This window comes from Ovis aries, chromosome 10, assembly GCF_016772045.2.
Source record: "Ovis aries strain OAR_USU_Benz2616 breed Rambouillet chromosome 10, ARS-UI_Ramb_v3.0, whole genome shotgun sequence".
Lineage (NCBI taxonomy): Eukaryota > Metazoa > Chordata > Mammalia > Artiodactyla > Bovidae > Ovis > Ovis aries.
In genome coordinates, this window is record NC_056063.1 from 35,673,306 (window position 1) to 35,884,172 (window position 210,867).

Sequence of the window (210,867 nt, forward strand, 5' to 3'; positions counted from 1 at the left end):
GGCAGAACTCGGGAGTCATGTACATGGGGGCAGACAAGCTGGGTCTGGACCCCAGCTCTCAGGGGGACCCCAGCCCCCTGGGCTCACTGGCGCTCCAGCCCACTGGCATTGTTGCGGTCAGCGGGGCCGCGGTGGGCGGTGGCGAGAACTGCCCTGGCAGCGGGGCCGGGCCCGCTCATGTGGAAGGGCGGCCGCGCTCATTCCCAGGCCCCCGGCCATTAGGGAGCCAAGCAGCTCATTAGAGTTCCTCCCCTCTCAACGCCAATTACCCCCAGATAATGACAGCCCGGCCACGCTCTGCCTGCCTGTCCTCTCGGCCAGCACATCCTCACCCAGGCCCGGCCTCCCCCCACCAGCCTGGGAACTCGGCCCCCAGCGTGGGTCTCTGTCCAGTGCTGGTCCGAAGGGGGTTGGGTGCCCCCCCCAGAGCCGGCCAGTGGAGGCGCCCCAGTCGTCCTCTTCCAGGGGAGCAGGCTGTGAGTGGCAGAGGTTGCCGTGTCTGTTCGTTGCAGAAAACACTACAGAAGAAAAAGCCAGCCTGAGCCCCTCCCCATGGCATATTAGTTTAGGAGTAAAAGGAATGACTGGAAAAGGAAGTGGTGACCCCTTCCAGTGTTCTTGCCCGGGAAACCCCATGGACAGAGGCCACGCTACAGTCCCCAGGGTAGCAAGAGTGGGACATGACTTAGTGACTAAACCGACACTACCAAAAGGAGCGGCAGGGAAGCCAGGAACGAGAGAGGGAAGCACTTCCCAGGAAAGCAGAAAACAGCCCGAATCTGTTCCGAAGCTGCCTCTTCGCCAGGGACTGCATGTTGAGCCTCTGGACTGAGGCCCTGGGCTCGGGCACTGCTATGCACATACTTTTATCTGCTGTCATCAAGCTTAACTTGCTCCTCACTCTCTGACCTGCATACTTCACTATCTGTGCTGCAAATTCACATTGAGTTCGAAAGCCACAACTTTTTTGTTTGCTATGTTGTTGTTCAATTGCTCAGTCATGTCCAGCTCTTTGCAACCCCATGAACTTCAGCACACCAGGATCCCCTGTCCTCCACTATCTCTTGGAGCTTGCTCAAGACCCAATGATGCCATCCAACCATCTCATCCTCTGTCATTCCCTGCTCCTCCTGCCCTCAATCTTTCCCAGCATCAGGGTCTTTTCCAATGAGTCAGCTTTTCACATCAGGTGACCAAAGTTGTTGTTTGTTTTCTAATTTATTTATTTTTAATTGGAGGACAACTGCTTTACAATATTGTGTTGGTTTCTGCACACACATCAAGATGAATCAGCCATAAGTGTACATATGTCCCCTCCCTCTTGAACCTCTCTCCCACCTCCCACCCCATCCCACCCCTCCAGGTTGTCATAGAGCACCAGGTTTGAGCATCTTGCATCATACAGCAAATTCCCACCGGCGGTCTACTTTGCATATGTAGTGTATATGTTTCCACGCTACTCTCTCAGTTCATCCCAGGCTGTCCTTCCCCTGCTGTGTCCACACATCTCTTCTCTATTGTCTCTGTCTCCATTGCTATCCTGCAGATAGATTCATCAGTACCATCTTTCTAGATTCCATATATATGCATTAATATACAATATTTGTTTTTCTCTTTCTGACTTACTTCAATCTGTATAATAGGCTCTTGGTTCATCCACCTCATTAGGACTGACTCGAATGTGTTCTTTTTTATGCCCAAGTAATATTCCATTGTATATATGTACCATAACTTCCTTATCCATTCATCTGTCAATAGACACCTGGATGAAAGCCACAATCTTTAATTTCCAGCTTTCTGGCCACGTTAAGCAATTTGTGTTTGATCACCTGTGCCCTCACCTGCAGCTCCTGCCTTATATCTGGTGCCACTGAGAAATGTCACATGACTCACATCTAACCCTATTAAGGCAATGTCTCCAGGGCTGTCACTGTCATAAGAAAATGGATCATCCCATTGTTTCACTATCTTAAATGAACCCACTTGTTTCCTCTGTCATGTCAATACTCTTTCAAAGACGCAACAGCACATTTTGGAAACTGTTATTTTATGGGCAGATCTGGTTCATGGGAAATGATGAAGGGGGTGTCTTCAAAGATCATCCAAACAGCACGGAGTCCATCCTTTAGAGGGACACTGACCGACCTAGATAGCATATTCAAAAGCAGAGACATTACTTTGCCGACTAAGGTCCGTCTAGTCAAGGCTATGCTTTTTCCAGTTGTCATGTATAGATGTGAGAGTTGGACTGTGAAGAAGGCTGAGCGCCGAAGAATTGCTGCTTTTGAACTGTGGTGTTGGAGAAGACTCTTGAGAGTTCTTTGAACTGCAAGGAGATCCAACCAGTCCATTCTGAAGGAGATCAGCCCTGGGATTTCTTTGGAAGGAATAATGCTAAAGCTGAAACTCCAGTACTTTGGCCACCTCCTGCAAAGAGTTGACTCATTGGAAAAGACTTTGATGCTGGGAGGGATTGGGGGCAGGAGGAGAAGGGGATGATAGAGGATGAGATGGCTGGATGGCATCACGGACTCGATGGACATGAATCTGAGTGAACTCCGGAAGTTGGTGATGGACAGGGAGGCCTGGCGTGCTGCGATTCATGGGGTCGCAAAGAGTCAGACATGACTGAGTGACTGAACTGAACTGAACTGACGGTCAAGAGAGGCAGAGCCCATGCTTCCTGATGTCCTAAACTAATACCCCAGAGTCCCAGTGGAAAAAAGTCACAACTGTTTGTAAAGTAACAGAACTACCGAAAGCGAGACAAAATCAGCTGTGCAAACAGCCAAAGCTAAGACTCTCTTCGGTTTATTCTGCAACAGGGTGAGGATGTAAATGGTGGTTTCCAGGTGGAAAATGAAACCAAAGAATGTAGGCGCCCCCTTGTGGACAGAGCCATCACTGCCCTTCAGGTGCCTCGTTTACATCACTGAGTGTGTGGGTTCAGTCGCGTCTGAGCGACCCGGTAGTCTGTAGCCTGATAGGCTCCTCTGTCCCTGAGATTCTCCAGGCAAGAACACTGGAGTGCCATGCCCTCCTCCAAGGGATCTTCCAGACCCAGGGGTTGAACCCATGTGTCTTACGTCTCCTGCATTGCAGATGGGTTCTTTACCACTGAGCCTGCGGGGAAGCCCCATTTACATTAGCAGTGTTAGTTGCTCAGTCATGTCCGACTCTTTGTGATTCCCTTCTTCAGGGGATCTTCCCAACCCAGGGATTGAACCCGGGTTTCCTGTATTGCAGGCAGATTCTTTACCGTCTGAGACACCAGGAATGCCTAGGGCCTAAATGGCAGGTAAGTTTTCCAAGATCTTCACCTTCGTAATTACTGCTCAGATGAACATGCACCCTCTAGGCAAGAACATCAGAGCTTCGTGTGCTATGTAGTCAGGGTCCTTGACCCCAAAAGTCTCCCTAGCAGACCCACTGTGGGTCTCCCGAGCCCCAAGTGCTAGTGGCTCTGTGGCTGTCCCCCTCTCAGGGCACCCAGGGCTTCCCTGGTGGCTCAGTGGTTAAGAACCTGCCCAGCAGTGCAGGGGACACTGGTTCCATCCCTGGTCCGAGAAGATCCCACACGCCACAGGGCAACTAAGCGCGTGCACCACAACCTCTAAGCCTGTGCTCTAGAGCCCAGGAGCTGCATCTGCTGAAGCCAGTGGGCCCTAGAGCCCATGCTCAACAACGAGAGAAGCCCCCACAATGAGAAGCCCACGGACCACAGCTAGAGAGTAAGCCCCTCTCTCTGCAACTAGAGAAAGCACAACAATGAAGACCCAGTGCAGACAAATATAAAAAAATTTTAACAAATAAATAAAATGAGAGTTTGTGATAAATGAAAAATACACTTTCTTAAAAAAATCCACCCAAGTCAAATGCACTTGGACGGAGGCATGAGGAGGTGACAGAGGTTAGACACCTGGACTGAAAGGGAAGCAGGGTCCCTCAGTGGCAGCTGGACCTGCAGTGGCCTGGTGGGCAGGCAGGAGTGGGGGCCAGGACACACCTGGCCTCTCCTTCCTGTCCATGGGATCCAACCTGAGGACCTGCCTACTGCACAGCCCGGAAAAATGGATTTTTATCATCCGTCAAGGCAGGAGACACATCTATGGCCACCGTCCATTTAGAGAAGCTGTGTGCATGTTGTACAAGAATCCATCCATTAAGACAGATAAGAAAACAAGAAGAGTTGACGGTAGGGAAGAAGGAAAGAGGACTTCAGTCATTAACACCCTAACACAACAGGCTTTGCGTTTGCTAGAATGTGTGTGGAATGCAAAAGTATTAAAGCCTGGTAACACCATGGTGTGCGGGGTTTTTTTCTTTTCTTTTTTTTTAAGTGAACTTTTTATCTAGAGGGAAGTCCCTAATGAGGAGTCGGTAAGTCTGGACTAGCGCAAGAGCAGTATAGAAACATCCAATCTCTGGGCTCATATTACTTCCTTTGTAAAATTAGAGGGTTAATTTAGAATTTTCCAAGGCTTCTTCCAAATCTAAAATTATATACTGCCTCTAACCACTCAACAAGAATTTTCAATTTCCATCTTTTACTTTTCTTAAATCTAGTTTTGTATATCCAATATTCTGCCTCATTTTTATGGCGTGTACACGAGTGAGCCATTATCCTACCAAAAATGACTCAGTTGGGGGAGAGTCAGCTCTGAAAAGACAGTAAATCAGTAACGTGGTTCCTCAACCTTCTCCCAGGTTGGGGGGAGCACAGCCCCAGGGTCAGGGAGGACAACTGGATCAGACTCCGCTAGGCTCCTAGCCTCGGCCCTGCTGCACCCAGTTTAACGATGTGCACTCCTCCAGCCGCTGGGATGCATGAAAGGTCTCACACCCAGACCAACCCACCAGCTGCGTGAAGCCACTTATATCGGCCATTACTACCCACACTAGTTCTAAGGAAAAGCTTTTTCTTCTTCTTAGTACACAGGGCTTCCCAGGTGGCTCAGTGGTAAGAATGTGTCTTGCCTGCCAATGAAAGAGACGCAGGAAAACGTGGGTTCAGCCCCTGTGTGGGAAAGGTCCCCTGGAGGAGGAAATGGCATCTCACTCCAGTATTCTTGCCTGGAGAACCCCATGGACAGAGGGGCCTGGCGGACTACAGTCCATGAGGTCATAAAAGGTCAGACATGACTTAGCAACTGAGCACCCAAACACAGTCAGCATATAAGAAATTTGCATAACAAAATTTATTGTGAAAAAAGTTTTTAAAATTTTCTGCTCAGAGAGTCATTCAGAAATAAAATTAACTTCCAGAAAATTCAAACATTTCCATCATTACACATAAAGGACAAATGGGTCTTTTCTCATGTCATTAGTATAAATATTAGAAGAATGAAAATACCTTTTCCTCTATTCAGATAGCATCTCTTTTCCCAAGGAGTTCGATGTGTTTCTCAAAAGTGTTTTCTTTAAATATCTTGACTACAGCAAATAATCTCAGTTACATACTCTTTGTCATCTCCAGTATCATTTTTAAAAGCATCACATTTTAAGATAGACTTTACTATTAATTATTACTATTAACAATAATAATGCTAATTATGATCATTAGCCCTTGGCAGCTGCTCACACAGAGAAACTAAAGACTCAATGAGCTTCTTCGAGTTTAGCATTTCCGTGAAACATATAATTTTGAAATACTGAAAATAGATTTAAACACTAGTAATTCTGTATTTATGTCCTTAATAGTGACGTAATAGATTTCTTTCCTACTTAGTTTTTTTCCAGCTGCATACATAGCAATTACCCAAAACTCTGTAATTCACATTAGACTTAGATCCAGAGAGCCCAATAAATCTTTCTGGAGTTTGGAGTAAAATATATCAATTGACATTGTTAAACCTGACATGATTTATTATGCTTCTTCATTAAGCTTATTTTAGAGCCTAGAGACAAATATATGTGTGTGTATATATGTGTGTGTATGTATGTATATGCATTTTTATGTATATATGTATGTGTAAGTATGTATATATCTATATATATGTGTGTATATATATATGTGTGCATTCTCAGTCACTCAGTCATGTACGATTCCTTGCCACCCTATGGACTGTAAAATTCTCCAGGTAAGGCTTCAACAGTACGTGAACCAAGAACTTTCAGATGTTCAAGCTGGATTTAGAAAAGGCAGAAGAACCAGAAACCAAATTGCCAACATCTGTTGGATCATAGAGATAGCAAGAGAGTTCCAGGAAAACATCTACTTCTGCTTTATTGACTATGTCAAAGCCTTTGACTGTGTGGATCACAACCTCCTGCGGAAAATTCTGCAAGAGATGGGAATATCAGACCATTTTACCTTCCTCTTGAGAAATCTGTATGCAGGTCAAGAAGCAACAGTTAGAACAGGACATGGAACAACAGACTGATTCCAAATTGGGAAAGGAGTACGTTAAGGCTGTGTATTGTCACCCTGCTTACTAACTTATATGCAGAGTGGTGGTGGTGGTGGTTTAGTCCCTAAGTTGTGTCTGACTCTTTCAATCCCGTGGACTGTAGCCCATCAGGCTTCTCTGTCCATGGGATTCTCCAGGCAAGAATACTGGAGTGGGTTGCCATTTCCTTCTCCAGAGGATCTTCCTGACCCAGGAATCGAACTCGGGTCTCCTGCATTGCAGGCAGATAATTTACTAACTGAGCTATGAGGGAAGCCCCCATATGAAGAGTAGATCATGTGAAATGCTGGGCTGGATGAAGTGCAAGCTGGAATCAAGACTGCTGGGAGAAATATCAATAACATCAGATATGCAGATGACACCACCCTTATAGCAGAAAGTAAAGAGGAATTGAAGAGCCTCTTGATGAAAGTGAAAGAAGAGAATGAAAAAGTTGGCTTAAAACTCAACATTCAGAAAACTAAGATCATGGCATCTGGTTCCCTCACTTCCTGGCAAATAGATGGGGAAACAATGGAAACAGTGACAGATTTTATTTTCTTAGTCTCTAAAATCACTGCAGATGGTGACTGCAGCCATGAAATTAAAAGACGCTTGCTCCTTGGAAGAAAAGCTATGACCAACCTAGACAGCATATTAAAAAGCAGAGATATTACTTTACCGACAAAGGTCCGTCTAGTCAAAGCTATGGTTTTTCCAGTAGTCATGTATGGATATGAGAGTTGGGCTATAAAGAAAGCTGAGCCCCGAAGAATTGATGCTTTTGAATTGCGATGTTGGAGAAGATTCTTGAGAGTCCCTTGGACAACAAGGAGATCCAACCAGTCTATCCTAAAGGAAATCAGTCCTGAATATTCATTGGAAGGACTGATGCTGAAGCTGAAACTCCAATACTTTGGCCACCTGATGGGAAGAGCTAACTCCTTAGAAAAGACCCTGATGCTGGGAAAGATTGAAGACAGGAGGAGAAGGGGACAACAGTGGATGAGATGGTTGGGATGGCATCACCAACTCAATGGACATGAGTTTGACCAAGCTCTGGGAGTTAGTGAACAGGGAAGCCTGGCGTGTTGCAGTCCATGAGGTCGCAAAGAGTCAGATACTGAGCGACTGAACTGAACTGAACTGGACTGTAGCCCACCAGGTTCCTCTGTCCATGGGATTCTCCAGGCAAGAATACTGGAGTGGGTAGGCATTTTCTACTCCAGGAAATCTTCCCGACCCAGGGTTCGAACCCATGTCTCCTACTTTTCCTTCATTGGCAGGGAGATTCTTTACCACTGAGTCACGTAGAAATCCCAGTATTAATACCAACAAATTACTCCAATTTCAAAATTTATACCACTCAAAATGTAAAAAGCAAATATTGCCAGAATTCCAGGAAGAAAGTAAAACCACCATCGCACGATGTATATGCAAACTAGAGAGATTGCAACATATCCTTCTCAAGACATGTCAAGTAAACAAAAATAAAAGCAATAGTAACTATAACTATGTAAGAATTTGGACACAACAAACATGCATGACTTATTCGACAGATGTAGGATGGATTTAATAATTAAAAAATAAACATTCTCCTCAAGCACAAATGGAGCATTTACAAAAAGTAGTATAAAGCAAGCCTTTACGTTTTACAGAAATAACACATAAGTCACATTTGCTAAAGAAGACAATGAGTTAACAAAAGAAAAAAAAAGTCCCTCTATTTGGAAATTAAAGACTTCTGAAAATGGGTCAAAGAAGATACCATAGTGGAATTTTTTTAATGTTTATAAATAAATAATAGAAATACCATATTTGAGAACCTGCTGGGATATAGCAAAGGCAGTAATTCATGAAAATTTAAAGACTTAAATGTTTATTTTAGAAAAGAATGAAGACTGAAATTTAAGTGTACACTTCAGTTAGTAAAAAGGAAAAAATAGAAATGAAACAAAGTAGAAAGAAGGAAAAATAAAAGAGCAAAATAAATATTAACTTAATAGGAAAACACAGAAGATAACAAAGAAATTGTCCTCTTATCCAATTATCTAAATCAGTGGCTTTCAAACTTCAATATGCAAGAGATCATGTGGAGGGCTTGTTAAAATGTAGGCTGTTCAGAATCATCCCCACAGTTTATGAGTCAGTACGTCCGGGAGGGGCCCAAGACTCCACATTTCTAACAGACTCCCAGGTGGTGGTGGTGCTGCTTGTCCGGGGACCAAGCTTTAAGAATCACAGATCTGAGTTAATGTTTTTAAATCCTAACCAAAATAACTGTAAAAGCACTTTTAATTCCAGTTATTGAAGACAGATTGCACATACATATATATCTTCTCTCCCCTCTGAGACTCTGCTAAAAGGTAAACCCAGGTAAAGGCAAAAGATTTATACGATCTGAAGAGAAACTGGGTGAGATGTATGGAAAGAGTAATACGGAAAGTTACATTCAGTTCAGTTCAGTCGCTCAGTCGTGTCCGACTCTTTGCGACCCCATGAATCGCGGCACGCCAGGCCTCCTTGTCCATCACCAACTCCCGGAGTTTACTCAGACTCACGTCCATCGAGTCAGTGATGCCATCCAGCCATCTCATCCTCGGTCGTCCCATTCTCCTCCTGCCCCCAGTCCCTCCCAGCATCAGAGTCTTTCCCAATGAGTCAACTCTTCTCATGAGATGTCCAAAGTACTGGAGTTTCAGCTTTAGCATTATTCCTTCCAAAGAAATCCCAGGGCTGATCTCCTTCAGAATGGACTGGTTGGATCTCCTTGCAGTCCAAGGGACTCTCAAGAATCTTCTCGAACACCACAGTTCAAAAGCATCAATTCTTCAGTGCTCAGCTTTCTTCACAGTCCAACTTTCACATCCATACCTGACCGCATGAAAAACCATAGCCTTGGCTAGACGGACCTTTGTTGGCAAAGTAATGTCTCTGCTTTTGAATATGCTATCTAGGCTGGTCATAACTTTTCTTCCAAGGAGTAAGCGTCTTTTAATTTCATGGCTGCAATCACCATCTGCAGTGATTCTGGAGCCCAAAAAAATAAAGTCTGACACTGTTTCCACTGTTTCCCCATCTATTGCCCATGAAGTGATAGGACCAGATGCCATGATCTTCGTTTTTTGAATGTTGAGCTTTAGGCTAACTTTTTCACTCTCCGCTTTCACTTTCATCAAGAGGCTTTTTAGCTCCTCTTCACTTTCTGCCATAAGGGTGGTGTCATCTGCATACCTGAGGTTACTGATATTTCTCCCAGCAATCTTGATTCCAGCTTGTGTTTCTTCCAGTCTAGCATTTCTCATAATGTACTCTGCATATAAGTTAAATAAGCAGGGTGACAATATACAGCCTTAACGTACTCCTTTTCCCATTTGGAACCAGTCTGTTGTTCCATGTCCAGTTCTAACTGTTGCTTCCTGACCTGCATACAGATTTCTCAAGAGGCAGGTCAGGTGGTCTGTATTCCCATCTCTTTCAGAATTTTCCACAGTTTATTGTGATCCACACAGTCAAAGGCTTTGGCATAGTCAATAAAGCAGAAATAGATGTTTTTCTGGAACTCTCTTGCTTTTCCATGATCCAGCGGATGTTGGCAATTTGATCTCTGGTTCCTCTGCCTTTTCTAAAACCAGCTTAAACATCAGGGAGTTCACGGTTCACGTATTGCTGAAGCCTGGCTTGGAGAATTTTGAGCATTACTTTACTAGCATGTGAGATGAGTGCAATTGTGCAGTAGTGTGAGCATTCTTTGGCATTGCCTTTCTTTGGGATTGGAATAAAAACTGACCTTTTCCAGTCCTGTGGCCACTGCTCAGTTTTCCAAATTTGCTGGTCTATTGAGTGCAGCACTTTCACAGCATCATCTTTCAGGATTTGAAACAGCTCAATTGGAATTCCATCACCTCCGCTAGCTTTGTTCGTAGTGATGCTTTCTAAGGCCCACTTGACTTCACATTCCAAGATGTCTGGTTCTAGATTAGTGATCACATCATCATGACTATCTGGGTCATGAAGATCTTTTTTGTACAGTTCTTCCATATATTCTTGCCACCTCTTCTTAATATCTTCTGCTTCTGTTAGGTCCATACCATTTCTGTCCTTTATCAAGCCAATCTTTACATGAAATATCCCCTTGGTATCTCTAATTTTCTTGAAGAGATCTCTAGTCTTTTCCAATCTGTTGTTTTCCTCTATTTCTTTGCATTGATCGCTGAAGAAGGCTTTCTTATCTCTTCTTGCTATTCTTTGGAACTCTGCATTTAGATGCCTATATCTTTCCTTTTCTCCTTTGCTTTTCACCTCTCTTCTCTTCACAGCTATTTGTAAGCCTCCCCAGACAGCCATTTTGCTTTCTTGCATTTCTTTTCCATGGAGATGGTCTTGATCCCTGTCTCCTGCACATTGTCACGAACTTCATTCCATAGTTCATCAGGCACTCTATCTATCAGATCTAGGCACTTAAATCTACTTCTCACTTACACTGTATAATCATAAGGGATTTGATTTAGGTCATACCTGACTGGTCTAGTGGTTTTCCCTACTTTCTCCAATTTAAGTCTGAATTTGGTAATAAGGAGTTCATGATCCTTACAGTGAAACCATACTCACAGAAAACTAGTCAATCTAATCACACTAGGACCACAGCCTTATCTAACTCAATAAAACCAAGCCATGCCTGCGGGGCAACCCAAGACGGGTGGGTCATGGTGGAGAAGTCTGACAGAACGTGGTCCACTGGAGAAGGGAATGGCAAGCCACTTCAGTATTCTTGCCTTGAGAACCCCATGAACAGTATGAAAAGGAAATATGATAGAATACCAAAAGAGGAACTCCCCAGGTCATTAGGTGCCCAATATGCTACTGGAGATCAGAGGAGAAACAACTACGGAAAGAACAAAGGGATGGAGCCAAAGCAAAAACAATACCCAGTTGTGGATGTGACTGGTGATAGAAGCAAGATCCAATGCTGTAAAGAGCAATATTGCATAGGAACCTGGAATGTCAGGTCCATGAATCAGGGCAAATTGGAAGTGGTCAAACAGGAGATGGCAAGGGTAAACGTTAACATTCTAGGAATCAGTGAAATAAAATGGACTGGAATGGGTGAATTTAACTCAGATGACCATTATATCTACTACTATGGGCAGGAATCCCTCAGAAGAAATGGAGTAGCCATCATGGTCAACAAAAGAATCCGAAATGCAGTACTTGGATGCAGTGTCAAAAATGACAGAATGATCTCTGTTCATCTCCAAGGCAAACCATTCAATATCACAGTTATCCAAGTCTATGCCCCAACCAGTAATGCTGAAGAAGCTGAAGTTGAACAGTTTTATGAAGACCTACAAGACCTTTTAGAACTAACACCCAAAAAAGATGTCCTTTTCATTATAGGGGTCTGGAATGCAAAAGTAGGAAGTCAAGAAACACCTGGAGTAGCAGGCAAATTTGGCCTTGGAATGCAGAATGAAGCAGGGCAAAGACTAATAGAGTTTTGCCAAGAAAATGCACTGGTCATAGCAAACACCCTCTTCCAACAACATAAGAGAAGACTCTACACGTGGACATCACCAGATGGTCAACACCGAAATCAGATTGATTATATTCTATGCAGCCAAAGATGCAGAAGCTCTATACAGTCAACAAAAACAAGACCAGGAGCTGACTGTGGCTCAGATTATGAACTCTGGAAAGTTACATTACCATATGTAAAATAGATAGCCAACGGGAATTTGCTGTATGGCACAGGAAACTCAAACGGGGTTATCAACCTACAAGGGTGGGGTGGGGAGGGAGATGGGAGGGAGGTTCAAAAGGAAGAGGATATATGTATACCTATGGCTGATTCATGATGAGATTTGACAGAAAACAATGAATTTTTGCAAAGCAATTCAGTTCAGTTCAGTTCAGTCGCTTAGTCGTGTCTGACTCTTTGCGACCCCATGAACTGCAGCACACCAGGCCTACCTATCCATCACCAACTGCCAGAGTCTACCCAAACCCATGTCCATTGAGTTGGTAATGCCATCCAGCTATCTCATCCTCTGTCCTCTCCTCCTGCCCCTAATTCCTCCGAGCATCAGGGTCTTTTCCAATGAGTCAACTCTTCGCATGAGGTGGCCAAATATTGGAGTTTCAGCTTCAGCATCAGTCAGTCCTTCCAATGAACACCCAGGACTGATCTCCTTTAGGATGGACTGGTTGGATCTCCTTGCAGTCCAAGGGACTCTCAAGAGTCTTCTCCAACACTACAGTTCAAAAGCATTAATTCTTCAGTGCTCAGCTTTCTTTATAGTCCAACTCTCACATCCATACATGACTACTGGAAAAACCATAGCCTTGACTAGACGGACCTTTGTTGGCAAAGTAATGTCTCTGCTTTTGAATATGCTATCTAGGTTAGTCATAACTTTCTTTCCAAGGAATAAGCGTCTTTTAATTTCATGGCTGCAGTCACCATCTGCAGTGATTTTGGAGCCCAAGAAAATGAAGTCAGCTACTGTTTCCGTTTCCCCATCTATTTCCCATGAAGGGATGGGACCAGATGCCATGATCTTAGTTTTCTGAATGTTGAGTTTTAAGCCAACTTTTTCACTCTCCTCTTTCACTTTTATCAAGAGCCTTCAATAAAAAATAAATTTAAAAAAAAAGGTAAACCCAGATAACAATGAGAGTCAACAGATAAGAAAGTAAAACAAAGCTCTGGAAGAAGGTGATGGAGGGAGTGGTGTCAAAGCCAGAGTGAAGAAAGCCACGCCCTCCGTAAAGACTAGACTAGACAGTCTGTGTGACTCCCAGCAGGACTCCAAGGGGATCCGGATCAAGCTGGGTTGGGTGAGATCAGACAAATAGGAGCTGCAGGGTGGGGGACGGTTGTAGGGGAGAGGAGAGAGAAAAGACAGAAAAACAGAATTAGTGAGAGACACAAGAAAATACAGTATTCCCTTAACATTCAGATGAGTTCTGTTTCAAGAGAACTTTCTCAAGTCCAATTTGTTTGTTAAGTCCAACAAAGATAGCCCAGGTATCCAAGCATAAAGTTGGACCATAAAGAAGGCTGAGTTCCAAAAAACTGATGCTTTTTAACTATGGTGTTGGAGAACTCCTAAGAATCTCTTGGACAGTGAGGAGATCAAACCAGTCCATCCTAAAGGAGATCAACCCTGAATACTCACTGGATTTTTCCAGTAGTCATGTATGGATGTGAGAGTTGAACTATAAAGAAAACTGAGCACCGAAAAATTGATGCTTTTGAACTGTGGTGTTGGAGAAGACTCTTGAGAGTCTCTTCGACTGCAAGGAGATCAAAGCAGTCAATACTAAAGGAAATCAGTCTTGAATATTCATTTGATGGACTGCTGCTAAAACTGAAGCTCCAATACTTTGGCCACCTGATGGGAAGAACTGACTCATTTGAAAAGACCCTGACTCTGGAAAAGATTGAAGGCAGGAGGAGAAGGGGACAACAGAGGATGAGAAGGTTGCATGGCATCACCAACTCAATGGACATCAGTTTGAGCAAACTCCAGGGAACCTGGTGTGCTGCAGTTCATAGGGTCACAAAGATCCAGACATGACTTAGCAACTGAACAACAAGGTACCAAACTAATACAATCGACTGTACTTAATTGGTTTATAATAGTTTTCACACAAATAATACATTAAAAAAAAACACCATGAAACAAAGAAAACATTTTTCATCTTATGCTACAGTACCCTGAAAAGTACAGTAGTCCCGAACAACAGCTGGTACACGGGCCGGTATTGAGTGGACAGGCAAGAAGAGTGACTGACTGGAGGAGGTGGGAGATGGCAGAGCTGAAGGGCTGTTTACAGTAAGAGACAAAGGGCAAACTGCAGTCTCACTCACATGTGATGCTGATGGCAAGGTCTGGTTCCTTGCTGGAACCAGATGGACATTCCCATCTTTGAAAGTTTACAACTTGGAGGTTCATATGTAAGGGCTTTAATATAATTTGGCTTCAAGGGCCTTACGACGTAGTTGGACAGATACAGGTACAAATGAAGATGTTGATTACGAAGCCATCAAGCTGGGTAACAAGTAACACAACATAAAGAAAGACTCTAGAAAAGAAGTAGAAACTGACCAAGTCCTTAACTGCCTATGTTACATGGGTAGCAAGAGTTTTGTTTTTGTTTTTTTTTTCCGTTTTGAGTACCAGTTTTATTGAGATGTAATTCACAGAGCATACAATTCACTCATTTAAAGTATACAAATCAGTGGTTCTTTAATGCTTCACTTTCTAAAGTAGCTTGCATCATCGATGGGTGTCCCAAGGTAGGTTGCAAAACGTATCAAATGATTAAACAGATGACTTCCCTGGTGGCTCAAGGGTAAGGAATCTGCCTGCAATTCAGGTTTCCATCTCGGGGTCAGGAAGATCCCCTAGAGAAGGAAACAGCAACCCACTCCAGTATTCTTGCCTAGGGAATCATATGGACAGAGGAGCCTGGCAGGCTACAGTCTACAGGGTTGCAAAATACATGACTAAGAAACCAAATAAGAACAACATTTGATAAAAACTATAATCCTGGAGAAATTATTAAGGAGAATTGCTAATCTTAAATATTTGAGGCAAGCAGGAAAAGCACATAATAGAAATATTTTATGAGCACAAGGTCTTCAAATAATGTAAATAATAAATCTATTCAAAGCAATATATTTTTATTCCAAAGACCGTGGAAATTCAGAAACAATTAAAGTACACCATATACCTTAGTTCTTTGACATTAGGATAGATTCAAAATGAGTTTGTGAACTTATAACTAGAGGGGGAAAATGGAAAAGATTACATTTAAAACTTTAATGTTAAATACTTAGTTGTACCTTGGGTCTTCACATTTCTTTAAATCTTGCCCTAAGTCATATCACTCTTATATGTAATATCATAGAACAGAGCAGGAATATTAAAAATTATTGAGCCAGTACACATTACCTTACATTTTATATAAGGAAAAGAAGATCCAAATGTATTCAATAAGTCCATTAATTGTTATTCTCTTAACATTAAAAAAATCAAGATTTTAGTTTAAAGAAAAACCTTATCAGCAGTTAGTTTTTTATGTGGTGGTATAGAATTTAGTTCAGTCGCTCAGTCATGTCTGACTCTTTGCAACCCCAAGGACTGCAGCACGCCAGGCTTCCCAGTCCATCATTCCCGGAGCTTGCTCAAGCTCATGTCCATCGAGTCAATGATACTATCCAACTGTCTCATCCTCTATCATTCCCTTCCTCTCCTGCCTTCAATCTTTCCCAGCATCAGGGTCTTTTCCAATGAGTCAGTTCTTCCCATCAGGTGGCCAAAGTATTGGAGTTTCAGCTTCAGCATCAGTCCATCCAATGAATATTCAAGACTGATTTCCTTTAGTATTGACTGCTTTGGTCTTCTTGTAGTCCAAGGGACTCTCAAGTGTCTTCTCCAACACTACAGTTCAAAAGCATGAATTCTTCAGTGCTCAGCTTTCTTTATAGTCCAACTCTCACAACCATACATGACCACTGGAAAAACCATAGCTTTGACTAGATGGACCTTTGTTGGCAAAGTAATCTCTGCTTTTCAATATGCTGTCTAGGTTGGTCATAGCTTTTCTTCCAAGGAGCAAGTGTCTTTTAATTTCATGGCTGCAGTCACCATCTGCAGTGATTTTGGAGACCAAGAAAATAAAGTCTCTCACTGTTTCCATTGTTTCCCCATCTATTTGCCATGAAGTGATGGGACCGGATGCCATGATCTTAGTTTTTTGAATGTTGAGTTTTAAGCCAGCTTTTTCACTCTCCTCTTTCACTTCCATCAAGAGGTTCTTTAGTTCCTCTTCACTTTCTGCCATAAGGATATAGAATTAAACTTAGCTTATTTACAGAGACACCTTTGTTTGACAGTGGTTGACACCAGTCTGGGACAAACACCCATTGCAGTGCTTTTTAACTGACATTTAATAAATGAAGCTTCATGAGTCTAGCTTAGCAAATGGAAAACAATAAAGGGACTACAAACATCTTATAGCAAATAAGGTTGATTTTTCATCTTCATGGGTTTTTTTCTCCCCACAGGACATTTTCCTGGACATCTATGTGATCATCACACTGTTGAATACTTTTTAGGAAGAGATGGGCAGAAACGGTATGGACCTAACAGAAGCAGATGATATTAAGAAGAGGTGGCAAGAATACACAGAACTATACAAAAGAGATCTTCATGACCCAAATAATCATGGTGGTATGATCACTCACCTAGAGCCAGAATCTTGGAATCTGAAGTCAAGTGGGCCTTAGGAAGCATCACTATGAACAAAGCTAGTGGAGGCGATGGAATTCCAGCTGAGTTATTTCAAATCCTAAAAGATGATGTTGTGAAAGTGCTCCACTCAATATGTCAGCAAATTTGGAAAACTCAGCAGTGCTGTGGCAGGACTGGAAAAGGTCAGATTTCATTCCAGTCCCAAAGAATGTTCAAGCTACGGCATAATTGCTTTCATCTCACACGCTGGCAAAGTAATCCTCAAAATTCTCCAGGCCAGGCTTCAACAGTATGTGAACCAAGAATTTCCAGATGTTCAAGCTGGATTTAGAAAAGACAGAGGAACCAAAGATCAAGTGCCAATATCCATTGATTCATAGAAAAAGCAAGAGAGTTTCAGAAAAACATCTACTTCTACTTCTGCTTTATTGACTATACCAAAGCCTTTGACTGTGTGGATCACAACAAACTGTGGAAAATTCTTCAAGAGATGGGAATACCACACCACCTTACCTGCCTCCTGAGAAATCTATATGCAGGTCAAGAAGCAACAGTAAGAACCAGACAGGGAACAACAGAATGGTTCCAAATTGGGAAAGGAGTATGTCAAGGCTATGTATTGTCACCCTGCTTATTTAACTCATATGCAGAGTACATCATGTGAAATGCCAAGCTGGATGAAGTACAAGCTGGAATCAAGATTTCTGGGAGAAATATCAATAATCTCATATAAGCAGATGACACCACCTTTATAGAAGAAAGTGAAGAGGAACTAAAGAGCCTCTTGATGGAAGTGAAAGAGGAGAGTGAAAAAGCTGGCTTAAAACTCAACATTCAAAAAACTTAAGGTCATGGCATCTGGTCCCATCACTTCATGGGAAATAGATGGGGAAACAGTGGAAACAGTGTCAGACTTTATTTTTTCGGGCTCCAAAATCACTGCAGATGGTGACTGCAGACATGAAATTAAGACGCTTGCTCCTTGGAAGAAAAGCTATGACCAACCTAGACAGCATATTGAAAAGCAGAGACATTACTTTGCCAACAAAGGTCCATGTGGTCAATGGTTTTTCCAGTAGTCATGTATGGATGTGAGAGTTGGACTATAAAGAAAGCTGAGCACTGAAGAATTAATGCTTTTGAACTGTAGTGTTGGAGAAGACGCTTGAGAGTCCCTTGGACTGCAAGGAGATCAAAGTAGTCAATACTAAAGGAAATCAGTCCTGAATATTCACTGGAAGGACTGACGTTGAAACTCCAATACTTTGGCCACCTGATGGGAAGAACTGACTCATTGGAAAAGACCCTGATGCTGGGAAAGATTGAAGGCGGGAGGAGAAGGGGATGACAGAAGATGAGATGGTTGGATGGCATCACCTACTCGATGAACTTGAGTTCGAGTAAGCTCCGGGAGTTAGTGATGGACAGGGAAGCCTGTCATGCTGTGGTCCATGGGGTCGCGAAGAGTCAGATACGACTGAACAATTGAAATGCCTGACTGGGCAGAAGTACACAGCACCTTTTTAAGTCTCAGGTATTTAGGGTTACAATGATCATTCTGTTCCTAAAGTTCTCTTTGTCCCTTCACCAAACTCTCTATATCTTCTATCTCAACCAGTGTTGCTGAGGTATATGCAAATACAGTGCTCCGTCATTTAGAATGGACCAGAAGGAAATGGCAACCCACTCCAGTGTTCTTGCCTGGAGAATCCCAGAGACGGAGGAGCCTGGTGGTCTGCCATCTATGGGGTTGCACAGAGTCGGACACGACTGAAGCAACTTAGCAGCAGCAGCAGATTACCTCATACATTGTGGTATATATGTTCATGCTTCAAAAGCATCTTCCAGCTTAAGAGCTGCTCCTATCCACATGGTTCATCAGAATTGATTCCTGGTCCTCAAGCATCTTGAACATCTTATACTTCCCCCCCACATATTAATATTGCTAGTGGGTTGAATATGGATGAGATGGTTGTGTGCCGGTGGCACCAATTGTTGAAAAACACATTAGAACAACTTGCTGATGAGCTCAGACATTGGATTCATTTTGGCTTTAAGATTACCAAGTGACACTATGCCATATTTAAAACAGATAACCACAACCTACTGTACAGCTCATGGAACTCTGCTCAGTGTCATATGGCAGCCTGGATGGGAGAGTAGTTTGGGGGAAAATAGTGGTTTAGTCACTAAGTGATGTCTGACTCCTCAATCCCATGGACTATAGCCTGCCAGGCTCCTCTGTCCATGGGATTCTCCAGGCAAGAATACTGGAGTGAGTTGCCATGCCCTCCTCCAAGGGATCTTCCTGACCCAGGGATCGAATCCAGGTCTCCTGCATTGCAAGTGGATTCTTTACCATCTGAGCCACCAGGGAAGCCTTGGGGTAAATAGATACATGTATATGCATGGCTGAGTCCCTTCAGTGTGCACATGAAACTATCACAACAGTTAATTGGCTACACTCCAATACAAAATAAAAAGCTAAAAAAAAAAATTACAGACAGACCACAATCTTATCTTTAATCTATTACAAAAACATTACTGCAGTGGGAGAAGATTCTAAATCGCTGTATTTTATTTTTGTTTTTATTTGACATTCACCTTTTTTTAATTTGAGATTTACCATATTCAACTGGACTAATTCCGTAATAATGGTAAGCAAAGCACATATTCCAAGTATAGAAAGGAGATTATGATTCAAGTGAAAAAATAAGTTAAGTGATGAACTGAACCACTTGTGTATAGACAAAATGGTCAGTGTTACAGTCAATTCAGACATGTAAGGTCTTTTGTACTGTTACCAGCTCTTCACATATTATAGCATAAACATAGTTTGATAATTTTTCCATCAAAACTCCAAGAGTTGGCTTGGGATAAAATGCTAAAGATATAATTCAAAAATAAAGCATCTTTGTAGCTGCCTTCAAAATTCAAACAAAACAAAACATCCATTAAAGCATATTTCCAGCCTTATTCTCCACACCCAGTAACTGAAAATATTAAAAGGGTTGGACAATCAGAGTTTCGAGGAAAGATGAATGGCACTAAGGTTATTTCCAGTCTCCTGTGAGCCTTTCAACACACATGTTCCTGGGTGGAGGCCAGGGTCAACCTCTAACAGTGCAGCCACCCAACCAGACCTTCAAACTCCTGAACCACAGGGTGCACCGAGAGCTTGGACAGCCTCAGGGCGACTGGCATGAAGCCAACTTCCCACCCAAATAAAACCCCTCAGAAACAATTTCAACAGCATTTTTCTAGATCCCACATGTATGCGTTAATATACGATACTTGTTTTTCTCCTTCTGATTTACTCCCTTCTGTATAACAGGCTGTAGGTTCATCCCCCTCACTGGAACTGACTCAAATTCCTTCTCCGCCTATTCCTTCTCCTATCTCCAGGGAAGGGATGGCGATGTCAGTATATAGAATGGACTTGTGGATGCAGCGGGGGAAGGAAAGAGTGGGACAAAGAAAGAAAGTAGCATCGACATATGCACACTGCCAAGTGTAAAGCAGAGAGCTGGTGAGAAGTTGGTGTGTAACACAGGGAGCCCAGCTCAGCGCTCTGTGATGACCTAGAGGGCTACAGCAGTGGGATGGTCGAGAGAGAATACAGGTATAATTGTGGCTGATTCACGTTGTTGTATGACGGAAACCAACACAACATCGTAAAGCAAAAGTAATAAGCTTCCAATTAAATTAATTAATTAATTTTAAAAATTAATTAATTAAAAATAAAAATTACAGAATAAAATATTTTTCAAAAAGAAAGTCAGCAGGAGGCCAGTCCTGCTTTCCCAAAACACTTACAGAGTGGGAAATTTAAGGCCGCTCGAAGGTTGAATTACATAAAACTAGAAATTTCTTGATGTTTTTAGAACCAAATGTTTTTGTTCTCATTGGTTAGAAGGACTTAGGAATTGCAGGCAGAATCCTTTCCCAGGTCATGGGCTGCCTGCACAGCTTTCTACCCCAGGGCCCCATCAAACCCTAAGGTTATGATACTTTTATGCACATGTATTTCTACAACCATTCAGGGGTCCACTATAAAACATAAACCCAGCAACCAATTATATAATCAAAGATATAAAATCAATAACAAGGCTTCCATCAGTCAACAAATAACTCTTCAAACTAGGCCCTGGCGAGTAAATCTTCTCTTATCACATCAGTGTTTTTCTATTTTATATGTTTCCCTCTCTAGACACAGTTGTGTTTAGTAAGTAATAATGCTCTAGGTATTCTTCTGACAGGATAAACTGACTCTCAGTTCAGTTCAGTTCAGTCGCTCAGTCATGTCTGACTCTTTGCGACCCCATGAGCTGCAGCACGCCAGGCCTCCCTGTCCATCACCAACTCCCAGAGCCTACCCAAACTCATGTCCATTGAGTCAGTGATGCCATCCAACAATCTCATCCTCTGTTGTCCCCTTCTCCTCCTGGCCTCAATCTTTCCCAGCATCAGGGTCTTCTCAAATGAGTCAGCTCTTCATCAGGTGGCCAAAGTATTGGAGTTTCAGCTTTAGCGTCAGTCCTTCCAATGAACACCCAGGACTGATCTCCTTTAGGATGGACTGGTTGGATCTCCTTGCAGTCCAAGGGACTCTCAAGAGTCTTCTCCAACACCACAGTTCAAAAGCATCAATTCTTCAGCGCTCAGCTTTCTTTATAGTCCAACTCTCACATCCATACATGACTACTGGAAAAACCATAGCCTTGACTAGACGGACCTTTGTTGGCAAAGTAATGTCTCTGCTTTTTAATATGCTGTCTAGGTTGGTCATAACTTTCCTTCCAAGGAGTAAGCGTCTTTTAATTTCATGGCTGCAATCACCATCTGCAGTGATTTTGGAGCCCCCCAAAAATAAAGTCTGACACTGTTTCTGCTGTTTCCCCATCTATTTGCCATGAAGTGATGGGACCAGATGCCATGATCTTAGTGTTCTGAATGTTGAGTTTTAAGCCAACTTTTTCTCTCTCCTCTTTCACTTCCATCAAGAGGCTCTTCAGTTCTTCACTTTCTGCCACAAGGGTGGTGTCATCTGCTTATCTGTGGTTATTGATTCTCCCGGCAATCTTGATTCCAGCTTGTGCTTTTCCAGCCCAGCATTTCTCATGATGTACTCTGCATATAAGTTAAATAAGCAGGGTGACAATATACAGCCTTGACATACTCCTTTTCCTATTTGGAACCAGTCTGTTGTTCCATGTCCAGTTCTAACTGTTGCTTCCTGACTTGCATACAGGTTTCTCAAGAGGCAGGTCAGGTGGTCTGGTATTCCCATCTCTTTCAGAAATCTTCCACAGTTGATTGTGATCCACACAGTCAAAGGCTTTGGCATAGTCAATAAAGCAGAAATAGATGTTTTTCTGGAATGCTCTTGCTGTTTTGATGATCCAGCAGATGTTGGCAGTAAGCATGGATAATACAATATTCCTGCAGTAAAGGGCTCAGTATCCACTTTGTCTGTAGTTCCGTTCTTTAGTTGATAACCTCCATCCTTGAGCTCTGACTGCTCTTCATGACTCCAAACATGCATCTTTCTTTTCCCCTGGACTTCCCTACATCATTGTTTCAAGAATACCAGAAGCCCACGTGGACTCTCCATGCCCGGCACACCGTTCCTGCACGAGGGTCCTGCCGAGCATCAGGTGTCTCCATGGTGCTGCCAGGACTCCCTCCTCCTCATCAACGGCCACGTTCTCCTGGGTCTGTGTCTGCTTTGTCTTTGCTTCCCCTGTTCTCACATCCTCCTCCCCTTCCTAGGCCAGATCTTCATACCTATATGTTGTGCTCAGTTGCTCAGTCATGGCTGACTCTTTTGCGACCCCATGGACTGTAGCCCGCCAGGCTCCTTTGTCTGTGGGATTCTCCAGGCAAGAATACTGGAGTGGGCTGCCATTTTCTCCTTCATACCTGTCTCGGAGCCACTTCAGCAACTTCCCAGCTGATCTTCTGATCCTCCAGTGAGACACTTTGCTATCTCTCCTTGCAACGTGCAATGAAATCCTAACACTCCCATCTGGAATTCAAAGAAAACCCTTCTCTTTTGAATCATTCGGGCTTTTTCCAGCCCTATTTCCATGCCATCTAACCTTTTGGTTGCCACCTTCCCCAGGACCTGCCCCACTCTGTCCAGATCAGAACCTTTACCCCTGTGTTCAGAGGGCTGCATCCTTCAAGGAACCCATGCTGATTGACACCTTCTCCTTCGTGAATTCCTGGAGCAAACCCCTGACCTCTTCCAAGATCCCCCCAGTTATCGTCAGCCCTCCTTCTCCAAACATCTGAACCTGTATTGCAGCATTTGTCCTATCTTACTTTATACCATAGTTATTTATTTTATATCTGAGTCTTTCTCCCATCAAACTGGAAACTTCCTGAAAGCAGAGACTATGTCCTATTTATTTCTGCATCGACCACAAATTCTAGCAAAATTCCTTATTTATAGTGGGTGCTTTTTAAGTATTTGTGATAAGAATGGACAAAAGTCTCATGAAATTCAGAATAGACTAACCTATAAGATGAATCAGCTTTTCAGGAAATGTTAAGAAAAGATGTCTTGCTTTCCTTTTTATGTTTTTAAGTCTATATATTGATTAACGAGATGTTGTACATTGCTACTGTGTGCTGTGGAAATTAATAAGACAGGAGAAAAGAGAAAACTGGTGGAGAAGATCATTTCCACCAAAACTTGGTTGATGACAAACGTAAAAAAAATTTACAAAGCTTCCCTATTAGCTTTCCCAAAATGCTGGATTTGGGTTGTTTCCCTTGTAAAAGAAAAAATTTCGTAAATACTTAGAGCCTAATGGGGAATATGTAAGAGTCCCTCAGAAATTCTTCAGTCACATAATATATTTCTTCTTTGCTTTTGGACTCAAAGTAAAGGGATGACAGAGAGACTGAAAGGAAAAGGAAGGAGGGGAGGAGAGAGGTGGGCTGGGGAAGAGTGGTGGGAGAGAATGAAAGGACCAGAAGTGATTTACAACCCGGCTGGTGTCCAGTGGGCTCAGCGCTCTGCCCTCTGGTCCCCGGCTGGCTTTGATCTTCCTAGCAGCTCATCCCATCTGCTCTCTGGAGAAGCTGGAGGGACCAAGGGTCAGAGCAATGTTAGTTCTTCCCTGGCCGAACCTCAGCTCTCCCCGGAGTCCTGCTTCCTTGCTGCTTTTACTGGGGCTAAAATCAACAACCTGCACGTTGTTGCGGAGTGAATTTTGCTTGTGTGTGCTCACTCGTGTCCAACTCTTTTGCATTGGACTGTAGCCCACCTGGCTCCTCTGTCCATGGGATCTCCCAGGCAAGAATACTGGAGTGGTTTGCCATTTCCTCCTCCAGGGGATCTTCCCGACCCAGGGATGGACTGAACCCGCGTCTACCTGTGTCTGCTGCACTGCAGGTGGATTCTTTACCCACTGAGCCACCAGGAAGAGCCTTTGTGATCTCCAACAAAAGGCTCCAGTCCTGGCAACCATGACCTTGTTTGGAAATAGTCCTTGAGGTGTAATCAGGTCACAGGATGAGGTTACAGTGGACTGAAATGGACCCGAAGCCAGTGGTTACTGCTTTTGTAAGAGAAAAGAGAAGGTTTGGATACAGACACACTGATGCACAGAGGCCAGACAACTCGTGATGATGGAGGCAGAGGTTGGAGGATGCGGCTTTTAGCCCAGGATTCCCAGGTGGGAAGAGGCAGGAAGGACTCCTCCCTGAAGCTTTAGAGAGACCACAGCCCTGCCGACACCTGACTTCAGACCTCTGGCCCCCAAGAGTGTGAGGAACATGCTCTTGATGTTCAAAGCCCCCCAGTTCATGGTACTTTGTATGGCAGCCCCAAGAAACCAGTACAGGCACTGAGGACGCCGAGCAGTTGGAGGGAATCTCAGACCCAAGAAGGCTGTCAAAGTCGTCTCCTCCCGAGATCAAAGTTAACCCATTTACCCAGATGGCTAAAGAATGTGGTTTGCTCTACTTAGAAAATACTCTGTAATACTAAGTTCTAGCTGGGCAATTTCATTGTATTACTGTTTAAAATCTCCAGCCAAAGAAAGAAGCTGTACGGGAAGAAGAGAAGAAAGAATTAACAAATGCCTGGCACCTAGTAGGTATTTATTAAGCACTCATCAAGTGAATGAGTGAAGCGAATGGAAATAGAATTATCAGAAGACATCGTAAGACATAAAGTCAGAGCCTCTGATCTGCCAGCATAAAAAGCTTTCACAAGCTGAGCTGAGCTACACAAGAGCACAGGCTTAAGACTAGAGATCCACCAAGTCAAGAGCTGTTTGTATAACATAAAATATGCGTAAAGTAACACATGACAGTGCTGCAGAAAGCACTATACGATCAAGGAAATTAAATGTCTTCCTAAGTGGATGGTTTCTGGGACAGATCTGTAGTGTGTACTCCCTGCTCAGGGAAAAAAAAATGCAAAAAGTCAAAATTGATGGACCTATAGATTCTTGTACTGAGTGAAGTAAGACATACCAAGAAAGACAAATACGATATGATATTGCTTATATATGGAATTTTTTTAAAAGCCTGTAAATGAACTTATTTACAAAACTGAAGTATATTTACAGATGTAGAAAATAAACATGTGGTTACTGGGGATTTAAATTGGGAGATTGAGATTGACATATATACACTACTACACACAAAATAGATAACTGAGGACCTATTCTCTAACTCAGGGAACTCTATTCAGTACTCTGTAATGACAGGTATGGGAAAAGATTCTGAAAAAGAGTGAATTCATGTACATGTGTAACGGAATCACTTTGTTGTACAGCAGAAACTAACATTGTACATCAACTGTACTCCAATAAAAAATTTTAAAATAAAAAAATTAAAAGTCAAAATACCTTATTATGATATGAGCAACTAATTTTATCCCTCCTCTCCCTTCCCCCCAAATTAAACCTGCCCCATTTCATTACCCTGCTCTCAGCTGAAATGGTGTCATCAGCAATCTGTCTAGTTGAACATTTTTTCAATAACTTCCCGCCACCACATGAATTGAGCTTCCATTCCTTTTTTGCCCCTTGGGTCCAACAGAACCTTCTGGGATGATGAAAATGTCCTGTATCTGCACCCCTAACCGGGTGGAATCCACTGACCACACGAACCTGAAACGTACTCAGTGTAACTGCAGAACTGAATTTACATTTTTCATTTAATGCTAATTAAACAGCCACAACTGGGGACTTCCCTGGTGGTCCATGGTTAAGATTTTGCCTTCCAATGCAGGGGGTACGAAATACGGGTTCGATTCCTACTTGGGGAGCTAAGATTCCCAGATGCCTCAGGGCCGAAAAACCAAAACATAAAACAGAAGCAATATTGTAACAAAATTCAATAAAGACTTTAAAAATGACCCACATCAAAAAAAAAAAAAATCAGCTGCAAGTGGTCAGTGCCTCCTGTACAGGACAGCACAGCTCTGGACTATTTTTGAGAGAATGCCGGGCCTGTTCACAGCTTTCATCTCCCGCTTCCTCACCCTCAAGCTCTGGCCTGACCAGGAGACAGTGAACAGCCATCCGTCTGCGCACACTCTGTTGTCCACCAGCCTCGAAACCTGCAGAACATCCCCTAGCAGTGAAGGGGCGAGTCTGGGGGAGTTGATGAAGTTGCAGAGAAACCCACCATTCAGCCATTCGGATAATCCATTACCGAAAGGAATTTTATCACGAGACTGGATGATCCGGTTCCTCCTGGAATTTCCATCTGGTATTTGCAATGACCTGTGATGACAGGGAGTTGGCATTTCTTAACAGCTACTACCTACAGAGGGATTTTCTAGACATTCTATAAAAAGTGAAAAAGGAGCTGGCCAGGAGGGGCGTCCAGAGGACTGTGGAAGATATATCATTCAGAAAGAAATAACATACATTTTTTAAAAATCAGATGAATTTGTGTGTGCGTGCTCAGTCCAACTCTTTGAAACCCCAAGGACTGTAGCCCGCCAAGCTCCTCTGTCCATGGGATTCTCCAGGCAAGAATACTGGAGTGGGTTTCCATGCTCTCCTCTAGAGGATCATTTGTAAAAAGCTCATAAATTGACTAATTAATCATTATTTTATTATTGACATGTAGTTAATTTACAACGTTGTATTAGTTTCAGGTATACAGAAGAATGATTCAGCTATACATACATGTAAATAGATATTTTCCTTTTTTTACATTCTCTTCCATTATAGATTATTACAAGATATTGAGTAGAGCTCCCTGTGTTGTACAGTAGGACCTTACTGTTTATCTATTTTGTATATAGCAGTATGTATCTGCTAATCCCAAACTCCTAATTTATCCACCCTCTCCCCCGACCTTTCCCCCTTGGATAACCAAAGTTTGTTTCCTATGACTATGAGTCTGTTTCTGTTTTGTAAATAAGTTTATTTGTATCATATTTTTAGATTCCACGTATCCGTTTAATTGATTGCAGTGTAAATTTGAGGAGTGGTATATTGCTGTGGAAAGAGTTTTCCACTGGGACTGAATAGAAAACCTGAATTTTCTATTCTTGATGCCACCATTATCCTGTGCTCTAACTTTGGGCCAGCCATTCATTTCATTAGATTTCAGTTATTTTATCACTTTTCATGTAAGTACATAAAATGAGGGCTTTCTACACATCACTCCTAAAACTGGGACTCACAGGCTCTTTAGAATTTCACAAAAGAGTAATGATCAGACCCCAAATTATCTTTTGTACCTGACAATGGAGACACACATCTAAGCCCAAGAGGGTCACCCAGGACTCACGGCTACAACATCCTCAAGTCCCAGGTTAAATGTCAAGGCTGGTCTGAAGGCAGTGAGTTATCTCAACTGATTGTTCACAGCCAGATTAATGTCAAGAGCAAAGCTGTCTCAGACACAGAAGAAATTCTGTTATTTTATAAGACTTCCGGAATTACCATGGGGCTGACATTTAACAGTCTCCACTGTAAAAGAACCTAAACCCTTCATCCGTAAGCTGTAGTTTGAGCCTGATTCCTCAGAGTCGTGGGGATTAGGGTCAGCAAGACCCCCTCTCTGAACGGAGCCCTTCGCAGATCCCTCCCTCGGATTAGCTGGCCATCAGAGGGACAGGCCCTCAGGGACAGGCGCTCATGGGGGTGGGGGACTCACAGAAGGAGAATGGAGGAGACAAAAACGCTGTGCACTGCTTCACCGGGATGCCCAAGGTCAAAGGCTTCTCAAATCGAAGACAAACACGAGGCTGGACCCAGCCCTGTTGTACCAACTCTGTGGCCTGTCCTTATTTCCTGGGCTTTACCATGAACTGGAAGCCTTTTTTGGGGGGACGGGGGAGGGGGCAGGAGGGTCCAGCTTCAGTGATTTCGTACAGTCACTGCTTTGTAAAATTGAAAGCAGATCTGTCCCCAGTAGGGACACCTGAAAATGTTCCAAACCCTCAATGTTTTGGGGACTTGGAGCCGTACTTAGACACCCCACTGCATTTCAGAGAAAATGTGGTTTTCCTTGAAGGTTTGTCACATATCCCCACTTAAAACAAACATTCTTTCAAGTTAAGGAAAGCTCTACCTGCAGAGGCTGTGAATCTGGCTATAATTAAAAGGGGGAAAACATTCTACCCAAGAAAATGTGTTATTTGGTTAAAACATAAATACAAAAACAGTAAGATATCATTTGTACTGCTGGTTTTTATTTACTGAACAAGATGCTGGAAGAAAATTGTTTTAACTATTAACTTACTATTTTCTCATACATTTTTAACGTTTCACATAGAAACTGCAGTGGAGCCTGTAAAAATAACTTCAAATTCCAATGTCAAGTGCAGCGTGAAGATTCGGTTTCATTTTCAAAACTGCTCTGTTGAGAAATACGCCCTAAAAAGCAATTCTCACTTTACTCCGTTATAGCTCCGACAGCTGCAGGACGAATTATAAAATGTATTTAACCCAATCTGAAATGTAGAATTCTGATCTCTCAGGAAAGTATTTTTGAAGAATCTCACACATGCTAGGAAAAGGATTTAGAACTCTGATAAGGCTTCCCAAAGAAAGAAGCACTGTGAAATTTTAACAAAGGATACCTTCTTTTTTCTCCCCCAAGAATGCCTCAGATCTATACTATCCAGTTTACTGCTTTATATTCTGTGGTATATACGGATAAGTAATCCTTTATTCCTGAATTCGACACCCTCTAGTCACGTTATATTATCACATACAAAAAGATACTTTACACAAACAAATTCAAACATGTTTATTCACACTCGTGCGTGCACATACACAACCGCACACACACATACATACTGCACGGTCATATATACTTGTTTTCTGGCAATTCAAAAAGCCATGCTTTCAAACATGGTGTACCTTTCTGAAGCTGCAGGCAGCTCTTTAAGGACTTAGCAGTTAACAGGGACCCAGAGCGTTGATAACTTTTCAGTGCCCGCCCCAGGGGACATCACGACCATCTGGGGAATGAAAGAAGTGTCTGCAGCGCCTCCTGTCTGTCTGTCCTGGCGGCCCTGACTCTAGATGAGCGCGGCTACCTGAGCATAGACAGTCAGATATGGCTACTGTCAGATCACATTTTCACTCATTATGCCATGAAACTCATCCTTGCTGTCACCTTTTTTGAAAAAAATCACAATTTCAGTATCTGCTCCTGTGGAGCCATTAAGATTTTGATGTTTGCACTAAGGAAAAAACATACTTAATTCTTAGATTAGTAAAAAATGTCCCATGGGCTACCTCAAAACTTCTCTTTTTACTTCATGAAAAAGATACTTAATGAAATCTGTAAACACTATGTTTCTGCCTAAATACGTTATTATGCTTCTCAACATTCTAAGTTTGAGTGAGAAACAAAATATTTCTTACAAAAAGATTGCAATACACACTGAGATCATTTGAACTAAAATATAGAAAAGCGTATATATAACAAAATACATGTGCACCCTAAATAATATACTTACAGTTTGTGTCTGGTCTTTATTTAGTGTTATAATTTCCCTTTCCCTAACTTCTATTCCATTTTCCCATCGGATTCCATTTTAAATTTAACATTTTTACATCAACAGTAAAAACAATACTGGCATCTTTATTCCTCAACCAAGAAATGGTTATTAGATATTATTAGGAGACCTACCAGAAAACCTAGAAAACCTATCAAAACTCTAGTTTTATATCCTAACTAAAAACTATGACAGATAACAGTAAAAGTCTCTATATTTTTAAATATGTTCATATCAGATCCTTTATCCAAAAGTATTTGAGGTATTTAAAGAAACATTTAAAACGTGATTTATTTTTAATATTTTTAGCAAGAAGGTATGGTTCCCTGGCTCTCAAGTGCCTTGGCTCAGAGTGGTCACGAACCAGCTCTCCTGACACAGCATCGGCCAGACACACAGGCCTGACCACATCTCATTGCCCGAATGCCCCAGCGAGGGACAGACATGGGATTTGGTGGCTCTGTAAGGCTGTCTTGGCCACAGCTGGGAATGCCAGGCTACGACACTGGACCTGCTGTAACCAAGGAGAGTGCCCACAGCTCAGACAACACAGGAGTGTGCGCGCTGCTTTATTTCAAGCCAACAGAAAGTTGGGGAGTTCCACAGTCCCAGGGGGACGTGGCCTCACGCCACCAGTGCCCGTGCCTGGCCCTGTGATAAGACTGCCTGCCCATCGCTGCAGCCTGGGGTCAGCGCACTGGCCTTTTGTACATGGCAAGTGGACCCGGCGGGCTGGGTGAAGGTGGGGCGCTGCTGTGTCACAGTGGGACCTGGGCAAGATGGCCAGAAGTGTCAGTCAGCCAAGCTCCCTGCCCCCCATCTTCATCTACCCCAGGCCCCAGCCAGGGAATCAGAGCTTGTCCACATCGGGCCGCATGTAAGCCGCCCAGGGCAGCCAACGGCTCCCACGGACACCACTGGCCAGTGGCGCTGCCAAGTGTCTGCCAGCCTGGCCGTCACCCCGACCGTCATCCCAACAATCGGAAATACATGGCAGCCTCCAAGCCTTCCCACGTGGCTCAGCACTCACACCCTCAGTCGCCTGCTGTCTTGGCTCACCTGCCTCTCTAGCTCTGGACAGGGCTCCCACCCCAGCCCCTCTACTGAAGGCAAGCGTCCCCCGCCAAGTCCACCCAGCGGGCCTGTTAGCCAAGACTCACCAAACATCTTAGGCACCCCAGGAGACAGACCCCCAAGGAGTCACAGCACAAAAGCCTCTTGAGCCTGGTGTTTTAGTTCCGAAGGCCCAGGGCGAACCAGCAGGCCTGGCCCCACCCATGGTTGTCTCCCTGAGGACAGGCCTGCGGGGTCACCCCTAACCCCAAGGAGCCCAGAAGCAGCCCCATCCTCCCCCTGGGCAGGCTCCTCTACACCCCACCACCCCCATCCTGATGCCCAGCCCCAAATGAGCAGTTGCTCTGCACTTGACCTCATAGACCCAGGTTATCGGCTCAGATTCTGAAGACGGCCCCATGGTGTGGCGGGGAGACTTCCAAAGGTCGCCACAGAAGGTCTCACGACTGGAGGAGATCACCGCGGTGATGGCCAGGAAGGTGTGGCCAGCCAGGCGCAATCACTCAAGTCTACCTGTGTTGCCTCCCCACCGGTCAAGGGGGTCCCGACGTGTCCAGCCATCAGTCCACTGTGCTCAAGGTGAGTTACGAAGGGCCACCTGTCCCCCAGCTTCCCTCCTCCCTAGCAGGTTCCCAACATGTCTTGACCCCTTGGAGTCACTGTCATATCAGGGGAAGTCGCTGAATGCTGACCCCTCTGTGTATCTTTCTGAGTCCCTGAAGGACAAAGGAAACTCGGAAAATCTAATCAGTCAAGGAAAGAAACTTCTGAAGGGACCTGCGACTCCACTGCCAAGTGACCACACTGGGTCCCGCCAACCTCCATGGGACAAGGCCACACGGTCACAGAGCCGGAAGACAGAGAAACAAGAGACCTGCCCTTGGGGGATGGGAAAGTATAATGAAACCGAAATTTTATTTATTTTGTAACAATAACAGTAGCGAAGCTTTTGTAGTAACATAATGCCTTAGTTTTTTTAAGACATCTACAGTTTCTGGGTGACTTGATCACACAAATACATATCACAGACTTGGAAATTTCTGCTGAAATCTTGGGGTCAAGGAACACATCATTAAGTTTTTTGTTCCCATCCCTGTCCTCCTCTTGCTCATCTGTGTGGGCCTGCCCTCTTTCTCAGCTCTTCTCCAGTCACCATCTTTGACGTGTTTGAGATGTGATTACAGGTGAAAAGGGGCAGAGGAAAAACAAGTGTTGGTTTTCTTTCTTGGTGGAATATACAGAACTTTGGAGACATTATAACTGACTTGAAAACAATATCCCGGACACACAGTTTATGGACAGTCTGTTCCATAAACGTACTCTCTAGAGAAAACCCGGCTCGCAACTTCAAATACTGCGCCGTCACTCTCTCATTACTGCACTTCATTACTTGCACTCGGCTCTCCCTGGCCTGTGGAGCTGGGACACACGCTTGCACAAGACTTTTTACTCACTCTTCTTCTTTCCATCACCTTGGGGTCCCCTAACTTCCTAGCATTTTTTCCTTGGTAAAGTTTTGTGTGTTCATTGGATTACAAACAGTATTAAGAAATACAAAACAAAAAAAACTGGTATATGGGTTTCCTTATGAGTGTTCATCTTTTAAAAATAAATGATGACGGACTTCCCTGGTGGTCCAGTGGCTAAGACTCTGCACTCCCAATGCAGGGGGCCCAGGTTCTATCCTTGGACAGGGAACTAGATCCCACATGCTGGGATCTAGGAGTTCACATGCCTCAGTGGAAGATCCTGCATGCCAAGACGTGGCACAGCCAAATAAATAAATACATATATTAAAAAAAATAAGAATACATGATGAATTGTGTACAATATAATTATGTGAGCTTGAGAATTACTTCAATATAACCTAGTTGGGGAAATGGAGGAGATATGGGTGAAACAAAATAAGTCACGAGTTGGTAACTGTTGAAGTCAGGTTATACGTACAGGGAGGTCCATTACTTTATTCTAATTTTATATATAAATATTGAGTTTTTCATAATAAAAGCTTAAAAGGACACAAGTATCATGACTTCATCCCTTTCATTAATAAGACACTCACTTCTTCCATTTGAACTAATATTTCTTTTGTGAGATATCTTTTTGAGCTATGACAGTCATTAAAGACTAATGTCTGCATTAGCTGAAAAGAATCCCAGACCTTTGTATCTCATAGCTCACAAAACTTAAATCAAGACTTTCTAAGTTAATGAATCCGGTTCAATCATACTGATCTCACTAAAATAATATTAACAGTTTTAGAGAGAGCAAAATATTCACTGCATCTTTAATAACAAAATTAAAATTTTATAAGTACCATTTCATGTTTAGATGGTCATTTACATTTTTATTATGTGAAACTGTTAACGTTTAGTTGTAAATATATAGATTCAGGAAACAAACATACACAAATGGGGGGAACATGCTTTCACAAGTTCTCAGCACAGGGGCGCAAATCGGTGTGTGGAGACCCCTGCCCGTGACAGGCACCTGGAGGGGCTGTGTCTGCATGCCTAGGGCATGGCACTCTGCTTGGCATGTATTCCACACTCAGTATTATTTGCCAAATGAAAAAGCAAAGCCACTCTGGAGTAGCACACGGTGAGAATTTTAGAACTGGAAAAATAAACGGAAAGTAATCTCCTCATTTTCCAACCAGGAGACGGAGGTCTAGGAAGGTTAAGTCGCACGGCTAATGGGAGTATGGTGAAAGAAATGTTTGAGGAAGACTGGTCTGACATAGATCTATGGGATGCTTCAGAGGAGAAAAAGAGGAGAAGGAACAGCCTCTGGAGAGACCCCGGTGAGCATCAAAGCCCCGCGGTAAGGAGAGCGCGAGCTGGTAATGGGGAGGGAATGAGAAGCAGAGGAGGATCTGAAAGACGTTGAAAATGCAACTCTTGGCACCGCTTTTTCACTGTCAGAAAGATTTAATCTTGACCTATTTCTACACATGCTGGTATCAATCACGATACCCAGATATTTTTACCCACGGCCCCGAACCGCACAAAAAAGACATAATTAGCGATTCTTTTGACTCATCGAGGCCCTCTGAGGATGATTCATGCCTTCTGCTACACAATTATCTACCATAAATATAGATTAACCTCTGTCTATTCCAAGCAATCGCTCTTTATAATGTCCATTCAAATGCTGTTTACTCTATTACTATAGGACTGAGTCCAACCTCCTTCATTTATCTTTTGAGACCCTCCATATTTTTTTCTCCTCTGCCTAAGATAGTCAATCTTTGCACCCATTATTCTATAATATAACAATAAACAATCTTTCAGAATCAGGATAGCAGTTTTTGTTTATCTTCCCCACACATGCTAGGATTAAAGATGCATTTGAGTTAATAACTTCATCTTTTAAAATGGAGATATGATAGAACAAATGCCTTCAATAAGAAGACCTAGGTGATCTCTTTTGTTCAAGGCCAGCAACCCAGAGAAAATCAAAGTCTGGTTGTAGGCAGGAGGGAAGATAATTTAGAGAGGTCCATGGGACAGTGGGTGAGAAAGGCCAGGAAGAATGTGGACAGGCAGAAGATAATCTCCAGGCAGAGAGGGTCTGAGCTGCAGAGACCAGGTGGTAGGGATACCAGAGAGGAGGCATGGATACTCCGAAGACAAACATGTAGAGGGGTCAAGAGAGCTGACCACTGGTCTATATATTGGTGGGGATTATTCCATGACCCCTCAGCAGCCCTCAAGCCACTCCAAGGCAGCCCTAACCAGCCCTTGGGCCCCAAGCCACCCACTGTATCTACCCCACTCCCAGGCTTTCAACCTGGTACTCCTCCGATATTGGAGGATTTCCCTACCCAAACACTCTGGCTTCCCGAGTTCCAGACTGAGTCACCTAACCTACTTCCCTGGACGCCTTCCTTGCTGCTCACACCTACCATCCTCTCCCTCCTCTGCTCAGTACAACAGTCCACGGCCACCCTGCCCTGTTTAGAAATTCAGGCTTGTCCTCATCAATGAAAGAAACCACCTTGAGCGCAGTTTTTCTGCCATAAAACTTGTTCCTCCTACCAAATAAGGAGCACAGAGGAAGTGAATTAATAATATTTTGAGGACTTCCCTGGCAGTCCAGTGGTTAAGACTCTGTGCTTCCACTCCCTGGGGTGTGGGCTGGATCCTGGGTTGGGGAACTAAGATTCCAAGTGCTGCATAGCACATCCCCCCACAACCACTACCAAATTTTTTTTTTTTAAGAATGATATTTTGAAACAGTGTTTATACTCTGTTTTTCTCCAATTCCCATTTAAAATAGTATAAACCTGATAGCTTTAGCAGCAGGCTTGTATTTGGGGATTGGTATATAAACTACATGGTTGAAAATACATCCCCGCCAAGGACTTTCTCTACAGCTGGTGAAGAAGAAATGAACAAAGCTGGAGCCTGAAAAGACCAATACATTCAATGTGTTCAGACAAATGTCGGCAGCTGCCAGGGAAGACTGCATACTTAGAATGGTTAGTCGGCTAGAGATCAGCTCTATTATAAGAACGTGTTTCCTCTGCAGAAGAAAAGTTTGAATACATTAAGTCTTAATGAGAGTTCTAGAGGTCTGGGGACATAATAATCACAAAACAGTTTTTCAAATAAGTTGAAAGATTTCCAGCAAAAGAAAAATTAAAAATGAGGTTTTTGTCCTGGAAAATAAATTACACAAAGGGAACAATATATTTCTGTATGTTTGACTCCCAAAGAATGGAAATTGGTACAACAGAGCTCCATTTGCCCTATTCACTCATCACTCAGTCCCATATTCCATCACTGAATGTCTAATATGTGCTGGACATTGTGCTCTGTGCTGAGGATACAGAAAAATAAGATATCCTCGCCCATGAGGATGTCAAACTATGGCAGAAATACAATGTTTTTAAACACACCAAATGCTCTAATGGGAAGATAAGAGCACTTACTTGGGGCTTGGGGCCATGACTATGTAACATGCCAGCTTTCATTAAATGTATAGAGGAACCGTGAATTAGGCAGCACCTTGGAGGCTTCCCCGGTGGCTCAGATGGTAAAGAATCCTCCTGCAATTCAGGAGACCCAGATTTGATCCCAGGGTTGGGAAGATCCCCTGGAGGAGGAAATGGCAACAACTCCAGTCTTCTTGCCTGGCGAACTCCACGGAAAGAGGAGCCTGGCAGGCCACAGTCCATGAGGTTGCAAGAGTCAGACATGACCGAGTGTCTTTCACTCTCATACACATAACTACATTTTGTAACTGTGGCTCCTCGAAATCAAGCATAAACTTTAGTATATTCAGGATGTACAAATATATCCTAGAAATCACACAATTACCACTGGACAGAAACGAGCTAGACATCAATGATTCGGAAAAGCAGGACATATGGTTTTCTGAGAGCTACCAGAAAGCTACCAGAGTTTTCAAGAGCTACCAGAATTAGTAGAGGTGAAAGCCAGCCCAGAGGTCTGGTAGGAGTCAAGTCAGGTAGGGAAGAGCAGAAAGATCCCAGGTTAGCCAGGCCAGCCATCTGGACTCATGGACATTAGGTAAAGCTCATTTGTGATCAGAAGGCGGAAATGAGCCAAATCTTCAAGAGGATCAGCTGACACATGGGGTGAGTCTGCAGGACATTTGTCTAGTCGCTCCCCTGGATGGCTTATGCAACACCCTTGCCCCAACCCCAAACCATGAGACAGTTGTTTACGGCTGAGAAAACTGAGATTCAGAGAGTTTAGGTAATTTGTCCCAAATCACAGTGATGATCCCGGCAAAGGCAGGAAGCAAACCCTGTAGTCTGGCCCACACAGCTGTGCACTGCGAGGCCCTTCCAGTGCCCGCCTTGGGAAGGACGCAGAAAGTGGTTCCAGCAGCTGGAAAAGTGAAGAAGCTCCAACTGCAGATCAATTGAGACAAGCTGGCAAAGGAAGAGGGAGCGAGAACCAAGGGCGGATCACGACAAGAGGATCCAAGGAATTAAGTGGTCACATTAGATTTAGTGTGGCACTTGTTCTTTGATTTTGGTTTGGGGTTTGTTTTGCATAACTTCAAGATGACAGTGATTATGCGATGAGGAATCCTGGCACCTTTGGCTGTGGGCTGTAAGTTACTGCATGCCCAAGTAAAGCTTCTGATGGCTCAGGGACATTTCAGAGGCTGAACCAAGTTTATTTAGTAAATCTACTCCCAAAAGTCAAGACCAAAGAACGGAGGATCAGAGACTACAAAACAAAGCCAAGTCATCTGCCTCAGCTAAATCATTTCTTACGAGCAGGGGAACGGCCAGGACTGAGATGTTGCCCTAAGGCTGCCCTTGGACCCAGGGAAACACCTGGGTCCCTGATGAGGGACACGTGAGGTGTGCAGCGTCTGAGTCGGGGCCAGATCGGATAATAGACATCATCAAACACTTTATTCGGAGAGTTTAAAGCCAACACTCAGCAAAGAGTGATCGCCTCAAGTCAAGAGAATGACTCTGGGTGTTCATTAAAAACTACTTCATCAAAGTTACACTGCTGGGATGGGACATAATTTAGCAAAACCTGAAGAGCAGACAAGAATGTAAGGACAAGAAGGATGAAAACAAGATGTGAAGACACTTTTTGGTTTGTCAGTTTTGCAAGATAAAAAACGTTCTGGAGATGATGGTGGTCAGTTGCACAACATGAATTGCTTAATGCCACCGAACTGTGCGCTAGAAAAATAGCTCAGATGGTAGTGGCATGCATATTCCACCACAACTGAAAAATACACCTTTTAAAAAGCGTGCTTGACTGCCACAGACAGACAACAAAACACAGTGTTTCTTACAAGAAACAATGTTTCTGAGGCCCGGAGGCCTGTGCGGATGCCTGCAGAGTTTGGGCGGCTTCCCGACTCAGGAGATTAGCGGCAGGCAGGAGGTAGAGCCTACCCAGTCCCCACGACCCGCAGGGCACGCCCCTCCGCTCACAGCACCGCCTTGATCACGCCCACCGGGAAGAGGCTCCGTCTCACTGCGACCACCGCCTCCGCGCCGGACCACAGCCTCCCATCCCCGACTCGCGACCCCAGGCCCGGCTGGTTCTGCCCGGACGCGTACGACCCTCACACGCGTCCCGCCTTGCCCTGTCCTTGCCTCGGAGGCGTGCCCAATCTACCTCGGACACGCCCCCGTCCCCGCCCACAACAAGGTGCGCAGGCTCGGGGGCGGGGCGGAGACTTCCTTGGTCTCGCGACACCGCGGCCAGGCGCGAGTTTTCGGGACGCCGTGAGAAGCGGCGCGAGCGCCGCCTCAGAGCGCTTCCGCAAAGATGGCGGCGGCGGGCGGTGCGCGACTGGCGGCCTGGGGCGAAAGGCTGCGGCGGGGTTTCGCTGCCGGCCGGCGGGCCTGGCCGGGCCCCGGGCCCGTGGCGGCGGCAGTGGCCGGCGTGGCCGTGGCAGGAGCAGGAGCGGCGTGGTATCACGGCCGCGTGAACGTGGTGGCGCCCCAGGGCAGCCTCACCGTCCTAGCTCAGGTACGGGACGGGCCCAGTCCGGAGCCCCGCCGCGCCCCTCAGCCCTCGGGCGGCCGGAGGGTGGGGATGAGCAGTGGGCGTCTGGGGCGGCCCTGGGGCAGCCGTCTACCTGCGGGGACGTGGGGGCGTGTCCGGTGCAGGCCTCCCCGTTCCGCAAGACCGCCAGGTGGTCGAGCTGTGCCAGCAGGAACTCTTTAATAATGAAAGCGTGCGCCCTAAAAGTCGGTCGGTTCATGATTCCTGGTTTCGTGGTCAACTGTCACGAACATTGCTGCATGTCATAAATCTGTGTGCTTCCACGCGCTCGAAGTACCAAGCTAAAGACGTTTCTTCTAAAACTGCGGTATTTGAAAGTAAAGTTCATATTCCCTGGTTCCGCATTAATTTTCCACGTAAAACATTTGAAGCTTTGAGAGTAAAGTTTGTGTATGAATACTTTTGAAAATTAAAAGCAGTAATCTTTTTCTGTGGTTAGACAACATTTTTTCTTTCTAACGGCCTTGAGTTCTGACAGACTCAGCAGTCAAGATTCAACAAGAGAGGAAAGAAAGCTGGCCTTGTGACTTAAAACTAAATATTGACAGCATTTTTACTTGTATTAAATTAAAATGCCACAAAGTGAATACGTGCAATAACTCTTCCCCCATCCTCATACCATTTCTGATCCCAGGAGGAAGAATCTAACAGCGTTTTATAGCATTTTTGTTAATCCTGTGTCAAGCAGTTCCGTTTACTGTTCATCTTTGGTTTCTCTGCTTCTGTTTCATCCCTTTAGTTCATCCTGTTTAGTTAATCTTCCCAAGAGTGTCAGTTTAACCACATCTTGTACCCTTCTTCAGAAACCATTAGTGCCTCATGCTCCTAGGATAAAACCCACATTTTTAAGTTTTGTTATTCAGAGCCCTCTGAGTCACAGTCTGACATCGAGCTTCACCTGCCTGTTTCCTCCGTCCTTGGAACAAGGGGCCTGTCCATCTCTCTGCTGCCCCAGCTGCTGCTCTGCCAGCTGCAGCACCACCACTACTTTGGAGTCACTTGTGCACAGTCTAGAACTACTGAGCTGTATGTGCTTTTGACACAGAAGTATGTATTATATAATTATTTTACTTAGTATGGCAAGGTGGTAAATCTTAACATGGTTTTAAAATAATAGTCATGATGTCCTTCATTTCTAGTCATCACACTAAGTGATTTCTCCAATAAAAATAGTGAATTTATATCCATTTGCTTATGCACTTTCCCGGTTTCCATTGTGACCCGTGCTTGCAATTGTGAGGGTTAGTCAGGAATTCAGGCTTGAATTCGAGGTCATGAAATAGCAGATATGGAATTTCCCTTCTTTCCACAGTTCTGGAAGTGCTGCCTCTGTGCCAGGCAGAATGCAAGGAACTGGAAATTCAAGACACATTTCAAGTGCTCACAGTTTAATGCAGGGGGGGACTTTAATCTAGGGTGAGGGGGTGATAAATGCTGATGCTCTGGGGGCATCTGGAAAAGCCCGGTACACAAGCCTGCTGTCCTGAAGTGGTGGCCTGTGGGATGAACAGGGTTTGCAGGGCAGGGAGAAGGGGGTGAGCATTGCAGCGGTCTGGAGAGAAGGATTGAATTGGTAAGACCTGGGCTGTAGAAGATGAGGTTCAGAACCAGTGGCGGGGTATCAGGTCAGAAAAAAGTTTTTATCTAGAGGACAGCAGGCAGCCATCCTGAAGATTCCTAACCTTCATGGTTAGGAATGTTCCCCTGAGAATACAGGCCTAGAATTCAGGGAGTCTGGGGCTTCCCTGGTGGCTCAGACATTAAAGAATCTGCCCGCAGTGCGGGAGACACGGGTTTGATCCGAGGGTCAGAAGATCTTCTGGAGAAGGAAATGACAACCCCTCCAGTATTCTTACCTGGAAAATTCCATGGACAGAGAAGCCTGGAGTGCTGCAGTCCTTGGGGTCACAGAGTTGGACACAACTAAAGCAACTTAGTACATGAACTTAAATACTAAAGATGACATTTTTGTTTTCGATGACCTATAAACTTAACATTTTCTTAAATTGTGAGTGTAGGCAACTAGCTGAAGAAGTATTAACAATAGCTGACTGTCATCAGTAGCGATCTCAGATATTTTCCTATTCTGATACCATTGTTACAGATATCTCAACAACACTTTGAAATTAGAGTGCTTATTCAGCCTGCCACTGTCTCATGTTATTTAATGCATAAATCAAGAATTATGCTTATTGCAGATTTGGCTTTCACCTTTGGAAAAAGAGTATGGAGACTTTTTTGAAGGGAGTGGATTGAAAGCGAGTTCAGAAACTTGCAGTAATTCAGGAGAGAGTTGGTGATGGCTCAATTAGTGGATGACTTGGAAAGAAGTTTAAAGATAAATTTGCAGAATCTTGTGTAAAATGTAATTGTTTCAGCAAATAATACAGGTTCACTCCCCACCACTATCCAAAAGTAGAGCATTCCTTTGAAACCTTTTGTAAGCTGGAATGGTGTAAAATCAAAGAGCAGTTACCTTAGACACATCTTGCTCACGGATGCATGAAATAAATGGAGCTGAGTCACAGATGTTCACAGACGCAGTTTGAGCTCTGGCATCTGATGCTGAGATGCTGAGTTCAGTTCCAGGGAGGAAGCTTGGCAGGACCACTCTTGCTGCCTGGGATGTACACTGCCCCTATGACGGTTCACCGAAAAAGGCTGAGCGCTACTTTCGATTTTTGCCTTTTTTTTGTAAAAGCAAAACTCCTCTTCAGAATGTTTTTGGTTAGCAGATACAAGTACCAGTGTAGGTCTTTGGTGAAAGTGAAGTGGCCTGAAGCAGAGGACTCCTACAGGAATCCTGTACCAGTGATGACATCTGGGCAACAACATATTATTGCCTCTTTCAGAGATCCTCCAGAGCATGTCATCCTACCAGTCACATTTATGTAAGCTGCTTCCTCCAAAACACTTTAGTATATTTGAAAACTGTTCTAGGTTTCTAGAAATACTCTCTTTGAAAGTATTGATGTATTTGATTCTGGTATAGTAAAATGAGATAAGACATGATAGAAGGGAGAAGACAAAATTATTTTATTATTCCAAGCCATTCTGCTCTAAAAGGATAGAAGTCCTTAGTAAGCCTTGATATGTTAAAAAAAAAATACACACCCCATATACATATATAGTTACCTCATGGGGAAAACAGGAACTCTAGAGTTTTTGAGTTGCAATGGCAAAATTATTTTCTTCCTGCAGGAATTTCAATAATATATAAAAGTTTTTAATTTTTAGTGTATTTTGTTTTTGCAAACTAGAAACAATATATTGATAAACCAAAACTGATGAAAACAAATCTTCATATCACTAAGTAAATCTCTAGTGACATGTAAGATCAGACTTAGGGTAGAACTTGTCTGAATCATTTTGATATTATATATGCTTGTAATAAGGCCTAAAACCAGAAAGGGGAGGAGAAAAAATAAAAATTCATTACAGTTCGAAGTTGACAACAATTACGTTTTATTTGTTCTAACTGATTTGTTGATTGAATATTTCATTTATCCTCTAAATTTTTACACTTTGTGGCCTTACAATTTTCAAGTTATATGTAATACTGAATATGTTTCCCTGACTTCATAGTAGGATTTTGGGGTTTGCTTTTTAATGAAAAATTTGTCCACTATGCTTAAAGTAAAAGTATTGTGTATTGAGTCCATTGTTGTGCTTAGTCTCTCAGTCCTATCCGACTTTTTGCAATCCTATGGACTGTAGTAGCCTGCCAGGCTCCTCTGTCCATGGAATTCTCCAAGCAAGAATACTGGAGTGGGTTGCTGTGCCCTCCTCCAGGGGATCTTCCCAGCCCAGGGATCAAACACAGGTTTCCGCCATTGCAGGCGGATTCTCTACCGTCTGAGCCAACAGGGAAGCCCTATCTAGTCCGTAATACTGTATAAATGTTTTCTATTCTATGTAAATCCAAATTCCTTATTCTATAGATTCATACGTGTCAGATTCCATTTGATATTGTTTATTTGCACTTATAAATTCTTGGAAGCTTTCCTTAACATTTAATCTGTTATTCTTTTATAGAACTTATCGCTTCCTGAAATTGTTTTATTGTTTCTTTTGTCTGTCTTAGAAAGATAGCCTCTTATCTTTTTCATCTCTGTATTCTTGGTGCATAAAACATTCACCATTACATAATGTTTGTCCAAAGAGTGAATAAATGAACTGTACTTTGTAACAAAGTGACCTTGCCTAACTTTGGTTTGATTAGCCTTTGTAGAAATAATAGACAAGCAGTATCCAGAATATGTTCATATTCAGCTGAGTTACTAAATGTCATGTGTATATTCAGTTACACACTTAGGGTTATAGAGACATATGCCGTGTTCCCAGTAGGAAACCTAAGTACATAGGAAACTTTGCCCTTCTGCCAAATCCCAAAGGCCTGGTAAAGAGTCTTGTGCATAGTAGGTGTGCTAATTATTTATTGAATTGGTAAATGAGCTGATGAAATCTGTGAGACAGTAATGGATATTCCTTTGTCTCAGAATATTCCACCTGTTACTGTGTATGAGATTTAATTTTTAATTCATGTTGTTAATACTTAAACCTGTCTTTATACAGCAAGCTTTTGTCTGGAGCCATCACATTAAAATATCAAAATTAATTTTAGAATAAAATAAAATGCATTTTCATTCCAATTATTGAGATCCTTCAACTTGTAAACCTCAAGCCAAATACATTTTTTAAATTAATTTGTTTTGACTGTGTTAGGTCTTTGTTGCTCCTCACAGGCTTTCTCTAGTTGTGGTGAGCAGGGGCTTCTCATTGCAGTGACTTTTCTTGTTGAGGAGCCCTGGCTCTAGGACAGGAGGGCTTCAGTAGTTGCGGGTCCCTGGCTCTAGGGCACAGGCTCAGTGGTTGTGGTGCACGGGCTGAGTTGTTCCAAGGCTTCTAGAATCTTCCCAGACTAGGGATAGAACCCATGTTCCCTGCATTGACAGGTGGCTTCTTAACTACTGGACCACCAGGGAAGTCCTAAATTATTTTTAAATTTGGAAAATAACCCTGACCTAGACTAAACCCAACTGTATCAATAGACTATTTTGATGTTAAATGTGTGGCACACATTTTTGTATACTATTAATTACACTAAAGATTCACATACAACAAGATCTGTATCTTAACAACTGACTCATTTCCTCTTAGGGAGAGAATGGTTTGGTTTACATGGTCAGTGTTTCTGAAAGAGTCAGCATCCCACGGACCTGGGTTTGGCTTGGGCTCCACAGGTGAGGGCCGGTGGCTGGCATAAGAGGCACATAAGTCTGGGCACAGAAACAGAAAGGGAGATGGGAGCTGGACTGGAAGGGTAAATTTCCTTACAACCTTTGATCTCCCTGCCTCCCACCCGTCTGGAGTCTGGTAGATTGTTACAGGCTCAAGCAGAGTCACACACGGTTCCTGTGGCTTAGGCAGGGGCCAGTGGAAGTGACGCCCAGAGAGGAGGCAGTGAGATTGCAGTTCCTCCCATTCCCGAGGTATTAGCAGCACTCCAGGAAGGGCCTTTTTGCATTATCCTTCAGTTTTAATTGAGGTGTAGTTGACATAAAAATTGTATAAATTTAAGGTGTACCACTTGATGTCTTGTATACACTGTGAGATGGTCAGCACTGTCAAGCTGATTAACATCCATCACCTCACGAAGTTACCATTGTTGTGTGTGGGTATGTAGTGAGAACACTTAGATCTACCCTCCTAATAAACCTGAAGCACATGATACAGTATTTATGTACAGTATAATATGTGTATTGTCATGCTCTCCATTAGATATCCAGGACTTAGCCTGCATAACTGACACTTCATACCCTTTGACCAGCATCTCCCCATCCCCCCAGCCTCTGGCAACCACCATTCGCTTTGTTCTATGAGTTTTACTATTTCAGTTTCACAGATAAGTGAGCTGTGTAGTATCTGTCTGTCTGTATCTGGCTTATTTCACTGAGCTTAATACCCTCCAGGTTCGTCCATACTGTAATCCTTGGCAGGGTTCCTTATCCAAAGGCTGAAGGGTGTTTGTCAACTTGTGGTATGGGTATGTATCAGTATCTTCTTTATCCATTATCTGTTGATGGAAACTTGGGTTCTTTTCATACCTTGGCTCTTGTGAACAACGAGCAGTGACCTTGGAAGCTCGGATTTCTATTAGAGATACTGACTTTAGAAGTGAAATTGTTCATTTTTTGAGGAACCGCCTTACTTTCTCCACAGTGGCCTCACAGTTTACAGTAATGGTATAGGAGGGTTCCCGTTTCTTCACAGTCTCACCAGTGCTTATCTCCTGTCATTTTGATAATAGCCATTCTGACAGGTGGGAGATAGTACCTCATTGTGGTTTTGATTTGCATTTCCCTGATAATTAGTGATTTTGAGCACTGCCTTTTATATCTGTTGGTCTTTTGTAGGTAGGTTGTCTTTTCAAAAATGTTGATCAGGTCCTTTGCTTGATTAATCAGGACTTTGGTGTTGTGGTTTTTGCCGTCGACCTCAGTTGCCTTTGTATGTTGAATACTAACTCATCAGATGTGTGGTTTGTAAATAATTTCTTCCCCTCCCATGGGTTGATTGCTTCCTTTGCTGTGTAGAAGCTTTTTACTTTGATGTAGTATTGACAATTTTTGCTTTTATTCTCTGCTTTTGGTGTCATACCAAAAAAATCATTGCCAAGACCAAAGTCAAGAAGCTTTCCCTCTGTTTTCATCTCATAGTTTTCGATTCTTACACTTAAGTCTGTAACCCATTTTGAGTTAATTTTTGTATAAGGTGCAGGATGAGGGCCCAATTTACTCTTCTGCATGTGGCCATCCAGTTTTCCCAACACTGTTTGTTGAAGAGACTGTCCTTTCCCCGTTTCATGTTCTTCGTTTTCTTATTGAAGATGAGTTGACTGTAAATGTGTGAATTTACATCTCTTTCTGTTCCAGTGGTTTATATGCCTGTTTTTATGCCAGTACCATACTTTTCAGCACCTGCCACTTCTGGTTTTATTACTGTAGTGTTGTAATAGATTTTGAAATCAGGAAGTGTAATGCCTCCAGGTGTGTTTATCTCCCTCAAGATTGCTTTGACTTTTTCAGGGTCTTCTGTGGTTCCATAGCAATTCTAGGATTTTTTTTCTTTTCCTATTTCCATAAAGAATGTCATTGGGATTTTGCTAGAGAGCTCTTTGAATCTGTAAATCTCCTAGGTCTGTTGCAACTGAAAGAGTGAAGACAGACTGTTGAGCTTTGGGCATGCTGATATAGGGGAGTTGTTGCTGACCTTGAAAAAAGGCATTTCAGTGAAATACTGGAGGCAGTTTAACTGGAGTGTGTTGAGGAGAGACTGAAGTAAGGAAGCAAAGAAAGCAAATCAGTTCAGTTCAGTCGCTCAGTCGTGTCTGACTCTTTTGCGACCCCATGGACTGCAGCGCTCCAGGCCTCCCTGTCCATCACCAACTCCTGGAGTTTACTCAGCTCGTGTCCATCGAGTCGGTGATGCCATCCAACCATCTCATCCTTTGTCGTCCCCTTCTCCTTCTGCCTTCAATCTTTCCCAGCATCAGGGTCTTTTCCAAGGAGTCAGTTCTTTGCATCAGGTGATAGAGATGCTTCTTTCTAGAAGTGTTGCTGAAAGAATATGAAAAGAAACACTTGCTGGGAGAGTGATGTAATTAGGAGGCAAAACCTGGGACAGCTCTGATTGTGGGGGAATTAGAGGTGGACATATTTAAGGAAGGAAAAAAGCCCCTGGAGCCCAGGCTCAAGCCCAGGAAGAAAGGTCAGGCTATGAGAAGAATAAGTTTTCCTCCTTCATCCTAACAGGGAGGGGAAGCGGAGGGTGTGGCTAACCTAGCAGCTGGCTATAGACCTGATGAACTGCTCTGGAAAATCAGGAGGTAAAATCAGGGACACTGGGTGGTGGGTCAGAGTAATGACTACTGCTGGAAAGGCAGGCTGTGGAGGGCGGGAGAGACGGGTTCACGCACTCATGAAGAAGAGAGCTTGGCCCAGGGGCCACGGACTTCTGATGGCTTGCTTTTGGTGATTTTCCCTTGTAGCTAAAAAATATTACCTAACATTATTTTTAAGAAGGCTTGGTATTATGAGTTTAATGTGGATAATATATTGCATTATGGCATTTAAATTTTAAAATTAAATTCTAAAATAGTAATAGAACATCAAAGGTGGTTTTTCTTTGATACTATTTAAATTCACATTTTGAACTCATTTTGTGAGTACAGCCTGACTGAAACAAATGGTCACACATTTTAAATAAAAGCAAGGAGTGTGGATCTTCATGTTCTAATAGTCAGAAATATATTAACTTGGAAAGCAGCAGGTGTTACTAGATGCAGGACTCCTTTTCTGTTGCATATCAATGAATATTTTAAAACTCAAATAATGTAATTATGAGATGGAACTATTAATATTTTAATTTGCTGTAAGAGCTCTAAACAATTTTAAAAATTAAATTGGCACATTGAAACTATCACAGCATTATTAATTGGCTGTACTCCAATATAAAATAAAAAGTTAGAAAAATTAAATTGGCACTGTTTTATTTTACTTCAAGTTGTCTGACTATCTTTGTGGTCATTATTTTTGTGAAGGGAAGAAAAGGACATTAGTAAGATCTTAGCAAGGTAGAACAAGAATATATTGGCGTCTGCTGGGATTGGGGTGTATTTGTGCACAGTCCCTTGGATTTAATGATAGTGCATTTAAAACTGGTTATGCCAAGGGCAGTGAAGTGATAGCAGCATACAGAGGTTTAATAACCGTGAAACACTGTAAGCCTAATGAAGACAAAAGCTTTTTTGCAACAGTAAAGCAAGAATGCAAAGTTTTTATACTTTATTGCCTCAGGTAAAAATGTGTCTGGAAACAGATAAGTGATGACAAAGCTTTGATGTTAATAAACCCAAATGGAAGTCAGAAATCAAAGTGTGTAAGTGGCCAGATTATGGAAAGAGAGATGACAAGAGTTATACCCTGTGATTAGATGTAGTTTGTGCTTTGGGCAAAGCTATTTGTCCTGCATGAATGAGAAGTTGTCTTTCCTTCCTTCCTCATGGACACTATCTCTATATCCTACTGTAACTCTTTGGAGGTGCTTTTCGGGGAGGTGGGGACAGAGGGGCAAGAAAGGAAGGAAAACAAATTATAAAAGCAGAAGCATTTTTAATCTGTCATTTTGCAGTTATGTTTATTTAGCTGAACCTGGAAGTAAAAAATTACTATTTACTCTCATTCTATGAAGCATGTGTTCTGGTAGATAATGTGTTCAAATTAATGCTTTTGCTACTGTAAGTTTTGGAGCTTTATTAATTATACCAGTGCACAAACATATCCAAAGCCATCAATTATAACAGTATATGAACTTAAAAGTTACAGTTTAAAAAGTAATAAATATTTGGTAACATAAACAATAGCAAATATATTCTCTTAATAATCTGCTTTCCATTAAAAAAAACTGTTAAATGTTTCAGATTATAAATAATTTCAATATAGAAATAATACTTAATGGAACCCCTGGAGGAAAAGTGGCAACCCACTCCAGTATTCTTGTCTGGGAAATCCTGTAGACAGGGGGCTGCAGTCTGTGGGGTCACAAAGAGCCAGACACAACTTGGCAACTGAACAACAACAGCAAATCCTATGTTTAAGCATAGCCTGGTGTATATAGACATTTTTCATTGACATCTGTAGAAGTTTCATGAACATGGGGGTATTGCAGAATAAAATTTGTGATTTCTGTTCATTAAGAAATACGGTCTTACAAGATCTTTAGTTTGTCTGTATGTATACTGTGTGGTCCAACCAGTCCATCCTAAAGGGGATCAGTTCTGGGTGTTCTTTGGAAGGACTGATGCTAAAGCTGAAATTCCAATACTTTGGCCACTTCATGGGAAGAGCTGACTCATTGGGAAAGACCCTGATGCTGGGAGGGATTGGGGGGAGAAGGAGAAGGGGACGACAGAGGGCTGGATGGCATCACCGACTCGATGGACATGAGTTTGGGTGAACTCCGGAAGTTGGTGATGGACAAGGAGGCCTGGTGTGCTGTGATTCATGGGGTCGCAAAGAGTCAGACACGACTGAGCGACTGAACTGAACTGAACTCAACTGATACTGTATGGTTGGTGTGTCCTATACTAGAAGTTGTGTACCTTCAGTGTTTCCTGTCACATTAAACTTTAACACAACATAGTTAAATTTTAACACAACATAGTTCCAGGTGTCTTCCTCCTAGGTCTTCATCAGGGGGTTGCTCTGTGCCCGAAGTGCAGACCATTTTTAAAGTTAGACAGAATGAACCTTAAGTAGGAAAGCACAATGTTCTTTCTACAAACTGTTGTAGATATTCCTAAGCAAAGTATGATGGGCTTAACTTCTCCGCTGTTTGGTAAGATCAGTCATGTTTCTCTTTTGTTGGTGTACACAATTAGAAGATTATGCATAATAAGAAATTACAAATGAGTTGGTTTCTATGTTTCTGAGTGTGTGCAATGTATAAATATCAAGAGATTAAATCACACTATTAGTGTTTTAAAGATGGAATCTTTTCCAGTTTATATTTGTTGCTAACTGACCGAATTAGGGCCAGTTCAGATCAGAAGCAAGTCCCTGATAGGGTTTCTGCTTCTGTTCAGACCCACGGTCCTGGGGAGTTCTGGGGCCAAGATCAGGTCTGGAGCCTCTCTGTGGCTGTTCCTGCTCTGGGTGCCGGGCTGGGATGGGCGCCCCTGAGCTGTGGCTGCTGAGGAAGAAGCATGAAGAGCTGATACTTCCCAATGGCTCACCCAGTTGGCAGTCCTGCCTGTGCTGAAGTGAAAAGCTTAGCTCCTTGTAGTGCCTGCTTCACACTTACCAAGTGAGGTGCTATAATGTGGAGCCAGGCAGAATGGTTCTAAGGGAACACTATGCTGTAACCAGGGAGGAGGATATAGGAGTTACCTACCCTCTCCCAAGCATGGACACTGTTTTCACATATAATTTCCAGGGGCCTTGTGCAGCAGGAAGCATGATTGCAGTGTAGGGTATGAGCCTCCGCTCTAAATGTTTAGGTTACCTGTTTGTTTCCTCTAGGTTCTTAGTATTTGTCCTTCTTTACATCACAGAATGCTTCGAGTGTTACATTTAAAATTACTTTCAAGTGAACTGTTTGATCCTGTCCCTGCCTTCCTCTTTGGTTTTGGATGATTCTCTCTTCAGATCAGATAATTTGCATGTTTGCTCTACTCTTTGAACAGTCGTTCAAAGTGTGCCGACTGTATATTCTCTAGCCCAGTGTACTGTCCGTTGGCCCTGTTATGCCGGTTCATCTGTTGACGTCTCTGGAAACACACAGATGCCTCTATTTCCACATCCCTCTCCTTTGAACGATAAAGACCCATCACCCGAGAGAGTATCTTCACGTTAGTTCTCTTTACCCTTCAGCAAGCAGGTGAGGTGGGTCATTCAGGAACTCAAAGCCTAAAAAGTCTACTTTTGGTTTCATAGTAACATGTTTAATACTGGTAATAATATAACTATATAAAGTCATTAATAAAGGAGTAACTAAATAGCAGCCATAAATATTTAGAAACTGATTTTAGCACTAAACAAAGTGACAAAGTTATCCAAATCTTCGGATATTCAGAGCAACCCTTTGGAACTTCACTAGCAATTTGGGTTTGGCTCTTAGGGTTTCCTGAGTCTTTTCAGAACTTCAGGCCATATTTTAGCCTATACGTATATGTTCCTTCCTTTTCTCTACTCTGTTCCCACATTTAACTAGAATTATTCTCCTGATTATGAAGAGTACAGGAGTAAGTTGACCTGCAAATAAATGTTAAAAGGGCATGATAACCTTTTTAACTACCCAGGTGCTAGTTCTTTCCTTGCCTACTCTTAAAATATGTATGTGACAATTTACAATAAACGGTAGGTTTTCATTAGTTTTGTTTCTCGTGTAAGAGCCTGAAAGGCTCAAGGGTCAAGATAAAGATTATTCTTTAACATGCACCCAAAGAGGAACTTCCCTGGTGTTCCAGTGCCTAAGACTCCACACTCCCAATTCAGGGGGCCTGGATTCCATCCTTGGTCAGGGTGCTAGATCGCACATGCTGCAGCTAAGAGTTTGCATGAACGAAGATCAGAGATCTTGCTTGCTACAACTAAGACCTGGCGCAGCCAAATAAATAGATAAATGTTTTTTCAAAAATAAATAATGTGTTCTATATTTATACTTCACAAAGTTTTAATGAACATTAAATTAATTTGCAAAACTATGTAATCACATCTGTGCATTACTTTTCCTTTTCATGTCATGTAATCTATGTATTGCTTCATTTGCTGATTTAACTTATAAACATCAACAGAAATAAGTGACATGTGTCATAGTACTTTTATTGTTAAAGCAGTAACTTTACCTGTTTTGCCAGTGCTTGGTAAAATGTTCACCTCATCTCCTGCTCATTTGTTACAAATACATTTTAATCAAAACTTTTTCTTAGACACATTGTATTATGTCCACTAACTCCAAGTGGAAGCTGAAGAAAATCCATTGCAGTCTAAACCAAACACAACATAAAGCCTAAAGTCCACTGGATCATTCAGATTTATGGACAGAAAGTGTTCGGCAGCTGGTGCAGCCCGGTTTCAGAGCCTCCATTTCCGAGATTCTGTGACTTCTACAGCAGCACAGAAGAAGACACACTTAGAGTCCAGTTGCCACTGCCACCAGCTGTCCACAGCTCTGCCTCTGTGCTCCTCTGATGAAGGCATCTTTAAAATCTATAGTCACGAGCAGTATGCGATAATTTGTGGTTGTAATAAAAGGAGACAAAGGGTCTTTATTTCTGTTGTGTGCACACTTAGGTGCAGTTGTACATGATAGAGCACATACCTAGTTACCCAAGGATAGCTTGATAAATTGTTAATACCATGATGCTGGGAAAGATTGAAGGCAAAAGGAGAAGGGGGCGACAGAGGATGAGATAGTTAGCATCACTGATTCAGTGGACATGAATTTGAGCAAACTCCGGGAGACAGTGAAGGATGGGAAAGCCTGGCCTGCTGCAGTCCATGGGGTTGCAAAGAGTCAGACAGAACAGCAACTGAATAACAGTAACAACAGGATTTAAACTATATCAGCACAAAACCCTTTTGCCTGTTGGTTCAAGGTCTGAAATCTATTTTTTAATTACTTTTTGAACATCACCCTTGGAGTGTGGAATTGATTCCCGTTCATAAAAGTTCATTCATTTCTGGCACACTTTTTTGAACCATTTAACAGTATTAACCACATAGTAGGCACTGGAAACACAGAAGAGAGAGAGCCTGTCCTTGAGGCAGGCACTCGGGGCAGACACTCTCTGTCCACAGAGTTACCAGGCTTCAGTGAACGCTAGCTGAGTTCTGCACGCGCACTCTGAAAAACACCTAACCCACACAGGTGCTCGGGGAAGGAGTCAGAGGAGACAACCCGAACGCTTAACAAATGAGAGAGGGACAAGAAGCAACTCACATGCTTACCTTTGTGAAGTTTCTTAATCACAATCAGAAGCCAAGTGGTTACTTCATCTGTCTCCTGGAAAGAGCTGCAGTTTAAAGGTTTTTGAAGGTCATCGGAGGGACCCAGGTAACAGCTGAAACTCAGGACGTACCAGCAGACCCAGTCAGTTTCAGGAAAGTGAGGTTGGCAATGAGCAAAACTAGGGTTGACACTTTAAATTAGTGTGGTATTTGTTTTGTTCAAGGCCAATTCATAAAAATAATAATGTCAATGGAATTTTAAGATAGAAGTGTAATTTTTGGTTTTAATAAGTTGCAAATCTGCCCCTTTGTTAAAGCTTTCATTATTTTTCCTTTTACCTTGAAGGTTTTCAAAAAACTCTGTTCTTTTTGTTTGAGATAAATTTGTATGCAAGCAACATATTGCTGTTTGAGGGGTAGTGGTGGGTGTTTTTTAATCCATTTTTTTAATACCAAATTTTGTGTAGGGTCAGGGTATGGGCTTGAGGGATGTGGTGGTAGAAAAGCAAACTGCCATCGTGTTGACCCACAAGCTGTAGAAACCCACCCTCACTGTGCTACTGTGAGCTGAGGAAGTGTGGAGCAAGACAGTCTTGCTGGGGATTAGGGGTGTGGGACTCTGAGTGTGTCAGGGAGAAAGTGGGGGCGTGGTGGAGGAGACTACGAATGACTCACTTTCCTCCTGAAATCCCAAACTATAAAATGCTTAGAGCTACAGACCACAGCTATTCTTGTGAAGGGACGGGAGAGAGTCCTTTAATCCATCCTCTTTGCGCCACACTGTGTGCTGTAGGATGCAGTCTCCTCAGTGTTGTCACCCTTGTGGTCGCCTCTCTTTCTGACTCAGCCCTCTGATAACACCCTGTCCAGACTTACTGAGAGTTCTCAGTTTTGAGGAGACCTTTTTGCATGAGTGTGCAAGGTTCTGGCAATTAGATCATAGCTCATATCACAAAAGATTCCTTGTTACGTGCTACTCTACTCCTCGGTTGCCCAAAGAGAGGTCACAGCCCAGATAAATTTACTGATACCAGACCAACATAGTAGTCTTCTATATAAATTTAATTAAATAATAATGAAAAATATTACTCTGGTGCATCTCTGTCTCTCTCCTTTTTTTTTTTTTTTTGGTTCCCTGTGCTATATTGTAAACCCTCGTGGGTTATCTGTTTTATACATAGCAGTGTGTGTATCTGTTAATCCTGTACTCCTAAGTTATCCCTACCCTCTTTCCCCTTTGGTAACTATAAGTTTGTTTTCTGTGTTTGTGAGTCTGTTTTATAAATAAGTTCCTTCGTGCCACTTTTTAAATTCCACCTATAAAGGATAGCATATGGTATTTGTCTTTCTGTGTCTGACTCACTTCACTCAGTATGACAGTCTCCAGGTCCATCCATGTTGCTGCAAATAGCATTTTTCATTTTCATGTCTGAGTAATATTCCATTATGTGTACATACCACATCTTTATCCATTCCTCTGTTAGTGGACTCTGGGTTGCTTCCATTTCTTGACTGTTCTGAATACTGCTGCTGTGAACATTGAAGTACGTGCACATCTCTCTCATTTGAAAAGAAGTCGTAAAGTCATGGCTGATAAGTAACACTGGGAAAGTAACTATCGGAGATTGGGGTTTGTCATTGTGGGGCTTTCACGTTTGCTAAATGCTCCCTTCATACTTCAGTCCAGCTCTTCAGTTCAGTTTAGTCGCTCAGTCGTGTCCGACTCTCTTCGACCCCATGAATCGCAGCATGCCAGGCCTCCCTGTCCATCACCAACTCCCGGAGTTCACCCAGACTCACGTCCATCGAGTCAGTGATGCCATCCAGCCATCTCATCCTCGGTCGTCCCCTTCTCCTCCTGCCCTCAATCCCTCCCAGCATCAGAGTCTTTTCCAATGAGTCAACTCTTCACATGAGGTGGCCAAAGTACTGGAGTTTCAGCTTTAGCATCATTCCTTCCAAAGACATCCCAGGGCTGATCTCCTTCAGAATGGACTGGTTGGATCTCCTTGCAGTCCAAGGAACTCTCGAGCTCCAACACCACAGTTCAAAAGCATCAATTCTTCAGTGCCCAGCCTTCTTCACGGTCCAGCTCTCACATCCATACATGACCACAGGAAAAACCATAGCCTTGACTAGACAGACCTTAGTCGGCAAAGTAATGTCTCTGCTTTTGAATATGCTATCTAGGTTGGTCATAACTTTTCTTCCAAGGAGTAAGCGTCTTTTAATTTCATGGCTGCAGTCACCATCTGCAGTGATTTTGGAGCCCAAAAAAATAAAGTCTGACACTGTTTCCACTGTTTCCCCATCTATTTCCCATGAAGTGATGGGACCAGATGCCATGATCTTCGTTTTCTGAATGTTGAGCTTTAAGCCAACTTTTTCACTCTCCTCTTTCACTTTCATCAAGAGGCTTTTTAGTTCCTCTTCACTTTCTGCCATAAGGGTGGTGTCATCTGCATATCTGAGGTTATTGAGATTTCTCCCGGCAATCTTGATTCCAGCTTGTGCTTCTTCCAGCATTCCTCATGATGTACTCTGCGTAGAAGTTAAATAAGCAGGGTGACAATATAAAGCCTTGACGTACTCCTTTTCCTATTTGGAACCAGTCTTTTGTTCCATGTCCAGTTCGAACTGTTGCTTCCTGACCTGCATACAGATTTCTCAAGAGGCAGGTCAGGTGGTCTGGTATTCCCATCTCTTTCAGAATTTTCCACAGTTTCTTGTGATCCACACAGTCAAAGGCTTTGGCATAGTCAGTAAAGCAGAAATAGATGTTTTTCTGGAACTCTCTTGCTCTAAGGGGCTGATTATTCATGTGTTACTTTATACATTGCTTGGTCATAGGAGATGTGTGATACTAAGTTGGTGTTGGAGGTTTGTAGGAAGAGTGTTTCCCTCGTGAGTGGGGCAGTGAGCTGAAGCAACGCTGTCATTTCTCAGGAAGTGTCACGTCGTGGCTGTACTGAGTGACACTGAGGAAGCTGTATATTAATCCCTTGAAACCTACTTCACACGTTTTGTTTAGAATATAGACAAAAATGATGTGCCTCCTGAAAGGCAGTTATGAAGGAAGGGAACGTGCTTTTCTGCTCGGTGATCTCATCAGGAGAGAGAAGGTACTGGGATTTTTATTATTACTGTTTGTTTATTTGGCTGAGTCAGGTCTTAGTTGCAGTCTGTGAACGCTTAGTTGTGGCTGTGGCATCTAGTTCCCTGACCGGGGTGATGGAACCCGTGTCCCTTGGATTTGGAGTGCTAGTCTTAGCCACTGGACCAGGCGGGAAGTCCCGGCGCTTCCTTCTTTACTCCTCAGCATCCTGACAGCAGGCCCTCCTCTTCAGACAGATTGCGATCCTAGGAGATAATTCTTTAACTCATTTATTTAGGCATATGTCGTTTCATTTCACCGTGCTCATCTAGGAAAAGCCACACTACCTTTCTTCTCATCTCCGGAAAAAAGTCTAGACTAGGCCATCACTAGAGGAAACAGTGGGCTTCCGAGATGACTCAGGAGTAAAGAATCTGAATGCCAGTGCAGGAGACACAGATTCGATCCCTGAATCAGGAAGGTCCCCTGGAGTAGGAAATGGCAACCCACTCCAGTATTCTTGACTGGGAAATCCCATGGACAGAGGAGCCTGGTGGGCTACAATCCATGAGGTCTCAAATGGTCAGACACAACTAAACACACAGAGAAAACAATATCCAGAGCCCACAGAGAATAGTTGCCAGAACTTGCAGGTTTGCCAGGAATGACCGTCATCTCCCTCACTAATACTCTGTTATTTTGTAGAATTTATCGTGAATCATAGCTTACATAGTGAGTATTTTTAATTTAGTCCAGTAGTATTTTGTTTCACATACAATAAAATCTCCCTGATTCAGAACAAAATGGAAAAGTTCTAATGACTGAAAGTTTCCAGTTGTAAAGTTTTCTCTAAGAAGAAAAGATATTCTTTAATTATACCGCAGAAAGTTCAAAGACAGCAAAGCAGTTACATTTTATCCAGATTATTGCAAATTCCAAAATAAAGACCCCCAAATGAATGGGTTTTGGGTCTGATGCAGTGTGTATATATTGGACATATTGAAAGCATTGTAAAGAAGGCCTGTTCTTTTCCCACCTTCTTCCTGAGAAATGCCGAAACCAAAGAATGTTCAACAAAGAACAGAGCACTTTTTCCAATTTGTCACTTCATGGATAAAAAGTAGAGACAGAATGCTGAAGCACCTGTTGCTTTAAAGGCAATAAACTCGTGAAATGTTTTAACAGAAGTCATCAGCTTTCAAAGATCTCTTTTATCCAGTCCACATCACTCATTGCTCTTAATTCCTTTGTCACATTTTTTACTGCATTACAAGTAATCCTTGAAAGCCATGGAGCGTTTTAGGTTTAACCAGAACCATGTGGACAGCACTCTCGGGCTGAGGCTGGCCCCACCCCTGCTTCTCCACCCCTCCCTTCCCGCACACTTGGCTTCTGATGGAGGCTGGAGAAGCGCATCCCAGCTCTGTCACTCTCCAGCCTGGCCCAGTGGACCTGGAGGGCTGCTCTTTGATCTCCAGCAGCACATTCCGCTCACTCTTGTCTTCCCAAGAGACCGCCGCCTGCCAGGCTCTCTGTTATTTATGCGTCAACAGTCTGCATTGGCCAACAGGGTTGACTCCTGGTGTTTAGGAAATTTCATTCAGATAAATGTCAGGATTGGTACCATTTAGTCCGACCTACTGGAGTAGTTGTCTGAAACTGCAATAAATTAGTTGAGGGTGAAGATGGGTAGAAAAATTCTCTTCAGCGTCTTGGGTTGAGTAGCTTGACCATGTTTCTTCCTTTCTTTTCCTCGCAGAGTACATCCACAAGCTTGATGTGTGTCTTCAAGAATTACTGCAGGAATGCGTCTTGCCTAATCCTTCACAGCGTCACTTTGTGTGTGACCTTCTCTGAGAACAGCTTTTAAGAGGTTCATCCCAGCAATAAGGGCATCCTGGTTCTAGCCTTATTTAGGTTTCCTGAAAGATCCAGAAGTGACCAGTCTCCTGTGCGGTCCTCATGCAGGCCGTGGCAGATAGCATCCTAAATTCTAAATCCGCGGGTTTGCGGGTTTGCGTGAGGTTTCCACTCTGGTTTTGATGTAGGCGCCCGATTTGTTCGTTTTCTCCTTGAAGCACAGCGTTTTCATGTTGAGCCCTGGGTGTCTGTCACACGTGTGGATGTTCTTTTCCCTAATTCCTTTCCTCTGCTTTTCTCCTGCCTTCTGTGTGATTATCCCCCCATCATTAGTTTGTATGTTTTCTGCAGTGTTGATTCTAGTCTTTACTGCTTTTTAAAATTTTTAGTTTCGTTCCACCATTTTTCTCCTGTGCTGCTTTTCTTTGTTAAGAGCTGGGCGGCTCCCTTCAGGTGTCTGTCATCTTCATCTTCGCTCTCCAGTGTTTTAAAGTCCATCATGTTTTGTTTTCTCTGATTTTCCCCTGCTTTCTTTCTGAATTTGATTTTTATTGTAGTTTCCTACTGTGGGTCAGTTAGTGGCCCGAGGGATTGGAGGAAAAGCAGGGCCGTGTCCAGCTCTCCTCTGGGCACCCTGCCTTCCTGTCCTGCTGGGGCTTACCCTACCCCCTGGGGTGGCCTTTGGATTTCCCTCTGTCCCCCATTGGGGTACCTGCCCTTTAGAGAAATACCCTCAGACAGGGTTGCTGGCATTTTGGTCAGTGTGGTTGTGGACACAGTGTTTTCCTTTCCCAACCATACCCGCCTCTGCTGCCGCAGGATGGGAGGAAGTCCAGTGACAGGCCTGTAGTGACTGCAGCAAGTGACGGGGTTTCATGGTTAAGTTTGCTACAGGAGACAGGATGGCATGAAAGCCAGCAGAAACATAACCATCCATCCTGTTAATGAGACCACTAGAGGAGGAGGGTAGACGAGTAATTAGCCCCTTCAGTTGGCTGGCGTTTGGAAAGAAGGATTTGTTTATGTAAAAAGGATTACCAGTCAGTCCTAAAGGAAATCAACCCTGCATATTCACTGGAAGGGCTGATGCTAAGCTCCAATACTCTGGCCAGCTGATGCAGAGCCAACTCATGAAAAGACCCTGATGCTGGGAAAGATTGAAGGCATGAGGAGAAGGGGACAAGAGGATGAGATGGTTGGATGGCATCACCAATTCAATGGACATGAACTTGAGCAAACTGCAGGAGATGGTGAGGGACAGGGAGGCCTGGCATTCTGCAGTCCATGGGGTCATAAAGAGTCAGACACGACTTGGCAACTGAACAACAGCAAGAAAAAGGACTAAGTTGTTGGTAAAAAGTGTTTTTTTTAACTCATTATAAACAACTTCGGTGTTAGATAGTATAAAAGAGCTGGCGTTTATTTAAAGATTTGGAAATACATATATATATTTCTGATACATTATTTTTAAAAATTCTCTTAGTAGACTGTATATTAACATTAATATAATAAAGGTAAATATTCTTTTAGCTAGTAATGTGTGTGTCCACATGTAACTTCAGCTCTTCAGTATGCCGTGTTGTGTCTCATGTCTCAGACTTCACCAGTGCTGTGGTGTCTACTGACAAGACTCTTGCCCACCCTCCCTCCTGTGTCCCATCTGTAGACACTCTGTGAATCGCTCTAGTAGGAATTAGTGTTTCTCTTGTTTCCTACCAGTTTCCTACAAATACTCACTATCCACTTGATAATATATCAAATGATAACGTGTCTGCCTCACATATAAAGTGTTCAGAAAGAATGAATGAAATCCAATTTTCTGATGACTAGAGTAAGAGTATGGACTTGTGTGATTAAGACATGCCTCTTGAGGTATTTTGATAGTAGTAATTTCAGGGGGAAGGAAAGGAAAGATGAACAGGCAAGTTCGCACGGAGCCAGGGCGCTGTCATGCAGTGTTACTGAGTGTCCTGTCTTCTGGCAGGCACTGCCATGCTATGCTTAGTCGCTCAGTTGTGTCCAACTCTGCAACTCCACAGACCTTAGCCCACAGGACTTCTCTATCCATGGAGATTCTCTAGGCAAGAATATTGGAGTGGGTTGCTATGCCCTCCTCCAGGGGATCTTCCCAACCCAGGAATCGAACCCAGGTCTCCCACATTGCAGGCAAATTCTTTACCATCTGAGCCACCAGGGAAGCCCAGGAGTGCTGGAATAGGTAGGCTGTCCTTCTCCAGGGGAACTTCCTGACCAGGAATCGAACCAGGGTCTCCTGCATTACAGGCGGATTCTTTACCAGCTGAGCTACCAGAGAAGCCCTAAAGGAAACCAGTTGTCACATTGTAGGGAGAGAATTAATACTGGTCAGAGGACTGAGCTCAGCCACGAGGAGCTATTGATGGCTTTGAATCTGGGGAGGTTTAAGCGAATCGCTGTTTTTTCTGTTCCAGTTGCAGTCAGCTCTCAGTGAGCATGACTTGTGTGTGAGCGTGAAGAGGAAGTGATATGTCTGGGAAGACACTGTGGTCTAGGTTAGTGCGCTGCCTTTTGGAAGCATCCATATGGCCGTGTGCTATTTCATTTCACAGACAACGCATCTGAGACAGGGTTACTGTTTTGACCTTGGCATATGCACTGTGCTCGCTGGTTGTCATCCTCTTCCAGTCTGCCTGGGGGGCCCCGTGTGGGTAGGAGGGTAGTGTGGTGCTGAAGAGATGGAAACACTGTTGAGCTGGACACCTGGTTTTACTTACCTCTACCATTTTGTCCACAATTTTCATGTCTACTGTGTCTACTGTTCAGTAACTGTGAGGGTCAAATTATATTTGACTGTAATTCATGGAGAATATTTAACAGTTCAGCATGAAGCACACAGCAAGTGCTCAGTGGCAGGTTAGCAGCAGCTGTGTCCATATTGTCTCTGTGGCCTAAGATACTGACTCTTCCGGTGACAGTATTTTACCTGTTTCTGTTCTTGCAGCACTTTCCACGCATTGTGTGAATACACTCCTGAAGCAGGGCCCCTTATCAGACAGGCTGTGCTTTGTCTTCGCCTGATCTGCTGCCTTTCTGTCTCTCTGAGCCTCCTCCACCATGCGGTCCTGGAGCACACCACTCCTGCTCCCACCTCGGGTCTTTGTTCCTTTTTCACCTCCTGCCTGCAGAGTGCTCCCTCCACAGAGAGCCTGACTCCCAAGCTGCCTCACTTCACCTCCTGAATGTCGCCTTTCCCTGTCCATCCTGTGTGACGTATTCTCTTTACCACTTCCTTATCCAGCTCTGTCTCTTCATGGTGCATCTTACTGCCTCACAGAATTTCTTGCATTTGCCCTTTGTTGCTCTCCTGTTTGGGGCTATGGGTTCCCTCAGGTTCGCTGCATCTCTGCTTTGTCTCCAGTGCTCCAGTAAATCTCTCTTCAGTAAATGACTTCAAAGTTTGAAGGTTGTGAGACCTAAACACTAAAATTACTCTTTAAAGATTATTCCAGCTCTTTAAAGATTGTTCATGCCCAACTCTTTGCAACTTCCTAGACTATAGCCTGCCAGGCTCCTCTTTCCATGGAATTCTCCAGGCGAGATTACTGGAGTGGGTAACTGTTCCCTTCTCCAGGGGATCTTCCCAACCCAGGAATCGAACCCAGGTCATTTATTCCAGAAGTAGCTAAGCTGGGGAATAATGCTGGGGAAAAAAACCTAAAATTGCAATTTCTTTTTCTTTTAGAGAAGTGTGAACCCTGGAGAGATTACAGGGAAGCCGTCTCCTCGTAAACAGCGCTTCATGCAGTTCTCGTCCTTGGAGTATGGTGGGGAGTACTACATGACACCCCGGGACTTCCTCTTCTCTGTCATGTTCGACCACATCCAGCGTAAGTGGTTTGGTTTTTGAAGTTAAGGAATCAAATATTAGGGCTGAGAAACCTCTGGTTTTCAGAATTGGTAACAACTTTTTCTTCATTTTAATTGTCATCATTTTTTGTACCATGCGTGTGCTTAATTATTTAGACTTTTCCTCCCTTGTAGTACTAAACTTATTTATTTATTTATCTAAGAAATAGTTGCTTGTTCATGGATTTTTCTAAAGAGAGAAAAAATAAGATTTTAAATGTCACTAAATAAATTATTAATAGGATAACTAATTCTTCCAGGATGTTAGGTTTTAAATCAATAAAACATTTTCTTTGGGGGGCAAAAAAAAAAAAAAAACTAGGCTAAAGCAATTAGGAGGGTCATATAATGGAGTCATGATGCAAAAAAATCCTGAAAAAATAGAATTAAGAAGCAAAAGTCCAAAAGCTATAATTAAATAATTTTATTTCATAAACTCAACTCTCAGCTATCCCAAATTGTCAGAAATCCTTATTTTCATTTATCTAAACATTGCAGAGAGTAGACATGACACCCCTTCTGTCCCCCGTATTGCCGAAGTGTTCTGTCAAAAGTTCTTGGCTGCCTGACACCTTGCAGAAAGGACACCATCCACAGTGTTGCCCTGTGGGTAGCTGCACATGGAACAAGCGGAGTGGGCCAGAGCAGGGTGAGCTGCGAGATGTGTAGGTCGAATTGGGAGACTGAGAGGATCTGGGAAGGCATTGTTGGTATTGACGGATGACCTGAACAAGTGCGTGGTCACGGCCTGTTCTTGGGACAGTGAGTTCACCTATAGCTAGACCAGAGCATGGTGCTGGGGAAAAGTGAGAGGTCAGATGAGAAACAGGGCCAAATGTAGAGATTCTGGTGACCCTTTCACCAGCCACAGACATGTGTTTCTGGTGGGGATGGGGGTTCATCTTGAACCTGTGAGGGAGAGTGAAGTGAAGGCTTACCAGAGGAAAAATAGTGTGGTAACAGTGTATTTAAATTATTTTGGTAAGCTTCTATTCATCTAAATTAATTTAAAAAAAAGAAAACAGCCAGTTATGTTACCTGCAGAACAGTTTATTTGGGAGGAGCAGAGAATTGCAGTTTGGGACATGCATCAGTGATAAATCACAAGCAACCTAAAGTGAAGGAGAGAAACTGTCTCACGGAAGAGAGGACAGCTCTGGGGGCCTGTTATCAGTAAAGAGTCCAGGGAACTCCCTGGTGGTCCAGTGGTTAAGAATGTGCCTTCCAGCACACGGGACACAGATTCAGTCTCTGGTCCAGGAACTAGGATTCCATATGTGTCGGGCCAACTAAGCCCGCCTGTCTCAACGAAGATGCAGCACAGCCAAAAATATAAGTAAACAGTCCGCTGGAGGAACGTGGGGGTTTGAAGTGCCATGGCTTTTCATTGCCTGGCCAGGAGAAAGTGTTTCTTCTTCCTGCTGGGATCTGTGTGGACATGGGTGTGTTGTGTGTGTGTGAGCACCCCACCCCAGACTCCTGACTCAAACTTCTTTGGAGAAAACTTGACAGTGTGTATCAGAAACCTTTGCAACATTTATTAATACTTACATGGATGTAATAAGTTCACTCCTAGAAAATTAGTGTAAGTAAGTAATTGGAGAGATAACGAAATTTTCTTTTAAAAAGTAGTTTAGCGTCTTCAATAGGTAAAGACCGTGGATGTCATCATTTCCTGTTCTCACAGCAAAAAAGAAAGATAGAAAATCAACAGCTGTTCTTAAGTCCACAAGAGAACTGAGACCACAGGGCATACACACCTGAACACTAAAGAAGACAGACGCAGAGATGCAGAGCCCACCCAGGGTGGATGCTGCCTGGAAGCCACTGCCAGAGCCAGCATCTGACAGGAATGTTTAAAGAGTTGCTAGAATCTGAGCATGGGCTACCATGAAAGATAGAAATTTGTGAAAATCCAGCCATGAGGGGCCCCAGCAATCCTTACAGTGAAGATCTAAAAAAATCCTCTCCTGGATTTTTCATGATTTCCTTTTTTGTGCAAAAGCTATTAAGTTTGATTAGGTCCCATTTTTATTTTCATTACTCTAGGATTCAAATCCAAAAAGATACTGCTGTGATTTATGTCAGAAAGTGCTCTGTCACCTGTATTTTCCTCTAGGAGTTTCATAGTGTCAGTTTTACATTTAGGTCTTTAATCTATTTTAAGTTTATTTTTGTATTCATCCTGCTTGGTATTCTGTGAGCTTCTTGAATCTGTGTTGTATGTGCAAACACACCATGAACCGTGAACAGAACAAAAAGGCAACATACAGAATGGGAGAAAATATTTGCAAACAATGCAACCAACAAGGGATTAATCTCCAAAATACATAAACAGCTCAATATCAGAAAAACAACCCAATCATAAAATGGGCAGATCTAAATAGACATTTCTCTAAAGACATACAGATGGCCAAAAGGCACATAAAAAGATGCCCAATATCACTAATTATTAAAAAAATGCAAATCAAAACTACAATAAGGTGTCATCTCACACCAGCCAGAAAGGCCATCATCAAAAAATCCACAAACAATAAATGCTGGAGAGGGTGTGGAGAGAAGGGAATACCCTACACTATTGGTAGGAATGTAAATTGGTATAGCCACTATGGACAACAGTATGGGGGCACCTTTAAAAACTAAAACTAGAGCCACCATGTGACGCTGCAATCCCACTCCTGAGCGTATATCCAGAGAAAAACATGATCCAAAAGGATACATGCACCCTAGTATTCATTGCAGCACTGCTTACTATAGCCAGGACATGGAAGCAACCTGAATGTCCATCAACAGAGGAACGCATAAAGAAGCTGTGGTACATAGAGACGATGAACTGTTACACAGCCGTAAAAAGAATGAAGTCATGCCATCTGCAGCAACATGGATGGACCTAGAGACTGTCATACTGAGTGAAGTAGTCAGACAGGAATATCATATGACATCCCTTATATATGAACTCTAAAAAGAAATGATACAAATGAACTTACAAAACAGAAAGAGACTCACAGAGAATGAACTTACGGTTGTAGGGGAGGGATAAGTTAGGGAGTTTGGGATGGACATGTACACACTGCTATATTTAAAATGGGTAACCAGTAAGGACGTACTGTGTAGCATGCGGAACTCTGCTCAACGTTGTGTGGCAGTCTGGACGGGAGGGGAGTTTGGAGGAGAATGGATACATGTGTATGTGTGGCTGAGTCCCTTCACTGTTCACCTGAAACTATCACAACATTGTTACTCAGCTCTGAGTGCATGCATATTCAGTCATGTCCGACTCTTTGCCACCCTGTGGACTATAGCCCACCAGACTCCTTTGTCCATGGGATTTTCCAGGCAATAATACTGGAGTGGGTTGCCATTTCCTACTCCAGAGGATCTTCCCAACCCAGGGACTGAACCCATATCTCCTATATGTCTTGCATTAGCAAGCAGATTATTAACCACTGAGCCACCTGGGAAGCCTTAATCCACTTAATCAGCTATACCCCAGTATAAAATAAAAAGTTTAAAAACAAAAGAATTTTCCCAAGTTTTACTTTACCTGGTTTTAGTCATAGTCCAGGTTGTTTTAATGAAGTTTAAAGTTTACATGTTTTTTTTTTTCTTTCTTGTTTTTCTGCAGCCTTTGATTCAACCAACTTAGGTTTTTATAATGTTTCCACTTTATTTTTCATTGGAATGCAATTAAGCTCTATCAGAAGGCATTTAACTACATCAAGAATTGAGTAATTTTGAAGGCTGAATAAAACATCCTTTAAGCATATGATGTACTTCATCTTCATTTTTCATCGTGGATAAGAAGGAGAATAATCTCTATTGCATTCCTGTGGATCATGGTGAACAGAAAAACAAGGAAACACAGAGCCAACCCAGTGACCCATGATCCTCATGTATAAACAGAAAGAAATACACCAATCTGAAATTTATTAGCCCCTAAACTTATTTTTACCTGGTGTTTATCTTTCTGGGCACTGTACACTTTGTGCCTTCACTTATACTTCAACATAGATTTTATTGCACATAAATACATAAGGGTATAAATAATCCAAATTAAGATTAACCCATTGGCATTAACAGTTTACTCTGAAAAGGGCTGTAATTGGGGCGACCATAGAATTTATTGTGTTGCATGTGCCAGAGTTGCTGGGTGAGTGTGTGTCTTGGTGGATTTATGAATCTTAAATTTCAAAATTGTTGCAGGTAAAAGAGATCCTTTTTATCTTTGCCACTATTGAAGCTATTTGATTTGGGGCTGAGTTTCCACATCTCTGAGGTTGTTTCCCACTCTGTAATTTTGGGTACCGTTTCATTCTCTCTAATCAGAGATGATGACAGAATTCCCCAAGCTTACTTGATAGTAAATTCAGAGAGAGCCTTTTGCTGAAATTTCAAGTCCTTCCCGTCTCCCCTCATGATTTTGATTTAGAAGGTCTGAGATAGGGCCGTGGAATCAGTAATACCCTCTCGTCCATATCTGACTACCTGTCCTATATTCCCATATTTTTAACAAACACTCCCAGGTGATCATTTTGATCAGCAAGTTTGAGGAATAGTTAAAGGACACCTGTGAAAGTGCCGTGAAAGATGTCATGTCCTTATAGTAGAGGCAAAGGGCGCTGAGCACTGAACCCACTCTCCTCGAGGTCTGCCTGCTGACGCACACGGCAGCACATGTGAACCTTGAGCAGGTCATGCTGGATGGGAGAGGCCAGTCTCAAAGACCACACATGGCTTGATTCCCTGTGTATGAAGTGTCCGGAACAGGCAAGTCTACAGAGACAGGAAGTAGGTTAGTGGTTGCCCAGAAGTAGGGGCAGGAGAGTGACTGCTAATGAGTTTTCATTCTTTTGGGGGCCTGATGAAAACATTCTGAAATTAGATGGTGGTGATGGTTGTACCACTCTGAATATACTATATTCTAATATAATATACTCAGAATATACTAAACACCACTGAGCTATACAGTTTCAATAGATGGATTCTGTGGTATGTAAAATGTTGCAGTAAAGCATAAAAAAATATATATATAAAACTAATCCTTGTTGCCAGTTTAAATTATTAATTTAAAAATTATTGTACTGTACAAAAAATGGAGAGACTAAAATAATAAAAACGTGACTCTCTATATGCTTTCCTCATGTTGGTTCTAAACCAAAACATTTTCACCTAGTGCAATTCTATCAGAAAAGTGAGCTGATTTGTAAGAGCCAATGCAGAAGTCTTAAATACGTAAAGCTTCTGATAAATTCACTTTCCAAATAGTGGCTCTTTGGTCTTCCAAGGCCTCACTGAGAAGTCTCCTTCCCCACCCTGAAGTGGAGCAGAGTCAGCACGTGGGCGAGACTGGGCCGTGAGCGCTGTCTGCCCTGGTGGCATCGAGCACCATGCCATCCACCCACGGAAACACGTTCTCCCCTGCAGGCCTTCTTGTGGACACACGTGCATACCTGTCCCCCAGATGGGCCCGAAAAGCATGTCTGTAGCTGTCAAGCTGCAGGTGGGCAAAACTTTCATCTGTCCCCTGGTACACGACCACCCCCAACCCCAGCCTGACTGGAAAGGAGGCATTTTCCAGTGTGAGAAGAGCAGGTTTTAAAGCCCATCGACCATGGTTTGTTGTTTTTTTTTTTTCTTTAAAGACAGATTTCTCCTCCTTGGGAGAATGTTCAAGAAGGTCAGTTTCCCTCCACCCTTACAGTCTTTAGACACTCTTAAGCTTTTCATCAGCTTTCTTATTGTTCTCTGAATGATGTAAAAAGGAATCATTAAAAAGAAGAGATGAGTGTGAAATGAAATAAATGAAATGAAATCTTTAAAACATGACTCTTTTTATAATCTAAGCCCAGAGCACATTACTATTCTTCTGATGGCCTTTGTAAAAGCATTCTAAGTATGAGATTCTGTGAAATTGCATGCAATGCAATGATTTCCATCATTGCTGGGACTGAATTCAAGCAAGTGTTGGAGTAATCAGCTCTTAACGCCAATCCTGATATTGATGCCAGAGCTCTTCCATATACTTATGCAAAAAGTATGAAACAATGTAAGTGTCTCTATTGTCTGATTTTTATGTGTCGAGAGTCTGCTGATCTCTAGCAAAATGAAGTTGAATTAGGTACCATTAGCAATGTTTTTATAGTTATGGCTATCAAATAACTTCATTTTGGCAAAGATTTATTTGACCTGTAACTGTGCTTAATATGTAGTAATGCAGTTTTACTTATTTTAAGTATGAAAATGGCTGTTTGCCTGTAACATGGTGTGCTTGTTCCTGGTTTTCAACTTCAGAAGTCCTCTGTAAACAGTGAAAACCACGTGCTGGAATCTCCAGAGTAGGTGGAGGCTTTTAGAACATTCTGCTTCTTGAGCCAAAATTCCATTGTAGTGCTTGAAGATTTATCCCTCCCTGCCCAGAAAAGCCACTGTGGACTTTCCATCCTTTCACACTCGTACCACAAAGCACGACAGCCTCACCTCTGAATCTGTCTTTTTGGCTGTTGTTTTATATGAGAACATGAATATGTATGAAATAGCTATGAAAACAGTAAGAATGAATTTCGTATGTGTGTGAAAATATTAACAAATAATATGACTGATTAGGGGTTAATATCAAAAATATATAAATAGCTCATTCAGCTCAATCTCAAGGGAAAAAGGAAAAAGGGACAGGAGACCTAAATAGACATTTTTCCAGAGAAGACATGCAGATGGCCAACAGGCATATGGAAAGATGCTCAACATTGCTCATCATCACAGAAATGCAAATCAAAACCACAATTAGGTATCACCTCCCACCCTCAAAAAGAACACAAATAACAAATGCTGTCAAGGAAGGGGAACCCTCATACGCTGTTGGTGGGAATGTAAATTGATGCAGACACTGTGGAAAACAGTAGAGACTCCTCAAAAAAAAATAAAAATAGAACTGCCATATGATCCAGCAACCCCACTCCTCCTGGGCATGTATCCAAAGAAGAAAGAAACTAATTTGAAAAGATCTGTGCACATGTAGCAGCACTATTTACAATAGCCAGGACATGGAAGCAACCCGAGTGTCCGTTAGTAGATGAAAGGACGAAGATATGGCATATACATACAGTGAAGTACTACTCAGCTATAAAAAACGATGAACTTCTGCCTTTCGCAATAGTATTGATGGACCTGGAGGGTATTGTGCTTAGTGAAATAAATCAGAGAAAGACAAATACTGTTATGTCATCACTTATATGAAGATCTAAAAAATAAAGCAATATAACAAAAAAGGAACAGACTCACAGACACAGAGGACACACTAGTGGTTACCAGTGGGGCAAGGGCAGCGGGGAGGGGCAAGATGAGGGTAGAGGGTTAAGAGGTCCAAAGTACTCTGTATAAAATAAGCTACAAGAACATACACTGTGCAGCACAGGGAATATAGCCAATATCTTATGAAAATTATTAATCACTGTGGTATATATCTGAGACTAATATTGTGCATGAACTCTACCTCCATTTTTAAAAAGTGGGGGAAGGGGACTGCCAGAAAAGGAATCCTTGTATTGCACTGAATTTCCTTTGTCCCTATGTGGTTGCTGCTGTCAGATGGAGAGTGGTCATGCCCCTCATGTACATCAGACTTTGCATCTCTTACTCTGATGCCCGGTCTCTCTCCTGGAGGAGCCCATAAATAAAGGGTGTAAAACACAGCAACCTGGGTGAAAGGTGCTAAAGAAACCCCAGCAGAGCATCCTGGGTGTAAAAGACCACAGTCCCCTCTCTGATTCAGAGAAGTGTTCATGACTTAAGAGAAAGGAAGTGAGACTACATGTTCTACTAGGAGCTCTGCCTTTTCTTTTTAACCTGAAAATGAATTTTTTGTAACAGAATGTACCCCAAACTTTTTGTCAGCCAAGATAATTTCTTTACCATTTTCTAATTAGTGATACCGTTTTGAAAAAATTTTTGCAAGAGACGTTTATTAAGTACATGGTTTCTCCATTTGATAATCAAATACCTATACAAGTACCAAGCAGAACTTGTAGTGAACATGAAATAACGGAGAGCGTTTGTGTGTTTGATGATCTCATGTTATAATAGACGTAGCATTAAAATCTGGTTGTCATTGGGTAACACTAGTTTATCAGCAGCAAACAATCATTCCAAAATAGTGGCTCCTAAGCTTACCAACCGGAGGAGGCAATGACACCCCACTCCACTACTCTTGCCTGGAAAATCCCATGGATGGAGGAGCCTGGAAGGCTGCAGTCCATGGGGTTGCTGAGGGTCGAACATGACTGAGCGACTTCACTTTCACTTTTCACTTTTATGCATTGGAGAAGGAAATGGCAACCCACTCCAGTGCTCTTGCCTGGAGAATCCCACGGACGGGGGAGCCTGGTGGGCTGCCGTCTATGGGGTCACAATCGGACATGACTGAAGCGACTTAGCAGCAGCAGCAGCAAGCTTACCAACATGGTCATAGGTGTTTCTGAAATTTATATAGTCATATTCACAACTAGTGTTTTTTGGTTATTAATGCAAAAATAAAATCTTGGTAATTTATTAACAATAGATAATAGAATGTGTCCCCAGTAGATTTATAATCCAAATGTAAGCATCCCAAACTGCAAAAGGGCACATCTAAAGGTGTTATTGTTTTTAACCTGTCTTGTGAATTCTCATACACTTGTAATTGTCCTGAAGGACCTTTAGAGATAAGATAATTTTGAGAACAAGAAAGGAAGTTAGTGACGCACATAGCTTACAGAAGAAATAAACAACGTACTTTTCAGTGTTCTGGATGTGTAAAATGGCTTGAGGCTGTCTTCAGAAAAAGTCTTCAACCAAACAAGCAATGTGATTGCTTTAGAATTTACAGTAAATGAGAGAAAATGAGGTCAGTCTAAAGAAGATGGTTAAAAGCCTGAGTTTTAATCTGTTACCTAGTAGGAAACTGTTAACAGTAACATCATATTAGAATGAACAGCCGTGTTGGGCAGCCTTTAGATCTGACTGGGGAGCTGTGAACTTAAGGACTTTTCAAGGTTTAAAAGGTAGCATTCTGAAACATGTGTGTATATGTTTATAATCAATTAAAGCAAAAGGAGACAGATTTTAATGATCATGTAAGGAAAGAATTTGTGTTTGGCACAGATTTATTTCTCTTGGACAGCTATGATGGGTCAGAGGCAGTTAGAAGACCCCATGTGTCTGGAGCGTAGTGACAGTGAGGATGAGTCTCAAGTTCTCTGTCTCGAGTTCTCTGGCTTGTAACTTCTGTTTAAAGATCTTAGCTAAAATTGCCAGACATATTTTTTATAAACTTGTTTTGTCTTTTGAGCAGTTTTCTCTCTTAATGGAAGCTAAGTTTTACCAAGGTATTATAATATATGGGCACTCAATAATATTTCCTCTTTGCTATAGGTAAAAGTTCTGTCAAGAGGCTGACAGATAAGGTAAGCAATGGAGGGGAGATCTCTCTTTTTTTTTAAGAAGGAAAATAAATTTTTATAAATTATTTAATTTATGAAAGATTTATTATATGTGTATTTAAAGGATATCGAGGACACACTAGCAGGAATCAAAAAAGCTGGTTGTGGATCAACTTTCTTTAGAGACCTCGGCGATAAAGGTAACTTTGGTTTGTTGTTAAAATTCCAGTTGCATTTTACTTAACATTATTAAGGAGTTATGAGGTTTGCACCTATAAATTGGAGAATATATATTAGAGAATCTACAGAGAGGATGTTATAGCACTGCGTTATTTAATAGATTTTTTAAAATCATAATAAAGTATTCATTACATTGGAAGTAATTTTCATAAACTCTTTGAGCAATTACAGAAAAAGTATTTAACATCAGTTTTAATAAGCTTGGGGAAAGGATGAGGCAGAGCATCTCAAGTATGAAGAGAAGGCCTTGGAGAGAATATGGAGGCCTTGTCAGAGAACCCGCCCAAGCTAGAGCCAGGAAGGGTTGTCACTGAGAGCAGGCTGGGCTGTGGTCCTAGGGGGAGGGCGAGGGCAGGTCTAGCGCTGGGTTGGATCCTAGAGGCAGAACACGGAAAAGGGCGTCTGGTGTGAGCTGAAAGCCCTGGGGGATGGAGGCCAAGGGGGCCTTGCTCTGTGTTGAATAAAGGGACTGGAGGCCTCTGGGTGTGTGGGGTTCTGTGGAGTGGGCGGGGGTGGGGGGGGGGGGTCCTGCCACTGTCCTTGGCGGAGGACCAGTTCTCAGGTGCATCAGGGCTCAGCCGAAGGCGTTTCCTGAGGAGGGGGTTTCGGAGCATCCGCAGCAGCGTTTTGGTGGAAGCAGGACATGTGGTGGGTTGAGTCAGGAAGAGGGAAGAAAGACCAGCTGCAGGCGTATTAGCAGAGGACAGAGGCTGTTTGGCAAGTGGGCTGTGGTCGTGAGGGCAGCTGGGCATGAGCCCGAGTGAGCAGACCTGACCCACTCCGGGGGTGAGAGAGGGAGTCTGGGCCTATCCTGAGAGCAGTGGGGTGTGGGTGGGGTGTTGTGAGAAAGCTGTCTGGGCAGAGAGAGCTGAGGGGCTTTAAAGGGTGGGGGAGGCTAGGTGACGGTAGAATAGGATGACAGCACTCACGTCAGAGTGGGAGAGGAGGCGTGCTGGGCAGTGGCTGGAGGCACAGAAACCTCACTTCCTGCCATCCACGCGGGGGTGTCCTAAAAACAGCCAACAGTAAGGAGTAGAACTGGCTGGCAACAAGGAAGGTAAGCAGAGCCGCATGGTGATAAGGAATGGGAAGGAGCGTGAACAGGCCTAGTGAGAACAACTGCCCTCGCCAAGTGCTGCCACTTCTCCAGGAGTGAGCGCCCTTACCCCAGGCTCTGTTGACCGTTGCCTTCCCTGGTGGCTCAGACAGTAAAGAATCTGCCCGCAGTGCGGGAGACCTGGCTTCAATCCCTGGATTGGGAATATCCTCTGGAGAAGGGAATGGCCTCCCACTCCAGCATTCTTGCCTGGAGAATTCCATGGACAGAGGAGCCTGGCATGCTACAGTCCACGGGGTCACAAAGAGACAGACATGACTGAGCTACTTTCACTCCTGGCCATTAGTGCTTCTCACTGGAACCTAGAAACAGCTTTGAGCTCTTTCTCTTTGTTCTCCCATCCTTCATAGGCAGTCAAACAGACATCTTTCTAATTTTGCTTCCTAAATATTGATTGAATTCATCCTCTCCTCTCCCATCTCTTAGAGAAGCTAACAGGAAACAGAACAAGAAAAAGTCGTGAGAGAAGGACTTTAACCAGTTCTTTTTGTTGTTGTTTTTCTCTGAAATACATGAGTTGAAATGCACATTCCAACTTAAAAAGCGCTGAACGTTTTATAGGAAAGATTCAACAGATACACCTTTTTCCAGATATACCCCTTTGTTGATACGAATGAAGTCATTTGAAAATCAGAATGTAAAATTTAGCTACATTTGGAGCAATTTAAAATATTCTATTTTACCACCTAAAAAAACTATCAAAATGTTTATTATACTGTAACTAGCAAAAGATAATGTACTTTTGCTAGTGTACTACAGTTTTTTGAAGTAAGAAAATAGTCCACCTCCAGGCATTATTATAAAGAAAAGTAGATTATAAGTTATAATTATTATGTATTTTTTAAAACTGAGAAGAATTCTTAACATAATGCCATCCTCAGGGATATACTGAATATAAATTATAAGATATATTGTAAGATACGAATATGTTCCTGTGATTCACGGAGTAATTTCTCTTTGGGGAAGAGTTCTCAAAATTGCTTTCAGTAGCAGGTCGTATTTTTCAATGATTCCAAATTTAAAATGTTTGTAGAGAAGCATGGTAACTAATAGAACTTAATCACCTCTTGAGACTAGTGGCTCTTAAAGATTCTTTAATAAATTTTTTAATGTAAATTATTTAAAATTTCTATTTGACATGCAGTTTTGAAACATTGCCATTTAACAGCATTTATTTTACCATTCAGTATAACAAACATATATTAAACTGTTTCTCCTATAAATATTCAGAAGTGTCAGTTTTCCTTAAAAGCATTTTCAGAGGCAGCTGCCTAGAATGCTGTTGGAGAGCTGTGTTGTCTATAATCTGTCTTGAGAGTGTAGGCTGCTATTTTTACACTGTCTCAACTGTGTTTATTCAAGCATTTTATTTAAGTCAGTATTTCAAAGAAAGACTCTGGAAGTTTCTTTTTCGAAAAGCCCCCTCCCCACCACACACAGGACACATACCTGTGTCTCGAGAAAAGAAAGCTAAGGTTCCCCTTTGGCACCAAGCCCAGCTCAGTCCATCAGTCTGGTGGTTTTTTCACATTGCTGTGTTCCTTTGAAAATCAGAAAGAAAAAAAAAAAAAAAACACTTCACTTTTTTTGAGGCTGCCAAGGGATGGAATACTTTGATCCTTCAACTAAGATTAGAGCATTTCTCTCAGGTATGAGATATGACAAAACACACTTAATTTATTCTCCATTCATGTAAACACTGAATGTTTTTAGGGAAAAATACCTAGAGACTTACTGTGGGCTTTTTTATTAAAGGGAAGTACACCTGCTTCAGAATAAAAACATCAGAAAAGTTGGTGATATAAAAAAACCTGTAAGTCATTGAGAGCATTTAAAATATGTACCTGAAGTTGCCTACGAGCTGAAGCAGTGGACCACCTGAGTGGCCAGACCCTCAGCCACCTTGCTCTGCACGGCTCTCACCCCGCGTCAGCTGTGCTCTCTGGAGCCCTTGGGGACAGTCCCCCTTCACAGCAGGATGTGCTGCACTGTCACCCTCAACTCACTCCCTTCCTCATCTCCAAGCCACCCGGCCGCCACTGCACTTCCTGGGGTCTCTTCGGCAGGCACACGCTTGCAGACAAGCCCTCGCTTCTCCTGGCTCACTTCAGCTGCATCTCCCCTATGCACATGCCTCTGCTTCCCCCACCCTGGCATGCAGGTCTACCCGTTGTTCAAAGGCCACGATTAGAACTACTTCCTCTGTGACTCTGCCATCATCTCAACTCTGGAAACGACTTCACCTTTTGTTTAAACCCTGTATAACTTACTGTCTGCGTCTCTTGGTGGCTTTTAGTATTTCCTGTAAACATTTGCCTTCTGGCCTTCTGGTGAAAGTACACAGCACAGTATAGAATTCTGCCAAAGAATTTCTGCCAAACTTGAATCTCAGCTCAGTTCTGGATCTGAATACCAGTTTGTCGAGAATACAGACCTTAGAGGAACATGTGGAATGACACCAAAAAGATGCAGTTCACAAAGTCTTCTAGATACTTAAACCTTACAGGACAAAGGACCAGGTTTCTTCAACAGTTAAGCTGAAACTGAAGGGGAAAAATGGTGAGGGAAGGCCTATAGGTGAAAATGAAGTTACGGCTATAGAGATTAGTTTCTTCATTTTAAAAACATAGTTTGACTTCTGGTGTATTGAAATCTCTGGCATTCTCCTGAATTTGTGAATTTGCTTCACTTGAAATGCTATTAATAGTAAAAGTAGAAGTTACACAAAGTGACATGCAGATGAAACCTCCAGTGGAGATATTTACCTGTTGGTCAGCGACCATTCCCCTCATTCCTAGTAACAGTGACCTAATAAACCTCGGTGGCGCAGAGATTAAAGCGTCTGCCTGCAGTGCAAGAGACCTGGGTTCGATCCCTGGGTTGGGAAGATCCCCTGGAGAAGGAAATGGCAACCCACTCCAGTATTCTTGCCTGGAGAATCCCATGGAGGGAAGAGCCTGGTGGGCTACAGTCCATGGGGTCGCAAAGAGCTGGACATGACTATGCGACTTCACTTCACTATCTTTGACTCTTAAGAAAACTTTCCGCTGTAGGAAAGAGGTAGTTTAAAGTAAAAATGTGTGTGTGTTTTGATCGGGTGGAGGCTCCAAGAAGCATGTGTTTGGTTACTTCTAAACCATCTAAAGCTGATTATCTGATGATGGTGTTTTCTCCCTTTCAGGGCTGATCTCCTACACTGAGTATCTCTTCCTGCTCACGATTCTCACCAGTAAGTGCTCCAGTTTTGCTTATCGATCATATGAATCCTCTCTCCTGGTGCGGGAGGTTTGGATTCACTTTTCTATCATTAAGGATGTCGCTGGTGCCGCAGTTCCTGTGCCTGCAAGGCGGCACTGCTGTGAGGTTATCCGCCCACTGCTGTCTCAGAGTCAGATGCAGCCGCCTTGTAGGAATATGAAACATGCCTCCTCTGACATTCTGCAGAATCCCTGACCAGTAACTCTCTAACTGCCAAGGTCATGAAAATCAAGGAAATATTAGGAAACTTTCTGAGCTCAGAGGAGATAAGGGGACGTAGCAGCTAAATGCAACAGGCTTTCTTGTGTTTGATCCTAGAATAGAAAAAACATGAAGTCCAAATAAAGTCTGTAGTTTAGTTTAAAAATGCTACACCAGCATGAATTTCTTAGTTTTCACAAATATCCTGTGGTTACATAAGATGCTAACTTTAGAGGAAGCTGGGTGAAGGGCCCCTTAGAGCTCCCTGGACCAGCTTTGCAGTATTTCTGTAAGTCTAAAGTTATTTCAAAATAGTTCTTGCAAAACCCTCCTCTGAGAAAGGGAAATAAAGAGTAGTAATCAAGATGTGGGTTCGATCCTGGCTTAGGAAGATTCCCTGGAGGAGGAAATGGCAACCCACTCCAGTATACTTGCCTTTAGAATCCCATGGACAGAGGAGCCTGGCGGGCTATAGTCCACAGGGTCGCAAACAATAATACCGAGAAAAGGCACAAATGTCAATCAGTGTGAAAATAGCCAAGGTATATAAGAACATAGGAAAGCCTCTAGCAGAGCTGAAGAAATAAATGAAGTTCTCAATTGGATTTTGCTTTTGAAGTGCAGAACACTTAACAGCACAGTAGCGCACCATGGACACGTACCAGCCTTTGAGAATTGTCATCCATCCTGAGAAGGGATTGTTGTTTCCTTTAGGTGCTTACTTGTGTTGTTTCTGGTGGCTTGTTTCAAGTTTGAGGACCTGTAGATCTTCAGATACTTGCATTCCACCAACATGTATGTAATGACATGCTCACTTTAGCAGCACATACATCAACGTTTATGTGATGATTCGTTTTTCACTTGCAGAACCCCATTCTGGGTTTCATGTTGCATTTAAAATGCTGGATGCAGATGGTGATGAGATGGTTGAGAAAAAGGAATTTTTTAAGGTAAGTAGGTTCTAGTTATTTTTGGTTTATCATAAAACACCTGAAGGCTTGCGTGGTAATTCTACATTTCTATTAAGATGAAAATTGTATCCATTGCCAACATATGAAGTGTCAAAAAATTCTATATACATTCAAAAATACTAAAATTTCTGTAATACACCCTTAAGGAAACAGTTACAGAACAGGGGATAAGATTCTGGAAGAGGAAATGAGCTGAAGCGCCTGCATTTTGTAGAGTTTTATTTTTTTGATTTCAGCAAATGATAATACAACAGAAAGGGCTTCATAGATAAGTAAAAAATTGTTGTTACATCTCACCAGAAAACAGTAAGAAAAATAAAACCTTAAACATTCATGAAGAATATGAGGGAAAATGAAAAAGCCACAATAGGTATAAATTGATGCGAATTTTCTAGGAATTTGTGCAGGCTCATAATTGAAAAGCTAAAAATATGCTTAAATGATGTTTCTTAATACATAACTCTGTTACATGGCAGCAGTAAATCTCACTCCATTCCAAGGAAGTTGGCAGTAACGTTCAGAAGTGCGTCAGTGCACGTAAACAGTGGGGAGTGTGCCAGGCAGAGCTCGGTGTTCATCTAGAGGAGCACTTTATGGAGAAAATGCCTCAGCTCTCTCATCTGTGCTTTTCTTCCAGTCTCCAGTGTCCTAGGAAGAGAGAGAACAAAGCTTGTTGAAGTTATATATAAAAGTGGGAGTCTATACTTAACTTACATTCAGTTAAGTAGCCAGTAGCACATGGGACTGTTAAACCCTTGAAATAATAACTGTGACTAAGAAACCTGAGTTTCTAAGTTTTAGTTCATTTAAAACTTACATTGAAAAACTGACATTCACTTCAGGTATTGGCAGATTCTCAACTATGTTTGAAACAGCTTGAGTATGTGACTCTACTTTTTAATTTTTACCTTTATTTACTTTTTATTTGCTTTTATATGAAACCTAAATACAGATCAAGTACAGGTACACCCTGGAGAAATTGTAGATTTTGGAGAAATTGTGGGTTGTGGGCCAGATCATCTCAGTAAAATAAAGCAAGTCACACAAATGTTTCAGTTTTTTAGGGAAGGTGGAAGTTACACTGTGGTCTGTTAAGTGTGGAATAGCATTATATCTCAAAAAAAAAAGCACATACCTTAATTTAAACATATTTTATTGCTAATAAATGCTAACTATCATCTGACAATGCAGGGTTGCCACAAATCTTCAATTTGTAAAAAGACACAAAATCAACAAAGCACAATAAAACAAGGTGTGCCAGTATTTCCTATGACTATATTACCTGAATGTCTTGTAGTGTAAAATACACACTGGATTTTGAAGAAAAGAGAAAGGAATGTAAAGTACCTTTATTTTTATATGGAATACGTGATAAAGTCATAATTCTTGAGATATTAATTTCACCTGTTTTTCTTCGTATTTTTGCTGCGCTTTAATGAAAATGAAACTAAAAACTGCAGATGATAAATTATCTTTTATATACAAGAATAATAACAATTTCAGTCATTGGCTTCACTCTGAAGAAAAGGTTCTAAAATGGATGTAGATAAGTAAAATTTGCACCAATTTATACCTATTGTGGTTTTTTCATTTTCCCCCATATTCTTCATGAGGCTTAAGGTTTTATTTTTCTTTATTTTGGTGGGATGTAACAACAATTTTTTACTTATCTACTTTTTTTGGTTCTAAAATGGATGTTACTTACTTAAGTATCTGTTATGTTGGTATCCTTATTTTTTCAAATGATTGCCCAGGTTAATAGACTTTTTAAAATAACTGAGCAGCTACTGACACTGGCTGCATGTTCAACTGAAAGACAGGGCCATTCACCTGTGGCTTCACTGCCTGCTCACTCACATGGTCTTGGCATTCACTTTATTCACCTACTGTACACCCTCTCCCACATGGTTTCTAAAAATGTTAAATAGTTGTAAATCTAATTTTTACAGGATCCCAACTGATTTATCAATGCATTCCCTGCTTAAGATCTTTCTTGCTATATCCTTTGTTTCTAATTTTTGAGAGTTTCTTATACATAAAATCAATTGTTTTAGTAAATTTGCAAAGCCTGTGGATGGGCTCTTCTTACAGGGATTTCCTGAGGGATCCCGTCTGCACCTGTTTGAAGCATCCAGTTGCTTGTATCACCATATCTCATCTTGAGGACACTCATCTTAAAGCTTTTCAAGTACTTTTTTTTTAACATAATACTTGAACACTCTAAATGTACAGAACCACTTTCTGAACACTGCATTTTTTTCTTATATGTTTGGGAAATTCTTAGCATTTCCATGAATTAAGAAAACAAGAAAAAGAATTATGTTAGAATACATCACTGATTTTTTTTTTTTTTTTTTTTTTCAGTTTATAAAGCTCAGCCTTCTAAGCCCGTAAAAGGTTCTTTGTGCTGATCTCAGGAATAAAACACTAAACTTGATAACCCATGGAGCATGATAGTTTGTTGACTTAAACAGGGTAGAGGAGAAAAAAACTATGTTTACATTAACTATTTGAATTTCCATGATCATTATATTAGGAAGCCTAGGTATATAGCATCTTCTGCTTGAAATTTCATTAAAAGAAACAACAACTCTTTCCAGGTCAGAAAAGCAGAGTTTAAAAGGCAGGATTTTGTGTGTTTGTTCCTTCTTCCAACTTATCTGAATGTTTCTCCAGTGAATTTTACCTGTTGCTCTTCCCACCATAAGTGCTAGAAAAGTAATGAAAATTACTTTAATACCCTAAACATAAATATAACAGACTGACTTGGAACAGCAGATGGAAAGTAATAGATTTGTATAAAGTCTTGTGAAAATGTCCCAAAATATAAAATTCTTAGTTTATGACTTTTGTGTGATGTGGTACACCCCTGTCTTATTACCATCCTGATCTCCTGGCTGTGTTGGTTGGTGTATTGTTCACAGCTTCATCCCAAGAGTGAGTAAAATAGCCACTCTGTGTATAAGCCAGTATAGCCAGTATCCACTCTGTCAGATAGTAACAAACACCACCACCAGTGATCAAAGCCGGTAATAGTAAACCAATTTAGTCTTTTGCCTTGATAGATGGTGCATCTGCTTATTGGGATGAGTGCCAGGATTTTAGTGCAATTTCTTTAAACAATAGGTTGATGACAAGTCTGTTTACTAGTGTGAATTTTTCCTTAGGTGGTCCTCTGACTTCACATTTCTCCCACACTGGTGGGAAGGGCTGTGCTTTTAATGCAGTGAGGTTATCATTTTAGAATGCTACATATTCCTGCTCAAGATATTATTAAATGCAAAGACCTTCAGTAGAATTCACTCTTCTTGATTCTGGAATAGTATTCTTACTCCAGAATTTAAATTCTCATGATCCGTCCTGAAAGCAAAAATAAGTTAAATTGACCTATGTGTTACACTTTTCTTCGTTTTCAGCCTGAAATTGAAAATATGGATCAGTATGAAGTTGGTCATTTTGGCTGTATTTTCTTAGACTTTCAGAATGTGTGTTTGAATGTGTCCTCCTGGCTTTTTTTCACCACTAATGTTAAGAAAAAACACTTTTTTTTGGTCTAACAAAGCACCGCTGTTTCTACCAGAAACTCTTCTTCCTCTGCCTAGAGGGCCTTGCCCCATTCCTTTCATAGCTAGTTACTCAGAGCTCCACCCAGATGCCCTGTCCTCATAGAGAACTCTCCAGAAGGAGCCAGTCTTAATAGAAGCCCCTGCCCAGTATCTCCGATTTTTCTGGTCACAGCACTTGACACTGTCTGAAATTCTCCTGTTTGTTCGTTAGCTTGTTGGTTACCTCTAGCCCATTAGAACTTAAGCTCAGTGAGAGCAGGGACACTCTCTGTCCATGACCACTGTGTTCCAGCACTTAGAACAGTCGTTTGAGCAGCACCTAGTCCTCTGGTCATGACCCACATCAAAAACAAATCCAATGACTCTCTCCGCTTGACTTTAAGATACTTCAGAGCAACAGTGACACCAACACTATGACATTGCCCAAAGAATGGACAGGTTGATAATGGAGCATAGAGTTCACACTTACATGATCACTTGATTTTCAGTAGAGACACCAGAGCAGTTAATGGGAAAAGCAAAGTCTTTTCAACAGATGACAGTAGAACAAATGGATAGGATATATACATGGAAAACATTAGCCACAACCCCTCCCTCACACCGTACACAAAAATGTATTTGAGATACACATGTAAGCATGAAAACTGAAACCAGAAGCTTCTGGGAAAACGCCTAAGAGATTATCTTCAGGATGTGGGGTAGGGCAAGGGGTGGGGTAGGTGGGGCAGGGACTGGGTAGAAGTGCAGCTGAACCAGGAGTGGCTGGATGCAGCTAACTGTGAAGGCTACATAACGCATGTATGTTGGGTTGTTACAGGAGTCTCTGCTGTGTCTGAAATTCTCCATGAAAAAGTGGAAGTGAACGTTGTTCCGTTGTGTCTGACTCTTTGTGACCCCATAGATTATATAGTCCATGGGATACTTCAGGCCAGAAAACTGGAGTGGGTAGCCTTTCCCTTCTCCAGGGGATGTTCCCAACCCAGGATCGAACCCAGGTCTCCCACATTGCAGGAGGATTCTTTACCAGCTGAGCCACAAGGGAAGCCCAAGAATACTGGAGTGGGTAGCCTATCCCTTTTCCAGGGGATCTTCCCAACCCAGAAATCGAACCAGGGTCTCCTGCCTTGCAGATGGATTCTTCACCAACTGAGCTATCAGGAAAGCCATAATGAAGACCTTAGGAGGTGTGGGAAACAAAGCAAGAAATGTTTGGGTATTGAACTTGGCAGTGTGTCAGTTGTCAATTTAAAAATAAAGGATAAAATGAAAGTTTTTCAGCTTTATTCCCTGAAATAAGTGGGGGGAGGGGGAGGAGGGGAGAATGTTGAAAAGTTTGAAGGCTTTAGAGAACTAGAGATACACCATATGCCTAAAACAAATCTCATAGAAGCAGCTGCATTTGAGATAATTTGCAATTTAGTGGCAGTATTTTTCAATACTAACAAAGAAATAGCCTAGGAAAAAATGGGCAAAGGTTTGTCTCCTAATTGATTTGGATCCATAGTATGAGATTTTGTCTACGTTTAATTTTTTTTTTAATTCTTTTTTTTTTTTAATTTGCTTTCCATGTGAGAATTGGTACAAATGATTCGGAAAGGTAGGTAGGTTTTTTTTTAATGTATTCAGTCTTAAGGTACTATTGATAGTTTCATAATTAGTAGAAAGATGTAGGCCTTTAAATTGTTTTAATGCTTTATAAATGCATTAAGAGACAAGGGGAGAACATTTATAGGATATGAATAGCTTTTTTAAGAGCTGGGTACTTGAAATGTGTCCATGAAGCATCAGAGATAGAAAAAGAAGAGAGGAGATAGAGAAAAGATAGAGGAGATAGAAAGAGAAGAGAATAAAAATTCTCATGGAGATGAGGATAATCATGATGTTTTTATACCTTAATGTGACGCTTTTAGACTGAATTAAGTGAGCCAGCTTTCTTAGGAGAAAAGATGATCCAAATCGTAATAAACGTAATAATATTAATACTTGCATATCCATTTTCATCTTTGATTCTTGTATGATCTAAGGGGAAAAAACTATTAGGAGTCATAAGGCAAAAATAATTTATTATTTAACAAATAACTAGTTTACATTTTATAATAGAAACTTAGCATCTGTCTTTTAGGTTGTTTTTAAAAATCTGGTAGACCTGCACCTGAATTCCTGTTTGCCCTCTTCCTAGCTGCAGAAGATCATAAGTAAACAGGATGACTTGAAGACAGCAATAACCGATGAAACGGAATGCCAGGTATTTGCAAATAAATTGAGTATTTCCAAGCAGATGTTGTTAGAGTAGCTTCTCCATCCCATTTTTTCAAATAAGGATTCCCAGATAGTTGTGAAAATTTTTCTAAGTATTTTAAATAGATTTGCCATATACACATGATCCAGAGCTCAGAAGATTCACCCAGACTATGTGTGCAGGGCAGAACCCCCCTCCAGTGACCCTGGTCTATGTCCCCGCTTCAGGCTCTTCTCAGCACCTGCTGCCACTTCCCCTGGGCCAACCCTGGGAGCCAAGAGCACCTAGCGGCCTGCATTGTGTGGTCTCTGCCATGGGGACGGTGCATCCTGGCCTGGGAGACAGGCCCAGTGCTTACCTGGCTGACTCTCTGCCGGGCGGAGCATTGGTGAACTTGTCCTTGTGCCCTCCCTGTCTGATCCCAGTTACCTTTCTGGCTCTGAGCTGCAGGTGTGGGTTTGTGACCCCTGTCCTGTAGCACTCACTGGAGGACTCAGTGCAGTCGCTCTCCTGGGTTCCCATTTAAAGCCCTAGGCCACAGCCCCATTCACTCTCCAAGCACATTTTTTTCTCTGGGTCCTGACTATCCCTCAGCTGAATGGTGCCCGAAGATATAAAGTCGTGGGAGCTGGCCCATCCTCTGCCTCAGCCCCCACGCCAGCTGCCTGCCCCTCTACAGCCCAAGTTCTGACGAGTTCTCCCACTCCCACACAACAGTCACCTGCCTGCCACTGATTCTGGGCGGTGGGGACAGGAGTGGGGAACACCTGAATCCAGCCTGCCTTTCTCTAGCTGATCTTTTTCAGATAATTTGATTTAAATGTATACCCCCTTTGTTGTTTAGTTGCTGCTGATCATCTTTTCAGCCGTTCTGATTTTTTTTGTTTGTTTTATTGACATTGTGAAGGAGGAAGTCTCTGAACCTGCTTCTCACTGTCTTGAATGGACTCCTCACCTGGGGACCTTGTAATTAGGAAAAGCTAGTGTTTTTCAGATTTCTAGCATCCTGCAAAAGGTTCCAGACTTCCCTGCTTTAATTCTCTCAGTCCTGCTTCATTAGAAAGTGCCTCGGGGGCACGTTTTGAAATAACTAATCTTACTGCTGTAAGCTCTCTTGTTGGCCTGATCCAGAGTTTGTTCTCTGTGGAGACCTCCTGAGTCCTCTCAGTGTTTGGCCATGGGTGTTCGCCTCCTCTTGAGCACAGGTGATACAGAACAGTGTTATGTAGAGTGATGGACAGAAGGGTTTCATCTATTTTATGCACTTTGTTGTAGTTGTTGTTATAGAAATCTTTTGTAGGTATTGTCCTAGGAATTGTCCAGGCTCCAGGATCCATTTCTGTTCTTGGTTATAATTTACTTCAAATTATTCTATCATTTTTTTATAGGAACAAACGGTGCAAGAACCTGAAATTAACACAACACTTCAGATACGTTTCTTTGGAAAAAGAGGAGAAAGGAAACTTCATTATAAAGAATTTCGAAGGTAAATGCAAAAAATATATATATGTTCATTTGGGGGAATTTTATAGCTAAGAAGTAAAGAAACAACTGAATACATGTATTTATGTCCCAGAACTGCATACCATAAGACCAGATACTGTGTGTGAGTCTCTGTAGTATCTCTGAGAGCAGAACCTATGAAGTGTAAACTAAAGTTACTATGTTCAGAATATATCAGTTAACCAGATAGAAATGGTTTGCGCAGGGAGCGACCAAGGGACAGAGAATAGCAAGGAAGGACACAGAGGCATGAGAACATGTGCCTTGTGCAGGAATCAGAGAGGCTGGGTCTGGTAGAAATAAAAGGGAAGGGTAGAGGTGAGGGCGGAGGCCCTGAGGCCTGGGGCTTGAGTTACGCCCATGAGGGAGGCCCTGAAGGGGACCGTGGAAGGTGCTGGTCAGATGGGCTTACTCTCGCAGGACAAGGGGTAACAGCAAAGGAGGGATCCTGTGAGAGACAAGACACAGGAGATAAAATCGTTGGGCTTGGTGATTGTTTAAAGGGAATAATTTCACTTAGAATTCTTTAAACTTTTTGAATTAGAGTTTCTGTAAGTAGTGGGCCCTGTGAAATTTGTCACACCATTATGCAGTTTTTAAAAAAGATGCAATGAACAGAGAATGCTTTAAATGCAGTTTTTCCGGAACTTGTCTGTTGGATGGAGTAGGGTACCCTACAGTTAAAATTATGGGTGTACCGAGTTAGAATTCAGTAATCTTTAAAATTTTTCATAAGTTGTAAAGTAATAACAGAAAATAGCTCCCATACATGTTTTATATATGTGTGTGTGTAATATAAACATAATTTTTTACCTGCCCAAATTAATCCTAGAAATTCCACAAGAAGCTCTTCATGTGAGTGTGGAGCTTTTAGTTTTGTTTCTATAGGCCTGTGATGCTTCTATAGAACATCTTTAGAAAGATGTTGCCTTTTCTGCCCTTTGTCTCAGTCTCCTCCTTACAGCCTATCAGATGAAGGATACTGTTTCATAAAGACATACAGCTTGTACGTCTCCAGGAAAGACAAGGAAGATGATACCAAGAGACACTGTTGTGGTAGCTAATTATGGTATTAGTATAGATATTAATATTCTTATTTAAAGACACAGTATTATATTTTGAAAAAGTATCTGATTTAGACAAACCTGGGTTCCAACACTGAATTTGACAGTTTGCTAAGTGTGATCTGATGGACAAACGGTTGGAGACCTGCAGTATATTGAAACTCAAGGGATACTGCTCAGGGTGCCCATGCTCCTGAGTGCACGCTTAGTTACAGCACTAAGGTGAAACCACAAGTCCTGACGTCCATCTCGTATTCCAACATTTAGGTTTATGGAAAACTTACAGGCGGAAGTCCAAGAAATGGAGTTCCTTCAGTTCTCAAAAGGTTTGAGTTTCATGAGAAAAGAAGACTTTGCAGAGTGGCTTCTTTTTTTCACTAACACTGAAAATAAAGATGTTTACTGGAAAAATGTGAGAGAGAAGCTATCAGCAGGAGAGGTTGGTGTGGCTTTTTATAATGCTTGTGATGAAGATGAAATGATAAGTTAGACATTGATAGAATTCAGTAAAGTAGCTTCCAAATTAATCAAGACTGAGTGACTCTGTTATGTAATTATATGATGCATGAAATGATGATTGCCAAACTGCTAGTAATGATTAATGAACAGTGGTAAGATTTCAAGTGATTTTTTTTAATATTTATTTTTATTTATTTATTTGGCTGTGCCAGGTCTTAGTCGCCGCATATGGAATCTTTAATTTCGGCATGTGGAACTTAGTTCCCAGACTAGGGATCAATCCCAGGCCCCCTGATTTTTTTTTTTTTTTTACTTTATTGTTCCAAAAAAAATTTTTTTTGACATGGGGATGTGTTTCTATATAATTTTTTTAAAGCTATCTCTGATGAGGGAAAATATAATGAAATACAATGAAGGTTTCATTTATAATTACAATAGAGATACATAACAATTAGAAATATATTTAACAAGAAATATATAGAAAAAACTTTAAACCTTGGATAGAAGAAATAACTCATCTAACAGTAGAGACATCCCCTGCTTTTGAACAGAACCTCTTAGTATTACAAACATGGCAGTGGTCCCTTCAATAACCCCTAAGTGTAGTGTCAGGTCAGTCTGCACGGCCTTGATTTGCTACACCAACACATCAGCCCTGGACACCCCACAGCCGACACAGGAGAGCAACCTTCTCAGTCATGCTGCTCATCCATGGTGGGCTGGGGGTAGAACTGCCCACATCCTTGCTTGGGGACCAGACTCTCCAAGGCTCTGCCCCCAAGGAGCACCACCATCTGCTAGAAACCATCCAGAAAAGAAAGGAGTGGACCACGTTCCAGCAAATAAATGTTTAGGCCTGGATATGTCACACTGAGCTAGTGGCTGGACTGATGGCCTGAAGGCCCTAGCTAACTGAAGGGAGGCAGAGCTGTGTGGTCCTGAGTGCACAGGGCTCAGAGGAGTACCAGGTACCGTGACCACCAACCGACATCCATAAAACAGTCTCAGCTTCTTGGGAGGGAGCCAGACAAGCCACAAGTCTGTGATACTGCTGGGGTTCCAAGGGACAGGGAAGCCTCTGCACCTTCCCTATAATTTTGCTGTGAACCCAAAACTGCTCTTAAAAAGAATTAAGTCTTTTTAAAAAAGAAAGCTGAGATTAAAATACAGCACCAAACATCAGAACTAAAACAGTGTGACTGACAATGAATTTGACAAATCAGTTGAACAGAAAATAAAATCAGAGATAGATACAAATACAGAAATTTAGTATGTGTAAACTCAGATTATAAATTAGTGGCATAAAAAAACTTAATAAATAGAACTGAGGTAATTCACTGGGTATCTGAGGGAGAAAATGAAGGTGACCTCTGCCTCCCTCATGACTCAGAAATAAACTTGAGGTGGATCAAAGAACTAAAGTTAAAGAGAAAACTGAGTAAGTATGGAAGAAAACTTGGAAACAATCTCTGAGAGTGGGTCTACGTACTAAGTAAAACCCAAAAGCCTTCTGTTGAAATTGATTAAATTACTGCATAAAATATAGAAATCTGTTGCTGTCCTCACTCCCCCCCCAGATTATCAAAATCAAAAGGAAAAATTAGCAAAATGGAGGAATTACTGGCATCACAATAATAGACCAATTTCTTTAATTTATACAATGAGGTCTTTAAAAATCAAGACCGCAGAAGGGTCTGACATTCTACCGTATTTAATGTAGAAAATGGGATCTCAGATAGCAGTGTGTTAATTACTAATGGGGCCAAGATTTTGTCTCTGCAAGTTAGCTTGTGTCACTTCCTGGGTGCCAACAGAAGACCCAAACCTGCCAGCTCAGAGCCAGAGAAGGTTATTGTCTGTAATGTGGAGGCTGCCCAGGCACCACCTCTGTCCCCCAGGGCCCATGAGGTAGGTTTGCACCACAGCCGAGGAGCCCAAATCCTTCATGAGGTACAGTAGGTGCGGTCGTCCCTACTCTGAGGGAGACAACTATGTCTACTCCAAGCTGTTCACTGTGCAGATATCCTGGAAAGACCCTGGAGTAGAATAGTAGCTGGGCCTCTGTCTACGAGACGTGAGAAGCTCAGAAGACCTACTGAGAATTGCTCCTCAGCATCAGGTCACCTGGCAGCCCCTCAGACACCGGAGCAGAGACAGCAGGAACACGAGAAATCCACAAGTGCCTGATGAACATAGATGTGCAGAGTGTTTAATTCACTCAGGGCTTTGAGGGGAGACAGCGGGCCTGTGACACACGCCCCCAGCCTTGCACTCGTGTTCACACTGTGTTCACTCTGAACAGGCACATCCAGGGCCCTGCACTTAATCTGAGGGATCCTCCTAATCTCTATAAAGTCCACACATTTGTGCTCAGTTGGGTCCATCCCAGACTTCGATAGACTACATTCATAGACTTCATTGTATAAAAGAGGACTCATAGTTATAGTCATAACATTGTTGAATAAATTTACAAAGTTGTAGTAAAAACTCACTTTGTTGTTCTTTTAGAACATTAGTTTAGAAGAGTTCAAGTCATTTTGTCATTTTGCAACCCACTTGGAAGACTTCACTATTGCCATGCAGATGTTTAGTTTAGCTCATCGTCCTGTCAGACTAGGTAAGTTATGTGAGTCACTGAATTTTTACTATCTATGAATACTGTCACCCTGTTCTTTAACTGATTGGTATCAGTCCAGGGACCACTTACCAGAAAAATAATTGATTGGCCTTTCAGTTAATCCAGTGTGGTTATTCTAGATTTACAACCATTTGCCAAACAATTTATTAACAATTAATTTTGCTTTTACTTTCTTATTTTTCTCCCTGAGAAGGAGGAAACATTTAAATGTATATTCAAAACACTGATTAGATTAAAATAGCCTGCTGACGTTTCTCAGCCAGATTTATTATTTGAACACATTCTTAATGAGTATTTGTGTTGTTTTTCTTCCCAAATGATAAATATATAGAGTTGTTTTTACTTCTCAAATAATAAAAATTTAGACTTAGACTATTTTATGTGGTTGATGAGTTTTTATATTTTTTCCCTTCAGCGGAGTTCAAGAGAGCAGTCAAAGTAGCAACAGGACAGGAGCTATCCAACAATATTCTGGACACCGTCTTCAAGATCTTTGATTTAGATGGTGATGAGTGTCTGAGTCATGAAGAGTTTCTTGGGGTGTTAAAAAACAGGATGCATCGAGGTTTATGGGTAACAGATTTTGAGTCTTTAAATGTATATGTAGCTTATATGTTTATATGTAGTTAAGTGAATGGAACTAAACCTAGAATTTGATCTAATATATAGTCTTAAATGGAGTTTTCAACATTTTTAAAGAGATTATAAGCAATTACAACAAAATTATAAGTAATTACAACAAAAGTATCTCCTACAGATGGGATCCACCATTTTTGTTTTCTTTTTAAAAAAAATCTGAATCAGGAACCACGATTCCAAATTTTAATTTGGATGTTGTAGTTAGATACCAAGACCCAAGCTGTAGCCCTATCATGTATTAACTATCAGATCTTGCAAAGCTACATAATTTTTCTGACCCTCAGATTCCTCATCTGTACAACAAGGAACGAATACAATCTACTGGAGAGAATTATTAGGATACTTAATGTAGTGACTGAAACACTTGAAGTAAATGTTCACTATTAACATGATTCACTCAGATTCACATATTAGTCTATAACTGAGGGACAGATCAAACTTAGAATTTTGTTTAGATTTGCATCTGCCAGAAACACTTGTGAAAGCACATTGAAACGTCGGCAAGTTGAAGACAAGGGTCCAGGGGGTGAGTAGGAATTTAGTCCAGAGGAGGCAGGAGTGAGAACAGGAGAGGCCGTGGTGAACTCACATCAACAGTGCTGTTCGTTTACAACTGAGAAGAGCATATTGATCTTCCTGCTACAAACATTATTTATAGAAAATAAACAGATATGATTTCTACTAGTGATTTACAGGCAGCACCTCATAGTTAATAATCATACTCGTAGAAATTAAACCAGCCTTTCCAATTAACTTGTAACATACCCCGGGGCCTCTTTGCCATTTCTCAAAAACATACTGAAGAGAAGAGCTTCAAGTCAGTGAGCAGAAAAGGCCATAAATATAATCTGAAACCAACTGCCGCTTCCAGTAGTGGGTCTCCAGCAGTGCTGCGCTCTGTGGGCACAAGAAGCCAAGTGTTTTCTCACCTTTGCTTTCTCATTTAACTGACATAAATAGTAACCACAAAGTACTTGTGTGAGTTGTTTCTTCCTAAGGCTTCTCATTAAGTATATGGTAACCTCTGTTTCTTTCTTTTTTAATTTTAGCCAAGGTTAGGTTTATCGTTTTTATTCCACGTAGCTAAGTGAAGTTCACCAGAAAAACAGAAACACTATGAAGTATTGTGAAAAGAAAACATTATGAAATGATTTCATTTTAAAACCAACATATGAAAGTCACCAGTCTTTGTTCCCTTCTTGGGGAGGAAACTCCATTCTGTGGTTCCCCTGAGGCCACCCTTGCCTCACTGCACATCTCACCTTTTCCCTTTGGCTTTCACCTGTGCTGCAGGCACTTTCTGTGTCATCACTTGCAGGCCTTTCTGGAGGTGGGTGGGGAATAGGCACCACAAGTACATGGATGACGGGGCTAAAGGTTGCAGACACTGACCCTGAGTTTTCATTTTGGTTGACAGGTGCCACAGCATCTCGGCATACAAGAATACTGGAAATGTGTGAAGAAAGAAAGCATTAAAGGAGTGAAAGAAGTCTGGAAACAAGCAGGAAAAGATCTTTAATAGAAAAAAGGAGAGTGTGGGAATTCTGTTGCTCTGAGCAATCACAATCGGGCATTTCTTAGAATGCTAGATGTTTATCCTCCCAAGTCTTCACTGATTTTGTTTGTAATATAAAGATGCCTTGTATTGCTTTCTGATTCAGTCATTTCTTAGTAAGATTTCATTGCAGAACTTCGTAAAAAGAAAAAAGTATTCTTTAACAAAAAGAGACGTTGGCATCTGTCAAAAGGCCTAGGATTAAAGGCTTTGACTTTGGTAAGATGGACAACCTGGTCATGCAGTGTCTAAACTGACTCAAGGTCAGATCAACCTGCGAGCCCCAAAGCTTCTGGAGGTAGATTAAGTGACAGCATTTCAGGTTTTCTACCTGTCCCCTATGTCTCGGACTTCTTGTATGTTTTATTTCAAATAAGCTGTAAATTAGTTGTCTTCAAAGTAATGTGTAAAGTTCAGTATTCCACCTGGAAACTATAAAGTATTTATAAAGATTAAGAAAATTACTGAGGTGCATTTTATGTTGTTGATTGGTTGGTCAGTCACCAAGTCGAGTCTGATTCTTTGCGACCCCGTGGACTGTAGCCCACCAGGCTCCTCTGTCCATGGGATTCTCCAGGCAGGAATACTGGGGTGGGCTGCTATTTCCTCCTTCAGGGGATCTTCCCAACCTAGGGATGGAGGCTGTGACTCTTAGGTCTCCTGGCAGGAGGGTTCTTTACCATCGCGCCACCTTCAGCCCCATTTTGTTTTATATGTGGTTTTTTTTTTTTTTAATGTAAATACTTTTAAATGTAAATACTCCTAAGCCAAAGGTATTTCCCACTGAATTGTAATGGTTATGTGGATTTTTAAAGAAATTTCCCAGCTCTTCTGAGGAGGTACACAGCAGACAGCAAAGTCACGGTTTGACGTGAAGAGGAGACAGGAGACGAAGGCAACCCAGGGTAGATGAGGGGTCAGCTGTGTGTGTAAGGGAAACCTCTTGTCCTCAGAAGGTGGAGCAGACAGACACCAGTCCATCCCCTGCCTACAGAACGTGGGTCCAGATGAGCTGCAGGGAGAACTCCCCAGCTTCTTTAAATTAAAAGCACTGCAGCGCGGATGCTCCACAAGATGGCACTCTCGCTTTTCCAAAACACTTTATCTTCTTTGCACACCAAGCATGATCTTTACCAGAAAAACCAACAGAAATACCCAGAAAATCACAGAACATTTCAAAAATGACTGACTTGTTGAAGGAGCAAGGTAGGAGTCTCTGTGCAGACATACCTTAGTTAAACATTTAGCAGCTCCTAGGGAAATGAACACAGGTGCTAGCACGGTAACCGTCAACTTGCAGTCTGTGGTTGTGTCCAGTGATGAAGGCAGTTAATTTGCAGAATCTCCAGGTAACATGTAGTTGGGTGGGTTATGTCCTCAACAGCATCAGGACCAAACCTCAGCCGAGCCTGCGCTGTCCCGCGCCCTCTCCCAGGCACTGGTCCTCCTGTGGGTGAGCTTTCTTTCTAAGAGGATGAAATGGGAGCAGATACTTTGCTTATGTTGTTGCTTTGCTTATGTTGATACTTTGCTTATGATGTCTGGATTTACATATATTTAGACATTCAGTCTTGGGAGAAATGGTGTTCATAAATAACTCTATGATTTATAGAATATCATATAAGCTCTCCCCAATGACATTTTTCAATCCAGACAGAATTGAAGGAATTTTCATTGCAGCATCAATCATTTCAAATCATGCAAATCTGGAAGTAGCTTGAACGTGCCACACCACAGAAGTGGATAAATCAGTTGTGCTCTATTGCACCATGGAGTTCCAGTAGCGCTTACCATCATGAATGCACCCGATTAAGTTCAGTGATTTTGTTAGTTGCTAAGCTGTTACTTCTGTTCCAGTTCCCCACCACACACACGCACACACACATACACACAGCATTGTGATGCTGGTCCTGCCAGTGTCCCCAGACCCCAGCCAGCAGCGTGGCAGCCCTTGGTACCAATCTTGTGCTGTTCTGGCTGTTGTGAACGTTCTCGTGCTCCCAGAACCAACTCCTTGAGTCCTCCTGCAGAGCCAGCACTGCTGGCCGGTGCCCCTCCCTGGGCAGCCCGGGCCTTTCCTTCAAGCTTCTGGACCCTAACACCCTGCCCCTCTTCTCTGTGTGCCCCTGCCTCAGGGAGGGAGCTCTTCCTGCAAGTGCTTGCTCTGTGGGACCTCAGTTCCTGTGGCCGTTCGACTCTAACACCTGTTTACATGTGTCCTTGTATTATGTTTTCTCTCGATATATTTAAAGTGGCTCCTGACTGATAAAATGACCGTATGCCAGGAACTATAAACACAGAAGACAAACTTAGATAATATTCACACTAGATTATTTACACACAGGATATAAGTTCATGTATACATACAAGTACATATTACATATTTTTACATATACATTTATACCTGTCCATACACCTATGTATATAAAATGTCATCTAACCCTCCCACCATGAGAGACAGAAGAAACCTGAGTCTCAGAGAACTTAAGAGAAGTCCCACAGTATTACTCAGCAAAAGTGAGGAAGCTGGGGTTGTAATCCACAATCACTGACACCACAACCCATCTTTTTCCCACTCTGCCCAAGTCAGTCTATCCTTCCTAGTGTTTCATGGTTCCATCCCTAGGCTGGTCTGCACGTTTCTTCATGTCATAATATAAATAAGCTTTAACTACTCTAATAACACTAAGACTGTCACTGCTGTATATAGCAGTCTGTGCTATACCAGAGTTAGAAGTCTGAGAAAACAGGAACACATGCGTGCATGCTCAGTCACTTCAGCCATGTCTGACTGACTTTGCGACCCCAAGGACTATATCCCGCCAGGCTCTGTCCATGGGATTTCCCAGGCAAGAATACTAGAGAGGGTTACCATACTTTCCTCCATTGGATCTTCCCCACCCAAGGATAGAACCTTTGTCTCCGTGGACACCACTAATTCCAGGTTACTTGTCTTTCAAATATTCAGTCAATATGATTCAGTGCCTCTTCTGTGCCTGCTATGTGCTGGGCTCACTTGGAAGCAAAAGAAACCTAGTCCCGCCTTCAGAAAGTTTATAATTGAATGCGAGGCTCCTTGGCACAAGGCCTTTGTGTCGCCCACCCCTTTGATTATTCCTGTAATCAAGGAGCCTTCATTCAGCTTTCATGCCCTTCCCTGAGTTCCAAGGGGCAGACTCAAGCAGTTGTTCATTAGGGAAGGGAGGGGATGCAGAGACCAGGCAGAAGCAGTCAAGAGCAGCCTTGAGGCAAGGTCCTATTTCCCCATGAACAGATAACATGTAACAGCATCCTTGAGCTATTCTGCAGCTACTGAACCCACTCCAGTGTTCTTGCCTGGAGAATCCCAGGGACGGGGGAGCCTGGTGGGCTGCCATCTATGGGGTCGCATAGAGTCGGACATGACTGAAGCGACTTAGCAGCAGCAGCAGCAGCTACTGAAACCCACTCCAGGTGGGAGAAGTTAACAATTAACCATGGTATGCTGCTCACATAAATCCCAGACCATCTGGACTTGAAGGCTGATCCATCAGAAGACAGTCCACAAGCTGATCATGCCCTCTTTGAAAAACTGCCATAAGACCTCTCTCTATCTTCTCCAAGTTGGGACATATGGTTTTGAGGGCAGGAGTCTGGTGTGGCCCTCTTTGCTTGGCAAAGCAATAAAGCCCTTCTTTTCTACTTCATCCAAAACTCTGTCTGAGATCCCATTTGGCACTAGTATACAGAGAAGCTGAGCTTTTGGCATCAGCAGACTGGGGAAACTCTAATCCTACAGAGGAGAGGCCCTGAGTGTATTACATGGGGGTTTAACGTAGGTTTCATGACCTCCAGGGCAATCTCAAATGCTGACCCCACACACATACTCTCAAGAGCTTGGCATGTGCCGCTCTCCTGCCTGGAATGGTGTGTCCAGTCTGCCTTTGTTTAGCAGAAACTTGTCAGTTCTCAATCAAAGCATTCACAGAGAGATCACAGCCATGGAGACTGTATAGCTGTGTAATTTTTCCTAAAAACCTGCTCTTTTCTGGTGGGGAGTCAATCAGTGTTCCCAGTGACAGCAGCCAAAGCCCAGGCTTTCCCAATTTAAATGCGATCAGTAACACGTTCTTGGACTGATCCTAGAACCAGTGGCCAGGACACTTTCTGGGGACAGATTCCAGATGTCTAAACACAGATTTAACCAAACCAGAAACTCCTGCAGTCATCAGAGTCAGGACTCTGTCATCCCACCTTGACAGCTAAACCTCTGAACTCCCTTCTTGGCTGCATCTCATTAGTCAACAAACAGATCATTAGTCAACTATGCAGCAAAGAAAACGGCCTGGTGCAGCCAAGGTCCACTGATAGATGCTCCAATTAGTGGGAGAAACTTCAGAGAAGCAGGATATTTGCATAGCCTCAAAGGACCTCCCCCAGGAGACTTACTAAATACTGTAATGGTTTGCACAGATGTATCTGATTTTCTCAGTTCAGTTCAGTTGCTCAGTCGTGTCTGACTCTTTGCAACCCCATGAATTGCAGCATGCCAGGCCTCCCTGTCCATCACCAACTCCCGGAGTTCACTTAGGTTCACGTTCATTGAATCAATGATGCCATCCAGCCATCTCATCCTCAGTCGTCCTCTTCTCCTCCTGCCCTCAATCCCTCCCAGCACCAAAGTCTTTTCCAATGAGTCAACTCTTCGCAGGAGGTGGCCAAAGTACTGGAGTTTCATCTTTAGCATCATTCCTTCCAAAGAAATCCCAGGGCTGATCTCCTTCAGAATGGACTGGTTGGATCTCCTTGCAGTCCAAGGGACTCTCAAGAGTCTTCTCCAACACCACAGTTCAAAAGGATCAATTCTTCAGCGCTCAGCTTTCTTCACAGTCCAACTTTTCTCAGGTTTCCTCCAGCACCAGGATAGAGGTGAACAGAATACCAGAAAGAACAAAAGATGCACGTGGGCCAAAAGGTTGTCTCTTCCCCAGGCTCAGGACAGAGCCTGATGCAGAGTGAATAAAGGAAGGAACTAACTGCAGATGGATTATGGAAGGCCATGCCCGAGCGTGGAGGGGAGGGGAGGGGAGGGGAGAGCAGACAGGAAGCAGGAGGGACAATGCAGGCCCAGGACTCACCAGCCATGGTGAACCCACAGGACAGTGAACCAAGAAAGTGGGCCTCCAGCCACAGATGAGGGCTCTGTTACCTGAAACAGCTCCCAGCCCCTCTGCTCACCTGCCCTCTCACATCCACCTGGTAACCATCATTCTACCCTCTGTCTCTACAAATCTGATTACTCTGCACACTTCTTAGAAGTGTAGTTGTACAGTACAGTTGACCCTCCAACAACAGCTGTGAATTGCACATGTCCACTTATATGTGGATATGTCAGTTGTAAATCTTACAGTACTATAGTCCATGGTTGGTTGAATCCTCAGATGCAGAGGACCCTTGGATATGAAGTCAATGCTTATTTACTCAATCACATCCAACTTTGTGACCTGGTGGACTGTAACTCTCCAGGCTCCTCTGTCCATGGGATTTTCCAGGCAAGAATACTGGAGTAGCTTGCCATTTTCTTCTCCAGATTTTCCCGACCCAGAGATCAAAGTCTCATCTTGTGTCCCCTGCATTGCCCGCAGATGCTTTACCACTGAGCCACTAGGGAAGCCCTGGATATGAATGGATGACTGTAACTTACATATGGATTAACCCTCATAACTGTTTTTGTCTTTTATGACTGCCTTATTTTACTGTCTTTAAGATTCATCCATGTTGTAAACTGTGACAAGATTTCCTTCCTTCTTAAGGCTGAACAGTATTCCACTGTATATACACATCACATTATGCTTATCCATTATCTGACAAATGGACACTTGTATTGCTTCCTTTTGACAGCTGGGAATAATGCTGCAGTAAACATGGATGTACAAATACCTGTGGGAGTTCCTGCTTTCATTCCTTTTGGAATGAAATATACCAGAAATAGAATTGCTGGATCATGTGATAATGCTATGGTTAATTTGCAGGGGGGGGAGGGGAAGGGGGGAAACTGCCGTAATTTTCCACAGCAGTCACACCATTCTATATTCCTACCAGCAACAGATGAGTTCCCAATTTCTCCATATCCTCAATACTTGTTATTTTCTGCTTTGTGGTTGTTCTTGTTTTGTAGTAGCCATCCTAATGGGGGTGATGTGTTCTCATTTTACTTTTGACTTGCATTTCCTCGTGGCTCAGATTGTAAAGAATCTGCCTGCAATGCAGGAGACCTGGTGTCCAATCTCTGGGTTGGGAAGATTCCCTGGAGAAGGGAATGGCAATCCACTCCAGTATTCCTGCCTGGAGAATCCCATGGACAGAGGAGCCTGGCAGGCTACAGTCCACAGGGTCACAAAGAGTCAGACACAACTGAGCAACTCAACACTTTCACTGCACTTTAATCAATGAGGCTGAGCATCTTTTCATGTGGTTATTGGTCATTTGCATGTTTTTGGGGGGGAAATGTCTATTTAAATCCTTTGCCCATTTTTAAACAGAGTTGTTGGGTGGTGGTGTTGCTGGGTTGTCGGGGTTCTTTACACGTTCAGCATAGCAATCCCTTATATATATGATATGTAAATCTTTCTCCCCTTCCACCATTTGCCTTTTCACTTTGCCTGTAAATGACCATTTCTCTGGCTATAAAATTGAAGGATATTACTTTCTATCAGCACTGAAAATACTACTTTGTTGTCTTATGGGATCTGTTACTGGTAAGAGGTAGTCACAGAGAGCTGGATCATAAAGAAAGCTGAGCACCAAAGAATTGATGTTTTTTAACTATGGTGTTGGAGAAGACTCTTGAGAGTCTCTTGGACTGCAAGGAGATCCAACCAGTCTATCCTAAAGGAAATCAGTCCTGTATATTCATTAGAAGGACTGATGCTGAAGCACCAATACTTTGGCCACCCAATGGGAAGAACTGACTCATTGAAAAAGACCCTGATGCTGGAAAAGGTTGAAGGCGGGAGAAGGGGATGACAGAGGATGAAATGGTTGGATGGCATCACTGACTTGATGGACATGAGTTAGAGCAAGCTCTGGGAGTTGGTGATGGACAGGGAGGCCTGGAGTGCTACAGTCCACGGGGTCAGAGTCCGACAGGACAGAGCGAGTGAACTAAGAGGAAGTCAGCTGCCAGTCTTAGTGTTCTTTTGGTAATTTGATTTCTATCTCTGGAATCTGAAAAACCCTAGATTTTTCTCTTTATTCTAAATATTTGATAGTTTCACTACTCTATGTCTAGGTTTCAAGGACTTAAGTCTTTCTTCAATTCTTCAACCCAGGAAGGACCCTGAGTCAGAGTGACTGGCCAAAAACTAATGCAAAAACTAATCCCATCACCATAAAACCTGACACTGCAAGCCAGTAGCAGAACAGTCCTCCTGGGTTCCCCTACCCTCCTATATAAAGCCTCTTGCTTTGTAAGCACGTGTCTTTCCTCCGACAATTCAATTCCCAGTGTTAGACAAGAGCCCACTTTCAGGCCCTAGAAAGGGTCCTCCTTCCTACAACTTATGAGTTTGTGGGTTTTTGCTTCTTCAATCTTTCACATTTACAGCTCCATGGCTTCCACAGACCCCTCTAATAGTTTCACAGCTGCCTTGAGCTGCCCTTATTCTTCCCCAGCCCTCAGCTCAGAACTAGAACCCAAAATGGCGTTTTTCGGAGTTGCTAGCCAGCAATAGCAACGCGGGGGGTAGGGGGGGGGAAACCTCTGTGGATGCGGTCCTCAGGCAGCTGGCCCTGATCCAGGATGGGAAGCAGCCCATTGTCCACCAGGCTCTGCTGGTGGACGATATCCAGGGAAAGAGGAATCACAAGTTGGGGTACCGGGGAGTCATCTTGGCTGGGACATGATCTGGCCGCTTTACCTGCACCAGAACATGAGTCTCAGGGCAAACAGGCGTTGTCCATCTGCTTGAACCGCTGAAGAAAGGGCTGCGTTATCAGGGAGTGAAGAATGTCCACACCTTAGGTGGGGACGAGTGCCTCCCCTCCCTCGGCGATAAGGCCCATCCCCGGGCCAAGGTTATGCCAACTCACTTCAGGATCTTGTCTCCTCCGAAACCTGCAGTAAGTGATACCTGTAGGAGCGTCTATGTCCACAGTTATTGTTTAGCAGTACTCGCCAGTTATAAATAGGAAATTTCAGGAGCCTTCGGGCGGTGAGAGGGGGCTATCCCCCGGTTCACAACTCAACCTAAAACCCGGGTTTCAAATCAGATTGACTACACGGGGCCACCCTAAATCACACGCACCTACGATTTCCGCTTGAAATACAAGCAAATTACTTCAAAGCGCGGGGGTCCGGAATCAAGACGCACACGGGGTCCTTGAGGCCGCAGTCTGGACGGAGGCCGTCCCGCTGCAGCGAGCATCCCCGCGCCCGCTCCCGCCCAGCTTGCGGCCGGGAGGTGCCTCGAGCGCCTTCCTCTCACTTCCGCCGATGTTGCCCCGCCCCTTCCGCCGCCCGCCCGACAGACCACGCCCCGGCGGCGGGCGCGGACGCAATGCGGGGCGGGGCGGGGCCGTGGGCGACGCGGCGCGGGGAGGGGTCGCGGCGGAGGCGGGGGCGGGGCGCGGAGCCGGGCGCCGAGCCGCCGGGAGCGCCCGAGTAGCCACCGCCGCCGACGCCGTCGGGGGCCTGGCGCGCCCCGCCAGCCCGGGCCGGTGGGTGCCACGGCCGCCCGCGGAATATGGCGCCCTGTACGCTCTGGCGCTGCTGCCAGCGCACCGTGGGCTGGGTGCCTGTGCTGTTCATCACCTTCGTTGTCGTGTGGTCCTACTACGCGTACGTGGTGGAGCTGTGCGTGTGTGAGTACCGGGCGGGCAGCCTTCGGCCTCTCCTCAGCTTCCCCTGGCGCGGCCTCGGCGCGCCCGCGTGTGCGTCCGCCCGAGCCCGGCCGCGGGGCCCACTTCGGCCCGGGGTCTCGGGACAGTGTCCGTCTTCTGAGGTGGAGGGAGCGGCGCCCCCGGCCCGGCCTCTCTGCCCGGCTGTTCGCGGAGTTGCCGTGCCCTTCGCCGGGGTTCCGAGGGCTCTTCTCGCCCGGGCCCTGGGCGCGGGCGGAGCCGCCGCGGGTGCGGACCCGAGGTCCTGGCTCAGCCGCCGGCAGCTCCTGCCGCTCCTTCCCGGAAACTCGGGGCCGGCGGCGTCGCGCTGCTGGCCACCTCGGTCCCGAGGTCCCCCAGAACTACCCACTCGGTCGCGAGCACACAGCTGCCTGAGGGCCCTCGGGGTGCACTTCGAGGGGAGCCCCGGCACCGGGCTGGGTGCTGGCGGCGAAAACGGGGGGACGCCGCGGCACCCGCGGCGTCCTCCGCCCCGAAGCGCAGATGCAGACCCGCGCGAGCGAGCTCGCGTGAAATAAGTGGGTTAAAACAGCATTCCTACGAGGGAGAGACCGCTTTGGCTCAGCAGGTTTGAAGGAAGGTTTTGAAACAAACATGTCCACTTTCAAGAAAGTTGTTTTGTACCTGTGAAACATTAAATTCCTGCAAGTAGATCCAGAATAAATTAGTTGTGAAATACATATCAAACAGTAGTGGAATTCGTCTGTTGAATGTGATTTGTTTAGTTTTGTCCTTTTGGATACCAAAATGTTTGCCGTAAAGGTTGTTCGAATCCATTATAAAACTGACTAGCTATAGGCATTTCTTAAAGCTGCTGCTTCCAGAAAGTGATCATGATCACAGGATTCTCATCAGCTTGTGGTGAGACTTTCCCTCACTCAGTGCTCTGAGGTAGGCATTTGGACCAGTCTTACTCAGTTCTGTCAGAAGATAATTCCCTCCCTCTCCCCGTTCCATAGGGATTTTGAAGTAAAGGTTCTGAAACTTTACTTGAAAATGTGCGTTTATGTTGAAATTGCACATTTAACCTATAGTTATCAAAAATATCAAAAGATGATATCAAACATGAAAGGAACATGAATGTGTACTGGTAGGGATAAAGGGAACTTTTCGTCTTTCTCTCCTTTAATCTTAGTGTCTCTGAGCATAGATGTCCCTACCTACAGATGGAGGAAATGAAAATGAGCAATAGGCCCTTTGGTTGGTCACATGAATGTTGAGTACTTGCAGAAAAGTGACCCACATCTTTCCACTCTGCATGTAAACTTAGTGAGCTAGCCAGGGTCCCTGGAACTGTGATTGTTTGGTCCATAATGGGGAGTTGGGGCGGGGCTAAGCGCTTGCCCTTATAGGAGATCAGTAAGACTTTAGACCCACCCTTTAGAGATCATCCGGGCTTCCCTGATGGCTCCCACGGTAAAGCGTCTGCCCGCAATGCGGGAGACCCGGGTTCGATTCCTGGGTCGAGAAGATCCCCTGGAGATGGAAATGGCAATCCACTCCAGCACTCTTGCCTGGAAAATCCTATGGATGGAGGAGCCTGATAGGCTACAGTCCATGGGGTCGCAAAGAGTCGGACACGACTGAGCGACTTCACTTCCCTTAGAGATCACACCCCAGCATTTCTTCAAGTTAAAACATTGTGCAACAACTGAGGCCCAGTCCTTGGCAGAAATTTTCAAATACTCAGTGGATTAAAGGTCTTACATAGAGCCTGCATTTACTACTAAGATACCAGCCTTGAACTAGGGGAGCTTTGGGGATGTCTGCAGTGTCACTGGACTTTATGGGGGCGCATAAACACTATCATATTGAACCTGTCCTTTAAACCACTTGAGTATATTCCGTGTTTTCATAAGCACAGATTGTCTTAACTGAGATATACCAATGTTTAACTTTATAGAAGCTTTAAATCGAGTGAGTGTGAGTTTTACTTAAAATGCTGTTTCAGTAATTTTTACAGGATTTTGTTTCTGGTGTTCTTTAGCCAACTACATGGGAGAGAATGATGATAATTGTATCTTAACACATGTTAATTTATTTAGTCCTCATAATAACAAAAGTGATTTGTGCAGGGTCATACAACTAGTAAATGGCATAACCAGAACTGGAACTCAAGTGGTTTAGCTCCAGAGTACCTGCTTTTATATTTAACTACTATGCAAGACTAGTGTACTTGATTATCCGGATCTAGACAATCGGTAGATTCCATTCTTATCTAATTATTTATATAAAGTAGTTTTCTCCTGAAAGGTAGCAGCTGAAGGTTGCTAAATATCTCAGATGGTAAAAAGGCGTGGCCCACTGAAGGGCATTTGAAAAAATAAATTGTTTATGAGAAGCCCTTGTTCCACCTCATCTTCTCTATCTTCTCAATTTTGTCGTTCCATACACACACACACACAGAAGTAGTGGTAGGAATAATATTGCGGATAAACTTGAGTAATAAGTGATGCATCTGAGATGGCCATCACAGGGGTGATAAGCAGAGAAGTAACAACTGAGTAGTAATATTGGTCCTTGATTTTAAATAAGCTGAAATTCTTTGATTTTCCCTCAAGGCTAATATTTGAGCATTCGAGGTTAGCTGTGCGTGGATTGACCAACTTTTCCAGTTTGGTCAAGCTGGTTATTTGCAGGGGAAGTGCTAATACACTTCCTCAGACTTTATCAGGTTGTTTGGAGCTGTTAGCAGTAGATGTGTAACTCTTGTTTGGCGTTTAGAGGATCTGAGAGTTTAAAGAGAATTTAGAGATGACCTAATTCAGTCTCTTTATTTTACTTCTGAGAAAACTATTAGTTGGAAGAGCTATATGATTTGTCCAAGGACAGATATTCCTTTTTACCTTTTTTCAGATAGAATATGTAGGATAGAACTGTAACCTCTGGGTCTACATATCTAATAATTCCTATGTCTCCTGTGTAATTTCTTCAGAGACAAGATAAATAGCTTAAACATTAACATTGAACACACTGTCTCCACACAGTTGATTCCAACATGTTCTACTGATTTCAAAAGAACCAGCTTTTGATTTCACTTATTTTTCTGGGTTTTTTTTTTTTTCCTGTTTTCTATTTCATTGATTTCTTATTTGATATTTCCCTTTCACTTTGGGTTTAACTTGTTCTTTTTGTAGTTTCTGAATTTAAAAATTGAAGTGATTGATTTGAGGTGTTTACTCCCCTGTACTTATTCCTAAATACTGCTTTACTCACATCCCATGAATGTTGATATATTGTATTTTCATTTTCATTCACTTAAAATTATTTTCTGGTTTCAGTTTTCACTTCATAAGGAGTAAAGTTTGTGTAGTTGGCAGTTACTTGGGGATTTTTTCTCTCTCTTTTTTTTTTTTTTTTTAACTGATTTCAAACTTAATTCCATGTGGTCAGAGAACATACCTTGTACGACTTGTCCTTTAAAAATATATTCAGGCTTGCTTTATGGCCCAGAATGTGGTCAGTCTGGGAAGTGTTTCACGTGCATTTCATAAAAATGTATTCTGTATTCAGCAGTGTTAATTTTGCTGTTTGTGCTGGGTATTCTATTATGTCATAATGCTCCATAAACGTGAATTAAGGCATGTTGGTTGATAGTGTGGTTCAGATCTTCTGTATTCCTGCTGATTTTCTATTTGTTCTAACGATTAATTACTCAGAGAGGTATAAAATAATAATTGGATTTGTCTATCTCTTCTCATAGGTCTCTCAGTTTTTGTATTTATGTATTTTGCAGCTCTGTAATTTAGCACAGGTAATATTTTGCATTGTTGTGTCCTCTTCATGAATTGACTCTTTGTTATTATGAAATGATTATTCCTGGTGATAGTGTTTGTTTTGAAATCTACTTTGGCAGATATTAACGTGTCCATTGATGTTTCTTTTGATTAGTATTAGCATGGTATGTCCTTTTACTTTAACCTGTTTACTGTAATCTTTATACTTAAAACTCGTTTCTTATAAGCACCATATCGTTGGGTCTTGCTTTTTTAACCCAGTCTGAAAATACCTGCTCTTTTGTTTTTTTGAATTGAGATATATTTGACATATAACATTCATTTCAGGTGTAGCATAATGATTTCAGATACACATATATTGCAAGGTGGTCATCACAAGATTAGTCAACATTCATCACTTTACACAGTTATAGCTGTGTTTTCCCTGTGATGGGAACTTTTAAAATTTACTCTCGGAGACTTCTGGCAGTCCAGTGGTTAAGAATCTGCCTTGCAATTCAGGAGATGTGGGTTTGATCCCTGGTCAGGGAACTAAGATCTCACATGCTGTGGAGCAACTAAGCCCACGTGCCACAACTAGCAAGCCTGTGTGGTCCAACTACTGAGCCCACATGCTCAACTAGAGAGTCTATGTGCCACAATGAAAGATGCCCCTTGCCGTAACTAAGACCTGATGTGTTCAAATAAATAATGTTTTTTAAAAATAAAATTTACTCTCATAGCAACTTTCAAATGTAACAGTACTCACTGTGCTGTACAATCTCTGCCTTTTAATTGGCTTGTTTTGACCATTTTAATGTGGTTGTTGATGTGAGTAACTTTGTCTTTCTGTTTTTTAAAATAAGTCCTAAAATATTTAAATAAGTAAATAAATCTTATCTGTTTAACTATGTAGTTACCATTTTTAGTATACCTCATTCTTTTTTATAGATCTGTATTTCCAAGTCCTTATTGCACAATTCAGACTTACAGAAAGTAGGGAAAACCACTAAATCATTCAGGTATGACCTAAATCAAATCCCTTACAGTCGTCATACAGTGGAAGTGACAAATAGACTCAAGAGATTAGATCTGATAGACAGAGTGCCTGAAGAACTATGGATGAAGGTTCGTGATATTGTACAAGTCAGGGATCAAGACCAGCCCCAAGAGAAAGAAATGCAAAATGGTTGTCTGAGGAGGCCTTACAAATAACTGAGAAAAGAAGAGAAGCGAAAGGCAAAGGAGAGAAGGAAAGATATACTCATTTCAATGCAGAGTTCCAGAGAATAGCAAGGAGAAATAAGAAAGCCTTCCTCAGTGATCACTGCAAATAGAGGAAAACAATAGAATGGGAAAGACTAGAGATCTCTTCAAGAAAAGCAGAGATACCAAGCAAACATTTGATGCAAAGATGGGCACAATAAAGGACATAAATAGTATGAACCTAACAGAAGCAGAAGATGTTAAGAAGAGGTGGCAGGAATACACGGAACTATACAAAAAAGATTTTCATGACCCAGATAACCACGATGGTGTGATCACTCACTTAGAGCCAGACATCCTGGAATGCAAAGTCACATGGGCCTTAGAAAGCATCACTATGAGCAAAGCTAGTGGAGGTGATGAAATTCCAGTTGAGCCGTTTGAAATCCTAAAAGATGATGCTGTGAAAGTGCTGCACTCAATATGGCAGCACATTTGGAAAACTCAGCAGTGGCCGCAGGACTGGAAAAGGTCCGTTTTCATTGCAATCCCAAAGAAAGGCAGTGCCAAAGAATATTCAAACTACTGCACAACTGCGCTCATCTCACATGCTAGCAAAGTAACACTCAAAATTCTCCAAGCCAGGCTTCAACAATACATGAACCGTGAACATCCGGATGTTCAAGCTGGATTTAGAAAAGGGAGAGGAGCCAGAGAGCTAATTGCCAACATCTGTTAGATCACTGATTACTGTTAGATCCAGTAAAATATCTGCTTCTGTGTCATTGACTACTATGCCAAAGCCTTTGACTGTGTGAATCACAACAAACTGGAAAATTCAAGAGGTGGGAATACCAGACCACCTTACCTGCCTCCTGAGAAATCTGTATGCAAGTCAAGAAGCAACAGTTAACAACATGAAACAACAGACTGGTTCCAAATCGGGAAGGGAGTACATTAAGGCTGTATATTGTCACCCTGCTTATTTAACTTATATGCAGAGTATATCATGCACAATGCCGGGCTGGATAAAGCACAAGCTGGAATCAAGATTGCCAGGAGAAATATCAATAATCTCATGATACGCAGATGGCACCACCCTTATGGCAGAAAACGAAGAACTACAGAGCCTACTGATGAAAGTCAAAGAGGAGAGTGGAAAAGTTGGCTTAAAACTCAACATTCAGAAAACTAAGATCATGGTATCCGGTCCCATGATTTCATGACAAATAGATGGGGAAGCAATGGAAACAATGAGAGACTTTATTTGGGGGGAGGGGGGTTCCAAAATCACTCCAGATGGTGACTGCAGCCATGAAATTAAAAGATGCTTACTCCTTGGAAGAAAAGCTATGACCATCCTAGACAGCATATTAAAAAGCAGAGACTTTACTTTGCCAACAAAGGTCCTTCTGGTCAAAGCTGTGATTTTTCCAGTAGTCATGTTTGGATGTGAGAGTTAGACTGTAAAGAAAACTGAGCGCTGAAAAATTGATGCTTTTGAACTGTGGTGTTGGAGAAGACTCCTGAGAGTCCCTTGGACTGCACGGAAATCAAACCAATCCATCCTAAAGGAAATCAGTCCTGAATATTCATTGGAAGGACTGATGCTGAAGCTCCAATGCTTTGGCCACCTGATGGGAAGAGCCAGCTCATTGGAAAAGACCCCGATGATGGGAAAGATTGAAGGCAGAAAGAGAAGGGGAGGACAGAGGATGAAAAATGGTTGGATGGCATCACTGACTCAATGGACATGAGTTTGAGCAAGCTCTGGGAGTTGGTGATGGACAGGGAAGCCTGGTGTGCTGCAGTCCACGGGGTCACAAAGAGTCAGACATGACTGAGCGACCCAACTGGCTGATTTCCAACTGGCACCATTTTCACCTGCCTCAGGGCTTCCTTTAACATTTATTGTAATTCAAGTCAGTTGGTGATAAATTGTTTCAGCTTTCTGTGGTTAAGAATCTACCTTTCAATGCAAGGAACATGGGTTCAGTCCCTGGTCAGGGAACTGGATCCCATATGTCTCAGGGCAACTGAGCCCAAGCACAGCAACTAGAGAGACCCTCACTGCAATGAAAGATCCCTTGTGCCACAACTAAGACCCAACACAGCCAAAAACAAATACTTTTAAAATGCCAAAAATACTTTATTCATTCACAGTGATTTTTTTTTGGACAACTTACCAAATTATGCTTCCCTGATAGGTCAGTTGATAAAGAATCTGCCTGCAATGTAGGAGACCCCTGTTTGATTCCTGGGTTGGAAAGATCCCCTGGAGAAGGGATAGGCTACCCACTCCAGTATTCTTGGGCTTCCCTTGTGGCTCAGCTGGTAAAGAATCCGCCTGGAATGCAGGAGACCTGGGTTCAGTCCCTAGGTTGAGAAGATCCCCTGGAGAAGGGAAAGGCTAAAATTCCATGGACTGTATAGTCCGTGGGGTCACAAAAAGTCAGACATGACTGAGCAATTCTCACTTCACTAAACCAAGTTATGCAGTCATTACAATCATCCATTTTTATTACATTTTTTATCACCCCAGTCAGAGCCCTTGTGTCCATTGTGGTTAATTTCTGTTCGCATCCAGTCCCAGGTGACCGCTAATCACCTTACCGTCTCTGTGTGCTTTTTCTGGACATCTCATATAATTGAAGTCAAACAGTAAATGGTCTTTTGTGTCCGGTGTCTATTACATTTTTTGAGGTTCATCTGCATTGTAGTGTATATCAGTATTTCTCCCTTTATTACCTACTTCACATTCAAATTTGTATTTTTCTTATTCTAAAGTTCAGTTTACTTAAAAATATATTTCCAGTAAGCCTCCATAAATCACTTGTGCATTGAATTAGACTATAAATAAAAACCATGCACTTTATTACGTTTATTAAAAATCCTGCTTTTGAGATTTCTAGTATGATTGGCTCCTGTCCATCTTTCTATCCACTAGAGAATCTAGTTACTAGTAGACTTTCAATAAATAGTGCTCAACTGAATGGAATTATATTCTTAAAAAGTTAAATATGGAAGAGGTACTGGACAACTTAGAAACCAGGTCAGACTGTTTGGAAGAACAAAGTTATGCCTTAGTCATGTAGATAAAGCTTTCCTTCTCTTCTGGTCACTTCCGCTTTGTGGCAAAGAAGACTTTGTGTGCTAAACTCCAGCCTCTAATATCTGTCTACTTGACATCTCTGTTATATCTTATCGGCTTATCTTCCAAAAGAAAACTTATCAGACTTATCAAACAAAATAAAACTCCTTTGAGTTTTTTCTGTCTCCCTAACTGTTCCTCATATCTTAGCTCAGTAAATGGCAGTTTCATCCTTTGAGTTCCCTGGTTGAAAAGTCATTCTACATCCCGCTGATCAGCAAATGTTGTCATTACCTGTATCACAACCCAGTTGCTTCTCACCACTACCACCGCAGGTGTATTCAAGCCACCATGATCTCAGTCTCGTGAAAAATATGGCCACAGTAATTCTCACTTCCTCCCAAGAAATGGAGCCTATTTGCCCACCAGTGAGTCTGGGCTGGCTTTATACTTGCTGTGACCAGTAGAACATGGTGGGAGTGATGGTGAGAGCTGGAGCCTCAATCTCAGGTGGTCCATGGGCTCTTCAATATTAGGGATGAAATTGTTCGTTCCCTACTGGTGGTGCAATAAAGGGGATCTGGGAAGAATCCAAAATGACTGTACTGTTTTAAAAAGTGAAAAGCACAGATATCTGATGGTAAGAGTTAAAGGATTTAAATACAGATGACCAGCAGACAAAAATGCTCAACATTGCTAATTATTACAGAAATGAAAAATCAGAACTGTGCTTCCCTGGTGGTTCAGTGGTAAAGAATCTGCCTGCCAATGCAAGAGATGTGGGTTCGATCCCTCACCTCACACTGGTCAGATGGCCATCATCAAAAAGTCTACAAACAACAAATGCTGGAGAGGGTGTGGAGAAAAAGGGAACCTCCTACATGTAATTGATGAATGTAAATTGATACAGCCACTGTGGAGAACAGTATGGAGGTTCCTTAAGAAACTAAAAATAGACCTAACATGTGACCCAGCAATCCCACCACTAGGCATACACCCTGAGAAAACCATAATTCAAAAGGACACATGTACCCCTATGTTCATCGAAGCACTATTTACAGTAAATAGCCAGGATATGTAACAGCCTAAATGTCCAATGACAGGTGAATGGATAAAGAAAATGTGGAACATATATACAGTCGAACATTGTTCAGCCACTAAAAGGAATGAAATAAGGTCATTTGTAGATGGTGTGGGTGGACCTACAGTCTATCATACAGAGTGAAGTAAGTCAGAAAGTGTTAGTCACTCAGTTGTGTCCGATTCTTTTCGACCCCATGGACTGTGGCCTGCCAGGCTCCTCTGTCTATGGAATTCTCCAGGCAGGAATGCTGGAGTGGGTTGCCATGCCCTCCTGCAGGGGATCTTCCCGATCCAGGGGTCTGTCCCGAGTTTCTTACCTCCTGCATTGGCAGGCACGTTGTTTACCTCTAGTGCTACCTGGGAAGCAGCACCCTTTTATCATGTCTTTCCCTCCTCACTTCATCCCTATCCTCTCACCCTGAACGTATCCTCCATGAAGTGGCCAGAATGAGCCCGTTAAGATGGATACCAGACTCATCACTCCTCTGATGAAAATCGTGGCTGGCTTCCTCTCTCGCTCAGTGACACTCCTGACCGTGGCCTCTTCCCCAGTGGCGTAACTTCCTCTCCATTCTTGCTTTCAGCTGTTCTCCAGCTGCCAGGCTGGCCTCCTTGCTACACCATGTTCCTTGTCGAGTGAGCGCAATACCTTCCTTACCTAGCCTCTCTGAGTTTGCTCCTGTGCTGTAAGATGGGAGTGGTGTCCCTTAATACTGTCATGGGAAGTCCTCAGCAGAAGAGGCTCTCAGATGTTACTGGGGCTAGGGAGAAGACTTAAATAGCCACTGGCATACTTTTTCTTGCCTTCCCTTTTCTACCAGGAAGTTGTTTTGTTTTTTGTTTTGCAATTAGAGTGACATTTCCCCTCACCGCTCCCCCCCGCCACCCCCCACCAAGCCCACACATAGGCTGAATAAGTGAAGGAGCACATTCTCGCAGATTTTTTAACTGCTGCATTTGAAGATGATATTGCACAGTAAGTTCCTGTTTTCCTTCTAGCTGTTGGTCATGTTGGGAGCGTGAGTGTGGGGGGTGGTTGTCTGGGAGTGGGGGCCTGCACACTGGGCCACCTGGGACTTCATGAGGATTAACACCTGAGCCTTTGCTGTAAGCCTGTCAGCTGCCCAGATTTAGATGTGCTGACACACGCAGCACATCATCTTGAGCAGATGGGCGCCTACACCTAAATGAGTGGAGAGTCACGAGCAGTGGTGACTCCGGTTTCATGAAGACAGGAGACAGACCCACGGGTCTTGAGGATAAAAGTTGTTTTTAGAACATGATTGCTCTCTGTTCTCTCACTCTTCCCAGTGCTGCGTTACTACTCACTCATGTGAACTTTGGCTCACCCAGTCAGAGTCATAGGAAAAATAGTTTTTTTAACATACTAGTTGAACAAACATGAGCTTACTAAAGGTGAAGTCTTCAGGGTTGCTTCTTAAACTAATTGCATGGAAAGCCTGTCATCAGCACCTGAAGGACCTAGTGCCGACACCCCAGGGTGTTAGCAGCGTGCGTCTGGTGTCAGTATTGAGAAAGGAGCGAGGGGCCATGACTGTGGGCGGCGGGACATACCTGTGTGCATTGCCCTCCATATTGCACACTCTCCAAGAAGCCACAGTGAATCTTCTGAGTGAGTGAGTGAAGTCGCTCAGTCATGTCCGACTCTTTGTGACCCCATGGACTATAGCCTACCAGGCTCCTCTGTTCATGGGATTTTCCAGGCAATAGTACTGGAGTGGATTGCCATTTCCATCTCCAGGGGATCTTCCCAACCCAGGAATTGAACCCAAGTCTCCCACATTGTAGACAGACGCTTTACCATCTGAGCCACCAAAGCTTGAGGCAAAATGCTCACTCCTCTGTGCTCCAGTGGCTTCATCCCTCACTCTTAATGAAATCCAGAGATCCCTGTAGCCCGGGAGGCCCTGGTGCTGCTGACTCATCCCTTCCTTCGCTCCTTCTGCCTCAGCACTGCAGCCTCTTTGCATTGATCAGGCCTCGCATGGTCCCACCTGAGAACTCTGTACCAACTGTTCCTTCTGCCTGGAGTGCTGTCCTCCCCATCCACATCCTAACTTCATGTTGATTTCTGCTCAGAGAGCCCCCATCGAAAGCATGGAATCAGTACTTATCTTTCACTCTTCCCTGACCCTGCTGTGTTTCCTTATAGCACTTATTAATCATTGATGTGCAGTCATTTGTGTTTCTCTCCTGAGTCATGTTCTGGAACCGAACATAGGCCCTCTATAATGTGTACTCTATAGATGCATTGAATGAGTGAATTGACTGTGTTGCTGCTATTTGCCTTGCTAGTGCAAGACGGAGAACTGGGATGTATTCACATAGTAGATGACCCACAATTTCAAATACACACACTCTCCTGACCTTAGAAACATCTCTGTGTTAGTTCAGCAGTGTAACAAACATCGAATGCTTACAGTGTTCCCTGTACTGTATTGAGGCTAGAAATTAAAAAATGGGTAGATGTACATGGTCAGATCCATGTGGACTTTATACAAGTCACTGTCTTCACTACCACAGTGCTCACTTGCACATTATTCATTTTAAGAAGTCCTGCTGTAACTAAGTATCCAACTGTTTAATCCAGTATTTTTCTATATTCTTTTTGCCTTGGATTTCTTTCATGGAACATCTGTTTCAATCCTTTTAGACTTGGACAATTGTTGACATTCAGGAAAGCTCCCTTAGTGCTGATGAGGGTGGCGAGAGATGAAGACTGAAGAGGCAGGTACCTCTGAAGGAAGTGGTGTTACCGGTAGATCTGAAGGGTAGTTATTGATTCCTTCTACTGTGTTACTAAATTGTATTAATACACTTAGGAAGAAAAATCATTATTCTATAGGTGCCAAAAAGATATTTAAAAGTCCACTATCCATTCCTGAATAGAAACACACACACACACACACACACACACACACACACGGAATAGGAGTAAATGGATACTTTTCAAACAGAATTGCACACACAATAATCCTTAATCAGTTTGCACTAAAACCAGCAGTAAATACTTATCACTATGTCCATTGCTGTGTAACACTGTATTGGCAAAACCAGCTACCACATTCAATCAAGAGAGAAACAGCAGACGCTGGAAAGGAAGAGAGAAAGCTATTGCTACCGCAAACAGTTGACAGTATACATTGAAAAGCCAAGGGTCTCAGTAACAACAGAACACCTAAAAAAAGGAATTGAGTAAAATGGCAAGGTGTGAAATTAGCGAACAATACTCAGTGCTTTGTTTATATACACAATAACAAATAGTTGAAAATATGGTCAAAGAAAAGTCTGCATTCCCAAAAACATCAAAAAGATTAAATACTTCAGAATAATCTCAAGAAAAATGCCAGGTCTATAGGAGGAAAACATTCCTGACAAACATAAAAGTAGGCTTGAACAAATGGAAAGACTTTTCATATTTCACATTCATGAATAGAGCAACTTGGCATTACAGCGACTTTAGTTCTCCCCAAGGTAATGTCTAAATTCCAGTCCCAACAAAGTTGTTTTTTAAAATTTTTCTGGCACTAGACAAATTGATCCTAAAGGTCACATGGAAAAATGAAATAAGAACAATCAGGAAACCCATGGAAGAGTGATAAAGAGGCCACACCTTACCTGATTGTTAAGCCACAAATGTCTATAATTAAAACTGAGAGCAGAGGGTATAAATGAGAACTCTCTCTACTTTTTGTTCAGTTTTGCTATGAACCTAAAACGTCTCTAAAAAATAAAGTCTGTTATAAAAATTGTGTTCCAGTTGTATGGTATGATGTGTGGACAGACATACTAGACAATGGAACGAGTAGAAAGTCCAGAAATAGTTAATTATAGAAATTTAGAATGAACCATCTCCTCAAATTACAGAAGAGAAGGTGGGACAACTGGATAGATATTTGATAAGAGATAAAATCAGATCTGTATCTCACACTGTATTCCAAGATAAACTACACATGGATAAAATCTTATTTTTTCTTTTTTTATATTGTACACTTTTTATTTTAAAATAATTTTAGACTTGTGAGAAACAGTACAAAGAATATTCCTTTATCCTTCATCCAGATTCCCTAAAGTTTATCATTTGCTGCATGCTTTATCATTTAATTATTCTGTCTCTGAAATATCTGAGAGTAAGTTACAGACCTCATGTCCCTTTGTTTGTAAATACGTCAGTGTTAGGGGCCTCCCAGTGGCTCAGGGGTAAAGAATCCACCTTCAGTGCAGGAGACAAGGGTTCGATCCCTAGGTTGGGAAGGTCCCCTGGATGAGAGCACAGCAACCCACTCCAGTATTCTTGCCTGGAGAATCCCATGGACCGAGGAGCCTAGTGGGCTGCAGGCCATAGGGTCGCAGAATCGGACATGACTGAAGTGACTTAGCACACACACGTAAATGCATGTTAGTGTAATGTGCTAAGAACAAGAATGTCTTGGTCTCTTCAGGCCCTTATAACAGGATACCATAGACTGGGCACCTGTAAACATTTCTCAGGCTTATGGAGGCTGGAAGTCCTGGATCAAGGTGCCAGCAGGGGTCTGGTAAGAACGCACTTCTTGGTTTGGCCGTCTTTTCACTGTTTATCAATATGATGGAAGGAGTGAGGGATTGCGCTCTCAGTTGGACACAGATCCCATTCCTGAGTAATCACTTCCCGAAGGCCTAACTTTCAGACACCATCACACTGGGCATCAAGATTTCACATAGGAATTTTGGGGAACACAGACATGCAGTCTTTAGCAAAGAATATTCTCTTACATAATCAGAGTTATCAGAATCAGGAAATAAGCATGACAAAATGCTACTCTTTGATCTGTAAGCCTCACTGGGACTTCCCCAGTATCCCACGGAACGCTTGTTCTGACCCACAGGCCAGGCCAGTTAACACTTTGCAGTCAGCTGTCAACTCTCTGCAACATCCTTTGATCTGCAGTCTAGCTTTATGTTTCATGACCATGACATTTTTTAAGAGTACAGGCTTCTTGTGTATAATGTCCCTCAGATTAGGTAGGTTTGACATTTCCTCGTGTATACGTTTTTAGCATGAATACCACAAAAGGAATGCTGTGTCATTGGTTGTACTATCTTGCTATGCTATGCTAAGTCGCTTCAGTCGTGTCCGAGTCTGTGCGACCCCATAGACGGCAGCCACCAGGCTCTTGCGTCCCTGGGATTCTCCAGACAAGAACACTGGAGTAGGTTGCCATTTCCTTCTCCAGTGCATGAAAGTGAAAAGTGAAAGTGAAGTCACTCAGTCGTGTCCGACTCTTAGCGACCCCATGGACTGTAGCCTACCAGGCTCCTCCATCCATGGGATTTTCTAGGCATTGCCTTCTCCATGTACTATCTTAGGGACTGTTTGTTTGGGTCAGCACTTAAGGTGGTATCACCAAGTCACCCTGTAAAGGTATATTTTTTCCTTGTAATTAACAAGTATTCTGGGGACTTCCCTGGTGGTCCAGTGGTTGAAGGTCCACTTTTCAATTCCAGGGACCCAGGTTTGATCCCTGTTCGGAGAACTAAGATCCCACATACCGTGGAACAACTTGGCCCACACACCACAGCCTGAGAATCCCTGTGCTGCAAAGAAAGCCCATGTACCGTAACAAAGGTCCTGCATGCCTGGCTAAGACCCAATGCAGCCAAATGAGTAAGCATTCTGGTAGACCCAGACAACCCCTACACATCCCTCCTTGAGGAAAGACTTGGTCAGTTGTGGTGGGCACGGTCAGCTCTTTGACCATGACTTGGCTCACCCAGGGTCACAGCCATCCTGGGCCATGGATGACATGAGAGCTCCCTGCCTGTGTCCAGGGCTTGGACAGGCCTGCCCCTCAGGGAGACCTCCCTCATGTCCTTTCACATGTGTTGTTCCCTCATGAGTTTCTTGCACCCCAGACACTGTCTCAGCAGCTGATTCTAGAGAACCCAGCCTAAGATAGCTATCTCTACGAGAATATCTGTTCACAATTACTTGGACTTATTCTTTTTTATCATCTCTTGAAGATTCTTGCTTGGAACAAGTTACTGTGCTGGTTGCCAAATGGTGGTTTTCTTTTAATTCTATGAGTTCGTCGGCATTTAATAGGATTCTACTGAAAGGAAGAGCTTTGCCTCCCCCTCATTCATTCATTTCCCTCATTTATATCAGCATGTTCTCATGGATTCTTTTATGGGTTATAAGTGAAAGTGAAGTCACTCAGTTGTGTCCGACTCTTTGCGACCCCATGGACTGTAGCGACCCCATGGACTGTAGCCCACCAGGCTCCTTCATCCGTGGGATAATCTGTCATTTATTTTGTTGCTCAAATTGTTCCAATTTTAGCCAGTAGGAACCCTTGCAGTTTGGGTTCTGTGTCCTTTTGACATGTCCCCATTGTTTTTTTTCCCCTATTTTCTGGCACCAAGAGATTTTTTTCAAACTTATTTGATACTTTTCCTGCCCCTGGAACCTGCCATTTCAAAGTTGACCAAATCTGAACATTAAAAAATAAGAGCCTTCAAGTACTAGGAAGAAACGTAGGTGGATGATCTTATGACCAGGGAGTGAGGAAAACCTGTTTAGGGAAAAAAAAAAAAAAGAGGATGTGACAAAAACAGTTTACAGGGCGGGGGAAATGAAAATGGCTTATAAATATATGAGAACATTCTTACCCTCATACACTAAAGGTTTGAAAATTCTTAATTTTAGAGAAACAGGCACCTCAGCACTGCTGGTAAGAGTTTTAAAATGGTACAACCCCGTAACAGGGATTTGGGGGAAAGCAGACAGATTTGCTTTCGTCCAGTAATTCCACCGTCAGGAATCTACACTGAAGATAAACTTCCACCAGTAAACAACACATGCATAGGGTTATTCATTGCTGCACTGTTTGTAACAGCAGAAGATTGGAGACAACCCAGATGGCTATCAATAGAGGCCTCCTTGTATAACTGGAACACCCACACAGTGGAATACCATGTGGTGCTCTAAAAAGCAAACAATGGTTATCTCTATGTACCAATGTGTGATGATTTCTAGGGTATAAGTGAAAACAGCAAGGATTGAAGAGCAGCATTCTAAAAACTAAGATCATGGCATCCGTTCTGTCACTTCATGGCAAACAGAAAGGGGAAAAGTGGACACAGTGACAGATTTTATTTTGGGGGGCTCCACGATCACTCTGGATGGTGACTGCAGCCATGAAATTAGACGCTTACTCCTTGGAAGGAAATCTATGACAAACATAGACATCATATGAAAAAGCAGAGACATCTCTTTGCTGACAAAAATCCATATAGTCAAAGCTGTGGTTTTTCCAGTAGTGAGAATTGGACTGTAAAGAAAGCTGAGTGCTAAAGAATTGATGCTTTTGAATTGTGGTTCTGGAGAGAACTCTTTAGAGTCCCTTGGACAGCAAGGAGGTTAAGCCAGTCAATCCTAAAGGAAATTAACCCTCAATATTCACTGGAAGGACTGAAGCTGAAGCTCCAATACTTTGGCCACCTGATGGGAAGAGCCAACTCATTGGAAAAGAGTCTGATGCTGGGAAAGATTGAAGGCAAAAGAAGAGGGTGGCAGAGGATGAGATGGTTGGATAGCATCACCAACTCAATGGACATGAGTTTGAGCAAACTCTGGGAGATAGTGAAGGATAGGGTAGGCTGGCGTGCTGCAGTCCAAGGAGTCACAGAGTCGGACCCAACTTAGTGACTGAACAGCAACAACAAACCGGGATATAAAGGAAAAAATTAGAAATACGTACTTACTTGCTTATTTTGTTGAAAGAAATGGTGGAAGGATAAAACAGTAATAAAAATTATTACCTGGGATGAGGGAGTGAGGAATGAAAGCCAGACCTTTCTTGAGTACCTTTTTATATAATCTTAGCTTTTAAACATTAACATTTGTTATATATCCAAAATAAAACAAAGAGGAGATAAAAGCAAACTAAAATTCAAAATCACAAAACAAATGAACTTAAGTTTTAAAAGTTAGTATTATAACTACACAGAAGAAAGAATTGTTTCAAGTGACTTTTGAACATACTACTCCTTAGTTGGTTGTCGTTTAAAGCCAAAACAGAATAAAACAAAACTTCTAAGAAATCTTAAACTAGTATGTAGTTTTTAAACCATTTTATGTATATTTTAGGATAAACTTAATAAATAAATAAGTTAGGAACTGAGATTTTTATTGTGAAAGTAAAAAGATACAAATATAATGCCAAAAAATTAAGAAAAACCAATGTTCTGTTTGAACTGGAAATATGAATATAAATATAAATGTATAACACTACTTCTAATGTACAGTACTATTTCTGTAATTCAAAGGGCCTAAAGGCAGTGAAATGCCAGTAGCTATAAGCACCACTAGAATTCAAAGCTTAGTCTCTAAGTGTCATTGAAAGGGGCTTCCCTGGTGGATTAGTAGTAAATAATCCAACTGCCAGTCAGGAGACATGGGTTTGATCCTTGATCCGGGAAGATCCCACAAGCCACCAAGCGACTAAGCCTGTGTGCTACAACTATTGAGCCTCTGCTCTAGAGCCCAGGAGCCACAGCTGCTGAAGCCTGAGTGCCCCAGAGCCCTCGCTCTGCAACGATTAGAGGGTAGCCCCTGCTTGCTACAACTAGAGAAGAGCCGTCATAGCAACGACCCAGGACAGCCAAAAATAAATAAAATTATATTAAATATCATTAAAAGGAACCAGTGCCCCTTGGAGAAATGGCTAATGTCAGGTCCAGGGGAGGAGGATGTACGGTGAGCCTAGACATCTTGTGCTGTATTAGGAAGTGCTCAGAGACCAACAAGGATGATTCAAGAAGCTAAGCTGAGATAATTTGAACATAGGAAATGAGTGTGGTTGATGACACATTGAGTAAATAAAATCTAAATTTCTGTATTGATATTCAAAAAGGGAAAAAGTAAAATTATTTGCTAACAATGGAGGTGAATATTATACCAAAATCTTGTTCTGAAAATGGGTAATTAAAGGGAAATATATTTTTGTACTGCCTTTTTAGAATGACGTTAGTTCATCTCCAGTGAAGGAAAGCTTATTGCAGAAGAATGCCAGCTTAAAAGTATGGAAATAAATAATAGGGGTGTTTAATGGTGCTTTTCTAATTCTACAAAATAATAGGTTCAGGCCAGGCTTATTGGTGGATGCTAAAACCATTATGTGGAAAGTTTTAGGGAAGAAGATATTCACATACCCTTAACATTTTACCCTACAAAACAATTTCATGATTGTCAAAGTGAGAAATGAACCTTTACAAAGGAGAGGCGTGAAGTCACTAGGTCACCAAGTGCCCCAGGTGTAGCATCGCTGATGGTGACAAACTGGAGTAGTGTGCCCGCTGAGCCAGTTCCCTGCACAGTACCTCATCAGTGCTGTTGTCCACCCTCCTCAATGCTCTCACCCATGGCACTCGGGGAAAGTCCATGCCAAGATGCATAACCAGACTTAAGAACTAAAGGCAGAGTGTCAAAAACAGTGCCGAAAGTATACCTAACCTCGGGGGGAAAGTTAGAACAGAAGGTGTTTCATCAGAAATTGTGGAGGCCAGAAGGAAGTGCCATGGCATTTCTCAAGTGTTAGAGGAGAACTGTCAACCCAGAATCCCACGTCCAGCAAAGGTTGGTTGTTAGAGATATCAGCATCCTCTTCATTACAAGTATCCAAAGCAAAAGCTGGATGAAGGAAGTAATACGGCTGTCTCCTCACACGTTCTCACTTGTCAAGGAAGAAAGCTTTTTTTTCCACTATGACTTCTCGTTTACCAAAGATGTATTCATCAGCCATGACTCTATCTCACATGGCCAGAGTAGAGACAGAGGATGGTAGTGAAGTGAGAGTATCTGGGATTTTCAGTCTCGGTTAAAGGGAGAGCTAGGCAAGAGAAAGCAATGGCACCCCACTCCAGTACTCTTGCCTGGGAAATTCCATGGACGTAGGAGTCTGGTAGGCTGCAGTCCATGGGATCACCAAGAGTCGGACACGACTGAGCGGCTTCACTTTCACTTTTCACTTTCATGCATTGGAGAAGGAAATGGCAACCCACTCCAGTGCTCTTGCCTGGAGAATCCCAGGGACGGGGAAGCCTGGTGGGCTGCCGTCTGTGGGGTCGCAGAGAGTCAGACATGACTGAAGCGACTTAGCAGCAGCAGCAGCAGCAGCAGGCAAGAAAGTCACTCAGCCATGTCTGACTCGGCAACCCCATGGACTATAGCCCGCCAGGCTCCTCTGTCTGTGGGATTCTCCAGGAGAGAATACTGGAGTGGCTAAACATTCCCTTCTCCAGGGGATCTTCCCAACCCAGGGATGGAATTCGGCTCTCCTGCATTAAAGGTGAATTCTTTATCGTCTGAGCCACCACAGAAGCCGTAGATGAGAAAGGGGGGGCTGTTAAGTGGAAAAGGGCATGTGACAGCTCTCATGTTCACAATCTTAAGTTTAGATTAATATTATCTGCAAATGAAATTATATGTGGTCACTGACATGATTGAGTAAAAAACATTGATTATACCTTTAAAAGGCACATGTAACCATTTAGGTATATGTAATGGTTTTGTAATTGTGGATTTATTATCAGAAGAATTTTTTCACCTGTATTGGGATCCTTGGAAAATGGAACATGCCTGTGTGAGGCTAGAGGCTCTGCAGACAGCTTCTGACAGTCCTGTGTCTGTGTGATCGGTGGGCAGCTAGCAGATACTGAGGGCTATCCACACCACCCTGTGCCAGGTGCTGGTCACTCAGTCATGTCCTTCCCTCTAAGAGAAATCTGGAAGGAGCTGCAGACAAGAAACTTGAAATTGCGCACCAGTGTCAGTGGTATTATGATAAGGGAACTTTAGAGTGCCATAGGATTGTGTGCCTAGGAGATGTGTTTAGCCGGCTCTTGGGGTCAAGAGAGCCCTCCGGGAGAAGTAAGCTCTGCTCAGTCTGGGTTTGTCCAGCTTTGGGGTGAGGCAGCTCTTTTCAGTCCTGAAGTTGCGTGTCTGTCTCAGGGGGGAGTTGGATGAGGCAGACCAGATGCTGTCAGCCAGATGCAGTTAAAACCAGAACTCTGCTTTGACAGTGTGATCACAAGTAGGCTGTCAGCTTTTGATTTTCACTAATGTGATGATTAAAAATGTTATCCTCCTGTAGTTTTACTTTGGATTTCTGTTATGAATGAGGTTGACCATCTTCTTTATGTTTGAGATGTCTGTATTTCCTTTTCTGTGGAAAAGTAATTTTGTTTTTTTTTTAAACAAATTCTTACTGATTTGTAGGTACTCTTAAATAGAGAAATTGGTTTTTAGTCTATAGTAAGAGTTGTGACTATTTTTTCCCTTGCTTTTCACTGATTTTTTTCAAGCATTTACTTTTATAAAATCAAATGTATTGATATTTTCCTGTGGCTTCTATGTTTCATGTCATAAACCGAAACACCTACTCAGCTCCAAAAGTGTATATATTTTTAGATTTCTCCTGTTTCATCTAGTATGCCCATGATTTTGTTTTATTTTTTGCATTTGTCTTTGATATACATTTGGGGTTTATTGTGTTGTGAGTCTCAGTGGTATTCCCACATGGCTACCTGTATCCTGATGCTACTTATTGGCTCTATTCACACTGATTTGAAATCCCATATTTATCATAGTAAATCCTTACATGTATTTGGGTCCAGCTCCAGGAGATAGTGAAGGACAGGGAAGCCTGGTATGCTGCGGTCCATGAGTATGCAAAGAGTTGGACTTAGGAACTGAACAGCAACCATTTTGGAGTTTTCTGTTCTATTCTACTGATATATTTATTCGTGAGCTGGTACAACTGTTTTTTAATACTTAGAGCATTTGTAGTATTTTTATAATACTGTGCCCTATTATTTAGCATGACTACTACTTAATTATTCATCTCTTGCAGAATTTCCTACCTCATTATGTAAGTTTATTTTTCCACAAATGAACTTTGAGATCTAACTGGTTAAAAAAATAAAAGTATTTTCACTGAGGTGACACTTAAATTTATGAGATTAACCTCAGGAGAATTGCCATGTTAGTGATGACTCTTCTGTGTAGAATATAAGCCCTTGCATTTGTTCAGATTTTTATCAGTATCCCTCAGAAACATCAGATTGTAGATCACAGAGGGCATAAATGTTTGCTACTCTGAAGACTTCGGACTTCTTTCTGTAAAGTGACCGGGGGTGTTGAAGCGTATTCGATCTTTAGATTTGCTGGTAGTGAGGATGTGTCAAACTTACGGTAGAGAATAGCTTTAAGCCATTGCATTTGAGAAAGTCCTGAAAGAAGGCAATAGGAGAAATGAGAGGGGGTGGGGTATTTGAAGAGACTGAAGTAGTAGAATCTAGTACCCAGAGGCCTCTGGACTGTCCAGAGAGGGGAATAAATAGCTGTTCTCAGGGTTTCAAAAACTGGAAAGAAAAAAAATGCTTACCCCCTGCAGGGGTAAGTTCCTCTGTTCCTGAGTGCCATAGAGGAAAATCCTTTTATGTAGGCAGCATTAAGAAAAGAGCAAAAGAAAACATAGCTATAATCATATTGACATACTTAAAACTGACAATGGTCTGAAGAAAAATTTTAATATGATTGCAGTGTTAATGATGAAGAATCTGAATTTTAGTTTTTCAGGGTTTTTTTGAGTGTACAATTCTGAATTTGCATTAGTGTTTACATCTTATAACTAAATTTTATGTTTATAAAAATGATAGTAAGATGATAGTCAACTTGAAATAAAGTTTATAAACAAGTGTTTAAAGTATATTTATTCCCTGTGTTTTCTTCTAGTTACACTTTCTGGAAATGGAGAAAACGGTAAGGCACTTAATTTTTAGTCTCAAGTGGATGACATAGTGTCTTAATTGCAACCCATATATTTGTTATTTTAGTGATGACTGTTTGTTTTGGTCTTCAGAAAGAAAATATACATTCTTAAAGTTTAAATTTTATTGGTTTGTTTTGTTTGTTCTCTTGTTTTTCCTTTTGTTTAAAATAGTACTTTACCACTCATAGTCATGTAATAATTAAATGACCAGACTGAATTTGTAAATTAATAGTACTACTTCATTTTGAAAGAGAATTAAAGTTTTTATGACTAGTCAAGGAAACAGTGTCTAGAGAGAAGAATCATGACTCAAAATTTCATTGAAATAAAAGAAAGTTTTGTCCTTTGATATCAAATTTCAAAAGTAAAATTGGATTTGAGATACAAAAATCAAAGTTTCTGAAACAGAATAGTTAGAAATTATTATTATTAACAAAAAATGTTTTTTGGCCTTGCTGTGCAATATGAGGGATCTTAGTTCCCTGATCAGGAATTGAACCCATGTCCTCCTACAGTGGAAGCAGGGAGTCCTAACCACTGGACCACCAGGAATTTCCTAGAAATTATTAATAAATATTCTTATTGTTGAAAATAGAAGACCTTAAGCATATAAGTCTCAAGTTGACTTGGGGGTCTAGTTTCTCAGTAACAGAATAAGTAGAGACAATCTCGATAGGCTTGTTTTTCTTGCTTAAAACTATTTCCTCTATGTTGAAAGCACAGGTACAGAAAGTAGAGAATTTCTGAAGTTCTTATAAACGAACTTTTACTTGAATCATTATTTCAGGGGGCTGTTTCCCCCATATCTTTCAAAGAGTCTTTTGGTGAAGTTTTTTTTGCTTGCTTATTTGTTTTTTTTTAATTCAGTTACAGGTGATTTTTGAGTCGGACTTTTTTGATTTATAGTTTTTTCTTTCAGCTTTGATTTAATTTAAACTTTTACTTGAAGTATTACTTACAAACAATAATATTTAGCTTATATATGGGATTATTAGTAATCCCATTAATTTGAACTTATTTAAAAACAATATTTCCTGTTATTATTTTTTATATTATAATTTGATAGTTACCATCTATTAAGTACTTACGATATTCCAAGCAGTATACTAAAAGATTTATTTAAGCTTTTATTTCTTTATCTCAAAGTAAAGATTTTTTTAAGGGAAAAACTATTTGTTTTTGTTCTTATGGAGAGCAGAAATATTCTAAAGAAATATTAAATATTTAACAGTGTTAAAGAGTTCTAGCCTTAGTTGTAAGTAACTAAATGATTAAGAAGTTTAAAGTAACCTCAAGGTTACCATTTATCTGAAAGCTCTACAATAATATATAGATGAGGACTGATAAACTTGATTGAATACGGGAGCCCGGCAATAATATAAATAAGTGAAGCGAGCTAGGTGAAGATAAAATTGCAGACTTGGTAAAGAAAGGACTTCCGTGTTCGTATAACAATAGGAGGCTGAGATCTAGCATTTTGTCCCAAAGGAAAAAAAAAAAGGAGGAATGATATCAAATCCATTGGTTAGACCATAGGGTTTAGCCTAGAGGGAGCTGAAGTGGTAGAGAATGCAGAGTTTTGAGGAACCGGAGTTTTCAATGAGGAAGACAATATTTGTGATTATGAAAAGAAAGCGTATTTGCAAATAGAAGGAAGTTGTGGTTAGGACTTCATGTGGGACTCAGCTGTCTCTGAAGTAGGAGTGACTCTAAGATAATAGTTAGAGAAGTGGAAAGGATAATTTTAGATATGACATAGTGGGAAAGACCTTGGATTTTTATCAGGCATATACAGGGTTTGAATTCTGGCTTTATCATTTAGTCAGTAAGTGACACTGGGCACGGTAAGAAATTCTCTGAGCCTTTGCTTTTACATTTGTAAACTGAAAGGATACCTACAAGACCATCGTGAGGGTTATAAGTAAGGGGTACAGTTGTCTCCTTGGAGACTTTCAGCATGAGGAAGGGCTGATTGAGGCGCTCCGGTTAAATACGGTTACTAGGAAACTCCAGAGTTTTAGCATGCGTTTGTTAGTCATGTCCGTGGAGCTCTTAGGAGTTTCACAGCCAGTGGGCAGAAGAAACTCTGAGCCACGTGTTCTTCACTGACCGTTGAGATGGACCAGGAACCAGAGTGGAGGCGAGGACACCTGCTGGCTTGTGCAGTGACCCAGACGAGATGAGCAGCAGTCGAGGAACTGGGGCACTGGCAGTGAGAAGACTGAGATGTTTACTTTGACACAGATCTTGGGAGCTAGAAAGTAAAGTACGCATTTTGTGAGATTAGCCAGCTGTGTACTGAGGAGTCCTCGAGCCCTGGCTTCCTGTTTCGATCACCAGTGTGACTTAGGCTTCTGTTCTGTTAAACCACCGTGGACCAGTGTAATTGCAGAAAGAAATGTTGGGGTTCAGCAAGTTGGGGTCAATTTTTTATCATTTTATTTAAAAGCATTTTTTTAAATCCAAAAACTTAAGGAAGAATAACCTCAGGGCAAAAGAAGGACAGTTGTTCAAATTGAATACATTAGCTTTATTAAAAACTTCACTGCATTGTTCTCAGTGTTTCTCATTTAACTGCAGACCAGTGAAAACTCGGATCAGTCCATAAACTTGGGAAACACTAAAATAGGGAATGCACAGAAAAACACAGATTTTGAGAAGAAGGAATTGATATGCTTGGATAGCAGTGATGACGATAGCCGATATTCACTGAAGATTTATTGCATGTCAGACACTGTTCTAAGTGTTTTCCATTTATTCACTCATCAGTGTTAGGCAGCTAAATTAAACTCATTTAAAGAGCTTTAATTGAAGTCAGAGTAAATCATTTGGGAAGAATAGTATGAAGGGGGGAGAAATTCTGAAAGTAATGGAAAAAGTAACATTTGAAAAAAGTACCTTTTGGAAAAAGTAACATTTGATCTGAACTCTATCCAAACTGAAAAAGGATTTAAGCACTTGATAGATAGTTCTTGCTTCTTTCTATCTTACAGATAGAAAAACTACAGAACACAGCAAAAAGTTTTTAGTTATATCAGTGAGTTAATGACGTTGGAATGTTACACTAATCCACCTAGGAAACACTTACGGGAAAAATTCAAAGTGGCTAAACTTTTTCATTACCCTGTGTTGAAAAGGACAATTAAATTTAGGATAACTTTCGTGAACAATCCAGGAATTGAGTTATTTTCAGTGTTATAATTCCTTGGATTTAATGTTCATAGTGATGGAATCTATCTTAAATAATTTTTAATTCACTTAAAATATAACTTTTAGGAAGTCCTTTTGAAGGAGATGCTTTAAAGATTTCAACTTGAACCTTCAGCAACTTAATAAAATCAAATCTTTACTTATAAACCAGGCCGATAACCCTTAAATGCAAGAACAGAGTGTTTTTGCATATCTGTAATATTACATCATGCAGATAAAAGAGTGTATATATTTGATGTTTTTAGTATGTTTTAATTAAATTTTTTATTGGATTGAGCCTCCTGACTCTAAATACTGTGTTTTAATATGTGATGTTTTTTCCTGTTTTCACCTGGATTCAATGAAATGTTTGTTTTTATTTACCAGGAAAGGCCGTTGTTTACCTTGTGGCTTTCCATCTGTTCTTTGTTATGTTTGTATGGTCCTATTGGATGACAATTTTCACATCTCCCGCTTCCCCCTCCAAAGAGGTAAATTTAATGCTGGTAAATTACCAAATGCTTTCACTGATGATGGAATTGTTTTCCCTGTGTTACCTTTGTTGAAACTCTATTACATGACGCGTTTGTTCTGTTTCCATTCATAAACTGCTCGGTAACTACATTGTGAGTTTGAGTCGTCAGCCTCTCAGACACAGCCCACTGATGTCCTTCGTAAAAGATTTGTGATGGCACTACGGTTTAGCTGTGCCATGCTGGGTTTTTTTAAAGACGTACTTTATGTCACTGGAGTGAAAAATCTTAAGGGATGGAATTGAGTTAGGAAAATAGAGTTTATTTTTAGGAACTCTCTTAACACTTATTTTTTTTCTCAGGCCTGAACAAATAAGCTGCAAGTAAATAAAGTGTTTTGATTATGGGAAACAAATCGTCTGTGCTGTTGCTTGTGACACCTAGTGTGGCTAGTGTTTTTTCTACTTGGAGGTTTCACTTGGAAATAACACAAGTATACACGTATGTGGAATAAAACTGAAGATTGTTGTGTCCCTTTCAGCTGATACAGCCAACTGGATTCTCTTCAGTTCAAGTTCAGCATAGCTAGATAAAGCAGAACACACTAGATAGAGAAGGACACGCCGGATGGAGAAGGACACACTTCTCCACAGAGTTAGACTTGTCTGAGTTTGATCTTCTGCTCTAACACGTTTTTTAATGAATCCAAGGAAGGTGGAGCCAGCAGTCGTTCCATCCCCATAGGATGTTTGTGAGGAGTAAATGAGATTCATTCATGGAAAGCTTTTAACATTGGGCCTGCCTTATGGTTAGCACTCAAATATTAGATGATATAATAATATAGTTCCTTCCCTTTTTATTGAATTCATCAAAATGCATTAAAAATTACAGACATAGGTTTAAAGACATCAACTTCCATTTAACTTTCTGTAGAAGAACATATATGCAGAAACTGTATACACTGTAAATGTATGAATGAGTTTTCATGAACTGAGCACATGTGAGTAACCAGCACCCAGTTCCAGAAGCAGAACGTGCCTGGCATCCCATGAGCCTCCTGCTTGCGTGCCTTTCATGAACTTTCTCCTTGTGTGTGATTCTTCCATGCTGTTGTATATAGTTGTGGCTCAATCCTCCATTGTGCTTACGGGACACAGTTTACTTACCTGGCCTCCTGTTGATGGGCATTTGGGTGTAGAATTACTGTCCATATTCTAGCACACACAAACATGTTACTCTTTGGGGCAGGTGCCCGGGAGAATTGCTGGGTTCTGCCTGTACAGTCAGCAGTAGTGGGTGATGCCAAATGCCCATTGTTTCTATCGGGCACTTTTGTTTTAAGGGATAATGTAAACCATTAATCAAGCTTACTGTTGCTTCAAATATATTCTTCAGGCATTTGCTAATAATTAGTTGGCCCTTAAATTTAATTACAAACTGTCATCCATACCTTAATCTCTTAAATTGAAAAAGATGATGTAATGATGGCTATTGGTAACATATCATGTATAAAACTAAATAGTCTTTACAGGAAACAGAATAAGGAGAACAGTTCGTGTCACTTTTGAGAAGCAGGCTAGCGCAGAGGCGCAAGCTCCGTCTGCCTCCTCCCTCTGCTCTTCTGGCTGCGGGGCCCTGGGGCTGCGGCCCTGAACCTCCGAGCAGTCCTCTGTAAAGTCAGGGTGACGGTCGCACACACCTTATTGGATTGTTGTATAGGTTGAATAAATTGATCATACACACACATGATCGGTTGTACTTATAGCATATAATTACTGCTATATGTAAAGTGCTTAGAAGAGTGGCAAGCATATAGTAAGTGCCATCTAACTGCTACTTTTTCTTTTTTTGGCTGTTGTTTTTACGATATTGCACCAAGGTAGCATTTAGCCCAGCACCTAAGCCTTTCCATCCATTCCCACATCGTTGCCAGGGGTCTGTTTGCTTCATGGGTATAGTCCCTCAGGAGCTGAAGTCTCACTGACTTTATCTCCACTAATTCTTCCTGGAAGTCTGTGTTCAAGTAGCATGTTGACCTCAATATACCATTTTCGCCTCTTTGTGTTTTCCATATGCTGCTGCTTTTGCCAAGATTTTCTTTCCTGTGTTACCTTCCTGGACGATTCCTGTTTATCTTTCTAAACCAATTTAGGTACCTCTTCTTCCAAGAAACATTCATGGACAGCCCCCACCCCTCCTGAGGGAGCTTTGATCACACCTGGTAAAGAATTGCTAATTTGTCATTTGTTCTTAACATTTGTAACTGGACTATAGGAATGTATTTTTGAAGGCAAAGGCTATATTTTTATTCATCTTTGAATCCCTGGTATCCGGGACAATACCAAGCATACACTTAAATTGAAACATCTGAACACTGTGTTTAAGATAATGACATTTCATAGTTTGAATTCTGTTCAGTAGTACTTAATGAAAAATAGACTAATAATTTCAAAGGTCTAAATTCATTTTAAGTTTTATCTTGTTCCATTCCTCATCTAAAATCCTGGTGTCTGTTGATATTTTCATTTGGTTTAAGCTTTTCATAATTCTTAACCATAGTTCCTAAGAAAAAGTAATGATTTTGAGGCCTTCCTAGAAACAGGCCAGGGAAGTCTGTTCAGATTTTACAGGGAAACTGCAAAATTTGATTAGAGCATCTTTTTTCCAAGTATGTGTTTAATATTATACCATATGATCTTTCCTGGAGGAGGGAACAGCAACCCAATCCAGTATTCTGGCCTGGAGAATTCCATAGACTGTATAGTCCATGGGATTGCAAAGAGTCGGACACAACTGAGCAACTTTCACTTCACTTCATATGATCTTTATTCTCTATTTTGAGTGTTTCAGAGATGTATCTTGTCAGGGAAGAACTTTCTAGCAAGTCAGCTCTCTTAAAGGAGAGTGGGCCATCTTACAGAGTAGGGAAGTGTTCTGTACCTGAAAGTGTTTGGGAGGGGATGGATCTCAGAAGTGCCTGGGTGTTTAGATAGGTGACCTCCAGAGTCAGCTTTAAGATGGTGGGTATTTTTTCTGTCCAGTTTGTACGTCCAAGTTCCTTCTTGTCCTTCCTAAGTAATTGGGTGATTGCTTTTGCCATTGTGGCTTGGTGGTAGGAGCCAGGCTAGGTGATCCAAAAGGACTCTTCTGTTGCCTCAGCCACTGTGTTTTAGTCTTGGTTAGAGGAACAAGTCTGTAAAAGGCAAAAATATCTTTTCATATTAGCAGCATAGGGAGAAACATCATAGAGCAGAACTAACTCAAGGGACTTGTGTTTTTCTATCAGCTCTGCCAATAATTATGCAGTCTTAGAAAATTTCCCTAAGATGCATGGGATCACAGGTTCCTTATCCCAAGGGCTCCCAATCTGTGCTGTGCTATCCCGTTTGTAAAGGAAGAGGCAGTGCCATTACTGATGAAGAGTCATCGAGGGTAGGCAGGTTTTGTTACTTGAGTTAGCAGGTAGACCAAATACTCAAACTTTAAAAGATGAACCTCTAGTTAGGACTCCTTAGGCCCTTTCAAGCAAAACCCTGTAAGTAAATAATAGTTGAGGAACAATATTGTGTGAAACATGATCAAGAGCATGTCTCAGGCCAGTCTTTGTTTTTTAAAAGAAATCTATGAAATAAACACCAAGAGAAATGTAATAAAAGCTCCTGGTTACATGAAATAGAGTCGTGAAACTGAGGTCTGTGAGATACAGGGATGACATGGAAAGAAGCAATGAAACAAGTCCTTTGTAGGAAAATGCTGCCCACCATATGGGAATTAAAACTTGAGAAATAGAAGCTGGAAACAGCCCTACAAAAGAACTGCTCCTTAAGAAAAGGAGACTGTGCTTGCCTTGACAGTCCTTAATAGTTCTGGAGAAAGTTCCCTGATTGGTTAGTGTTTTAAAAACAAAAAAGCAGTAAAAGTTGTCCTCAGGAGAAACTTGGCCAGAAAATAGCAGGACCCCTGCCTGTGATTTGCCCCCAAGCAAGTGAGTCTTTGAACATCTTCCCAAAGATTCAAAATCACTTGACACTTTCAAACAGCAAATGTTTTACTAGCACAAAATGTATATTAAGCTCTTTTTGATGGGGAAAGTTAATTTTTTCTGTAAAAAACAAAGATGCAAAAATATTTTCATGTTCTTTGCCATCATTAGCATGGAGGGCAAATATTTTCACTCTGTCAAAGGCATGTAAAAGGTGCTTGATTAGCTTTCTAAACAAATTTGAAGAAAAATTCTGCCTTTATAGAAGGAAATATTTGTCTTTTTCTGTTCTGGATAAAACTTGTTTTTCTGAGCATGATGGTTAATAATCACAGGATTGAAAAGAATTGATAGTTATTTCTCCTTCTATAGTTCTGCTTGTCCAATTCTGAGAAGGAACGTTACGAAAAGGAATTCAGCCAAGAAAGACAACAAGAAATTTTGAGAAGAGCAGCAAGGGACTTACCTATCTACACCACATCGGCTTCAAAGAGTAAGAAAAACAAAGCTTACACTTTTCCTCTCCAAAGAATTGTGAGAATGTGGTCATTTTTGCCAAAATACCTTTGCATGATTTGACTACTAAGTGGGTATTGTGGTTGTCACAAATGGCATCTGGAGAAACAAGACTTCTCTGTGTTCTGTATCTTACACGGTGTTTCAGATACAGGTGTGTACCTTTATGTGAAATACAGGTCTTTATCTCAGGTAAACCTGTCTCAGGTGTTTGAGATAGATTTACCTGAGATACGGGTATTTCAGATACAAAGTCTACTTTGATACAGACTTTTTATGTGGTTCACTTTAATGTTGATCTCTCTTGTTCTGCATTTTTTTCTAGCTCATCCTTCATGGCTAAAAATTTCATTTACAATTTTTAGTAAACTGTCATTTGGAAATCCTGGTTTGAATTTGAATATTTTGTGTCATCCCTGAGTAATATTTAAGAAAGCAAGAATGTGCTAACCTAGAATGGGGAGAAATAAAAGCCACAGAAGGGAAGAAGCTCGTTAAGGTTATAAAGCTACCCCTCAGAGGGCCGGACTTGGAAGTCCACTGTCTGCTCCAAAGCCATGGGTGCTTCTGCTCTTCGTGCACCACTGACACTTGGGCCTGTGAGGGGGATGGGTCTGTGAATGGCCCAACTGGTTACTTAATTGTAGGAAGTTGTTTAAAATTATGTATTCTATATCTCATTAATTCATTCAGATACAAGATAATGTTGACAGCTGACAGTCTGATCTAAGTCCTTTACACATATGAGCTCATCTGAGCTTCACACCAGCCCTGTGGGGAGTCGCTGTCGTGTCCACTTTACAGATGAGGAAACAGAGGTGAAGTACCTTGGTAAAGGTCACACAGACGGTGTGGGGAAAGGTGTCCTGCCTCTGAAACCCACTATGCTGCTCAACTCCAAGGGGAAATGGAGCTTTTTCCTTTGTATAGTTCTGTACATATGCTGACTTAAGAAAATTTAAAATTCATGTTAGATTTTAGGAGGGGATATTTGGCCAACATTTAAGTTTTCACGTTTTTAATACAGGCACCCTTTGGAGAATACTGTGGGTTCAGTTCCAGACACTGCAGTATGGCGAGTCTTGCAGTAACGTGGGACACATGAACTGTTTGGTTGCCCAGTGCGTGTGTGAGTTATGCTTACACTGTAGGGCAGCCTATCAAGTGTGCAATCGCACAATGTCAGAAAAACACGTACATACCTTAATTTAAAAATACCTTATTGCTAAAAATGCTTACCATCATCTGTGCCTTCAGCAAGTCGTAGTAGTAATATCAAAGGTCATTGATCACAGGTCACCATAACAAATATAATAATCATGAAGTTTGAAATACTATGAGAAATACCAAAATGTAACAGAGATACAAAGTGAGCAAATGCTGTTGGGAAAATGGCACCAGTCGAGTTGCTCAGTGCAGGGTCCCCAAAGGCTGTCAGTTTGTGAAGAAACGCAGAGTCTGTGATGCACAATGAAACCAGGTGTGCCTGGCCTGTCCTTTTGCACAACCAATATATTACTGTGTAGAATGAAACCATGGATTTCAGATCAAACCCCAGCTTTTTAGTTACTAGTGCCATGAGAATCACTTAGACTTTCTAAGCCTGGTTTCCTCATTTTAAAATGAGAATGCTAGCACCTAAATCTCCGGAGGTATTCATAAATGAGACGAGCACTGAGTGCAGATCTTGGTGTATAGTAACACACTTTCAGTACATAAAAGCTAATTTAAAATAATCCTTCTTATGTTTAACTATAAAATGGCTAGTTCACAGCAGTTGTTAGTAATTGTAGTTCCATAGATTAGACATTTTTTTCTTTTTGTACATGCTGGGAGGCATAGCAGGATCTTAGTTCCATGACCAGAGATCAAACCCGTGTCCCCTACCATCCTGAAATAAGAGCTCAGAGTCCTAACCTCTGGACTGCCAGGAAATTCCCTAGATGTTTTTAACCCCAAGACCAAGATTCTAGAAGATTTATGAAGCTCTGAGATTATATACAGAATTTTAGGTACTTCTTGAAGTAGCCTGTTCATAGCAAGATCTGATTTTCAGAGCAGTAACTCCAAAGAGTTGAAAGCCACTAAGGTAAAATCTTTACCCTTAAATCTTTATTACTCTTCATTCATTATAATGGCTTTCTACTAATCTGAATAATACCCTTCATCCGTTGACTATTACACCAGAATTATGCTGGGCACTTTATGGTGATCATTTACCCCTCAGAGCCACCCTGAGACAGTACTGCGCTTGTCCCCATGTTAGAGATGAAGGGGTGACACAGGTGAGGTCCCTAAAGTCCCTGAGTGGCAAGGTCTGGGATTCATGCCTTATCTTCTGACTGCAGACAGTCTCTGCCCTTGAGCACTGTTTTATACTGCATTTCTACTGCTTAGAATCCCAAACATTGAGTTTTTCCTTTTTATGGAACTAATACCATACATCCTTTAAAAAACAAAATATAGAACCACACATTATATGAAGTGGACCTTTCCTAGACCAGAGATAGTGAATGTGATGGTGCTGCCTTCACAGCAGGGGTGGCGACTTTCACTAAATACCTTCCTGTGCTTTTTGAACTATGTGCCTAACAGAAGCAGAACCATGTGGACGTCCTATCTATTAAGGAAACAAAAATGAGTCTTCCTAAAACTCCCCTGTCCACAGTCTGGATATGGCCAGTGTTTCTCTCTGGCTCGTCCTGCACCATTACCCGGTCAGCTCTACTAAAACTCTGCTTCCTGCACCATTCCTTGGGTCAGCTCTACTAAAACTCTCCTTCCCCACTTTATTTTCACATCTTTTTGTCTGCCTCAAATGATTGTTTTCTCCTCTCTAAATCTGTCAGTACTTTAAAATTTTAATTCACTGTCTACCTCTTCAGCCATTTGTTCACGTGAACGAAAAGTGATTTTTACAGTCTTCTCCAAACTTCTCAGCTTCTTACCTTGTTGATCCCAGCTTGCTGTCTGGTGGTTGTCTCTGTTGTCCTACAACCTGACTCGGTCCTGCAGCTCTGGCAGCTGGAGCTCCACCTGTCGTCCTAACACAGTGAGCACCTTCCCCAGGCATTCAGTAGGTATTTGTGGGGTGAAGCTGTTCCTGGGTGTTCTCTGTAATGCCTGCTTATATATACACTTGAAAAATCTCCCTTTTCTCCTCTTCAGTAGTTTTCCCATTCTAGAAAATCTCATGGATGGAGGAGCCTGGTAGGCTGCAGTCCATGGGGTCGCTGAGGGTCAGACACGACTGAGCGACTTCACTTTCACTTTTCACTTTCATGCATTGGAGAAGGAAATGGCAACCCACTCCAGTGTTCTTGCCTGGAGAATCCCAGGGACGGGGGAGCCTGGTGGGCTGCCGTCTATGGGGTCACAGAGTCGGACACGACTGAAGTGACTTAGCAACAGCAGAGCTTCACTTCATGTTTTATCAGAAATAATATTGTCATAACAATAATAATTGCTTTACTGAGAATTTGATAAGTTCCAGAAGATTTTGTTTTTAATTTACACAATAGTCCACTACACTTGATATTATTTGCACTTAACAAAAGCAGAAATTGAGTCTTTTAGCAAGTAAGTTACTATCAAGGTCACAAGGGAGTAAGTGGGAGAGAACCAGTGTGAATCATGGTAGCTGAGTCTGGCTGCCTCTGGACTTGGGGCTGCCCTGCCCATGTTCAGCTGTCTGCAGGCCTCTCCTTCTGGTGTCATCGTTCTTGTCTTCTGTGAGACTTGCATAGAGATCTCTGACCTTTGTCTTTCCTTCTCCCTGTTTGCTGCGCATAATCTTGCTGCTTAAACATTTCCAGCTGGTTTCTTCCTTCTGCTTGCAGGTGTACTTCAAAGTACATCTCCTCTTAAAAACAGCCACAAAGGTTAGGTTATGATGTGTTCCAAGTGCGACTCTGTTTTCTCTTCCCCATGATTCCAGGTCTCCTTGTAACTTGTCTGCACACCGGCCTCTTTTCCTTTCCAGGAGGTTCCAGGCAGCTGGCTTTCATTCTTCCTAACCAAGCTTAGTGGCTTTTTGTTAGTCTAGCTACTTAAAACACTTTCTTCTTTGTGCTTTTCTGTTCTAGTTGTTTTTGCATTCTTGAATGTTTATTCTTCCTCCTACACTTTTTAACCCTGCCTCACAAGGTGCTTTTGTCCTATTCTTTTCAGGTAGTTCCTTCAGCTGTTTTCAGCCATGGGAGTCTGACACCACAATATTGTGGTGTTTAGTTTACTGTGTCTCAAATAATTTGTTTTCTGAATTGTTTTCAGGACTGAGTTAAACCTTTTTTTTCATATGAGTTAGCAGACTCAAGGCTGTGGTCACCCTAGCGCTTACTTGTTAGGCAGCAGGGGATGACAGCTGCACTTAGGGCCACACATTTACCATGTCTAGGAGTGAGGGTTTCAGAAGAGCACTGCCCAGCCCTCCCCCAGGGCCCCTGGAGACTGTCAGGGCTTCTCATTCACCTTGGCGTGTGTGCCCACTAGAGCTCCATTCTTGTACTTCCTCCAGCTTCCAAAGGACAGTGGTTCCTGAGTGACCTGTTGTCCAAATTCAAGCCAGACAAAACCTAACACCTTGGGGGCAGGAGGGAAGTCTATTGTGTTCAACTGTATATTCTCAGCATGAAGCAGTGTTTATCTCAGAGTAGAGACTCTGAATGCTTGTTGAAGAGCAAAAAAAACAACCTAACCCTCCTCCTGTACTCACCCCCTCAACCCATCAAGCTCATTTCTGTCACCGGCAACATTATTCTTCTGGCAAAACACCCTGGAAACTGCAGTTTTTCTGATTGCTGTGTTTACTTCAGTTTTCCTGTCTATTCCATCATCTAAGACTCTTCAAAAATCTTTTCAAAAAGTCTGTTTAGTTATTGGTATTATTTTTTAAATTATCAGCTGTCAGTTTCCCAGAGTTGAACTTGATCTCAAATGTGCTGGAGGAGAATCCATTTCGGTGTTAATAAAATGAGAACTAAGAACAGATGTGCTCAATAAATTTAATGACAGTCACAGAAAGAAAAAGAAAAGCAAATTTTATAGTCGTATTAACTCTAAAACATATATCCTTCAACAACTTCCTTTTAATTCTTAAATGTAGCCGTCAGATATTGTGAAAGATGTCAGCTGATTAAGCCTGACCGTGCGCATCACTGCTCAGCATGTGACATGTAAGTGCTCCTTGTTGGCTGTCATTCAACCCAGGACTGGAACTAGTGTGGGGAGAACAGGGGGAGAAACTTGCCCAGGACACTGCCTCGGCTCCTGGTACTGCTCTGTGTGCAGAGCTGACAGGAGTCCATACACAAGCCAGAACACTCGCTGAAGTCACCTCAGATGACAGTTCCTGCACCTTAGATCTTTAAGTATGTGTACTACTTCTGCTTATATTTAAATGTAATATTGATGAGCAAGTAAGTACTACCTCCATGAGAAAGATAAACTTTATTTCTTGAGTTAAAAAGACCATGACAGTTTTCTTGCTTTTATTATTAATGTTGGTATTAAAACCTAACAAACCACAAAAATATTACTTTCAGTTACCACTTGTAAAGTTATTCCCCCTAAAATGTGAAAGATTTTATCTCTTACACTCTTGTGAGAAGGCGGTATGTTGAAAGAAAGACTTAGTGTGGGAATCCCAGTGAGTCCTTGTACTTCAGTGAGGGAGGCCATTTGATTTTATTTATTGTCTAACTTTATGCAAATATCCATTGCATATACTGATGGAGGGACAAATGTGGGGATTTTTTTTTCTGATTATAAAATACAGTGGTTTTTATACATGGGATAGAATTGTAATAAATCTATGGGAAGATGGACTACCTACAAGCCCATTCATTGAACACTGTTTTATTTCCAAAGTTGTGTTTTTATGACTTGCACGTGTTTAAAATAATTTTCCCTTTTGTCTTTCTCAGCTGACTCTGTAAACTACATCTATCTACTGTTCCAAGTGCTATATGCATCTTATCTGTGTATTATTACAGTGTTGCTTGATGTAGTTCAAGGCAGCCAGCCACGTTCAGCTCAGTTCTCAGTATGAAAAATCACTGCCTCTTACCTATGTGAAATAACAGAAATTATCTCTAACCTAATTCTACTGGGTTGGTTTTCGTAAGATGTGAAAGGGAAATAAGTCCAAAAAACACAAAAATCAAATTAGAATTAGTGGAATTTTTTATATGGATTTTCTTCTGCTCGTTTGTTTCTTAGGTGTATTCTTAAGATGGACCATCACTGTCCTTGGTACGTATAAAACACGAAGGAGATGACATGAGGCGGGGAAGTGGGAAGGAGGGTATTTATTTCGAGTGATTGATCTCAGTGTTCCTAAATTTTGAAGGTCAATTTAATTACTCATAGATATCAAGATTAATGTAGTTTTATGTTTCTGTTTACGTGTCTTTCTTTAAAAATATATTCTGGTGTTATTAACCCAAAAAATTGTACAATAAGAATTAACATTGAAATTCCAAATTCTTACAGAATTAATTTAAAACACACATTCACAATTAAGACACTGCCCCTTTCTTCTCAGATGAACCATTTATAGTTATAATGCTTTAACGGTTTTTGATATGTCCTATTTGTTTTCATCATGATTTTAAAAACAACAACAATAAATTTACCACCTTGGCCATTTTTAAGTGTACAAGTTCAGCAGTGTTAAGCATGTTCGCATTGTTTTGCGACTAGTGTCCAGAACTGTTCATCTTGCAAAACTGATACTCTGTCCCCATTAAATAGCTCCCTACTCCCCTCCCAAAAGTCCCTGGCAGACACCATTCTAGTTTTGTTTCTCTAAGTTTGTCTTGTTTTTACAGTGTGATTTTGTTTATTCTTCTAGGGTGAATAACTGTGTGGGATTTTCTAATTACAAATTCTTCCTGCTTTTTTTATTCTACTCTCTGTTATATTGCCTTTTCGTGGCTACAACAGTTTTACAGTACTTCATAAAATTTTGGACGGTAAGTCTTTTTTCTATCTTAAACATGTATTTGAGATTTTTAAGATGGTATTTCATGAATAATTCCTTCATTCTGTATTATAAGTAGACAATACTTAATTGTACTAGTTAGAATTTATAATGGCTAGAAGACAAATGGGGTTAAAATTTCCCTTCCTATATACATGTTTATTTGTGAATAAATGAGTATTACACAGGACATAGTGAGTTTCTTTTAGTAATTCAGACTGTTTTCAACCATACTGCTAACAATGGGCTATCAGTTTTAGGGAAAGAGTTCCTTTCTTTGAGTTGATGAGACTTAGTGAAGTTTTTACAGTAATAAAATTGAAACTCCCAGCCTCAGATAACCATTAATCTGTTTCCTGTCTCTATAGATATTAATCATTTTCCTACTGTGAGTGGCAAATGTTTTCCCATTTTAATTGATGTCTTATAACTCCATTTTGTTTTTACTAAATCAGTTTTATATTTTTAAAGTAGTACTTTTAAATTATGATTTCTGGCTTTATTTTAGTCACTGTAAATTTATACAAATATTCATCCAACTTTTCTTCTAGCATTTTTTTTTCCCTTCATCTAAGTCTTTAATTTTGAAGGTGGGGGTTATTGTGGTTAAAAGGTGCTTTTGTATTTACTCTTCTTAAAAACCCTATGAAGGTATTTTAAAATGTAGGTTTTATTTTTATTCAGGTGTGGTGAAACTGACAGATCAGGAGGTGATAACCTTTGAAAAGATAGCTTGTTACTCAGTTCCAAGGGAGGGTTCCCACCACACTCCGCAGGCCCTCAAGGGGAAGGACCAGAGTCGCTCAGGAAGTCGAAGGCACAAGGGCCAGAGCCTTCACTAGTGTCCATGGGAGAGGCACAGTGAGGCAGGCTAAGTGCACATAGGGTTAGCTAGTTTGAGCAACCTCAGTGGTCTCTGGGGCTCCAGGCAGTCCCTTGTTTGCTGTGAGTAGGGCCAGGTAGTATTGCCCACTGGACTGTGAGAGCCAAGTAACCGGAGGTGTTTTGGAGTGTGGGCTCTGGACCAATTAGTTTGTATATAGTTTGAGAAGTACATTCCTTGCTGTCTCTTTTAAGAAACAGATAGCCCTGGGAGAGGCACTCTCTCCCCAGTCAGCTAGGATCCAGATGCTCGGAGCATTGAGGCTGAAGAGAAGAAGAAAATATAGTTAATGCAGAAGGAGCTCTTATTTGTCCAGCTTTCAGAGTTGTAAACTGAGGTTGGAGAAGTTAGGCAAATAAAGTGAAGGTTGAATCAGTGCCAGATGAATGAAGTCCAGATTACAGAGTGTCACATTTCTTTATCAGAAACTTCAGCAGTGTTTGCATGTAATGATTTGTTAATGAAAAAGTAAATATTGTCAAACTTTTTAAGATTCATGATGAGCAGGGAAAGACTAATAACTTAAGTCTGCTTTTCTCTTCATTCTTCAACAGTTACTATGTGCCAGGCACATATGTTCTAGGCACTTTGGTTATACCAATGTACAAAGCAGACAAAGAATTCTGTCTTCGTAGAACTTACTTTTGAGAGGGACTAAACAAACAGTAACCATAGTAAATAAGGAAATTGTGTTATATACTGGAAACTAAATGCTATGGGAAAAAAGTAGATCAGGGTAAAGGACTTAGCAAGTGTGTGGGGCAGGTGGGTATAATGGGCAAGTTATAGTACTAAAAAGATTGATCACGGCAGACCTCAATAAGAAGATTAGATTTGAGTGAGACTTGAAGGAAGTTAGTGGATATCCGAGAGATTATTTGTGCACCCAACAAATGAGCATGTAAATATATACAGTAAATATTAACAGAAGTAAAGGGAGAAATAAGAGCAAGACAGTAGACAGAAATAAAGGGTGAAAGTAAAGGGAGAAATAGCAAGATAACAGTAAGGGCCTTTGATCAATGGATGGATCATTAGACAAAAATGAAATAAAGAAGTATTAGACTTAAATGACGCTTTAGTCCAGAGGGACCTGATGGACAGAGCACTCCGTCCACAAGCAGCAGAATACATGTTCTTCTCAAGTGCACATGGGACATCCTCTGTGATAGGTCACAAAATGTGTCTTGTCATTTTAGGAATATTGAAATGATAGCAAGCATCTTTTCTAACCCCAATGGTATGAAACTGGAAATCAATTTTAAGAAAAATAAACTGGAAAATTCACAGATATATTTAGATTGAACAACATGCAGCTGAACAACCATTTGGTCAAAGAAGGAATCAAAAACTATTAAGACAAATGAAAATGGAAATACAACATAAAAAGAGTTCTGGGATGCAGCAGAAGCAGTTCTAAGAGGGAACTTCATAGAGATAAACCTATGTTAAGAAGTAAGAAAGGATCTCAAATAACCTAACTTTATACCTCAAGGAACTAGAAAAAGAACAAAGCTGCAAGTTCATAGAAGGGAGGAAATAACAAAGATCAGAGTGAAAATAAGTGAAATAGAAACTAGGTAACTAAAACTAAGAGCTGGGTTTCTTAAAGAATAGAGAGACCTTCAGCTAGTCTCACCAAGAAGAAGAAGAAAGAGGGGACTCGAAAGAGGAGACGTTACAGCTGATAAATACAAAGGGTCAAAGGGACTTCTCTGAACAATTATATGCCAAATAATTGGACAACCCAGAAGAAATGGATAAATTTCTAGAAACGGACAACCTACCAAGACCAAATCATGAAGGAAGAGAAAATCTGAATAGACTGATTAATAGTAAAGAGATTGAGTAATCAAAAACCTCCAAAAGTCCAGGACCTCTGGCTTCACAGGTGAACAGCCTACACTGATCCAGCTCACACTCTTTCCAAAAGTAGACAAGAGAACACTTCCAGGCTCATTTTATAAGGTCAATATTATCCTAATACCAAAACCAGACGAGGTCACCACAAGAAAATTGCAGCCTAAAATGCCCATTGAACGTAGATTTTTTAAAATCCTCAATAAAATATTAACAAGCCAGATTCAACAATACATTAAAAGGACCACATGCACCCTGATCAAGTAAGATTTATTCCAGGGATGCGAGGATGGTTCAGCATCTGTGGAGCAGTATGTGTGATACACCCCATTAACAAAATGAAGGATAAAAATTATATGATCATCTCAATAGATACAGAAAAAGCATTTGACAAAATTCAAGATCCACTTATGGTAAAAACTGTCAACAAAATTAGTATAGCGGGGACCTCAGTTTAATGGCCATATACTGACAAGCCTACAGCTGACATCATACTCGGTGGTGAAAAGCTGAAAACTTTCCTCTCATATCAGGAACTAGACCAGGATACCCACTCTTGCCACTTTTATTCAACATAGTATGGAAGGTCTTAGCCAGAGCAATTAGGCAAGAAAAAGAAATAAAATGCATCCAGAATGAAAGGAAGAAGTAAAGCTGTCTCCGTGTGCAGAGGACATATTATATTAGAAAATCCTAAAGACTCTACCAAAAAAAAAAACCAAACCTGTTAGCTAATTAATAAGCAAGTTCATTGAAGTCATATGATACAAAACCAATGTACAAAAATCAGTTGCATCTGTGTACACTAATAAACTTTTAGGAAGAGAAGTTAAGGAAACAGTCCCATTTACAACTGCATCAGAAAGAATAAAATACCTTGGAATAACTTTAACCAAAAAGATGAAAGATCTATACACTGTAAAGTATTAGTCATTGATGACAGCAACTGAAGAAGACCCAAATAAATGGAAAAATAATCTGTGCTCATGGATTGAAAGAATTAATATTGTTTAAAATATTAATACTATATATCAGTTCAGTTTAGTCGCTCAGTCGTGTCCAACTCTTGGTGACCCTATGAATCACAACACACCAGGCCTCCCTGTCCATCACCAACTCCCAGAGTTCACTCAGACTCAAGTTCATCGAGTCAGTGATGCCATCCAGCCATCTCATCCTCTGTCGTCCCCTTCTCCCGCCCCCAGTCCCTTCCAGCATCAGAGTCTTTTCCAATGAGTCAGCTCTTTGCAGGAGGTGGCCAAAGTACTGGAGTTACAGCTTTAGCATCATTCCTTCCAAAGACATCCCAGGGCTGATCTCCTTCAGAATGGACTGGTTGAATCTCCTTGCAGTCCAAGGGACTCTCGAGTCTTCTCCAACACCACAGCTCAAAAGCATCAATTCTTCGGCGCTCAGCTTCCTTCACAGTCCAACTCTCACATCCATACATGACCACAAGAAAAACCATACCCTTGACTAGACAGACCTTAGTCAGCAAAGTAATGTCTCTGCTTTTGAATATGCTGTCTAGGTTGGTCCTAACTTTCCTTCCAAGGAGTAAGCGTCTTTTATTTTCATGGCTGAAGTCACCATCTGCAGTGATTTTGGAGCCCAAAAAAATAGTCTGACACTGTTTCCGCTGTTTCCCCATCTATTTCCCATGAAGTGATGGGACCTGATGCCATGATCTTTGTTTTCTGAATGTTGAGCTTTAAGCCAACTTTTTCGCTCTCCTCTTTCACTTTCATCAAGAGGCTTTTTAGCTCCTCTTCACTTTCTGCCATAAGGGTGGTGTCATCTGCATATCTGAGGTTATTGATATTTCTCCTGGCAATCTTGACTCTAGCTTGTGTTTCTTCCAGTCCAGCTTTTCTCATGATGTACTCTGCATATGTTAAATAAGCAGGGTAACAAAATACAGCCTTGACATACTCCTTTTCCTATTTGAAACCAGTCTGTTTTTCCATGTCCAGTTCTAACTATTGCTTCCTGACCTGCATACAGATTTCTCAAGAGGCAGGTCAGGTGGTCTGGTATTCCCATCTCTTCCAGAATTTTCCACAGTTTATTGTGATCCACACAGTCAAAGGCTTTGGCATAGTCAATAAAGCAGAAATAGATGTTTTTCTGGGACTCTCTTGCTTTTTCCATGGTCCAGCAGATGTTGGCAATTTGATCTCTGGTTCCTCTGCCTTTTCTAAAACCAGCTTGAACATCAGGAAGTTCACGGTTCACGTATTACTGAAGCCTGGCTTGGAGAATTTTGAGCATTACTTTACTAGCGTGTGAGATGAGTGCAACTGTGCAGTAGTTTGAGCATTCTTTGGCATTGCCTTTCTTTGGGATTGGAATGAAAACTGACCTTTTCCAGTCTTGTGGCCACTGCTGAGTTTTCCAAATTTGTTGGCATATTGACTGCAACACTTTGACAGCATCATCTTTCAGGATTTGAAACAGCTCAACTGGAATTCCATCACCTCCACTAGCTTTGTTCGTAGTGATGCTTTCTAAGGCCCACTTGACTTCACATTCCAGGATGTCTGGCTCTAGATGAGTGATCACACCACTCATACCAATGTTCCCTTGATATCTCTAATTTTCTTGAAGAGATCTCTAGTCTTTCCCATTCTATATATATACATACTACCCAAAGTAATCTGCAGATTCATTGCAATCCCCATTAAAATTAAAATCCCAATAACGTTTTTCCAAAAGTAGGACAACCCTAAAATTTGTATGGAACCACAAAAGGCTGCAAATGACAAAAACAGTCTTGAAAAAGAATAAGGTAGAGGTATTTTGCTTCCTATATTACACATCTGTAGTAATCAAAGCAGTATGTTATTGGCATAAGAACAGACACATAGATCAGTGGAACAGAATAAGAGCCCTGAAATCAACCCAAGCATCAATTAATTTATGACAGGGAGCCAAGGATATACAATGGGAAAAAGACAGTCTGTTCAGTAAATGGTTTTGGGAGACCTATATAGCCACATGTGGAATAATGAAACTGAGCATTAGTCCTCCATCATGGACAAAAGTCAGCTCCTAAAGACTTGAACATGAGAGCTGAAATTGTAAACCTAGAAGACATGGGGGTGAGCTCCTTGACCTCAGCCTTGGCAGTGACTTGTGTGGATTTGACACCAAACATAAAAGCCACAAAAGGAAAGAAAACTCAACAAGTGAGACCACATCAAACTGAAAGCTTCTGTACAGAAAAGGAAACTGTTAACAAAATAAAAAGCCTACTGGATGGAAGAAAATATTTGCAAATTATGTATCTGATAAGGGATAATATCCAAAATATATAAAGAACTCACAGCTTAATAGCAAGAACAAGACAAAACAGCCAGATTTAAAATGGTCAGAGGGTCTGAATAGACCTTTCTCCAATGAAGACATATAGATAGCCAACAAATGCAAGAAAAGATGCTCAGGATTACTAATCATCAGGGAGATACAAGTCAAAACCACAGCAGCAGGATTTCCCTGTGGTTTGCAGTAACTAAGACTCCACACTCCCAATGCAAGGGGCCTGGGTTTGATCCCTGGTCAGGAAACTAGGTCCCACATTCCTCAGCTAAGAGTTCACATGCCACAACTAAAAATCCTGCATCCCACAACTAAGACCTGGCACAGCCAAATAAATAAGTGAAAGTATTTTTTAAAACCTTATACCTGTTAGAATGGCTGTTATCAAAAAGACAAGAAATAACAAGTTTTGGCAAAGATGGGGAGAAAAAAGAACCCTTGTGTGTTGGTGGGAATGTAAATTAGTGCAGCTATTATGAAAAATGGTATGAGGAATCCTCAGAAAATTAAAATTAGAACTATCATCTCACATAATCCAGAAATTCTGCTTCTGGGAATATATCCAGAGGAAACGAAAACACTGACAAAGATACCTGCACCCCTGTGTCACAGATTATTTACAACAGCCAAGACATGAAAACACTGAGGTTTACATTGGTGGATGAAGAACTTGTGGTATAAATATGCCATGGAGGATTTCACTTTTAGTCCAGTGGATAAGAATCCACCTGCCAATGCTGGGGACAGGGGTTCAATCTCTGGCTCAGGAAGATCCCAAGTGCCATCAAGCAGCTAAGCCCGTGTGCCGCAACTGCTGAGCCCATGTGCTGTAGCTATTGAATCCCACACATCTAGAGCCTGTGCTCCCCAGCCAGAGAAGCCACCGCAAATGAAAAACCTGTGTACTGCAGTGAAGAGCAGCCCCCACTCACTGCAACTAGGAAAAGTCCAGCAAGGAGCCAGCACAATCAAGAATAAACAAAAATTTTTAAATGTGCAGTGGAATATTCTACCATAAACCAAGAAGGAAGTCTTGCCATTTATGACAACTCAGATGGACCTTGAAGGCATTATATTAATTGAATCAAGTCAGAGAAAAACAAATACCATATTATCTAACTTATATGTGGAATTAAAAAAAAAAGCCTCATAGACAAAAAGAACATTTTGGTGGTTGTCAGAAGTATGGGGTAGAGGATGGGTAAAATGGGTGAGGGTGGTCAAAATAGTCTGGAGATGTAATATCCAATGTGGTGACTATAGTTAATAAGTATATTTTAAAGTCTTTAAGAATTAGAGTTGGAAAGATCTCATTAGAAGAAAAAAGATTCTGTGACTGTGTGGTGTTGGACATCAGCTAGACTTACTATTAGGATCATTATGCAGTTATAGACGTGTATGGAATCGTTACGTTGAGCTCCTGAAACTAATGGAATGTCATGTTAGGCCTCAGTAAGAAGGTAATACTTGACAAAGATATGATGGAACTTAATGGATATCTGAGAGAAGAACATCTCAAACAGGAAGCATGTATACTTTAGAGTCAAGGCCCAAGAGGAGGAGCCAGTGCCAGGAGGCTTGTCTCGTGAGGCTGAGCCAGAGGGAGGCTGGTGCAGCCCAGGAGGAGGCCCAAGGGGAGAGGGCCTTCGGGGGTGTTGCCAGGGTCAGAGTGGGGAGCAGAGGGGTGAGGCCGTCTGACTTCCTCAGGGCCCCTCGGATTGCTGTGCAGGAACTAGACCACATGGTAGGTGAGGGCACCTTTCCCAAGGCTGCTGCCCACCAGTGAGGCGGGACAGAAGGGACCAGGCCTGGTTTTCAGAAATCACTCATCAGAAGTTTTTTAAAAAGCTATGGGCTAAGCAAAATTAATTTTATTCCTTCCTGGATACAAATCTATTTTAAAAATTTCTTGGAAGGGTGTGTAAAGTATACCCTAAATGTGCTTGGAGAGCGGAATCTCCTTGTCTTTTGTGTTTTCTTGAGAAAACGTCATCGATGACGTTTAAAGAGCAACAACTTGGTGACCCTTCAAGACATGAAAGGTTTACAACAATAGTTCGCAGGATAATTTTGTATAAAAAGTGGTTTCTTAATACACTGTCTCTATTTGTACAAGCTTTGCCGCAGGAAATCTACAGAGAGTTGTCCAAAGGTAAAATACATTATTGCCATGACATTCTTGCCATCTTTTTTTGTGACATTTATAGTGAATATGTGTAATACTCATTTGCTTCGCAAGATGGGGAGATAGAAGAATCACTTGTATCTAAAAGGAGTTGTGTTTCCTCTAGAAGACAAGAGGAAAAGATGGGTGTCAGAAATAGCTAACGCTAAAAACCTACCACTTAGCCTGGCTTCCCTGGTGGGCTCACATGGTAAAGAATCTGCCTGCAGTGCAAGAGATGCGGGTTCGATCACTGGGTTAGGAAGATCTCCTGGAGAAAGGAGTGGCAACCCACTCCAGTATTTTTGCCTAGAGAATTCCACGGACAGAGGAGGCTGGAGAGCTACAGTCCGTGAGCTCTCGAAGAGTCAGACACGACTAAGCAGCTAACACTTTCACTTCGCTAGCCTATGAACAGTGTTTAAGTCAAGCAAGAGCAGCTCGTGTTCTCTGAGGCTGTGGTTGGCCTGTACTGTGAGAGTGACTGCCCAAGGCTTCTCCTTCTCCCCTTGCTAGATCCTCAACTTCTTCTAGGTGAACATGTGCTTCTGTTGAGATGAATATGACCATTATGATAGGTAACAGAGTTGCTGTTTTCATTCACTAATACCTTGTGGCAAATTTATATACCAGAATTGGGAATTACCAGGAAAAGGTCTGTAGGAATGTGCAGGTAGGCATGGAAGCAGCTCCAGGGGTAGCCTGTTCCCAGTACGTTTGTTCCAAGAACAGAGACTGGGGAAGTCCGACAAGAGCTTTATCACAGCTAGCTTCTGGTTAGCAGCATACATAACTACCACAAGCAAATATTTTAGCTTAGATGGAGAAAACCCTCATGTATCCTAGATTTGGGGGCAAGCTTAAATATATGTATAAACTGTAAAAGAAACATGTTGAGTAAAACGTTCATCTTTTTATTCATTACTGAAAATGTTGCTAAAATTTAAGAGGAGTTTTTTAAAGTGACTCTTCCTGACATGTAAGCAAGCCCCTTTGGTAATACCAGCTCTCTGCTTTGGAACATGTTGCTTTTGGATGTATTATCTAATTTATTTTATTACTTCTCATACCTGGCTTTTTTTTTTTTTTTTTTTTTGGTGAATTCAACAGTCATTAAAAAGAACCATATAATAAGAGGGTATTTTAGAGGTTGACTGTTCTCAAAAGTAATTCGTCTCTTCTCTTTCCTCAGAATGAACTCACAGATACACGTGCAAAATTCCACGTACTTTTTCTTTTCTTTGTGTCTACAATGTTCTTCATCAGCGTATTGTCACTTCTCAGCTACCACTGCTGGCTAGTTGGAAAAAACAGAACAACCATAGGTAAGTAGGTTATATAAGTTATAATTATTTAGGAATCCCAAAATTTTAGAACTGTGCCATAAGGCACACAGTAGGAAGTTCATACATAATGAATGAGTGAAGTTGCAAGAGATAGAATATCTTATATATATATGTATATATATATATATGTAAGGTATATTGAACATACTTCAGTAGATTTTATAAAGGTGATGAAGTATTCAGAGGTTATATTATTTTCCCAGAAAAGTTTTAGAAACTCATTTTTAAGTGTTACAAATATAGTATTTAAGTTATATTTATAGTTTTTGATATCAAAGATATAAAGCAAAAAAAAATTGGTGCTTTTCTTCCCTCTTATAATTTTCAAATAGGTTAACTCTTCTTTTTTTAATATATCCAAACAGAATCATTCCGTGCACCCATGTTTTCATATGGAGCTGATGGAAATGGTTTCTCACTTGGATGCAACAAAAACTGGAGACAAGTCTTTGGCGATGAAAAGAAATATTGGCTGCTTCCAGTATTTTCAAGGTAGCTTCTAAAATGCGTGTCTCAGATATTATGGAATCTATGACAGTCTCTCTCTGGTTACATGTCTTAGGATTCAGAAAGTCCAGTATGTTATGATATTATGAGCCTTGAGAATGAAAACTCAGAATATCTTGATTACATAAGTATTTTGTTTTTCATATTTTTTTAATGGATAAAGGAGAATTTGGGCATATGTTTTAGTGAGAATTGGGGTAGGGAAAGATGATTCATAGAAAATAATAATCACTCCATATCCTTCAAAATGAAAATGTTTTTGAAGTAAAAATCATAAGAATGTATTCGCCATATCTTCAGAGATTTTTCCAGTTCAGTTCAGTGCAGTCGCTCAGTCGTGTCCGACTCTTTGTGACCCCATGAATTGCAGCACGCCAGGCCTCCCTGTCCATCACCAACTCCTGGAGTTCACTCAGACTCACATCCATCGAGTCGGTGATGCCATCCAGCCATCTCATCCTCTGTCATCCTCTTCTCCTCCTGCCCCTAATCTCTCCCAGCATCAGAGTCTTTTCCAATGAGTCAACTCTTCACATGAGGTGGCCAAAGTACTGGAATTTCAGCTTTAGCATCATTCCTTCCAGGTTATATAATCTGTTGTATCTTAAAGAAGACCCAACACATAATGCAGTTTTTACCTCAAATTTAAATGAGAATATATGCTCAAAAAGATTCATAATTTCCTTTCCCAAATTTTCAGCCATCCTACGCCATCCATACACAAAAGTTATTATAAAAAAGGAAAAAGTATTTGAAATTCAAATACCATATTTATAAGTGCTGTGGGTTCCTTTTTCTTTTTTCCGTTAATTGTATTGCTTATTATTTGTTTGAAAATGACATATTTGCCTTCTTTTTCTTTTTTGCCACACCATGTGGAATCTTAATTCCCTGACCAGGGACTGAACCTGGGCCCTGGCTGTGGAAGTACACAGTCCTAACCATTAGACTCCCAGGGAATTCCCAATTGCCTTCATTTTTGAAAGGCATTTATGCTTGGTATAGAATTGTAGATGTTGCTTGCATTTTTTCTGATGAGAAGTTTGTGGACATTATCTTTTTTCTATTTGTGTAATATGACTTTTTTCTCTGCCTACTTTTAAGATTTTGTTTACCTCTAGTTTCATACAATTTCTTTATCACTTCACTTCAGTTCAGTCGCTCAGTCGTGTCCGACTCTTTGCAACCCCATGAATCGCAGCACGCCAGGCCTCCCTGTCCATCACCATCTCCCGGAGTTCACTCAGACTCACGTCCATCGAGTCATTGATGCCATCCAGCCATCTCATCCTCTGTCGTCCCCTTCTCCTCCTGCCCCCAATCCCTCCCAGCATCAGAGTCTTTTTCAGTGAGTCAACTCTTATCACTAGTTTCATGCAAATGATGTCATTTTCTTCATGATACTTGTGCTTAGGATTGTTGTGCTTCTTGGATCTGTAACTTAAAGTTCCATCAAATTTGGAAAAATACCTTTAACCACTGTTTCTTCAAGTATTTCTTTTTTTTTTTTTTCTTCAAGGATTTCTTCTGCCACCCCCCTCCCACATCACATCACTGCAGGGGCTTCAGCTGCATGTCTGCGGCCAGCTGGGGTCTCTGCCTCAGCTCACTGGTGGGCAGCTCACTTCTCGTTCAGTCTTCTTCCTGCGTTTCACCTTGAAGTGCACCAGTCTCTTCTGTGTGCTTTATCTATTTTCTCTCATATTCAGGTTTTTCCACTCTTGACAGACTTATTTTTTAAGGTTATTTTCTCCTAAACAGAAATTTCAGTGTTGGCAGTTGGTTTTTTTGGCTCTTGTGTTTTTTTTTTTTTTTCCTTCTTTAAAGATGTTGTTCCCTTATCCTCTGTCTTATGTTGTTTGTGTCAGTAAATCAGCCTCCCTCTTATTAATGACCTTTATTCCACTGTTTGTACAACCGCACCTCAGTGATAGTGCGGGTTTGGTTCCCAACCCCACATAAAGCAGGTATCACAATAAAGTGAGTCATACGAATTTTTTGGTTTCCCAGTGCATATAAAAGCAATATTTACACTAACCATAGACTGTTAAGTGTTTGATAGCATTATATCTTTTTTTTAAAAGGACAATGTACATACTTTGATTTATTATCTAAGCCTTTAGCAAGTTGTGATCTTTTTGCTAATGGAGGGTTTGAAATATTCCAAGAATTACCAAAACGTGACACAGAGATGCAAAGTGAGCAAATGCTGTTGGAAAAAATGGCACTGGAAGACTTGCTCAGTGCAGGGTTGCCTCAAGCCTTTAATTTCTAAAAATCACAGTATCTGCCAAGAGCATAATGAAGCACAATAAAATGAGATGTGCCTGTAAATTACTCTGTCTCTCTCTCTCCCTCTCTGGCTCCTTTAAGACTCTGTCTGCATCACTAGTTACAAGTGGTTTGCTTATTATGTTCCTCTGTATGCTTTTCCCTATGTTTATCCTCTTTAGAGTTCATTAGGCTTCTTGGATCTATGAAGTTTTAGTTTTCATCAAGTCTGAGTAATTTTGATACAATTTTCTATTGTTCTTGTTGCCTGCTTCCCTCTTCCTGTGCCCTCCCCCAACTAGCTTTTCAGGTTCTTAAACATTCCTTGAGATGCACTGGTTGTTGCTGTTGTCCCTCTCTTCTCACTTCCATCTTTCTTCTTTCTTTGCTTCAAGTTGGATAGTTTCTACTGTCACACGTCTGTGAGTTCACTGATCTTTTCTTCTGTAATGTCTACTGTTAAGCTCATCCAGTGAGGTTTTTTATTTCAGATTTTAGATATATATATATATTTCAGCTTCAGAAGTTCAATTTGGTTCTTTCTTCATTTTTTACATTTCTCTTCATTTAAGTCTATGTTTCAGGTTTTCATGGTCATTTCTAAACCTTTTCTGTTGACTTTTTTTTTTAATGCTAGTAATTTTTGACTAGATGGTGGACATTTCGAATTCTGAATATTTAAAATTTGTCTCCCTTTAAAGAATGTTGGATTTTGTTTTGGCAGACTGTTAAGTTACTTGAGTTTCAGCTGAGTCCTCCTGAGGCTTGTTTTAACCTTTGCTAGGTTGGTGTAGAGTAGGCAAGTTAATCCTACAACAAAGGTGAGAGCCCACTGGGGTCCCCACCAGATCCCGGTGTTCAGTGCGGTCTCTCTGCTCTGGCAGGTCAGCGTGGATGCTGGCAGTGCGCTGCGGCTCCACTGTGCAGTTGCTCTTTTCCCAGATTCACACACGTGGCTGAGAATTCATCTAAAGGCTCAAGTAGAACCCTGTGCAGATTCATGGAGCCCTTTCTCTGCACATCTTCCTCTTGCTCAGCTCTGTCCCCTCAGTTCAGTGAGACCACCTTGCCCTGCTTGCCAACACAACCCCTCCCCACCCCCACCCACTGGTGCTCAGGCTCTGGCAGAAACTGCGACTCCTTGGCTGGCTTCACTTCTCTAAGATGCCACAGTTCTGTGTGGCCTGTTAGGAAAACAGTTGTCAGCTGTTTGACAGCAGGTCAAATCTTCCCATTAATCCATCTTGGCTGGAAGTGGAACTCCCTGCTGGACACAGTTTTGATGTTTTAAGAATGTGGAAGTGAGGCATAGCTGTACTTTTTTAGATTTTCTTTTCTTTTATTCAGTGATATATCCCTAACATTTAAAATGGTACTTAGACCATCCAGTAAATATTTGTTTAATGAATGTTGTTGAATGAATGAATATATGGAATTTACATCTTGAATTTCAGTTTGAGCATCTGTGATATCTTAAATGATTCTAACAGGCAAGTCAGTTATCCAGATGTTTGAATCTATTGTTTAAGGTATCATAACTTTAGGTATTATAACTTTAAGTCATGATAATTTTAATAGTCATAGAAGATATTGTTTTTAATTGCATGTAAATTATAAAAGAAAGACTTACTTCCTCAGTGAAGTCTGAATTAGAAATCTTAGAAATTATTCTCTGAAATGACAAGTTACAGTAATCTCTTTATACCATCCTTCTGAAAAATAGGTGTTAAATTTGACCACTTTGATTTAACTTGATATGATTAAATTATCACTGGTATTTTTCATTATTGCAGCCAGGGTGACGGCTGCAGTTTTCCGACTCGCCTTGTGGGGACGGATCCAGAGCAAGCTTCTGTCTCAAACCAAAGTGAAAGTGCCAGAAGGTGTGCTTCTTGTTGTTAAGTTTTTCAGAATTCATTGTAAAGCAATCTGTGTGTGTGTGTTACACTTAGATAAATACAGTAGGAATGTGGTAAGCCGGCAGAGACAGGAAAGATAAATTCTGTACAGGTTTCTAACTGAGGGTCAGTGTATGCATACAGCTGATATGCTTAAGGTAACCATTCAAACTGGAACACTTTGAGAGTATGAAAATGAATGCCTCCTGTTAGTAGTTGGGCCAAGACAGGCTCATGTCATTGGAAGTGTCTCGGCAGAGAAGGAAGCATGGCTCCCCTACCTGTTCTGCATCTTCCTGGAAACAGAGACTCTTGAGATTTGATTATGTTGGTTTCTGTCAGTTATATTTTCAAAGAAGTTAGTCATTGTACTATTCTCCATTTTATTTTGATAAACAGATTTTAACTGGACTGTGAAAATAATATGAATGAGGATTCAAAAATACAGATACAAAATTTCTTATTCATCTTAGAGGATATTTTCTCAAGAGTTTGTATGGCAAGCACACTGATTGATAAATTCAGAGAAATAGTTCATTTTAGGTTAAATTTTAAAGAAGGTAGAGGTACCTCTGTCAAAGTGAAACACTTGAAATGTATTTACTCCAGAAATAAACTGTGGGGGATAAGGGGTCACAGATTACTTTTGTTAGAACATGGGCCTTAGAACCTAGAACCTAAGGCCTTGGGACCTCACAGCTCTAACATTTACTGTGGGCTTGTGGACCTTAGACAAGTTAGTCTGAGCCTCAGCTGCCAGCTCTGTGAAAGGAGGATTCATCCTGTTTCCAGGGTTGTTGTGAAGCTGGCGATTATGAAAGCACCTAGCGCAGTGTCTGGCCCATAGTGCGTACCCCAAAATAATAGTTCCCTTTTCTTCCTTCTTGTGTTCCTCCACTCCCTCCCTCCCTGGATCTCTTAGCTAGAAAAATAAGTCTGCACTGAATCACTGAATCATTTTTCCCCCTTAGATCTATACTGCAGAGGTAGAAAGCAGAAAACTTGGGAAATGACAGGTAATTTTTTGTCCTGGCCACAGACCTAGATCCTCACCTGTTCTGTGCTACCTTACAGCTCTTGATTAACATTAACACGTTAAACACATTTCAGATTGGCCTGTGAAGCTATTTTTCTTTTGCCTAATTGTTTTCGTTGGCAGTGCTGAGTACAGATTCTTGGGTCTAGGGAGCCATTTAATCGGGGGTTGGGGGCATAATTTTCTTCTGAAGATGGAGTTTTTTCAGCGTGCTGAGATCTCATGCGTTGCCCTTACGTATTTAGGAAAAGGAATACTAATTTGCTGCTTATTAATTAAATACTCTTAATCAAGCATTAAACTCTTTACTGAATGATTTGCTCTTCTTTCAGTATTGGGTCAAATCAGCCCTTTCCTATCAAACCGCTTAGTGAATCAAAAAACCGCCTATTGGACAGTGACCCTCAGTGGCTGGAGAGTGGATCTGAAGAAGGTGTTGGCGGATCAGGTAATGGTTGTCATCTGAAAACATTGCTTCATCTGCTTAAAATGAAAACCACCAGACTTAATAAATGTGGAAAAAGTGAAATACACTATGTGATATTTTAAGATGCTAAAATATTTGAAACTTTTTAATAAAATGTCTACTTTGTGGGCTGTTAGTGTTGACTTGGAGCTTTCATGGAGGCGAGGGTTCAATGAGAAGTGTAGTGACTGCTGCTGTTTTTTTTCTGTTCACAATTTTTCGTTTTTCCTTGTTGTTATCCAGCCATGTATTTCATCACCTCAGATGTAGAAAGTTGTTTAGGGCACAGTATTCTGGATAATGTTTAAACAAGGTTATTCTTTAGGGTCATAGCTTTTGCTTATTTGAAAATAAATTTTTTTTAAGTCTTTATTGAACTCGTTACAACTTTGCTTCTGTTTTGTTTTGGTTTTTTGGCCACAAGGCATGTGGGATTTTAGTCCCCGACCAGAGGTCTAACCCTCACCTGCTGCGTTGGGAGGTGAAGTCTTTAACCACTGGACCATGAGGGAAGTCCCCGAAAAGATAATATTTTTGGAATGCCTTGTACTCTTTGGCTGTCTTTTCTTAGTATAAAAATAGTGCACTGAGTATATTTTAACATTTTAACCTTTTAGTGATGACTCTTAATCATTTCATGAATTTGTGGATACGTTCTAGAACAGTTGGTAAGATAGCAGTGGGATTTTGAGTCAGGCCTGGGTTTGTAATAGGTAGTCTGACCATTTACTAGCTTAATACATTATCTGTGGTTCTTAATAACACTAGTAATAATATTCTCCTGGCACTATAGGAAAATGGTTTGGACATTCAGATCCATTTGTAACTAACAGTCAGTTTGTAAGTAACTGTAGGAAAGAGCCTTGAAAACTTGTCAGAATTTCTGACTTGTTGTTTTGGCTTTAAGCAGCATTTAAATTCTCTTAACTTAGCATCATTAAGGCCTTCATCCAGGTTATTTGCCCCTCAGTATGAAGTCGAGGGAAAATCAGAGGTTTTTGGACTTGAAATGACTGCTGCTAAACATCTTTAGAGCCAGTGGACATTTTCACCTAGTGTGAAAACCAGACTTTCAGATCTTAGCGCTGCTTTCCTTCTGGGTTCTAACAGCAGACAGATGGTTAGCACCAGAAGCCTATTTAGGGCTTACATAAGACTTGCTTTTACTGTGATCATCAATTTTACCATTTAGCTAGGAACCTAATACTTCTTTTTCTGTCATGTCATATATAATTATGTGCTTACAGGGACAAATAACCATGTAACAGTGGCAATAGAAAACTGAGTACCACTTGTTCATAACTAACCAATTGAATAAGAGCAAGGTAAGACAGTATAAAGGTAATTGCTCCAAAAATTGCCCCTTATTTGCATGTCGTACTCTCAAAAGAGTCTGTAGTTGAGTCTCATTCTTTCCATTATGGTATCAAATAGCTCAGGACAGACTGAAAGATCACAGCTGCCTACCTCCCGGTTTTCTTCCCATTCCTAGCACAGTCTTACTAAATATTTATTGGTAGAATAATGAAGAAATGAATAAATATGGACAACTAACCTTTTCAGTAAGCAGTATTATTAATTTATCTAAGGGGAAAAGGTGACTTTGGCCCAGTGCTGAAGAAATTTGATCCAGAGAAGAGGGACTAAGACTTAAGAGGCTCATTGATGTTCTTTACCTGGTAAAAGATGCAGCAGAAAGCAGTTTTCTGTGTCTGAGTACGTGCAGCCGCTGGGGCAATCACGTGCGGCAGCTAGAGCAATCACGTGCGGCAGCTAGAGCAATCACGTGCAGTGATGCTGCCTCTGTGCCCAGCAACAGTAGCCAGAGGAGGTTTACTTAAACAGGACTAGGAGCCCTTGTGAGGGCGGTGCTGACCCTGACGCGCAGAGACACTGAGCTCTCGAGAAGAAAGCTGTGCACCTGTCAGTGGAAGCTGAGCTCACTGGCTCAGAAGCATCATGTGGAGCTGTTACATTTTTTAAAACCCACATGTGGTGTTTATTGGTTACCTGTTGCTGCCTAACAAAGTATACACACTTAGCAGTGTAAGACAACACACCTTTATTACCCCAGTTATCCTGTTCTTATCTGTAATCTCATCTAGGACATCTGCTGCCTCATGAGTGTTTGTCATTAGCATTCAGTTCCTTACAAGGACCTGGAGCCCATTTGCACATCACCAGCCCCTGTTGGGGCTCCCAGCAGGCAGGGGGCAGCCCGAGCCACACGTGATAATGACATGTCACCGGCAGCTCCGGGGAGAGCTGGTCTTCCTCAGACAGGGCGCCCGGTCCTATCTCTGCGCTCTTCTGTGTATAGGTGGAATGATGGCTGATGCTTCTGTTTAAGAACCCTCACTGAAATTCCTGGTGGCTCAGATGGTAAAGCGTCTGCCTGCAATGCGGGAGACCCGGGGTTTGATCCCTGGGTCAGGAAGATCCCCTGGAGAAGGAAATAGCAACCCACTCCAGTACTCTTGCCTGGAAAATTCCATGGACAGAGGAGCCTGGTAGGCTACAGTCCATGGAGTCGAAAAGAGTCGGACATGACTGAGTGACTTCACTTTCACTGAAATTCCCACAGACATCCAGTAGCAATCTCCTCAGCTTAGGCCCGGGTTAACAGTAAGGGAAAAGTGTAAGCCTCGGCCTCTGTTAAAATGCTCATGTGATGGCTTCAGGGAGACAGAGTCAGAGATCTGGCCCTTGTCTCAGCTTCTAAAAACCTTTATTATTGAGAGCATATTAGTAGAATTAAAGTATTTCCTTTCTTGTTATATTAGCAGCTTTATACCTTAGCCCAGAGAACTGTTTAATCAGTCTTATTTTCAGAAATATAAAATCAAGTTTTAATAATTCAATTGTCTTTGGTTTTGTAGGTTTATAAAAACATATTGTGGACTGATATTTTCTGTTTTATTTGCAAGAAAATGATCAATGGGTGAAATAATTGAAGTATAAACGAAGATATATTTTTTAAAAAAGGAAACCTTTGTACAGATTGCTGGATCCACAGAAGCACTGCTCCAGAGCGGGAAGATGCCTTAATCTTAAATGAGCCCATTTGTTCAGCGTTGACTCACAGCTACAAGAGACTTCATTTTCCTTTGGAAGTAACATTTTCTCATAATAACATGAGATGCCATAATATGAGCTATCAGGTCACATGTTAACGTGACATATGCATTTTTTTTGATAAGTGGGTTATATTATTAGAGTTGTTTCTTAATTTCCATATAAATTTTCACTCTAGAAACACAAGCTAAAAACTTAAGTACATCTAGGTCAGTAAGGTGGCTGAAAGTGAATAATAATATGCAAATTACTGCTGCTTGTACTGTGTAAGAAAAAATAACTGCTTTTTTTAAAAAAATTTGGTGTTTGCTAATTTATAGTTAACTGTTTTATACTTTTCAACATTTTTAACAAAGATTTTTTTATTGTTGGCTATAAATTAACACTCAGAAGGATTTAGATACCTAAATATAATCATTTGGAGCACATTTGTCTAATTCATTGAAGGCTTAGTTCAACCATTAATTAAACCATGTGTAGTTTTGTGCCCAAGGCTTAAAGAAAATTTGGCATTGTAAGAAATTTATTTGTGTTTGCTTTTAATGCACTTTTTTGTTGAACTTTCATGGGTATTTATACGGGTAGGGAAACAAAGGTTACATGTGCTGTAGAAATACTGGACACAGTAGGATTGAGTTGAAGTGACTAGAAGAAAAAAGAAAGAGAAGCTATAAGCAAGCTGTTAAAATATGTTTTCAGAGTGTTACCTGCTGTTGGCTTTCAAATTTCAGTTTTAAGACTGAACTTTGCTTTGAAACTTTTTACAATAATCCCATAACAGCTTAGACAGCAACTTAAAATGCATTTGAACGGAGGGTAAAACTGTTCAGTAGAACAGTTAACCCTAGCCACTGTCAAGAAACAAATTCTCACCTGAGCAGTCATTCAAAACTTCCATTCTCTGAGAGGTGGATTTCACTTTTATATGCAGGATTTTAAATCTGACTTCCTAACAGCAACCCCTTTCTGCCTAGACGCTTATTAACCCCTTTTCCTTTTGAAGTCTAATCTAAGTGACAGAAATTGCTGCATTAACTCTAAAGATTAGAATTCATATCCTATAAGGAGAAACAATGTATTGATGTTACTCCTGTTTATACTGTTCAGTCAAAACTGAAATGATTGATTGCTGCTGGAAGTGGGTAGATTTTAACCAGCATCTATCCCAGTTAGCAAATATCCCAGTTAGTTTTCTCATCTGTAAAATGGGAGTGGGGGAAGGTCTGTTATAAATGATTTGGATGGGACAACCTTTAATATTCTTCGGTTTCTAATTCTGCACAATACCTTACTTTACATTTGTCCAGCAAATATTTTTGGACGCCAAACAGTATACTAGGGATAGCTCTGTAATTTCCATCTATTGCAGGTTTACAGTTTACAGGATTTGTCTTAACTTCATGGGCTATATTACTCGATTTTAAAAGGAAGTAATTTTTCCCCTTCGAGCTAGAGGAATGAGTTAGCTTTTGAAAATACAATTTGGAATACTATAATATGGCTTCTACCTTTATTTCAACACGGTAGTGTTAATAATCTTGATTGTAGAAAATGTTTGAGTTAAGGGGTATCAGTTTCCAACCAGAAACATCACTTTAGTCTGGCAGTTTGCCTATTATAAGGAAATGGTAAATGTTTAAATGTATATGCCTGCTTTCAGAAATGTCCTCCTGGTACTTCTTATGGACATTTCTATATTCAAGTCAAAAGACTTGCATGCACCTGATTAACAACTGAGGAAACGTAATTTTCCCCTTAACCTATCTCGGTGCTTTTTGGTGTTTTTGTCTTTTTCAGTTCTTTCAATTTCTGTCATGTAACATCATCTTTTTTAATAACATAGTATACACCTTTTCAGAAATTTTCAGCTAAAGCCTTTGTTACCTTTGGTTTAATTAATTTATGGCCAATGTCTGCCACATTTTAAATAATAATTGACCAAGTTTATTCATACTTGTTAATGACTATTCAGCAAGGGCCTGCAGCGGGATGGGAACCAAGGAAAGGCTGTCTCCTTGGTATTTCAGCTGCTACAGATCAGTGCTGCCAACCTTTGGGGTGAAATAGTCAAAGTGAAGCCCTGTCAAAGTTTATTAGTAGGATCTTTGTTGTTTCAAGCACTTGAACAGTTGTGACATTTAAGGAAAGTAAAATTGAATTTCAGGTCTTGCCATTGCCATTAAAAACAAATTAAAACAGGAAACTTGGTTTTACCTGGGTACGAACTGACTTGAATATTCAGTACCTGAGACATCTGACCACTGTCACTGTGCCAAACCAAAGAGCAGCTGCAGCTTAGTGGTCACTAAACTTGCACTACTTACAAAAGCAGTTTCATCTTTGCATGTGGAATTTTTTAAAAAATCCTTTTACATATTTAGTGGTTATGACCCAGTGTGTCCTAAGTTAATTGAACTTAGCTTAAATGAAATATGCAGTTTACTTGAATTTTATTTCTGTTGGAAGCAGATTTTGACTGTTTGTCCCATTGCTTAAATTACAGATTTTCAGCTATGTGAGATTTCCCTTCCATCATATTTAAAGCAGATGCATATAAGGGCTTAGTGTTAGGATCTGCATGGACAAATGACTTACAAATATGTTTTGCTTACATGTTGTTCTAGGACTAGCACTGCTATCAATGCAAAGTATTTTTAACCTGTTGAGAAATTAACCATATTTTTACATTTCAGCCAAAATAAAGACCATATTTAATATTCTATGATACAGCTAATATTAAACCTGAAATCGTTTCATATGATCTGAACTGTATTTTCCAATTTAAATTTAAAATGCAATATAGATTCAGAAAGGTCCATATTTTTCTAACGACTTCACTTTATATTTTGTTGAGTTGCATAAAGCAGCAAGGAACTGTATTTGTATTAAAAGCTTCAGAAAGTGATTGAGTTTATCATATTTGTACGATTGCAGATGAGTCTATGCCCATAAGATGGACACTATTTTAAGGTGATCATTAATGTTTTTATATGGAAGAATTTGGAATACAGTTTGTTTTTACTTATCAAGTCCCATAAGTCTTGTATTTGTTTCTCATGAGTGTAACCCTGGACCATGACTTTGGTATCTTTGCTTTTTTGTCTTTGGGTGGCCTAACCTACATTAACGTGAAAGTTGAACATTTTAAAACTATTCTCCCGAAATCATGATGATGATTTACTTTATTAATAAATAAATTCCTGTATTTGAACAGTTGTTGTTATTGTTATAAACTGGTATTTACAAAGTGAAAGAATAGCTATGATTTTTGCCATCTTGAAAATCAGGTAACATACAGTGTTGAGTTAAAAATAAGAATCTACTAATTTTCTACTATTTTCTAAATAATAATCTAATAACCACAAGTATTGACTGTGACAAGACTGTAGCTTACCTAGGCCAAAGATATAGATGGATTTATCAAAAAAGCTTTAATTCGAAAAAAAAAGAAAAGCTTTAATTCAGCTTTTACTGAACATAATTTTCAGTTGTCCACTTTTAGAGGTAAATCTCGGTAGAAAACGTTATTTCCATGAGTCTGTTTAACTGAAAAAGCTCGTTTTTTTCCATTTGCGTTTAGTCAGTTATTGTTGACAGAGGTACGGCTGCGTGATCAAGCCCCAACAAGAATCTCACACCGACGCCCCAAAAGCACAGTTGGTAGCTTTATTGCGGCTTCGTAAAAATGACGTTTGTGTCGCTTGTGACGCAGGCCATGCCCCAACCGTCCCTCAGGGACGAACGAGACCCGACTGCGGGCAGTGGAGCGTGCGGGGCCGGGCGCCAGCGGGGTTCACGGTCAGGACCACCTCCTGGTGACGTTGAGGTGGTCGAGTTGGTCCTCCAGCCGACGGTGCGCGGGGAACTTGGCGGCCTGCGCCGCCTTGAGCGCCTCGAAGGCGGCCGCCCTGCGGGCCGCCGCGTGGCCGCGCTCCTGCTCGGCCGTGAGGAAGGGCCGGCTCAGCCAGTAGTGGTTCTCCGCTTCTATCTCCAGGCGACGGATCATGTTCTGCTTCGCCAGTGCCGACACGGTCCGCGGCCGCCGGTGCTTCCCGATCCACTGCCGGCCGGGGATGCGGCCGCGGCACAGGAGCGCAGTCAGGAACATGGCGCCTGTCGAGGGGAAAAGAGGAGATGCCTGCGCGCTGGACGCGGGAAAAAGGATAGGGGAGCCCCGCGGCCTCCCGCAGGCCACCTCGGCCCGCGCCCCCCCACTCACCAGCCGCGCGTCCGCGCCGCGCTCCGCACGCCGGGGAACGACGCCGGAAGTGGGATGCCGGAAGAGCCCGGTCCGACCCACTGCCGTTTCCTCGCGTGAGGCTTCACCTATCGCGAGAAAGGCCGTTCGCGGCTACGGAAACCAATGGCGCTTCCGGCGCCGGAATTCAAAAGGCTGTGAGCTCTTAGGCGGGGAGCCGGCCTCTCCTATGGATCCGATCCGAGGCTTTTGCGGGAAGCTGCGGTCTCTGGCCGTCACTTTGGACAGCGAGACGGCCCGGCTGCAGCGAGCGCTGGACGGAGAGGACAGCGGTGAGTGAACCGCAGGAGGGGCGGTGAAGGGTGTGAGTTGCCATCCCGGGGGGCGGGAGAGGTCTTCAAGTCCACAGAGTGTGTGTAATAAAAACAGAACCAAAAGAGGAAACGTGTCGTTTCATAGCAGCTTCTTCGCACTGTTCTTGACACGTGGAGTGACTTTCAGCTGAGTTCAGTAGACCAGTCGTACCCGACTCTGCGACCCGATGAACCGCAGCACGCCAGGCCTCCCTGTCTGTCACCGACTCCCGGAGTCCACCAAAACCCATGTCCATTGAGTCGGTGATGCCATCCAACCATCTCATCCTCTGTCGTCCCCTTCTCCTGCCCTCAATCTTTCCCAGCATCAGGGTCTTTTCAAATGAGTCAGCTCTTCATAACAGGTGGCCAAAGTATTGGAGTTTCAGCTTCAACATTAGTCCTACCAATGAACATCCAGGACTGATCTCCTTTAGGATGGGCTGGTTGGATCTCCTTGCAGTCTCAAGGGTCTTCTCCAACACCATAGTTCAAAAGCATTAATTCTTACGCACTCAGCTTTATAGTCCACCTCTCACATCCATACATGACCACTGGAAAAACCATACCCTTGACTAGACCTTTGTTGACAAAGTAATTTCTCTGCTTTTTAATATGCTGTCTAGGTTGGTCATAACTTTCCTTCCAAGGAGTCTTTTAATTTCATGGCTGCAGTTGGCATCTGCAGTGATTTTGGAGCCCAGAAAAATAGAGTCAGCCACTGTTTCCTTTGTTTCCCATCTGTTTGCCATGCAGTGATGGGACCAGATGCCATGATCTTAGTTTTCTGAATGTTGAGCTTTAAGCCAACTTTTTCACTGTCCTCTTTCACCTTCATCAAGAGGCTTTATAGTTCCTCTTCAGTTTCTGCCATAAAGGTGGTGTCATCTGCATATCTGAGGTTATTCATGTTTCTCCCGGCAGTCTTGATTCCAGCTTGTGCTTCTTCCAGCCCAGAGTTTCTCATGATGTACTCTGCATATAAGTTAAATAAGCAGGGTGACAATATACAGCCTTGACGTACTCCTTTTCCTATTTGGAACCAGTTTGTTGTTCCATGTCCAGTTCTAACTTGCTTCCTGACCTGCCTACAGATTTCTCAAGAGGCTGGTCAGGTGGTCTTTGGTCTCACTCAGATCACCCACAGTCCTAGTGTCTGTATTTTCCCCAACAATTCGTATTGCCTACAGAAATGCTAGTACTCGACACTGCTTTCTAATAAAGCAGAATTCTCCACAAATTGACATTTGTATTAGTTTCTTTTTTTAAGTTTTTGGAAGAGTAGTTCAGATTTTGAAATTATTTTGTGTGTTGTAATTGTAATATGCCTTAAAATATTGCACCCTGTAGGCACAGACTCCTTTTACTTTAATAATGTTGTCGATAGTTTTTCAGCCATTTCAAAATGTTTGTGCTTGTGACTGTGAAAACAATATATGTGTACAGCAGAAAGTTTGAGGTAATGGGAAAGTAGAAAGAAAATCTTTGCTACAACTTCACCACCAGAAGACACCGCTATTATTATTTTTTTTTTTTTGGTATTAATTTTCAATAGCTTTTCTACCATTCTTACTTTTCGATGTTGTTTTGTTATGTTTTACTTTGTTTACATGGTTGAGATAATGCTATAAGACAGAATTGTATGAGTGGTTTTGGATTTTTAATATACAGCAGAATTGCTTTCCATAAAGCTTTACCTGCTTATCATTGTAGATATGTTCACTTTGAAAGTTCATCAAACTATATATTTCTGTACTTTTCTATATAAAGATTTTATAATTCGAAAAAATTTATATTTTCTGTTTTCTTATTTTTCCTCCTTTTCATTGTTACACTTTTTCCATTCAATATTTGTATTGAAGACTTTGAAGACTGTCCAATGAGAGTTCTACATGACCTTAACTCAGAAGTACGAATTCTAAAGGTATCATTCCTACAATATTAATTTGTCATTTTTATGTGGTAATTTTTACAAAATTATAAATAGACTTAGTCAAATGTTAAATTAAAATGTACTTTGTTTCTTCATGAAAGGATGATGTCAATATTCTTCTTGATAAAGCAAACTTGGAAAGTCAAGAAAACATTGGTTTCATAAAAGCAACAAAAATATTGATGAAAAAGAATTCAATGGATATCATGAAAATAAAAGAGTTTTTCCAGAAGTATGGATATATTCCACGTGCCAGGAAAAATTCAGGTGTGAATAACTAGCCTTTTATAGCATTTGTTTTAGTATTAAAGCAGCATAATTAAGACTACTATAGGGTTGGCCATCGTTTCTAGTCTGATTCTGCCATTGTGTGATAGACATTTGATCGTTATTCATCAGTCCCTGTGTTCTGGATGCAGTGCTGATTGGTAGTGCAGTGTGAAGGCAGTCCTTGCTCTCCTTTACAAATGCTAGATGAGAACCAATACAGTGCTGGATGAAAGAAGGATACAAGATAAATCTACGTGACTTAAGGATAGCTGGTTGTTGGTTAGTTTTGACAATAAGTAGCTGAGAGACCCCCCCTTAAGCCATGCTATTTCACTTTCTCGCTCTCAGTTTCTTCCTCCGTAGAATGAGAAAATTTGAGCTATGTAAATTCATAAAGTCCTTTTTAGTTATAAAATGCTGATGACGGGTAGGAGAACATGGTGGTTTAGAATTTAGAGGCAAACTGCCTGAGTTCAAATCTAATTTCAGTACTTACTAGTTATATTCATCTTTGACCAGTTACTTTGTACCTCCATTTGTCGTCTCTAAAGTAGAGATTTTGTTTGTTTTCTGACCCCACCAGGGCCACAGCCCTGAAAGTGCTGAGTTCTGACTACGGGACCACCAGGGAAGTCCTATAAAGTAGAGATGTTTAATAGTAGCTACCTCTAAGGTTGCGTAAGAATTAAATGAGACAGAATTTGCTTAGAACGGGACATTGTATGCTAATCACCCATTGTTAACTATTGTTGTTAGTGTTATACCCATACCTGTAAGGAACTAATTTCAGTATGCTTCAGTATCTTCATTTCTGTTATGAAAATGATCTTTGTGTGTAAATAAAACATTAATTAGATTCAACAAATATGTACATACATATTGAGATATATGAAAGGTAAGTTAAACAGTCTGCATGATATAATGGAAAGAATTCAGTTGACTTTGGTGTGAACAAGTTGACTTTGGTTACTCAGAAACTGGTTCCACTAGTTACTATTACATGTAATAGTAATTTCTCTAAATTACTTTTCCTCACTAGTGAAATAGAGCTGCTAATAAATACCTCCCTAAGAGGTAGTAATAATGGTGATGACTTTATTTTATTAAACTCATCGGTGACAGCCTTGTAATCAATTCAGCAGTAGTTTTTCTGGTAGTTCTTCTGACGTTTCTCAGAATTAACAGAAAGCACAATGACAAAACACAATTCTGAATCAGCAGCTCTTGCAGGGCCAAAAGCCAGGAAATCAAAGTTTTTATAACCTTTTTTTTTTTAATGGTGCATCCTTCAGATTTAATATGTCGTGGCTTATGCACACAAAAACAAAATCCTGTCCTAGTTCATTTCAGCTGCCAATTAAAACAAGGAACGTAATGTCTTCAAAGAAAAAGTGTGTGCCTCTTCACTTCCCTCAATCCGTTGGATCTCTTAGTTGGTCAAGTAAATGTACAGCCTAAACTTACCCCTTTTCTCTGCCTGTGAGCCCAAAAGATTCTGACAGGGATCAATAGAGTTAGGCTTAAGAAATTGCAGTTTTGTTTGCGGGTATTGATTTTTCATCTTTGAACAGTTTACTTCCCTCCTCTGATGTATCATTAAGATGAAATATGGAGATATAAGCGGTACATGTCAGAAAGTGAAAGGTACAATTGAAATTTAAAAAACAAGAATATTTTCTCCTTAGAAAATAAAGAGAGAGCTTTTGCTGACTGGGGACATTTCAGATGGAGCTGTTTTATGTGGTTGTAGTATATGACATTTTCTAGTTTGATGCTTGATTTTTCCTCTCAGTGGATGAGCAAGAAGTCACTGACTCTAAACCAGAGTCCAGTGAATGTGAACGTCCTGAGATGCCTGACGTGAAAGACAATTTGTTGGATTCTGCTGCTGCAAGCACTTCTGTTCCTGAGAAGTCACCACGTAGTCCACAACTTTCTGATTTTGGACTTGAGCGGTACATCGTATCCCAAGTTATACCAAACCCTCCCCAAGCAGTAAACAACCAGAAGGAAGAGCCAAAAATTTTAACTCCATTGTCCAAACACTCACTAGTAAAAACTCCAAAATGTGCATTAAAGATGGATGATTTTGAGTGTGTAACTCCTAAATTAGAACACTTTGGTATCTCTGAATATACTATGTGTTTAAATGACGATTATACAGTTGGACTTAAAAATGTGAAAACTAACAGGTAAGCAGCTTTCTTAAAAGAAATATTTTATCTAACTTTCTAAATCTTTTGTATTTATTGATTTTTTCCCCCTAGAAGAAATCTCTCTCAGACAATACCTTTTTTTCAAAGGTTTCCAGATACTTCGTATTGCAAACCTCTGAATCACCAATTCCATCAGTAAAGTGTGAACTATTAGTTTCCTTTGTTTAGAAGAAATAGAAGATTTTGAATAAGTTTGAATAAGAGCCTGAAAACACTTGGTATTTGATGGGAGAGACAAGAGAGGATAAAATAAAACCTAAAATTACTAACACAAAAAAGGGATTGTTTCCATATGGAAACTTGGGAAGAAAAGAGGATCTAGGATAGAGCACAGATTTCTGATTTGTTGCCTGAGATGATGCTCAGGAACCAAAAGAATACCTGCAGCGTGGGGGTCCCTGGAGAAAAATGACAACCCACTCCAGTGTTCTTGCCTAGAAAATTCCATGGACAGGAGCCTGGTGGGCTACAGTCCATGAGGTTGTAGAGTTAGCCACGACTGAGCACAGCTTGGGGGTAAAGGTGTTGAGTTTCTTTACATGTTGGTTTTGAGGTACTCTTAAGCTTAGGTATTGAAATATGAATTTGAAGCACAGTGATGAATGCCATGCTACACTGAAGAGATATGGGAGTGATCGGTATAGAAGTGGTAATTAATGTTAAAATGAAAATACCACATATCAAAGTACCACTCTTAAATGCATATCTTTAAGAACTATAGTTATTAAAAAAGGAAAATAAACATTCAACTCAAAATGTCAGAAAAACACAATTGGAGAAAAGAGACAGGAGTATTTGGAAACTCATAAAATACAAGCTTCCTATGATTCGAAAAAAAAGTAGGATAATTCCAATAGATGACAAGAAGTTTATGAAATTAGACACCTGTTCTTCATTTAAATTGTTTAGTTAACTCTCAGTAAAAGGATACTTCATTAATGTAATAATGTGAATATCTAACTTAATGGTGAAACTGTCACCATTATTAAACATCACTGGTTTTATTTTTTATTTTTTAATATTCTTAATATTGTAGCCAATGTAATGAGATACAAAACAGAAATAAAGATTACCGTGATGTATTTCTAGGCCATGTTTTGTACCTGGGCAACTTGAGAAAGGCACAGCTGAAATCTGTAGAAGCTGATGTAAGATTTATTTTATATAATTATGAGACAACTACTTAAAATAATATGCATTCCTATAATTTATTATAACTAGTTGGTAAATACAAGGGAAAAGTCATTAAAATTCTCAACAAAAAAGTAAAATACTCCTGCAGTTGTATGTGAAAGACCTATACGAAGAAAACTACTAAACATTTGTAAGTTAAAGGGAAAATTAGAATGAAAATGTATACCATGTTCCTTAGCAGAATGACTGAATATTACTAAGATGTTTAATCGTATCAAGTTAATTTATGGATATCATACAATTAAAATAAAACCTTAGGTGTTTTTTTTTTCCTCTAAGGTGGAGCATAAGGGATGTGTGAGAAAACTATTCAAATGATTTGGAATAATAAAAAGTAAGGATAACTAAGAAAATAATGAAAAATAACAGTAATGAGGGGATTTAACTTACTGGTTATATAAAGCTACAGTAAGTAAAACAGTATAAAATTGTGACAGAATAGACCTATTGCAGAAACAGCCAGGAAACAGCCTCTAATTTACCTAAGAATTTAATATATTCTGAAGATGTTTTTCAAGTAAAGATTATTCAGTAAATTACATTAGGACAGTTTGTTAATTGAACTATTTTATTGTATTCAGTGATGTCCTTTTTTATAACTATATTTCGGACATCTGGATAATTGGCTAGAACAACTTTAATAAGATGGCAGAGTCAGTCTAAAAAATGTTCTTAGTCTCTATATTGGTATAAAATTCCACTTTATGATTTTGAAGCCAAGAGCTAACAGTTTCTATATTTGAACCAAGAAGTTGAACTCACAGCTTTCCTTGAAGTCAATTTTTTGTGTGTTTTTGGATTATGTGGCATGCAAGATCCTGCTTCCCCAACCAGGGATCCAACTTGCACCCCCTTCAGTGGAAAAAGCAGACTCCCAACCACTGGACCACCAGGAAATTCCCTAACTCAAAAGATTTTTAACCACTTCTAAGTCAAAGCTGCCAATACAAAATAGTTTTTAACCTTTTTTGAGCTATGGATATACATTTTAGAAAAAGAAAAAAGATTTCCATGGAATTTATCTTCCATAAAACATAATTGAATGTCCAGACTTAATGATATATAATAAGATTAAATAATTTTCCAGAGATTTAATATTAACTTTTTTTAACTCTAATATTTCCCTATGAATCACACCAGTGAGACCAAAGAAACAGAACCAGTGCCCAATGATAATGTCTTTGCCACTCCTGGCCTCATAACCCAGCCGTTGGGAAAAAATAGTAAGTATGAATTTCAAGTTATTTCTCAGCCATACTCTTTCCAGACTATCTTTGTACAATAAATGGTCCTATCACCTAAAACATTCTAAGAGCCTTCTGCATCTTCTCGGTTCATAATACTGAATTATATAAAGTACCATTATTTGAAGTACCATTCCATTCAGTTTCAGTATGATTTCATACAAAAGAAATACAGTTTTCTGTTTTTCACACTCTTCCTGATTCTATTCAGTGTTTTTGAGCTTGTTTGTTAACATTTTAACTTAAAATATAAATATAGTATGTTTTTTTGTTTGAATTTAGCTTCAGCTTATTGATTAGAGTTCTAGATTATCTTTCTTACATAAACCACACCCAGAATACATCAGCTATCATTTCAGATTTTGGATTTTTTTAATAGTAGAAAAACTTAAAATATTTTCATTTAGTATTTTCACATTTGTCCCAGCAAACGTGAAAACATTGGTTTTTATGTAAATATAAAATTTAAAATCCTAGAGTTTTATGATTTTGAATAATTATCTATAATCTAAAATTCTCTTTCAGTGCTAACTTCACTGACTTCTTACTAAATTAACAAGTACTGATGGCATAAACAGTTTGAAAAAATACAACTGACTCATAGTAAGCTGAGCTCAACTTATAAGAGCATGATTATATTAATCATGCTCTTTAGAGGCCTTTAAAAAAAAAAAGGTTGAACCACTACCTCTTTCACACCACACTCAGAAATCAATTCCCAGTAAACTGTAACTTTTTAGAAAATTATAACGGAAGATATCTTTAAAATTCTTCAATATATTATCAGCAATATCTTTTATGGAAGGAACAGAATGCTTAGGTTTATCCATTAATAATTTGGTTAAGTGTAAGCTTGTTAATAGAGCCATATTTTGTTTCTTAAGGGATAGTTGTTGTTTAGTCATTAAGTCATATCCAACTCTTTGTGACCCCATGGACTGTAGCCCTCTGGGCTCTGTCCATAGGATTTTCCAGGCAAGAATACTAGAGTGGGTTGCCATTTCCTCCTCTTCCAGCAGATCTTCCTGACCCAGGGATCAAACCTACATCTTCTGCATTGGCAGCCATTTTCTTTACCACTGAGCCACCTGGGAATCCCTTACTTAGTCTAGAAAATGCTAAAATGATACTATAGAGTGGCTGTTTTGGTGTACTGTCTCCAACATTGTTTGAATTCCTGTTTCTCCATCTTTCCAGCATTTGATGATTAGACTAGATAAAATTTTGCCAGTTTAATCATTTTGCTAACATACTTACTTTTCTCTCTGGTATTTAAGGTTTCTTTCACACTTTGTTACAGACAGCAAATCTCTCTTTATGCATGGTTTCTAGTATCTCTTTTTTGTTCCAATGGCTGTTTTTCCATCCCTGACTAATCAAGTAACTTGTAGTTATTTACTGTAGCTTTAGAGTAAGTCCTAATATCTTGGAAGGCAAGTGACCTTCCTTAACCTCTTCCTCCTCCTGTTTCATCTGCAAAAATTTGATTTTCCCATAAAGGTCTTATACAATTTTTAATAGATTTATATGTAGGTATATTTTTGTTGCTATTGTAAAATATATTCTTTTTCAAATACAGTTTTTATTGTTTGTAGAGCTTACTAGAACTGTTCATTTTTGTGCATTACATTTGCACCTTGCAACCTTGCTAAACTTTTATTAGTGCAAATCCCTGGTGACTCAGATGGTAAAGAATCTGCTTGCAATGCAGGAGACATGGGTTTGATCCCTGGGTCAGGAAGATACCCTGGAGAAGGGCATGGCAATCCACTCCAGTATTCTTGCCTGGAGAATTCCATGGACAGAGGAGCCTGGCGGGCTACAGTCCATGGGGTCACAAAGAGTTGGACATGACTGAGCGACTAACACTTTGAACTTTGAATGATAATTATATTGTGAATATGACAGTTTTGGTTTTTTTCCAGTCAAGTACACACTAAAGTTAGAATATTTTAAGTTATTAAACATAAAGTGCACAGTTGATACTGACATTTTGTAACAGTTACAGTCTTTTAGATCTGCATTTTCATGTCCTTGTATGTGTCTTCTAGATGCTGAGCACACACACTCTCCTTTGGCACCTACATTCTGCACTCCTGGTTTGAAAGTCCCTTCTACAAAGAGCAGCACAGCTATGGTAAACACCCATCCCTGGTGAATCAGACATACTATTTCCAGACTCAGTCTGTTTAGAATACATAGGCTGCAATAGCCTTAGGGAGTGTATTTAGTATTTCCAGAGGATCATTTGGCAGCATGTATCCAGAGCTTTCCATTTTTCTCACACCCTTTAACCAGAATTTATTCTCAGGCATTTTGGGACAGAGATGTATAACAGTAAAGGTATAGCATTATTTATAAGAGCAGAACATGGGAATAAATGTCAAATGATAAAGAGGGGAAAAAAGCATATTAAGGAAATCCATAAGATCCAATGTCATGTGGAAAGCATGTTTTAAAAAAACAGATAAGAACATAGAATGTCTTCAAGAAAACTTTAACGATGTGGACAGTGATATGTGTGTGTATGTATACATGTACACACATACACATATATTTTAAGGAAGAATAATGGATAGAAACACCAAAATGGGTGATTCTTATAACACCTTTTATTCCACAATTTTCCCAGTGAACAAATGTACTAGGTACGCAAAATCTCATCCCTGTGTCAAGTTGTTAGGCACACTTAGACCACTAGTCTGGTAGCGGGGGCTGTCAGCGGATCCTCCAGCATTGATGAAAATGGTCCGTACTGTGCGCTCTCCAGCTGGGAGTCTGCTTCTGAGCACATGAAGTGTGTCTGGTGCAGCTGAGGCACTCACTTTCAGTTTTTAAAACTTTATTAATGTATAATTGCACCATGTGCCTTGTGGTAATCCACTGTGTTCCTGGCCATGTGGAAGGCACCCCCTCAGTGTTCCCTCTGCCTCTGGGGAGACAGGCCTGGTCAGTGGGCATGGGCCACTACCTCCCTGGCAGAGCTCATCATCACTGTGACTCTGGCTTGGCCAGGATAGAGTTGCCTGAGTCTACGCAACTAAATCTGGCTCAGCCAGCCAGTCTGCTTAGACTGCACGTGCAGCCCTCCCTCAGCCCGGAGTAATGAACATGGTACTCTGTCTTCCCCATGCCCTTTCTTTGTGTCCTTGATTGTATTTCGTTCTCGGTCAGGGAAGAGGGGGTCACTTTGGGCCTCCTTAGAGATCCCAACAGAGCTAACAATTGATGAACAGTTTTTATCACTATATTACTTTATACCCCCATAATTTAATGATTTCTTTTTATTCAATAGGTATCCACAAACAGTTCATCGAATGACTTAGAAACGAAAGAAACTACATCATTAGTTTCAAATTCAGACAAGTGCTTTGAGAATTTTGCAGAACCCTCTTCTCCTACAATTTCTTCTTACGAGAATCTGCTCAAAACACCTACACCTCCAGAAGTTACTATGATTCCAGAAGATATTCGCCAGGTTATTATTCTAGGCTACTGTTTTGGTTTTATTTTTCCTGCAAAAAGACCTGAAATGGATACAAATTGTATTATTTATCAGGCTAATGTGCTGATATGGATCTAAATCTTAATTCTGGCCTGTTAAGGCCATCTAAGCTGGCTAAGGCTCTTCAGAGCTGAGCTGTGATGTCACTATACTTTTGTGCCCTCATAAGGCATTTTCTCCTTAATTTCACATTCTTAAATGTATTCTTAAAATATTTTCTAATGATTGTTCAAATGTGATCACCTTGGTAACCATGTCTCCCCTGAGGTTTCTGGCAAGATCAGAAATGTTATTTACCCTTCAGTTCTCCATCATTGGAGAACCTTGAATAACTTGGATCAGGGTTTCTTGAACTTGAGACTTCCAGATGTCTTGGACCTCAGTTTGAGAAGCACTTGTTTAAATATGTTAGAATATCTGATTCTTTTTTTGTGTGATCTCCACATGGCTTGCAGGATCTTAGTTCCCTGAGCAGGGATTGAACCCAGGCTCCAGCAGTGAAAGTGCTGAGTCCTAACCACTGGACCACCAGGGAAGTCCCATAGAATATCTGATTCTTTATTTGTTTTGTTTTTATTTTTTATCTGATTCTTTAGTACAACATAATTTACCAGCAGTCTGTTGGGCTGGTTTATAACAACTACCTATTCCACTAAGTAACCACTCTGATTCTTTGAGCATCCCCGCTTAATAAAAGTTAGTGTTCGGCAGTTATTGCTTAGGCAAATGGAATTCTTAATAATCATTCTAGAAACATTCCTAGCTTATGGAGAAGGAGAATACTTGGGGAAATACCCAAATGCCATTGGAAGGGACTCATCCTAAGATATCAGTAAAGCATTTGCTTTCATTTCCTGTCTATAGCATCATACACAGTCTTCAGTTTGCCATAGTGCCTCCTCTCTTTATTTCTGTGTTAAAGGAGGGAAATATTGTATTTAACATATCAGCTCTTTATGAGAAATCATAGTTGATACTTCAGGTTCTTCTTTGTATAATCTTTCCTTTGAGCATTTTTATCTATCTTTATCAGCATCTGCTGATCTTTCCTTTGAGCATCTTTGTAAAGGCTTGATTTGCTCTTAGGGCTGCCCTGCTGCTTGCTTCCTTTGACCTGTGGTACATTTAGCAGCTTTCCAGCCTGTATGCCCAAGCTCACCCTCTAACATCTCCATCTCTTCTGCACTGTGGAATGTCTGTGCTGCTAAACATTCTGCTTCAAATAACCCATATCTTCACATTTTCCTTGACCTTTACTGACTGTTTTATAAAGGCTTCAGATTTATGTTGTTTGTATGACATAGTAAAAGGAATTTGCTTTCTTTTAGATTTTATCAAAATACAACTCAAACCTAGCATCTCCAGGAGCAGTTAGAGCGGTGTCACCCATCGTGTTCCTTCCTCGGCATGGAGGACAGAATATGCGAGATGCCAGCAACAAAGAAAACTGGTGAAGGTGAGTATGTTCCCGTGTTATCTGAGGAGAACATTGAAAAGTTCACATTGGGATGGCAAGTAAACATCTGAAGTTGACACTTGCAGCTTAGGATACAACCCAGAGCTCGTGATTCCTACGTCTCCAGCTCCCACACCGGCCCCCTGGACGATGTCGCTGGGAGTTCATTTCCAATTGTATTATGAGTGTGAAAACAGGGGTCTTCAGTGTCCTGTCATTTGTCTTGTTGAAGGCTACTGGTTATATCCAACTGATATTTTTTATTGTATTTTCCTACAGAAATGATAGTGGATCCATCCTTCTATTATGGAAACTGAACAGAATGAGATGAACGCAAATCTGGTCTCAACTTTGTTTTCAACATCCCTACATTGTCCCCCTTTTGAAAAACCAATTCATGTTAAAGATGAGTATGGACACTAATACCATAAAGTGCTTTTTATTAAGTTTGATTTAATCTAACCTGTCTTGTATAGTTCAGCTGCTCCGTTTTGAAAGATCATTACTATTTCACTGATTTCAAGTTTACCCTGCCTCATGGAACTGTGTGGTTTAAGTAATATTAGGAAGCAGGATAATTTTTGAAATTTAAACATTACTGTTTGCCACTCAAATGAGGCCACCTTCAGTCTTCTCGTGGCTGGACAGTTGTTGATAGAGCTGGGCTTCTTCCTTGGGGCTAGGTCTGCCTGCTGTGTCCTCATGACTGTCCCAAGTCTTCTACACCTTTTATTTTAAAAATGTTCTTTCAGACACTGCTGTTTACAAAAGACAGCTTAAACTGATGTAGGAAAAGAGGAATATATAGGCTTAGGTAGCTATACTGAAGTGGGTGTCTCAAACATTTGGACTTAAGACACTTGCCTGCTGTCATGTCAGGATGGGTGTTTTCCTCTAACTTGTCAGTTTCATGCTCTCAAATCAGCTCTTCCCAGCGCATGACTGCAACTTTCCCAGACCTCCATCTAGCTCAGCACCCAGCAGAGCCCAAGCCTCACCCTTTGGAAGATCCTAGGCATCCTCCTGAGTGGGTGCTCCTCTCTGGACTCTCAGCTATGCCTGTGGACCAGTCTCTGAGATCGACAGGCTGCCCTGTCCATGGAGCCCAAGAGCATTATGATCTAAGTCAAGCTGATTCAGCAAAGATTATCCTCTTTTATGGTTGTGCCTTGAAAGTCAAATGGGAAGACGCGTCACATTGTGTCTCTTTGTTTCGTCAGAAGATTGTCACTGAAGAACAACTTATTCTTTGTTCTAGTAACTACTGAAGTTATAATTTAAATTTTGCTAAATAAAATGTTAAATTCAAGATACTTAATCTTGCTTTTCCAGGTAAGCTCTTGTCAACCTTATAGTATATGAGGCTAACTCCTGAATTGTATCAACCTTTTGTACAGTTTACCGTGGCTCTGTATGTAAGTCCACAGAGTGGATAGGATTGCTTAAGGAGGAGTGAGTATATTCACAGTATACTAAGGACTGAATCCTGGAGTTCTCATTTTAGAAGATGGAAAGAGGCAGAAAAATCTAGCAAAAGAGATGGAGAAGCAGCCAGGGAAAAAGGAATAAAGTATTTCAAGGAGAGTGATCAATTCTGTCAGTATTGTTGAGAATCCAAGTAAAAAAGAATTGCCACTGAACTTGGCAAAGTCACTGTTACTGACAGCATTGATGAATTCTCACAGAGTGCTCAGGATGAGTGTCTGGAGTTGGGTAGAGAGGTTGGAGGTGAGGAAGCAAAGACGATGAACTGAGATGGCTCTTTTCATGAGTTTTATTCAAGAAGGGAGAGAAATGGTGTGGCAACCAGAGTGGGTGTGAGTAAAACAGGAATGTTGGAGATGGGACATAAAAAACATTATATGAAACACTTCCAGTGGCCTGCTGGGTGTCCCCACTTGTCTTATGAGGGCCTTGCAAATTGAGCTTGTCTGGAATTTCTCTTTCCCTAGCTCTCACCACCTGTGATCATCTCCTGTGATCCTAATATCTGTTCCTTAGAACTAGGCTATTTCTAGCTTATCAGGCTTCAAACGTGACCCTTCAGTGTCTTCCCATTGCTCCTAAGATGAACCCAAGGTCCCACAGTGGCTTCCACGACCACCCTTGTGTGGCCTGACCCTCGGTCATCCTCCTCCTCTTGCAGCCTGCACTCTGGTCTTCCCTTCCTCCCACCGCCACTCAGCTGGCTCTCCCTCGTATCCATATGCTATAGATTTTTGACCTTTCTGTCTGCTTACCATTCCGACCCCCATACAGGAAAACAGTGTTCTGCTTTTCCTTGAACTCATAGCTCAGCTCCAAGATCTAACGAGCCGGGCCACAGTCCCTGACCACACAGGTCGGGGCTGGGCACATGACTGATGTGAGATCTAAGAGCCAGTTCTGGGCCTTTGGGGGAACGTCCGGGAAGAGCAGTGTGCTTTTCTGGGTGTGCCGAGATGAACACTCAGAGCTGCAAAGGGTGAGCCTGCCTGAGGAGGAGCTGCTGCTGAAGCTCCCACAGGAGACTTGCGACTCTACCTCTTCAGGTAAGTGGTTCATAAATCCATCTTCCACCCCCATCCTGCACCCCCATTTCCTTGTTACATGAAACTCTAACCAGTGTTAGCTTATCTGTTTCAGGTCTCAGATTAAAAGTCATTCTATCAAGGAGTTTAACTGTTTTCCCAGTCAGCACCCCATTCTCATCCTTTATAGAACTTGGTAGAATCTGTGACAGAATGTTCCTTGCCCCACCAGACCAAAGCTCAGTGGGGACACGGAGCTCACTGGCCCCCTTGTCCACTGTTACACTGGCACCTGCCAGCCTGGAAGGTCCTAACTGGGCCAGGCATGGTATATTCATTACATTTGTCAACCCACAGAATTTTTTTTAAGTAACTCCTAACGAATAGGTGCTAGCATTTCCATTTGGCAGATGAGAATGCTGAGGCCTTAATGATGGACTTTTCTTTCCATGTCCCATTTCCCTCCCCAGGCCTTGCTGACTGCACCTGGGATGTACCCCTTCCCCTCCATTCTCCACCATGCCCCCACCTCCTCACCTTCATCTCCAGCCAAACTCCGGGAAAGTACCTGATGCTTCAATGCCTTTGTTCATACCACACCCTTAATCTAAACGCAACCCCTGTGGGTCCTGAACAAGCTCACCTGCCATCTTCATCATAACCTTTCTCTCTCAACCCTTTCCTATCCACCTGTGATCATCAGCACTTACACCTCTGTCACCAGACAAAGGCTTTCTGAGGAAGGACCTGCATGTCAGGTTTTTCTGCACCCCAGGCGCAGGGTACCTGGTGTGTAATAGGCGTTCATTCCACATACTTTTTCCCTGGAAGTGTGCAAAGACTTAGTAATAATTACAATTTCTAACAGCTTTATCAGTAATGTATGCAGATTTTGAAAAGTGCCTCAGATGGTTCTTTGGATTCAGTTTAAATTGTTTTAATTTTATCCTATCCATGACACTGTCTCAGGAGTTGGTTATAGCTGGGCTGGCCCATGAGCCTGTGGAGTAGGAAATTCTCCTGGAAACTGAGGGCACGAAGCAAGGGAGGGGCTACAAACACATTTTATCTTCTGTTTAAAACAGCTATTTACTGAACAGTCGCTCTCTACCAGGCCCTCCTCTAGGCCCCTTTCCCTGGCTCTTCACAACGTTGTGAGGTGGGTATGTGATTAGGACACCCTTATACAATGAACTCACATTCCCAGGCTGACAGGTTTTTCTTATTGAAATTATTTTGGTATTTAGTATTAAATTTGCTTTTTGTATGTATGTGTTAGTTCCTCAGTCGTGTCTGACTCTTTATGATCCCATAGACTATAGCCCACCAGGCTTCTCCATGGAATTCTCCAGACAAGAATAGTGGAGTGAGTTGCCATTCCATTCTCCAGGGGATCTTCCCAACCGAGGGATGGAACCCAGGTCTCCTGCATTGCAGGCAGATTGTTTACCATCTAAGCCACCAGGGATAGGTTTTAGCTTATTCCTCCTAGGAATTACAGGGGGGTGGGAATCAATAACTGTCCTCATAGAATAGTTGCCTAGCTATGTATGTATGTGCAGTCGCTCAGTCGTGTCTGACTCTGCGACCCCATGGACTGTAGCCTACCAGGCCTCTTAGTCCGTGGAATTTTCCAGGCAAGAGTACTGGAGTGGGTTGCCATTTCCTTCTCCAGGGGATCTTCCCAACCCAGGGATCCAACCCCAGTCTCCCGCACTGCAGGTAGACGCTTTACCGTCTGAGCCACCAGGAGGCCTCAGTTGCCTAGCTAGTTCTGATTAATCCTAGCAGAATAAACACTTCCTTCAAGGTGGTTCCATTACAGATTCCAAGAAACTACAGAAATTTTTTAGAACAACTTGTTTAAGCAATGGTGCTTCCCCAGTGGCTCAGCGGTAAAAGAACCCACTTGCCAGTGCAGGAGACCCTGGTTTGATCCCTGGGTCAAGAAGACCCCCTGGAAAAGGAAATGGCAACCCACTCCAGTATTCTTGCCTGGGAAATTCCACGGACAGAGGAGCCTGGAGAGCTACAGTCCATGGGGTCACAAAGAGTCGGACACAACTGAGCAACTAAATCTAAGCAATAAAGTACACACAAGGACACACAGACCTCACTGGCTGCTCTGATACTAAAACCAGAAGCCATGACCGTATTATTTAAAAGAGGCGTTTGGTTTGTACAAAGACAACCAGGTCCACATGCTCCAGATGACGTCCCTTGGCAGAGTCTTCACAGACAACGGCTTCACTGCCAGAACAGGACTGGTGGAGCTGGGTGGACGCCAGCCTGAAGGGAGCTGAAGACAACAGCACTATTTCTGGAAACGTTTCCAGTCATCCATTGTTGGCGTCCTCGCTTCACAGCCCACATTGCGAGCTGTTATTTAAAGCAGGCCTCCATTTCAGCTGAAGTGAAGATTTAGCCACTGCCTGCACCTCAGTGCTGAAGGTGAAATGAGATCAGGCACCACTCAGCACTAACATTATAACTGCTTGGTCACACTGAAACTAAGTTCGGAATTTGCGATAGAACAGAAACAGGCTGAGTTCAGCTCTATTTAAGAGTAACAGAGTTTACCTAACAGTTTTAACTGCTTTCTTTCCCCTTCACAGCTACCCCTATAGGCACAAACACAGAGCTGATGTCTGAAACATTACCTCACCCAGTGACCACTATGAGCATGAAAATGTAAGTATAAACTCAGCACTGACTCCCTACTGAGGTAAGGACTGAAGATGCTAAGCTCCTGTGCTTGCTTGCTTTAGTCACTCAGCTGTGTCCAACTCTGTACGACCCCATGGACCCCCCTGCCAGGCTCCTCTGTCCATGGGATTCTTCAGGCAAGAACACTAGAGTGGGTGGCCAATTCCTTCTCCAGGGGATCTTGGAATCCAACATGTATCTCCTGCATTGGCAGGCAGATTCTTTACCCACTGAGCCACTGAAGAAGCCCTGCCAAGGTCCTAAACCCTGTGAGGAAACTGAAAAGATGTCACAGGCAATAAGCATTCTCTACTTCACCCCACAATGGGAAACCACAAGAGCATGAGGCAGTCAGGACACTGAAGGCCAAGCACGGTGCTGTCAGGGACCATGAGACAGCTCAGTTACTACCTCAAAGCCATACTTGGACAGCCAGAGGTAAATAAGGACTAAGTACAAGTCTTTTGAGTCTTAGCATTATATTCAATGATAAATTCACTAGATATTGTTTAACTGTACTTTTGGTGGAAGATCACAACCTTTAAAGGAAAAATTCCATGTTGGAACACGATACATGGAACGGTGATCAAGAGCACTAATCGGAAATACAAATCAAAACCACAGAGATTAACAACTCACCTGTCAGCATGGTTACCATCGAAAAGTCAAGAGATAAGTGTTGGCAAGTGTGAAGAAAAGCTATCATCTGCACCCACCTGTTCACTACCGCATTATTTATTGATACAATATCCATGGTATGGAAATAACTAAGTGTCCATGGGTGGGTGGACAGATAAAAAATTGTGCAACAGATACACACACATTCATTTTTTGGCTGACTAATAGCCAAAAAATGAAGTCTTGCCATTAGCAACAACATGGATGGCTTATGCTGAGTGAAATTACAGAAATACCACATGCTCTCACTTGTATGTAGAGTCTGAAAGAGAAAACCCAACAAGACCCAACTCATAAATACAGAGAGCAGATTGGTCATCAATAGTGAGGGGTGGGCAGGAAGGGTAAAGGGGGTCAACATATTGTAACTAGACTTGTCATCAGTTTGTAGTGTATACAAATAAATTATGCTGTATACCTGAAACTAATATATTGTTATATATACCAATTTTACCTAAAAAAAAAAAAATCCATGTTGAAACAAAGCAAATAAGCCACTTTATTTTCAGCCAGTGGGAGAGTAACCTGGAATAATTACAGGAAAGCCCCACTGGAGGAGTTAATACCATTATGAAAAGTTGGCTTGGGAAGTCCTGTATTGACTTCCTATCTTCATCTACAGAGTACATTGTTTCTTCTCCACAAACAAAAAGGATGGTAATTAATCATGGTTCCTCTTCTCTAATATATCAGGTTTAAGTTAATTTTATGACTTACGGAGCTCAAGCCTAGCTGGTCTGAATGAATAAAGCACTGAGGGGTTTGGGGCAAAACTCAGTGGAGAAGAGGCCCTAGGTCTGGGTTCCAGGCCCACAAATGTCACCTAGGTGCTGGCTGACTGACCCCAATCCTACAAGTGTTAGGTTTCCAAGGCTGCTTTTGTCTGTACAAGATCAAATTACTACAGTCTTACTTTGCTAGTAATATATATTTTTTAATTTGGGGATACACAGTTTCCAAGTTTTCTATGCAACAGAATGAAGGTAATAGGCCTTAATCACATACTGCACACTGAGACTGAACTGTTCTGTGGACGAGACAGCGCCCGTTCTGTTTATGTTTTATAAAGTCCTACTTTATGGCTAACTTTATTATTAGTCTTCACACTCCTGTAGGCTGTCACTTCTATTTTACAAATTTTAAACAAAAACAAATTCAGGTAACTTGTCCAAGATGCTCCTAGCATAACCAGGATTTAAATGTTCAGCCCACCTGGTTTTAACCACTCTGTATACTGCCTCAAATCAGACATGAGTCAGTCCCAGCACTGAAGAGAGTGTGTGAACACCCCTGCTTACTCAGCTTGACCTCATCCCAGACCCTCTCCCATGCTCTCAAGTTTCCTCTTTCATTCTCCCTGCATTTTCAGATCTTCAAGGTAAATCTATCCTTATCCTAAGTTCTAACCCTTGTTCCTCTATACTACTTCCTGCCCTCAAAATGCTCTGTTTTCCCCATTTTAAAGAGTAAACGTCCTCACTGTGGCAGCTTTTCTCTAACTTATCACACCCTGTTTCAGGCAGGCCACTCTCTTCAAACACAGACAGCTTCTTCAACTTGCCTCAGCTCAGACTGTTCCAAAACACTACAGCTGTACCCCCTCATTCCCACAGGTCCTCTTCCCAACTCCATACAAGCTTCTAGGTGACAAACCCGTTCCATTTAATATAATATGGCTTTCTTGTTCTGCCCCATTTGGGCCAAAACATAGCAACTCCATTATTTAGCATAAACAAGCAATACTATATTAAACCCCAAACCCAGGCCCCATTAACTTTCACACTCATAATGATTGCAACATATATTTAACAATACAGTTTTACATAGAATGCTAAGAGCACTTTTCATATTTTACAGAACTTGAAACATATGGAGTTTCTATTAATATACCATAGCAAAGCCAAATCTAATTCCTAAATAGATGCATTACAATTTGTTTATAGAGTTTAAAGGCTTAATGGCAATAGGAGGGGAGGAAGAAGTGAAAGTTTATTTTACATAACTGACTGGAAAATAAATTCAAGAAAAAGCAAGTACAATTTAATACGGTCTCATGCGCCCTGAAGAAGGTGGTGCCCGGTTTGGAGGGGTAATCGCTATGTCCAGATAGTCTCCTATTTGGAACTTCTGCGACTGCAGGGTCATGGAGTCATCAGTCCCCTTTCTCCCAGACATGGTGCTGCCAATCTCCTTTACTCTGCAGGAAAGCAGATCAACTGTTATAGGGTGGCTGAGCAATGACACTGTGTGTCCCCTAAAAAGTGAATGTGGGGCTGGATTTGCTCCATGATCTTAGAACACAATAAAAATGTAATACATAATAATCTAAACTAGATAGTAAAATAATATGGATTATTCCTAGCAGCTAAAACATACTGAAATCCAAGAGATTATAAGGAATTAAAAATGAAAAGTTACCTACCGATAGCCAGGCCTTTTAAGATCCGTAAAAACAATTGCAAAATTGAAGTGTGTGCCTTTTTTTCTGGCTTCTGGGTAGACTTCTTTTACTAAACTAGTCAATTCTTTCAAGGTTGCATCCATCCTGAATATTTTTAAGGAAAAAAAAAGACAATCAGCAATAATGTAACAAGGATACTGACATATAATGAATTAGTTACATGTATCTCAATTGCAACTTTGTTAGAAACTGTCAAGGTCTCACAACTGAATTTTAAAGCACCTAATAATACTGCTGCTGCTGCTGCTGCTGCTGCTAAGTCGCTTCAGTCGTGTCCGACTCTGTGCGACCCCACAGACAGCCTCCTGTCAGGCTCCCCCGTCCCTGGAATTCTCCAGGCAAGAACACTGGAGTGGGTTGCCATGTCCTTCTCCAATGCATGAAAGTGAAAAGTGAAAGTGAAGTCGCTCAGTCGTCCGACTCTTAGCAACCCCATGGACTGCAGCCTACCAGGCTCCTCCGTCCATGGGATTGCCCCCAAATACTATTTCCCCTTATCAGCCTCAGTGTTTGAAATTTTCATGAATGAAGGTAGACTAGACTGGTAGTGTGCTAAAGGGACTTCAAAATTACCCCCACTACCTTTGCTGCTATGCAACATCTCACTGGCCTAGTGATTTATCCACTTAAGGATAACTAGTCCAAATTAATCCAAATTCTCAAATTAACTGTTTTTCATTATTTCAGAGGCATACTTTTCTACATTTTAGCATCTCTGAAATTGGAGTGCATCTTAGAATCAATGTATCAGGAAAGCATGTTCATAAAGATTGTGCATTGTTTTCCTTTCTAAGACTGAATGTTCTGATGATTTCTGCAATAGATGGAAAAGCCAATGAAGCACATGGAATTTTCAAGGCTAAGCACAGGCTCCTTTCACAATATATATTCCTGCCCTGCCAATTTCTATTTGAACTGAGAACTTTATATAGACCTTGAGCCAATATGACACAATCTGGAAAACTCTTCTAAAATATTAGCATCAGGTATTAGGAGCAAAAGTTTTTGAACTGTCTTCTTCCCTGACACCTGGGAGCATGAAATGGAGGAAAAGGAACTTGGCAGCAGCACTGTCTAAGGGTGCTCTACAGTGACCCGGGATGCAAGGCACCCGTGAGGAGCCCTAAGGCATTAAGCAGGGGGTCAAACACCCAAGAAGTCATCTAGTTTTAACTCAGTTCCCTATTTACACCAGCTCCACTACATCACATTCAGGTAAAAAACCATGGCTTCAGCTGCACTGAGAGCAAAAAGGCCACAATGATCACATCACCTTTCCTCCTCTACTGCTGCTGAATCCTTCTCAATACACCCGAAACAACTCTACAGTGTCCCCCAAATATGCCCTTCTTCTCATATGACCATCACCCTCTTAGATGCCCAGGTCACAAACCTAAGAGTGGTAAAGTTCTTCCCATTGCTGGCCTGTTATTTCTACCTCCTAAAGACAGATCAAGTAGGACTTCCCTGGTGGTCCCGTGGCTGACTCCAGGATTCCACTGCAGGGGGCACAGGTTTCCATCCCTGCTTGGGGAACTAAGATCCTGCAAGTTCTGAAGTGCAGCCAAAAGACAGATCAATCTATTTTTTTTCTCCATTCCCACCATCAGGCTATATTTAACCTCTCATTATTCAAATCTCTGCAAGAGTTCCTGGTGACTGTAAGGGTCAATTTTATATGTCAACTTAGGAAACTACAGCTCCTAATTATTCAATCAAACAAACACTAAGGTATGTGTTTTTGAGACAGGATCAAAAATCTATAATCAGTTGACTTTAAAGTGATTATCCAAGATGATCTGAGTAAACTTCATTAAATCAATCAGTGGGCCTCATTCAATCAGGTTGAAAAGGCTTCATACTGGACCTAAGACTTCCCTGAAGAAATTCCAAAAGCTTATGATGGAGAGTTCCAGCCACAGACCTAGGCAATCCCCACAACTATGTGAGCCATTTCTTGCTCTGTCTCCTATTGGTCTGTTTTTCTCACTGAACCCTATTTCAGTAATTGAGATAATTCTCTTCCAGTAACCTGTTTAGTGACCACCCAAGCACAAGATCTATCACTCCTGGGGTGGGGTGTTCCCCCAGCTCCACACAGTCCCTTGGACTTTAGCCAATTCAACTAGCTTCTGCTGGGCTCCTCACTCCTCTTTCCTGGACTTATCTCAAGGCCACCTACTTTGGCCCCTCAATCTATTTCTACAAATTGGGAATCCCCAATCTTCCCTCATTGCTGCTTCTGGAATGACAGCAGGGCTCCATTCTGTCCCTCACCAACATCCAGTCTGTCCACCATTTTGAGGTGTAAGATAAGGTTGTCTTGTTTGGTTGCAGTTTATGGACAGGACAATTGAGGACGGGATTTAATTTTTTGTAATTTTTTTTTTCCTTGATTGAGAGTAGAGAGTGTGGCACAATCTCACCCTCCATTTATTCCATCTGCTTTCTTTTGGAGATTGAGTTTACTCTAGAGAGGGGGTGTAACCCTCTTTATACTCTTCAGTCAAAGCAAGTATCTGGCAAGTAGGAACTCTAAATTTATTAGAGGAAATATAGACTAATCTGAACAGAAGTGTTCATCAATCTGTTAATAAAAGTTCTTCTCTGTAAGTTAAATCGACCTTCCTGAGCTGTTTTCCTGGAATAATACTGAACTGGAATCATACTACATAAACTTAGCTGAACATAAATCATACTGTAATCCCACCGTGTTCACCAGCAGACAAGTGGACAGACAAGATGTAGCAAAGCCTTCCAATGAAACGTTATTCAGTCAGTCATAAAAAACAATCACGTTTTTTCATATCCTTAATCATCAATAAACCTTGATTATAAGTGAAACAGGCCAGACACAAGACGACAAATACCATATGGGAGCATTTATATGAAGTACTTAAAAGAGACAGATTCACATACATAATGGCGACCAGGGGAAATGAAGAATTCCCATTATTACCTACTGGGTACAGACCTGTTGTAGGGAATTTAAAAGTTTTGAAAATAGATAGTAGTAATGGTTGCACCGAAATGTACCCTGAAACAATTAAAATGACAAATGTCACATATTTTACATTAGGCATATTTTAAATAATTATACACCTTTTACTGCTACTATAAAGCCACTGTAACGTCAAACCAAGGAACTGCATACGGCTTGCTGTACGTAACGGCCCTAGTAAGACGTGGGTAGTGAAGGTACACAAACATTCAGGGGGAGACCCTCAGTAAACACATCAAAAGCTTCTCCATTAAGCACATCAAAATCCACCCGGTTTCGTTGTTTTGAAGCGCGTTTTAGCACACGCGCGCTCTATGAGGACGACGAGTATCACCCAACAGCACCACTCCCCTCCCCAAATTATTCTAGCGCCACCCTCTACCAAGAGCCCCTTGGGAGCCGCTGCGGTACTGGACGCTCGACGTGTCACTTCCGTACCCAGCAGCCACAACAGTGACAGCAGTCCTGGGTCAATTCTTTACAACCCAGAAGTTTCAACGTGAGCGGTCGAAGTGCCACAAGACGAGTTAACACCATTTCCTCACCGAACCTCGACCTCCCGCGAGCTGCCTCCAGAGGCCCCGATCCGAGGAGAGCCCGAAGGCGGCAGGCGGGCCCCCGGCCCCCTGACTCACCAAGTATAGATCTGCAGCTCGCTGGACGGCACGTTTCCGCGGGAGAACTCGTCCATGCGGTGGTGGCGGCCGTTGTTGGTGGTGAAGACGCGCAGGAGCAGCGGGCAGGTCTGGGGGCGGGACAGCGGGGAGTCAGGAGGCTGCACGCGCGGTCCCGACCCTTCCCTCCGGCCCCGCACCGCCGCCCCACCTCCCCAGGGACCCCTGCATCTCTCCGGACCCTCACCTTCTCCCGATCGATGGGCTTCTCCGGCTCCTTCTTAATTTCCTCCTGGGTAACGCGCGACTCCACCGCCATCTTCCTTCTCCGGCCCGCAAGACGCTCGCTCTGACCTCCGACCCCGGCAGAGAGCATGAGAACCAAGCCTCTCGCGAGGATACGCTCGAGGTTTTATATATGACCGGCTCGAGGGCGGGGTGTCTCCCGGCGCAGGCGCACTAGCTATGCTAAGCTCTAGCCCGTTAGGCGCGCCTGCGTGTTGCCTCCTGGGAAGGGGCGGGCACTGGCGTCGTGGGCGGGGCGCTGAAGGAGGGGCTCCGCCGCAGGGGGACGGCCTGAGGGACGCGGACGCGGGACTGCGGAAGCTGAGAGTGAACGCGCGCTCGGAATTGTAGTGGGCGGCCCTCAGGGCGGAGGCCGGGGCGCTGTTGTGTGAACTACAGTCGCTAACCGGAAAAGGCGGGTAGACCTGATTAGATTAAAAAGAGGAAAAACAAAATTTAAGAGAGGAGCCGACTGGGAGGAGACGACTGAGAGGCGTGTGGTGGCCGGAAAGCTGGTATCCAGAGCGTCCATGGACTCCTGGAGAAAAGCACGGTGGGAAGTGGGGGAAAGAGTTGGAAAGGTGCTTTAAAACGAAGAAGTCCAGGAGTCCGGTCAACATCGAAGGCTCTGGAGCGCAGGGCTAACCCGGACCCGCTAAAACCACAGGGACTGGCTTTTCAGGAAGAAAAATTATGACCATCCTAGACAGCATATTTAAAAAACAGAGACATTCCTTTGCCAACAAAGGTCAGTTTAGTCAAAGCTATGGTCTTTCCAGTAGTCATGTATGGATGTGAGAGTTGGACTTTAAAGAAAGTTGAACCCTGAAGAATTTATGCTTTTGAACTGTGGTGTTGGAGAAGACTCTTGAGAGTCTCTTGGACTGCACGGAGCTCCAACCAGTCTGTCCTAAAGGAAATCAGTCCTGTATATTCATTAGAAGGACTGATGCTGAAGCGGAAGCTCCAATACTTTGGCCACCTGATGCGAAGAACTGACTCACTTGAAAAGACCCTGATGCTGGGAAAGATTGAAGGCGGGAGGAGAAGGGGAAAACAGGATGAGATGGTTGGATGGCATCACCGACAGATGGATATGAGTTTGAGCAAGTGCAGGAGTTGGTGAAGGACAGGGAAGCCTGGCGTGCCGCAGTTCCTGCGGTCGCAAAGAGTCGGACACCACTGGGCAACTGAGCTGAACTGAATACTTCAGACGGACTACACGCGCTGGCTTGACAGGAGACGCGTGACCTGTGTTGTGGGTAGACGGGATTCTCTGAGGCTGGCGCCCTGGGCAGAGGGTCGCATGGTAACAGTGAAGGTGCCTGTACTTCAGATGTAAGAGTTCCGTTCTATGGTGTGTACTCTAGAGAAAAGCTGGCTCAAGAACATCCTCAGACGTTACAGGAATAATCCTGGCTGGTTTTTCATGAGAACGAAAGTCTGAAACCACCCAAGTGTCCAAGGCTCGAATACTTCACTGAGTTGTAGTAGGCCAGGCAGCAACAGAACTCCCAAAAGCAGTTGATGTCACTGCAACCAAAAGGAACACACTGTTGGGTTGGGCCAAAAGTTCGTTAGGTATTTTCTGTAAGGTGGCTCTAGTAGCACTTAGTTGTCTTTACTTCCTTTGAAACAGTTTTGTTAGATTATGTTGTCATATCAGCATGTTTTTTTAAACAAAAAAAACTTAAAAATGGTGAATTTTTGTGTAGCCATTTAAAAACTATTAACATGCTCCATTAATATAACCAAGTTTGGTTATTCTCAGCTAATGTCTCCATCTCTGGATCTCTGTCAACGTCAACTGGTCTACCTAAAGATGGAAGGAAAACATTTTCAGTGTATTATGCTTTCCTGGTGGCTCAGATGGTAAAGCATCTGTCTACAATGTAGGAGACCCGGGTTTGAGCCCTGGGTTGGGAAGATTCCCTGGAGAAGGAAGTGGCAATCCACTCCAGAGCTACTTCCTAGAAAATCCCATGGACAGAGGACCCTGGTAGTCTACAGTCTTATGGGGTCACAAAGAGTCGGACACGACTGAGCGACTTCACTTTCACTTTATTTCAAGAAAGGTAAAAATGCAAATAAAATACACACACAAAAAAAGATTTGTGCAGTGTATGGAGAATGTGTTGTAACTAATCAAACATGTCAAAAGATGTTTTCAGGATTTCCCTGGTGGTCCAGTGGTAAAGACTACACTCTCCCAGTGCAGAGGATGTGGGTTCAGTCCTGGCCAGAGAACTAAGGTCCCACTTGCCACATAATATGGCCAGGAAAAAAAATCTTTTTTTTTTTAATTTTTAAAAAGAACTGGTTTGCAAAGTTTCTTGCAGGAGATTTCTCGCTGTACAATGCTCCATGGTCAGGTAGACCAGTTGACATTGGTAGAGATGGAGACATTAATTGAGAACAATCAAGATTGGTTATGTTAACTGCTTTGATGTTCAGGTTCCCCGTAAGTTAAGTGACAAAAACCTTGGCCGAATGTGGAACAGAAGAGATCTTGTGGCACAGAAGATGAGCCACCACCAACCACACCAAAGGCCAGTCTTCATCCAGAGGTGATATGTATATGGTGGGATTGGAAGGGAGTCCTCTGTTATGAGCTCTTTCCTTGGAAAACCAAGCAATTAGTGCCAACAAGTACTGATCCCAGTCAGACCAGTTGAAAGCAGCACTGGACGAAAAGCATCAGAATTAGTCAACAGAAAATGCATACTCTTCCGTCAGCAAATGCATACTCTTCCATCAGCATAATGCAAAACTGAGTGTTTCTTTGATGACCAGGCAAAAACTGTTAGAGCTTGGGTGGGAGGTTCTGATTTATCAGCTGTATTCACCAGATATTGCACCTACAGATTTATATTTATTTTGGTCTTTGCAAAATTCTCTTAATGGAGAAAATTTCAACTTCCTGAAAGATTGTAAAAGGCACCTGGAACAGTTCTTTGCTTAAAAAGATAAAATGTTTTGGGAAGATGGAATTATGAAGTTGCCTGAAAAATGGCAGAAGATAGTGGAACAAAATGGTGAATATGTTGTTCACTAAAGTTCTTGGTGAAAATGGAAAAATATGTCTTTTATTTTTACTTTAAAACCAAAAGAACTTTAGGGCCAACCGATAACTAAATGAAATAGTATGAAATTCACAAACATGGTGCTGGGTGTAAGAAGCAAAAGACAAAGGAATATTTACTGTGTGAATCCATTTTTATAACATCCCAAGGCAGGCAGTACTGGACTGTATTTTTTAGGATGCATTTCCAGGTGATTCAACTGTAAAAAGAAAAGCAGTGAAATATTTATCACAAAAATCTGACTGGTAATTACCTGAGCAAAGAAGGGGACTGTAATCAGGGAGGGGCAAAGGAGGTGCTTCTAGAGTGTTGGCAACCTATTTTTTGACCTAGTGGTGGTTACACAGCTGTTTGATTTTAAATTATTCTTTAAATAGCACATTCGTGTTGTACATACTGTTCTCTATGAATGTTATTTCTTGCTATTTTTAAATTTTAAAAATAATGCCTATAAATCAATAACAAAAAGACAATCCAATAGAAAAGTGAAGAAAGACATGATCCGTGTTTCATAGGAGAGAAAATACAAATTACATAAAAACATGGAAAAAATGCCCAGCCTCATAAGTAATCATAATGTGCATTTAAACCACAATGAAATAACATTTCAACTCAACTAGACTGGCCAGAATGGAAAAGTCTGGTGACCAAGACCAAGTGCTAGCAAGTTTATGGTGAAAAGGGAATAATTATGGACTACTGCCATCCACTTTGGAAAAACCAGTATTACCTAGAAAGATTGGATATATGAATACCTTAAGAGGCATGTTCAGTTCAGTTCAGTCGCTCAGTGTCCAACTCTTTGCGACCCCATGAATCACAGCATGCCAGGCCTCCCTGTCCATCACCAACTCCCGGAGTTCACTCAGATTCACGTCCACCAAGTCAGTGATGCCATCCAGCCATCTCATCCTCTGTTGTCCCCTTCTCCTCCTGCCCCCAATCCCTCCCAGCATCAAAGTCTTTTCCAGTGAGTCAACTCTTCGCATGAGGTGGCCAAAGTACTGGAGTTTCAGCTTTAGCATCATTCCTTCCAAAGAAATCCCAGGGCTGATCTCCTTCAGAATGGACTGGTTGGATCTCCTTGCAGTCCAAGGGACTCTCAAGAGTCTTCTCCAACACCATAGTTGAAGAGGCATGTATTCCACTCCTATTAGTATACCCTAGAGAAACTAGGCAGGCGGACTCCCATCCACTGTACCCAGGCAGACTTATACCTGATCACCATGCAACGTGCTGAATAATGTTATTATAACATCTTTATTCATAATAACTGGAAACATTCTGAATGTCAAGAGTATAGAGTGAAATAACAGGAAGACTTGAAATGAATGGAAAACATTGAAACTGGAAGAACCTCGTAACCTTTAATTGGTGATATGGGTAGATTTAGTCTTTTAGATACAAGCTCTCATTTTGGACCTTTCCAAATAACAAGGTCTCATCAAAACAATTTATCAATACCTTGAGTCAGTGGAACTGCAACGTTATTATAGAACATTTAAGGTAGCTCTTCAGGCATCCCTTAATCTACCTAACTTGGCCTTCGAGGTCCAGATCTGAACACATGTTATAATATTAAAGTTTATGTATCCTTTCTCTTTCTCTTTAGAATTTACTCAAATGAGTGTTACACTTCTAAGTGTATACCCAAAAGAATTGAAAGCAGGGACTGAAATGGGTGTTTGAACACCAATGTTCATAGCAGCATTGTTCACCATAGTCAAAATGGAAAAAAATAAGTGTCTGTTGACATATGAATGGATATAAATACTATGGAACATTATTCTGCCCCCAAAAAGAATGATGTACTGGTACTTGCCACGAAAGGGATGAACCTTGAAAACATTATGCCCAGTGAAATAAGCCAGACATAAAAGAGCAAATATTGTATGATACCACTTATATGAGGGACCTATAATTGGCAACTTCATAGGTAGAAAAAGTAAAATATAGGGGTTAACTGGGCCCGGAAGGAGACAGGAATGGGGAGTTATTACTTATTGGGTACAGATTTTCTGTTTGAGACGATGAAAATTTCGGGAAATGTACAGTGGTGATGGTTACATAACATTATGAAAACACTGTCACTGAATTGTACATCTAAAAATAGTTAAAATCATATATTATGTGTATTTTACCACAATAAAACTTTTTTTAAAGAGTTAACATTTGAGGTATGTGAAAATCAAGGTGTCAAGGTAATCAAGGTGTCTTCACTCTTTTCTCCCTCTTTTTCTTTTAACATATTCCAGCATTTTGAATTGAGAGAAAGGTAAATTATCCTGGTTAAAGTCAGAAATATGTAATGTGAAGTTTTACAGAACACTTCTTAGTGACTATAGCTCCTTGGCTATTTCTGCTGTTGAGATTAAGAAGGACAGCTTCTGACAGCAGGAAAATGGGTATTCATGAATATGTACAAAACATGTTACTGGAAAAGATTTGATGGAACACATTTTTTATAGAATTTTCTGACTTGATAAATGTTGTGGATTATAAATTTGAATCTCTCTGGAGGCATTATTAAACCTTATCAAATTTTTCCTTCAGGTTTATCTGTGGGAGACCAGATGTATGGAATTTATAAGCATAATATTTATTTTGAGGGTTCTATTTCAAAAAAATGTGTATGTAAACACTCTCGGTAAAGCATCTGCTTGTTTCCAGGAACAGATAAAATACACGACAACAGACTGGTTCCAAATAGGAAACAGAGTACGTCAAGGCCGTATATTGTCACCCTGCTTATTTAACGTATATGCAGAATATATCATGAGAAACTCTGGCCTGGAAGAAGCACAAGCTGGAATCAAGATTGCCGGGAGAAATATCAATAACCTCAGATATGCAGATGACACCACCCTTATGGCAGAAAGTGAAGAAGAACTAAAAAGCCTCTTGAGAGTGAAAGAGGACAGTGAAAAAGTTGGCTTAAAGCTCAACATTCAGAAAACGAAGATCATGGCACCTGGTCCTATCACTTCATGGCAAATAGATGGGTAAACAGTGGAAACAGTGTCAGACTTTATTTTGGGGGGCTCCAAAATCACTGCAGATGGTGACTGCAGCCATGAAATTAAAAGACGTTTACTCCTTGGAAGGAAAGTTAGGACCAACCTAGATAGCATATTGAAAAGTAGAGATATTACTTTGCCAACAAAGGTCCATCTAGTCAAGGCTATGGTTTTTCCAGTGGTCATGTATGGATGTGAGAGTTGGACTGTGAAGAAAGCTGAGCCCCGAAGAATTTATGCTTTTGAATTGTGGTGTTGGAGAAGACTCTTGAGAGTCCCTTGAACTGCAAGGAGATCCAACCAGTCCATTCTAAAGGAGATCAGCCCTGGGTGTTCATTGGAAGGACTGATGCTGAAACTGAAACTCCAAAACTTTGGCCACCTCATGCAAAGAGTTGACTCATTGAAAAAGACCCTGATGCTGGGAGGGATTGGGGGCAGGAAGAGAAGGGGATGACAGAGGATGAGATGGGTGGACCGCATCACCGACTCGATGGACGTGAGTTTGAGTGAACTCCGGGAGCTGGTGATGGACAGGGAGGCCTGGCGTACTGTAATTCATGGGGTTGCAGAGCTGGACACGACTAAGCGACTGAACTGAACCAAACTGAACCATTCCCAGAAGAATTTAGCCTAGAGCCAGTATAATTATTACTGAGAAGGTAGGTTGTTTTATATTACCCTAAAAACTGTATTTTTTACAAATGAGCATACATGCCAGCTTGGCATTAGCACTATAGGCAGTGCTGCCATGAGCCAGTCCTGGTATTCCTGCTACTGCTATTGCTAAGTTGCTTCAGTTGTGTCCGACTCTGTGCGACCCCACAGACAGCAGCCCACCAGGCTCCCCTGTCCCTGGGATTCTCCAAGCAAGAACACTGGAGTGGGTTGCCATTTCCTTCTCCAATGCATGAAAGTGAAAAGTGAAAGTGAAGTCGCTCAGTGGTGTCCAACTCTTAGCGACCCCATGGACTGCAGCCTACCAGGCTCCTCCGTCCATGGGCTTTTCCAGGCAAGAGTACTGGAGTGGGTTTGCCATTGCCTTCTCCCTGATATTCCTAAATGGTCTTATTTCATCATCTCTAGTCATTCTTCACATTACAGCTGAGGGTGGCTGGTAGCATTTTTCAAGGCTGCTGATACTACAGCACACTCTGAGATATGGGGTTTGGGAATCTGCTTATTAACCCCTTTTCTGGTTCTCAGAACCATCTCATTTATGGTACATTTTAAGCCAGTGGAACAGAATAAGTCATATTTGCTTTTCAGAGATTTTAAATATCTCTCACTTTTAAAGTGACCCCCTATTTTAAGCATCTAAATGATTAGATTGAAAATGATTTTTAAACAGATACCCTATCCCTGAAGAGTTTGCAGAGTGTCTACAACTTAGAAGCAAGTTGTAGAAGGCAACTTAAAAAGCTTAATTTATGGTAAAAAAGATTAAGGCTTTGAAGTTAGGTAGATCTTAAACTTTAGTACAGTCACTTGCTAGCTGGTTAATCTTGAATCACTTAACTGCTCTGACTCACAGATTCCTGATCTGTATTGTTTTTGTTGTTCAGTCGCTAAGTTGTGTCTGACTTTCTGCAACCACATGGACTGTAGCATGCCAGGCTTTCCTGTCCTTCACTATGTCCCAGACTTTGCTCAAACTCATGTTCACTGATGCCTTCCAATCATCTCATCCTCTGTCGCTCCCTTCTCCTCCTGTCCTCAGTCTTTCCCAGCATCAGGGTCTTTTCCAGTGAGTCAGTTCTTTGCATCAGGTTTCCAGAGTATTGAAGCTTCAACTTCAGCATCAGTCATTCCAATGGAATATTCAGGGTTGATTTCCTTTAGGAGTGACTGGTTTGATCTCCCTGCAGTCCAAGAGACTCAAGAGTCTTCATTAGCAACCACAGTTTGAAAGCATCAGTTCTTCATTGCTCAGTCTTTATGGTCCAACTGTCACATCTGTACACAACTACTGGAAAAAACACAGTTTTGACTATACAGACCTTTGTTGTCAAAGTGATGTCTCTGCTTTTTAATATGCTGTCTAGGTTTGTCATAGCTTTCCTTCCAAGGAGCAATTCTCTTTTAATTTCATGATTGCAGTCACTATCCACAGTGATTTTGGAGTCCAAGAAAATAAAATCTGCCACGTTCCACTTTTCCCCATCTATCTGCCATTAAGTAATCTATATTAGGATAACAGAATACCAAATAACCTGTTATGAAGAATAAGTGCATCTAGAATAGTTGGCATAATGTCTGCACTCAACAAATGTGAGCCAGGGTAATCACCACCATCATCTTGTCCATTCTGTTTCCTTTTGCAGTAAGTCAAGGGGGATGCAAAATAAGAGGCTAATTTTCTGTCAGCTCCCTCTGTTGCTCAAGGGTAGCTGATTTCATGAAAGTTTTCGTGAAAACGTCATGGAAAAAAATAGCATTGCTGCCATTATTACTTAATTATATATTTTTGCCCATTCACTACCATGCACATTCAAATATAAATGTACTAATCCTAGGAATTCCCTGACAATCCAGTGGCTAGAAGTTGGCGCTTTCAATGCCTTGGCCAGGTTCAATACCTGATCTAGGAACTTAGATCCCACAAGCCACACAGCACAGCGAGGGTGGGAGAGGTGGAGTAATAATCTTCAATCAAGCAAAATACTGAGAGTATGCTTATTCAATTTTTTCTTTTTTAAAATTTGCTACAGAAATTATTTTGTTTAATTATTTAACTAAAATCTGTAAGGAGTGCCTTTTGGGAGAGACTTGGGGTGGCTCTTCTGATTCTGATTCTAAGGTTGCATGTGACAAGGGGACTTCCCTGGTGGTCTAGTGGTTAAGATGCCACATTTCCACTGTAGATTCAATCTACTGTACAATCTATTTAATTCCACTGTAGGTTCAATCCCTGGTCAAGGAACTAAGAATAACAAATAAAAATAAAGTTTTTAAACTATTTAAAAAAAAAGATTGCACATGAAGAAAGATCTCCAATAATATGTTGCTTCTTTAGGATTGGGAAATGTATGTGAACAGATTTATTTGTGATATTGAGGTCCACAATGGCATGAATAAAAATTAAGGCTTTGCTTTACATATATCAGACAGTAAAATATGGGTTAAATGATTAAAGACATTTTAAAGTGTTGAGATAAGTATCTCAATATCATATTCTCACCTTTTAGATTTATGTGGCAGTAGTAACAATAGTATTTAATGATTATTGTATCAGTTATCTTTTTATTGCTGTGTGACAACCACCTGAAAACATGGACACTTAAGACAACCATTTTATTTGGACTGGCCTCAGCTAGGCAGTTCTGGTCTTACCTGGTTTCCCTCATGTAATTGTGGTTATCTGATAGCTCATCTTGGGAGAAGTGGGGTAGGTGGTCTGAGGTACTTCACCTCTCTCTCTGTCTAGCTGATGGCTCTAGCTGTTGTTTGAGCCATGTGTCTTTCCCATCGTGGTCCTGGAGTACCAGTAGAGTCAGAACAGAAGCTTAAGCACCTGACTCATTAGTTACACAGATTCGTTTTTGCCACATGCTACTGGACAAAGCAAGTCACAAAGCCATGCCAAGAATCAAGAAACAGAGAAATAGACTTCACTTCCTGACCAGTTATAGCTGAGACACACTACAAAGGGGCATGCACATAGGATGGAGGAATTTATGGCCAATTTTTAACAATCTACATACTAAGCACTTTTACATTTTTCATGCATTATCACATTTATTTTTCACAAGTATCCCATGATATGTGTAAATTATTAAATTTATTTTACAGATGAGAAAAAAAACACTGGGATGTTATATAACTTAACATTTCTAATCTAGAAAATATTTATTAAGAGGTGTTAATGACTGAAACTATAATAATAATAGAATGTCATTTTTAAAGGAAGGATCGTTGTTCAGTCGCTAAGTCATGTCCCAACTCTTTGCAAGCCCATGGACTGCATCACGCCAGGGTTCTCTGTCCAGCACTATCTCCCTGAGTTTCCTCAAACTCATGTCCATTGAAAGTCAGTGATGCCATCCAACCATCTCATCCTCTGTAGCCCCCTTCTCCTCTTGCCCTCAGTTTTTCCCAGCATCAGGGTCTTTTCCAATGACTCAGCTCTTCACATCAGGTGGCCAAAGTACTGGAGCTTCAGCTGAAGCTGAAGCTTCAGTCCTTCCAGTGAATATTCAGGGTTGATTTCCTTTAGAATTGACTGGTTGGATCAAAAGGAGGGACAGCTCTTTCCCTTTGGCATGCCACTGAAGATCCTGGTGTCGCCATGGGCCGCCACCCTGCCCAGTGTTACTGGTATTGTAAGAACAAGCCGTACCCAAAGTCCCGCTTCTGCCGAGGTGTCCCTGATGCTAAGATTCGCATCTTCAACTTGGGGCGTAAGAAGGCCAAAGTGGATGTGCTCCCACTCTGTGGCCACATGGTGTCAAATGAGTATGAGTAGCTCTCCTCTGAAGCCCTGGAGGCTGCCCGTATTTGTGCCAACAAGTACATGGTGAAAAGCTGTGGCAAAGATGGTTTTCACATCTGAGTGCAGCTCCACCCCTTCCATGTCATCCACATCAACAAGATGTTGTCTTGCGCTGGAGCTGATAGACTTCAGACAGGTATGCAGGTGCCTTTGGAAAGCCCCAGGGCACAGTGCCCAGGGTCCACATTGGCCAGGTCATAATGTCCATCCGCACCAAGCTGCAGAACAAGGAACATGTGATTGAAGCCCTCCACCAGGCCAAGTTCAAGTTCCCTGGCCGCCAGAAGATCCACATCTCTAAGAAGTGGGGATTTACCAAATTCAACGTGGATTAATTTGAGAACATGGTGGCAGAAAAGCGACTCATCCCAGATGGCTGTGGGGTCAAATACATCCCTAATCATGGTCCCCTGGACAAATGGCAGGCCCTGCAATCATGAGCATCAGCGCTGCCCCCTCCTTAATCATGCTCACCAATAAATGCTATTTCCTGTCAAAAAAAAAAGAGGGACAAAATATTATAAATTAATTCAATTATGTTTTTAAAATATGGGCACACATATACACAAACATTTTGGGAGGAAATAATTTACAAATTCTTCTAAGTTAGAAAGTAATGATAGAGAGTTGTGATTTCCATCTTTTTTATGTTTTCCATATTTTTCCACATTTTTATACTAAGTATATATTAACTTCTAGAAATGCAAAAGTAATGCTTAAAAAGTAAATCTCTGAAAAAACTCACAAGAAGAAATAGATGATCTGAATAGACCTTTGTCTATTACAAGGAATTGAATCAATGACTAATAACCTAACACAGAAAGCAACAGTGGGTTCACTGGTGAATTCTATCAAACACTTAAGGAAGAAAGTATACAAATGCTATACAATCTCTTTCAGAAAATAGAAGAGAGAATACTTCTTTTTTTTTTTTTTGACATTTCAGACATGAGATTTTAGATTTTATTTTAAAGATGCACTGAAAACAAACACTTTTTACAAATTATATGGAACACTTAAAATATAATCTAGGAATACTGGACATTAATTCTTAATTCAAAGTAATGACGTTCACAGAATACGTCTTGGTGCCAGCCAATATGGAGTTGACTTGTGTCAGCTTAATCATTCACCTTGCTAAAATTCAGTGATTATGGTTCAACTTTATAAGGTTAAGCAAGTCTTCCAGACAATACTAATATAACTTTCTCAAATACAAACATTTGTACCAGCAAGGAAATTATTAAAATGTATATAAATTATGCTGAGGGGCTTGATTAAAAGGCTGTCTATATAGAAAGGCACCTCAGCTTACAAAGAATACAAGCACAAAAACACTTAATCGAATATAAGATGCCAGGACATTCTCTTAGTTAGGTTACATAGCAAACTGCATGTCTATAAAAGTCATTCTGTTATATATGAACTGAAAAACATATATATATATTTTTTTTTTTTTAAAAAAAAGCCTTTGACATGGAGGAGTGAAATATGCCTGCATTAAGCACAGAAACTCAGAGCTTTATGAACTGCATGTCTCCAGCTGGCTCCCAGGCGCCACTGAAAACTGTCGCCACCCTCAGAAAGACAGGATGGTCTTGTTAATGATCTCCACCGCCTCTAGACTCTCATCCTCCTTGATCACAAGTAGGGGTGCAAACCTGATGATGTCGCCGTGGGTTGGCTTGGCCAGAAGTCCATTATCTCGTAGTCGCAGACACACCTTCCAAGCATCACAATCTTTGGTTTCTCTGATAACAATAGCATTCAGTAATCCTTTTCCTCTTACAGTCGTTACAACATCAGAAGGCAGCTTCATGAGTTCATTTCTCAAGATGATACCCATTTTCTCTGCATTTTCAGCAAGGTTTTCTTCTTCCAAAACCTCCAGCGCCCCGATGGCCACCCGGCAGCCCAGCGGATTGCCTCCATACGTAGAGCCATGTTCCCCTGGCTTAATGGTCAGCATTATCTCATCATCACACAACACTGCGGACACAGGGTATAAACCACCAGAAAGTGCCTTTCCTAGAAGGACAATATCAGGTCGGACATTTTCGTGGTCGATAGCCAGCCATCTCCCAGTTCTGGCTAAGCCTGTCTGTATTTCATCGGCAATAAACAGAACCTGGTGCTGGGTGCAGAGCTCGAGGACGCCCACGAGGTAGCCTGGATCTGGAACAACAACGCCCACTTCACCCTGGATTGGTTCCACCATGAACGGGGCAACGTTTGGGTCCTGAAGCGCATGCTCAAGGGCAGGCAGATCATTATACGGAATGATTTCAAAACCCGGCATAAATGCTCCAAAACCATCATAACTGGTTGGGTCAGTGGAACTGGAGATAGCAGACAATGTTCTACCCCAGAAGTTTCCAGCTGCAAAAACAATCTTTGCTTTGTATTTCAGGATCCCCTTGACAGTATACCACCATTTATGAGCAAGCTTGCAAGCAGTCTCTCCAGCCTCCACTCCTGTATTCATAGGAAGAACTTTGTGGTAGTTGAAAAGTTTAGTAACATACTCTTCATATTCACCAAGCACGTTATTGTAGAAAGCCCTAGATGTTAAGGTCAACTTGTCCACTTGACTTTTCAAAGCATCCACAATCTTTGGATGACAATGCCCCTGTTGACAGCACTGTAAGCACTCAGAAAGTCAAAATATTTTCTGCCTTCAGTATCCCATACGTAAATGCCCTTCCCCCTCTCCAGGGCTACAGGTAAAGGATGGTAGTTGTGGGCACCATATTTAGATTCCTGTTCAAAAATGTAATCAGAGGACGGAGGGCCTTGAACGGTTTTTTTAGTTGCGACAGATGTAGCAGAAGCCACTGAAGAATGAACTCCACGACCAAGGCCAGCAACAGTCTGCAAACGCGATAGTTTGGAAAGCATGATGTCCTCAAGTGGGAATATCACCGACCAACTAGCCTGTCCTCCCACAGCTGAGATTACAACAAGGATTTTTAACCCGAGATCCAGGGACGTCTTCAGAAGGTCCAATGACTCCTTCACCAAAAGATGGAGCAGAGTCTAAGAGGAGGCTAGTATGACATCATCAAGAAAAATCTTTTCATCAAGAGTTCCCTTCATTAGATCAGCTCACTCCAGGCTGTGCATTTAACCTAGGCTCCTGGCGGCACCTCCAAGGCCAGCACGGGGACACGCGGCGTCCAAGGATCATCTGCCAAGAGAATACTTCTTAACTCGTTCTGTAAGGCCAGTGTTACTCTAATACCCAAACCAGACAAAGACGTTACAAGAAAGAAAAACAACAGACTGATATTTCTCATAAACATAGATGTAAAATACTTACCACATATTAGCACATAAAATTCAAGAATGTATAAAAAATAATGCATTACGACCAAGTGGAATTTGTCACAGATAGGTGACTCAGGGAGTATGATGCCCCCAGCTTCATCCTTCTTTCTCAAGATTGCTTGGCTCTTGGGGTTCTTTTGTGGTTCAAACAAATTTTAGGACTGTTTTTAATCTATTTCTGTGAAAAGTGCTACTGGAATTTTTGTAGGAATTGCTTTTAATCTGTAAATTGTTTGGGGTAGTATGGACATCTTAACAATATTAATTCTTCTAATCCATGAGCATAGAATATCTTTCCATTTAGCCAGACCCTCAGGCAGCAGCTTCTAAAAGAATGAAGTATATACAGCCCTGTGGGAGGGTGAGTGTAAGCCCTATTGGCCACCAGAGCCTGGCTATTGTAAAACCTGGGGCTCCAGACACACATGGAAGCTTTTCTGGGAGATACCAGTGTACTGGAGAAAGATAGCGGGAGAGCACCCAGATGGTCCACAGGTCATATTTATTCCGTCTGACTTTGGTTAATAGTGGCCTTCCAGTATTAAAGCAATATCTCATTATGGTTCAGATTTTCATTTACCTAGTGGGAGAAGGCAATGGCACCCCACTCCAGTACTCTTGCCTGGAAAAGCCCATGGACGGAGGAAACTGGTGGGCTGCAGTCCATGGGGTCCCGAAGAGTCAGACACTACTGAGCGACTTCCCTTTCACACTTCACTTCATGCATTGGAAAGGAAATGGCACCCCATTCCAGTGTTCTTGCCTGGAGAATCCCAGGGACCGAGGAGCCTGATGGGCTGCCATCTATGGGATCACACGGAGTTGGACACGACTGAAGTGACTTAGCAGCAGCAGTGATTAGTGATGTTGAGCATCTTTTCATACGGTTCTTGGCCAGGCATCTGGGTTTTAAACTGTTACACAGTGCTAAAATTGTGGCTGTGTTCAGCCAATCCTCAAGTCATTTTTAAGACTGCCCATGTCACCTGTTCTTGCCTGGAGAATCCCAGGGACAGGGGAGCCTGGTGGGTTGCCGTCTACGGGGTTGCACAGTTGGACACCACTGAAATGACTTAGCAGCAGCAGCACCTGTAATTGTTGTTCTAATGCTGTTGGGTTGGATACCTTCACTGCAGCCCCAAGCATTTCTAGTTTAGTCACTGTGTAAGTGAGTGGATGGACATTCACTCAGAAGGACTTAAAGGCCGCTTTACAAGAGAAGGAATGCCCTATTACATGTGGACAACTCTAGGCCTGCGTGACTCCACTACTGTATTCTCCCATCCGTTTAAGGGAGAGAGTCAAGACTCTTGAGAGTTCCTTGGACTGCAAGGAGATCCAACCAGTCCATTCTGAAGGAGATCAGCCCTGGGATTTCTTTGGAAGGAATGATGCTAAAGATGAAACTCCAGTACTTTGGCCACCTCATGCAAAGAGTTGACTCATTGGAAAAGCCTCTGATGCTGGGAGGGATTGGGGGCAGGAGGAGAAGGGGACGACAGAGGATGAAATGGCTGGATGGCATCACTGACTCGATGGATGTGAATCTGAGTGAACTCCGGGAGTTGGTGATGGACAGGGAGGCCTGACATGCTGCGATTCATGGGGTCGCAAAGAGTTGGACACGACTGAGCTACTGAACTGAACTGAACTGAAGACCAACTTGACATAGACGTTGCGGGAAAGGGGAACACTTCCCAACGCATGTGAAGCTGGTGTTGCTCTGATCCCGAAGTCAGACAGACGCTGTCTGCTGAGGGCCCTCAGACCACCTTCTTGAAACACCTGACTGTGGCAGCAAGAGAAAGACTAGTGAAGCTGGGGCTGGAGGCCCACTGGAGGCGGGCTGGGGAGGGGCACAGGCTGCCCGCAAGTCAGCAGGGAAGACCCCGGAACAAGGCTTCCCAGCAGTGTGAATTCTTGGGTCCCATGGGTGACGCTGTAGCAGGAGGGGCCTCCTTCAGAAGCCTCTTGTTAGTGCTGTGCAGAGTCTTTTTCCTTCTTTGACGTTTCATTGGTGTTCTGTTGAGGGACATGCTCCTTTCCACTAGACAGAACAGAACGAATAATTGCTCTGCTTTTTCATCAAATTAGAGTTTTTCTGGCAGTTTTGCAGTGGTTGACATGGCTTAACCATTTTCACAAAATTCCTCCCCATGCTTTTCCGCCTGTTTTGTCCTGAGGCCTTAGATTCCTGTGGTCCCCGAGTTCCGCGGCTGTGGGAGGAGAGGGGCTTGTGCTCGTGCCCCAAGCTGTGCTACCTGCCGCGGGCAGCAGGGGAGCAAAGGCCCCTGAGGTCCCGTCCACATCATCTTGGATGCTCATCTTCCCACGAAACCGCCCCAGGAGGAGGGGTGACACCAAGAAGAAGGAGAAAAGCTGGAATTGGAGTAGATGCTGGGATCTGCAGGTGACCTTCTGGGAGAGATGCGGGTGGGGACAAGCCCCGAGGGCCTGGGCCCAGTGCTTGGCCCTCCCTGCTCTTAGCTACTGGTGCTCAGGCAACCACAGGGCTGGGATTTCTGGCAAAGCTTTCTCCATTTCACTCATCTGGGAGTGCTCAGCGCTTCACATGAATTATTGCATGGAAGGCTCACAAAAACCTGTTGAAGTAAATCCCACTCTTCTTCTTTCAGGTGTGGAGACCCTGCGGCTGGCTGGGAGCCCAGGGATGCAAGTGGGTCCAACAAGGGCGGGTCAAGGCACCTTCCCTTGGGGTCCTTGTCAGTGCAGCTCAGGAGCCTGCCCTTAGGATTCAGAGCTGCTCGGCCCTGTGATGCACGAGGCTCCCTGGGCTTTGATGTCAGATCATCTGGAGGTGCCCTCTCCCTTCCTCAGGTGCCAGCAGCCTGGCATGTGGCCAGACTTGAGGTCTCGGCACTGCCCTCTCTGGTTACCTGGCATGAGATGCAGAATGCCCAGGTGGCTCGGTGCCCAGGACACAAACTTCTCTGAGGAGCTCCCCACCTTGAAGGAGTGGCCAGATCCCACATTTTCAGCTCTACACTCAACTTGCAAGTACACTGTGCGTGAGTCATGTTCACATATCACCCAGATGAGAAAGCATCTTCTCCTCAGACCTCATCTATACAGAGGAGTGATCACTGGTTGGACTGATCTTTCAAGACCATTATTTATGATTGCTTATTTGCTAAAATGTTTTATTTTTTATTAAATCATAATAATAATTGTACAAAATTCAGAAGAAAGTATCAAAGTGAAAGAAGAATTTTTAAAAATTATCCATAACCCTGTCAGGTATAGTAATAACCACTGTGAATATTTTGGTGTTTTTCATTCATTTCGTGTGGGTACACATATATTAAATATGTGAAAATATGGAATGATGTTATTACATCTATTTGATAATCTTCTTCTAAACATTTCATCAACATACACTACAGAAAAATGCACTACTTCCTTTTTTACCCAGTACATAGCAATCACCTTAACCCATCATTATATCCTCTTCTGCAGCAGAGTGTTTGATAACTGCAGCATTCCTCCGTGAACCTGCCACTCTCTGGGATTCTGGAATTTCCTGCGGTCAAATAACTTTCTGATATGAATTTCAGCTCTTCAGGAGGATTCTTTCTCTCTCTCTCTCTTTTTTTTTTTTTTTGGCTGTACTGCACGGCTTGCAGGATCTTAGTTCCCTGATCAGGGATTGAACCCACTCCCTCAGCACCTCAGCAGTGAAAAGCACAGAGTCCTAATTACTGGACTGCCATGAAATTCCCCAGTAGAACTCTTTTTTTTTTTTTTAATTTTACCTATTTATTTTTGGCTGCGCTGGGTTTTCGTTGCTGCTCAGGCTTTCCCTAGTTGCAGAGAGCAGGGACTACTCTCTTATGGTTCTCCGGCTTCTCATTGTGATGGCTTCTCTTGTTGTGGAGCACGGGTTCTAGGGTGCTCAGGCTTCCACAATTGCAGCACATGGACTCAGTAATTGTGGCTCCAGGGCTCTAGAGCACAGACTCAATAATTGTGGCCCACAGGCCTTGCTGCTCCTTGGCATGTGGGATCTTCCCAGATCAGGGATGGAACCCATGTCTCCCGAATTGGCAGGTGGATTCTTCACCACTGAGCCACCAGGGAAGCCCTAGTAAGATAATGCTAATCAGCATGTCTGGGTTTGGGGCCCAGGAATCTTCACTTTAAATAAGCCCATCTAGGCAGTACTCTTGCCTGGAAAATCCCATGGGCGGAGGAGCCTGGTGGGCTGCAGTCCATGGGATTGCTGGGGGTCGGACACGACTGAGCGACTTCACTTTCACTTTTCACTTTCATGCATTGGAGAAGGAAATGGCAACCCACTCCAGTATTCTTGCCTGAAGAATCCCAGGGACGGGGGAGCCTGGTTGGCTGCCGTCTACGGGGTCACACAGAGTCGGACACGACTGAAGCGACTTAGCAGCAGCAGCAGCAGGAAGTCTTATGAGCATTAAAGTTTGAGAGAACCTGGCCTTTCACCACTTTAAATGTGAGCATACCTTCTTGGTGTGTCATTTTCCAGATTGATTGAAGTGGTAGCCCTCATGTTCTTCATGAAAGGAGCTTTATGTCTGTAGCTCCTAGATTGTAGGGTCTCTGCTTAGCAGGTTGTGTGGAGATGAGATGCCTTAGAGGGGATGAGCTGGCTCCATCACTTGCTCACCCACTTTTACCCTCAGAGCCTGGATTACCTCCTTGCAAAACATTGATGGTGAAGATAATTATCTCCCAGGGATGCTCCAAGGACTGCTTGAGATAACGCTTGAGAAGTCTCTGCAAAACAAAACCTGCTCTACAATTTTTTTTTTACCATTATTATTCTCCACAGTTCTACCCTTTTCCCTCTCAGCCATAGAGAAGTCCTGGTTAACAGTTGCTCCTATACCTGTGATGTCCTGTATAGCAGCCACATGTGACTTTTGAACATTTAAAATGTGGCTAGTCTGGGGAATTCCCTGGTAGTCCAGTGGTTGAGACAATGTGCTTCCACTTCAGGGACCCTAGGTTTGATCCCTGTGCTGGGGACTAAGACCCCACAAGCCTCACAGGTTGGCAAAAAAAAAAAAAAAAAAAAGTGACAGGTCTGAATATTATTAGGTTTTATTTTTTAACATTTATTGAAATATAGTTGATTTACAATGTTGTGTTACTTTCGGGTGTACAGCAAAGTGATTCAGTTATACAAATACTACATGTATGTTGTTTTTTAGATTCTTTTCCCATTATAGGTTATTTGTTGTTGTTTAGTCACTAAGTCATGTCTGACTCTTTTGTGACCCCATGGACTATAGCCCACCAGGCTCCTCTGTCCATGGGTTTCTCCAGGCAAGAATACTGGAATGAGTTGCCATGCCCTCATCTAGGGATCGAACCCATGTCTCCTACATTGTCAGGTAGGTACTTTACCACTGAGCCACTAGGGAAGCCCACTTATTGTTCATTATAAGATACTAAATATAATTCCCTGTGTTATACAGTAGGTCCTTGTTGGTTATCTGTTTTATATATGGTAGTGTATATTTTGGAGAAGGAAATGGCAACCCACTCCAGTGTTCTTGCCTGGAGAATGCCAGGGACAGAGGAGCCTGGTGGGGCTGCCATCTATGGGGTCACACAGAGTTGGACACGACTGAAGCAACTTGGCGGCGGCAGCAGCAGTGTATATTTGTTAATTCCAAACTCAGTTTATCCCTCCCTGCCTTTTCCCCTTTGGAAAGATAAGTTTCTTTTCTATGTCTATGAATCTATTTCTTTTTTGTAGATAAGTTTATTTGCATTATTTTTTTTAAGATTCCACATATAAGCAATATGTGAAACTTATCTGTCTGACTTCACATAGTATGATAATCTTTAGGTTCATCTGTTGCTATGAAAGGCATTAGTTCATTCTTTTTATGGCTGAGTAGTATTCCTTTATATATACATACTACATCTTTGGGGCTTTCCTGGTGGCTCAGTGGTAAAGAATCCACCCGCAATTTGAGAGACCTGGGTTCAATCCCTGGGTTGGGAAGATCCCCTGGAAGAGGGCATGGCAACCCACTCCAGTATTCTTGCCTGTAGAATCCCCATAGTCTGGTGGGCTACAGTCCATGAGGTCACAAAGAGTCAGACACAACTGAGCGACTGAGCACACGGCATACCACCTCTTTATCCATTCCCCTGTCAATGGACATTTAGGCTGCTGCCTTGTCTTTTGGCTATTGTAAATAGTGCTGCTATGAACATGAGAGGTGCAAATATCCTTTTGAATTAGAGTTTTCTCCAGATATATGCCCAGCACTGGGATTACTAGATCATATGGTAGTTCTGTTCTTAGTTTTTTAAGGAACCTCCATACTGTTCTCCATAGTGGCTCCACCAACTTACATTACAAAGAATATATATATACTTTTTGCCATACAGCAGAAATTAACACAACATTGTAAATCAAATATACCTCAATAAAATGTCAAGAAAGCAAAATGAAAAACTGATCAGTGGTCACCCAGGGCTCAAAGTTACTACAAAGGGGCTTGATGAACATTTTATATCATAGGAAAAGTTCTATATCTTAACCATGGTATCCAGCTTAGATATTCGCCTGAAGTCACTTACAGAGGAGAATTCTCTGGTGGCCTAGTGGTTAGGACTTGGTGCCTTCACTAACAAGGGCTGGGATTCACCTGATTGGGAAACCGAGATCCCACAAGTCACCTGGCCAAAAAATGAAAGAAAAAAAATAAAACTCATAGAACTCTATACTGAAAAGAGGAAATTTTACTGTATGTAAATTATATTTCCATATTAAAAAAGAATGCACAGTCCACATTTTACCATACATTTTACTTAAAAGAAATCCATATTGGAATATTGGGATCTAGTTGTTGTGCCTGTTGGTATGTGTAGGGGTGACAGGCTGAGTCCTGCAACCTGCCCTGAAATGTATCAGAAGTGAGATGCAGGGAGAGTCAGACACAGGTGTGCACAGATGTGCCACAAAGCAAGTGTAGTAAAACGCTCATGGGAGAACCAAGGTCTGCACTTCTCTAAGTGCTGTGCCGGGGAACTCTCAGCATCACCCTCACCTGGAAACTTGCTAGAAGTGCATGTTCTCAGGCCAGACCCACTGAATCAGAACTAGAGGAGGCCCCGCCCTGTGCCTTAAGCCTTTGAAGTGACTCCAGTGCAGGCTAAGCCTAGGAGTCAGCCCCCAGCATTGCCTCAGGAAGGCACAGGCCCTTTGTTGGGGGTGGGTGGGGGGCTTTCCAGCCTTCTGTTCCCCCCATCTCTATCAATAGCCCTGACTTCTCTCATAACCCTATCTAAAATGGGGTTTTGTGGGTAAAGTGGTGTCTTGTTATTTAGCATGATAAATGCCCAAAATGGTGAAATTAAAGGTATTTAAGTAGAGATTGGTCCAGTTGCCAGGGCAGGCATGGGACTTTGAAGGCCTGTGGCCTGTGTCCCTCGGACCGGGCCTGGGCTATGGAGGCCTCCCGGGGGCTCAGCCTTCGTCTCTCAGGAATGTTGTATCTGGGGGCCAGGGGGAAGGAGGTGCTTACGGGTGGAGGACCGAGAGCTGGAACTTCTTTGAGCCTCCAGAGCAGGTTGTATGTACTATTCTGTGCCTACTTTGCTAATAAATGTCTCATAAATGCCTGTTTGTATCTGGATTCAGCCTGAGACTCGCTTTCCTTTTGACCCAGGAATGAGCTGGGGGGAGGGGCAAGGAGCTAACCCCAACCCCTTGAGAATTCTGTGGCAGCCATCACCCCCTAAAAGGAAGAGCAGGCCTCTCGAAACCAGATCAACTCAGGCCAGCTGTAGCAACAGGGGACAGATTCCTTGATATCTAGGCAGTTTAGGAAATTCCACGTGGGTGCCTTACCAGAAGTTCAGCCGTTTGCCGTCAGTCCTTTAGAAATTCTTTCCTGAGTATTCACTGCAATTCACATAAGGCTTTTAGACTTCCTTTAAATCCCGGTTAATCTTCATCACAGCCTTCTTTTGTTAGGTGGATATGTCCTTTTCTCCCAGATTTTCCAAAACATTTACTGATTACTCAAGGATGTTCATTCTACATGGAAGGAAGTCTAACCGAGCCATATATTGTGTTCATGCATGCTAAGTCACTTCAGTCATGTCTGATTCTTTGAGACCCTAGGGACTGCAGTCCATTAGGCTCCCCTGTCCATGGGATTCTCTAGGCAAGAACACTGGAGTGGGTTGCCATTCCCTTCTCCAGGGGATCCTCCTGACCCAGGGATCGAACCTGGATCTCTTGTGGCTCCTGCATTGCAGGCGGATTCTTTACCTCTGAGCCACCAGGGAAGCCCATATTATGATCAGACTTGACATTTAATTCTACATTAATGATGCCTCTTCCAGGCTGGCCCCTTGTGTAGGGCTCTTCACCTGGTTGTCACAGATTCTGGAGTCTGTGGATCAGATTCAAGAGGCTTGTGAACTTGGATGGGGAAGAGTTGTGTTGTTATCTTCTCCAACTTGCAGCTGAAACTTAGCATTTCCTTCTGTGGTGAATGTGGGCAGCACAGCACATACAGGTTAGCAGACCTGTGTCTCTGTCTCCAGTAGGAATCAGATATGTTCATTTCACATGATGATTTTTTAGTTATCCTGTTTTTAAAAATAAATTCATTTATTTCTAGCTGTGCTGGGTCTTTGTTGCTGCATGGACTTTCTCTAGTTGCAGTTTATTTCAGTTAAGGTGCTCAGTCATGTCCAACTCTTTGCTACCCCATGGACTGTAGCATGCCAGGCCTCCCTGTCAATCATCAACTCCCAGAGTTTACTCAGACTCATGTCCATCAAGTCAGTGATGCCATTCAACCATCTCATCTTCTGTTGTCCCCTTCTCCTCCTGCCTTCTATCTTTCCCAGCGTCAGGGTCTTTTCCAATGAATCAGTTCTTCATATCAGGTGGCCAAAGTATTGGGATTTCAGCTTCAACATCAGTCCTTCCAATGAATATTCAGGACTGATTTCCTTTAGGATTGACTGGTTTGATCTTTGTGCTGTCCAAGGGACTCTCAAGAGTCTTCTCCAACACCACAGTTCAAAAGCACCAATTCTTTGGCACTCAGCTTTCTTTATGGTCCAACTCTCACATCCATACAAGACTATTGGAAAAACCATAGCTGTGACTAGACAGACCTTTGTCAGCAAAGTAATGTCTGCTTTTTAATATGCTGTCCAGGTTGGTCATAGTTTTTCTCCTAAACAGCAAGTGTCTTTTAATTTCATGGCTGCAGTCACCATCTGCAGTGATTTTGGAGCCCAAGAAAATAAAGTCTGACACTGTTTCCACTGTTTCCCCATCTATTTGCCATGAAGTGATGGGACCAGATGCCATGATCTTCATTTTTAGAATGTTGAGTTTTAAGCCATCTTTTTCACTCTCCTCTTTCACTTTCATCAGGAAGCTTTTTAGTTCTTCTTTGCTTTCTGTCATAAGGGTGGTGTCATCCGCATATCTGTGGTTATCTATATTTCTCCCTGCAGTCTTGATTCCAGCTTGTGCTTCATCCAGTCTGGCATTTCACATGATGTACTCTGCATGTAAGTTAAACAAACAAGATGACAGTGTCCAGCCTTGCCATACTCCTTTTCCTATTCTGAACCAGTCTGTTGTTCCATGTCCAGTTCTAACTGTTGCTTCTTGACCTGCATACAGATTTCTCAGGAGGCAGGTAAGGTGGTCTGGTATTCCCATCGTTTTACGAATTTTCCACAGTTTGTTGTGATCCACACGAAGGCTTTAGTGAGGTCAATGAAGCAGATGTTTTTCTGGAATTCTGTTGCTTTTTCTATGACCCAACGGATGTTGGCAATTTGATCTCTGGTTCCTCTGCCTGTTCTAAATCCAGCTTGAACATCTGGAAGTTCACGGTTCACATACTGTTGAAGCCTAGCTTGGAGAATTTTGAATAGTACTTTGCTAGTGTGTGAGATGAGTGCAATTGTGCAGTAGTTTGAACATTCTTTGGCATTGTCTTTCTTAGGGACTGCAATGAAAACTGACCTTTTCCAGTCCTGTGGCCACTGCTGAGTTTTCCAAACTTGCTGGCATATTGAGTGCAGCACTTTCACAGCATCGTCTTTTAGGATTTGAAATAGCTCAGCTGAAGTTCCATCACCTCCACTACCTTTGTTTGTAGTGATGCTTTCTAAGGCCCACTTGACTTCACATTCCAGGATGTCTGGCTCTTGGTGAGTGATCACACCATTGAGGTTATCTAGGCCATTAAGATCTTTTTTGATAGTTCTTCTGTGTATTCTTGCCACCTCTTCTTAATATCTTCTGCTTCTATTAGGTCCATACCATTTCTGTTGTTTATTGTGCCCATATTTGCATGAAATGTTCCCGTGGTATCTCTAATTTTCTTGAAGAGATTTCTAGTCTTTCCCATTCTATTGCTTTCCTCTCTTTCTTTGCATTGATCACTGAGGAAGGTTCTTATCTCTCCTTGCTATTCTTTGGAACTCTGCATTGAAATGGGTATATCTTTCCTTTTCTCCTTTGCCTTTCACTTCTCTTCTTTTCACAGCTATTTGTAAGTTCTCCTCAGACAGCCATTTTGCTTTTTTGTATTTCTTTTTATTGGTCTTAATCCCTGCCTCCTGTACAATGTCACGAACCTCCATCCATAGTTCTTCAGGCACTCTGTCTATCAGATCTAATTTCTTGAATCTATTTGTCACTTCCACTGTATAGTCATAAGAGATTTAATTTAGATCATACCTAAATGGTCTAGTGGTTTTCCCTGCTACTGCTGCTGCTAAGTCGCTTCAGCCGTGTCCGACTCTGTGTGACCCCATAGACGGCAGCCCACCAGGCTCCCCCGTCCCTGGGATTCTCCAGGCAAGAACACTGGAGTGGGCTGCCATTTCCTTTTCCAATGTATGAAAGTGAAAAGTGAAAAGTGAAAGTGAAGTCGCTCAGTTGTGTCCGACTCTTGGTGACCCCATGGACTGCAGCCTACCAGGCTCCTCTGTTCATGGGCTTTTCCAGGCAAGAGTACTGGAGTGGGGTGCCATTACCTTCTCCAGTGGTTTTCCCTACTTTCTTCAGTTTAAGTCTGGTTTCGGTGAGCAGGGGCTCCTCTCCAGTTACAGCACGCAGGTGTATCACTGCAGTGGCTTCTCTTGTTGCGGAGCAGGGGCTCTGGGGCGCTCCGGCTTCAGCAGTTCAGTCATTGTAGCTCCTGGGCTCTAGAGCCCAGGCTCAGCAGTTGTGGTGCACGGGCTTAACTGCTCCATGGCGTGAGGGATCTTCTCGGATCAGGGATGGAACCCGTGTCTCCTGCACTGACAGACGGATTCTTTACCACTGAGCCACCAGGGAAGCCCCTATAGTTGAAAGACCACTTATGGTAACCACTGCCTCAAAACTAGGGAAGTTGTTAGGTTTGCCAATAGATTTTAATGCATGAATAAAAAACACATATTACTATATCACCAGATGGCTACAATATTTGATCACTGTATTTCAATAAAACTTGGTTGCTTTGGAATCATATGTATTTTATTTTATGCCCTAGAAAATAACCTGAGAAGTCCACTGGCTTCCCCAGATTATTACAGAGGCTCTTGGCTCAGAAAAGGTGAAGAAGAAAAAAAATCTTGCTTAGCCAGATTGAGAGATGTTATTTATTTCTGAAACATGTAAGGGTTGGAAACCCATCCCCTACACACGACCCCACTCTCAGGGCTGTGCCAGTGGAACTTCAACAATTACTGGGAACTCAAAGGAGCTGGCGGGAGGGGGATTGGCAAAGTGCAGGTGGCAACAGTGCTGGCTGAAGAGCCGGCTCCTGCCCTCCGTCAGTGGTCCAGGGCCCGCCACCCCCGGGCCTGGGGATATGCTGGCATTTCATCATCATGGAGACAGCCTTTGCTCCTAAAAACAATCATCTTCAGAGTCCTCACTTTGGTGAGAGCCTCGGGCTTTTCAGTGGCACCACGAATGGACCGCACGGTCTTCCAAGAAGCTCAACCTGGCCCGCTGTTCAGAAATGAAATGCATGGGACAGCCTGGCTTTGCTGGCTGCAAAACCCACCTGGAAGCTGTTTCAAGCTCAGTAGGAAGACAATTGTTTATTGAGAGGAGGAGGGGGAGGAGAGCCCTGTTAGGTCTCTTAAAGACACTGAGAAGATAGGCCCTTGCTGGCCAGCACGCTCTGGTGCACCGGGCACCAGATCTGGATTTGAAACCTGGCTTAGCTGCGTAGTAACCAGGAGATCAGGGGCAAACTGAGGTCTCTGAGCCTTCTTTTCCTCTCGGTGAAATGCATTCATCAGTGGGTATTTTGGTTGTTTATATTAAATTTCACCAATTTCTGCTCATCTACCTCACTTCCACCAAGAAAAGGCTGTGAAGTAAAGCATAAAGGACCAATCCTGTTTTTAAGCCAGTATCCACTTGTTAATGCATTTTGTCCTTTTAAGTACATGTTTAAGAATAAATTGTCTTCAAACTAAATGTCAGTCAACTGTGCAAAGTCACACATACCATTTTTTGCGTGTGTGTTTGTTTTTTACATGGAAACAACAGTTCAGTAGGAGCAGATACCTTTGTTAGAATACAATAAGAAAAAATATTTAATTCTGCCTTCCAGATTTGAGGGGTGAAATGGTAAGCTCTCTAGCCTAATTCTTGGGAACGATCTTAGAATTGTGTTTGTAAGCCCCCAGGCCTGTGTTTAAACCACACAGCCTCCCATGGGGCGCCCCACCCCCTACCCCTGGTACCCCGTCTGTTCTCTCCACAGGGGCCCGTGTGTGAGCCTCAGATCCCAGCTGCGACGCCCCCTGAACTCTCAGCCTCGCTCTGCTGGGCCATTGCTTTGAACTTCCGTGGTGACGCTGCTCCATGAATCGCCTGGCGTTAGGATTCCTCTCCCATGCAGGGGTCTCTCATCGGCCCTTCTGTCCGCTCTCCTTGAGCCCCTTGGCACAGACGTGCTCAGCCGGCACGCAGGCCTGTCCTGACATAGTCAGCAGTGCATCAGAGGAAACAGAACGGTACGTGACTGCGGGATCCTGGGCCTTGTAAACACAGTGAGGTGTGGCCCCCGGACTGTGTTCAGCGTTCAGCAGTTGACTTCACGCGTGAAACATATTCTCAGCTAAGCAGACACGAGCACTTGTTTTTCACACGACCACAGTCCAGGTGTCAGTGTTTGGCCCACTGTGCCTGCCTGCGCGCTTCCGTGCCATGGTTTCACTGCACAGTCACGGCCAGTGCTGCCAGGGGATTCTTAGGGCTGTGCCCGGCCAGCCTCTGTGGCCCTTGAGATCAGCTTCTTAGACAGGAGAGCCGTTTCCTGGAAGGGAGACAGCAAATTCCCTGCGCCTTCCTCCTAGCGGGAGGAACCACTCCACTCAGGAAAGGAGCTGAAATCACTGGACTGTGTCTCTTCACCCCTAGTCGCAACTTCCTGAGTCTTTCACTGACACAGGCCAACGGGGTGTGGCCTCACAGTCCTAACCCTCTGAACCAGCGGCTGCTCTTGAGACTGAGCCACCATGTGTGTGTGTGTGTGTGTGTGTGTGTGAAAAATGACAGGGCTCAACTTTGATCAGTTCAGCTAATTATGAAATGAGTGTAAATACAAACTCAAAGGTGGATTCATGACATAATACTTATGCAGGTCAGCAAGTTCAAAGCCATCTGCATATTTACAGCTCTAACCTGTGCATCCCATGTTCTTCTCCTTGTATAACATAATTCAAGGAAAACTAGGACTATCCCTGTACCAGAACCCTGAATTTCAGAGACCCCCCCAAAAAAACACACCACTCTGCTCTTGCCAAATAAAATACTCGTCAGGCCTTAAAATGGCTTAGAATTAACTCCATGACTGGCCATCGTGGTGTTCGCCCTATGATGTTCCTTCCTGAGGTTAGAGAAATTCCATTCAAAGTCCCAAAATTCTTCTAGTTTTTTTCAGTATGTCTAGCCCATAAAATTTAATATGGCTAGATCAGTCTACAAAACAAAATTCACTATCTCCAGGGTGCTGGTCACAGAATCGTAAATGACTTCTTTAGATTTTCTGATCTTGATTCCTAGGAACGTGCAGCTACAGGCTGTAT

At 41.9% G+C, this 210,867-nt stretch overlaps 5 protein-coding genes, 1 long non-coding RNA gene, 1 other non-coding gene and 2 pseudogenes across 17 annotated transcripts; 4 read left to right on the forward strand and 5 right to left on the reverse strand.

Annotated features, from left to right (window-relative positions):
• Window positions 1-37,985: 37,985 nt before the first annotated feature.
• Window positions 37,986-89,919, forward strand: MICU2 (mitochondrial calcium uptake 2). Its single transcript, XM_015098183.3, has 12 exons — window positions 37,986-38,206; window positions 60,429-60,573; window positions 69,998-70,029; window positions 70,130-70,205; window positions 74,544-74,591; window positions 75,689-75,771; window positions 81,538-81,603; window positions 82,986-83,083; window positions 84,432-84,603; window positions 87,132-87,240; window positions 87,677-87,834; window positions 89,318-89,919. The coding sequence occupies exons 1-12, from the start codon at window positions 38,003-38,005 to the stop codon at window positions 89,417-89,419; spliced, it is 1,293 nt and encodes a 430-aa protein (XP_014953669.2). The 5' UTR covers window positions 37,986-38,002; the 3' UTR covers window positions 89,420-89,919.
• LOC105611671 (uncharacterized) lies at window positions 75,995-97,903 on the reverse strand. Its single transcript, XR_009595261.1, has 4 exons — window positions 97,741-97,903; window positions 90,686-90,921; window positions 81,250-88,797; window positions 75,995-76,440 (listed from the first exon to the last, which is right to left on the reverse strand). It is a non-coding gene; the product is annotated as an uncharacterized LOC105611671 (long non-coding RNA).
• A 158-nt stretch (window positions 97,904-98,061) lies between these two features.
• Window positions 98,062-157,441, forward strand: ZDHHC20 (zinc finger DHHC-type palmitoyltransferase 20). Of its 9 annotated transcripts, XM_060394477.1 has the most exons (14): window positions 98,062-98,296; window positions 120,228-120,254; window positions 123,841-123,944; window positions 128,281-128,401; window positions 133,529-133,598; window positions 134,644-134,676; window positions 135,278-135,398; window positions 144,824-144,956; window positions 145,343-145,469; window positions 146,638-146,832; window positions 149,549-149,638; window positions 151,022-151,137; window positions 152,403-152,480; window positions 154,035-157,441. In XM_060394477.1, the coding sequence occupies exons 1-13, from the start codon at window positions 98,179-98,181 to the stop codon at window positions 152,438-152,440; spliced, it is 1,293 nt and encodes a 430-aa protein (XP_060250460.1). In that variant the 5' UTR covers window positions 98,062-98,178; the 3' UTR covers window positions 152,441-152,480; window positions 154,035-157,441. The 9 variants fall into 9 exon arrangements, with proteins under 9 accessions (XP_060250460.1, XP_060250462.1, XP_060250461.1 ...); XM_060394479.1 differs by lacking the exon at window positions 152,403-152,480; XM_060394478.1 differs by lacking the exon at window positions 152,403-152,480 and having other exon boundaries at window positions 154,083-157,441.
• Window positions 157,442-157,882: 441 nt separating this feature from the next.
• Window positions 157,883-158,500, reverse strand: MRPL57 (mitochondrial ribosomal protein L57). 2 transcript variants are annotated; one of them, XM_015097989.3, is made up of 2 exons: window positions 158,450-158,500; window positions 157,883-158,343 (listed from the first exon to the last, which is right to left on the reverse strand). In XM_015097989.3, the coding sequence occupies exon 2, from the start codon at window positions 158,336-158,338 to the stop codon at window positions 158,030-158,032; it is 309 nt and encodes a 102-aa protein (XP_014953475.2). In that variant the 5' UTR covers window positions 158,339-158,343; window positions 158,450-158,500; the 3' UTR covers window positions 157,883-158,029. The 2 variants fall into 2 exon arrangements, with proteins under 2 accessions (XP_014953475.2, XP_042110836.1); XM_042254902.1 differs by having other exon boundaries at window positions 157,883-158,375.
• A 117-nt stretch (window positions 158,501-158,617) lies between these two features.
• On the forward strand, window positions 158,618-171,908 carry SKA3 (spindle and kinetochore associated complex subunit 3). Of its 2 annotated transcripts, XM_027973666.3 has the most exons (9): window positions 158,618-158,760; window positions 160,644-160,705; window positions 160,816-160,981; window positions 162,777-163,176; window positions 165,535-165,617; window positions 167,690-167,775; window positions 168,934-169,116; window positions 170,472-170,599; window positions 170,879-171,908. In XM_027973666.3, the coding sequence occupies exons 1-8, from the start codon at window positions 158,658-158,660 to the stop codon at window positions 170,595-170,597; spliced, it is 1,209 nt and encodes a 402-aa protein (XP_027829467.1). In that variant the 5' UTR covers window positions 158,618-158,657; the 3' UTR covers window positions 170,598-170,599; window positions 170,879-171,908. The 2 variants fall into 2 exon arrangements, with proteins under 2 accessions (XP_027829467.1, XP_060250459.1); XM_060394476.1 differs by having other exon boundaries at window positions 170,472-171,908.
• On the reverse strand, window positions 169,607-169,678 carry TRNAE-UUC (transfer RNA glutamic acid (anticodon UUC)). Its single transcript has one exon. It is a non-coding gene; the product is annotated as a tRNA-Glu (tRNA).
• A 6,371-nt stretch (window positions 171,909-178,279) lies between the features above and the next one.
• On the reverse strand, window positions 178,280-182,957 carry SAP18 (Sin3A associated protein 18). Its single transcript, XM_004012164.5, has 4 exons — window positions 182,817-182,957; window positions 182,591-182,700; window positions 178,916-179,038; window positions 178,280-178,690 (listed from the first exon to the last, which is right to left on the reverse strand). The coding sequence occupies exons 1-4, from the start codon at window positions 182,943-182,945 to the stop codon at window positions 178,534-178,536; spliced, it is 519 nt and encodes a 172-aa protein (XP_004012213.1). The 5' UTR covers window positions 182,946-182,957; the 3' UTR covers window positions 178,280-178,533.
• A 10,243-nt stretch (window positions 182,958-193,200) lies between these two features.
• LOC101117678 (large ribosomal subunit protein uL16-like) lies at window positions 193,201-193,951 on the forward strand (annotated as a pseudogene).
• A 942-nt stretch (window positions 193,952-194,893) lies between these two features.
• On the reverse strand, window positions 194,894-196,617 carry LOC105611673 (ornithine aminotransferase, mitochondrial-like; annotated as a pseudogene).
• Window positions 196,618-210,867: the final 14,250 nt, after the last annotated feature.

Bases quoted from the DNA above. Each gene is read 5' to 3' on its own strand.
- MICU2 (XM_015098183.3), top strand. From the start codon at position 38,003: ATGGCGGCGGCGGGCGGTGCGCGACTGGCGGCCTGGGGCGAAAGGCTG. The intron at 60,574-69,997 runs GTAAGTGGTTTG...TCTTTGCTATAG, and splicing joins CATGTTCGACCACATCCAGC to GTAAAAGTTCTGTCAAGAGG. The intron at 70,030-70,129 runs GTAAGCAATGGA...GTGTATTTAAAG, and splicing joins TCAAGAGGCTGACAGATAAG to GATATCGAGGACACACTAGC.
- ZDHHC20 (XM_060394477.1), top strand. From the start codon at position 98,179: ATGGCGCCCTGTACGCTCTGGCGCTGCTGCCAGCGCACCGTGGGCTGG. The intron at 145,470-146,637 runs GTAGCTTCTAAA...ACTTCACTTCAG, and splicing joins CTGCTTCCAGTATTTTCAAG to TTCAGTCGCTCAGTCGTGTC. The intron at 151,138-152,402 runs GTAATGGTTGTC...ATGTGCTTACAG, and splicing joins AGAAGGTGTTGGCGGATCAG to GGACAAATAACCATGTAACA.
- MRPL57 (XM_015097989.3), bottom strand. From the start codon at position 158,338: ATGTTCCTGACTGCGCTCCTGTGCCGCGGCCGCATCCCCGGCCGGCAG.
- SKA3 (XM_060394476.1), top strand. From the start codon at position 158,658: ATGGATCCGATCCGAGGCTTTTGCGGGAAGCTGCGGTCTCTGGCCGTC. The intron at 163,177-165,534 runs GTAAGCAGCTTT...GAATCACACCAG, and splicing joins AAAAATGTGAAAACTAACAG to TGAGACCAAAGAAACAGAAC. The intron at 167,776-168,933 runs GTAAACACCCAT...TTTATTCAATAG, and splicing joins CAAAGAGCAGCACAGCTATG to GTATCCACAAACAGTTCATC.
- SAP18 (XM_004012164.5), bottom strand. From the start codon at position 182,945: ATGCTCTCTGCCGGGGTCGGAGGTCAGAGCGAGCGTCTTGCGGGCCGG. The intron at 179,039-182,590 runs GTGAGTCAGGGG...AAAAATATTCAG, and splicing joins GAGCTGCAGATCTATACTTG to GATGGATGCAACCTTGAAAG. The intron at 178,691-178,915 runs GTAGGTAACTTT...GCTTTCCTGCAG, and splicing joins CTTAAAAGGCCTGGCTATCG to AGTAAAGGAGATTGGCAGCA.